General features: G+C 43.4%; 3 protein-coding genes and 1 long non-coding RNA gene across 5 annotated transcripts; 2 read left to right on the forward strand and 2 right to left on the reverse strand.

Moving 5' to 3' along the window:
* Nucleotides 1–39,949: 39,949 nt before the first annotated feature.
* LOC143186938 (uncharacterized) lies at nt 39,950–172,152 on the reverse strand. 2 transcript variants are annotated; one of them, XM_076390821.1, is made up of 4 exons: nt 171,931–172,152; nt 125,842–126,092; nt 43,681–44,001; nt 39,950–40,294 (listed from the first exon to the last, which is right to left on the reverse strand). In XM_076390821.1, exons 1-4 carry the CDS (start codon nt 172,136–172,138, stop codon nt 39,950–39,952), a joined length of 1,125 nt encoding a protein of 374 aa, XP_076246936.1. In that variant the 5' UTR covers nt 172,139–172,152. The 2 variants fall into 2 exon arrangements, with proteins under 2 accessions (XP_076246936.1, XP_076246937.1); XM_076390822.1 differs by lacking the exons at nt 125,842–126,092; nt 171,931–172,152 and adding an exon at nt 70,333–71,306.
* A 2,995-nt stretch (nt 172,153–175,147) lies between these two features.
* Nucleotides 175,148–175,449, forward strand: LOC143186626 (uncharacterized). The gene is made up of 2 exons (XR_013003089.1): nt 175,148–175,266; nt 175,342–175,449. It is a non-coding gene; the product is annotated as an uncharacterized LOC143186626 (long non-coding RNA).
* Nucleotides 175,450–231,516: 56,067 nt separating this feature from the next.
* On the forward strand, nt 231,517–232,238 carry LOC143187233 (uncharacterized). The gene is made up of 3 exons (XM_076391324.1): nt 231,517–231,602; nt 231,788–231,872; nt 231,963–232,238. The coding sequence occupies exons 1-3, from the start codon at nt 231,517–231,519 to the stop codon at nt 232,236–232,238; spliced, it is 447 nt and encodes a 148-aa protein (XP_076247439.1).
* A 193-nt stretch (nt 232,239–232,431) lies between these two features.
* L(3)72dn (UTP4 small subunit processome component l(3)72Dn) lies at nt 232,432–235,149 on the reverse strand. The gene is made up of 4 exons (XM_076390685.1): nt 235,032–235,149; nt 233,415–234,954; nt 232,847–233,149; nt 232,432–232,769 (listed from the first exon to the last, which is right to left on the reverse strand). Exons 1-4 carry the CDS (start codon nt 235,133–235,135, stop codon nt 232,653–232,655), a joined length of 2,064 nt encoding a protein of 687 aa, XP_076246800.1. The 5' UTR covers nt 235,136–235,149; the 3' UTR covers nt 232,432–232,652.
* Between the last annotated feature and the right edge of the window lie 6,569 nt (nt 235,150–241,718).

Consider the following 241,718-nt stretch of genomic DNA (forward strand, 5'->3'; position numbering starts at 1 on the left):
AGACATAAGCTAGTAAAATTCCTTAAACTGAATGCCTGGAAAAGGAAGTTCGATATTAGGTACTCGAAAAATAGTCACGTGGGCGCTCTTGCGCATGCGTGAGCGCGCTTCTTTAGCAGTTTGGACAAGTTCATTCAGGCGTCACGATTGTCTCTCGTTTTTTAGTTAATTTTTCTATAAAAAACGTCTAATTCTGCTTTATTCAACTTAGTTTTGATTTCTGTAGTACTTTGAAGTAAGAAAATACTAACAGAACCTCTTGTCAAGTCGATTGAACGGTAATTTATTGAAATTTTACTTTCTTAGGTTATTCTATGGAAATTAAATATCAGAATATAGATACTATCGATTACTATAATATAAAATAAGGTTTAAAGATAATATTTATATTCGATATACTGAAATTGTGTGAGAGTACAATGCTCGCGAGAAATCCTCAGAGCACGAAATCGCTACGGTCACCTACTTACAATATATAGGTATAGTTCGCGCAGTTATACAGCTGCGCAGTAGTACACAAATTCTTGCCCTGAGAATCTCTCACCTTACTCTTCCCTACTATTATTTGCAATGAATTTTTCTGTATATTCGATCATCATTAATGGTCATCATTAATAAACATGTTGAATAAATGGAAAAATATAAAATATCTAATACGTAACATTTTTATCCCCTAGGTTTAAACATGAAGTCAAAAAACTAAAGATTGATCTATCCATTTTCTGTTAAGAGGAATTTTCAAAGAATCGAGGTACATATTTATCATACAAAGAATTAGACCGCGTAAAGTAATGTGAGTACATAATATTATACAATGTTACATTTTCGTATTTCTTGACCACATTTCTTTTACAATTTATTTCAAACGATATTTTCTCTTTCTTAATGCATTGCTTAAATCCAACTTAAAAGTATCAATACAGTAACCCACTTGCGTTATGGTCGAATCGCATGCGACTCTCGCCTGACAAATGTCCTCCCGTGTTGCATTCACGGCTGCATAAGTCGCCGAGATTCAGCCATAACGAGAGTAGGGAACGCAATATTGATCAAACGTATCCTTGCGTCATAAAGGATGTCGTGATTTCGCGCAAACCTGGGGAACAGAGGCTCCTGGGATCGATCTAACCCGCGATTAAGTCCGCAATACCGCGAAACGAGATAGAGCTGGTCCGTTTCTTACACTAAGTCACGTTCCCGTGCGTGCATCACGCTCGCGTGCACCCGAGATAATGCGAAACCGAAAGAAAATATATTGTTATAATCTATGGAAATATTCGTTATCGCTTACCGCGTGCTATGCTGCTTCCTCTTTCTTTCCCACCTGGGACCGCCTTTGAAACTGTTCAACGTCGAAACGGTATCGTTGACGACGTATCTAGCCGCGTTCTTGTTCTTACGTTTCTGCATTTTAATTACCTTTTTCTCTTAATTAAATACGGAGAGAGAGGTAAAGGAATTGTTTAAATGAACTTTATTCGCTGAAGCGTGCTGTGATAGGGATTGATGGAGGAAAGAGGTCATAGTAGACTTTCAGGTTTAACAAATCTTTTACTTTAGTTTGTTACTGTTAATTATTTTTTATTACAGAGATTTAGTAATAGATTATATTTATGAACTAATTTTTTTAATTATATGAAATCTACATTTTTTCTGAAATAAATAGCCATTCACAAGCCAAAGTGATTAACTCCATATTTTAAATTTCTATAAATTGTAGCGCCAAAGTACTTCGTTGATGTTTAACTGTTTATATTTAAAATAAATATGAAAATTTGGCTCGAGGAGCTAATCGATTTAGCAAGTGGGTGGTTCAAAATTTGAATAGGAATTGTTTGATCGCCTGCATAGTTACTTAGTGGTCCTTGCCTTTGATCGATGGTAACTTGCATTTAAGTACATTTTCGTGAGTCATACTCTTCGTCAGTTTGTTTAAACTTACCCGAGAATTCTGAAATAAACCGTGAAAATTTACCATGGGAAGAGTGCTCGGTTTCGCTTGTAAGAATTACCTACAAGGCCCGATACACTCTGAGAGGCTTTATTTTAGCGTGTGAGCGAAATATTTACGAATTCCTCGTGGCGAAAAGCACTCGAGAACCTCGGAATACGTCAGACTGTAACAACGGGAGTCATCATTGATTCTGTTCTATGATATTCCCACATTCCCTTCTCGTTTTGTTCCTTTGCCTCCTCTCGAGCACTAGAGAAACATTGTTCTTCTTCTTTGATATGATGAATAGGTTTCAAATTTCGCGCAGATTTTAAACTCTGCGAATACACATGGTCTACTTTTTTGACTAGTGAATATTCACTTTTTCCTGCAGTAAACAATTTTAATATCTGAAGTTAGTGCTCTATACTCTACATTTTTTAATAATATTTTCTAAATTATAGAAGGTATTAAATCTAGAAAAAAAGAAAAATAGAAATAAGAATATGTTGATAATTATAAAAGTGGTCTAAGAGAAAAATCTAAGGAAATTAAATGTAACACTCATTTAGAGTGTAAATCGACGCAACACGAAATAAGTAATAGATTCAATTTTCTTATACTTGTAACATAGACCATTTCTAATTCCTTTTATATCTACATATTTCTTCAAATTTTGAACCCAAAAACCCATGCCAAAAGTTTCCATACCCATATATTCTCCACCATTCACTCAAGTGGAAACGTGGCTTAATACTGTGCTGTCGCGTCTACGAATCGAACGATCGATTCTATCGATCAACAGCGCTCGTGAAATCCTCGATCGAGGGCGTGCCCCTTGCCGACGAGAACGATCGTCTCGTTTTCCCGCTTAAGCGACTAGAAACGCGTGCTGGATCGACGCCAAGGCGCGATACACGCACGCCTCGCCCACGCACTCGACGTGTTCGCTTCCCGCGGATTTGCACACGGGTTGGAGGAGCCTGTGGACCGCGTTCTCCATCGCGGCAAGGCGATACTGTGTCGCCGCTACGCGATAAATTTATATTTCAAGATCGGGCCAGTCGAGCGGCCGAGCGATCTTTACGATCCCCGATATATTTCCCTGGCGATAACCGGGCCGAGTTCCAAGCAATAACTGACAGATCCTCTTCCGCGACGGCACGTTTTACAACGAATCCAGAGAAATGGCGCACAGACGTTCGCGCGATTTAACGACGGATTGACGGCGGCCTGATGCGTGTCGTCACCTGTTCTCAAGTGCTTGGGAATGATTGCGTAGTTTGGGGGTTGTTAATAGAACAAGGAATATTGAAGAGTGGGTCAATTATGGTTGAGCAATTGGGGAAGCTTCTTTTATACAATTTTTTTAAATTTGAGATCTCTTAATCTTTTGGGCCTGAAGGCCCTGATTTTGTGGTTTGTCCTATTGGGAGGGATAATCAAGTGCAGAGGGTTAATGAGTAGATTTCTATAGAAATTTTGTTGTAGAGTTGTAGAGTGTATAGTTTTGTATAATTTGCAATGAAAAGGAAGGCGATAATATTTTGGGGAGGTATGTTAGTGAAAGGGTGAATATTTGAGCACGTATGGGTGTAGCATAATGTGTTCACATATGGGAATGTAGCTTAAAGTGTATTCTGTGAGTGTGTATTACACACGCAGGAATTAAGTTTAAAGAACTCACACATTACACACAGAAACATTACTTAAAATGTGTTAGGTATGTACATATTGTACAAGTGAAAACGTGGCTTAATCTTGGTCTAAATTTTTGACACGTTATACAAGTAGAAAATCAGCTTAAGATAACTATTATACATATGACACCCATGCAGGAATAAAAGTAACTAAAATATATACTTCACGTGCTACTTGTGGGAACGTGGCTTAATGTACAATATATCTTCGCCCCACAAATCCACACGTGGACATGTAGCTCAAACCAAACGAATATTTCAAATACAGAAACACAGTCACAAATTAAGCACATGAGAAGGTAGCTTGAACCCACACGTAGGAACGCGGCTTAAGCCGCAGAAATTGAAGAAAACGCGTCCCCCTAAGTTTTCATTCGGGGAAGCACTGAACGATTAAGGTGAACGACTCGCCTCTTCGTCTTCTGTCGCCGTGACGACAAGTCGCGTCGCAAAGGCGAATGGAACGAAAGAAACTCGCTTTGAGCGCGGTGACCAGCGGGTCGCGACCGAAAGGCGAGGGGTTCCTGAGCTGTTCCGACGATTACGTCTCTGATGTAATTTACTGTGCAGAAAAGCAGCGCGCAACACCGCGATCCGCGTCGTAACACGAGAACCAGAGGAAAATCCGCGCCAACTCGGCGAATGGAATTAATGTATGAATTCTCGACGAGCGTCACACTGAGACTCACTCTGTCGCGCATTCACCATTTGAGGGAGCCTTCATTTACATTTTCTTCGCGTTGCTTCATCTTCTGACGAGTTACAGGCTACGCGAAAAAAGTTTCGTAATTGTGGGCGGGATTTTTGTAGACATTATTATCAAATTTGTTTTAATGAGACACTCTTATTTTGTTTTTTATTTACTTACTGTGTTTGAGATTCTGTTTTGCCTTGTACCTTCTCTATCTCGAGTTTAGAACAGTGTTCGGTTCTCCTATCTTATTTTAGTTTGTTTTATTATAGATTTTGTAATGCTTATTTATAATTTGGTCTTATTGAGGAATATTTGGTTGACGATCAAATTGTGCAGATCTTTTTATATGAGTAGAGGCAGTATACTGAGTATGTAGAGGAGTCCATCAGTTGGAACAGTGTCCCTAGCTGGTCTCAATTAATTCTTTCAATCACCTAGCATTTATTACACTTTCTATGTACATGAATCTCCTCCGTTTTAAAACCTCCATTCTCGTATCCCCAGAGAAGCACCAAAACCAAAAGATCCTTTAATTCATTACAAAGTCCAACACATGTACCGAAATTTCAAACGAAAGACTCCCTTTGATATTCCCCATGTCATCTCGAAGGAAGCAACTATGTTGCCCTGGCGAAACTTCCAGATGAAACCTTTTCGTAATCCTCGTTGGTCTGTCATCCCTGCACTCGATGATTTATCGTTCGTTCCTTTTCCTTACCTTTGACAACCCTAATCAGCTTTACACCCAGACGTTCTGGGCCAGAAAATCGAGGAGAGGCGACCAGCGGTGCTGACAACCACGGCCAAAGGCAACCGCTGATATTTATGAGGGCCCTTGTGCTCAAACGTGTCGCGACACTTTGGTGAGGGTGTTCAGACGGGGGTGCCAGGGCAAACATGACAGAAATAGCCATGCTCAGGATCTCGCCGTGAAACGATATCTACTTTCGACAGATTCCAGGGCCACTTCCTACTCGTTCACTTAGAACGCTGCTTACGTTCCCTTCTTCTGGACCAAGTGTGCTCTTTAAAGCAATCTGTGGTTAAGGTGATTCAGTTTTGGTCTCATCTTTTCTGGAGCAAAAGAATATTCGTGTTAGGAGAGGATGCTGCCTTACTCTTACTAAAATTTATATATTTTTTAATTGTAGATATTTAAAAATATCTGTGAGGTATAAGAGAATATAAAAATAAAATTTCGCTTTGCTAAAAAATTCTAAATTATCTCTGTATTACGAAGGAGTTAAATTCAGTCGTGGCAGCAGTCTTCTTCTCCAGAGGAAGTTACCGCAGCCTCCGAAAATAGAGAAAAATATCCTCGTCAGCGATTTCCCCGATAATTGAATTTCCCTCCGAAGGCACTTCGTTTTCTGCGCGACAGAAGGACTGGCTTCCGCGAAACCATATTTAGTTCGAACCGTGGCGCGATACAAGCGTACATTTATAACGACGGAGGGCCGCGATGTTTCCTACAATTTTAGAACTCGTAAATCGCCCCCTCTTTGATTTCGTTATTTTACGACCGCGCCACCAACGACGCGTTCTGCCGTCTTTATATCGAAGGGATAATGTCGATTCTGCGGTATCGCCAGCTTTAGAGGAGAACCAGAAAATAAAAGTACAGGGATAATAAAGAAACAATGTTGGAAGGGAAACGTGTACGTGTATTATAAAAGATAGCTACTAAGTTTCTTCTAGAGAACAGAGAAACGATTTCTCTACGAGAAAATCTTGGATTCTGACCAACTTCTTGGGGCACTACATCACCCTCATTCGTTACAATTATTGTGAGCCACCTGATTCCTTGGGTATCAAGGTATAAACTTCGTGAAAGAATCTCAGATTCCTAGCTTTTTTTATTTTTATTTGTCGTTGACTTCGAGACGTAAAATTCGAGCAGCGATGCCTGCTGCGTCACAATTGAGTACTTTTATGCTTTTTTTTACGAGCACAGTGTTTTTTGTGAGTGCTCAGTTGAGCGTTGATATTGGACCTGATTTCATAGCGAAGAATCTACTTCGGTTTTCAGATTTAAGTAGTAAGGATTTAATTTAGGTCGCCTGGTCTGACCAAGACGTTCCTTTTTCACTTGCTAGTACGAAGCATAGACGAAAAGTCCTTCGTTTTTCTTCCGTGATAAATAGAAAGTTTTTTAGTAGGAATTATTGTTAAAATGGGATTTATACATTCTGGTCTGATTAGTGTCTGACTGATACTACTTGAAATTTGTATACCTTCGTTTGAAATTTGTATACCCTAATCGTTTGGTATTTAGGTTTCTCTATCAGAAATATTTTTTAAGCAGATATAAAATATATCTCTTTCAAGGATGCCTTAAAATTTGGAAGCATAGTTTATCATTCCTGAAGAACTGAAGACTAAAGCCACATCTGCACTTGAGAAGCATAGATCACATAACTAGTCAAGTGCTGAAAACATTAACCTACTAGATCTTTTAAAAGCGGCAATGGATCATATCAGTACTTAACACTAATTCTCATCAAATGTTCCAAGTGTACCTAATGTTACGTGTCCGACACGAGGTATCGCGGCTTAAAGAATTGTATCTTGCACGTGTCCTATTATCCACATCCACCCATATCCTATATTTACCGCAGTCGCCACATCGTCTGTCTCAGTAAAATCGGGGTGTTATATACTCCAAAAAAGAATGATTTACTCTCCAGACGACATGTTACAGCTCTAGCTTCTTCCTTTTAGCAAAAATCCGACAAATATTAACGTCAACCGCATTTATTCTCGCGTTACTCTGTCCCATATATTATAGAAGATTATCGGTTACAATTCTATAAATCTTTATTTAAGTTCAATGGGACGCGATCACGTAACTACCTGGGATGTTAACGAATTTAGGGAACACTTTGACTAAAGTACTGACAACGATGTGAATGACTGAAAAGCATGTCCTAAAACAATTTTAAACCCAGTATATTATTCTTGCGTATGTACAGAGACGAAAAGAATGCAAAGCCCAACGATTCATCCTGTCGTCATATGATAGCTCAATCTGTATTTAGTTGGCTAAAGGACGAACGACATTTAAAGCCTGTAAATCAACGCGTTGAGTGTCTGAGAATGTGTTATAAGCCAGTCATTGAAAATTTATGTTCATGTGATGACACTGAGAAATTTGTTCTTGAGACTTCTATGGTATTCAGCCTTTCTAATGCCGCAAGTAAAGGAAGAAATATTTTGGGGGGTAAATTTGGACAAGATAGTGTTTCATTGCTATTTTGAGACTTGGTTAATATACTGTGTTTATAGAGAAGGAAAAGTTAATTTTTTTCAAGGGAGTAAAGATTAAAAAATTATTCTATAAAATTGTAGATTTCTTATGGTGACTGTAAGCTTTTCTCGATCTCTCAGTAAAGAGGGTTGAAGAAAAAGGTTGGCTCCTATTCTTCCAATCTATCAGATCTACCAGATCTACTTCTCTAAAAACTGACACGAAACACACATCAAGGTCATCATCTCTCAAAAAACGCGTAAAATTGTACACTCAAAGCCCCGCTTAAATTTCTCTTCAGCATCCTCTAAGAACCATTAATACTCGACAAGAGCAGCGCAGCACTTGGTCAGGAAACCTAAATCATACTGCCTGTGCAACTTTGTTGCAACGTTTCACGCGACCATATAGTCTCCTTCCTCGCCCTACCGCCTCGAGACGGCGTAAATCATACCTTAAGCCTCGTTCACGCCGATTACATGAATCACTCACGAAGCTCGAATCGTTTCCTCCAAAACTCTCCCCACTCACGTTCCCACTAAAAACCTCACACGCATGCAGCGATACAGATATAAAACTCACATCAATAAACTCGACAAAATTACACACACTTCTCCCAAACGAGTCCTTTGAGTCGCCTCGCTGCATCATAAAATGAACGAGCACTGAAATGGCATCACGATATAATCGCGCGGAACGACGGTGGAGATCATAGTCAGGCGACATTGTTAAGCGGAGGTTAGTGTACGCTACGCGAGAATGCCTGAATATCATCCAGTGGAACGAAAGACAGGGAGAGAGAGGCAGACGAGCAAAATGTCTGTGGTCACACGCGTATTTCCAACAATGTATAATGTTCTCGAGCGGCTCAGTGGCGCGACAAAGTAAATTATGTTCTCAAAAGATGCAAAGGATAGGGGGAGACAAGAGGAGAGAGAGAAACTCTTGGGACTGTAATTGCGCGGCTGGAATGATTGATAGCGTAAGTTCCCCTTAACTGCCCCGGTAAATATGGCGTCCCTGCCCGTTTAAAGATTCGATTAAACACGCCGTCTGCACTTTCGTGATCTGTGGCCAGTCGGTGATTCTTTGAGACGCCACATTCTTCGGACAAAGCCGACGCTTGTTGAGATTACGAACTTGGATCGCGGCTCTTAATGGCTTCGGGCTGCTGTATCGTAAGGGGTAGATAAATAGCGGCTGCCTCTTGTTAGCGAGGAAAGTATTCGGGGAAACAGAGAGCGAGGGAAGAGCGTCTGGTCTATCTTCAGTCACGTCTCCATGTATTTAGATTGTGGTGGAGAAAGGTCAGTGGGCTTGTAAAGGGGACATGTGGGCGTGTTGTTTTACTGTAAGTGTATTATCTGAGGATGTAAAGTATAAGGTTGTGTTTTGTGTTTGTGAGGGATGTGGGCATTCTGCATGTGGGAACGTGGCTTAAGGTGTAAAATGTGGATTGGCTGTTTTATTCTGTTTTGGAACGAAAGGATTTATATGTGTCTAGGATGTATTTGTACGTATTTAATTGGAGTGTGAGTTTTCTTGTTGTTGATAAAATGGGGAAGATAAAGCCTCATTTTCATGTGTAGCAAATTGAAGCGTAAAAGTCGGGTAATATCCAAGTACAGAGACCAAGCATAGAGATTCTAAGTTATATAATATCGTTTTAAAGTAGCGATTTAAGATTCATGGTGTTCTATATTCCACATGTGGGAATGTGGTTTAATGTTCTTCGTATTTATAAATTGTATATCTCACGTAAGGATTGCCTATAAAACCTACACTGTAATAAATATTCCTACAACATAGAGGACTATCATTCTACCATTTCCTGATTCTATAATATCGTCACAAGTAGCTAGAAGCTAAAGCCACGATCCCACATGCAAAATCTTCCTTCATAAAAAATCAAAAACATCGCGTCGCGCAGCCAGTGTTTCGTTTATGTAACAAGGGCTCATAAAAGCCGAAGTCTTTATGGTGATAAATTCATTATCACATACGTATAGTATAATCACAGCTGTTATTATCCAAGCAGCTTTAGCGCGAACATACAAATCTCGCATGTCCCATCTTCCAGCTTTCTTAACTATCTCGTGTCATAAGTGTCCTTTACACGTCACCCATAAACGTCGACATTCCATATTCGACTACTTTATGATCTCCCTTATGATCACGCTCTGTGGATAGATTTTCGTGCATCAAAAATAGTTAAAAGGGATGACGAGTGACAATCCCTCGGCTTCAGGAACGAATATCCCTTTAACGTTAACGACTTCCGACACGTATCAAGGGAAACCATAAAGGTGACAAATCATACGCGCGAGACGAATCAGCGCAGCGTCGCGACACTACCTGCGCCTGCTCGGTTCTCGCCAGTGGAATGATGACTGTCTGTGGTCGGACAGAATCTAATTTTCTACCTTCTTGTCCCGTGGATGGGTTCATCGTGTGATGGCGTATTTCATTTTTAGCGCTCTGTGGAGATATCTGAATAAGATAATAAAGGTGGGAAATATAAATGAAATATGTATATAGGGTGTCACAAAAGTAATCGCTTCATTCTAAAAAGAAAAGAGAAACTGTGATGAGATATAATATTTTATACTTGAAAGCTAATTCAATTTCTTTATTTTCACGATTATCAAATACTTAATAATCAACACATATATCTATACTATATCTCATATATAGTATAGACTATTTTCTCGATATAACCTCATCAGCATCCCTACACTATTAGAAATTATTCAAAGCAATCAAATTTCCCCATTTCTCTCAAATCAGTACCACTTCACTCCGCCCAAAAATTCCCTATTCCTCATCATTCAAACTTCACTATATTTCCCAAGAATCAATACCATCCCTATACCCAAAAATCCCTATTCCCTACAACTCTCTTTTCCACAGAAATTCCTCTTCCTTCAGCAGGCTTCCCTGCCCAAGAGAGTGAACCCACCGAGAAAATTAATTTCCATGTCAACGCTCGCCGAAAATCAGGGGATGATAAACGACAAGCCTCGCATCGCGTAAATTAACAGAGGGACACGTTATCCATGGCGGTGGTGTGTCGATACCATTTTCGCGTCAGTTATGCGAGCATTGTCGATTCGGACGGCAGCTTGTCGCCCCGCCGGATATCTCGAGGACAGATTCTGCTCGTTATCCGCCCGGAAGGGGACACCCTCGCCTGACATAGACCGATGTCGGTGTAAAGCGTTCTGCTCCGTCCCGCGTTCGCCGTCACTCACTCTCGCTCACCCCTCTGTCCCCTCGCGAACCCCCGTGTTTCCTTTCGCGAGTAGCCGTAAATTATGAGCGGTTTCTGCGCCCGTTAGATCTTAACTCGACCGCCATTAAAGAGCATGAGGAACGTGCATACAGGGTGTTACAGAAAATATAGGATACTTGCTTCTGAAAATTAATTAACCCTTAACTACTATTATTGGTCTGTGAGACTAGTAATTATGTATTTATATCTATTTCTCTTCTTGCATGACTGTGGGCCTGTCGAGAACAATTGATTTTGATCTTTTATTTGTTGTGTTTATGTGAATGAAAGCTTTGAGAGGCATTATTTTTGTGTTTATCATGGAATCTAGTTTTGAAAGATATTGTTTTTGTGTTTTTTATAGATTCGGTTTTGAAAAATATTCTAAGCTTTCTGTGACACCCTGTATATGCACCATCGTGGGGCGAGTTTTATGGGGGCGGGCTCGTGCAGTGTACCTATCAGAAAAGATTCGAGTATCCGGTGCAAATGCGCTCGTTAAAGTCCCGCGTTTTTGGCGTGCCGGCCTCCTGGCATGGAATCGCGTGCCACGTGCAATTTGCAATGGTTAAAATTAGCCATTTGATCCCTCGTTGGCGGGGTGGACCCAGAGCAATCCGCGGTTGTCTTTTTTAGCATGCTGCTTGATCGTGCATTCTGCTTGAAACTTTGTATGCTCAAATCAGGCTTTACGAATGAGATAGATGCTCGTGTTGTTTTTGAGCCAATTAGAATCGAATTAAAGTGGAGAAAGTTTACAATAATTATAAAGAAATACCTACTCATAGAGAGTAATATTTCATTGGAAAAAGATTAGAAATCTCTGGGTACCATAAAAAAGGAAGTAAAACACCTTAAATAGATATTGGAGGGAAAATTCGAATGCTGAAATTGATTGGAGTAATTTTGGAATAAAAAATTCTGTTCACTTGTTGAGGAAATGTGATTTTGGTTCACGTTGGAAACCTGGTATATCAAAGTTTCTGAAGATGTTGTTCGAGTGTTTGCCTTGCCAATCAAACGTCGACGATTCTACAGAGTGGTTAACTTTCCATCACGCCCAGCTCGTCGTCGAAAGTCATTGTACCATCGTGTAGAATCGCCAAGAGAATTGGTCACTATGTAGCGAAGACAGCTGCAGAGAACTTCATTATTTGCAGGACCCGTGTCATTTATCGCGAGATGCTTGTCAAATGGGACTCACGTTCTATTTCTGACGACTTCATTATATCTACAGTGAGCTTCGACAACCCTGATGCACATATAATAATTATATCCATCATTCTGGATTGCAACTTATTTTCAAAGAACCGTCACTGAGGTCACAATCCCAAGACAGCTCCAAAAAGAGAGCGCCGTTTCCTAATCGATCCAATCATATTGCATTTCAATTCCCACTTAACTGTCCCTCCATTACAATATTGCACCGATTAGGTAATCGATGATGTCTTCTCGAGACCCTATCGAAACTGATATCACGGTCCAACAATAGAGGAATCGATTCTAGTAGATCGACCGAGTTCCAATTGCCTTTGTCTTCGCGGGGCAGCTGAGCAAATCGCGAACGGTGCCAAACGCAACAGTAGATCGCGTGTTATACTAAACGGGCCTCGTTTCGTGGCGTTCACTAGGCCAACTATAATGTCTTTATAACAGTCCTCATGAACAATGTTTACCCTGTCGGCTGTATACTGATGACTGGACCTCGAGTCATCAGGGACTTTGTTTATGAAATACTGAAATTCTACTTTACAGTAATGAGTGGCTCTCGTGTTATGAAATCTGAATATTTTAAATCTGGGGTAGATTTCTCTGGATTGTCAAAAGTAGGAAAACGAGTTCAAACTTAGCCTTCAATAATTTATTTTTATGAGAATTATTAGGGATTGTGTGCAGATGAAGAAAGATTATTATGATTTTTGTTTCATCTAAATTTGCACTCTGAAATAAATATGTAGGTATTATAAAAATGGTGTAAGTCTCAAATTTTTTCTAAAATTTATATTTTGTTTTTCATGTGATTATTATTTTCATGCGATTCAATTAATAAAATAATATTTTTAATGTTTGAACTCACACTACTCTCATAGTAATCAGCACAAATAAGGTACAGTGTTTTTCTTTCGGTTTTTGTGTTATACTGAACACTATATATTTCTACTGTTGGCGAGAAATACTCAGACAGAGTGACATCAAACAAATGAATAGGGATCGACTGACAAATGAATGGTCTTGAAAATGCCACCACGTCACGATGAGATATGGTAGTCACTCTCCAGTCGCGAGTTTTTCAACTAGATCTATAGATACTTGATTCTCGAGAAACTGTGAGTATCCTATCAAACTTTAGATCCCCAGAATGTAGTAAAATATTGCTCCCCATGAAAGTCTTCTAACTTGAAATTATGCAATGGAGAAACTACTAACCACTTACTAAGGAACCACAATCTTTGAAATATTTCATTCATCTTGAGTGCCACCAAAAGTCATGAAAATGACCTCTCAGGAATTAGTCTCGGTAGTCTCTTGTCCGAATAGATAGCCTTCCTCCTTTTTCACCATAAAAAAGGCCGATTCGAAACGATGTTCAGCAAAGGGGTAAACACGTGTCTTGGATGATCCGCTTGTCTTTTAACGTCCAGACGAAAATACACCTCAAAGTGGCGGATGGTTTGCTGTAGCCTCTCAACTAAACCAATAAGAAGGGGCTCTTCATCGTTCTCGTTTACAAGCGTCAGCTCGACGCCCATCGCGGATTTCGACGACGTCATTTGGATCAGGCGTTTCCATAACTTTCAGAGGCTCGAATATTTCTGATATGAAGGGACGAATATGATCATCATAATTTCTAACAATATAACAAACGAGAACGCGAAAATTGCTTCCATATCGTTCTGAAATGTCACCTCACTCCATAATTCCACTTCACATAAATACCTAATATTAGAATTTCCTTCTCACGAAATCATCATGATTTTCCATTTCATTAACTTTTTATATTTTTTTTCTCTTCGTTACGATATTTCACGTAACCACTTAAACACCATCAGCAATGGCTCACAAATTTGTTTCATTTATTTCACTCACTATTTCCACCTACTTCTCCTAAGATGTCTCAGGATCGAGGATCTCTGATAAATTAGTAATCAGAGCGATGTTTTTAGAGATTAGATAATTTCACTCACAAATTGACATAGAAAATACTGTATTAACGAAGTACATAAGATATAGGAGATGTATTTACTTTGAATGTTGAGACAGTTCTGGTAGCTACTGGGATATGTACCACCTACAATGGAATTTCACTTGTATCTGATTGCCAAAAAATTATTTGAGAATGGATAAATAAGTCTTGGTTGAAGAAAAAGAATTTTACTCATTGGTTATTGAAAATATGGCATAAAACTGCAAAGAATTTTCAGTACTAACAAAATCCAAGGTCCAATTATTGTCACAATGATTACTAGACTGCATTTTTATGCATTCACAGAAAATTCAAAAATATAAAAAGCTACAAAATGCTCGCTACATATACAAACAATGTATCGCTAAAAATACATACATCAAAAGCAAAATAGGCATCACGATATTTAAAAGCTAAAATAGATTCTCACTCACATTCTGTTTTTTCAAAATTATTTACAATAATCTGATATTGCATAAAAATCCGCAGTCTAATGACCACCTACACCTGTCATGGCTTCTTCCAGCCCCTCTCTATCCACCCTCGACGTTCCAAACTCCTAAACAAACCAGATTCATCGCATCAATTTTCCCTTTAACGCCAAAATGTGCTCGTGTCATTGAAATCTCGAATCCAAGAGGGTAAGAGGCTTCAGAAGCGGTTTTGCTCGCCGATGGCCAGATATTAATACTGAGCGCGTCACTGAGCGCACCTCGAGGCACCTCAGCGCCGCGGTGTGCCATCCGTGGCGCACAGGAGCTGCGTTACGCGCAATTTCTCATTGGTTTAGCGAGCGTGACGAAGGACCGATATAGAAAACGCGGGGATATTAATAGAGCGATAAACAAGCGGGAGGCGGGCGCCGAAATTAGATGTGGGTTACCAGGAGGAAGGCGAGCGGACGACGGATGATAAAAACGTGGATCACGGGCGCGGAATTTCGCGAGCCCTGGCGAAAATATTGCGAGCTTACGCGCTGAACGTGAAACGATTCAGCGATGAAGGAGATTTTCAAGGGAGAGAAAAATTGAGGCAGGTGGAACTGAATTTTTCTGCGGGCTTCTGGGGGTTTCTGAAATGTAGAAAAATTAGGGGAAATTTGTTTTATAGCGCAGAATTTTCATGGTATGGGAGTGAGGTTGACTCGTCTAATAGAAGTTTCTCTTTGGCGATTAACATGGCAACGAGCTTATAACGAGAGATAGTGTACAGAGTAGGTTATAGGTGGATATCTGGAGAATGTGTTTTTCAGACTGATTTAACAAGAGAAATTTAAGTTAGAGATTCATGTAAAATATTTAAGGAGATATTGTAGTTTGAATCGCAATTTTCTGAGTGTTCTTTGGGATTTTTTTGTAGTGACTGGTAACATATTTTTATATCAGAATTTTTCGTATATTCTTCGCCTATATTTAAGGAGTATACTCAATTTTTTAAATGTGAAAATATTGAAAATTAAGTGTAAAAAGTGTACCTAATACTGACAATTTCATTAATTTTGCGAATTCGGTAATATCCATTAGCAGAAATATTTTCGAGAGCACACATCTTCAGAAAATGAAATATGGAGGAATACATCTTTTTCAAGTTTATAGACTAGAATAGCCTCTTAAATTAGAGATTCAAATGAATTCGCAAAGAATCTTGAATTTAAAATTTAATGAAGGTAGCTTTACTTCAGTAACGAAGCTTGGAATTTTTAAAAAAATATTGCAGTGAAAATTGAAAATAAATGAGGGAATTATTCGGTGTGATTAAATTTCCGTGAAAATACTGTGGGTATTATATTTTCATATGGAATATACAATAGAGTTACTACATTAATATTCAGTGCTCAGGTTTTTTAAAGTCAAATAAAATATCATTATATAATAAAATATATTTCCTGAGGCTTTGTTTTAAAGTAACGCTAGTGCAGTTCTTTTTCACAATGATTTGTATGCAACGGAACTGCATTTCGAAAGAAAAAAAATGTTAAATTGTGGATCGCGAAGCATGACGATAAATTTGAACGAATTTATGAGTTATGTTAGCTTCGAATAAATATGGATTAATAAATCGCTGGCTGACACTGATTTACGAGTTTACTATCAGAGATCTTGAATGAAATATATTGCTAATTTACCTACGTCGCATGCAAAAGTAATTATTCGAAAGTGTTCCACTAGTTTTATACTCTAGAAGGAACTTTTTGCAAGTATGCGTTTAATCAGGCTATAATAAAAAGCAGTAGTATTTTAGTGGAAATGGAAACCCTACGAAATCCACTTAAACATTTAAACACAACATACTGTGGACTTACGTTGGCCCTGCGAGTATCCATTAACAAATTGGATTCACGTTCAAGCACGGCACAGTAGAAATCTGGACGATTTTCCCATCTAGGCTCTTCTATAATTGACCCTAATCACTTAGAGAAGGTACAAATAGTTTTCTATTGACATATGAATTAATTGCAGTAGGTATACATTTCCTAATTACTTATACATTTTCTACTGTGTAAAATTTCATGTTTTTTGAAAATACAGTGCTCATTAAACAAAAATTCATTAGATATAATACCTGTATCTTTTGTTAAATGAAGTTAAAGAATTTCTCAAAATGAGTTAGTAGTACCAGTATAACAAACGCAGTATGGAACTGAAGTTATTTTTACAACCACAAATATTAAAATACGTCTGCCCACCACTGTACGTTCATATAAAATGTCTAATTAACAAACACCAATTAGTAAGCCAAACAATATCAACGTTGGCGAAATTAATAGCACCCTGAGCTCCATTAATAGGGTGTTCAAAGGTATACAATTAACCCCTTGACGTCGAATGACGTCTCTGTCACGTTATACGTTCCCTATAAAGAAATCCTTTATCTGTTTGTATTAGGTATACGTACATACATAGAACTCATCAAGCTGAATTTGTTCATAGCTCTTTTTCAACATACACACACATATATATATTTATAGCCTGTAGTTTATGAGATATTAATAAAATTCAAAGTACTACATGCACTTTTCGTCTCCAAAATTTGATGCCTTGAAAATTTGAATGTTTGAGATTTTGAAATACTGAAAATTTCTATATTTGGGAATTTGAAGTTCTCAAAGTTTAAGTATCTAGAAATTCGAGTATTTAAATATTTGAATATTTAAATATTTGAGTACTTAGATATTTGAATATTTAAATTTAAGTATCTAGAAATTTGAATATTTAAATATTTGAATATTCAAATATCCGAATACTCAAATATTTAAAAATTTTCAAGTCATTCAACGAACCAAGTCATACGTACCACTAAACTATCTTCAATAACTAACTACTATCCCACAAACTCCTCATCAAAAACCAAAGCTACCCCAAAAAGGTACCCAATCACCCAGCCCCCGAAACCAGCAATAATTCATCAAGCAATCCTGTTCCCTCAGCATTTCTGCCCTAAATCACCCATCCCGCGAAGACATGTCACGTCGTGGGTCCGTACAGTGGTGACCAAAACCGAGACAAACGTGCTGAACACGTGCCAGCGGCCGCAAACGAAACGGTCCCGCGAGCCCGCTCGAGCGGAGGCCACCTCGGCACCGACTTACCAGGACTGGCGAGATTTATCGGGGAGAAAGTTGCCCAGTCTCCGCCGCGGTGTTCCCTCTAAATCACTGTCATCGAATATTATTTACTTGGTGCGGGAGGGTCGGCCTGTTCCCCTTTGCTGGCGGACTCCATCTCAGCGGCAGCAAAGCGGAAAAAGACACACCCTCGGCCAACACTCCTGCCAGTCTGCTACTCTCTCCTCGGGCGAAAAAGGAACGACGTCGATTCTGGAAACCGCGACTCTGCTTTGCCGCCTCCCCTTTCAGTCACGTCTCTCGATCGGGCCACCCTGGCTGACTGCTGTGACACGAGCAGTGGGGGCAGGGGTCGCTACCTTGGGAACAGAAATATATGCAAATGTTTAGGCGATTCTAAATGGTTCGGTTTTCTTCTTGGCGACACATTGCTGGATGGGAGTAATGGATGGTTGGGAGTAATGGAGAGTAATAGGTTTGGGAATGTCTGTCTGTGTTCTTTGGGGTACAGGCTTTTGAGGAGCTTATACTGAAATAAAATAACACGAATGTTGGTAAATTAAAGTGTATATGCATGTGTATGAATTTTTGTGAATAAGATGGAAATTGGATTTGTTTTTAAGATTGTGGAATTTTTTATTGTAGAATGGGGAGAAGGGTGAGAGTGTTGAAGTTTTCGATGAACAATTTTTTAATGACATCGTGTAGTAAATTATTTTTTCTGATTAGTCATTCACTGATTTATGAATTAATTAATTTGTTGATTTATAAATTTGTATCTGAGAGCCAGACCCAAGCCCATTTTTTACAAAATTAATTTTTTTATAGTGTCTTAGTGCTTCCTCTTCATTCTGTTAGAATAACAGGAATTTAGATAACCTTCAACTAGTGACGTCACTTTGTAATCTCACAAAAAAAGTACTTGGATCGCGCTGGAATTCAGTTACAAAAACTTCTTGTTACCTTTACTTGGCAATAAAAAGGAAGCTTCTCGCAACGAGCCAGCTGACTGGCTCATCGATCTCTAAAACTGAAACTAGATCTATATTCTGACGTATCTTTGGTACATTCTTTGATAGCATTCCACGTAAACCGATACCTGCGCCCATGTCCCCCGTCAAATTGTCACGTTTCCCCGAAGGGCGTGTGCACGTGTCCGCGGCCACAAATTGGACCACCCACGGCGGTGTCGTGTACACGCGTCATTTCGATAATTGGATCGTGCAGAGTTCCTTCGACGATGTTTCAGTGAGACTCGAAACCGAGCGGACCAGTCCACCCTCGTTAGCGTGCGTTTGTTGATACGCGTCAACGAATGCATGCGCGAAACGGTCAATCTCACCAGGCCAAACGTGACCAAAACTATGTTGTAACTGTTGTAAGTAAATCGGTGACGTCTTTCCCAGCCTTTGATTATTTGAATTAAATTTAAATTGGAGGGAACAAGTAGGTCTTGATAATTTATAAGTACTTTTGAAACTGAATACTTTTGAATATTTGAATGTTTGAATGTTTGAATACTTGAATACTTCAATATTTGAGTATTTGAGTATTTAAGTATTTGAATACTTGAATATTTGAATATTTGAATACTTGAATATTTGAATATTTGAATATTTGAATATTTGAATATTTGAATATTTGAATATTTGAATATTTGAATATTTGAATATTTGAATATTTGAATATTTGAATATTTGAATATTTGAATATTTGAATATTTGAATATTTGAATATTTGAATATTTGAATATTTGAATATTTGAATATTTGAATATTTGAGTATTTGAGTATTTGAGTATTTGAGTATTTGAGTATTTGAGTATTTGAGTATTTGAATATTTCTGGGTTACTAAATACAATAGAAGTTGAAAAATTGAAAAATTTGAATATTTACATTTTTGAAAATTTGTAAGTACATTCTTGACACTCTTCAATTTTGTACTGTACTTTTAAAATGAACTTTGAGTGATTAAAAATTCTCTTTTCTCAAATATCACAATTTCCTAAATAAATATTTGTACCTCTCCATTTTCCACAAAGCTTTCCAAAAGTTACAAAATACCAAACGCTCAGCGGGTGACGAAAGGAATCCCCCGAACACATAAAATTACATTCAGGACATATTCATCTTCTTCAGACCCTAATTGCGAGAAAAGCAGCATAATAGATACGCCCAGAGGACATATTTCGTCTGTCAGGGGAGCTTGTAGTTACCTCATCGCTTTTAGTAGGCCCTCGCCCCGGTTAATCATGTACAAACTATTTTATGTAATTAAATAGGCCCACGTCGCGAGGGGTACATTTATAATCGAAGCGACGATTAAACGCGCCAGGCGTTGGATTTCATCGTGGAATTGGTGGCAGGCAGTACGCAGCTGAACGAAAAGTGCCCTGGCTAAATTTAAATTCCAAACATCCGCGATACTCGCTTCGAAAAAACTGACTACTGCAGACTCCAGCGAGCCTGCTTGAACAGAGCTACGAACTTTTCCTCGAACGTTCCTCGAACATGTTTTCTGTGTCAGGCTCTCTGAGCTTTTGTATGTTTTTTCATTTATAGAAAACCAGTTAGTGTCTTTATTCAAGGTTTCGTTTCGTGCTTTGTCGGTTTCTCAACAGTTCTTAGAGATCGTTTATTGTCGTTTCTTTTTACGATCTCTTTTTCCGTTTCAAAAATTTGGGGGCTGAGTTGATCTTCAATTATTCAAAATTTTTTATACAAAGTATGTATCTACAATCTATAGGAGAAAAGTATGCAGTAGAATAATTTAGAGAAATAAGGGTAATAAAGGGAAGTGTATAGTGAGTAGCTACTGTACTAGAGAAATTTTGAAAAATTTCTTTTTTTACAGTTTTGTATTTCATGCGTTTCCTGGGAAATTTGAATTCAATTGATAACTTAATTAAGACAGGAGCACCCATTAATGTTGGGGCGGCTCAAATTTAAATTAAACATAAAGTAGGGTCGCTTAAAACAATCAGTAGCGTCTCGACGCCGGTGGCAAATGGAATACCTGTTGCTTTTAACTGCCTCCCACATCGTGCGCCAATTCACCCGCTACGACTTTACAGGCATCGCTTTCGGAATCTTGGCACATTCGTTAAGTTTAAAATACACGGGGAAGTCGCGCGACGGTCTGACTTATTTGCTTATCAAATGCTAGGAAATTTTCGTGATGCTCATGTCCAGTATGATTTATGCGAAAATTATGTTTCTTCTTTCTTTATTTAGATTACTCAAGGTTTTGGTGACGTCACGATGGAAATTTATATTCAGTAAAGAACGCTGAGCAGAGACAATGGAAATTGTTGAATGAAATACTAGAGATACTTGGACCGAATTTTAGAGATACTAGGATAGAAAGAGATGGATAGAATTTTAGAGATACTAATTCAAAATACTAAGAATAAAGAACTGGGGCAGTAGAGATACTAAATCGATAAAAATGCTAAGATACTACTTAGGTAAAAAAAGAAATACTAAGTTACTAAATATTAGAATCGATAGAAACATAACTACTAAGATAAAGATGTCTCACTAAAACAGCAAAGATACTAGAAAATAATCTAAAATACTACAGCTATTAAAGCAAAGTAATAAAGATACTAAAATGGGATACTAACGCACGACATATGAAGACATTAAAGACAATTTACTGACACTAGAAATACACTTTACTGATACCAGAAATATCGACATAAGTTATTGAGAATATGTACTCAAAGCACTAGGGACACTAGAAAGAAATACGAGAAATAGTAGAATAAAATATAAAAAATATTAATAAAACAAGATTAACCAAGATACTAATATTTCAACAAGTCACTAGAGTAACTAAAGCAAACCATTAGAGACACCAGAATAACACAGTAAAAATCTTACAATGTACAGTAAAAAACCCCAGAACAAAATCCTAAAAATCCCACATCAAATTACTTCGAGAGACACTAGAAGCAAAGTCGCGCTCCGTCATGAATAATTCATTCCTGCAGTAACATATATTTCTTATTCAGATCATAGCTGACTCGCGATACGAGAACACTGTCGTAAAGTTCCCTTGGATTGTTCGTGATCATAAATTTGCATCCCTCGTCGCGTCAACGCGAGCTCGCCCATAGGGTCGTCCCTTCAGGAATTGTTTGCGTGTGCGCGGATTAACCGTAACTCTGTTTATACGTGGTGAACGCGGTTACCCTTAACTCAGGAATTCGCGTGATGCTGCGTGAAATTGAGTTTGCAAAGCCGCAGCCAGTTTGCTCCCCGCTGGATGCGACAATTTTTCACGTAATAACCAGATATCGAGGGAGGGGAACTTCGAAAATTGCATTTTCCTAGGGACTTTGTGCCTTCACCGATTAGGAAGTTGAGTATTAGATTTAGCGACGTGACATTTTCAAGAATTTATCCAATGTCCTGTCAGTCCTTCCTTCTTTAACGAAAAGAGGATTCAAAAAATATGTTATTGTAGAGTAAGATGACTATTATTTTTCTTTAGCGAAGTCAATTTTTAGAATGTCTTTGGCGTTGGGGCTGAGAATAAATAAAAGTGCAAATGTACGTCAGAATATTCTGATGTAACAGTGTTAAGCTGAGGCATGATAAAGAGCCGAAAAATCCTGTGGTAATATTAGAAGCTTGATTTATACCAAGCTTAAGGATCCACGTATACGCGTGGCAAAGAGCAGGCTATCAGTTTACTGATATAGAGGAACTTCAAAGTGTGGCGGATTAGAAATGAAAAAATGTGTAGTGGTATTAAAAATAGATGTTACATTTCAGTGAGCTCTTCGGGTAGGCTAATTTTACTGTCTTGATTATGCCTATGTGGCGAAAAGTGTGTTTTAACGCGTTGAGTCTGCGATATTTGTTAACGTGAACATTTGAATGGAAAATTGGAATGTTAAGTTCCCTCTGGGAAAAGATGAGAGTTTAATACCTGCTTGATAGGGGCTTAACAGTTGGCGTAACACGTTTTAACACCCTTTAACACCTTTAAACACCTGTTTAATGCTCTTTAACACCCTTTAACACCTTTTTACACAGTTTAACATCTGTTCTCAACATTCTAACTCTATTTGGCGTCCAGCTTCTTCAATTCTAAGCTTTTCACCTTTTCAACCCCCAAATTTCAATCTTTCATCACCACTATTTTCCAACTATTTTAATTCCTCGTCAATAAAGATTTCTAAAATTTCTAAAACACAAATATTCCGAATCTTCCAATCCTCATGCTCACCCTACAATGTACCATCACAATAGAATTTCCATCTCCCCAGAATCCCACAAACAACTACCTAACAACCCAAAAAAGTCACCTACCCAACCAGCACACGAACCCCCCAACGAACTAAGGCCCCATACCAAAATTCGAATCACCCACAAAGGACAGTCAGGCCATAAACGATGAAGAAGGGGGCAGTTCTTAATGCAGTAATGAACCCTAACTCTAAGAGGCTGCGTCCAGAGAGAAGAGTGCCCCCTTGGAAGGCCGCTCGTAATTTCCCTTTCCTCGCTCGCTCGCGGGCTAATGCGATGTTAAATTACACGCAACTGTCCCGCCGTTTTCCACGCTTTCGTCGTTCACCCCCTTCCTCCCTCCCCCTCTGCCCGCCACGTCACGCCACCCCGCGGCATCCTTCCTCTTCCTAGCCTCGGTTACAAACATCGTCCATACGTTATGCACGCTGCGCGAGGCTACCAGCTACATGGCTAAGGTCCAGCGAGCGTTCCCCGCTATATTAAGACAGCCTTATATAACGTTCAGTCATATCCGCGCCGGCACTCTCTATGAACCTTTAATATGCACGAGCGTGGACGTCGAGCGTGGACGTCAAGCGTGGACCACTTCCTGCGTGGACACCGCGACGCCCGAGCTGCACGAAAGCGGACGCTTTCGGCCACTTAATTAGATTTTCCGAGAAACCCCCTCAACGAGGGGATCTGTACAGGTTTCGGGGGAGGCTCGACTTCCGGTTTGTGTTGGGACCGATACTGGTATCGATTATGTTGATAACAGTTAATGTGTTTCGATACAGTATCGGTGTGCGTGAAACAAGCGAGTATTGGAAGGAATTGGTACTCCATTGATACTTGAGCCAGTATGGGTACTAGTTTGATGCTTGTATGAAAGTATTGATACTTTATGAGGATATTGGTACCTGTGTTTCATAGCTTAATGTTATAAATGGCAGGTATTATAATATCAAAGTTGATTTGTTTATCGTTAGATAATGCATTGTAGTGGAGCGTGGTTGTAAGTGAAACATCATTTTATTAATTAGGTACGTGTACTTAGATGAAGAATTTAATTGTTTATAGACTTATGATACTTTCGAGTATCTCATTAGAGATGGAATTACTAGGCTCATTGCAGACGAGCGTTTTCTTTTTTGCTATAGTGATGCTTCGAGGGGGGATTGATGAGGTTGGGGTGAAAGGTGAGATGTGGGGGAGGATGGGTGTTTGAGGGATTTTGGGGCATGTGTGGATGAAGATTGATAGGAGGAAGTTGAGGAGTTGGGGTGTAGGAAGTTAAACGATGGCGGGTTTGTGTCTGATACTGGTGATTAGGGTGTATGGTGAGGGTTAATAGAATTACGTCAGGTTTCGAAGGTAGAGCTTGGGGAAGTGATGTACACTACTGTGAATAAGTATTTGGTCACTTTTATGTTATTGAAATATGTACAGTACATTAAGTAACGTTCTGTGATATATTTTACCCCGATGAGTCGAGTTTTTTCAGAAATTTAAGCTTATGCTTAAGAGGAGTCTGCGTGATAGAGATTTACTAGATAGTATCCATGACATAGATATTAGCTAAATAAAAATCCTCGAAGTTAGAGGTTCCCTAAGAAACACACGCCTTCAGAATAAAAGTAAGACCATGTGGGTACACTGAATAAGTCAGAAATAAAACCAGAAATTTTCAAAATAAAAGATTTCTGTGCTGGAAATTCAAGAAGCAAAGTTACAAGAAATGTGTACAGGTAAGAAGCCATGAAATTGCAACAGACAGAAATCCTCAAAATAGAGGTCCAGAGTCTAGAAAATATGAGGCATAATCATGTTCAAGATGGAGCTATAAGAACAGGATAAAAATATAGAACACAGGCAGAAGATATGGAACTATAACAAATGACTGTCCTGTGTCTTTTTAGTCTGAAAAATCTGGATTAACATTGACTTAAAAAAAGAAATTTAGTGAGCTATCAGATGGGCTACAATAATATAGTAATACGTGAAGAAAATTGTGCACCATCTAGTAGTCTTTGCTCTACATACAATGTCTGACCATATACGTACTTATTCCCCTTGTCTGCTTTATTCTTGACTTTTCTCTTAGCGATACGAATCTTATGAGTCAACCATACTTCTTATCACTGGATATATGCATTATTCTGATAATTCTTATAAATTTGCACTTAAGTAGAATATCTTAAACCTTCGTATCGATTTTATTTCACACTTTTGCTTCACAAATATTAAAAAAAAAAGCTCAAAGAATTTCTTTCCATCAGAGCTCCAAAATTAATTTACATGGATACAAAGATACCTTCAAACTTAAAATCCACTTAACTACAGTAGAACTTCAATCAACTACATCTCAATTTCCTTCTTCTAAACCCTAAAGCTAATACTCTCACCGCCAATAAGTATCCACCCCAAACGCTCCGCAGTAAACTAGTAATCCATTAATCTAAAAAAACCCTTCGATCGAAGTCGACCAAAATTCGCCACCCAGTTTCACTCAAACTCAATTCCCCAAATCCCCGAAAGCCTCGAAACGAGCGCGCCATTATCCGCCAAGGCGAAGGGACCTCAGACTCCGGTAAGAAAGTTTAACGAAGTTCCACGATCCCAAAGGGGTGACGAAAGCCTCTCCCGCGGTGAGAAAGTTGGCTGAACACGCGTCGCGTCGGTAATCAAGACACGCACAAGCCGCAGGAGCTCCAGGGAGAGAGAGTGAGGAGAATCGCTCGTATTTTAGCGTGACAATTCTCCTGGTGGCAAGCGAGTGTCCAAACAATTAGCGTCGAGCCACGCGCGTTAATTTGCACGTCTAACGTGACACCGTGTCTCGAGCGGGCCAATCCTGACCCAATCGTCCTATCGTTCTCTCTGCACGATCTCTCGTCGGGCGAGCTCGGTTAAAAAGCTCGTTACGCGATAATTAGCTGGGGGACTGGCGGAGGCTGATGCTCCCGTAATTACAGATTCGTATCTGTAACGTGAGGGATCCATTATGCCCCAGAGCCGAGCGTTAATTAGGCTGGGTACCGTTCGTTCTATTTAAACGGCAGCGAAATTCAGCGTTACTGGCTCTCTCGATGACGATTTGACCCCATTGCGAGCCTGCGAGGATTGGGCATGGTCGTTGATAACGTTCCCAGGGGGAGCGTGTGTGAAAATAATTCGCGAAGAATAAAGAGGGAGGAGGTGGGAAGGGGAATGGTCGATAAATTTAATGTGCCGAAATTTAATTAGGGTATTGTTGATTTAATGGATACTTGTTTGAACGGGGAGGGGAAGCTATTGTGTTTTTGGTATGAGCTCGTTACTGTTTCTGATAGTTTCTGGAATTGAGTGTAGGTACTTTTTTAATAACACTGGAGAACCTTTTCTCATTTAGCAGATATAAGGTATATAGAAAAGAGAATATATAGAATATAGGAATTAATTTTGTTTTGTAGGAATCGATTTTAGGAAATATAGAGTCACTATGCGCTTAGGGCTCAGGAGCACCAAATAGGAGGAAGGATAGAATAATTGCAGAGATCAAATAGTAGAAGAGAACACATAGAAAATGGAACTAACATGTCAAAATTTAATTAAATTATTTTTGGGTTTACTTGAAATATGCTTATATATGATTAGAGACAAGAATATATATAGTATTTTCGGTATAAGCTCGTTCCTATCTCTACTACTTTCTAGAATTAAATCTTCATGCTCTATAACTCTGACCAAAGAAGCTACTATTGTACCAATAACACACATATTGATCTCAAGGACCTGCTCCTACACCCTACACACTCGCAGACCAACTCACAAACTTCCCCCAAAAAACCATTTCTTTTCCTCTCGCTTCCCATAGTTCCTATTTCTCTAAACTCTAAACTCTAAACCATTCAGAATCCTCCGACAGTGTCAAAAACATTCCCCATACTAAACTTCTAACAACATTCACCAAATCCACTCACTCAAATCGACACTCCTTCGCAAACTCCAAAGTTCAAACTAGCAGATAGGAAAGAACTTACATATTCGATCAAACACTGTTCTCAGGGTTGTTCCAAAGAGGTCGGCGCACGTCAAACCCTCGCAGAGGATTCCCTCTGGCTTTCCTCTGGGGATGGATTGTTTGTTCTCTCTCGATTCCCTAGCAGCGGCGCTTGGTTTGTTTGAGTTGGCGCCGCGGCGCGCGTTCCCGCGGAAATCGCATACACATTCTAGCCAACCGCACCAATCGTTCGTAAAGAAAATATTCAGACGGAACTGAGCTCCGACGACTCCGTTGCACGACTGATTCTTTCGCGACTTTGACTCCAGAGGAATAAAAATATTAACTGGGGGGCATGGGCTGAGTAGGGGTTGGGGTTTATGGTAGGTTATCCACGAGGGTAACAGGGTTGGGTATCTGTTTCCTTCACCTTTGTCGTGGGTATGGAAGGGGTTATAGAGAGGGGGTTTCGAAGAAGGAAATTAAATTTTCACTATTTTTTTGATTTATTTCGTTGCTTTTTTTTGTGTTTGGCTGTACTTTATTGAAGGACTCTTCTGAGACACTTCAGATGAAGTTATATTTAGGAAGAGATTTTTTTATAATTTTCTGCTGTCGTTACTGTTATCGTTAGTTAATTTATACAAGGTGGTACATTTAAGTAAAGCCACCTAAATATCGCTTTTTCTAATTGTGATGACACAAAAAATACTTTACATGCAATTTGAATGGTATGGAGGAACTAATACATTGCAAGGAATCTTTTTTTCGAAGTCTCGAATGAAATTTTTTCTAATCAAATATTTCTTATATCATCATAATTAGAGATATGTAGGTGGCCTTGTTTAAGTGGATCATCCTGTATACCTACTTTTCTTATCTGCTATGATTTGCTTAGTTTCTAATAATTGTAACTATATTAAGAAAAAATTGATTTTCTATAATTCTGCTGTGTTAATTTACGAAGAATACAAGAGAGCAATTAGTTCATAAAAATAAGACGATTTTTGAAAACTATCGAATTTGTGGACGATACATCAATCCTATGCTTTAGAATCCGTTTACACGGAAGCTGTTCGTGTATGGATCTAACAATAGAAATCGATTCAACAAAGAAGTGAATCACCCTTTGCAGCCCTGTCCAAATTTCAGTGTTCATTTTATTAGTTTATTATTCTAAGTCCCAGACGACGTAAAATTTTGTAAATTTAACTCTCCAAAATTACTTTTCCTCTAACTATAATTATAGTTCTACTTTACATAGTATTCAATATTCAGTATTATACAGACACAAATGATTGAAACAATTATTCCCTTTTCTAACGATTCAATGTTCCCGAAACTCCAAAAACTAGAAACAAAAAATTCATAAATCTCCACTGAAGCTGTACCTATTTTTTGAATCTCACATATCCTCAAGATAACAATATTATCCTTTTTCAAAAAAATAAAGACACTTCCCAATTGAACAAAATTAATTCCCAAAATCACAGAGAAAGTCCCCAAAAGGGCGCGAGAATCAAAGCGTTTGAAATTGTTGCCTATCGATTCGAGGTTCAGGCATAAAAATTAGGAAAAGATCGTACCTGACGAGCTTCCTTGTCCCGCGGATCGTGATCCAACGATTTATCCCCGTGGATTCGCACTGGTCCCTCGTCGGCGAGGCAATTAGAAAATCCGTGAAAGTGGAAGCGAGGGTGGACGCCTTGATGCGAACTGACTGCCGACGGTTTCATTCAAGAAGGCGTCGGCGGTCGTCGCGACGCCCCTCGCGCAAGCGCCCCAGGACGTCGCTCTTTTTCCTTTCCTTCCACCGTTCTCGACGCACGCGCGCCACTCGCGTCGGCATCGCGTCGCGTGCCGATTTATTTGGATTAATTGAAATATACCCCCGATATTAATAGGCGACCGCTGGATCTGCTCTCGTCGTAAAAAGAAGAGATCCGCTGCATTTCAATTAGCCACGATTCGGCTCCGTCTCTGACATTTTGTTGGTCATTATTCTGTTTCTTTTTTAAGGAGAAAATAGAGATAGAATCTCTGATATTTTGTTGGTCATTTTTCCTTTTTTTTTTGTTAGATGAAAATAAGGATGTATCACCCTGTAGATGAGGAACTATTAATTTGGAAATGATGATCCCTGTATATCAAGTAGTTAAAAAAAACAAGATGCCAGTTCATGACAGTGGCAAAATTGCTGTACTGAAAAATTAGAAAATTTTGTCATCTGTCTGCAGAAATATGGGACATTGTAAATTAATTATTGTTAACACTGCATCTATGCACATACCTAATCAATTCATACATCGTAAAATTAAATCAATACCTGATTATGATTGGAGATCATGCATACGTTTTGATAGCATACCTCATCAAGAGGCTATCTTTATGCGTGATCAAGTACCTAATTGGGTGTTTCTGTCTATAAACATACATGTATTCTAAAGAATGTACTAATTTATTGCCAATAAAAATTAGCTGTCTAATCAGGTACACTGCAACAGGTTGCATAAAGACGTGTTCAGGTTCTATGCACATGTAACAGGCTCTGCTGTGTTAGATCGAGTACTATGTGTACAGGATATGAGTGTAGTTAATCAGATAGCTTGTTCTGAAAGTTCTCTGATGTCTGAGATATCTGTGTAGTTCCAGGTTGTATGAATACTTTCTAAGGATAAGAGATACTTTATCAAGTAGATGTTCTTCTAAGTTACTTCCTGTGCTATGAAACTTCGTTTTTAGAAGTACACGTATGTTAACCTAGACATTTTGCCTTGCTTTATGAATATGTTAAACGATTCTAAACTATTATGCATAATATTTGAAGAAAAATTTCTTGATAAATAGAAGCCAATAATTTATCCCTAGTTAGTACAATGGAATCTTGGAGTTGCAGTAGTAATACTAATACAAATTTTTCAAGTGTACTGTGACAAATATTCATGCACTGTTTACAGAAATTTATAAACTGGATTTTACATAATGGAATCACTATATTCAAATCATTAGGTACATCTGAGATTCTAAGACAGAACAATCCACATAAATTGGATTTTCTATAAATTTAGTAGTCCCTATAAAATAGAATTTATATTTTCACTAGAAGAAGACCAAGCTAAAAAAATTATCCCTTTGAGAAATCTTTCCACAATAAAACACAGATCCACAGTACAAGATTAATACTCAAAGCTTCGTACCTCAAATATCTCGAAAACAGAAATATATGACTTATGTCGTTTAGCTTCAGTCACAGATATATCCAGCTATTATAATATTGATACGGTACCACTCGATGATTAACCACTACATGCCTCACAACTCGTTCCTACAACCACCAAGCCCAGCCAAGTGTTCCGTAACATGTCTCTATTGCAGCCCTCGACTGAAAAATTAATTAAACGCTCCCTGATCCGCCTTATTTCTGAGGACAGTCGTAATTCGTTTCGACATGCATTAATATTCACCCGCGCTCGAGTTCAGAGGCGTTAACAAATAAGTCGAGATGAACAATGCGCGTGATTTCGAACAGGGATGGCGAGAACACCAAAGATCATCTCTGATTAATCGTGCGTCGTAGCGACCAACGCACCGTGCCGAATTTCAGGCATTGAAGAAATGCCGAAATTAATCAAATCTAACCGTGTAAATTACACCAACAGGCGGTTCCCACACACTGCAGGGAAATCGGATAATCTACAGCTGTACAGCTGCTAACAGGAAACGATGCGTTTCAATACTAATATTAAATTAAATAGACACCATGGAATACCAAGAATATAAGAAAGTGCAAAGTGTATAAGATAAATGTCCCAGTAGTTCACCATGTCCCGATACCTGAACACTAACGTTAATTTTATCCAGTTGTAGGCTTACATTGAAATGTATTAGGTAACCTAATTAAAACCAAAACCAAAACTCCAGTTTCTGGGACCTCACAATTAAAATATGGGGAGATACAGTTTTAGGTTCTTTACTTACTGAGATATTTCATATCTTAAGCGTTTAGGTACTGGGATATTTACCTTAAGTACGTCTAATTATTGGAAAGGGTGAAACGGTTCATGCCAAGCACCAAATAAAGCTCATTCATTCAATCAAATAGGTTCCACCTTCACGAGACTCAAACTGAGCCGATTTTCACGAAACACTTTCAACTATTTCAATAATTCCTTGCATTAAATTCGTCAGCTTCAAGATTCGAGTAAATTGCCACCTTCGCGACCGGAAGTCGAGCCAGCTTCCTGCGCTTGAAATGAAGGGAAATGGGGGCTGCATTCTCCTTGGTCCCCGAGTGTCAGCTGCGCTTTAATTAACGATTGCAAATGGCGCGCGATCAGGGGCAATAGTGTCCACGGAATGGAGACATTACGCGGAACATCCGCGGCGGCGTAGGAGAAAGTTAAGTCCACGGTGGATGGAATGAAGAAGGAGTCGAACGCCCCTAGAAGCTTCTGCCGGTCAAAAATAGACGTGGAATGACACGGGGAAGCGGATACCGTAATATTTTAGTGTCACCGAAATAAAACTGGGAGCCATCTGGCCAATTATACGAATGCATAAATCCGTAGTGAATGCCTGGCGAGAAAACAAACTGGGCACGTTTCGTCCCGGTTTACGACTTCCGATTGATCGGCCCTCCTGCTCGGCAGCCTCGGTGACACGCGTTGCAGTCACGCGCTGGAGAGACAGGCTGCTCCCATCGACAGTCAAAGGATGGGACTTCAAAGTTTCACCTTCTGTGAGGGGATGATCGAAGAGTGAGCGATGGGCCATTTATATGAGGAGGAAGACAGTTTTATGCATTGGGGTGGGAAATGAAGAAACTTATATCGAGCTTCTTGCCACCCCTTCTGAGACTCTTTCAGGGTTTGGTGATTGAATTAGAGTAGGATTGATTTGAGGGAGTACCTGATTAGGTACTGTGGTTGAAATTTGTGTGAGGACCTTTTGGAACAGTAGATACTTATTCTGTGTGGATATTTGAGGACTTGATTTTATGCTACTTTTTGTTAGAAGATTTTCGAAGCAGTTTAGAAATCTTAGTAGAGTCACAGTTCTTTTTTTAATGAAAAGAGCATTAAATTTCCCATTTAATTGACTCGATTACTTACTATCACAAAGAGACCCTTGATCCACTGATCGATTCGTGAGGAAATTCTCAGCCTGGAATCATTTTGGTGGAGCAGAAACACGCTTATCGCGGTTCTCTACTTTAAATCGTACTTCGCGTTTGAAGAGGCTCAAGATCAGCCCGTTGACGTCTGCAAATAAATCAGTTACGTTAACGAGACCCTCCTGTGTCTTGGATGGTACAACCGCACCCAAAGTCTTTTTTTAAATCCGCTCGACGACTTTAGTTCGATTCATCGCGTCGATTCGAATCATTTATCAATCACCAACCCCGTTTATTTTCATATAAACTTGTTTCCTCTATCCCATTTACACTGGAAATAAAATACTGACTTCTGAATGCAATTACAAAAAACAATTTTTAAAAAGGCTATAATAAATTCTCAAAATATCGCACAGTATTTTGGGATAAACCTAATAAACGATGCATAGATGTTAACAAATATGATTGTTCCACGTTTCCCCATTTCTCACGTCTGCTCTCGAGCGAGAAATGCTCTAGCAGTCTAGCTGGATGATTGATGAAATTTTCCTCGAATGACAGTCTCGAATTCTCAACGAAAGTTTAACTAAATTTCATTTTCAACAGTCCTAAACGAAAATACCTGTATATTCGAGTTCTTCTTCATAATACTACGTTATTGTCTCGAGGTAGTTGTCAACAAGTCTGACAATGAGTGAGTCCCACGAGACAGCCGTCACCCTGCGGACAGATACTGCGCCACGCCACGCAGTTGTCGGCGATTGTCATAACAGAAACGTGAAATAGTTACGGTATTTTTGGTCAGGAAAATTGTAATATTAGCCACGCAGAGACTGGGGTAAACACAATCTTGAATCCTATACCTTGTTGAAAGAAACTGTGCTTCTATATTCTGCAAACTGACCAGAATCCAAATCACTATCACACGCAAGAATCACATCTCATAAAACACAGCAGGAAAATAAAAAGACTTGCTCTTCAAATACCATCCCTAAAAATCAGAAATCTCTGTAAATAGAGTCCCAGTAAAAAGGAATATTAAAAAGAGGTAGAGTTAACTTTCAAGTCCTCAAGGGTTAAAAAATAAACCCTTAATCCACTTTCTCCAAGTTACCACCTAACGCCTCGTCCATCGACCAAGCTTCCGCTCTCAGATCGCGTCGCTTCCGGCAGGCAGCTTCGAAAAGAGGTCGCTGCCGCTGGAGATCGGAAGCCAAAGGAATCGGGCGAGGCAGAGTGGCCCGCGTCCGCAAGGTAAGGCAGGGAAAGGCGTCTATTTCCGAACGCCGCTCCAAATTTAAACGACGCCACCCGCCCCCAGGCTGCGCGGCTTCCACTTCCTCCCTTCGCGTCACTTTCGTTAAGCCGCAACCCGTGTTCATTAAGCTCGCGCGGAATCGTTCTCGAATCGCTTAGGACGTTGCCCTACCCACCCCTCCTGCCCCCGTGTCTCGAGGCGTCTCATTGGTTTTCCGCGTAGCTGCGGCGTCGGCTTCCTTCCGCTGCGAATTTCGCGATATTACGCGTTTGGATATTATGTTTCATGGCGGTATTCTTGCGAGCGTGTTTATGGGACCAAATTTGGTGTAGATGAATGGAATGCTCGAGCTGAAGCAGGTCGCTTGAATACCTCTTGTTTTTGATAACATGAAAATCTGAGGAAGTAAAAAATCTTACATAATAGATATTTCTACTTCGATATGATTTCAATTATACTGTAGACGATTTTGGGGTTATTGAAGACAGAAGAGATATTTAGGTGGCCTGTTTCAGTTTGGGTATTTTGTATATGAATGAAACTTGACTATAGGGGAGGAATTTTATAATACAGGAACTCTTGGGAAATTTTATGTAAATATTTGAAAACTGAAGAGGATTGCAGAAATGCAATTTTATTATTCTTGACTTTCGTTTTATCTTAATGCTTAGACTCACCCCTGAAATTTGTACTCCTTCTGTATGCACTCAATACCCTCTATACTCTATACAATTATTATTATACAATTATTATCGTTAAGAATTTCTAAGTTAAAAATATTTAAAGGAGAATAGTTTGAGTTTGAGGAGACTTTTAAGTACTAAACTATGGCTATAGTATACCCGAAATAGTTTAACTTTGGTAATCTGATGATGAGTAAAAATAATTAGAATTTAACTTGAATGGCATTCAAGAATATGTCACAAGTATGCTTACAGAAAAACATTGTTTTAATTATACTTATTCCTTAAATTATTTGCTTTTATTCTTTTCTATATTGTGCATACGTATATTCAGTTTGGATTTCGCGGTCTTTTTGTGAAAGGCTTCCCCGTAGAGCACTATGGCCATCTAGTGGTAGAATATCTGCGTCTCATTTAAAATAAGCAGAATTCAAATATTTATTTTGTTGTTATTTTAACTTTTTACAAAAATTGACGTGGAGGTATTTCTTTAAATCAAACTAATATTCAGATTGTTTTAGACTTAATTGAAATCTTTTAGGAGATATTTAATTGCAATTCCTTCCACTAGTAGCGTTGTAATCTTGTTTTAAACTACATCGATAATGTGGGAAGTGACACGAAAATGGTAAAAGTAATTTACTAGTTCATAGATTTCGCCGCGAGATGGGAGCAGTTTTTAACCCGCGAATTTTGAAACAGAAGGTTCAAAAATACTTAGCCCTACTTTGTTAATTAGTAATCCACAGGCGCACTAAATTAGATGTTAATTTAATACTCTCTCGCTAGATGGCTATACCAATTCTCAAATAAAAGAAACATAAATTTAAAAAAAATACCAACGTGTACAAGTGGGGATAATTTAGAAAAATCTTCTACTTAGATTTTCAATTTAAAATTCCCTAGCCTTAGAAATTTTAAAGCTACTGCATACCATTTCCAAGATGAAGGAAGTTGACGAAAGAAGGCACCACGAATCAGTTCTTTTTCATTTTTTTTTTTTCAAAATCGTTTTCTTTATTTTGTAGAAAACTGCGTGATAAGTACACCAATAATCTTGCAATGTCGAAATGTTGCCGATTCATACCGGGGGGCACGAAGGGGACTGTCCGGAGCAAGTTCTCCCGTGTGATTTACGCTCGTTTATTATTGGTCAACAGTCTTTATCTCATTTTTTTTTTCATCTTCGTGCCTCTCCTGGTCCGAACAGCCTCCGAGAGGCCCGAGTTATTATTCTTTTGCTGTTTCTAGCAAGCCAGAGCAGTGAACAACGAACATCATTTCTTTTCTCATTCCTATGTGGTACAATTCTACTGTATAAAAAATCGTTTAGTTTCCCCGCGTCTGTCGTGGCACGTTCGAAGAGCCCGAGATCCATCTCACAGTTCCGACGCAATAGAAGAGAAAGAAACTCGACGAAAAAACGGAGAAAATATCAGAGAAAGGGCGACGCGTCACAGAGCTCCCTTTCCCGCGCGTTTTCGAATCTCGCGGCACTTCGAGCGCCACCACGCAGCTGGCGGGACTTTCGAATTACGTGAAACTGTTTTTCATTATTTCTCCCCGAGATGTATTCTTTCCACATTTCTTTTTGGTAGAGAAGCGATCTACTACTTTAAATGACACTGTTCCTACAACATCGATCGATTACTTTGAAAAAAGGTTTCTCCGATTTCTCTCGTTTTCTTTTCCTCGCTCTCCTGCTCGTACATCACGACAACGAAACAATGATTATTCGACTCGAACGACACATGTCGGCTAGTGGTTCCCCCTTCCTTTTACTCACTTGCTGTTCGCTTCAATCTCCCATACATTCGCTCGCGTTTCTTCATATTCACACGCACATCCACTCAAACACAGTTTATATTCTTTTGGTACTCTCCCCTCCCCATTAGTTGTCCAAGATCTTCGCTTATACCTACAGAAAACGTACCAAAAGAAACGCACATAAGACACTGGCGTCCCCTAGTAGCCACGAGACGGTCGTTAATTTTGATTCTCAGATTTGCATCCGTATCAGTCTGCGGGTCTGTGCATCAATTAATTCCCGTTCCCTGCCTCGACCCACGTTTTCGATTAACTAGTAACGCAAAGAACAGAAGAAAGATAGAAAAAAATGATTTACGCTCCACGGCGAGTGAGATCAACGGACCCAAGTGGCGCTCGTGTCGCTCCGCGATTAAGGACGATGGGGGCGAGCAGAGGTCACGTGGACCGAGTCCCCCTCGCTGTGGCGGACTAGACACACCAATCTTATCGACACGACTAATTACAAGAACGAATTTCGTTTCAGTTCGCAATTTTGGAACACCTCGTGAAATCACAATAAATCACGCTTAGAGGATCCACCTCCAGGATCGCCGATTGATTAAAACGATCGATCGATTTCATCCTCCGGAAGAGACGCGCGGCTCAGCATGACTAGATGGACCGGAAGCGGCCAGGTCGAACCGAGAATCCGATCACCGAATATCCGACTAACTATTTCGCTTAGAGACTCAGACTTACAACGTTTAACTACAAGGTGGTCGACCTGGGCACGACGCTTCCGAGAAGACGCACGAACGGTGAAGACAGACTTTCCATCGTTTCGACACTCGAAGTAGCGTTCCTTTTTTCGAAGATCTCTAGGGATGATTAGAATCAAAGAGTTCTAGAATTTTAGTTAAATTGATATTGGATCTAGGAGCAATCAAATTTCATATTTAGCTACAATTGGGTCCTCTAATTGGCATACTCGTTGACCGCTGTGTGTGACAGGGGCCCATCATTTGCTAAGGAAATTCAAAATTTAAGGCAGAAATGAGAAAAAATTGGTTTGATGGGCCTAAACACTTTGCAGCAAGTATGGTATTCTATCTATAAACATTTTCCTAGGGGATACTCGAAAATGGCTAATATCTAGGTGTCCACACCAATTATCTAAAGATCCTGAAGATCCCTCGCGTTATAGTTTCTAAATTTAAATACGAACTCTACTTCGAGGCCACGATTTCCAGCGTCGATCCAACGAGCTAAGCCATTCCTTATGCCAGCGGGCCAAGGACTGTTCGAAATCCGAAACTGCGAATCCAGGGACTGGAGCTAATCCACCAGGGCCTAGGCCAATCAGGCTCCGCCCTGTTCGCTGACAATTTTCTTTTCGAAAGGCCACACTGTTTCCCTGGCTCGCGCTGGACCAAAAGCTCGTTCGACCCGTCGAACGTCGCGATAACTCCGATCGATAACGCGTCGATAGAAAATTTTCACTTTTTCGCCTAATTAACTCCTACGCAGCGCTCGCCGAACACTTTCGTTCGCGACGCAGAATTCAATCTAAGTGTGACAACAGGTTCAATTTAACCGAGGCTTGCACAAGACCCATTGGATTTAGCTTCCGTATCTTCTAACTCCTTTAATCACTCACGCACAGTCTCTCTCTCTCTCTTTCTCTCTGACACGCACGCATTTGCTCATCGATTATTCTGCCGCTCGATCACGACTATCTCGTTAGTCCCGCTATTGTTCGTTCCTCTCGTCCCGTGTTTTTTTTTTCCTCCTTCGCGCAGACAAACACGATTCGAACCTCTTCACCTAATATTGCATGCGCGTGAACACATAGTATATCTGAAGATGGAGAAAACGGATGATTCCTTGTGCCGAGAGAAATGGTCGATTATGTGTGTGTTTGTGTCTGTGTGTGTAGAACTGCCCGGACATATGTCGAAATAATCCTCTGATTTTCGGTATACATTTACACGTTACGTGTCGTTGTGTGCGCGCGTGTGTGAACATACGCGCTTTCATCGGCATTGGTTCGTTTTTGCGCATTGGTTCTACGCCAAATCGTGGGTTTCTGGCGGCGGGACCACTCGGTTCGCGTTGCGCGCGCACGAATCGAGGGTAGGAACCGTGGCGACATTTGGCGCCGATTTGGTCGAGGATTTCTTTCTTGCAGATTTTTCGTTTCCCTCGAGTTTCATGCGACGCGCTTGGCCCGCGACCGAGGGCTCCGTGTCGGTAATTTCTCTGCAATTTTACCCCTTCGTCTTAACAGTTTTAAGGATTACAATAATTGGTGACTTCTCATGAGATACTTCAGTAGTTTCGTTCTGTCCCGAGGTCGAGAACCGAAGTCGACGCCGTGGCTTTCGGTGTGCTCTAAAACTGGGCGTTCTTAAATTGACTGGTACTGACAAAATGGCGTCGATGATCTATGTCTATGCGGCGGAGATCGAGGGAACTGTCTCAGAGGTCCTCGTGGTACTCGTTGGTCTAATTCTTGGAGTTTTGAAAGATTGAACAGTGTTGATACTTTATCAGAGCTTCTTGGGACTTAATCTCAATTTTACTTAGAAAAATATTCATCGTCACGATCACAAAGAGAGGAACCCCTGTGGCAGTCCTCTAGAAATCTTTCGTTCAAAACGAAGCGGAGAAGTATAGTGATAACGTGATCGTCGACTCTCGGTTCGTCGTCAAGGCAGATCTCGTCCTATTTCGTCAAAAACTGAAGCCTTATCTATCTGAATAATAATAAAGTAGCGTTATATCAGACATCGTGCGAGCCACTCGAAACGCGTCGGGACGCGCGATCTTCTCGACGAATCGATTTCCCAGTGTCGCCCTCTACACAGAAGCTCTCCTTCCACCCATTCGCGAATCACTAAAACGTGAATGCTGATCTCTCGAAGCAGTTCAGAAGGCCCAGAAAATTCAATCGGTTCAATAGCACGAGGGACGAAATGGGTCTCTCGTGGGAGATTGATCGGTCGATCGCGACGCTCGGAACGATACATGAGGCCCTCCTGCGCGCGCGAGCGCGTCCCATGGCGATTTCGCGCGGCCCGTCAGCATCGTGTTTATGCGTGGTGTAAGGTATTACTTTTTAATCAGTATATAGCATATCATTTTTAGTCATAATAATTATATTGATATTGAACTACCTAACCTAATATTTACAGAGTTTCTTTTCCCTTTTACGGCTCTTGGCACTACTGTTCCTCTCTGACTTTCATCCTCTCGCTCTCCTTTGCACTCGTGTCTCCCACAGGCATTCACGAAATCTCTCATCTTCGAGTCTCCTCTTTCAACATTTCCCACCGTTCCTCTCTCCCCCGTCACCCCGAGCCGGCCCTGCACCAGCCCCCCTCGCACTCACACAGAAAAACATTTATACTCGTCATTTACTCCTAGTCACCCGGCTGTCCCAGCCGCGAATCCATCATCAGGCTCTCCCTCTCTCGTTTGTCTCGCGCCTGGCCGCCTCGCGGTCGGCCTCGGCGGCGAACACCGCCAATAAATAATTTACTAAGTCTTTTGTCGCGGAGAACAAACTTGCACGCTCGACAATCGTCCCTTCGACAAGCGGCCAGCAGCCGCTAGAGGACTCCAACCTTCACTGGGCCCATTGCAGGGCCACGCCCCGCCCAGAGGATCGAATCTGTCCACTGGGAAGCGATCGACTGAAGCGGTCCTGTGGCGCGGGCCCTCGTAGATGGCGCTGGCTGTCGCTCGCCGCGGATCAGTCCCCGACTCGCTCCATAGGCCGTCTGTCCCCCTTCGTGTCTGGACGCTCGCCTGGCCCACGTGTGGCTCGATATTCCCCTACGAGCTAACTAGGTCTCGGTCTAGTGCTTTGGAATCGTCTGAGATCTAGGCTACTGGCCTCCTAGGATTGCTGTCGAGCGCCGCCTAGCGAGCACGCGTCGGGGGACCCGCGACGAGTGTGGCACTTCTTCCTGAGGACGTTCCTCTCCCGACAGGCTGCTGGAGGACCATCCACAGGAGGGCCTCCCTTCGTCCTCTCCGAGCCTGCACACGCTGGCCCGAGCCCGTGCACTAAGTTTCTCCTGCGAGTCAGTCTTGAGGGATCCTCGACGCCTCGAGGATTCTCGAGGGCAGAACGACGACGACGATCTCGGCGGCGACGTCCTCGTCTTCGTCTTCCTCTGGCTCCTTGTTCCTCGTACCTCGACCCGCCTCGGCTCGTCGCCGCTTCCACGAGATCCCTCGGCGTCCGTCGACCTCGAGGATGAGGTCTCCCGTCCTCGGCGTCATCGTGGCCTCGAGTGCTCTCCTTCTCGGCCGCGCCTCGGATCAGACGTGCTGCTGATGGTGGTGGTGGTGGTGCTGCTGCTGACTCTCGTCCGTCTCGCACGGCACCACCGTCAGGCTGGACAGGTTGCTCAGGTTGCTACTGGACTCGGAATAGCTGGACAGCGTCGGCCTCCTCGGCGGGACTACCACCGCTGGCGTCGAGCTGCCTGGACTTGGGAACTTCCGGAACACCCTGAGCAGAGAGCTACCCGCGCTGTGGCAGCGCACTATCCGCTCTGGAGCGTCCAACAGCGCCGACTGGCTTCGGTAGGGCGGCGGACTCTCGCTGTCGAACACTGTCCTGTTGGGCGGTGGTCGCACGCACTTCTGGTAGATCTCGCTCTCCTGAAAAAGGGATCAGAGTCAGTGGGGGTGCTTCTAAAATGGGGTGGGGAAGGCTAGTACTTTGTTTGGCTGGTGAGGTTTTGACAGCGACACGACTAAAAAAAATAGATATGCTCTTCTGGCAGAGTTGGGCATTAATTCAAGAAAATTTCATTCGAACAATGTTTGAAATAAATACTTTGAATAAAATTTTACTCGAATAAAATATCCCCAACTCTGTCTTCAGGGAAACCTAATGGTAAGAACTATATCTGGGTTCAGAAAAACATTATTTCGAAAATAAAACTTGGATAATTTACCTACGTTATAATTGTGTGTAATAATTTTGATCAAATAAGTAGAATTTTTTTATGAAAATTATCTGGTTTGAATAATTCCCTAGAATATTCTCTATATTATTCATATAGGTAGTTTGTACAATAGTTTATATTAACACACCAATACCTAATACCTAATATCTAACAATATTCTCTTCAAGTCTCTTCATTCAAGGTTTCACCTACCCAAAAATTTGTCTCCAAAGAAGTTAACCAAGATTCCCACGAATTCCCAAAAACCGTATCAATTTAGCGTCCGACGAATTCTCATTTTCTCTCAATTCACATTTTCCCAGTTAAAGAAAAACTGAAAATGGATAATGAATCGTGCACGATGATTTCCACGAGCAATCAAGTGGAATGTGACCCTGCTTGATATTCGCGAGCGTTGCTCGCGAATGACGAGGCGCAATAGCGAGCGGGGCGGTCAGGGGATCGGCACCGCGCAGAAGGAAGTGAATAAATAAATATTTTTTTCGGTCGTTCGCCGAGCGGCCAGGAAACGGTGGCGCATTGAAAACGTCGCAGCTTAAAGTGTCTAGAGTGTATAGGTACATGTGTAGGGGCGTAGAATTACTGAAATTCTAACCTGTCATCATCGAGCGGGTCTACCGAGGGCGTGCGTGTTTTAGCTTGAAGCCTCGAGAGGGTAGAACGAGATCCTACTTCGGTTACCTTTGGCACAATTGTAGAATTAGGAATTCATTTGATGGGATTTGGGCATTTAATTAGTTTTGGACTTGGAATTTAGTCAAGGCATAGTTGGGACTTGGGATTTAGTGGGGACTTAGATGGGACTTGACTTAGTTAGAGTCTGGACTTAGACCAGACTGAGTTGGGATTTGGGATTTAGTCAAGACTTAGTCCAGATTCAGTTGGGATTTGGATTATCAGAGTCAGATTAAGTCCCAAGTCTAGTCCAAGACTAAGTGTCCATTTTAATCCAAAATCAAGTCCCCAATTTAGTTCAAGACTAAGTCTCAAGTTTAGTCCAAGTCCAAGTCTCTCATTTAGTCCAAACCTAAGTCTCTATTTAGTCCAAACCTAAGTCTCTCATTTAGTCTAAGTCTAAGTCCCAAGCTTCTAACAAGTTCTGGCCAGTACACCTCATCTGTCTGTATCTGATCCTTTATATCAGCAAGGGAGTCTAAATTTGAATACTCTACCCGAGCTTTCAAATCTTGCAATGGTACTTCTGATTCACTTCTTTTAGCACTCATAAAGAATTGAGAGCAGCAGTGAGAAATAGGAATTGTTGAAAACTTGGATTAACCAGGACACATTAAGCATGTTTCTAGATTATCTGACAATAGAATAGCGGATAGAACAAGCGTGAATAGTATGCTACGTTTCGAGCGATGTCGAACGAGCATCGTCCGCAAGTTATCCCCGAGGAAATCAACTTTCGTTGAAGAAACGCGATTAAACGAGCCCCAGAAAAGCTCCTCCAGCGGGAATATTTTAAGAACGCGTAACGTGTCTAGTACGGAACGTTAATTATCGGGATATTCCTGGTGCAATTAGCGCTTTGGGTCGACAGTAATTAGCGGAAAATCGTAGAAAAATTGAATTGCTGTACATCCGACAAGTAATACGACTACTATTACCCCTAATTATACAGCACTGACATATAATAATTTTAGTAATAATTGTAGTCGTTTCATAATCACGAAATAAATGAAAGATTTCTAACCAAAACTTGTGTATTTCCGTCTTAAGAAAGATATCTCCCAGAGCAACTATGCCTGAAAGAATATTTAATGTATTCGCCATAGCAGCCAAAGTGATAAAGAATCTTCCCCCGAACGACACACGTTGTGAGCGCCTTCCAACGCGCGATGCACAGGCCATAAATAATTTCGAAACATTGTAATCAACGGGGTTAATTACCGTGCAGGGCTAATGGCAACCGTCCACGAGATTATCAGAACAGTAAGAATAACAGCGAACGCACGCTCAACACCTGCGAATCGATCGGACCGGCTCTAATGCAGCCAGCGCAATTTCATCCGAGCACACCGACCGTGGAAAATTTATCCGTTTTTACACGCGTTATTACCCGCCAACGTCTGCGTGCCGTTCGAAAACGCGCGCTGATTACCTGCGCGGTTAATCGACGAGCGTTTAACGGACCAAGTCGCGCTCGGAGAAATTATGAATTCAAATGGACTTCTGATCAGTGATTAGTGGCTGCGTTGGATGGAGCGTACATGAAACATCGCTTATTTGGGAGGCTATCATTTGAGAATCTATCTGATAAGTAAAATATGTTCTAAGTGACTTGAAATTATGAATCTTTATCGAGACAGTAATTTAGCTTCAAGAGAATAGAAGTGTCTTAGAGAGCTTGTATTAAGACAGTGTGCAACCTCTGATCTGATAAAGGAAACTAACCTTATCTGATAAGTGAAGAAACGAACTAATTAAAAATTGTGAGCTTCTATCGAGACAATGATATAGTTACGAGAACATTTAAGAGTCTCAGAGTGCTAGTATCGAGACACTGCAACCTCTGGCTTGATAAAATAAACTAACTTTATGTAATAAATAGGGAAATCATCTAATTCAAAAGCGCGAGCTTCTATTGAGACAAGAATCCCTATAGTTCCAAGAAAATGTAAGTATCCCAGGGAGCTACTATCAGTAAACCAATTAATAAACCAACTCTATCTGATAAATAAAGAAACTAACCGATTCAAACTCTTCTATCAAGACACCACTGCAGTCCAAGAAAACTAGGAAAACAGTGCCCCCCAAGGAACTCGTATCGAGGCAACCCTCTATCTTCTACCCTGACCCAACTTTTCCCTTTTCAAAAGCACAGGTCTGCAAGGCAGACTTACCAGTCCACCAGGCCCAGGCCCGATACTATACCTCTCTCTCCTCTATCATCTCTCTACCACCAACCGTCACGCTTCCACCCCAAGGCTCCACGTCCCCCAACCCCCGAGGAGTCCAGGGCTCCCAATAATCCCAAACGAGGCTCGATGGAGCCCAAAGAGATTCATCGAGCCGTCTCCCCAGAATATCCCCCTAGTCCCCTGAATAATCCAGTAGGGGATGGCTCACCTGCTCGGGGTCGCGGAGATGAAGGGCGGTGTGCGCTCCGTACGGACGTTCCTCGCCGTCCGGAAGCTGGAGCCGCGGGGGCAGGTCGAGGGCGAGGTCCTGCCGAACACTTCCGGCGCGGATCGCCCGGTCCCTGGCGGCGGCGACCATCGCTTCCTGCATCCCCTCGGTGGCTCCTTCGCCACCCCCGCCTCCACCGCCGCCGACGACGCCACCCCCGCCCACGCCGGCGCCACCACCGCTCGGATCACCCTCCAGTCCACCGCCGAGGCCGCCGTGACCGCCGCTGCCTACCTCCATTCCTGGGCTCACCGACAGCATCTGTGGGCGAGAACACGGGAAATCATTCTTTTTGACAAGTTTTCGAGCCTGGGTGAGGAATTCTGAGGCCGTCTGAGGACTTTTGAAGACTTCTGAGGACTTCTGAGACCTTCTGAGACCTTCTGAGACCTTCTGAGGTCTTTTGAGGACTTCTGAGGGTTTTTGAGGCCTTCTGAGGTCTTTTGAGGACTTCTGAGGTCTTTTGAGGACTTCTGAGGTCTTCTGAAGATTTCTGAAGGCTTCTGAAGGCTTCTGAAGGCTTCTGAAGGTTTCTGAAGGCTTCTGAGGTTTTTTGAAGGCTTCTGAGGTCTTCTGAGGCCTTCTGAGGTCTTCTGAGGTCTTTTGAGATCTTTTGAGATCTTTTGAGGCCTTCTGAAGGCTTCTGAAGGCTTCTGAAAACTCCTGAGGACTTCTAAGAACTTCTGAGACCTTCTAAGAGGCTTTTTGAAGACTTCTACAGACTTCTGTAGACTTCTGAGGCCTTCTGAGGTCTTTTGAGGTTCTCTAGGACTTTCTGAGACCTTCTAAGACCTTCTGAGACCTTCTGAGACCTTCTGAGACCTTCTGAGACCTTCTGAGACCTTCTGAGACCTTATAAGAGCTTCTGAGACCTTCTGAGACCTTATAAGAGCTTCTGAGACCTTCTGAGACCTTCTAAGACCTTCTAAGACCTACTGAGGTTTTCCAAGGCCTTCTGAGTTCTTCTTAGGGGTTGTTTAGGTGGCAAAGAATGTTTGAGGACTTAGTCTGTGGTTGGAACTCTGGAGACTATATCTAGATTCAGGATTTGGAAGAGCATTTTTGGCTTGTTTTTGCGTAATCGATTGAGAAGCGTCTTAGGTCTCAAATAGATGTACAGTAAACCCTCTTATAACGTGGTACTCTGTCCCTACATCCCCACCATCCCTATAATATACCTTGTCTCGCAAAAAGATATCAATCTAACTTAAAATCATAAACCCAAGACGAATCCTCCCAGCGAAACAAAATACACCTCAAACATCCTCCAATCTCATAAACAAGCCATCCCATAACCTAAATACTCAACTGCGGCAAGTGTACACAAATAAAACAAAGTCCCCTATCCCAGCAATTACCAAATACCTCCCCTCAAAAACCGTAAACCACAGAGCCCATCTCCATCATCTCCAAAGCCTCAAAGCAGCCAAGTGTCACATCACAGCGCACACATCCGCACGCTCCCCGTCCTCCAAATTCAATTACGCTCGCAATTAATAATTTATCAACCACCTGCGGTTACGGCCGCTCGACACATTACGTAACAGAAATAACCAGAGAGAGAGAGACAGAGAAAGAGAGAGAAAGAGAGAGAGAGAGAGAGAGAGGAAGGGAGAGGAGAGACGACACTTAACGATAACGATGATGTCCCAGAGAGGAGAATGAACCGTTTCGACGGCTACTAAATATCGCGTGGGGCTCCGAGTTTCATGACGCTGAGACGCGACGTGAACACGTCGCAAAAACTTTCCTCTTAAAACACTGCCCCCTCCTCCCCCCATAACCAAGGACATTAAACAGGGGAGCGTCTTCCGGCATCGGTTTACGATCGCGGCGATCGTATCCACCGCATATAAGAACCGATACAAATGCAATTCTCGAACGGGCGAGCATCGGACCCCGCATTTGTCGCGCGTAAAATTTTTAGGAAACTCGACACGACGATCGGGATTTATCGTCGGTCGGTGGACGTTTTCGGTGCTCGCTCGTAAAACGAGACTGATTTCGCGGGCGCAGGAGGCGGAACGAGTTGCTTCTTTATTCAATTGTCGTGTGACACGTCGCGACGCGGGAACCGTGATTTCGCATAGGATTCGACCTGGAAAATTGTCGCGCGGTCTGCGGGAGTTCGGGGTTTAGAGTCGATGGGCATTCGTTGGTTTAGTGGCTGAGAGGCGGTTTATGGTGGAAGAGGGATGTGCTGAGAGATGAAGGTGAACTTGTTTAGGGATGTTTCGGGATGTTGGATGAGGTTTGATGAAGTTTGATGAGATTTGAAAGGAGTGCGGCGAGGTTTGACGTGATTTTGAAAGGCTCCATAAAAGTGTGGGGATTCGGAGATAATATCGTATAAAACTTGAAACGAATTAACAAAGTTTGACGATGTTTGAAAACACATTTGGTAAAATATGAGCGTCAAGGCTGATTAAACGTATTATAATCCTTATTTTATCTACTCCATAAAGTCGCATTAAATCACGCAATTTAATGAAAATAATTAAAAATCTCCTCACAATTAACCAAATTTCAATTATCGTGTAATAAAATCTTCACGCACTTGAAATTACATGCAAATATTTTCATCCACGTTAACATAATCCATATCCCACGATCCCATTCATTAACTGTCGCTTTTTTTTTTCCCCCACTTTTTTCCACGCTCCACTAAACCGATTATTCGTTCTTCTCAGTTTAATGCACACTTCCATATTTTTAATGATCCAGCGTACCGATCCACCGCGCAACGCATTCGATTCCATTTATTAATTTAATCGGCCCCGAGGCGTCGTCGTAAATACGAGGCGCGCCGTGAAAGCAGCGATCGAACGAACGAAAAAAAGGTCCTGCATTTTCTCTTTTATTAAAGCCACGATTAATCCGCTTCCGCGTCGACCGCGTCGAATTCGACGGGCCTCGTTATCGGCGTTCGATTTCACGCGGCGCGGAAGGCAATTTTCCTGGAAAAATCGCGAGCCTCGAACAATGGTCCATGCTCGTGTTTCTGATGCGAAGCATGGATTGCATCGATCGACCAGACCGAAATGCATGAAATTTTAAAAAAAGAGTACCACGTCGATTTTCCTGTAATAACTACTTCACCTTTTTTCGGTATTTAACTTCCTTTTTTCTCCTACACTTTTTCAGGATCATTTTATCTACTAATTTTTACATTTTTATGGTAGAGAGCTCGAGAAAAAGTTGGGGATTTTAGTTCACTTTGATTTAGCAAGGTATTTTAGGGACGCTTTTATTTTTAATCCTCGTTTCGAATGAAGATTGTCTCTGCTGTTCACTCGAAGGACGCTCCTAAGTTCGAAGGGCTTGGAATATGGTAATATGAAAACCACTCTTAATCAGAAAGGAGAGTGTACGCAGTGGAGACAACTACTCGATATGTGCTTCAAACGATTTCTAGTTACTATTCGTGTCCCATGAGAAGTCTCTTCGAAAGCATTGCCCTTAATGCCTTTAAAGGGACTTCTCATGGGACACGTATAGTACGTGAATAGCCTGCCTCTCTTTGATAGTACCAAAGACTATCAGTCTGATACTATCAGCACACGACTACTCGCTATTTGGCCTCTGTGGGATCACTGGAGAGTACACATACTGAAGTACAAGCTTCTAAGACCAAACTACTGTGCCGCAGGTCCTTGGTACTGTCAAAGAGAGAACCAACACGCGAATAGAACTCCCTAGCGAACCCCTAATTTTCACATGACAAGAAAACACAGTAGCATTCATCTTCCCATCAATTTACTCTTCAAATCGCTTCGATCTCGCTCTAGCTTTACATCCAGCTCTAAACCTAGCTTCAAAAATTGCTCCTGATCCAATTTTGCTATACTCTAGCCCCCTTTCGCAAGGTTAAACGTTCCCTCGCAACGTTTCGTCCGTGTCTCATTGCCAATTCAACGACACTGTAGACTGCTGACTAGAGGAATCTATACGATAATAACGCGCAAGGCCAGACACGGAGAAGGCTCTGTCGCCTGTTCGTCTCGAGGCGTAGACACCGACGGGTATCATCATCATCCAGTCGTCATCGGTGCGGTCGTTTCCTCTCGCTCCCGACGCGCCTCTTGGCATGCACGTATCACGGTATTATTCTGGCCCGTGACGAGCGGGGCAATTGCCCGTGACCAGGAACGACGTATAAATTCCTCCTGTCCGTCATTTCGCGACCGCGGCTACTTACGTGATCCATTTGCCGTCTAAATGGCAGGAAACGTGCTCTAGTGCCGAATGTCGTGTTGGAGGAGCGAGATTCAGGGAGATACTGATGGAAGACGAGGTGGGAACGCGATGTGAGCTCGTGGGTGAGCAGTGGGGATGAGCTTATATCGTGAAGTGGATCAAGGTTCAATTTTCTTTGTGATGTTATCACCTTCGCTGCCGATCTGAAACGTTTGACTACCCCAAACTGCCAGCGACAGAGCTCCTATTGAATGGACAAAGGTGTCTCACGCGAGGGTGCGTGAGCGGTTACTTGGGGAGAGTACTCATCACGCGTTACCGCGTATTCGGCAGTGAAGGGACTGTGAAACTTATACGAGTCAGACTCGGTAAGACACGTCAAGGGGTTAAAGGTTTCTATTAAATGGTAAAGGGAATTATGTCTTATGCACTGTATGAAAGCTTGTAGTAGCGACATTATAGAGAGGAAGGGAAAAGAATTCTTTTTTAATACTTTTGAGACACTATCTCTTAGCTGGTTTTGTTCAGTCTCTTCCTTTCAGAAGTAAAGAAAGCAAGAACACAATTCATTGAGATAGACAGAACTACAGCGAGATAATAACGAGAAGATATTACCCACAGTTTTGCTCTATATAAGCTTGTAACCCCCTATCACAAATGGTCTTCCAAAGAACAGAGCAATAAATTTAAGTGCCACAGAAACGAAAGAGTAGTAGTTGATTGCCTCTAGCCAGACATGATTTTCTGTCGAGTAAATACTGTACAGTGGAATCAAGTTAGAATTCAATTTCAAGTGTAAAAAGCACGTAAATTCTGTTCGGCGTATTAGTCACGTGAGAACGTGGCTGAACTACTTCAATAAAGACTACAGTCGCTTCGAGAATTATGTAAGGTATCTACGATTAACTCTTTTATACGTACACAATATACCTCTCCTCAATACCGAACACGTATTTCAAGATCACTCATAGTCACGTATAGCTCCAACTTCTGTGAAAAACCCCCACAAAATCCACAAATCCCATTGACACAACAATAAACCATCTTCAATAAAAATGCGTCAATTCTCATTCCTCAAAAAAAGCACCCTCAAAAACTCCATCTTACACTTCCTTAACACATCCAAAAGTTTCAACAGTCAATACTGAAACACTTAAAAAAAAGCTGCACCAACAGAAGTCTAAAAAATATTCCAAAAAAAAATCTAAAATAGTCAAAATTTGCATCCTCGAAGGAAACAACCTCGCACATTCTAAGTCTCATGAATTGATTTTCACCACAGTGCAATACGCCTTCTTGACAAAAAATTTCTAAGCAGAATAGTTGAACTGTTCATACAGACTATCACGAAGGAAATCTCGATTTCCCTGCCGAGGAGCCTTCGAGGAGCAAAGTGCACACGGAACGCGAGCAACGATAGTCGTTCCTATCGAGCGCTTAGGCGACGACTATCCGGACAAATCGACGCGGGCGCGTGTTATGCGCGCGGAAATACGAGGATACGGTACAGTCGTAGGTGAAACGTGGGACCGTAAGCAAAATGATCGCGGCTGGTAACGCTACCTTTCAATGCGCCACGATAAACTGGAAGACGGGACGCGAGATTACGCGGCGCCATTCGTCGAATTAATCGCCGTGAATTAAGCGCGGATCAAACTCCTTCGAAATCGACGAAGCAAAGCGTACCACTCCCATCAGGCGCAAATTGCGATGCTTGTGTCAGTCTAGACGCTGGGAAGAATCAATTTTAGAGTTGGGGAATTGCTACTAAAATCGAGAGACCTGAATTTATTTGATTCCAAGTTTCCAATTAACAGGAAAATATTACACTGTATCTGTAATGGTAGAATAATATTTGTAGGCTTTTTAAGTTAGGTTAAAATAATTGTGAACACTGTCTTAAATTCAGACTGATATGAATGGATACATACATGGGAAGAAATGTTAAGCTGAAGTTATTGGAGTGTCTTGTAGAATTTATAGAAGTACTCCAAGAGTATGAGTTTAATACAATCAGTGAGAGTCACTTTGTAGATTTAACAAAGCTGGTCTTACTGTGATCAAGCAGCTTTGTTAGTTTCACAAAGATCTATACCAAATCCTACAACAGTTTACCTCTTTAAACCTACTTAGGAGACTTCTGCAATATTTGTATATCTTTTTCTTCTATTTCAAGAAGAAAAGTCTCGTGATTCTACAATTTTCATAAATTAACAAATTAATTCCTCTCGCAACTGCACTAGTGTTCACTAAAAATGCAGAAGACTAAAAAGATCTAAAACAATGTTTCTCCATATAATTTGAATCCCTTCGCCAGCAAAATATTCGAGTTTCGAGAGACGTCAGAACCGAGCAGCATCGCAGTGGCGATAATTTACAAACCGATGCACCGTATGCAACGATATGCAATGCGATAATACATCCTCGTGGTCGCTAATTAACGACCCAATTGCGAACGCGGTCGAACAGGCATTCCTGTTTCATCCTATGCCCTTTAAAGAGTCGGCCGCCCAGACAGCGGGTTAATTGGCCGATTTCCACAGACGACTTCCATCGACGGGGAACGAATTTCCATTAGACGGGGGAATAAAGCGCGCTTGTTGTAGGCAGTCCTCGTCGGGCAGACGTGTGACCGCAAGCAAAGCCGCAGCAGCGTCGCGTTTCAACGCATCCTCAAGTGAACAGGGAAAGTGCTACGAGCACGGACTAAAGACGAACGCGTTTTCCTTTTCGTTCCATTCTTTTCGCTGGCCGATGGCCCGTTCGCTGCTTCAATGCTGTGGCTTTGAATTTTTATTTTATTTCGAGCCTGGAGACTGTTAGATGTCCTTGTTGAATATCTTTCAGGAGAAATATGGATCTTTTATTGGGTACTTTTTGATTGATATTTAGAGGAAATGATCTGATACTTGGATGCTTGAAATGTGGTAGGATTCAGGGAGTGGATAAGTTAGACATGAATGTCTTGACACTTGAATTAAATTCCAGAATTGAATATACTGTTTTTTGTATTTTCTTGTTCTTCGTTAGGTGCAATTATTATGTTGTATGTGAATTATTAAATTCTAAAGTAGTAGAGTTTAAGCTTGGAATTAGATAAAGTTAGGGACAGTGTCCAGGTACTGGCACAGGGTTGGCTACTAGGTCATTTACCTGATTAGGTAAGGGCTTGAGATATGGTGGCATGAAAACCACCCTTAAAAGAGAAAACCCACCCAGAAAAGAGAGTACACAGTGGCTAAATTACGTTTAGTGTGTCTTTCCCCAAATTCTAAGTCCCATAATTTCGAAAGGCAAACACGCTCGTCCATTCCTGAAAACATGTACCATTCCTCGTCCCTCTCGCTCCCAACGATCGTTACCGCGATACCGCAGCACTATCAGCGAACACACGCTGCACGTTTCGATTGCACGGCGTATCAAACTGCACCGTATCGCCGCTCGAATTATTCCCTGACTCGGCGGAATTAATCGCGGCCCGATAAAAACGCGATAACGTCGCGTAGCCTCGAGTTCGAAATAAAAATTTCTCGTCGTCGATTGTTCCCTGACGCCTACTGAGCAAGGAAACGAAGAAGGAAAAAGAAACACGTGAAGTGGAGGCGGGAAACGCTCGAAATTTCTCAAGTTCCTTGAAGTTATCGTCTACGCTAGTCTACTGATTCGTCTTCTCGACGAGGCGCTATCACAGGCCGATTCGAATTCATTCTGCGAGTTAATAATTGGTGAATCGCGTGTCCAAGTTCATTGTGATCGAGCACTGGGCTCTGTTACGCGAAATGGTCGTCGAATGGAGAGTTCATCGCGAATTTCGAGGCTCTAGCGTGTGGAAGTGATGGATGCTTGCGAGGCGAGGGTGCGAGTTTCGTTAGAGAGCTTGTAACTTTAGACGTGTCGATTTTGCGCGAATGGATACTTTGTTGAAATATGGCACACTGTGGGTTGCAATTCAATTCGAGAAGCCTGGAGCTCGGTGTGTGCAACTTTTGAAAACTTCTTTAAGATTAACTAATTAATGATGATTCATTTGCCCATGGAGGTGACTTCAATAGAAATTCTATGAGATCTATAGTGATTCTAGTTTTGACTAAAAACTGTGTTTTATTAATTTTATATACATATATTTTTTTAGGTAGCTTCCTTTTTCTAGCTATACTAAATTTTTTTGTCAGTATTGTTCATAAATAACTGTGAAAAGGTTTCTCATACATATGGATGCAATATTCAAAGTGTTAAAGTAGATTACTTCTCCAAGTGAAAGCAAAAGTTCTGTTAAAAAATGATACGACTACTCTGCAGCCATAAAAGACACAATTTATATAGTATAAAACACCTCAAACATTCTTTAGTGGTTAAACATTACACCTAAAATAATTAAAAAACCTAATAAGCTCCAATTTACTACTCATTTCACGCAGCATCAACTTGCCCCCAAACCAAGTATCAAACTCAGTCTCCAAAAATGATTTACCTCCTCGACGACATTATACACATTACCATATTCACCTACTTGTCCCAGCACATATACAGAGTAATAAATTTAACTGAAAACCCTCCGACTGTTGGCAGCATATATTCCAAACGCTCTTATCATCCTAAGTATTGCCAACGCTTATTAGATCATTTCCAGTCAAACTGATCACCCTGTACATCCTCTGCGTCACCCTCTGCATCCCACAGAGAAATGAAAAATCGAATGGAGCAGCCGCAGCTCACGACGGCTTGAGTCGTTCAACCGAAGACGCCGATCTCGATCCCCTTCGAGGGACGAAGAAAATTCCTCTCCCCCCTTGGACGAAACGCAACGGTGGCCGCGCGTTAAAGCCTTTAAAGGGGTTCTCCGTTTCCACGGAGGCCGTCGAAAGGGAAAGCTGCGGCCGTAAGGAGCGGTAACGAGCGCCAGGGGATGCCAGGGCTGCTGGCAGTGTGCTCTCGCACTCTCGTATTGATCGCACACAATGGCTCGCGTAACAAAGACGCGTGTACAATGTCCACGGGATAGGTCGCGAGCGAGATCGAACCCAGAAGAGACCCGTGGTAGGGGATCCTGAAATGGGGTTGCAGGGAAATTCCGACTTCCACGCGGTGAAAAATGGGCGACGGGGCTGGGAACTCGGATCTGCTCTGACGAGATTTCGATGAAACTTGTCTGACCCTTTTTTTTGGCTTTTTAGGGATGGATTTAGGTATTTTGGAGGAGCTGTTTTCATTAAAGAATCTAGAGTTATATTTTGAGTGCCACATTAAATTTATTAAACAGCCTAATACACTGGAAGTGATTTAAATCGAACAAAAATTACTTTGCAGTTTTTGAATATTCCTCCTTTTCCTAGGAGCTATTACCATAATTTTTGTGTGTTAATATTGTCCATATTTGTGTGAGCAGAAATAACTTTTAAATTGAGGAAAAATCAGTTTCAATTTTTTTAATATTCATTCTAGTTTGCTCTCCTTGTTTTAGTAACTATTACCATAATTTTTTGTCTATGAATATTCTTCATATTTGTGTGAGCAATAACATCGAAAATTTTGGATAGTAGCATTAGACCCTGACAATTTCTAAATAGTTTTCTTTTCAAATATTAAATACACTCCATGTAGTGAATGGGAACCCACAAATCCTGTAGCACAAGTGGGATCGCGGCTTAAGGTTCGATTTTTCAGCCGCGAGGTTCCAACAGCGTCGTGTTGTGACTACCGATATTTGTCCTATCAAAACGAGACTAGCGTCAGATTAAAAAACACGTTCAGCGTTTCCTCGCGATGACTTCTGATTAATCTAAGGCTGGGAGAGTGAGGAAGGAGGCATTTTTCATACGGATGAAAAAATGACTGATAAGAGGCGTATCGAGCGGTGAACCGACGAACCAACCGACACCGAGGCAGAAATTTACATCAACAATTCGAGATATGTGGTATGTTGACTGGTTATCTGGCACGAATTGACACACACGGACGACAGATACCAGAGTACTGTCGAGAACTCGTGGAGAGATAATGGCTTTTAAACGCGCTGGCTACTTTGTCTTCTACGAAACAAAGAGATCAATTTGTGGGCGGAAATAGAATCATAATTGACTTCTGAAGAAGCTGTTATCTGTGGCAATATCTTCTGAGGGAAGTTTGAAGTTCTAGGGTAAGATTAGGTGCTTGACTCTGACCTGGGTTAACTGATCACAGAGGGCTCTGACTTGTGATCAATTAACCAGGGAATTTTGGACATAGAACACTAAAAATATGACAAAAGAAATAGTGTAAATACACACAAATTCTTGAACAAAAATATATATATAACAAAAAGAAAATTGTATTAATATTGGAGAACCTCTATAATCAAGTGATAAAGTATCAAGGATTAAAAAACTATATAGAAACAAACACCTACTAGATATACTATTACTCAGACACAAAAAAGGTGCAGAATATTAACTCCAACCTCAAAAACAAATATACCTTCACATAATCACCCATACATCTAAACAATTTTCCTGAAAATATCTATTTATTATTCTCAAAAATCGCCTGCACGTGAAGCTCGAAGCAGAAGCAGAAGCTGTAAATAGACAGTTCTGTAATCTCTCTCGAACGTACCCATTCCCAGCCGAGAATCGGAAATTAGAGAAACTTCAAAAGGGTAAGCAAGCCTCAGAGATCCGACTGCAAACAGAGAGCGAGGAAAAAGGGAAGAATAATCGTCGACAGCCTTTCAGAACATCGATGCCAGCATAACATCGTACAGCCGAGAATTCCCAAGCTGCAAGGAACGATTCGAGCTGGTGGTCGAGGCAAATCGATCGAGAAGCATGCTCGCGTCACGGGGGCAATGCACTGGCGATACGATGCACCAGTTGCACCGGCCTCGCGACTAGGATAAACCACGATGCAAAACCCGTATCGTAGAAAAAATTGCGAGCCTCGGGCGATTCCAGCTGCAACACTTTTCCATTTAACGTTCATTCAGTGCAGTGGAATTATTCGATAAATTGAAACGTAGAAATATTGAAATTTTTTAAATGTGATAATGTTTTATAATTCCAGAGGTAAAAATTGCTGGGCTTGGAAATATCGAAGCTAGTACTGCAGAGAAATAATAAAATTGTAGCTTGAATAATAAGTGTGGTATTATTTCTTTGAATTATATAGCTTTTTTCAAATTTGTCGTTCTTTATGTTCGACTTTTAGATCTCTGTATTTTTATAGCTAAGATTGTAGTTTATTTCAGATGAAGATTGAAAGTCGTTTTTGACTCCAGCTTTTAGATTTCTATATTTTTACAGGAAAGATTATAACAGAAATAATACTTCAATGAGTGTTTAGTAAAATCTAGTGAACTATTTATTCGCCAAAAATTCACTAGTACTTACTATATCTATACCCCTGGTCACTTAAGTGAATTCTTCTAAATTTTAACCCAGAACCTCAATTTTAAGCTAAATTCACAGAAAACAATGACTGACAGTGAATGTCCTTAACTCAAGAGAAAATCATGTACCTAAGGGTTAAACCCTCCCCCAAGAAACTGCCCTCAGTCAAAACAGAAGCGCCCAGCTCCCCAGAGTCCCGAAAAGCCTCTACCAAGAGGCAAGCAGTCCCACCTTGGACGAGATTACCTCGACGTGTTTTCGATTCGCGATATCATCGCGAGGAGACGCAGGGGGGCGTCGGTTTCGCTCGAGATTAAGATCGACAGGCATCAACTCGTTTTATGACACTCGAGAGCGGTCACGAGACCCGGGCTCGGCTCGCCAGGGTCGACGTTCTTTCTCGCTACGTGATCGCGTCGAATCGTGATGGCCGAGGAGTCGTCTTGCGCAACCGAAAAGTCGATTATCATGCTTGCCCTAGGTCTTTCAAGGCCCCACCCCCACCGTCGCGAAAAGCGGCACCGTTAGAGGCGAGCAGCCGAGACGGGGGCCTCGCGGGGCTCGCCGAGGCGAAACCGAAAGTGAATCCTCGCTAGAAACCGTTTTGCACCGTTAGAGGCCGTTCCACCCTGCGCAGGGAATTCAGAATCGTTGATCACGTTTCGGCGAGCTGAACGAAATCGTCTGGCTGGGGGGCTTCCTAGCGGAACGAAATCGGCGCTGGGGGCAGCTGGGCGGGGGCCTCGCTATCTGCGGGGATAATCGTAGGATAGCGTGACTATAGCGATCCTCGGCGATCGCGAGACGGTGAGACGTTGATGCAAATGTTTTTTGGCGTGGTTCTTTTATCGCGGGCGCTCTGATTGTTAATCTTCGATTAGATAATTAGGCGGAGACGCAGGAATGCAGAGGTTCGGGTGGGGAGACTTGAGGAGTGACATGTGGAGTTGGTGAGTTGGTAGAGGTGTGTTTCGAGTGGTGTGATGTTGATATAGAAAAGGAAGTAGACTTAGGGCTTTTGGGTGTAATTAACTGTGACGTTCTTGTTTAATATTCAAGTTTGTGAATGTTTTAATTTGTGAATCTTTTTGCAGTGAAGTATTTTTTAGTATTCTTGTTTAGTTACAAATCTAATCCAGATCTTCGAAAGGAATTAATTAATGTGATTAGGGTCATAGAATTTGTACTAACTATTAATATCTGACATGAAATATATTTGTCAATAATATATAAAGATTGATACTCTCTAAAAGAATCTTCTATAATAGTTGCTACAATAAATCATTCATTTTCAGAAAATCCTAGCAATCCTACCACGTTATCATAGAATGTATTAGTACCACAGCTGAGTATAGAAATCTAATCAGATCTCCCAAACAAAAGTCCCACTCGAGATTGCACGACCTCCATTCAGACCACCTACCAATCACCCTAAACCCAAAAAACTACAGCATCAATTCATCCCTCCTGACATAGCCAAGAAACCCATAACCCAAATCTTCCCAAAAGCGAATGACCTAAACGCCCACTTATTCAATCACCCCAGCAATCTACGCTTCGATCATCCACCCAAACGACGAACACAAATCTTGGCCTCGATCCCCCCAAGGAATTCTATCTAGCGAACCTCGTGATTACTATGTGTCTTTTCTTCTAACGGCTATGGGGCAGTCATAGAGAACTGTAGCAACTATGGAGCAGCTATGCAGCAAGTATAAGGCAACTATGGAGCAACTATGCAGTAATTATGAAGCCTCCATAGATCTTCTATGAATCCTCTATGGAGTTATAAAACAGCTACAGAACACCTAGGTACAGAACGACCAGAAAAGTAGTTATAAAGCATCCATGGATCAGCTACAGAACAGACATAAAATCCTTCTAAAACAATTAGAACATTAGAAGAGTAGTATCAGAGCAGCTATGAAGCAACCACGGATCCTCTACACAGCATCTATATGACAGGCATAAAGTACTTCTAGAGCCATTAAAAGAGCAGTTATATATCAGCCACGGAGCAACTATGGAGCCCCTCTACAGCAGCTATGGAACAACTATAAAGCCTGTATAAAACAGTTATAGAGCCGATATATAACACCCATAAACCAGCTATAGAATAACTACAAAGACAGTCACAGATCATCGATGCAGCAGTCCATAGACCAGCTGATCGCGGCGCTGCCAATTATCGCGAGCATCCAAGGCCGCTGTACGTGGATCGGTTCCTGACGCGATCGCCACGCGTTCGAGCGAAGCTTCGCGACGTCGGCCCGCGACTGGCCGTCTCGGTTCGACTTGGCTAGAGAAGAGGGCCAGATAGGACGATTAGGCGGGCAGGGGTGAGAGAGGGGAGGAGGAGGAATCGCACGCCAGCGGGCACGGGACGCGAAAGGGGGAGGCACGTCGCCTGTCTCTCGACTGACGTAAGCGACTCGTTATCGGGACGACCTTAAGGCCAAACAGCCGCGACCGCGCCAAGAATCCGCGCGATTCTAGAGTCTAGACGACGGGACTTCCCGTTCGCGAGAGACTATTCAGGATTGTCTGATCGTTGCTCAATACCTGTCACGGTTTTATTTCTCGCGCACAGTCGCGGAGTTCAATGGAGGAGGCGTTAATTTCGACGCGTTTAGAGGCGAGGCAACGAGCTTGCAAATGATTTCTGGCCTCTGTCGCTGTGCAGCGGAAGTGATGGCAGATAGAGGGAACGAGCTGGAGGTACATGTGTAATGTAGGAGGAGGGTGAGAGCGGTAATTATTATTGTGACGAGGGCTGAGGGTGTGAATTGCGCAGCGGAATTTAATGGAGAAAATTTGTAGCGAGTTTTGGGTGTTTGAGGGTGGAAAATTGAGACTAGAATTATGAGCTGTAATAATATTTTCTGCGATTTTGGAATGCAGAAATTTTGAGGTTCTTTCGTTTCGAAGTTGTTGAGCCTTTGAGTAGAGACATTTTTTGAGATTCAGGTTTTTAGGTATTTCAAGTGTGAGAACTGTTGGCTCTTGAACCCTGAAATTTTGAACGATCATCTTAGTTATAATTGAAGCATTCCAGAGTGATAATTGAATGTAAATTTAACCGTACAATCTCTGGCATTTAAAATCTTTAAAAAACAGGGTCCAGAGTCTAAGAATTCCAATCTCTCCCAAAACATAAGTAACATATTCGAAACGAGCAGTATTTTCTTTTTATCAGAAACTACCTTTCTACTTCAATACACGTAATCTCCAATTGCCCCTTTTAGGGTTCTGAAAGAGCCACATATTCCACCTTGCACTTTACGTCACTGTATATCAGTGCACCTGCATTAAAGTGCAAAGTGCTTTCCACCAACTAATCTCCTCGACCTATGACTCAACCTGAACAACCTTCCAAGAATCGCCATTTTCAGTAGAAAACGTTCGCTCCTTTTCCCAGACGAATCTAGGCCGTGGCGGGCAATCTCGCGACCTCATAAGCCCAAGAAAGAAACCAATGGCGATAACATCGTATCTGCGTGCTGGCCCCAATCTGTAAATAATGCCGAGGACGGGACGATAACTAGTCAATTGTTTCGAGCCCGACAAAGAACGAAAGAATCTCTGGATCGATAACCGCTGAGAGATCGCCAACTACGTGAACATGTGCACTGTGTCGCTGCATATACAGGGTGTCCCAAAACTGGTGGCACATGCTGGGTTTATTACTAAACACTCTTGCTCTGGTCAGTGACTAATTCTACAATAAGCTAAAAGCACTCCCCTTTCCCCATTTACCCCTCCAATGTCTACACTTAAACTTCGGTATACTTGTACTTGGTTAAAATCCAAAATCAATTTTCAACAAATTTTATTACACATTTTCGTCTCATTTTTTCGTGTAGAATTACCTTCTTCCTCTTTATACCACCAGTTCTGGGACACCCTGTATAACTTGTTTAATTATAAAAATGGTGTAAGTTAAAAATTCAAGAAAAGTTATTCTATATCAATTGAGCCACATAAAAACGATCCAAATCCCCCAAAAATTGAAATATGAATTTTAGAAAAAATGCTGGACTTACACCACTTTCATAATAACCGATGTCTTATATCTACGAGTGTCCAAGTGGTAACAGAAAAATGATTGAACTGCGAGTGACTTTATAATCGATAGACCGTCGATAGACCAAATGGCAGTCGTTCGACCTATACCGATAATAATGAACTTGTTTATAGAAGATGCAGCTCGATCTGCGCGTGCAGTCGCTCCGATAAGAATTTGTCATCATTTGTCGCGAGCGTCACGACGACGATAACGCCAGGCGCGTTTTCGCGTATTCCACGCGTCGCTCGAAGGAAAATTCAACGATTTTGCACGCTGGTAGACAGTCGACGTTATGTAATCGGAATAATCGGGGAAAAAGGCGACGGGGCAAGATGGCGGGGATGGTTTCCTGGAAAAGCGACACGGTTGCGCAACGAACGCGACGTTCTGAGACACGTTCCGTGAAGGACTTCGCTGAGCTTCGAGTTTTGTTCAACTTGTCGAGCAATTCTAATGATGGGAGGGATAGTTCGAAGAGGGGAAATATTTTTGGTGCTGAATCTGTATTTTCGAAAAGAAAAAGAGGAATTAAAAGAATTCTTTTACGTAAAAATAAGGGTTTAAGAAGACACAAATCTATAAGGTAATACTGAAGCTATATTAGTTCTTATAAATAAGAAAGTGTAAGTATTTCATGCATTTCCAGCAATGCGAAAGTATCCAAATACTTATGCATGAATATGTACCCACATTAAACTGCAGTACTCATTTAGAATATTTTAATTAAAGTTTGAGTATAGGAATATCAAAATCAAAAAATTGAAGTACTTTAAAAATCAGAAATTTCGAATAATCAAGGGACTAGAAACTCTAAAATTAGAAGGTTCAGGGATGAAAAACCTTGAAGGCAAAAAAGCAGTAAAATTCATCCCCTAAACGTTTAAAAATTCAAAAGCACAAAAATTCGACGATATTAATCCCCACCCTTAGCTCAAGCTCAAGCACTAACAAACCTAAAACCGTGAATAATTCCCAGAAGAAACTGCTCAAACAGAAACCTCCATCGAAACCCTCCCCCTGTCGTCACCAGTTACCTACTAAGAACCCGCTTGTCGAATGCAATTGGAGCGCTCTCGTGTGCCCGCGACGTCGCAATTATCGCGCAGCGGACTTATTAACGTGTAATCGCGATCCCCTCCGAGCAGGGTGGATCGTCGCGAAAACGGACGCTTCGAAGTTAATTAATCGATCACGCGAGCTGTGGACGCGGAGAGGAAGGGGAGGAGGCGAAAGGCGCGCGTTGCAATTTTCGTGGTCGCGCGTGGAGCAGCGAAACAGCGCGAGTCGGACACGGGGAACGGGAGAGGAACAGAGAGAGAAGCAGTCGTGCATACGGTCGCGTAATTTCCAGCAGACGTTTCCCGCTTGCCGGAGATAACGCTAACGAGGCCCAGATAATAACGTCGGCAGTCTAGACAGTTAATTACAAGAAGTCCTTTGGAACAACGCGGACCGCGCGAGCTTTCAGCCTCGCCGCGTACTCTTTCAGGTGGCAGCTGAAGCCTCGCCGCGGCGAACCTTTAGGGGACCTCTTCGACAATTAACGAACTCGAAAATGACCGAAGAATTTCAAGCAGAACTGGACGAGCATTCGAAGGACTCCAGGGGGAGGTGAAACCTCGGGGCGAGAAGACCCTGGGAATGGGATGGGTCATCGTGGTCCAAAGGTTGAAATCATTTCGGGGGGAAGCATTTAGCTGCTCGTTTTAGTGTCCATAAGATTCTTCGCAGCTTAAGCTGGGTCTACGCCAGCGAACAATTCGCGATCACGGTTCGGAAGAGATGTTTGCAAACAGTTTGAAAAGTTTTTATCACCATTTTATCACCCTGTTCTTGGTGGTAGCGGAAAAATAGAGTAAGGGTGATCAAAAGTTTGCGAGTGGTGTTCGTGAGCTGTTCGCTAGTGTACACCCAGCTTAAAGGAGCTTTCAGCGACTCCCTTTTGTCTGTGTCTTTTTTTAAGTGTTTGATGTATGTAGGCAGAATTTTTGAAGCCTTCTTTACTAGTATTTGGAGGCTTTGAGTTTTTGAATACTCAGACACTATGTTCTGCACTTATTTCAAGCTTTACTAAAAGTGATTTTAAAAATTGTGCAGTTCATAAATTTCCAAGCTTAAAATTAAAAAATTCTTGTACCTTTAGAATTCGTATTTTCAAATCTTTTGGATTCTTAAATATTTAGTCCTTTCTCTCAAACAGAGCCCCACCACAATGCAATCTTATTACATTTAACACAGGCGCATGAAAAATGAATATCCCTAGAAGCTACAGGCTCCATCCCAGCTAGCTTAATTACCAAACCGAAACTTTCTATCGCCAAGCACCCCAGATCAATACTCCCTCCTCAAAGAAACTGAAAACTCGCGAAACTTCGCATGAATACTATCAGAAAACGATTTCGCCGCCCTGCTGAAAAGTTCCAACGAGATACTCGACTCCATCTAGAAAAAGGTTGCCACCCTTCACCCCCTGGTGGAGTCCCTCACGAAAACTACCCGATCCTTCCCCTTCCTTAACGATTCATCACCCTAGGACGACAGTCTCCCGCGATATCTCGGCTATTTCCGCGGGGGAGGGAAAAGTAGCGCGCGATTATGCAAAGCATGGACGAAAGGGTTGCGTGCTCTGCACGGTGTCGACGTGATCACCGCGATAGCGGAGGGGTCGACAAACCGAGGCCTAGAAAACGGCAGCCTAGGCGCAGAGCTCGACAAACAGAGGAACGAGGGGAGATTGCGAGCTGGAGGTGCGCTTTTTGGAATGGGCTCTGGGGATTGATAAGCGTAACGGAACGCTGGGATAATGAGTACTTGTTGAGTCGGTTGGAGAAGAAAGTGGGACTGAATTGTGGGGTTCGTGGTTGGGGGGCTGGAGGAAGAAATTGGGGATGAATTCTTTTCTTTTTGGAGGGGCTGGGTTTGTTACTTTGCTGGGGATGGGGAGAATTGTCGAGTAATGAGATTATAGCACAGGGAAAATTAATTTGATTTTTGGGAGAGTATAATATTGTCGAGTTACATAGTAATCAAAATTATGGTCGAAGGAATTGGGGTGAAAATTCTTTTCTTTGAAAATATTTCTTTTCTGTAAAAGCATCTTCGGTACAGAAATATAATCATATATAAGATGACCCATTTGAAGTCTCACATGTAATTATCTCCTAAACTACAGCTCGTTTCAAAAGTGTTTTAAATTAGACGTCCACCTCTAGGTGGATTTTTTTTAATAATAAAAAAATAAAAAATGTAGAAATAGGGTAAGTTTTATTTAAAACACTTTCTGAAACGATCTCTAGTGTAGAAGATATTTACCTACTAAATCTTCAAATAAGTCACCATATATGTAACATAAATAAAAATAAATCCACAGATAATTACTCGAAAATTCTCTACAACTAATACCACTCTAAACCAGATAATTAAATTACATAGGTACATTACCACTCATTACTAAACTTTTTCTTTCATAAAACGAATGTTCCCCCATGTTCTCAAACTAAATTCCCTCATCCATTTTCCACTGATATTTTCCCACAAAATTTTTCTCCCTGCAGTTGCATAGTGGATATGCAAGCGACACACTCGCCACCCCTGGTGCATCTTCAGCGGGCGTTTAAGTACGTACCGAGCTCAATATTTGGCGAAACGTAGTCGCCAGCCCTTTCCCGCTCCCAGACCCTCCAAAATTTCGCGTCCACGTTATGTATCGCAATTACCGGTCTCCACCCTCCCTTGGCGCACTCGACGAGCGGAAGTTCTGTCGCGATCGTGCTCGTGTTACACGATGTTCGTTTGTAGTCGCGCGATTCAAGCACTTGTAAGGCATACGGGAATATACAGGGTGATTCGCGAATGCATGTCGATGCTTCAGCTAATGAATGCGTTTACGCTGAATGACGACTCTTTTTCGTGAGGACGATGCACACAATGTTTGCGACGCTATGTTGGGAAGCTTGGAAGGAAGAAGGTTTTTTTAGAAATTCATTTCAAATGGTATCAAATTATATCATTTTCAGGTTATTGAGATTTTTAATTTTTTAGGTATTAGGTGTTTCTTCAAATTTCTCAATTTTGGAACCTTTAGTCTTTGAACTTCTGATTACTACTGGGATATATTTTAAAAGTATTGCTAAATACCTCAGTTTTTAAATTTCCTAATTTCTCAGTACCTCAATATCTCAATTGCGTAATTTCCCAGTCTTTTGATTTCTTAATGTTTCAATGTCTCAATTTCCCAATACCTCAATGTCTCCATTTCCCAATTTCTCAATGTTTCAGTGTCTGAATATTTCAATTTCCCAAAGTCTCAATACCTTAATTTCCCAATTTTTCAATTTTCGAATTTTGTGAAATTTTGTACGATTAAATATTCACTAGTGTAATACTATACGTAGTAACTTCCCTAAAAACTTCCCCAAAATTGTAACTAAATTATAATCGCAAACCACGAGCTTACAATGACTGAAAATCGCAACTAGTTCTACCAATAACAAGCAAATACACATTCTCCCCTTCCCAAAAAAATTCCCCAAAACACTCCTCCATCCCTGCCCCCAAATCACGTCTCCACAACAAACAGAAGCACCACCCGCTCGAGTCTCCCCGAAAACCTCCATCACAAAAACCGCTCGGTCGAAATCTCCCGCTCCCTCGTCCCAAAAATTCCATCCTCCCATTCTGCGTCTATATCTGACTCGGGTATGCGGCAATCATCGCTGGAAAGCGTGGTCGCGACAGCGCGACGCCCTGGAAATCGAGGCACGCCGCAATCTTCCGGACCGAGCAAGTGGAACGTGAAAAGCGCGCGTCGCCACGGTCGATCGACGCGACTGGTCGCGCTCGTGGAGCGAGGAGCAGCTTCCAGCGCGTTTCCCACGCCGACAGGGCTTCTCTCTCCTCTGGCCCTGGGGGGACGCGAAGCGGAGAGGAGCGACGAGGGCACTGGCGAGGGTGAAGGAGGAGCAGACGGGGAGAAAAGAGAGGAAAACGAGCTGACCTTAATTTCGCGGAGGAAAAACGCGAGGCGCGCGAGGAGGGCACGTGCACGCGTCGCGAGCGTATGCAGCGTGCACCAGCGCGGGGCGTGATTTCGATACTAACGAGCTGGATTAGACGAACCGTTAGATCCGCGAGATAGCGATCGCGGGAGGAGGTCTTGAAAAGGCTCTGCGCCCGATCGCTCGATCGGTGCATATGGACGCTACGTGGCCTGGATTCCTGGACTGAGATAATTCAGCGGATGGGAGAGATGGCGAGCTGTTTCCCACGTGGGAACGAGATTGGAGATTGTTTGGGACGGGGCGTGGGGGTGATTCTTGTTTGAGTTTGTCTCTGTCAGGGGAAGGGGTGGATTTGGGCTTGGGGAGAGAAAGTAGTGTGGAGGAGAGAACTACAATTGGAGCGTGTAGAACTGTGTTGTAGGTACTGAATCTTCTGGGAGAATTATTTGATAATGGGGTGGGTACTTGATATAGTCTTGTGAGTCGTGAGTGGTATAGTATATCTGGGTCTCTATTTATATGGAGGGTCTCTATAATATGAATTTATGAAAATTGGTTTATCAGTTGCAAGTCGCAAGTTGCAACTGACAAGATACAAGTTGCAAGTCTTCAGAATTAAGTCACAAGTCGGAAGTTATAACTTACAGGCTGCAAGGTACAAGATACAAGTAGCAAATTTTGCAAATATCATCGTAATGAACAAGACCTCAATAAAAGTTCAGTGAATCAATATTTATTGTCAATATTTCAGCAGTGTCAATATTATTGAGCAAGTAAACAGATAAATTAAAGCATCGCTATTTGATTTTATCAATTCAATCTTGTTGAAACCAGTTTTTTCGAGTAACTAGATAATCAATTCATTAATAGTCACGCTAATTAATGAACTCAGTATTCACAATAAGTATTATTTGCCTGAGGGTTTTTTTAGAAAGAAGCCAATTCTAGAAATTCAATTTACATATGGTGTAGATGAATCTCTAATACCTCGTTAAATGATTGTCGAACCAGTTCTTTATGATCAGTTAAGAGGCATTTTGTAATATAAAGACTATCAAATGACGTTTCACGAGTCATGATTAGGTACAGATGAGAAAATTGAAAAATCATGGAAATTGCAGATTTTTAATTAGATATTACGCGTATGTTATAATTAAACTAATTAGAAGAAATCATGTAAAAATCTGAATGTTACCTACTAACAACTTATTCATACACTTATTACTGCTAGATAGAACCAGACGATCTAATAATAATTTACTAATTAAATCATGCATCGGTGCATCAAATTATTTTTCAGATATTTCCAATGACCTATTCGCCTAAAAAGATTTGTCACTGAAACGAGCAAATATAAATACACAACAATGAATTATTCTACCAGCAGTATCAAAATATTCCACACATTGCTCTAATACAACATGCCCAATTGCAGCAATCAAACTTTATCACTTGGCGGCAGAATCAATAGCCTCAATTGATTTTCGACGCATTCGATAATGGAGGAATCTCCAAACAGCCGACTGAGCCTGTTTTTTTCTCCTGGGAGGACCAATCATCCAGCTTTCGTACAGACCATAGTACCTGGAAAATCTTCGATATTTCCAGGGGAGAGTTTCAGGAGCACAATGGTCGGAAAAATGGTCTGCCTCAGAAAAAAACCTGCTAGCCTCGTATTCTGCTGGAATAAACCTGGGTCCCTCTATTTTCTTCCATAGAAGGAACTGTACACGTAAATCCGCGCATGAAAAGAAAAAAGGAAAGGAGGAAGAGCAGGAGCCTGTGGTAAGCTCGGCTGAAAAACATCCGCAGGTAGCTGGAAAATTGGTGGAGGCAGAATGGCATTGAAAAGCTGGCGAATGAAAGGGAAATTTAATAAAGATATTTTTTGGGAAGCTTTCCCGTTGCACCAGCTGTTGGATTATTATATACATAGTGACTCTGACGACCTGGTTTACAAGTTGTTAGATAATCTATGACAGCTCTGAGGACCTAGTTTAAAAGTTGTCACATAATCTGCTGCCGTTTGAGAAATTGACTAAGCTGCATGTATCTGTGGTTTTAAAGCAAAATGACTCAAGTCACATGTTTCTAATTTGAGATATTGGAGTTTAAAGTTCTCAGCTGAAGGATTTGTCTTCTGTCTAAAAATATAAATTCTATATCCTGGATGTCAATTAAGGACTCACCTCGAATTTTTTGAAAATGTGACATAGGTCATTTTGCCTTACAAGCACAGATATAAGTGCTCCAAGCTTCAAGAGACCTCAACACATATCTGCAATTCCTTTCATTATTACTATACATATTGAACTTCCAAAAACTCCAAATAATCCAGGCCATTCAAACCTTCAAACAACCCCAACCCAAAGCATCCTATTATCCCTCCACGTCCTAAGATCTCCACAACCCTGAAACCTTTGGAACAGCACCAAAAACGTTCCCCAATCAGCGGAGGGTTCCCACCAATCTCGTCGAAGGCTCTCAAAATCTGACCCAATCCAGAACAAAAATATAACCCAGCTAGTTTTGCCTCAGAACCACAGATATTGTTATGGAAAATTAAAAGACGAGGTCTAAATGCTTCAAGCTTCCAGAGACCTCAACACATATCTGCAATTCCCTCCATTATTACTGTACATATTGAACTCCCAAAACCCTCAAATAATCCAAGCCATTCAAACCTTCAAACAACCCCAACCCAAAGCATCCTATTATCCCTCCACGTCCTAAGATCTCCACAACCCTGAAACCTTTGGAACAGCACCAAAAACGTTCCCCAATCAGCGGAGGGTTCCCACCAATCTCGTCGAAGGCCCCCAAAAACCGACCCAGTCGAGAACAAGGTTACAGAGTCCGTGTCGGGTGGCCGTGCACCTCGGTGCAACGTCCCGAAATAGAGGCAATTACCCATAATTTAATGGGACACGTCGTCGAAGCGAGGTCGAAACGTTTCGGGCACACCCTGTATAAGGAGACGTCGAGGCCGACCTCACGATCGGGCTGATGACATTTAAAAGTGCGACGGGAAGGTATCGACCGACAGAAAAGAGGCGAGGGAGCGAACCGACGAGCGCAGAGGACAGAGAGAGGAGGTGAGCGAGAGACAGAGGGACAGAGAGAGACAGAGTGACAGAAGGGTGGAGCGACGAGGAGACGGGGAGACGGTTAATGGGAGCGAGGGAGACGGACTGTCGACCCAGACGAGAAAACTGCAGTGAAAGCCCGACTCGCATTCTGGGCCAGACGGAAGAAACACGAGGCAGACGGTGTAACGGCCTCCTTCTGTCTCGCTCCTATCGATTGCACCGTCTCGATTCGCCCTCACGGCTCGCCGCGTCCGCGCCTGCACGCTCGTTTTTCCTATTTTTCTTCCGCCGTGGCCCCCCGACTGAGCTATCGTCCCTCAACTTTCGCGCTCTCTGGCCTGTCCCGCTGCCACGGGGGAATTCTCGATGCATGTTACGCTGGAGACGGTGCTCTGATTTTTGCATGCATGGATATCGTATGCTGAGAGGATTGTGGGAAGGCTTTGAGTTCGCGGGGGGAGGAATATAGGGAATTTGGTGGATTTGTTTTAGGGGAGGGTGGGCGTAAGGGTTGGTTGATGTGATTGGGTCCTCGAGTGTTTAACATTTTTCGTTCCGAATGTGTAGGGATGCTTAGAATGCGTCATCGTGGGAGAGTTGAGTGGTTTGAGCAACTGGATGGAAGTTTTATTGCGAGACATACCTTTGAGACATGTTCTGAGTCATTGTTTGAGCTGTTTTCTGAGTCATATTTTGAGGCATGTTCTGAGTCATGTTTGCATCACGTTCTGGGTCATGTTTTGAGCCAGATTTTGAGCCACGTTTTGAGTCATATATTGAGCTATGTTTTGAGACATTCTAGTTCACATTTTGAGCTACATTAAGAGTCATATTTTGAGCCATATTAAGAGTCATATTTTGCTCAGCTTCCCTAATTCACCCATCATAATAAACTCATCCTACAAGAATATCTATATCCTTCTCCAAAACAATTTTTCTAATTAAATCCCCTCAAAACTACAAAACTTCAGAAAAAATATAAAAGACCCCCCACCTTCAAAAACTTCACTACCTAATCCATCACCACAAAAACCAAACAAAGCACAAAGTTACCATTCCACTGACTCAAATTATCAAACAAAGCGATTAATCGTCCACCGCCGATACAAAAACGCCGATCAGCTCTGGCTTCCCTGAGCCGTGAAGCTATCCCATTTCGAAGAAGCATTCGAAGCCTCCTGCGAGACAAGACACAACATCGATTGCGAAACGGATGGGAATTACAAGAAGCCTGCCCGATAAAAGACACTGCGCGAGAAGTCTCGGCTCGTCAAGGCTCCGATGAACGTCTTTCTTGGAGTTATTAATAGATCAATTATACACACGGATCTATCTTATCGACTCATTGTTGCCGCGGATTGAAAGGGTTTGATTGCGCGGATGGCAGACGAGCGAGGCGATAAGCGGTGGCTCGCGGGGGCAGGCGACTGGCGGAGTAGATAACACGTGGCCTGCGCGATTCGAGCGATTAAAAATCGACGTCTGGCTGGATATCAAGTTTGCCCTATTTTCCAAGCCCGCGACCGAGCACGTTCCACTGACGCGCGTCCCGAAGTTTCGCTTAATTAACGACACTATCGACGTCCTCGTTACTCGGCTGCTGTTAATAGATTTCCGCGTGTTCCGTGCGGATAAATGTATAATTCGACTGCCTTGGCGGTGATTCAGTCTTCCGTGCTAGGGACCCGAGCACAGAATGCACCGGGATGCATCCATGGATTATGCAAATTCGATACGTGGGGAGGGGCGGCCCTGAGGGCTCACTCTTGGCTGGGAAATGAAGAGAAATTTTTGCGAGAGTTTTATATAGAGGGAGCAGGTTTTGAGAAAATTTGGCTTGGAAATGGGGGGAAGTGGTGGAGGGAGGATGGACTGCGTGTTTATGCAAATTTGTGTTTTTGTGAGGAGGAGAGGCTAAATAGAACTTGAGTAGAGATTTGCTTCTGCTTTCGAATATTATAATATGTAGCTTGATTTTTATATTTTGTGTAGGTTTGCATGCAGCTTCTGTACATATAAATGTCGAAGGTATTCGGTATAAGCTTGTTGCTTCCTTTAGAGGCTTTACTTGCATTTTATGTAATTATTGTTCTTTGTTACTTTTCAGTCAGATAAGATGAATATAGATTATAGATACACGAGTGATCCTCGAAATTAGTGTTCACGAGACGCGAGACTATAACGAGTGGAGGCTATAAAAAGGTTATAAAAAAGTCGAAGTTCCAAACGATTCTCACGAGAGTCGATTGTTTTTCAAGTTTTAAATAATAAAAAAGTTTCGAAGTGGATTCTTTAGTAGAACCCATAGAAATGTGAGCTGAGATACTTCGTACAGCCCTGAACGAGGTTGCGAGCCCCTAACATCATAAATTTGTCACGCCCTTTGTCCAGACTGTCGAAAAGTGTGAAGGTTACCCACCGACGTTTTTTACTTACTTTTTATAGCTCTTCCAAACAGTAAAATCGTAAAATGTGTTCTAAAGTCGCTAAAATTTTTAACTCCCCTCATAAATTTCGAAAAAGATTTATGAGGCAGATAGCTTTCGGTCGATTATCATAGAAAATTCTAAAAGGCCGAGTCCCTGCTACTCAGTTTCAGCTTTTACTAGAACTTCAGTACCTTGGTGACTAATGAAAAACTGTGACGTCAAAGAATACCAAACTCCATACAAGTACTTAGAAAATTCCTCCACTGGGCATATATTTAGTCAAGAATTTTCATCCCCCTAATTGAAGACTTAACGAGACGTAGTTATTCAAATATAATTTCTAATACACTAATTATTATCACGATCTTCACAGGACAGAAACTCTTCGCTAAGAGGTACACTGGATAGGATTAAAAAAAAAAAGGATAAGAAAGAATCTCAACATACCACAAGGGCCATGTCGCGTGGTTTCGAACCCTGAACGTGAAGGATTCTCGCGCCCAGCTCGAGCAGCTTCCTCCTCAACTGTTTCACGGAGACGCCGAGCGTCTGCATGCAGCGACGCCTCAGCTTCATTTGAACCGCGCCGCCAGGTTGTCGACGTGCCGCAAACCACTGACCGTCAGCTGTCAAGCTGGCATAAACACTCCCGACCGTCGACCCGCTGGCTACTTCGTCAAACCTCCCCGAATTCCTGTTCACTGATATCACTTTCCGTCTGTCACCATACGTACATCCACCGCCCCCGAAACGAGTCACTCCTGCGTCCACTCGGGCACGAAAACCCAGGGAAAACCGCACGCCACTCAACGTGTCATGCCGAGGAGGATCGCTCTCGCGATTGATCGAGCTCGTCAGGAAGTGGCCCCGTTTCTGCCTCGACTCGATCCCCAGTTCCACTCGACCGCAGGCTTCGCGGCTCTTCCACGAGAAACTTAATTATCGCGGCTCTCGTCCCGACCAGTCTCGGTTCCGTTTCACTTCCCGTGGATTCTCGCAACTACGGTCGCACGGAGCACAGTGGCGCGTCCCTGCGACCTCAGAGTCGCCAGACGCCCGACACCGCGGCAGCACGCGTCTTTTGACAGTCACGACCTTGACTTTCCACCGACCACCGCGTTTCGCTCCTCCTCGTGCTCCTTTCTCCGCGGGACTCCTTCGATCCTACACTGTTCCTCGATCTCCAGGCTCTCTTAAACCCTCCTCACTCGCCACAGGTTACACACACGGCTCGACCACTCGTAGAATCTCTCGCTAGCGTATACGATTCTATAGAGACTCGGAAGCACGGATGACTGAGAAACTCTCGAGAGGAGAGCACGCTAGGAGCTGGTTTCCTCCCAGGGTCGACAGCTCTCCGCGAGTCTCTGTTCGCTCCGAACTAGAAAGCGGAACCTGCTCCGCGAAGCGTCGCGAGCACTCTAGACATCCGACGCGTTCGAAGTCCGACGGCAGACTGAATTCGTCCGGTGGCTGTCAGGCCGCAGCATCGTCGCTTCCCCCACCACGTGACCCTCCGCGCGCCCCGTCGGCGCAGCGGTCGCGTTTCCCCCTCCCCTCGAGTCGTCTCGCCCCTTGCCAGGGACTCCCGATCCATGTCGCTGCGTCTCTCTCTGTTGCACTGGCAGACGCTGGTGCGCACGCACACGCTTCGACGTCGGCTGGCGGGGGGGAGAGGGGACGTCTGCGCGCGTGTGGCGTGCAGCGGGTGTCCTGCGTGCACAGAGGTATCGACACGCACACAGAGCGAGGCGCAATACGAGCTGGCAGCCGGTTATGCCGGTATATGTCGTAGCGCGACGCAAAAATCATCCGCGTGGCGGTGTGTCGTGTGGCGATGATATCCCCGCGACAGGACGGCGCGCTGTTATTATTCTGGGTGGGAGGGGACGCTCGGCGACAAGGACTCGACACGGTGACACCGCGAAGTTTCGTACCGGGGGCCAGGAAGCCGTCGATTAATCGCGCGCGCGACCGTTCGAACTTAATTAAACCCTCGCGACCGCGGGAGGGGTGTCTCGTGGAACTGGTGGACACTTTAACGTGTGTAGATACTTTATTGGTTTTTGGGAATCGCTGGACTCAGTCTTCAGGATAATGGTACCAGTGGAGTTGTTTCCTGGTGAACGCTTTGACGCGTGTAGATACTTGTTTGGGTTTTGGGACACGCTGGATTCCGTTTCCAGGAGTAAAGCTATGCTTTGTCATGGTGTTTGTGAATTTTTTCTGTAGTTTGAATATTTATTGAAGTAGTATTTATTTTAACTTCATTATTTATTGTAGTTGTAATTATTGTAGCTTAAAAAGAAACTTGAGAAAATTGAGCTCATTATTTATTTTGTGTTGCATCCCCCTCATTATCCAAACTCCTCATCCTCTACCCCTGATACCAAGCTATACTACAGGGTGAACAGTTTAACTAGAAACCCTCTGAGTATTTCCAGCACCTACAATACTAATGTCATTAACAATAAATGCTGCTAAGACTCATCACAGAGTTTCTAGTTCATCTGGTCACCCTGCATAAGTAGAAAAATCTCATCCATCATCCTGGTTCACCATTTCACGTGAATCACTGAACGTCAGAAGAGCCTGACCCGTATTCGAGTCAGGCACACGTGAACAAATACCAGATCCTAGGAAGTGGATAGGACAAGAGAGATCGAAAATCGAGGAACGTTTATTCTTCCATCGGCCAGTAACTCACCCTTCCGTGCTATTAGGTTTCCTGGCGAGAGTTCCCCGAGGGTCATAAAATTTTCACCGACGATGAAACGCACGTGGTCACGGTAGCGCGCGTGGAAAGTAATTACCTTTCGCCTGGCAGCGTGGAAGGTAAAACCCCGGAATTTCGAGTGCCGAAATCTCGAAAAGTAGGAAGAAGGTTGCTGGCATCCCCTCTCAGCGCGTGCGCCTGCGCCGTCCGCGCGTTCATTCGCGCGAATTATTCCCGTCGACCGTGCTCCCTCTGTCTTTCTCTCTCTCTCTGCCTACACGGTTCCATTAATTCGAGTGCGCCACTCTACCCTGTAGAGGGTGAAATTACCCTTGAAATTATAACAGGTTGATACTTCAACCGCACCAGCGGCGGCATCGACCGTCAGGCTCGCTCACGGATCGATAACCGTTGTTCGATAACGGGCAACGGTGGAAACGCCGCGAGCCCAGCCATCGTTTAGGTTTAGAGAATAGTTTTCAATTAAGCACGCGAGGGATGGCAACGACAAAAGAAGCTGCCGTTGGCTGCTCGTCGAATCGTTCAACCGACCCTGTCTCGCAATCGGATAATCGCTGCCTGCCAATTAAGCTGGGACTGATCGCGCGACGATACGTTTTTGAGCGCAGTTGTCTTGATATAGGATCGATGGAAGGATCGTGATTCCTTGGAAGTGGGCCCTTATTATAGGGGACAGATGATGTTTGAGGACAGACTTGATTTGGACGTAAAGGGGTAGTATAATTGAGAATGAGTAGTTTGTCTTTTGGAGCTCTTAAAGTGTTGTCTTGATATGAGCTCTGATTCTGATGCCTGAGTCCAAAATTATTCCATACTCATAGAGTTAAGCCAAACCTGAGGACTATAGTCCAGTTGTCTGACTGGCTGATTCCTGATCCTTGACTACTGATCCACACATTTGAGTCTTGATCTGAGACTACTACTATCAAAACCCTGACTTGATCAAAGACCAAAACCAAACTAAAAAGACAGACGATTCCTGACTCCTGACCTACTAAGCTCTAACTCCTTCCTAAGTCCTCTATTCAGACCAAGAACAATAATCCCTAAGTGCTAGCTTCCACCTCTGGGACTTGACCTATGTCCCATGACTCTTGCATGCAGGACCCAGAACTAACTCAGACCAAATCCAAATCAAAAACGTTAGCCCACTCCCAATCGATTCTTGACCCCTGTCCCCTGAGCCTCTAAGCTCTGACCCCTCCCTGACCCCCCATCGAAACCTCAAAACACTAGCCCAAAAGGAGAGCCAGCTCCATTCACAGTCACACTCATACAAGAATTCTCGCTTGACCGTTCGAATTCTCAGCTCCACAGCGATCCATCACGCTCCAGCGAGTCGCAGCGATCTCAAAGCAACCATGCAGTTCCCGACGCCACCCAAGTGCGCCACTCACCCCCTGCCGTTCTCACGACCTCGCGACATTCCTCCTGGCCGCGGTAGCGTCGCAGTTTCGCGTCGACCTCGATCGTCGCCAAAGGACGCGTCTCTTCCTGGAGGAGAGAGTCTGGCCAGCGTTGCTCGATCGCGAGGAGGCACGAAAGCGGTCGAAGCGATGCACGACGACCGCCCCACGCGCAGACGATTTCCCTCCACGAGGCACCAGACGCTCCTGACCCCCACCACGTCGCGCCCCCACACCAAGAGGCCAAAGTCTCACAGACGAATTCTCACACCCGCGCAGACGAGACCGCGAGGAGCGCGCCGAAAGAGGAACAGAGGCGGCCAGACCCTGCGGAGGTGGAGGCACAGGCAGACATACAGACGGAGAGAGATAACGAGAGGAGGTTCGCCAGGGTCGAACAGAGAGAGGAGAGAGGGAGAGAGATCGCGTCCCATAGCGTGTACGAGCTCGCGACGACGTCAGTGCAGGCGCGCCTTAAGGAACTTCGACGGCTGACCTTACCTCGGCCAAGGTCGTCCCATGACGAACCGTCGTCTGCCTCTAACGTCGTTTTGACTGACTGTGATCCGTGTTTTGACGAGCGCCCGACCGTGCAGACGTTCGACGCCGCAACGCTGTTGTTGTGAACCGAACCAAGGAGAATCGCGCGGGTAATTATGACGCCGAGGAATGCGAGGAAGGGGCGAATTGGGGGATCGAAGGAGAGGGGATTTTCGGGGGATTCTTTGGGCGAGAGTTAGAGGATAGGGAGGGTTCTGGTTAGATAAGGGTTGGTCTTCAGGATTCTGTATTTTAGTACATGTACAGTGGTTCCGCGTTAGTTGGCCATGGTTCGCGACCAGATCTGGCTAAGTATCTGAGGAGGGCTACTTCTAGGAACTCCCGAGTGTTTTCTTTCTCCGAGTCGTTCGTCTCAGAATGGATAAATAAGTGGAGTAATAAGGAATGAGAGCAAATGAGATATCGATATATGAAATAATGAGTAAAGGGTCTCGTTCAGGGAAGTCACGCTGAAGACACTTGGTGAAGTGTCTTCCTAGAAATGGTGGAGATGGCGACGGCCAACTATCCTGGGGAAATTTCAGTCGATTAACCCGGAGCCACTGTACTTAGGTCATCAAAGACCTAATTGAAGGAAGAAGAAACTGTTTTAAAAAGTTATAAATAGGTCGCTCCAAAATATAATGAATTTTAATTAATTCTCTTGGAAGTAAAAGAATCTTCAGAGACATTATTAATAGAGTGACTCAATACAATGTATACTGAGCCCACCCTATCTACTTCCACAGCACCCTTGAATTCTCAAAAAACGAGGTGTCCTCTCTCACAAATCTGAATGAATTTTAACGAGTACTTGTTAGTATGAAGCAATTCATTCATCAATTTCGTAAACGAGTCTGCTCGTTCCCTTAAGGACCACCAGCCTGTCTGAGATGCATTTACAAGCTCTGGTGACGAGATAATAATCGAGGTTTGTCGGACCCAATAGAGAAGAGCATTGGACACCACCAGCGAGAGACCAGAATATTAGTCATAAATATATCTCGATTATTCACGCCCACACAAAAAACAAAAAGAACTCCAACCCTTCCTCCGTGAATTCATTTTCAGCAGAATTGACGGCGATAGAAATGTCATCCCTGTCAACCCAAAACCTGGCCCCATCATCGACTCCCACGCCAGGCGATTTCCAGCCAACCATCCGCGTTTCTGACGTCTTTTGCAACCGGGTACACGTGACACAGCGTTCTCCCGTGGCAGCTCCGTTTCTACGTCTGACGCAAGCGAGACTGAAACTTTTCCATTAGACGACCGCCTCCCGTGGACCTTAACGACCCTGCCACTTGTATTAAATTCCAGTTCGCGGTAAAAGTATTTCGATACCCGACCCTCCTCCCCGGGGAGCGTCCCCAGCAGGGCGAGGGAGCGAGAGAGAGAGGCAACCGTACAAGCCCCAAGACGTAATACAATTACGTAATTAACTTTTCGAGCTTCCACGAGGCACAGCGAGTTTCCATGTACAGCCAGCGTTTCTCTCCGTGTCAGAAACTCCGCGGATCCCTTCTCCTATCCCTCGGCAAACTTTTCCCCGTCCGTTTCGCGCTGGCAGCCGCGTTACGCGCGGGTAGGCGCGCGCGCTCGCAGAACCAGCCAGTTCAAACATTTTCGTGGAGCACCGCACCGCCAACTTTCCCTTTCGCCTGGGATCTCGCATCTATTTGCCTGGCGAGGGACGATCAAAACAACCGCGTGGATCGCTCTCCCTCTACCACGACCTCTTTGTCTCTTTTGTTCCCTGGGTCAGCGTGTGTGTACGTATTTATGTGGCTGGCGTGACAATGGGGCTGGTAACTTTGGGCACAGATGACCCGGAAGATGATGGCGAGACACGTGGTCGTTGGGATGAGATTCTAGTAGGGTGGGGGGATTTTACTTGCAAAACGGTTTCAAGTTGGGGAAGAATTCATCGAGAGATAGCTGAGATTCAGTATTGTTAAATGATAGTGTCTGATTGTAATTGACGATTGATGTTATCATTGAGCAGGCCTGAGGGCAGAGTAGATTTCAAATGGATATTACTGAACATTGCTTGTGCAGGTTCTGTGCATTGCTGTCTCTTTGAATAGTAGATTTAATTATACTTTTTGTTTCCCACTTACTTCGTGTGATAAATAATATCGTCACTTTAAGTGATATTAATTTTTCGTAAGGGATGCTGAGATTTTGAAGGGAAACGTAATGTTTATTTAGTAGCTCTCGGTAAACTCTCCCTCCCCAAGGACACCGCCCGATCTCCGTCCCGAAACTGGCCACGAAATGGCGAACGTTGAAACAAAGGCGGGAAAACGCGTGAATGCATATCCCGGATAGCGATCGCGAGCCACCGAAGTGTCTCGTCTGAAAAGGCCCTTATCGGTCGTCCGAGTGAACGGGTGCGCGTGTGGACGCGGCTTAATACACACACCGTGCGACAGAGAGGCGAAGAGGGGGACGTGGAGCGGATCGAGAGAGAGGGATAGTCGCACGAGGCAGGGACGACGTGCGCGAGCGCCACGTCCGTGTGCGACGGTGGTTCGCGCGTGTGTGCGCGCCGTCTAGACAGGAGGTTGTTGGGGCCGAACGAGGGTCGGCGGAGAGAGGCGAAAGACGACGCTAGGTTGGAGGGATTCGTATACCCTGGGAGAGGGTGAGGCGAGGGGGGGCTAGGTGGAAAGGCGGCGGGGAGGGCAGCAGAACGAGATAGCGGGAGAGGAGGGGGAGGAGGGTATGATAACCGGCTATCATATCTCAGGGCCGCTGCTACGGAGTCCTCCGCTGTTTCCCCTTTCTTCGTCGATCCTTCTCTGCCCTCGCCGCGTCCTCTCCTTCGCCCTCCTGTTCGTCGAGACGCTGCAACGACCGGTGCAGGGCAACCTCCACCTTCGCCGCAGCTTCTGCTTCTTCTTCTTCTTCTTCTGCTTCTGCCCCCGTTTCTGCCTTCCTTTTTCTTCGTCCCTTTCTTCCCTCCGCTAATTTTCCCCCCGTCTTCATCCCCCTCGCCCTCCCGCCCCCTTACAAATCGACTGCGCCGCGCGACGTGGCCCAGACGGAACGCGATAACTCCTGTCCCTGGTGCTCCCTTTTTTACCCCTTTGCCCTTTTCTTCTCTTTCGATTACGTCTCGCCACTCTCCTCCCCCTCTCGCCGTGCTCCACTCCTCCCCCCCTCTCTGTCCCTTTTATTCGCCCTTCGCGAGAGACATCGCGCTGCCTTATCGGCGGGGATGGGGTTGCGCCGACTGCGCGTCCCGCTTCCAATCAGAGCCCCTCGAACCTGTAACGCTGCACGGAAGGGATCGCGAGAGCTCGAAGACACGCGCTCGATATCGCCTCTGTTTTCCTTGAGAATGTTCTCTCTGTCTCCCCTCCTCCCTCGTCGGTCTTCTCCACGTTGCGTAAGAACGTCTGCTGCAATTGCCCCTTTTCCCGAGGCTCGTCCTCCAGACGACTCGCGGCGCGGTTCGAGGAAACGATCGAACGTGCTCGGATGATTTCGTGACGCTTGCTGCGCGGCTCGCGCGAAATGCGGCCGCGATACGGCTGGAGGAAAAGTATCGGGTGTTGGCGGTAGACGCCTACCGTTTCGACGCGCCGGAGCGACACGAACGCGCGAAACCTATACGATTGCTCTTCTGAGCTTGTGGTTGAGAGCTGCTGCCGGGGCTGACGCTTTGGGGGGTGATGTGAGAGGTTCTCGGGGTGGTGTAGTGTCTCTGATATCAATCTCAAGATTATATGAGACCTAAGATTAGTCACAGAAATGTATACAAGTTTACAATTTCAGTGATGAGAGCACAGTCGGTCTTCTTTTTGGAGCAGAAACTCAAACCTTGACCTAATAATTAGACTTTTTTTTATTAGATTCGGGCTTCGTTGAAATCAATGTAACTCTGAAATTATGTAGCTCAAATATTGTCCCAGGTGTATTGGACTATAGGAAAGGTTTGCAGGAAATAAAAGGGAGTGTTTTAATTTTGAATCTAGAATCAAATCGGTTAACCAAGGCCCTCCTACTGTGATTTGTATTTAGGTAAAAATTCATAGCTTGCTAATTGATTAACCTCTCTAAATAATCCCTAAAAATCGTTTGTCCCTAAGTATGAAAAACAACTGAATACAAAGTCTAACAATAACTTTGAAGAAAAATCGCTGTTAGTACTGTGTACTTGCCTACACCGAAACGAAATCTTACATACGTCAATCAATCACACTGAAATGCGTAACACGATATAAATATGCAACTTGAGCGTGTATTGCAAAAGGTATTGGATAATTTCGCGTGGTTGGAGTCCCAAATTCGATACGTCGTTATCAATGGACCAGCAATTTGCCGCTAAAGGCTTCAGGAAACAGAATTAATGGAACCCTTCATAATGCACGGTAAATCTCGCAAGTTCACGCGCGATTACTCTCGGATGTCTACTTGAATCAGCTCCGCATTTCGATCGATTAAATTTCATCCACAGATGAGCGGGGCTATTTACCGAAGCCCCTGAAGGTGGCTCCTTTACATAACGCAGCCACGGTGACTTTAATGCTCCGAGAAGATTCCCGCAATTTGTAAGTGACGTCTCTCTTATTGACTGCGCGTCGGCAAAATTAGAATTTATATTTGAAAATTAGCAAATAAACTAGCTGGAAGATGTCAGTGAAAGGCGTTAAGTGCTGCGTTCGATGGCTTTGGTGAAGGTTTACTCTGAGACATTTTTATGGTGTCGATTAATTAATTAGATACATTACAGCTTAAACTCTTGGCTGTAAGATACTATGCCTTGGTTTGAATTTAGTACACCTCTACTACTGTAGCGTCTTAAATCTAAAGCAATGTTTATCGTATTAAAAATTGCCAACTTTGACGGGATGTACAGACTTGGAAAAATTTTTTTCGGGGATGCCGTTTTAAGAGACATAAAGATTGATCTTTCCCCTTTAATTTAAAAAAAAGATCAAGTCGCTACGATTTTTTTTCGCAAAGTTACAGGACTTCAAAGTAACCCTTGCATTTTTACAGCACATCAGGTAGTGCCAACATATGGCAAAAAGACAGGGGTTACTTTGACGTCCTGTAACTTTGCGAAAAAAAATCGTAGCGACTTGATCTTTTTTTTAAAATAAAGGGGAAGGATCAAACTTTATGCTCCCGTAAACGGCATCCCCCCAAAAAATTCTGGGAAGTCCGTGAATTTTGTAAAACTTTGGAATTTTCAATACGATAAACATTGCTTTAGATTTAAGGCGCTACAGTAGTAAAAGTATACTAAATTCAAAATTAAGGAATACTATCTTACAGTCAAGAGTTCAAGCTATAATTTAAAAAAAAGATCATGAACCTACGATGATTTTTCGCGGAGTTATCATCAGTCAAAGTTGGCTGATTTTTGCCCAAAATTTCTCTATGCTATAATTTTGTTGACCAGTCTACCTAACATGTGTTTGACTCAGAACTTATTCTACTTACTTTTCTGTGTCTGATCCAGAGCTCATTCTACTGTATTGACTGTGTCTGACCATGAACACACTTCAGACACTTTATAACTCTGAAACGAAGCTCCAAACAACCTTCTCTACCTTAATTTTCGACTCACTTCATCATGTAGAACCCCTTAAAAACCCCCGCCATCGAATACTGTGCATTCTCATCTATCCCAAATTGTCTCAGAAGAAGTGCACACACGACCCCTGACCCAAGATCACGATCCTCCTCCAGAAGCAGCGTCCCCCTAGATCCCAAGTTCAGCGTCGCCTCTGGATCCCCACGCGCCGCGATCATCGCTCGTGTCGCTCTTCCAGCTTCGCTGTTGCGTCCGCTGTAGCACACCCTGGAGACCAATAGCGTCCCCGTGTCCATTTCACGTGGCAGATTATTTCGAATGTCGTTAGGAGAGCCTAGAACCGAGCGTAGGTCAGGTATTCGAACCGCCGATTTTTCTCTCTCCTTCGATCGTCCCCCGTGGCCAGACTATCGATTTCATCAAAAGTTCGCGCGACAACCGTGTTGCCCGTTTTATTCCCCCGAGGCCCAGGTCTGGGTTAGGTTCGTCTGTCTCCTCTTATTTGATTTTCCTTTTTTTTTTTTCTTTCTTTCTTTCGTCCTCTGCGCTCGACGAGCCGCCTCCCCCTCTGTGGGCTGCCTCGTCCTGGCCGCGCAACGGCGCTGGAATCCTACGCGAAATCTCGTAAAATCTTTTATGCGGCTGTAACGACGCCAGCCTAAGGTGCCGAGAATATTCGACAGAGGAGACGTTTATGCGCCGATATCTGCGCTGTAAATTTTAATCCCCCCACGATGGCCGGCTGTGCCAAGCGTTTCCTTGTTTCCCCACCCCCGAGGCGAGATAAAAACCGGTATCGAGGAGGATTTTCGAGATTAGAGGCATCGCCGATAATTCGACGGCGACGATCGCCAGGGCTGCGGGATTATTATCGATCTGTATTGATAAGGCGCTGGCCGAGGTCCCTTGGGGACGAGTACCTTGGTGCATACGAGGGAAAAGAGTGGGTGATTTAGGCGATAGGCCTCGTGATAGAGATTTGGCGGAATTGATGCTGCATGGAGGTGTTCGGTTTTAAATGGATGGAATATACTGGCGAGAGAAAGGGATTCTGGTCTGAGGATTGGAGGCTGGGAATTGAAGTAAGGGCCTGGGGAAATAGAATATTTGAGTAATTGAAAATCTGAGAATTTGGAAGTTGAGAAAGTTACTTTTGAGCCACAAGATTTGCATGTTTGAACACTTGGATATTTCAGGGTATGAAACTTGGCATATTTGAACAGCTAATTGAAAATTGGAAAATTTGAAAATCTGAATACTTTACAATTTGGAGACTGAAAATTTGAATATCTGAATAATTGAGAAATTCGAAAATTTGAACATTTTAGAATTCAAAACTTTCCCATATTTGAATAACTGAGCATTTAGAACTTCTGAAACTTCAAAATTCGAATATCTGAATATGAAAGTAATATAAAAATTGGAAAACTTTAAAATTTCTGCACAACTATTACCATGCACCTAAATATGATACCTTTCACATTTCTCAAAGCTATAGAAAGTACGTAGTTTTCTCGCTGTGATTCGTTCTTTGTTACACGTGCCTGTGATTAAATCTTATCTATCTGATGTGAAGATTTATTATATGTTCTTTAATTATTAATCCTTGTCGTATATCAAGTTTAAGTTACACAATATAAAACACTCGAAAACGAACATAAAATTTTCATTAATTCAAACGCTGTCGAATTCTCACACTAACATCATACCTACAATATTAACTCTCAGAATAAAATAATTCTCTTCATTTTCCTAAAAGAACTATAATCCACAGTTTCACCTGGACCATCGATTCCCAAAAACCTTAAACTCAAAGGCACAGTCGTTCATTTCTCGCATAATGCACACTCTCTGTGTTTCACGCTTCTGTATTTATCGAACGATTCGCGTTCATCAGTCAGTGGCGCATAAATTATGGAATTTATATGCGCGCGTCGATATTTATCAGCGCGAAAGAAATAGAAAAATAAATGAAAGAAGATGCCCCACGTAATTTATACCCAGGTGTCACTGGTGTCCACACGCGCGTGCATCCACGCTGGGAATTAAAATAAAACCGTGGGCGGGTGTCCAGATGCGACAGAGGGGGACAGCAAACCCAGTTAATTCGCCTGATTAATTTTTCAAACACGTTAAAACCGTGAACCTCGCTTGTCACTCTATGCCAAGAAATTTTGTACACGATTACTTATTGATAATACACAAAACGCAGCGTTATCTCGCTGTAAGCTTATCGATGACGTAGCCACAGCGAGTGATCTGTTCCCAAAATCAACTCACGTGCTGGCAATTTATTGGCTCATATCTGTTCCCTCTGTGAATAGTAATTACCTCGATACTTGTGCATCTACTGCACTTTCTTTCCAAAAATAATCGAGGTCTCACTGTGCAACGTTTTCAGTCCATCTTAACCCTTCAAGAATTTAACGAAATCACAAACTGTGGTGAGAAAAGGCAAACATGCTCTAATTTTTATTGTATTTTCATCAACATTCTCCCATACCAGAGTCTCACTCAGAATAAACAGATTGGTACTTGACGCTGTGCCCGAGTCTCGCTTGCGATAAACTGTCAAAGGGTTAATATGTCTCTTGAGATCTTTTCAGTCTCCTCAAAGAAACAAAATATAGGCAATATTATACACAAGTAGAACTCTTTGTTAAAAAATAATTTGAAGCTCTAGTGACCACAGCTCGTAGCTCGTAACAAGGGGACGCTGTACCAATCGAAACTCGGCCACGCTGGGAGCCTGGAAGTGGTCTATGAAAATTCAAAGGGTCGACGACACCGAGTCGCGACCGCGATGGATCGATACTCGTCGAAGGGGCGATTGTCTTACGGTTCGACCGGCGAAAGTGAAAGTTGCAGCGCTGTCGGTCGATAAACGGACCGAACGAGAAGGAAAAAAAGGAGAGGGACAGGAAGATAAGAGAGACAAAGAGGAAGCTCTTTGTTGCGTCTATTAATAAACCGAGCGCGGCTAAAACGCTCGCGGGACGAAAAAATATCGGCGAGGCGAGCGCAGCGCGATACCGAGTTATCGATACCTCGAGCGATTTCAATCGGCCCGCGGTGACTCACTATCACGTTGATTCTTCGCGCGAGGATCTCTTATCGCGGGGCACGCGCGAAGACGTGACGGATGTCACTGCGCCTTTTTTTTTCGGCTGCTTTTGCGTGGGTCCACCCACGTACTCGTGGATATCGCGGTGGATTCGCTTGCGAAATCTTTTTTTCCTTTCGTTTCGATTAGTCGAGTGACTCGTGGAGTGAACTAGGTTCTGGGTACTTCGGAGTGAGTGTTACATGAGCAATTGCCTGATATGTCGATTAACTCTTTGAATTATGAAATTAAATATACTCAATTTTGTGCATGTCGAAGGCATAGTAGATGTTTTCAATTTTTGTTATTTGAGTTTTGGAATTTTTAATACTTAGAGAATAGTATAGTTCTACTATCTTGAATTTTCAGTAGTGGTGTTATTTAGTCTGCGACAATTTTAGGAATTATTATTGTAATTACCATTGTCACATGTTAATATCGGTGTGTCCTCACAGACGTATAATACTCTTTCCTCGTGAATTTTTAAAACATTTTTCAACAAGTTAGAATACTATCAGGTTCATATAATTACCCAAGTATTTATCAATTTTTCGCCTCTATCAGTCAGCGTCGAAGGTCCTCGACTAACAATTAAGGCCAAAAGGCTATATTCATCATTTAACTATCATAGCATTTAACCCAAACAATAACCGAATAAACACGCCATACAGCAGCATTGTCCCAGAGCAAACAAGATAATTGTTCATCGTAATTTACATTGCAGATAGCTTTCCCTTGAAAATAAAATCGATACCGAGCACAGTTCATCGAGGTGCTTCTTAACCAATTTCCATAAATTTATGCGAAGAATGAAAACACAAACAGAGGAAGAGAGGGGAAAAACAGACAGGCACGTGTAAAAATCTCCATAGCTCATACTTTGTTACTTGTTCACCGAAACGAAACATCATCGAATATTTCAATTAATCACTCGCAGACTCGTCGGATTTCTTCATTTGTCGATAGACGTATCTCGACGATTCTCAGTGAAAACAGTCTGTCGTAGAACGTAGACATCGGCAGTCTTTCGAATAACAAATTTCGATTCGTCATCGGGCGATAATAATTAGTTGACACGGCTCATTCGTTTCGTCCGCGTCGTCGCGAAAACATCTGACGCTTCCTGGGTTGCGCAAGATCCAGGAGACGATATCGACATGTCTCGCGATTTCCTACTAGACACACGAGGAGGTAGACGTAATCTGATTGGGAGATAACACAGTTAACTGTAATGGCGTTAATGTGGTACGATTCCTGTCTGAGGGAAACGGAATTTTTAGACGAGTTGGTACGCTGGGTTTCATAATTCGATTGTGTTTTATCTGAACTTTTAATTGGTGCAGATTTTATTGTAGATTTTAGGTTTAATTGTAGGTTTCAGTTTTTAAGGTAGAATAATCTTTTGAAAATTATGTAATGCGTGTAGTGAGGATATATGTATGCAGAGAGTGTTCGACTATGTCTAAAGTGCGAGAAATGTGTCTGAGTCAGACCTCATTCTACTTACTTCACTGTGCTTGACTAATGCACATAGGCAGTAGAATAAGTCCGAGTCAGACACATTTCAGACGTATTAGTAACTCCAAAGTGTAAAATCAAACACAATTTCTACTGACTTCGCCGTGTCTAGCTACTGCACATAGGCAGTAGAATAAGACCGAGTCAAACACATTTCAGGCGTATTGGTAACTCTAAAATGTAAAGTCAAACACAATTTCTACTTCGCTGTATTTAACTACTGCACATAGGCAGTAAATAACACAGCTTCATCATCCTTGATTTTCGTTCTATTTAAACATGTAGAATCATTCCTTATAATTTCTGACACCTGTTGTCTAACACCCTTATACCCATAAGTTTGAGCTGTGAATACAATACATAGGAATGTACTGAATTTCGTAGCCTATCTTTTTGTGTCAAATGAATTTCCTCGAATTCGATTCTCTTTCTCATTTTCATTCGTCTAGTAAGTATCTATCAGCATTTCTTCATTTCTCAAATTTCCCTAAAATCAATTTTCTTTTACCTTCTCATCCATTTATTATTTTTTACCTCCACAACTCTTCAAATTCTCAACTTTTCAATTTCTCAACTTCTCAACTTCTCAATTTCTCAATTTCTCAACTTCTCAACTTCTCAATTTCTCAACTTCTCGAATTCTCAACTTCTCGAATTCTCAACTTCTCGAATTCTCAACTTCTCGAATTCTCAACTTCTCGAATTCTCAACTTCTCGAATTCTCAACTTCTCGAATTCTCAACTTCTCGAATTCTCAACTTCTCGAATTCTCAACTTCTCGAATTCTCAACTTCTCGAATTCTCAACTTCTCGAATTCTCAACTTCTCGAATTCTCAACTTCTCGAATTCTCAACTTCTCGAATTCTCAACTCCTCGAATTCTCAACTCCTCGAATTATCAACTCCTCGAATTATCAACTCCTCCAATTCTCAACTCCTCCAATTCTCAACTCCTCAATTTCTCAACTCTTCAATTTCTCAACTCCTTAAATCCTTAACTCCTCAAATCCTCAAACCCTCAAATTCTGTCTTCCCCATCTCAACCTCAAAAATAGCCCTCAAGAATATTCTCCACCGCCGAAATTCCCAACTTGTCAACCTCGACTCGTGCCCAGCCACACCACGCTCCTCTTAACGTAATCTTCATCGTAATCCAGAAGGGTCTTCTCGACCGATACCGATAACGATTCGTTGACCGAGGACCGGTGCGCATCACGCGTCTCTTAATCGTCCGTGACGCGCTCCTCCGACGAGTCATCGGGCGATAACTCGTCGATAGTCTGGGGCCACGAATAATTATTGTAATTCCGGGAATCGTTGTCGTTCCACATTTTCTCTGCCCCCCCTTCGATCGGCGAATCGTCGAGTCGGACAGGAGCCGCGATTTTTCTCTGTCTCGCGTGTTCCGCTCCTCGTCGCAATGGGCGAGATCCTCGAGATAGGACGTCGATCAGATACGTCGTGTAGTATTTCATACGTCGCTATCGATCGATCGCAGCCGCCTAGACGCGTCCGACCGCGGCGTTTCGCAACCCGTCGCGCGAGAACGTTCCGTCGATCCGGTTGGTATTCCTGGAGGACAGGTGTCTGTCGAAATCGTGGGAGGGAGCGTACAGCTCGCCTCACAATAGGCGGTCCCAGTGAGAGTTTGCTGAATTTAAAGGGGTATTCTTGTCGGGACAGCAAAATTTTCAAGCGTTTCTTGGCAGATTTTTTTTCTTTTTATGGTAACGCGTTTTTGGGCAGATTGTGTCGCGTATTTTTCGAAGCTATTTAAGGAGTGTACAGAGGTTTTTTAGTGTGAGGATATTGAAAACTGTGAGAGATACAGATGCTTTGGTACAGCCTCTTCTATTGAGAGTGCTGTCATGATTGTTGGATATGAACGTGGCTGTAGTCTGTTAATAGAGAAATCTGAGGTTTGTGAAAAATTATGAAAAATAAAACACGCTACTGTAGTAGGTACTATTATCACGATATAACTAAAATGTGTTTTCTTTTAGATTTTTTACAGTGCATAAAAATATCCTAAAGAATATTTTTGTACCAAAATTTACAATTTTATTAAACTGTTAAGGGGTTAATGTGTAGTACTATAAAAGAAAGATGTACACGCGTGCCATCTTTACGAGCCAATCAGATCCACTAAGACCTTCCACCTCCCCAACAGTGCTCACCATGAATTAATATTTAATTCTCACAATTTTCTATATCCCCATTCTTCTCAAAACAAGACAGCTGCTGTGATCTCCTGACTCGTCACCAGTAATGAGTCTCCATGACTCAGGCATTAGAATTCCTCTTATCAGGGTTAACACTGGCGGAAGATAACAGTTCGCCTGTAATTCCACTAAAGGAAGTTCAGATGGTAGCGATAGGTCGAGCTTACAACGGGTGCGTACTAGGAAATGGTTAAAGGAACACGCGTCACTCGGTTTCCCGGGACCGCTATCGATCCTATTTAAAAATCGAATTTATTACGGACGATGACTCGATGGCTACTAGTTATCGGCCCGTCCCCGCGAGACAAAGAAGCCGCCCAGCTGTTGGCCGATCCGCTTAATGGACTTTGGCAAGCCCAACGGCTACTGTGCGCGTTACGAACGCTTAATCCTTCCGACTATCGGCGGGTCATCTCGTTAATAAATTACGAGGTGTCGATCTGTTTCCAGGCGAGGTGTTTCGTAACGGGACGAAGATCGTCGGCCACTGTGGAGCACGTGACACTTAATGTACATGTGATTTCTTGAGTAAATCATCAGCGATCACAATGTTTCGTTGGTGTATGTGATTTCTGTGGGAGGATTCCTTGAGAGAGAAGTTTCAGGTTCTCTACTTAGATAGTATATGACGTCTTCAAGACGTCTATTTTGTGTCTGAACGTCTCATAGACGTAATTTGGACGTCCTTAAGGTGTCTTACCTTAAATTCTTTTGAGACGTCGTAAATGTCACAATTAGAAAAAGAGATATTTAAGTGGACCACCCTACACAGTATTTTCTTCTTATAGATTCAGTGATATTTCCTTTATTTCTTGATATTATGAGCTCTCCCTATTTTCTTCTCTTTTATATTTACTGAAACAAAAGTGCATAAATTGGTCAGCAAACGAATTTGTCTTATTTTTAATGGCGTCATGAGCTCAGAGCGAATAAATTGCACGAACAATTTAGTAGTACACTTTCTCATTTAGTCAGTGTTAATATTTAATTTCCTCGATGAATGAATTCAGTTTGCCTAGTGCAGAGGAACCTCGTTACGAATCAACTCGTCTTCTGTTGGCAAGTTAATTTATAGAATTCAATTGAAAAAGTATCACATGCTTAACAAGAAAATCATTACATGTGTCACACATGGACTATAAATAGCGCTTATAAAGAGGGCCCCATTATAATCTCTTCAAGGTAGAATTTGAACGCTCTCAAGTGACCTTGAGTAACTTCTGAAGACCCACACGTCACAGGTCAATGAACCCGTCTCACAGTGAGCTACACGCTCAGTCAAAAAGGAAGATAAGAAAGTTTGAATCCGAACAACGAACACTTTCAAATATAATCACTTGGAAGAGCGATAAAAATGATAAAACCATGGCATAGTTCAATTTTTTTAATGGTCTCAGTCTGCCTTATTATTTTTAAATAACTTCAACTGAGTACAAAGAACGTGCAAGGGGAATAATAATTAAAATTCCTATCTATATCATTGTGTAAGAATTTTTAAAATCACTAACATAATTCCTTCTCTCTAGTATCATTAAATTACTCCTCACGAGAAAGAAGATAAAAAGAATGCACCACAGTAGCTAGTATTATAAGATCTACATATTCTTCAACCAGAGATTCAAACTTACAATGACTAAAAATTGAACAAAAACATCGTCCACATTCCCCTGACCCACATACGGGTCGTGTGGCTCAGCTGAAATTTCCTCAAACATAAAATACATCCCACCCTCATTATTCACAGAATGCTCCAGAGCGGTGCCCCGAGGGTAGCATCTCAGAAATAAAATTTCGCCACAAGGGAGGCGTAACTTTCGCGGCGAGAGGCCAGCAATTTCTCAAGTCGGAGAAGCGTCCAGAGGACTGGGAGCAGAGGTCTCGTGAGGAAGGAGCGCCGAGAAGACACGCGAAAGAGGAGACGCAGTTGACTGCAGACGCGGCGAGTGGACGCGGCGACTTGGTCAGCCTCTTTCTTCCTTTCCTCCTGCTGCCCGCCTCGTGTCTTCGCCTCCTGCCGATGTTCGCCAGGGTGACCGACCTCAGGCGTCGTCGCGACCGCCTGGCCGCGGTATCTGCCGGTTTTTGCGACCGCTGCCCGAGTCGAATTGTTGATACCCGCCCCGTAAGTCGGATTAAAAACCGAACGGGGGATTACGCCGGCGCGAATTTATTCGACGCGCTGCTAGGAATTAATGAGAGACGTCTGGGCATCGGGGTTTCTCGATTTTTTAAGGTTTTAATGAGGGGGATCGAGCAACTATGAAATGAAAGAGGCTTTGAGGTAGCATCAATGTTGGGGCTTGGGTGTTTATTCGTTGCGAGCTTAGGCCTCGGCGTGAGGGACGAGGTTGCGGAGGCGATTTTGGAGTTGGCTGTTTGTTCGCTTTTGAGGGAGATGGGATTCAGAGGTTATGGGAGGATATAGGTACTCGCTATAGTATTGTACTTATTTTAATGTAACACTCGATGAAACTGAGCAGAATCTCTGAAGTATTTAGACTTTTGTGTTTTGGTGCATTAAAAAATTGCCCTTTTGGTGTGAAATTTATTCATCACTGTGAAATTTTATGAGAAACTTGACAATTTTTTTTTCAAATTATGGCAGAGTTATACCTATACTTTACTTATACCTACACCTTAGGTACCTATTGGTACTCGCTATAGACTCGTTTTTTCGTTTTTCTATCCTGGGATTGCTTTCAAATTGTTGTAGTCTTTTTTTCTGGAGAATTAATTTGAGAAGCTAGAAGATCACGTAGCAAGAGAGAAGATTGAATTCTAGGGTGACTACAAAAGTGGCTGAAATTTCCTATCTTTAATAATATTATATTTATTTTGAAATAAAGCTCAATAAATCCAAACAAAATATATGAATTGTTATTAATTCCCTGAGTTATATATTTTTCCAAGAATTTATTATCGTAATCGTTACAGTATTGTCCATAATTCTAGTGTTAATAATTGTTGACCATTGTTCTTGAACCACAGTTTTTCATTTTATTGTGACACAAAAATGGAATATTAAAAAATATATCATAAATCCAGAAGAATAATAGGCGTAACAAGAAGAGTAAATATAAATAACCTATTACTATCCATCATGCAATATTCCATATTTCAAAGAAAGGTATGGATTTTGTGTAACTATTATTCTAAAAGATTAATTCTTTTTATAATCCCAATTTCACATAAAACAACATATAAATAATATTCTATTATTTTTTCTATAGCGATTTTAAACCAAATTTAATATCCCAAATAGAAGCCCCTCCACTAATGACAGCTCCTCATTTAAATAATCGTATCCATCCAAAAACAACGCTTCATATATTTAATCAGACAAAAAAAAAACAATATTGTTCGAAGAATCGTCTCGATACTTCTCGATTTCTCGGCAGAATATTTCTGGTTGCACGCAACAACAGGAAAGTTCCCGCGAAAAAGTCGTCAGAGACGAATTCCTTTATGGATGCAAAGAAAACTTGAACGACACCTTCGTATCACTTCGCCCGTAGGGACGAGTTCGGTAGGCTGCAATAAAACGTCATTCGGAGCCACGGAAGATCGTAAATTACATTAACGATATCGTAACTTGCGGAGGACGTTCAAAGTAACAATATTTCTCGGGGGCGAATGCAAAAACAATGTTTCATCGATGTAAACTCGTTCGCCCGAGGTCTGCGCGTCCTTTGAACTATCTTTTAACCTCCAAGACTCCTCCACCGAAATTTTTCCCGAAAAAATACGAGCCTCGTAACTACTGGATGAATAATTAAATTCAGTGGCTCGTTAACTTTTAAGAATTATTACGCAAACTTTTATTATTTTAGGGAGGAAGGTGTCAGAATTTTTGAAGGGTGATTCTGCATGGTGAAATAAGATGAAAATGAAGACAGACGAAATCGTGGTTTAGACTTTCTGAGTTATTGATTGTTGAGAGAGTAACTAAAATCTTCACGAAATGTGTCTGACCTGGGGCTTATTCTACTAGCTTTATAATGTCTGACTTGGGGCTTATTCTACTAGCTGTAGTATGTCTAACTTATGGCGTATTCTACTAGCTTTACTGTGTCTGACTTGAGGATTATTCTACTGACTGTGCTGTGTCTGACTTGAGACTTATTCTACTAGCCTTATAATGCTTGACTTGGGGCTTGTTCTACCAGCTTTAGTATGTCTAACTTGAAGCGTATTCTACTACCTTTATTGTGTCTGACTTGAGGCTTATTCTACTAGCTTTAGAATGTTTGACTTGGGCCATATTTTACTAGATTTCCTATGTCTAACTTTGTGCTTATTTTAAGAGTTTTACTATATCTGATTTGAGATTCACTCTACTGACTTCTCTGTGTCAGTCTTATCTAGTACACACGGGTAGTAGAATAAGTCCCAAGCCAGACACAATTCTCATAAATTTTAAATATTCTTTGCGTCAGTTAATAATTCTGAAATCAATTCTCCTTGAAAATTCTGAAATCTATAGCCAAACAGCTTCTATATTACTCAAGGAAAATGAGCGATATTCGAAGTTCCTTCTCTCCCCTTTTTCGCCATAATCATTCTTTACACTCCTCAGGAGGAACATCTTCCACGCAACGATCCTGCCACATGTCTCACATAAAATTATTTTTTCCCCGAGCTGTTTGCGACCACCTCGAAACTCGCGCGACGTTTCAGCTCGCAAAGGCACGCGTTAATATACAAATCAAAACCGATTACATTATCCCGCCGTGTCACGGTCGTATTTCATCGATGAGAACCCAGTAATATTTTATTTATAGTTCGTTCCGTGTTCTTTTTTTCCATTCCGACGTGTCGTCGTCGCGTAACCACCTCCGCGCGGGCGCGAATTAATCGCACATTTTTTTTCCCCACTTCGACACGGATGGCATTCCATTCCTTTTTTCAGGTGGCCCCAGGCCTTTTTTTCGCCGTCACCTGATCCTATATTTGGACTCCAGGGGCTGAACGTCACTCCCGAGATCCGAGGCGATCGTATTATGGCTGCCATCGGCGATATTTCACCGGTTAGGCGAATGCTCCTGCCGTCCAAATGGTTTCTGCGACACTCGGGGACTGAGAATTAATTGTATTCTTTTTTCTCGCGAGTTTTATCGCCTCGCGCCTTTCTTTCGGCCACTTGGGAATTCTCGACGCGTTACGCTGCGACGCCTCGGGACACGTGGAAGATTTCGGGGGACCGTTTTATGGCTCTGACTTACTTAGGGTACTGATTCGATGTAAGCTCGTCTTATTTTGTAGCTCCCTTCGCGTAGTCGACATCGTCTTTTTTCACTTTCGATTTTTAGGAACAGAGCTATGGAACTTGAGAAATATCAAGAACTGCGAATGAAGAGCGTAGAGAATGAGGATTGCAACATGAGAAGTACTTGAAATACTGGAGGAATAATTGAAGGCGACTCTTCTTCAGATAGCTGGGTTCAAGCGACTCTAATTATAACTTTAATCACCACTGATAGATTTCAGCTATTATCGCGACTATTAGCTGCAAGACTTTGTCAGCTAGAAAAACAGCAGACAGTAATTATCTAAGTATTCTCAGTAATGACGTGGGAGATTGGAGGCTGATCGTATCTCCGTTTTTTTGGAGAGATAATAACCTGTTCTTTTTACAGATAGTCTAGACTTCTTACACCGTCAGTTAAAGTCATTCTAATTATTACTGTAACGATAGAGTGAGGTTTAATCATTCCAAGAGTTTTAATTATCATTCTGATGATCTCAGGTGGCCGTGTTGTGACTGCAAATAGTAACACTTTAATAGGAAGTGTCAGGCACAGTCAATGTGTCGTCCTTTTTATAATCAGCTGAGCTGCTTTAATTACAGATAGACTGGAGGATAAGAAACCAAGATAAGGCACCGTCAAAGAAAAATAAGAAAATCTTTTGAGCAGTCCACTTGTTGCAGATACTAGTGATGATTCGATTTCGTCAGATTTCAAACAGACAATGAAGACACCTTATCACACGTTTCTTGTGATAAAGAAGACTGTGAATTATTTAAATAACTACGCTACTTTTCTGAAGTGTTGCTCGTCTTCTCTATCAAGCGATAGACAGATATAAGTTCTTCATTCCCATTCATTTTTCAGTGTCTTAATCTCTTGATCATTCTAAAATGTCACAATTTTTAAATGCAATTTAGAACTACGAACAGAACTATTCAAAATTACACAATTATCACTTGCCCGATATTCTACGTACACTCTATATTTTCGATTAATCACATTTATAATCCCTGCCATGCGCAGTACATCTGCACACTGCTAGAAGAAAAAACCTCACTCCATGCCAGCAACATCAAACGCGCCGCCTCGAAATGAAGCCTCAGCATTCTATCATTATCCTGTGCACCTAGCAGCATATCGAATGGTACCTCGCTGCAGTAGCATTTAGAATGATCGAAGTCATCGTGCGGCGAAGGAATTCGCGAGGCGTTCGACGTCGATCCAAATGGCCGAGACTAATAAAAGGCAAAATAAGAGGATCGCGCTGACGTCTGGCCACTGTCTGGGGCCTCTGGTGCGCGCGGGCAGAGAGGGCAAGGGAGGTCGACCAGACGCGGCGGAGGAGGAGGGAAAGGAACGAACGAGGTTGCATGTGAACGTCTACAGTCAGCGACTGAGTCATTAGGCATAATAAGCGAGAAGTCGCGTAGCGGTGCGCGCGTGCACTCGACTTTGATTCACTCGGCGTCTTTGCCGAAGCCGCCCCTCTCCCAGCCCTGTTTCTTTTCTGCGACCGAGCCCCCGCCGCAGTCCTCGGTTAGCTCCCTCTTCAGCCTCGAGACTTTCTGTCGCGATGACTAGCCCCTGAGATTACAAGTGGATAAGTGAGACATTAAATCGGCCCACGATTTCCTGCACTAGCTGCCACGGTTCAAAAAAGAGACCTTTTAATCAGGAGCTTTGGGGAACGTGGGGGTTGCTGCTTCGTTAGGGGTGGGTTTAGCCTAGGTGGACCTAGTCTGAGTAGATTTAGTCTGGATGGACTTAGTTTAAATGGATCTAATGTAAGTGGGCCTAGTTTAAGTGGACCTAGTTTAAGTGGACCTAGTTTAAGTGGACCTAGTCTAGTTGTACCTAGGTCTAGATGGACCTAGTATAAGTACACCTAATGTAAGTGGACCTAGTCGAGGTCGACCTAGTCCAGTTGTACCTGAGTCTAGATGGACCTAGTGTAACTACACCTAGTTTAAGTGGACCCAGTCCAGGTGGGACTAGTCTAAGTAGATCAAGTCTAAGTGCATCTGGGTCCATATGGTCCTAGTGCAAGTAGACCTAAGCTAGGTGAACCTAGTCTAAGTACAGCTAAGCCAGATGGACCTAGCCTATGTCAGAATTTGTGCTCCTGGAAATTAGGAAGTATCTTTGTGCAAATAGAATTTGAGACAAGTGAATATAAAGACTCGAAATTAAAGATTTGAGAAGTGGGAGCTGATAAAACGCTTACTATAATCTTAGAAGAGTTAGAACTGAAAGAAGTTACTACCTCGTAATTCCAAGAGACATTTAACTTAAATTAAAATAATTAACCTATTGAAGGAGACTTACACATACATGTACGCTTACTTTGTATTAAAAATTCATGCATAATTGTAAAAGATACAATGATAACTCTTGCGAGTAGATATTCTCTATAAAATTCCCTATCGTCTGTTATCTTTACTTGTTTCAGTTTACCTTAAATGAATACACTCATAAAATAATGTATATTATTATTCCAGAATAAGTTTCTATTTAGCCTGGAAAGAAACTCCCTCCTCCAGAGATTACATTAGCTAACAAGTAGCTATCTTCATCTAGTAATATCTCAAATCTAGGGATACAGAAGACTGCACTAGCGCCTCCTATGTGGAGGAATCCGGTACTCTCCACTAAAGAAACCGAGAAGAACCTCACTGAATATGTAAGATATAAATTCTGAGAAGGCCCTCACCCATTTCCCTCCTTTTCCCCCGTGCAAGATCTCCCGATAGCATTATTATAGTGATTATTATATCGTTCGTAAGAAGGCAACCGTGATCTGTCAGAGCGTAAACTTCCGCTAGTTTTCTAGCTCGTTAGCGTCGTTCCACCACCTCCTTTTCTACCTCGTTCCACCTGCGTTTTCTCCCTCATTATTGTTTACCCATTATCCCCATGGAACTCACGTGCACGCATACACGCGCGACGGGGTTCATTGTCCTCTCTGCTCCTTTAGGGGATTCCCATATACGCGAGTCCTATGGGGGCAGAGGAACAACGGAAGCACGCTAGATCCTCGCTATTCCTGCCATTTTTATCGTTCATCTCGATGCTATCGTTAATCGCTACAGTCGATTTTCAGGGAAATTCTACTTTGCCTATCTGATCGGTCACATCGCGGTTTATCTCTGGGAAATTTGATCGCTCGCTTTCGTCCATCGTATGTAGGAATTTCTAGCCGTTTGATAATGCGAGAGGCGTTTGTGAATGAAACGTTGTTTGCATAGTTGATGGAAATAGAGGGGACTGGGGATGATAATTTGTGATCGATTAATGGGTTGCTGGGTGAGTTACGAGTTGTCTGAAGAGTTATTTGAAGAGCTGCTGCTCTTTGCGTTATTTGTGTCAGGGGAATGAAATTATAATATTGGTGATTAGTGGAGTAGAGATAAGAATTGGAGAATTGAAGAATTTACTGGGAGTAGATAACATACAAATTATTCTGTATTCTACTTTGCGCAGGAAATCGTGGGTCTGTTTAAAAGTGGACTAAGTAAAACTGGCAAATTTTGTGGCGAATTCTTTACGCAAGTTTCGGTCTTCAAGAAATCTAGAGATATGAGAAATGCATAGTAATCATATGTCACTCATATTTCAAATAATCGCCTCGCGTGTAGATCTCTTTGAAACTTTGTATATTTTAGATTATTTCCATGAATATTCAACTTAATCTCTCTATTACTCATAAATTTATGTTCATGCAAATCAGTGAGTCACTACATTCCCCGCCTCTTTCCTGAATCATTTAAATACTACTACTACTTGAGAACGTTTCAAAAAGCTTTAAAAAAACCTTCTATTTCTCTCCACAAACTCCAGAGAACACAACACCTGAGTCTCACATTTTTCCCTTGAGAAATACAAATTTAATAAATTCACAGATTTAAAAATCTTCACAAATGAACCCTTGACCACCTCACACGCGACACCTGAGTCTCACGTTTTCCCCATGCGAAATAAATCTTTAATAAGTCCACGAATCTCGAAATTTAAAAATCCCCAAAAAGCAACCCTCATTTGACCGCAGTACGCCCAGTGTGCGCCAATTAAACGAAGCCAGCCTGAAAGCAGCGTGTCGATAAGAAGCGAGGGAGCCACAGCGCCGACAAAGAGGCCGCCAACGAGGACAGTAGACGGGCCGTGCGATGAGTACCTGAAGCCTCTCATCTGAGCGCTCGCGGGGGGCAGAGGGGGGCGTCAATCAATGCCTTTTCAAGGAATTGCGTAATCGTCTAGACTAGCCGACCTCTTTATCGCTCTTATCGGCTCGCCAAGGTTGATACATAGTCGACGAGGCCGACGACAAGGGAGAAGAAGGTATCATTACCCAGCGGCGGGCTCGCGACAGCAATTATCGAGCGCGCGCGTGCACACACGCCCAGGGACGCTCTCATTTTTTTTTTCTGCACCAGTTTCCCCCACTCCCATTTACCACCACCACCCTGTCGATTTTCGAAACGAGCCACGGGCTTTTTTTCCCATCGAAATATCCGCCATCGAGGTCTATTTTTAGCGAGGATTCGAGAGAGACTCTCGCTATGCGCGCCTAGCTCACGTAGCGCGGAATATTTCTGTCTGGCTTTCCCTTGTTATCCCCGAGATCCGAGGTGGCTCAAAGAGAGCGATATCACGTAACACAAGGGAAATCACGGGGGCCACAGGGGGTGGCCAGCTTTTCACGAATGTATGGAATTTTTCATCTTTGCGAAAAACGCGCGGTACAGGCGTGCCCCACCCCTAGGCGCAGGTCCACGACGGGAAGAGTTTCATGCAAGAGGATGGATCTGGGGGTGACGAGGTCTTTGGCGGATTGGGGCCTGGTCTGGGACGGGGTTGGGGGAATGGCGAGTTCTGGGGATTTAGGGACGAGAGAAGTTTTGGGGTCGAGTGTGGAAATTTGGGGGGAGCTCGAGAAGCTTGGGTTTTGGTTTAGAAAGGGGAGTGGAGATTCAGAAAATTGAGTGGAGCTCCAGAAATTGGAGTGAAGCTTCAGAAAATCAAGTGAAGCTCCAGAAAATCAAGTACAGCTCCATAAATTCAAGTGGGGCTCATAAAAATTTGTGTGGACTTCCAGAAATTCAAGTGTGAGTATAGCTCCAGAAATTTAAGTTGAACTCTAGATCCAGAAATTTGGATGTGGTGTCAGAATTATGGATACAAGTCCAGAAATTTAGGTATAATTCCAGTATTACGTATGCAACACCAGAATTCCAAGTTTAATTAAATGAGAAAGTAATTTAATCTTAATATTAAATCGTTCTTAATCTCCTTTTAAAAAATTTTGCAATATGTGGTGTGATATCTTGCACCAGCGATTCCACACACAACTGCAGTTAATGAGTTTTTGATCTAATATTAGGAAAGCACGCATATGCAGATATCAAGACTAATTTGTTGCTCATTTTCTCTTTAAATTTGAGTCATTTTTTGATCAGATTTGCGTAACTAGTAAATTAGATTTCACTTAAAAATGTTTACTCAGAAGTAAAGTGTTTGATGCAACTAATAGAGTTATTAACTCTATGTCTGACCTCGTACGGGATACTTCTACTTATTCGCCTTACGTGTCGTGAAAGAAGCATTTACTTAGAACCTTTATGTAACCTTTGCTATCAATGACTATATTTCATGTACTTTATTCATTAAGAAAGCTACCTTAACAACACATATACAGTTATATCAAAAGAGAATCTAAGGAACTAACTGCTTCGACGCAGAGACCTTCCAAATACATTCTGCAACAATCTGTCTTTCTCCTAACAGTACCTATGTACATGCATATCCTGTATTTCCATTAATGGTCAATTCTAAGAATCTAGTCAGCCAATTTGTATGTAGATTTAGAGACTCCTAACAACAGTCCAGACATCCAACTCTATACGTATGTATAAGCCATAAAGACTCTTAATAGTACAAAGTCCCATCGCGTTCCATAATCCGTATTCTTCAAATTGGAAAAAAGATCATGCATTATTCCTCACTTAACCTGAATGCACTTAGAACCGAACACACGCTACCTCTTCTTCCCCATTACAAATACTTCTAATCAACTCACACCTCCCAGCCTCGAAAAACAGTCCCCTACCTAGACCACGCACCTCTGCGCACCTCTCCCCACATTCAAAGCAACACCAACCCATACAAACGCCCAACACCAACCCACACGAACCCAAAGGCAACCTCAACCAAGACGGTCCTCCATTGGCAATTTCTTCAACCCTCACCTCTGATCCCCACAGTCCACCAGCTAACAGGACGCATCTCGAAAGACAGCCCAGAGAGTGTCCCCCTCAAAAAGGACCAACTCCCTCTGCCTCGAACCTTAAAACACGACGGGGACTCCGCTGGGACAGCGGCGACAGGTCGTCCTGCGAGCCTTCAGGCTCGTATGCAAATCCGCCGTCTCGTCCGTCTTGTTTGCGGTGGCCCAGCAAGAGTCGTCTCTCGAAAAGGCCAGTGGGGACACCAACCGCGGAGGAGGTCGAGGTTGAGACCTGGTTACGGTGCGTTGCGGGTCGCGGCCTCGTCAGGGACTGGGTCGAGGTTGCTCGAGGTTGCTCGGGGCCTCGCGCGTCGCGTGCTCGCGTAAAAGCGCCGCGGAAAGTGTCGACGGGGATGCGTTTTTCGATCGCGCCAGTTCCACTGGCCCCGCCCGTCCCATCGACGCTGGGCTCGGGGCCCCTTTCTCCGCTGGGCCAGACGACCCTCCAGAGGTCGTCTCGAGGGTCCAACCAGTTCTCGATCGTCGCGAGAGGCTCTGCGGTTTCGCGGCGAGGAATTTCACGGGCACCGTCCTTCGCGGCTTTTGCCACCTCGACGCTCGCCTTTCGATGCTCCTGCATTTGGTATTCCGAGTGGCATCGATCGAGACGGCGCGGGCTTACCTCGGCTCTCAGACGTGATGGGGAAGAGAATCCCTGGGCAGTGGAATTTTCTGGGGGGACTGGAGCAGAGATTGGGCCGCTGGTTTGAGTAGGCTTTTTATTTCGAGCGTTCAGTTAGTTATCTAATTGTCTCCTAATACTTAAACACTTAAAATGCCAAGTGTATCAGTACGTAAGAAACCTAAAACTGTATGGCTCGATATTTTGATTAGAATTATGAGGTTACAGGAACTGAGGATACTATTTTATGACACTAATTTTTATTTTTATTTAGGTTACCTAATATATTGAATTTAAGCGTGAAATTGAATAAAATTAACGTGAGTGTTTTGGGACGTGTTTAAGTATTGGAGCATTTAACTTACTTTGCATTGAAATTCTCTGTCTTTTCGTGGGAATACTGTATCTACTGTGGTGGGATATAGATTTGAGCAGGAGCTACATTTGAAACGTTTAAGTACTTGCTATAAGATTGCTGGTTGTTGAATTATGGTAACTACTTGGTAGTGGGATCTTCTATTTCTTTGTTGGAATACTGTAGGCGCACACTCTGTTGCAATGGTAATTTAGTAGAATTTTATGGTAATTTCAGTAGGACCGTAGATAGATGATAATTTGAGTAGATGGTAATTTAAGTAGAATAGTAGATAGATGGTAATCTAAGTAGAATAGTAAATAGATGGTAATTTAAGCAGAATTTAGATTTGGAGCATTTATTCAGTATACCGTTATTAATTGTCAATTTAGGGCATTTTATTTCCATTAAAATCTCTTACTATCTTACGTGCTTATTCTGCTACCTTGAGTTACTGTTTACAGTTTAGAGTTTCATTTAGGTTTGGAACGTCTACCATTAAAAAATTTACTAGTCATTGAAAGTGATGAGGTTATACTATTTTCAACCTTGTGCACCTTACAAGCGACAAATTTACAGAAAATAAATTGATTATTGTTTTTGTGCCTCATATTTATTTAGTAATACTAAAAAGAAGCAAGAAAATAATCCCAAAAACCAGAGGTGGTTACAGTCATGGGTCTAGAATGAGGAAATATCTACAGCAAATTATGTGTTACACGAGTGAGTGTGAGAGCAAAGTTAATTTGAGAGGATTGAGTACGCTGTTTCAGAATGTGGGTTAGGATCTTTACTGATAGTCTCGAGAAGGATACTTCCATTGCCACGTCAGTCAGACACGACTGGCACCGTTAGATTCCCTCAAGGCTGGCGAGGAGACTGTAGGAGTAGCAGTCTATTAAACTAGGTTAATAGATATACCATAAGATATCGTGTCCAATTTAAGCCATCAGAAACGCCTATTTCCTTCGTCATCTTAGTATAAAAAAGAAATCACTTCCACAGAAGAAGTCCAAGAAAAAGGAACTGTTGTAACTCTTCCACTCTCTGTACTCTAGTGTCTCAATAGAAAGAAATAAACTAAATCATTACTATCTCATCTGGAGAACACATAACCAAATAAGCAGCATGAATCACCCTGAATCACAATTCAAGTTACATCTGAACGCAAGTAACTTGACTCGTGTGAACACAAACTCAACATCAAGCTACTTGAATCCAAATGACTTGAATTCAAGTAACCTGACGAATCTGAACGAAGCTTCAAGACCTCAAATGCCCCAATAAGTGGACAACAGAAAAATGCCTATTCCACTTAAATTGCGTTCCAATAACTGAACACAAGGCACTATTCATGTATCATTAGTCCCCTAAAACACATTAAAAGCAGTGCCTTCCAGTGGTCTTCACACAGGACACGAGTACTACTGTGCAGACCTCATGAGCTTGCACTTGATACACATTCTAACATACCAGCAATTTTCTAAACACAGAAGACACATCGATTGAACCACTACTTATACCTAGTTCAGCCACCAATACGCAGCATCAGAAAGTCCCAGGCGAGATCATGCGCTCCTATCTTCTGTGACAATATGGCTCCACAATTTGCATCATCTACAGTTAGAGAACCAGGCCCAGCAAGTCCTCCTCGGTTCGATTTCTCGTCGATCGCCTCGCTAACGGCACCCAGTCGCGATTTGGAAAGCGCGCGTCGCTCTCTCGCGACGTCGGCGGCGAGTTACGCGTGCGAGACACGTACGCCGCGGACAATGTGTGTACACAATGTCTCAGACGCTGCAGAAACACGCTCGAGTGGCCGGTTGCTCGCGAGGGAACCAAGTCGGTGCCCCGTCCGTTCGACGAGGTCCCAGGTTGTCGCAATGCAGCTGCGATTGCGGCGTCGGACGCGCGCGAACGGGTAGGTAAACACGTCTAGACATCCATCCGACTTTCACCTCCGTCGCGAGAGCCTCTGTTGTAACAAGACTTCGCCTCTAACCGAGCTCCCAGGGAGAAGAGCCGAAGGACGTTCTGGAATCCGCGATATCGCGAGGAGGAGAGAGTTCGCCGGCCTACGGGCAAAGTTCAGATAGCGGAGGCTGTCGTGAGCCTGACTTAGGTGGCGACCCGCTTTCTGCGTCTAATGGAGCCAAGGGACGATGGAGAAGAAATCGTGGGGAATTGGTTGGCGATGAGGAGTTTTAATTTAGAGTGATTCTTTGAAGAGGTGTTGAGATATGGAGGAGAGAGATTAGTTTGAGGGTTCTGGAGGGTGAATCTTTTTTGGATGAGGTCTGGTATGTCTTGTCATGGAGAACTAGGGAAATCATATTTGATGATTTGGGTCAGGAATTTTCTTTTGATAGTAATTTTTGCCACTCTGAGGGAGACTGTGGAGAGATATTTTGTGATGATTCGAATTAGGTGTTTAAAGAGGATTCAAAAATATTTTTTTTTGGAAGTGATTTCTTGCTGCTTTATGAAATTATAGTAGAGAAATGTTTTTTGATTATTTGAGTTCTTTAGAGACTCAAGTTACCATCCTCATTCTACTTATTAAAATTTAAGGTTTTCCTTTAAGATTGTCCTACTGTTTTCCTTCACTATATTACAAATATAGATATCAGACAGGATATATTGATTAGATAGTATGAATAGTTCCTGTCAGTAGGGCAACAGAGGATTTAGAGGCAACCTGATGTCTTCTACTGAATCGAATCAGAAATTTTTCTATAGAATTGATCTTATTTCTTTTTCTATTGAAAGAGTAAAGCAAAGGAGCATTAAAAAGGCAATTTTCCGTAATTCGAACTGCACAGGGAAGCAATTAGTATCTACTGAAGAAGATATGATCTATCTTACTATTAATGGGTCACAGTAAAGAGACACTATAATAAAGTAACAATAGTCGATAGCTCTGATCGGGAAATCAATTAGAAAGCTGAAAGTCACTTGATTGGCTCCACTATTGATGGGCAACGTGAACGAACACGAGAGTAAAGCTTCTACCCTGACAATTTTCGATCACTCACATTAGAGCGTTAATTGACAATTCGGAAGTGACCCAATTTGAGTTGCTATTGAAGTGACAGAGTAGATGGACAACTAGCAGCAGTTTCTACCTCAGACTACGACGAGCACAGCATTCTCAAAGTTTACGTGCTCTAATGTCTGCTAATTCTACAATTTATATTTGCTAATTTCATCAAATTTTCGAGTGAGTGCTGTTAGCTTCTATAAATATAAAAAATTCCGCCACAATCTTTAAAAATAGAATGACTGTAAATAGCACTCAGTTCAATTCACCGTTTCGCTATGACTCGCCTAGGTGAAACCTTGTGTATTTTTGGCTTTGCATTTGACACCATGGTGCTAAGGACGTGGCTTCGTTCAGAAGAGCATCATGTACCACGTTCACTGTGAATGTTTGCATTTTTGAAGTTTCTAAAACTTGAAAGCATGAAAAACTGAATCAAATCACGTTGCACCTTCCTCCAGAAAAAAAATGTCATTGTGTATTAAAATACAGAAAAAAATATAAAAATCTGGGCCTAAATATTATAGTAAGCTTCTTCATCAAGGCACTTCTCATTCCTACTGACTCCTTCTAATTGATTTATTTATTTATTACTACTTCTGTGTAATAAAATTCTTCTCCCCACACAAAAATTCCCATTACCTCTCCCCAAATTCAAGGTTCCTCCCCTCTCACATCCCTGAAACTGTTACCCAGCCCAGAATCTCTCGAGTCACAGCTACCAGAGGAGCCAAAGCCCCAGGTCGTCAGTCGTTTGGCACAGGGGGCAGACCAGGGAAATTAACTCGAATTTTCGCGCGGTCGAAATACTCGGAAGAGCCGCGCGCGTTGCATTGGCCGCGAGAAGGCCAACGCGGTCGGAGCAGACCGCAGACCGCGTCTGCGGTCCTTCCGCCTGCTGGCCCGTCTACTTTTTGGACTTTCCTGCAACGGCCGCGTTTATCGATCGCCCTCCCCCTCGTCCCTGCATCTGAACAGCGAATTAAGCCCCCGACCGCAGGACTCGACCGTTCCTGATCGCCTTCCGTTTTAAAATTGACAGCAGTCGATTTTCCTGGCGCGTGTCTAGCCGCCTGGCTCGACGCTGTCGCGTGACACGCGGGAAACGAGGCGAGGCGTTTGAATATGCTTCTGGGGGACCTCGATGAACCTGAGTGTGGAAGATAACAGCTTCTGTTGACGCGACGAAAAGGGGCTGCCTTTTATTCGTTTTGAGGGATTTGGATCAGAAGTGGGGTTTCTATCTTGCGGTAGGTCTAGAGGCGTTTCAGTAGAGCAGGCTTAGATAAGTTTCAGACGAAATTGGGATAAGTGTCTGGGATTGTATTTAGGCTCTCTAGTGATTTCAAGAACAATACAAATTTAAAATTAATTATTTTCAAATAACTTTCTAAGCTTTAAGATCAAGTATCCCAAAATGTGGTTACTTAAATTTAAGTAGATTGCTGTCGAGTCTGTGTTCCCACGAGTCAAGTTGGCTTCAAGTGATTCGAATTCAAGTGTAACTTGAACTCAAGCTGTCTGCGAACTCTGTTGCACTCGCAGCTTTGCCCATTCACAGTAAACAAATGAGAAACAGCGAAAGCACCACAGTCTCATTATCGACCAAGGAAAGACTCGAATCCTCAGTCCCAGGAAGTCAGGCCGACGCGTACTTGAAAAGTGTACCGCGGAAGGTTGCCCTGTCAATGACGGCCAAGTGAAAGTTGGACGTCTAGACGTATTTATTTCTAGAGCGACGGACGCCGCGACTTTATTCCTGTCACGGCGACACCGAAGCTGGCTGATTGACGTAGGTGTTGCACCGATTTCGTCTAAAAATAGGCGTCTGTATATGGAACGCGCGGGATATGTCCGGCTCGTGGCATCGCTCCATTCCGACACCGCGATTGGCACCATTCGCGATTGAAGCGACGCAGGCTACGTGAAAGGAGCGAAACGTGAATCGAAATGCACCGAGGTGCAGCGTCGGGGGACCTGGTCGGTGGAGTAAGAGGGTTTTATTAGAGTGCCTTGGGGATCAAACGTGCTTCTGGTGAATTAGAATGTGGAGTTTTGTATTCGAAAGCAGAATATTTCTTGCAGAATTATTTTAATTATTTTTAGGTAGCATTATATCTTATTATTTAAGAAAAATGAAATTGTGAATTACTTTTCGACAATTTTTTGAACAATAAGTGACTGATGCACTTCTTTGACCCTCGTATGACGAATGTAGGGCCACTTTGATTCTAAATACAGTATAAGATGTCGAAAGTATAATAAATTTATTTACATGAGTCACACAAAAAGTACACTTATTTCATGTACGAGATGTATTGAAAACTAATAAGGAGTAAAATATATGATCAAAATGTGTTTTTCTATATAATTCCTCTCCAAAACTACTTTACAATAAGCATTTTATTATTGGTCAAAATGACCCTGCAAAACCATTCGCTTTTCGAGGGTTGAAGTTTCTTTTATTACTGAATAATAATTTACCAACACTCGATGCAAGTAGATTCTATGGGTCAATGTTCTCTTTTAGTTTCAGAAGAACTGTTCTCCTTAATTCCAGCACCAGGACCGACAGCAACTGATTTATTCGCCGCGAGTACTTCCGGTTGCATCGTTTCGTCAGGAACAGAAAAGAATTGCCAACGAACAAGGTGAACGCATTGTGTGCAAACAAATTTTAAGGGTTTCATTGCCACGCTCTTCATAAATATTTAAGCGTATTGTCGGTTTCGGCAGGGCAATTGTTCTTGCTCTCTGCGTGCGAAACATTAACATAAAAGTGCGAGAGCTGTTCTTCACGAGCAGACATCGGTCAAGACTCCGAAATTTATTTCGTACATTGGACTCGATCTGGTTCTTTAAATAAATTTATTTCTCTGTTACAGAAGGGTCATATTACAATATGAGAGTCTCTTGTGAATATTAAAGGTGATGGTCTGATGCTTCCCTTTGCTTTGACAGCGTTGAAAGATGCGACTTTGCAGTTTTTAAGACCTTCAAAGATTTTTAACTTGAAAAAACTTTCTATGCAAAGTAGAAATTCTAAAACGCCTTCTATGACTCAATAGTTCCATTTATACTCTAAAAAAGAATGTATGTAAAACTTTCTCTGAGCTCACCTAATACACAACACCTCATTAATATTTATCGATACCTCGAAAAAGAAATCTTTCAATTTCCCCATAAATAAGTAAGAATCACCCCAAAATTTTCATATTTTCACTCCACATCAAGAAATCTGTACCCAAATAAAATATCTAAATTTAAAAAAAAATAGTGAACAATATCTTAAAAAACATAATAAAAATACTAAACAAAATCCTTAAGGATCCCAATAAAAGTTCTAAACAGTATCCTATAAAAATAATAAAAATACAAAAAAATATCCTGAAAAAATACTAGAAAATAAAACCACTAAAGAGTATCCTAAGAAAATATAAAAAATACAAAACAATATCCTATCTCCAGTTTCCTTCTCGCAATTCACCTCAGCTTCCTCCCAAGATCGATAACCCCGATGATTCGTAGCCCAAAAGTTGAGGCGTGATTAAATAAAGCCCCAGCAGGAACGTTGAAAAGTTCTGCTTAGCCCCGCTCCGACTGATACCGCTGAATTCTTAACGCGCGTAATCTCCACGCCCGTTTCCGCCTATCGCTTATCGTGGCTTTTAGCCCGGGACGAGGACGTAAATTTCCGTCGGACAGGACACCGACAAACCGCGAGCTTCGTCTGGCCGAGTTCCGGTACGAGAGGCCGCGTCGACGAACCACGTTCGCGTGGACGAGGTTTTCTGCTCGATTCTGGGCCTCTACGAATCTTTCATCGAGGGGTTGAAAAATTCACTGGCTCGCCTGCCCGATTGCGAGGGTCGATCTCTCTACGTCGACTCCTCCCGTTCCTCCTCTGGCTCGACCGAATAACCCAATTTCAGCCTGGCTCGATGATCGATTATACTGAGCGCGCCTACGAAGGCTGGATACAGTGGAACTTTGATCATTGTGAAAAGAAGGGGTTGGGAAATTTGTGCAAGTGTCAGAGGTTGTGGATTTCCCTTTCTGTTAGGTGTTTTTAGTTTGTTTATATTTGTTGGGGAAGAATATGATGCACTGTGTTGGTGTTGCTGGTCTTTTTTATGGATTAGTTGGATTGGGGATGACCGTAGTTTTTGAGTTGAGAATCTTTAAAGAGATGGTCTAATTTTCGCTGGCTTGTTTTTATTACTCTATTTATGCTTATTTGTGAATAATATACTCCACTTTGTTGGTGTTTAAAAACCTTTTTTTCGTGAATTAGTAGTAGTGAGAACTGACCGTAGCTTTTGACTCGAGAATCTCTGGAGAAGTCTAATTAAAATCGAGTGGAGTGCTCCTGTATTGTAATAAAGATGTTAAAGGAATTCGAAAAGGCAGTCTGAGGTAAGATACGAGGATTTGTAGCTGAGCAAGCTGATGAATATTTATTCGCGGATATTTGTGCAAGATCCAGCAGTCGATCGAGTGATTTATAGCGCGTGCCATGGGTTATTTCCAGATGTCTGAGTCTTGTAAATTTGAGACGAACGATCGTAGACAGGATCGAGGGGAAAAGGACGAAGGAAAGATTGATCGACAACTCGGAGGAGATCGAGCGACCTTGATCGTCGAGCTGCTGTCTCTTCGAGTAGCTCTTGTTACCTCTTACATAAACTAATTAATAACGAACCGGTGCGAGGCGATAAAACGGTTCCCTCGTCAAAGCTCGAGGAGGTGTGTCGCGATAAAGGGGGGAGGAAGGAGAATTGTCGCGCAGATGACAGTACGCGAGACCTGCTCCACTCTAAAAATTAGTTTGCATAAATGGCTAGCCTAGATTAGATAACGAATTACGTGGACTTGTTTGTTAAAATCGGGCCTTATCTATCGTTCGTTAGCTGTCGCCTATTCAATATTCCAATAAATCCTATTTATAATTTTAGATTCTGGGGTTATCAATTTCTAAGTTAAGCTGGGGTTATGTGTACGTCTGTGTATTGGGAGTCTGTGATAAGGCAATGAAAAATGTGAATGAAAGATCTGGGTGTTATATCGTGTCTCGTGGATCACGATCTTAATTATATAATGATAAATATGAGGCTGTGAGAGATACTGAGAAGAGCTTTCAATGGAGGACATTGGAGGAATGAATTTGTGTGAAGCTTTGTACTGTAGAATATCAAGTGCTGTTGAAGACGAAGGAAAAATATGTGGAAAAATACGTATACCTTTTGGTAATTATTTTAATATTCGTCGAGTAATAGAATCTCAAATTCAGGAGTTCTAGCACTTGGATACTTAAAGAACTGGAGTATCCGAGTACTTGAACTCCGTTCAACACGTGAGTACTTGATAATTTCGGAGTGTTCAGGTACTAAAAATATTGAAGTGTATGAATACTTCAGTAAGTACTTAAAAAATAAGAGTAGATATACAAAATTGTACATATGAAGTACTTTAAGGTTCGATTAACCAGATACTTAATAGACAGACTACTTGAATACTCTGAAAATGATATGAGACAGATAATTGAGCACGTACATGAAATTCTGACTTCTTAACAACATCAATTCTTTAAAACCTTCATATTTTAATAACAGAATATTTCAGAACTAGAATATCTTTAACTTTTTATTAGTTTATTATCTCAAACTCACAACGTCCTTAAGCTCTCATTAATTCACATTCAAGCGTCTCTAAAATTTCACTAACTGGCTGCTTAACACTCGATAGTACCTACTTCAATTTTCATTAACCGAATAAAAATACTTCATCACTCAGATATTAAAAATGCTTCACCTACATAATTTCAGGCTTCAAAAATTCTTAAATACTGATATTTCAAATATTCTAAACACAAAAAAATCTGAAGAACTGTCGCCACGAGAATGCTTGAATCGAGGAATACCAGAGCACTAGGGTCTCGACACGGCCGAAGAAGCGATCACGACGATCGATGCAAGAAAACCCGTCTGGCGCAGAGAAGCGTCGGGGCTAGGATTAAGACACGTTCGCCAGCGTTTCTCCGCGTCGTCTCGAAAAGAACCCACAGCTCCGTGAATTCCAGCAAGATCCCCGAGAAATCCCCCGTCGTCTGTCCGTGTAGGACAGGGGGAGAGTTCGACGGGCGCTGACAAAGAAACGCGCGTCGACGAGATCGTCTTATCGGTCGCTCGTTATCCAGACGTACGAGGACGAAAAGTCTCTCGGCGAAGAAATCCTGAGGGAAACCCTTAGGAGCGGGTTCGGGCTCTTTCGTTTGCCCCCTTTCACGCGACACGACGATGATAGGGATAATCGTTGACACGTGTAAGCCTGCTCGTGTATCTGGTTGCCAGTGAAAGTTTCTTCATTTCACCGTGAAAAGGATTAACTTTGACGTTTCGTTCCGCCATGTCATTTGAGATATTCTTCTCTTTGGAACGAGAGAAAATGTACGTAATAACATTTCACAATTTTTCTAAGTACTATTCCTATACCATTGGATAATTTTTATTCCCAAAAAATGCGACATAGAAACTTTCCATCCCTTAAAATTCGATTATCCTTGCTGACTATAATTAGATACAGGACTATCACCCACAAGAATCTACATCTTTCTCACCAAAGCAAACCACACAGTGTCCCTTTCAACACCATAAACCGCCCAGAGCCCACGTGCACTGGAAACACAGTGGCACGACGGGGTGAAGAATCTCGTGGCTGGAAGTAACGGGTGTCCAAAAATAAGGCGCACCTGGAGGTGTCTAAAAATACTCGAGCAAGACTCACAAGCGCAACAGTAGTCGGGACACGAAATGAAATTGAGAGATCGTGTGTATCAGAGTAGCGGTTAGGGAGGAGGGTGCACGCGTCTGTCGTTGGGTCAGGGTCGACCTAGCGACGAGAAAATCGAGAGGGAAATCTGGCTACTGCCAGTCGATCCGTGTATTGCGTCGCTACCCCATATTACACCGCAAGGGGATGCTCGCCACGTCCCATTCACCGACCATTATGAAATATTCCGCGAGGGATAATACCGCCCCTCCTCGAGCGCGATCTGTGCACGTGACCAGACCAGAGGCAGCCAGGCATAAAAAGTTTTCGGCTCGCGAATGAAGACCTCATCCCTTCGTACAGTGTAGCATTGAGAGCGCTGGGAGGGATCTTGTTAAGGGAATACAGAATTTTATGTACAAATGAAACCCCTCGGCTTATCGTGTTCCTTGGTTTCCTCTTGGAGGAATCACGTTTGGTACTCGATATAATATCCTAATTCAGGAGTAGTGAAATTGCAGAATTTTAGGATTAATTTGGGGTGAAACGAGTTCCCAAATTGACGAAAATAGAGGTGGGTTTCTTGATGTAGAATTTAAGATAGAAGAAATTAATTTCGGAAAAAATGGAGATATTAAGGAGCTTATAGCGAGAAGATATTATATACTGGCATAACACGCGAAATTTGGTTTTCATTGATACGAAGAAAGCAGAGAGTCAATTCCAACGAAATTTCACAGATTTATGGACTAGTGAAAAGTTAATGGGGACCAAAAGGAGTTGTTAGAGACTTCAGTGCGGTAATTCGAGGTTGAGGTGAGGCTACACCCCCTAGTTTTATAACCAGTGGTGTTTTGAACACGGTGGAGAGTGAACAGGAGTTATTTAAGAAAGGAGTTTTATAGTTCTTGTTTTATGGGTATTTTTGAAGCAATCGAACATTTTGTGGGAGAATAAGTTTGTGAGATGTTTTAAGCACAACTTTAAAAACCAAAAAGAGGGTTGAAAATGCGTCTAATTGTTAAGCTTGCAATCTTCCCCTTCTACTAATTAGTCCCTGTTCTATTTAAACTTATTCGTATATAACATGACCTACTCTGCTGTCGATAAAAAATAATCTTTAATACCACAGATATTAAAGACTGACCGTAGTTTTTTACTTGAGAATCTTTGAAGAAAGACTCTAATTTAGCCCTAATGGAAAGCCTGTGTATCGTAAAAACGCTGCTAAAGTGTCTTCTAAAAAAACGTTTAATAAAAGATAGGAAGCAATAAAGCAACCCTCCATACAAAACCACCCCCTGAGTGTCTAACAATTGCCTCCAAAAAATGAATCTCTAAAAGTCCTTAAAAAGACCTGGAAGAGGATCAATTCCACTGTTCAAGAAACGATCACACCCACCCCTCGCAATGTCCAAATATCGACGCGCCCTGCCACGTCCACGTGTCGAATCATCCCCAAAACGGCCGTCAACTCCACCCTACCGCGTGTTCACGCGTGCCCGACCGAGACACGACGGGCCAGTTCGATTGCTTCACGCACACGCAAACACGCAATCGGCCGCGCGGCCAGAACCTTCGACAATGGCACGGCGGGGGATGCAGCAATCGGTGTACACACCCCCTCCGATCAGTGGCGACGGACATTTCGCTGGTTGACCGTTCGAAAGAGCCACGGGGGCGTAATTGAATTCGCGCCACCGAATTGTCCTTGTACGAGAAACTTCGTTAACCAGAGCCACCCGCCGAGCTTTTTCCCCCACAGGGGGTGGAAGGAAGTCCTGGGCGTAGCATGGAAGGATCGACGAAAGTGCAGGTGAAACAGGGGGTTGGGGGTGCTAGCTCGATAGTCGTCTTCGCCATGGAACTGTCGCTGGCAGGATAAAATCAGAGGTATCCTTTCTTATGGGGGCAGAGAGCGAAGGAAGCCACCCCTTCCAGCAGTTAGGCATCGTCCGACGTTTCCGCTTTAAGTGCGACCCAGACAGCCGCGCGGTACAAAAAACATCCTCGAATTCTACACCCTTGCGCCGTCGAGCTCAGCCCCCCGCCACCCTGCGACTCCCAGCGACGAGTGTCTGGCTCGTGGAGGCTCGAATGCGACCGCTGCAAGGGCGGGGAATGGGGTGCTAGAGAAAGACACCGCCTCGGGGGCAGTTTTATTTAAATCGGACTTGGAGAGAAAATGTGGCCTCCGGAGGACCAGTGAAGCGCCGCGGTCGCTAGCTGGATCGTATATTTTTTCGAATTATTCCGGGGGTTGTAAAATGTCCTCGTGGCGCTGGGGAGGAAGCGGAAGACGCTGGTCGGAGTGTTTAGAATGGGGTATTCTGTCGGGTGCTCGCTCTGCGTGACGTCTGGCGTTGTTTTTCAGGCTCAGTGGATGGGGACGGTGGGTGAGTTTAGGGGAGGTTGATTGGATTTTAATTTTGTTCAGAATAAGTGTTCTAAAAATTGGAGCGTGTTAAACAGGCTTGGACACTGTGAAAGGGACATCAAGAGAATAAATAATGAGAAGCTAAAATACCTCAACGACATCACAAATGGATTAAATTGTCACTGAAAGTGAAAGTGCGATATGTTATCTAGACCGCCGCTCTCATCAAAGTCTCTTCTAAAATGTTTAGAAATTACTTTGATTGTGAGAAGAATTTATCAAGTGTGCAGATTTTTAGTTCCATAGATATTCAACTCCACAGATATTCAACTCCACAGACATTCAACTCCACGAATATTCAACTCCACGAATATTCAACTCCACGAATATTCAACTCCACAGATATTCAACTCCAGAGGTATTCAACTCCACAGATATTCAACTCCACGAATATTCAACTCCACAGATATTCAACTCCACAGGTATTCAACTCCACAGGTATTCAACTCCACAGGTATTCAACTCCACAGGTATTCAACTCCACAGGTATTCAACTCCACAGACGTTCAACTCCACAGATATTCAACTCCACAGATATTCAACTCCACAGATATTCAACTCCACAGATATTCAACTCCACAGACGTTCAACTCCACAGATGCTCAAATCTTTCAAAACCCCAAAGAACACAACCACAGTTACTATCTCATAACCATCAACCACACGCTCTCAAAATTCACTATCAACACATTCACTCCCACAGCTCCAACAGACCATCAAAGTCTACCCAAAACCCAAGCAATGACACTTCGATATCTCTCACCCCGATCCTCTCGAAAAACTCCCAACGAGGTGTCAGCCACGAGGAACTCGAGGAATCGTAAATAAGCTCGAATCCTCTTACTCCCAGACCGAGCGTACCGCCCAGCCGTGTCTCGCGGCAGGCTTATCCACGTGCGTGACTCTTGCTAAGTAGCCTTGGCGAGCCTGTCCAAAGCGGATTACCGATGATCGTCGTCCGACGTAGCGTCACGCGTCACCCGTTTCGCGGTCGCGATCCATCGAACCCATCGAACCCGACACACGTCCCGCGCCCTCTCCGCGCGTTCTCCACCGCGATAGATCCAGGTCATCGACGATTCGGCCCCAGGGGCCGTTCACCGCGTGCTCCAGGGGCCGTTTAGGAGTCCCAGCAGACGCGGGCGACGCCTCTGCTCTTGCGTCATCGGTGGCAGACGGCGTACGGTCGCGTAGACGCGCGGTGACGTCACGGGGACGTTCCCAGGTTGACGCGGACGTCGCGCGAGGCCTGCCTCCTCCTCAAGGCAGACACGTCCTCTTTATTGCTTTTCCCGGAAATATACGCCGTCTAGACGAGCTATCGCGCGATCCCGACTGAATCATCTAGGCGAGACGAGGAACCCCCTGTGGCGCGCAAGTGGTTCTCCGTGATGTTCGAGCCACTTCGTCTGCTGGGTATTACCCGAGGAGCGATACTGAGGGTAAAGATGGTTCGCTGGGCGCTGACAGGTGTGTTATCGTGGATATTAGGAGGGAGGCGATAGATTCGGTAGAGCCACGGGAGCTCGCGAGGAGAGAGCATTATGATTCATGGACGTCGGAGAGAGTGTGATTTATGTCGAAGATTATCACGTGCGTGGAAGATCGGTGGAGATGAAACACGGTTTTTAATGAAGGCAGTTACGTCGGGAATGAGTGTGTGCCTGGAACATGTGCCTTCTGTGAGCAGTGATGGGGCGATGGAACGTTTGATATTGTAATTTGTTTAGGGGAACAGGGACTACTGCCATATTAGGTATATGATTTTACTTTGAATCCATGGAAGCATGAATTTTCGAATAAGGGCAGAGGAATTTCTAAGAATAGAAATCTTGTCGAATTTTTGAACGTAAAATTTCAAGTTTCATGGAACAGGAACTTCTTACAGGACATCGATAGTACCTATCTCGAATAAAAATCACCAAATGATTTTAACCTCTAGATCACAAGTACTGCATCTCACGCGTGAACTTTAGAGGCAATGCATTCTAAGGAACTTCTCATGGGACACTAATAGCACCTATCTTAAATAAAAATTACCAAATGACTTCAACCCCTAGATCACAAGCACTATATCCCACAAACCAAAAAAGAAGACAGTCTCAAACCCCTCCCAATCATATTCAAAAGCAGATGCCTCTAATAATCTCCCCCCGATCCCTCCCCTTTCTCTGCCCCAACTTGGCGCGCGAAAGAATCCAAGGAACGAGAGGCGCACGATCATCCTCGGTTTTTTATCCGCGCTCTCGCGGCCTCTTTTTATCTCCCAGTCGGCTGTACCAGGCCCCGTCCGCTTTTGGCAGCCCCAATGCGCCGCGCTTGGACGTCGCCCAAACGTAATAAATTTCAAATCAGGTCATTGCTTCTCTTCGCATTTAGCGACGCCGCGCGCGTCCACGGTGAAAGCGAACCCCCAACCGCTGTTCGCGCGAACCCCTCTCTTTCTCGGTACCCTCTGACCCCTCTGACCCTCTCTGCTGTTCACGAGTTCTCGCCATCCCCGACCCCGCGCGTATCCTGTGTGCATGTGCGTTTATCAGCGTTCAGCGGCCGAGATTATCGTCCAAGGCACGATTGGCGGAACTGACGTGAGAAACGAAACGACGCGGCTCGATTCGCGCGCAGCAATTGGCGGGACGATGGAATTGATTTGTTACGGGGATAGGTGCGTTAATCCGCCGCGAGGAACGAGCGTCGAGCGAGAGAGCTGCGAGGAGCGCGTGAGAATGCTTCGAAAGCTATGCATGGAGGTTGAATCTTTTCCTTGTTTCTTTAAGAGTGGTTTGATGAAGAGTGGTTTAGGGATTTGAGAATTGATTTTTTTTTTTAAATTCAGTCTTTTTTTTTAGTGAAGTGATATGGTAGGCCTTAATTGGATTAAGATATTTAGGGCTATGTGTATTGTTTGAAAAGAAGGGACACAGTGTTTGTTGAAGATTGGGAGTCGAAACTCATGTCAAACTCTCATAAGATTAAGCATTTGAGAAATTAATGAAGATGTGAAATTAGAAAATTCTTTAACCCTATATGAAGTAACTAAAACCTAGTTTTAATGTAATGTAAGGTGTAAATTCCTAAGGTGAATATACACAATTCCAGTATGCCAATTTTAAACGTACCTAATAAGATTTTTCTGAATATTCATTTTGGAAATTCTATGAACATCTAACATGCTTTTAATTCATGAAATAAAAGCACTACATTAATCATATCTAGATATGATAGCTTGAATTTTTCTGTGAAAGTGATCCTACATTGAAAATATTAAAAAGAATATAACTGTCAAGGTCCTGTCTTGTATATACTAAAAATGTAAAATCCTTATACTTATACAATCAAGAGGAATAAATGTACTCACTTCTCAATAATTCCATGTTTAAAAAATCCATTTGCATAGATCACAGATGATATGGATACCTCCTTGTATTCTTGCAAATTTCAATGCACAGTAGAATGCAGTAAAATATTTGTCACTAATTCACATCACTAATTTAAAGTATCTCCACTAAATACTAATTTTGGAAGCACGTCCTGTCGCCTGTACAGTCGAAACGATACTGAACGTCCCAAGCTAGGTTTGACTTTCTAAGAATATTACTGTTTACAAACTTTGGAATTGGGAGAGGACAAAAAATCTGGAGCAGGTAGCTCAGAAGGTTGTAGAACTCGATTCAATACCTACCATTAACTATTGTAAAGAAATCTATATTTCAGAGTGTCTCAAGTAGGACTACCATTCAAGTAGCAATACCATTCTACATTTAAGTATCTTAAAACGGATTTCCTCGAAAATACAGCATTCTATCTCTCCTATCCCCTTTTCCAGAAAAATAATCTTCAACGAGGCTTCTGTTACCCTACACGAATGAATCCTTAAAACCCTCACAGCAAAATCACATGAAAGAAAGATATTATTTTATTCGAAAATTCTCACCAACTTCGCACAAAGAGATCAACCACGACTTTTGCTCGACATGTACTTTGCTTTGCCACTTCGTCCATCTGAAGATGTACATTTTGTCATGCAGCCAGACGCTCTGTTGACGGACACCTCAAAAAAGCGCGACTCATTGCAATAATAACAAAAATATTGACACACCGTTGCAGAGATGATCCCTCAGTTTATTAGCACGCGAACAGTGTGCAATTTACAAACGGGAAAGCGCAAACGGAAAGCGACGTCACGAGACGGATTAAACAGCAGTTTCCGCGAACCATGGCCCCCGCGAAAACATCTCGGAACGGGGTCGCTCGAACAGTGCATCACGTCAAATGTGCTTTTTCAATTTAGTTACGCGCCAATTATCACGTTTGCTGTCGTGACGATGGCCAATATGAAAACTTAATATTTACGAGGACTGTCGATGACTCACGCTGATCTCTCGTAAACACGGCTCATTTTCGTAACTGCGACGAGAGATTCTGCTATTTAGTGTCGGCAGTAAATGCTCGTGCAACAGAGTTAATTGCGACGATGACTGTGCTGCTTTGTTGTAACACTAATTGATGGGGAAAGGAGGAGAATTTAATTTGGAAGAAATTTTATATAATTATAAAATGTGTCTGCATTATTCAGCTTAGAATCTATCAGCTCATACTACTTGTTCAACATGACCTACTTAAAATTTTCGAAGTTCTCAAATATTCAAATATTCAAATTTTAAAATATTCAAATATTCAAATTTTGGAATATTCAAATATTCATCTTTTGAAATATTCAATTTTTTAAATACACAACTTGTTAGATACACAACATCTCGAATACACAAATTTTCAAATATGCACACATAACTCTGGAAATCTAATTCCTTAAACTCTCTATTCAAGACTAACCAATGACTAATCCTTTAACACAAAAAGTGCTACATACAGTTCCTTTTCTCTTCCCTCTAACCCTTCAAAACTTCTAAAAATCTCAAGACAATATTCCCACGGAACAGGTACACTGCAGCGTCCCAGCTGCCAGGGAAAAGGCGAGCGCGCGAATCCATCGGCGGAGGATCTGCACCCCACAGAATACAGCGCCCCGTACGACGACGAGTGTATTTCGCGGATGGATGCGGGGGACTGTTGAAAAGAGCTGGTCGGGAAAGGCCCGTAAGAAAATCTTATCGTTGAATGGACCAGGACAAAGGGGTCGTAGCTCGACGCAGGGGGGTGGCAGGGGGCGAGATGGAGTCACGGCGATAAAGGAGCGCGAGGGTGGAGCGCTTCGGGGTGCGTCCACGCGGAAGGAAACGCGGAGGAGACGAAGACAACGACGCAGGAGGGCACAGGGAAAAGGAGGAGGAGGATCGCGGGATCGCTGGAAAAACGCGTTCGCCAGACGACGCCACGTAGTCGCGACGACGAGGAAGGTTCCCTCGAAGGTGAGACGTACGTGACTCTGTCCCCGTTCCGTCCTCTTTTCCTCGGTCGCCGCGGACTCCCTCCTGCCCGAGAGGTATTATTATTCCTAAGAACATCGCGATCGCGACGCGACCGAGAAAAAAGGAGGAGAGGGGCTTCCTCGTGTAATCGTGATCGACGATCTGGCAGCCTCCAGACTGCTGCGCCGTGAAAAACGCGGAAAAATCGGAGACGAGGACTCGGGAAGACTGGCGTGCTGTTGTTGGGGGATATTGTTCGGCTTTGGTTGAAGATCGAGGCTGTGGCAGATTTGGGAGAGAGCTGGGAAATTGGTGAAAGAGGGAGGAGGATTGTTTTGAGATTTTTGGGGATGGTGGGAGATCTGAGGTGACTGTAGATAGTAAAGAAGTCTGGAGTAGAGAGAATTTTTTAGGTGGATCACTTCGGTTGAAGTAAAGCAGGGAAGAAATTAGGAAAGCCAGGAAATGAAGAAACGAAGAAGTGGAGAAGTCTAAGAAATTAAGAGGTGAAGAAGTCTAAGAAATGAAAAATGAGAAAGTGAAGAACTCTATGAAAATAGAGAATACAAAAAGAAGAAAACTAGGGTACTTTTAAGACTGAGAATAAAGTCACAAACAGTCGAGCTTATAACGAGGAAATCCTCAATGTATCCTGAATGTCAAATATCTTCCTAAAATGCATATTTTACTACACCATAATATATTATTATAACAGTCTCCACCTGACGAGCTTCTCCAATTTCCATATAATGTCTGTCCTTATTTTCACTTCTCCAAATAAATCAGCGACGATATAACAGTGTTCCCTTCGGCCCCAAGCGAAGGAAGCCAGAAAGGATCGATGGGTCACGAAAGGAAGTTCTGTTCCTGTCAAGTTGCGAACTTTTCGCGAATGGAGCGAGCAGAGAGGCAGGTAGAAGAAAAACAATCACAGTTCGCCGTAACCGGAGACTCCCGCTATAGCTCTAGACATAATATTTACCTCTGACCACCTGCCCCCTCGGACGGCCACCTCCGTCGCGGCCATCTTGTATCGAGAAGGTCGGCTGGAAGGTCTAAAGTGCTCATACATGCAGGAACAACAAGGATTATTGTTATCGTGTCGTGATTTTAAAACAGCGACATTAATGTGTCAGTAAATTACAATAAGGATGGAATTGTTGAGATTCTTAAACTACGGAGGCTGATAAATTGAAGATAATAGCAGGAGAAAAAAATAGCCTTTTGTTATAGGATTTTTATACTAATCTTAATGTTACGTTATTGAAATTTGTAAAAACTTTTTCTTGAATGTATCTTGATCTTATATTATTAATAATGAGATTTAGTAACACATGAAGGGTTTTCTACAAAGGATTTCCTACAACTACATTTTCCTAAAATATAATAATAAATTTTACTTTAAAAACACTACAATAATCAACTTTCTCCATAAAACCTCCACTCTGAAACCCTTCAAAATTCAATACCACTTAAATGTTAAAGTAAAAGAGTGCTTCCCACCCACCCTCCACAATGTAGAATCTACATACTCTACCTCACCACCCTCTCAAGTCTCAGACCAACGAATTCTCCCTAAGCTCTACCCAGGTCACGATAAAATTCAAAGGCCTCGAAGGGTAGAAACTTAAAAATCACTCCCTCAGAATTTCCAAAATCCCTGCAAGACCCAATACTCAAGGATCCTCGCTTCCCTCCATATTTATCCTCCTCACACCAAGCCTCCAGCCTCCACAGCTGCTCCCCCAGTTCATCGACGCTTTCGTCGCGCCTCCTGGCAAAAGTTTCGCGGCTGAGCTAGCCACCAGTGCTCCATCACCAGCGTAAAACCAGTCCAGCGAGTCTTGGACAAGGGCACGCATAGATTACAGAGTTAAACGGTTTTGGGGTAAGGGCATCGGTGGCGACGCGACGCGGGGGCAGAGAGGGGGGGGATCGTCGAGGAGCGTCGTCGCCAGAAAAATCGAGCAGACGGTCATTACTCGGCCGCGACACGCCTTTTTTATCGGCGATATCGTTACGCGTCGGGTAATTGGAAGCCATTTCAACTTCTCTCTCTCTCGCCCTCTCCCTTCGGAGTCTTGCCTCACCCCTGCCCCGCGCGTCTGGCTGTCTCGACAGTAACGTGAAATTAAATCGGGTCAATTAAGGAACGCGTATTAATTTTGCTCATTAATCATCCGCTGCCTGGGCGCATCGATTATTTATTCGTAAATCAAATTTAATTACCGGCCTCGGCGACCCGGGCCACGGGATTTACCCGCGACGAAATAAATCAATGATTGTCCGACGTCTCGGCGCGAATAAGCAACAGGGGCAAAGGGGGGGCCTGAGTTTCGTCGGAGAAACGGGGAACGAGTTGTCGGGAGGCGAGGAGCGATGTTTGCGAAGGGCGATGTGAGAATTAAGACACGTTTCTTGTGGGGAGTGTGGAGATGTTCTGTTGGTGTTTTGGCTGGCGTGGTCTTGAAGTGTTTTGGAGTAGTCTTTTTGGGATACTTAGCATTACACGATTAATATGAAATAAGTGTATAAAGGCGTATAAAATATACCCGCATGAAGTTATTTTGCAATTTTTTGTTCTTAGATATGTGGTGGTAGTTGTGAGCTTTGAGTCGAAAAAATGAAAGAGAGTAAATTGCTTGAAATGAGAAAGTGGAAGATTCTTTGGGGAAGTCTAAATATTTTCTAGCCACTAATTATTATTAGGTACAACCATTTGTATATAAATTTTCAGTACCATGAGGCTTCATATTTGAGAAGAATTGTTCTATTATTTGAGTACGTTTGTAGATATGTAACTTGACCACTCGTTCACGTAGCGACAAGTGGACTTCTACTTGTCTGACTAGGGACAAGTAGAAATCTACTTGCAGGTAGACAGAGCGTGCTGGTTTGAGCAAACGCAACAGTAGATGTTTTCTCCTACATTCTCAACTATGTAAAGATGGAATATGCAAAGGAGAACCTCTTGCATCTTGTTCTGAAACTTGAGTGACGAGAAAAACCATCAACCTCGTCTAGGTTCTACAGGCCATAAGTAGAAGTGGACCAGCCTGCAGTCAGACAAGTAGGAATCCACTTGTCCCTAGGTGGACGAGTTAAATCTACATGTAGTTACAAGTGCAGGTGCATTAAATTTGAAAACTTCCGTTCTCCTTTTTGCATACACAATTGCATTCTGCCTTACATAGAGTCAGAGGAATCTACAGAGTAAATTGGTACTATTATCAGATAATATCTGAATGAGGGGCTACTATCATCAGATTTTTCTTTAAACTAATTGAAAAGATAGAATATTTAATTGAAAACACATTCCTTGTTTCTTGCTCACACGAACCAGAATAAACCAAAGTATTACTAAAATTCAAAAGTACCTGTATATGAAAAATTTGAATATTCAATGGCTAGAAAATTCAAGAATTTAAATATTTAGTAACTAGAAAATTTAGGCGTCTGTGTACTCGAAAATTTCAAAATTCATAAAATTGAAAATTCAAGAATTTAGAAACTAGTCCCCAGAAAAAAAGTAACACTAAGAGTGACACCACGATGCAACAAAAATCCACTACACGTCTCGTCGACGCATTAAATCGCAGCGATATAAAAATACGAAAAAGAAAGCTGGCCAGGGATCGTAAAATCGCGAAGACGAGCAGAAAGGAGACAAGGACATGGTTGATATCCAGAATCCTCCGAGGATGTTGGACATATCCTTCTATACGAAATCCGACCTTTCACTTCCACGTGTCGGGGGCGTCCCCTCGCGGGACAGCGCACCGAGGCGGACAACGAGACGCGTGCACGAGGAAATAAGAGAATCCAGCGAGGATCGCCGCAGGAATTCGCGTCACGTACCAGACGAACACTCGAAAATTCCATTTTCCACGTAGAAGGCACGGCGATATCGACGCTGCAGCGTGCACATACAGTGATCCTTGAGACCTGATAGCCCTTATGGAGTATCGTCCATCTGCCAGACGAACAAGAATAAAGCTATCCTTTGAATATGCTGCTGTTATCGCTTCCTGTTGAGCGATATCGATTGCGAACTCGTAGATATTTTTTTTCTCTATCTTCGACGAGCAAGAATACTAGTCACATCAATCTAACATGAGATGATTCGATTTGATTTCAAAGTTGCATTTCTTTCTTAAATTAAATGAAGAGGGAAAATTAGAAAAATTGGAGATCTAGGGATTCTATTTGAGAGTAGAAATTTTGTGAGTCTAACCTTTGGATTTTTTGAGAGGCTTTGAATTTATGAGAGACTTGCAACCCTAAGAAATCTGAGGGTTTCACTCTGTGAAATTTTCTGTATATCACACCGTGTATCATACTCTATTCCACGCTTTTTAAATCTGAATTTACAGCAAGTAGATCCCTCCTCTCTAAGTCCTCGAAAAAATCAGAGAAGACAGCATAATTAATTATGACAGCGTCCTGCAAGGTGAAGGCCAACCCTTCCTCAAGTACGACAGTCCCCGTGCTTCAGAGACTTCAAAGTTGCGAGTCCCGTCAGACTCTGCGGAACAGGTAGGCTCTCCCACCCCCACTCCTCGTTCCCCAGTCCCGTAGCTCGCGACGCGGACCATTGTTGTTCTAGATTGCATTGCAAATTAGATCACGGACAGGCGTTACCTTTCCACCCCCTTGTCCCAGCCTGTTCAAGTTGCAACACCGTGCCCTGCCTCTCGACGCGTGCTTCTCGTCGTAAACCACCTTCCACACCCCTCTGTCCCTGCGTTCGGCTTGTACTTCTGCCACCACCTCCGCCCCCGACTCTCGCGGAAGCGAGCGTGTGCGCGGCTCAAGTTCGCCAGGAAAACATGGGAAAAAAGTAAATTGTTTTCCGCTGAAAGTGAATTACCGCGTCCCTTGCCTCCTCCCCGGATAATTGTCCGACTGTTCGTCGCTCAGGGAGGTTTGCTGGCTTTAAGCGGAAATGAAATTCTCTCTGATGCTGGGGGATGATTGTGTGAATATGCATAACGTTCGTTTTTTGAGCGGCGGAAGGGGATGGAATTGGTGCAATTTTTTTGTGGGGAATTAGGAGGCTTGATGAGTTGGAGATCGTTAGGAGGATTTGAAATGGGGCTTGGAGTAATAGTGGATATGTAGATGTTATAGGTATTAGATTAATGAATTAAATAGTAGATTAATAATTAGTAATTAATCTTGCTGTTTTATGAAAGTTGAATTTGCTTGTTTTTGAGGACTCTACGATATGGGAAATATAATATAAAGGGTGAGTCGCGCAACTGTATCACCTAAAATTACTAAAATTACTAAAATTACTCTTCTTAATGTTAAATGATATTCATTTGAAACATTTTTTGTAGAGCAAATAATTCGCAAGAAAATTCAGGTGATACAGTTGCGTGACTCACACTGTATAGTAACGAGCTTATTATGAGATCAGAAACTAGAAGCAAAAGGGTCAATATAATAATGGGTTTATAACGAGCAATTACTGGAATCTCCAAGCACAAAGTAATTAGCAAGTGAAATAGTGTATAGTACAAAAGGCCATTACGATCTTTAAAACAAGATAATACCTAAATTAGAGATCTTTATACAATTACCTATGAGAATTTTAAACACATATGTAAACATTTACAAACTATACACACAAAAGTAACAATAAAATATATACTATACTATACTGTAAAATGAACCTATACTATAAAAAGTAGAATGCAAAGTTTATTCATACAAGATCTTCATATGGTTATCGATCACAATTTTAAACACATAAAATATGTACTAAAATAAAATAAAACATACATTGTATGAAACTATACTATAGTATAGTATGCACTGTAGTAATATATACACTAAACAAAATTTGTACTCAAGTCCAGTTTCTTCAGCTGAGTTCACAGAATGATATGCAATTGCGAGAGAGCCCCTTCCCCAAAGACCCTCATTACCCAGAATCGCCGATTCCCGCTACCAATCCCCCGCATCGCGTGTCTTCCGCAATTCCATCTCTAATCGAGAACGCGACACAGCGATTTGCTGGCGGGCGTTCTGGTGTACGAAAATTTATCGACTAATTTCTATTTACGCGCGCGTGAAGCTCGAGCAGGAGGCACGCGGATCGATAAGGGCCAGGGAGCGATACGGTTCCTCGTGGCGGGGAACAATACGTCCCCGTGTCCCGGAAGTCCGACGTCAGGGCCATAAGCGCGTCGTGGCGCGCGAGACAAATCGAATCAGGTACCGCTCCCTCTCTTCTATCCGTTCGCCTTTCCGTTTCTCTCGTCCCGTGTCCCCGACTGATGTTATCAGGCCCTGTCGCGTCCGCTAGAAATAAATCTTTTGTGGAAGCGACGAAGGATCGTCGCGGGAGCTCTCGATCCTTCGAGCCAGGGAAATCGTGGGGGGAGGAAAGTCGGTTCTAGCTGAAGAGGGGGCGAGCTGAGGAGAACTGGGAAGAGTAAAGAAGAGCAGAGAAGAGGAGAGAAGAGCAGAGAAGAAGCGAAGAAGAACATAGAAGAACAGTGTAGATCAAAGAACAGAGAAGTGTAGAGAAGAGGAAAGAAGAACAGAGAAGAGTGGACAAGGGCAAAGATGAGCAGAGAAGAGTGAAGAAGGGCAAAGAAGAAGCAGAGAAGAGCAGAGAAGAAGCAGAGAAGAGCAGAGAAGAGCAGAGAAGAAGCGAAGAAGAACAGAGAAGAACAGAGTAGATCAAAGAACAGAGAAGTGTAGAGAAGAGCAAAGAAGAACAGAGAAGAGTGAACAAGGGCAAAGATGAGCAGAGAAGAGTGAAGAAGGGCAAAGAAGAGCGGACAAGAGCAGAGAAGAAGCAGAGAAGAGCAGAGAAGAGCAGAGAAGAAGCGAAGAAGAACAGAGAAGAACAGAGTAGTCAAAGAACAGAGAAGTCTACACTTCTTCCTCTTCTCTACAGAAGAGGAAAGAAGAACACAGAAGAGTGGACAAGGGCAAAGATGAGCAGAGAAGAGTGAAGAAGGGCAAAGAAGAGCAGAGAAGAAGCAAAGAAGAAGCAAAGAAGAGCAGAGAAGAGCAGAGAAGAAGCAAAGAAGAACAGAGAAGAACAGAGTAGATCAAAGAACAGAGAAGTCTACACTTCTTCCTCTTCTCTACAGAAGAGCAAAGAAGAACAGAGAAGAGTAGACAAGGGCAAAGATGAGCAGAGAAGAGTGAAGAAGGGCAAAGAAGAGCAGAGAAGAAGCAAAGAAGAAGCAAAGAAGAGCAGAGAAGAGCAGAGAAGAAGCAAAGAAGAACAGAGAAGAACAGAGTAGATCAAAGAACAGAGAAGTCTACACTTCTTCCTCTTCTCTACAGAAGAGCAAAGAAGAACAGAGAAGAGTAGACAAGGGCAAAGATGAGCAGAGAAGAGTGAAGAAGGGCAAAGAAAAGCAAAGAAGAGCAGAGAAGAAGCAGAGAAGAGCAGAGAAGAGTAGAGAAGAAGCAGAGAAGAGCAGAGAAGAGCAGAGAAGAAGCAAAGAAGAACAGAGAGGACCAGGGCAGAGCAGAGAAGAAGCAAAGAAGAGCAGAGAACAGAGTAGATCAAAGAACAGAGAAGCACAGAGAAGAGCAAAGAAGGAAGAAAAGAAAGAAGAAAGCGAGAGGGTAAAAGCAGCGGCAAAGGGGAGGGCGAGGGGGAGGAAGAGGAAGGAATGTGGGCGCGAGAGCGTGAGTCTGGTTTTCCAGACGGGGACGGAGAGGAAAACATGTGGGTTAGATAGGCGCAGCTGCGCTACCATCCCGACCGAGATTAGATATCAGCGGCTTTTTTCCAGACAGCCTTCGACGTTCCACGAATCGCGTAATAATCTCGTCGAAGGTCGACGACGTCGCCCGCGACCATCCACCGTCGGTTGGGAAATCGCGTTCCCTTCTACGACATGCCTCTGCAGTGATCCAATAACAAGGGGGACGATCGATGCCGAGCTATCGGGGCTCCACAGTCGTGGATGGTATGTGCACCCCCCCTGGGGAACGCGGAAAACGCTGCTGGCGATTCTTTGGGCTAACGCCGTGTTCGTGTTTCATTTGATCTATGGCTGGGGAATGGAGACGCGGATGGATGGTTGTTTGTCGCGTTTTGGGTGATGCGAGACTGTGGGGTTTGGATGCTTTTTGGGGAAATTGGTGGAGGGGGTGGTTTGTGTAGAATTGTTGATAGCAAATAGTGTGGATTTCGTTTGTGATTCTTTAGGGGTTGGTGTTAGGCCTTGGATAGTGTTATCGTTTAATGTTGGTTTTAAAATGTGAAGATTGCTGTTTTTGTAGTTACAATAAAAATTCATTGAGATAGAAGTGTGATATATAGAAATCTTTTAGAGACGTTTAGACAGACATTTTTTAGACTGATTTCATGATTATGATTTCATTAAATTATTGTAAAGTGAATGTCTCAAAACCTAGACGCTTAAAATCCCAACACCCTAAGAGTACATATCTCGATACTTGGATTACGCCACTGCAGTAGTATATATACTACTACAGATACTGTCTCATAATAGATAGGTACTATCTTTTGTTTTCAACTTCGACAGAACACTAGAATCCAAGCTTAAAATTAAATAACATTAGTATTAATATTCAGGTACCGAGACGTACTCAACTACTGGGACATTTACCCCAATATCATTTTTAATGCTAGGTGATTCATTCACTTTGCAAAGCACTTTGCTGTAATTCAACCTCAGATCATTCCCCGAATTCATCAAGATCATGTTCACGGAAGTGGCAGAGCTGTCGTCGGAAATGATTATTGATCGACTCACCGGTGTGCCAGGATGACGATGGTGATCCTGCAGCAGGAGACGTCGTTGATGCGACGCCGGCAGCTCCTCGCGATGATGATGATGATGACGATGATGATGGTGCCGATGGTGATGCAGGATCGAGGCGGAGGCCGGCTCGTGCAGTAGCAGCCGGCGATGATGAAGATGATGCGATACAGTCGCCAGGACACCCACCAGTGCTCCGACTACGAGGACGAGCACCACTGACACTATGTAGCTACTTGCGCTCACTGGAATGAAACATTGACAATCGTTACAATCGCAATGCATTCGAGAGCAGTAGCTGGGATTCCATATTTCAGGGGCATAAATAATGGGGAATGTTATCGTTGAAATATGCCACCGACTTGGCACGTCATCTGCAGGGAAGGATAAATTTATCTGAAGCTACTTTGTGTACTCTTGCTGAGTAGTCAATGAGTTAAGAGTGAAAGGTAGTGGGTCTGGAGATATTAGGTCATCCCATAAACGACGTCCCTGAAGCTTACTTTATATGCAATAAAACTGTAATAAAAATTTAACTTTATGAGTAAATTCAGACTGCGAAGTTGGTTCCATCTTTTAGCTTCCCAGGTATTCTTTAAGTCATTCTGAAAAGTTTGTTCCTAATTCTCAGCTCCTCGGGAACCCCATTTTGTGGGCCCTAAATTTCAGATGAAAATTAGATACTTATATTTATAGACTGACCTAATATTTCCTGAGTAAAAATAGCAGTAGTAAAGTATAATGAATATCGTGAATAATTTTTTGAAGATTCTTACTCTAGAAAAAGGACGAGAATATTTTCTTCAGAAATGCATTCAGAAATCTTTGGGGATGACATCTTCTCTGCGTTTAGGCTCACTTCAAATACTAACTGTCCATAGAAGCAACTATTGTGCTAACTATTTCAAACTGTTTATATACTGGTAAAGAACATTGCAAATTAATGTTACAGTAATTTGTCGAGGACCGAACAGTCTCTAAACATTTCAACGATAGAGTCACTAGAAGAACTACTGTCGAAGCCAGTCATACTCCAACCGAGAAACGCATACGCTATATCGTAATCTGTGCAGCAGTGATAAGTGATACTGAATTTTTTTGCAGGAACTTTCCTTCCCAGACCATTTCCTGGGGGATCTGATGTTGTTCAACAAAATCACTCAAGATAACTGTGAGAATATATCAGTGTGTCGAGAGAGCAAAGTATAGCGTGAAAGAGCTTCTTCATTCAGAATGCATTAAAATATGAATTTTAATATCGATTATTGATATTTATTATCTATTTGCATGGAGAGCACGATTAATAAATATGATTTCCGCTCTCAATTCTTCGATTATCAATTATATAAGTGTATTAACCTAATTTCTGTAGAAGATATAAAAGATAACGCTATTTTATATTTAAACACTAAGCACTGTTTGCAAGTGAAGTTCTCGATTTGATATTGTATTTGATTTGATATTGTATTCTTACCAGTTGTCAGATCTTGAACAGCTACAAGGTTAGATTGTAAATTTACAAGTGTTATTGAATAAAATTGACTGTAATACATAATAAAATGTAAATTTCATAGGAACGACTTTCGTAGCACGCGCAGCACTCCGCCATGACACCACCAAACCGACGCATGCGTAGAACACCCTGCGCAGTCGGTATGCGTAGAAGTAATATCGAGCGCGCATTGATTTAAATTTGAAATATGCATTTCTTAAAACACGTAAAGGAATTAACAAAAGAATATCCATATAAAATCGATATAAAGACAAAATATAACTAATAGAGGAGATATTATAAAAAACTGTTTATTCTGTCACTGTTAATAAGAATTAAAAATTCAAGTCTCTAAAAACTCTCCTTCTGAGAGGACTATAAGTTAATCTGAGCTCTCCTCATGAGAGTAATAAATATTCCTGAGGCTTTAATTTTTCTTTTCTTTTTAAACCTCAAATAAAAATCAGAACCACTCATCGCAGTTTGCATTTCTCAGAGCGCAATTCGACCAAGCTTCCCCCGTCGCGTTTGAAAAGGCACAGTTACGATTCTGACGAGAAATGCCAGGGAATTCTTCTCTCGAAGGAATTCGACGTGTAAACGGTTCGGCTCGCAGCGAGATCCAAACGCTTTTCACAGCGTCGTTCGCGCGGCGATGCACGAAAGTATCGACTAACTTCCCGCTTCCAGTCAATTTCGTACGTGATGCGTGAAAAAGACTCGAGGCGCGAGAAGTTTCTGGGACGAGTTTCCTTCCGTCGGGACGTGGCCCTTCGCCGCCTCTCGGTCCTCATTCTGAAAGTGTACGAGACTGGAAAATTTCTTATAGTCACGCTTCGCGTCCTTCGTCTAACATCTGCCAGATTTGCCAAGACGTCTTTGAAATTTCGCTAAATTATACGGGGTCTACCGTTTCTCGGAGCAGATGACACGTCGGATAAGAAAAAACTGGCTTTTTCTTTGGGAGCGTTGGGTCTGTACATTGCAATTACATCTGTGGTTGTAAGGCAAAATGACCTGTGTCATATTTTCGAAAAATTCAAGTTGAGGCTTTAATTGACATCTAGAATTTATATTTTTAGTAAGAAGGAAGGTATTAAAAGAATTTTTTTTACTTTAAATGAGGATTCAAGAAGAAGTCTACGAGACAGTATTGAAGTTGAAAACTTTAAACGCCAATATCTTGATAAGAAAACGTGTGACTTAGGATGTTTTATCTTACAATAACAGATATATGGTTTGAGTTAAAAGAAAATGAAGAAGAAGATTAGGTAGTGTGATTTAGTAAAGGAGATTTAGCTGCAGGGTAATATATTCTCTTGATGATTATCAATAATTATTAGAAACATATTGCTAGGGGAAGATATTGTATTATTCAGACCTACGAGTAAGAAGGAAAAATTTCTTAGAATGACTTTGTAAAGAAGTTAAGAAGAAATTAATATATCTACATATGTTCCTATACATTATATATAAGTTCCTTTCTTTTTATTTTTATTTTAACCTACAGTGGGTACCAACTCATTAGACATAGAAATATTTGTGGCTTTGAGGTATTGGAATATTTGAAAACTGAAATATTTGAAAATTTTTAAACTCAAAATTTCGACACTCCTAATACTGGAATATTAAAAAATTCATATATTCGAAATTAAGAAAACTTGAAACGCAAAAGGCTAGCTTAACTAAAAATCTGCAAACATGTAACTTCATAAAACTGTTATATTTAAAAACCCTGATACTCAAACATTTCGAAACTACAAATTTGAAACCTCGAATAGTAGATTAAAAATGAGTAAAAACTCGACACTGTAAATACTTGAATACTTGAAATTTCAAGAAATCACTGCACCGTATTATATTAATCCTCCTTCCTCCTCCCTCCCATTCACACTAAATATTAACCACCACAACCGAACCGCCCCACCTCGCCCAGCCGAAACCGCACTCAACAGAGTCGGCTTCCACGAGTCCCACGTTTCCACCAACCTGCTCATCCTTCCTCATTGTCCCCAGTTCCGCTCGAGGCCGCGATCCCCAGGCAGACGCACGAAAAATCGGCCGGGCTCCTTTGTCCAGTCGGGCAGAGGTGCAGAAAAGAAGGGCAAGGCGGTGGTCCGCGGAAAAAGAAGGGAAGGCAAAAAGCGGCGGCGTCGTCGTCGCGCGCTCGTAACTCGCCGGTGTAACTCGAAGAGGTGAGCGTGAGCCGAGGAGCGTGCGCGCGCGAGCCCACGATTGGTGGGACAGGATGAGACACGACCATAAAACCTTATCAACGTTCATCATCGCCGGTTCAACGGTTTGAACCGCTCGTCACCCGGCGCTCGTTAAACGCTCGTCGAGTCGCGACGTTGCACCCCGTGGTCACGTCGGGACGCCTAACAGCGCCGCCGGAAAGGACGGGCAGGAAAGGGCGAAAAGAGGTCCCTGACCCCTGGGGAGGAACTTCTGCGAAACGGTCCGCGCCGACACCGAGCCTGGACAAAGGACTCGCCAGCGGACGCTGGAAATTCGGTGGAACGGAGCTCCTTCACCTCGAAGGAATTCGGGAGTGGGGGTCGAGGAGTCGTGGAGACGTTTGGGTCAGATGGTCGCTGATACCGCAGAGATTCGTGTGATAAAATAATGGGAGTCTTCTGCAGATCGGTATCTTTCGCTGAGGAGAGTTGGATGGCTGAATGCTAGGTCGATGGTGCCTGTGGACTTTGTTTGGGGGGAAGGTAGAGAGGTACAGTTAGGAGTTCAGGAGGTTTGACCTGGTTCTGATGGCTGGCTAACTAATGTGATAACTGATAAGGTGCACTTGGAGGAGATGCTGGTAGTTGGGACTCTGCAGGGCTGGGTGGAACATGTTGGGAAGAGTTCAGGTTGGGTTCTCGTGGGATATGTTCGATTGATTCTTTGATGAAATCTTGTGAATGTAGTGAAGTAATGTCTAACTCTGATTAGAGGCTTGTTTAGATTGCAAGTTAATTCTTAGAGTGTATCCTTAGATCCTTAGAGTGTACAGAATCTTAGAAATCTCAGGAATCTTAAAATCCTTAAAATCTCAGTAATCATAGAAATCCTGAAAATTACAGAAATCTTGAAAATCTTAAAATTCTCGAAGATCTTGATAAACTTCTAAATCTTCAAAATCTCAGCGTAATAAAAATCTTAAAATTCTTAAAAAGCTTGAGAAATATTAAAATACTTGAAACTCTTGGGAATCTTAAGAAACCTTAAATACTTGAAATTCTTGTAAATTTTAAGATCTTAAAAATACTCCAACGTCCTAAATAGATACTTCAACTTCTTTAAAACTCAGATCTTGAAGCCCCTCAAAAATCCTGAAAATTAAAAACTATTCGTACCAAGGAACAAAAAAAAACAATATACAGACAATACCCTACCTGACTATAACACCACAAAAACCCACAACCATTACCAAACCCTGCCCCAAAAGCGACGAAACAGAGCCCAGAGCACGAAGCTCTCTTCGCCCCCAAATGTCTTACATTACGCCCTCCACTCCATTTACGATATTCCTTGACGACAGAGCATTAGCGTTATTAGTCGCGCCACGCCCGCTCCTAACATGTTTGACGAAAACTGCGCCCATCGTCTTTCTCCACCAAGTACCTCCAAAAAAAAAAAAGCAAAGTCACCCTGTCGGGCACTGGTGCCCTAACCTGTGCAGGTCGCCAAACATTTCACGTGTCAATATTTGTCAGAGCGTTTAGGACGTCTGGCGTCTGGACGTGAATCGCCGAAAGGACGAAGGTCCTTGCACCTATCGCGAGCCTCGACCATCCACGTCACTACGGAACATCGACTCCATAGAACAGTGACGACGATTGGGTCCCAGAAGAAGAACGCTGACGATTCCCTAAGTCCACTCACTTCCGTCTCCCAAGAAGGAACGCTGGGCATTCCGCTCGCGATCAAAGGCGAGCTCGGTTTTTTCCTCCCAGGCGAGATTTCCCTGAAGAGGTTCTGAGAGACGGCCTTCGTGACTCCGCGCGAGCCAACTGTTGGCGTTGCCAGATCGTATATGCTGACCACGGCTCTCTTTCTCTCTCCGAGGCCGAACAGAGGAGAGCCTCGGCTGTATACAGCAGGATCGCAGCATATTATCCCGATCCCCGAGGCGTCCCCCCTGCCATCCATTCTTTTTGCCCCTCTCGCTCTGGCACACGACGCGAAAGGGACTGTCAGGTAGCCGAGGGTTTCGGGCTGCCTTGTTCCTCGGTTCGAGGCCCTCTGACATGGCGACAGACCAGATCACAGCCGGTGATCCTCTTCCACTAGGACGATTTACGTGCTACGCGAAGAAACGATTATGCTATGCAATATCTCCCCTATGCTGGAATAGGTTACACTATTTCCGATCTGCCCTTTTGTTGTCTTGTCAAACACTTGTCGAGTGGCTGGGCCTGGGGATCCCGCAGGTGTTGCCGTTTTTGTGAGCCCTGCCGTGTTGAGCGGGCATGTATTAATCCTTTGTGATTCGAATTTTTTGGTGAAGTGGCTACTGCTGCTGGGACAGATGAGGTCGAGATGAAGGGAAGCTTCGAACGATTCACAATTTTGTTGGGGAAAATATTTCCATGTGGGATGCTGTGGTTTGCTTGTGGGCATGATACTGGGTTGGGATTTGTCTAATTAATGATACTCAGAGTTATGATAGAGGATATTGTGAAGCCTATGGAGTCTTGAGAAGGTTGAAAATCCTGAAACATCTTAAAGGTCTGGAAAATCTTTACAATCTTGATGATTCCAAAGATCTTAGAAGCTCCAGATATATTGAGGATCTTGAAAATCCAGAAAATCTCAAACATAAACCAGAAACTGTAAAATTTGAGAAACCCTGAAGACCTTAAAAGCTTTGAAAATATAAAAAATTCTAAATTCATAGAAGCCCATCTATACCCACCAGTAGATCTAGCTCATAAAAAATAAATTGCCTACAGAAATGAGAGACTAGAGCACTTGATCTGCACATAGCTTCTATTCTGCACGCCACAAAGGTTGAAAAATCGATCCCTGCCAACTAGCCAGGATGGGTTAAATTGACGATGCATTCATGCTAGTACGTCGCAATATTTTTGTGGCGACTGTAGAGGGCTAAAGATACTGTTGAATGGATCCCATGGAAAGCTGCCGATCCCACGCCACGAAAATCGTCCGCAGTCCATATCCAAGCGGTGACCAATTCCGCGTTCGTTCACCGGCCAATAAAAATTAGAGCGCCGCCTCGTAACCGTTCCAATCGATGCGGCTGTCGCGACCGAAAATCTATTCAAATTGACCATCGAAACCGGGCGTATCGACAAAACCGCAGGCTCCGCGATCCGCTCGGTTGAATCACCGCGTTCTACACGCATGGCTGAATTTACGCTGCGGATATGGAAAGCAACATTGTAATTTTTTAAATTAGCTACCGGTATTAGGTAACCCTCGGGTGCAACGTCCTAATGATAATTGAAGGGGGCCAAGTCAACCGTCTGGGTAGATAATTGTGGGCTGGAAGTGATTAAGCCTCCTTGTGCCAAAAATTTAGTATACTAATAAAACAAAAAGTTAGAATAATAGCGAGATATTAGAAAGAAAATTGGGAATGCAAAGGGTTGAAATAAGAGGTAATTTTATGAAATAAAATTGCAAGAAAAATCGAGAGTGCAAAGGGTTAAAGGGTTTACCAAGCCATCAGAATATTCTTGCAATATAAGAGGCTTCGCTTTTCCAATTTTCCTTGCAATGCTTAGAATTAAGACAATTCCAATAACACATTGTACTTCTATAAACTCTTGCTTTATACAACTCTCACTTTTTACCACCTCAACGTATATTATCTTTCCCTTGTACACCTCTAACTTACTCCTATATCTCTATCATCCCTTGCGCGATTCCTCAAAGAAAAAAACCATCGACCAAAACTAAATGAAAACTACCCAGTCTCTGGGCATTAATAAGAGCCACAGTATCTCCCAAATGAGACAGCTGAATACTACAGAATCCCCTTCGCGCTCCCCTAGCAACCGCTCCCCCCAGCCCGATCCCTCGAAGGCAGGTCTTCCAGAAGTGTCGAGAGCCGTCTCCAGAAACCAGAATCCCCTCGGCGAGGCGGTCGCAGGGCGCTGCAAATCGGCGTGACACGGGCCCGTCGGGACGACACCGACGGCAGGTGCACCGAGATCGGTCCGCCGCATCTTCCGCGGCCCTCCCCCTCCCGCGGCGATCATAAGCTCGCTGCCGCCGCGCGAGTGTGTGCAACGAGTCGTTCCCCCCTCGGCGTGCAGACTCGATACTCGCCGGCGAGTTGCATGCGCAAGAGCGGTCCGTGTGCGCGCACTTAGGCGGACGCGGCGCATTGTGGCGCAGCCGAGGACGAGGGGGGACTCAGAGGGGTGGTGGCAGGGAAGAAAGACGGCGGAGGCGGCGGCGGCGGAGAGGAGGGAGGGGGAGGAAGGACGGTGCAGCGCATGCGGCGAGGCAGACAAAAAACGATGAGCCGCGGTGGGGGCCAGACGGGGGGCAAAAACACGCGACGGGCCCCAAACCCAGGCCCCTCCTGCAACCGACTCCCTTGCGTACGCGAACCTCGGCCGCAGACCAGATTCCCCCCACAGCGCAAGCGCCGAGGGGCCGCCTCGTGTGCGTGTGGATGCACTTTAAGCCCGATGCCCCGGCCGCGCAGGATCGTATGCACCGCGATACCACGGGTAGATGGGATCGGGCGGGATGCGTGGAGGCTCTCGCCCTGGACTGGCTTGTCTGGGGAGCTCGGTGAATATATTTTTAGAGAGATGATCAAATGTGGACGTTCACTGTTTTTCTTGCGGCATTCTGCCGGCGATAATTGCGTGGGAAGATGGGGGAACGACGGGGCTGGAAGGTGAGGGAAATTGGGGATCTTGGAAAATGGGTTCATCTGGGGGAGTTGAATTATGCTGGGGGTGTTGTACTATTCATTGTGTGTTTATCGGTGCGTTGAACTTAAGTTCAGTCTGTTTTATCTCCATGAGTAAAAATTTTTGTTAGATTTTCTTCAGTATTTTTCATATACAGGGTGATCAGTTTATCTGGAAACTCTGTGAATGTTGGCTGCATTTATTCTAAATGCTGTTAGCATTGTAAGTACTACCAACACCCATTAGAGGGATTCCAGTTGAACTAATTACCCTGTATGTAGTCATTTCTAGCAGATTAGCGTAATTACCAAGTGCCTTTTTAATAAGACACTTGTTATGATTCTTAGTCTGAGTTCTAAATCTTAATACTAAATACTGCATATATGTGAGTGTTTTTTAAGTGACATAAATGTCCCAGTAGTCGATCATGCCCCAATGTATTTAGTTTTAAGTTTGAATTCTGATGCATCTAATAAAAAGCAAAAAGCATTAGCATAAAATAGCAAGCACCTAGACATGTATCTTTAAGTTGTCCACTTACTGGGACATTCGACATCTTAAACGACCAAGTATCGAGACATTTACCTTACAATCAGTTCCTCCTTTCAATACCAAAAACTTCTTACCAAGAACTTCATCAAACAATTAAAGCAAACAAACGAAGCAAGAGTATCTTTAGTCCTGAATCATCAATTGGCTTCGACAACAAATTCCTAACACTCAGACGTCCCAAAATCAGAGCCCCCTTCTTAATCCCCTAGTCCTTTCAATTCCATCCGAAACAAGGGGACTAACGCCAAGCTAACAACTCGCAGACAACCTCTCTCGCCGCTCGTCCCAACATTTTCCGCTATTCAACACCGAGCGAACTTCAATTAGCAAACGAACTCGGTTCCCAAAGTTCACGCGCAACTGCGATCGCGACGCGACGGGGGGCAATAATTCCCAGTCATCCTAACTATTACGCAATGCTCGTCAGTTCGTTGCCGCATTTCCGACACGGCAGTTGCAGGTGGACAACGTGCGCTCGGCAGCGCTGTCGTAATCGAGGCGCTCGTGCAGGTGTGACCTTTCGTGCTCGCTTTTTTTTCTCTCCTTTCTCGCGCCCTCCCGCCCCCGCGGCTATCGCCGACAGGTACAAACGGTCGCGCGACTGGCAGACGGAAAATATATCGCAATTAGCCGACGTGTTGTAATCCAGCGTGCATTTACGCGCGACTTGCTCGCCGATGGCGACACGCTCGAGGATAAATAGCGACAACTTCCGTGATTTTTGCGTTTCAACCGTGACGATTGTCGCGGCGGCTAGACGGGGCGATCGGTTCAGCGTCGTCTAGCCTTCTGCCGCGTTCTCACGTGGCGACGTTGCTGAGGGGAGGCGGAGGGTCGTGTTGCATTTCCACGTGACTGCTGGGTCGCGTGGAGTAGGTATGATGCCTCAAGTCACGTTTCCATGTGGTAAAAGTGTTGAGTGAGATGGGGATTTTAAGTCGTACTTTCATGTGATTTTGTGATACGTGGGAGCAGTAGCTTAAGTTGCGTTTCCACGTGATAAATATGTCGGGACAAAGATGTACATTTTCTGTCGCGTTTTTATATGAGGAGATATAACGCGGAATAAGTATCTTAAGCTACAATTCTACTTAAAAAAATGTGTTGTATTGAATAATTTTTAAAGTCATATTCTCACGTGGCGAACGTGACGTGGAACAAGTAGCCATGTATAATATTGTAAGTTGCATTTCGACGTGATAAGCATGTCCAACAGATCAGGTTTAGACTCTTGAGATCAATTCTCAGCAACTATGTCAAATTTGTTAAAATTTAACAAAAGGAAAAAAACTTGTGAATTGCTAATGGTCAGACGAAATTCGACGCCTCCATGATCTGGATTTGCACAGTGAATTTTAGTTTCATCAATACTGCAGTTGCATCGTGGATCGAATAACAATGACACAGTATCGTTTGAAGCGTTATTTGACCCTCATTGAAACTGGCTGCACTGTTAGTGAAGTATTGAAGCACGATTTCCGATTCATGCCACAAAACCTCAAATAGTAGCGCTACTTGAATAATTAGCAGCTTCGATTTGACACTTCACGAGGAATCCTCTAATAAAGTTAGCAAAGCAGCACATTGGACAGACTGGAAAGCTAATTTCCCAGAAAACTCATTGCTTATTCATAAAGAAAAATCCCAGGTGTACTTATTCATCAATGCAATATTAAAAAAACCCACAGACGAGTACGTTAACTACCAAAGAAATTAATTACAACCGTCTGCCGAGAGGTGTAAAAAAACGCTGCAACACCTATCAAAGGTTAACTGCATTCAGTTCCACGTGGTGCGCACAGAAGAACGCAGGCCACTCTTAACTTCCACATAATTGACTTAACATGAAAACGCAAACACCGCGGCGAAGAAGCAAGAATGAGCAAATGCCTTCAATGCTCCCCAAGTAAAGTGCCAAATCCGAGCCAGCAGGACAATAAGACCACCGAAACGAGAGGCAGCGTGTAGAAAACAGAATGATCTCGACAAATCAATAAACACAAATTAAAATCCCTCTCGACTTTCTTATTCTTATTCCAGCGGCAGCGGTGCAAGAGAAAAACTTTCGATCGCGTGAACGTGTCTAGAAGTTCATCAAAGGGAGCGACGACGGTCCATTAATTTCCCATAATGCCGCGGCGATGTTCGACACGGCCGTTCGTTCGTCGGAACTTTCCAGGAAACAGAAATTAATTTTCCCCTTCCTCTGCAGGGAACGCAGGGTACAAGCTTCTTTATAAATTATTAAAACTTTCGCGCTGGATTTCTTCGCGGGCTGGATACAAGTACAGCTCTCGTCGTCCTGCCTCTCATGAATATGTACCTAGTCGTGACCGTAGTTTTTCTCCCAAGACTCGACCAAACTTCGTTAATCTGCGAGAGCGTTTTGCATTTTGATGGGAAAACGGCGAAAACTGATACTGGGGACAAAGAAAATGAGGAAAAGAGACGTTAGGGCTGACTTGCAAGACGATGATTGACCAAGGTTGCGGGGTCACCTCTGGGCTAGAAGCTGGACAAAATATCGTAAAAACGTCCACCTACGTCGAACTGTTTTTGGCGGAATTGGGAGATAAAGGTCACTGTAATGATATCGTTGAATCACCACGAATAAGAATTGATGGGACACAGACGACGATGCAGGGACAATTAGTCTGCGGATGCGCTTTTTTGTTGGAAACTGAGGCGCCCACGGGATCTACTGTAGATCGAAGAGACGATCTACAGTTTGGAGAAGTTGAGGTTTGAATTGGATCTATATTGAAGGTGAAAATTGAGAAGTAGAGGTGCAAGCATGGCTACTTTTAAAACAGTAATCGAATTGAATATTCAACTTTCAATCTCACTTAATAAAATGTGTCTGACCCAGGGCTTATTCTACTGATTTCGCTATGCTTAACTTAAAACATATTTTTCTGACCCCTCTGTGTCTGGCTTAACACATATTCCACTGACTTCGCTGAATTAAGAGAAAATTCGACACACTTCACAGGAATTGTAGGCTTTTATGAAACATTTGATAACTCTGACATAACTTTTCAAAACCAGTTTCGTCATTTTTGATTGTCGTCCTATTTTAACGTATAGAATTACTCTCTTAAATTTTTAACACCTACTCCCAACCATCCTGCATATAGGTACTACTTAAAGGTCTCACACGTCCATATTAATCATTAAAATAATTTCACACCCAGAAACTGAGACATAAAATAAAAACCAGCACAGGAATGCGTTTTTCTGCATCCACAAATCAGAGTGTTTGAAACTATCGAGTCGTCACTTGAATATACGACTACGACATGTACCTACCTTTGAAATACCACCTGTCGATAGTCCATCGCACATGGATCGACTACTATTCGTTCCACGAAGCTAGATGTATGCACGAAAAGGAAAACCATGTACATGCGGGCTACCGATGTCATCGACAGATGGTCCCTCATATAGAAGTCGTAAGGACAGCGGAATATTTTCAGCCATGATTGGACAAAATCTACTTCGATGGCTCTAAAACACGCAACTAAAATGCTGAACCTTATTTCTATGACTACAAATCGAAAACCAATCAAATAAGAAGAGAAATATATACAAATAAAGGATATCTCAGAGACAAATTTCTTTTTTACCATTTCACCATTTCTTTATCATTTTTCTTCATGGGATCCTCGAAAAGAGACTACCCACGACTACAAATCGAAAACCAATCAAATAAAAAGAGAAGTATACAAAAATAAAGGATATCTCAGAGGACAAATTTCCTTTTTTACTATTTCACCATTTTTTTTTTATTATTTTTCTTCATACGATCTTCGAAAAGAGGCTATTGATATATTCATCCAGAAGTCTAGAGAAATGAACCTAAGTACCTATATACAGGACGATAAGTCAGAGGAATAAATCCCGCAAAGACAAGCACGATGCAGGATCGAGCGTTTTGTTACCGAACATATCTTGGTATCGCAGGCCATAAACGCACAGGCAGCAGCAACCTCTGACAATGTGCGCGCACTTAACGTGCTATCGCTACTTGTTTCGCCGAGTCCTTGCAGTCGGTCTGACAAAGGCGAGTGGAAATTACGATCGACAGTAAAACGCGGATGAGGAGAGCGCGTAGTAAAGATCCCGCGGTTGAGATAAGGCTCGCGTGAAATACGAAAACACTGTGCAACGTTACGCTCTGCACACTGATCCCTCTTAAACGAGGTTTCTTTTTTAGGAAAAGTGCGTGGCGATGGATGTTGAAATCATTCGCTCGAATCTGCTCGTACAATTTATTACTGAGAAGAAAGAAGTAATTGTGGGATTTATAGTGTGCGGATGAGAGCACTCCCTGGGCTTCAGCGAAGAGTTGGACTTACTTTCGATCGTTCTTTCTGGTTCTGCAAATTAGTATTCGTTTTCCTTTCTTGTATATTCTAATTCCTTTTTTCTATGCTCCCTAGTAGGGATAGACACTAACTGGCCCTAGTTCTATTTTCTTCTCTCAATTTTTTACCAGTTCCCAGTCCCTAGTCTTCAATATTTCTCTAGTACTCGCTCCACGAAGCTTCATTACACCTCAAAAACTAATTAATCAACTACTTGCTCTTAGTCTCCTAGAATAGAGTGATATTTGAACGCATGATCTCGTTACCATCAGTCTGTTTCCGTTTCTTGCAATTACGTTAGTGAGAATATTTCATACAAAATTAATTGCTAAAATTTCGCTCAAAAAATAAATTTGAATTTCAGTTCTCGTCCTCTCAAAGCTACAAGGCTCGAGTACCCTCTACGCAGCTCTTCAACCATCATATCTACTATTTAATAACTCCACCATCCAAATATAAATTCCCTCTTTTAACCACACCAACCATCGCGGACACTTTGCGCAACGGACTGTTACACAAGTGAGTAAACAGAGAGAGCACAAAGGCACAAAAATGTCTGCTCCCCGAAGCGTCGAAATGACTCAAGCCTCTGCTCGCGTAGCCAGCTGAACGTGGCTCAAGTCCATCGCTACGCGTAGGCAGCAAACCAGCGGCGAAGATAACCGCGACTACTTTGTACGGCTACCGTGAAATCCAAGGCGATCATCGCGGGGGCATAATTCATCCGCGGTTTCTGCATTACGCACAATTTCGCGGTGCCACGTTTTATGATCTAAACGAAGAGCTATTTCAGCGGCGGCTATCGCCAAGACATCGTGCCAATTAATCTGGCCCCCTGTATCGCTGACGTGATCGCTGGACATGACGCTTTTGGTACGGTTCGCGCGTCCCGACGTCGCGTACGCGAAATTGAAACTAAGAATGCCTGTTAACGGGTCGAAATTGCAAATTTCGCTGAACGAGCCCGCGGTAGCGCGATCGTCGAGCCGAGATAATGGAGCCATTGAATATTTAAGTGGGAGGATTGAAGGCGAGATCGGGAAGAACACTGTGCCCGCGAGACTTGTCCCGATGTTTTTCTCCCTTCCCTTTCTACCTCGTAAATTGTCGGTATAAATTAACACTCGTATATACGAGTCTTTTCTGCTTCTTTTTTTTTTTCGTTTTCTTTGTCGTGCCGAGTGGCAGACTCGTGGCGTGACGTTTATTCGGATCAGAAAACCTTTTTTTGGTGGCGCTCTCGAGGACTCGTTTTTCGGAATTTTTAGCCCCGGGCGATCTTAGCTGGTTCGTGGGCCTCATGTCTGAATCTCAGTTTTGTAAATATGATTTTGGTCCAGCTTGTGCCAGTTTCGGTCAGATGGGTTTTGAGATGTTGATAGTGGACCTGGGTGGGCGTTTAAGTTTACGCGTCCTGAGGATCTTTTATTTTGGAGGAGTATTTGTTAGTTTCCTTCAATGACGAGTGAAGACTATGGGAAGAGAGCTTGACAAGTCTTATTTTCTAAATTTTGCAGGAGAACAATCTTCAGAGCTGCTAGAAAAAATTTCTTGCTTCAGAGGTTAGCTTATAATATTTTAAGTGCAGAATTTTAAGTGCAATTTCTTGAAGAATCTCATGTATGCATAAAACTACTTGAGGCATTGGAACAATGTGCTGAAGTCAAGATCCAAGGATGGACATGCATAAGAAGTACATAACTCTATCTCTTTTTCGTCCCCTTGAACGTGATACGTACGAGACGTTAGAAAAATGGCAAAAAGAGACAGATATATCTGTACTCTAATACTAGCTTCACTGCTCTCTAATTGGAAATATACCCACTGTCCCATATAGTCTCAAGCACACGCGAAGCCTCAGAAAGGATCTCTCCAAGCTGATCCTATCTATGCATAATCACATCCTCATCCTCAGACCATCCCAGCGTCCCACAACCTGCCTACTCCAAATCACAGTTATTCCATCGTCCCTCCACCAAATTCCAGGCCCTCAAATCCGTGTCAGGTCCAAGACACCTCAAAACCGCCTGAAAAGTTTCCAAACGACTCTACTAAAGTCCCACCGCCAGCATTCGATCTTCCTGCGCGTCTAATTGATGTTCTGGTCCCGTTAAACAGTCGCCATGAGGCTCGCGATGCCAGAGAGGCGATCCTAGAGAGGGAGAGCAGAGGGACAGGCAGAAAAATAGAGAGAACAGACGACGAGGAACGACTGGGCCTCTGCCGATGCACGCGTCGCTGATTTCGAGGTTAACCTTTCGGCCCACGAACCGTTGGCGTACGCGAGGCTCGCTGCTGGTGCACGAGACCTAACGGACCAAGGACGGACTTTCCGTCTCGCTTGGTACCGATGGAATTCGTGGATTTCAGCGGCGCGTGGGCTCGCGGCCCCGTATCCACACGGAACTCCTCGCTGTTCCGCGAGATATGCGCTGAAAAAGGGGCTCGGTTGCGACCATCTGCGCCGCACGCTGCACTCGAACCTCCTTTCGAAAGGCGTGGAAAAAATATTGACGCAAGAGAACCGTGACGTCCTACCAGCGAGAGGATCCTACGATTTGCTTTTGCCTCTGTGAGCTCGTGTGGGGGATTGTATAGAGCTGATGTTTCGTGAGGACTTTTTCAGGATCGAGGTGAGGAGAAGAGGGAGCCTTGTTGACGATTTTTGAAGAGGAGGAGGCGTATTGACGATTTTAGAGGAGGTCAATATTTGTTACCTATCTCGCCACGTCACTGCCAATTACCCTCATAAGCTATTCCTCCAATCTTGAATCCCAGATGAACTGAAAAAAAGTCAAGGAAATTCAGAAGAAAAGATGCATCACCAGCTGGACAAGTTCGTGACGTCGAGTTCCTGTTCCAGGAAGGAGTCGTGTCGCTAGATGCAGTTGCATCGTTTCCTCGTTAATACGGTCCCAGGAGAGTGTAGGTGTCTGTGTTAGGTCTGGGTTAGAGCAGGCAGAAGGGAAGAATCGCGGCCAAAGGTGGGTGAAGATGAAAACCAGTGGTATAGCACTGTCGTTTGCACGATCCTGAGGGGGCGAGAAGGGGGGTGAAAGAGGAGTGCACGCGTCGCATAGAGGCTGGACGACCGCGTCGTGGCTCTCTCCTCTATTGTCCCGTGCTGCACAGCTCCTCGTTAGGGGATCCTTAACGATCGCTCTTCACCGACGGCTCGTGGTTGTCGTCGAAATCGTCGTATCGTCGATCTTAACGAGACTCCTAGTTTATCTCCCACCCTAGCCAGCCACGGGGGGCAACGAGCTTAGCAGCACCTCGTTTTATCGCCGCGATGGAAGCCGTACCAGCGCCGCGGCTTCTGTCCACCAGCGCCCTGACGCGACGCGGATTTCAACCAGCCGATGATAAATACGACGAGTTCCTGGGACGATTGATAACCCTGCGCCTCGAACGAGCTGGCAATTTCCTATGGGACGGGTACTACTGATCATGGATGATTTAGCTGCGCTGGAACTGGCGCTGGCTTGCTGTGAATGATGATTTTGAGGCCAGTTTTACTGGACTTTATGGATCCTTATTCTAGGAATTTTTTAGTTCAGGAGATTAGGAAGTATTAATGTTGGTTACTGTATGAATTGTATGGCTAGTAGGAATTAGATGAAGAAAAAAAGATAGACATTGTTTAAATTACAATTAGAAGAATTAGAAAATTGTCTAAATGTGAACAGGGAGTTTGGAGAAGTGTCTAAGTATAATTAGAAAAATTTGAAAAGGATCTAAAGTATAAAAGCAAAAACTTTTTAGAAAATGATCTGGATGTATTTAGGATCTACTGACAGCAAATATTAATTTCCTTCTAACGATTAAACAATCTTCAATTAAGCTCACAGAAAAAGTTGATAATTGGACTGTATAATAAACTCAAAATTCAATCCCTTCCTCAAACCCCTTCCTCCAATATTCCTCTTCAGAATTTGGATAAAATTGGAGACACTTTCTTATCCGAATGCAAGAGACACTCAGCGAGCTTCCATCGTAGGATAATTAAGAAGACGAATGAAGACGTCGCACAAAGGGGCATAGAAGAAACCTCGTCTCGCCTTGGAAAATAGTCAAGGCTCAGGAGTCGTATTTAAAAATAGACCGCGGACAATGCGGGAGGGCATTCTGCAACGTAATTATCTATTTATTAAGTGCGTCGCCGGTGTTCGACGAGGCGCGGAGAACAAAGGAAAGGAAACCAGACGGTGAAAATAAAGCAACAATGGGCCCGATAAAGATCGCGATGCAACCGAGCGTGCAGAATGCGCCGAGGATGACTGCGTGACCCGTCGTCATCGCCGGTGGTTGCTGTCATTTCGTCGACGGCACGGTGCCCGACGTCTCGACGCTGCCACGACGACGATCGATGCACTCGCCGACTGAATCGAGTCATGCTGAGGCACTCGTATTTCTTACTGAGCAAATTCTTGCGAATCGCGAGCAGAATGACTGTGAACATTCGTTTTGCCATGGGCTGGTGAGTTTGGGGTAGAGGAACTTGATGATTGCCCCTGGAAAAGGGACTTTCTTCATAGACTCTATAGATTTCAATTTTGTAGAATTCTTATCTTCTAATTTGATAAAAATTTTCTCATCCTATAATACCCTTAATTTTTTATTTTCTAGAAACTCTAGTTCTATTACCTCGAATTTCGAATCAGCGATAAAGATCCTAGAACTTCATTCTAACCAGAGTAAAATAACTCCAAAGACTCCATACCAGAAGCTCAACACTTAAATTAAATACTAAACACTTCCCCTAGTCACAAGGAACATGCGTATCACCAACACCACCTTAAGAATTCTCAGCTCTCCCAATCCTCAGTTCTCGAGACTCGATGTATCCTAGTCGCCAGATCACATATTTCAACCCACGTAACAAAGTCTCATAGCAACATTCCCAAAGAAACCAGCAGGATATTTGGAGTACCAAGAAATCACCAAAATATTTGGAGTATCGAGAAGTCACCAAAATATTTGGAGTATCGAGAAGCCATCCATTGAAATTCGAGGACACAGGGTAGAGGCAGAGTCTGCGACTCGTCTCAGGGCGGCAGCGCGTTAACAGTGGACTCCCCCGGTTGAAGACGGCCGCCTAGACACTTGACAGACTTGTGCTTTGCACAATAGTAGGAAGCGCTAAAAATAATCCGGCTCGGTTCCACGACGTTCTGGCCTTGGCCAGCCTCGGTCCTCGCAACCTGGTGGTACCACCTTCCCGCCCCTCCTCCCCTTCCCCTCTCATCCACCCCGTTCCTCTTCTCCCCGTTGCTCGTCTCTCGCAGACGACCTACCTTCCTCCCCCTCGCGTCCCCTGCATACACCACGTCCACCCACACGCGGTTGCGAGACCGTAGAATATTTCTTGCGGCTCTTTTCCCTACCGACGACTCCTTTCCGCGTCCTCTCGACGATCCTCGCCCTGACAGTCCTCCCTCGCCAACTCGGATCACGGTTCTAGAGGAGACGCTGGCATTGTGGCGTTCCAGGCTCCCCCTTTCCCTGCTTCGATCTTTCTGACTCTGATGAGCGAGGTTTCCTTGGGAACAGGGGAACGGAGGGTATTTGGGGCATGGAGTCATGCTTGGCTGGGTGATTGATGCGGATTGGGGGGTGTCATTTGGGTCTAGAGGAGGATTTTAATTTTGGTCCGCTGCGGGTGAGCTTCGAGTGTGATTCGGGGGATTTATTGGGAATTCTGAAATTTGTATCTGAATTCTGAGGCTTTTTGGGGTTGGTAGTTAATGGGGTGTCTGGTTGAACTTCACTCAGTTCTGAATACTAATGTGAGTTGTAAAGTTGATCTAAATAGATTGTGAGTAATGGTGGAATGAGTGGATTTGATATAGGTCTGGCTATGAGACTTATCTACTTATCGTCAATACTCTTGAAAGTTGACTATAACTTGGATTTAAAAAAAATAGTAAAGGTTTAAGTTTAGTTCTATTATCGTTAGTATTACTGTTCAATAACAGCACTAAAATGAAACCCTCATTGAGTCCTCAAAATCCAAGTTATAGTCATCTTCCAAGTGTGTCAATAACAAACAAATAAATCTCACAGTCAGACATACCTCAAATCCAACCATCTCACCATCACCCACAATCCTACCAAACTATTCATAACCACTCCCCAGAATTAACCCTAAAAGCCCAGATAAATGTCAATCACTTTCGTCCAGAGTCCCATCTTCACCCCAATCCACGTTTCACAACTCATTCTACTTTTTACGCTCCCACAATCGCCTCCCAAACAGTCACCCAATTATACAGAGCCAATCGACTCGCACTTATGAGTCTACAAAAGTTATCCTCGATCGTGCTCGCTGTCGAGCTCGTTCGCTCCCATGTCAGAGAAACTCGTCGATGGCGCGTAAAGTTAATCTCTCGGGCGAAATGAGAGGCGACACACGGGAATTGAAACAGGAGGAGCGAGGGAGCTCGTTAAACGGGAACAATCGTCGTACGTGAGTGGAAGAAGAACGTCTTTTCTGAAGACACGCTGGATTCCAGGACGCATCGGCTGTGTACGGCCTTAGCCTAGTTGAGGGAAAGACCGTGAGGTTTTAAGTAAATCAACTAATTGCGATTGCAGCACCATGTACGGAGAAGTTCGTGCTTACAGATAGTTTGTTGGATTAGAGTAGTTTCTTTAATAGGTGTTTGGAGGACGAGGGACATGGAAACGAGTCCTTTGCAAGATGCTGAATCGTCGTGAGCCCATTTCTGGGCATCGATTAATCGCCCAGGGAAATCTGGGATTTGTTATGCAGCTTGGTAGTTCAGTGGTGTTTCTTTTAAATGGCAGTTCAGTGATGTTATGGAAAGTTTTGGAATTAATAGTGTACTTCTTTATTTTCAATTTCTGGCTGTAATCAGTTTTCAGAAACTTAGTTTTTATTATTGACAGAGAATAATTGAAATAGAAACACTTTGAAAATTTCCAATTCAAATATATGAAAACTTGACTGTTAGAAAGTTTGAATACTTGAATATTTAAATATATGCATATTTGAATATTTGAAAATTCGATGTTTAAAAATTAGAATATTTGAATATTTGAAAATTTGAATATTTGAATATTTGAATATTTGAATATTTGAATATTGAAAAATTTGAATATTTGAAAATTTGAATATTTGAATATTTGAAAATTTGAAAATTTGAATATTTAAATATTTGATAGTTTGAAAATTTAAATATTTGAAAATTTGAATATCTGAACACTTCGTTATTTGAAAATTCAAAAATCTGTGAATATAAAAATCTGAAAATTTAGATATCTCAAAATTTGAGCATTAAATAATTTTTGAATTCAAATAACTGAAACTCTCATATACTGAAATCTTCACTATTAAAAAATTGAGAAATCTTCACTATTAAAAAATTGATAAATCTTCAACTTTAAAACTAGAAATGCTAAAAAATCTACTCCTGCGATACATATCTCTGAAACAAAACCTGAAGACATCCATCGTGTCTCGTCCTCACGGTAATACACGCGGAAATTGCGCTGCGTGCCCGTTTGTCGTACAATGGGGGATAATTGAAGGTACTTCCTCTAATGAGAGCCTGATTCAGAAGTGCATCGCGGCGCACGGTGCATCGAGCTAGTGCACCAGCACGAAGTAGTTTTCGGTGCGGCAGTACTGGCTCGCACAATTGCAAGAAACGTCGTTACAACGGCGGCCAGAGAGGAGAAAAAAAAGGAGCACGACCGAGACAGAGACGCGTTCCTTCGACGAGCCGTATTGTGCTCGTCTTCGTGCCAAGAGGGACGAGCGCGTCGCCGTGGCACGAGACGGGGCTTGTGTTTGTTTGAAAATGCAAATGCAATCGGGCTTTACGTAATCGTGGCCGACAGTATCGTCGCGGCGAGACGCAACGACATCGACACTCGGCCCCGACACGACCCGTTTCGCGAACTGTCCAACGAAAACAGTGGATGCTACTACTAGACTCCCTGAGCCAGTGTTCTTTCATTGTAAACTTGTTGCTTTACTTATTATGAGAAGAGACTGCTTGAAGCAGAAGTCTTGGAACAGAATTATTCGTGTTTCTGGGAGCATAAAAATGAGGTGCATGAGGTTGACTCTAAAAATGTATCTGTCGTTACGAGCTCGTTGTCTCGCTCGTCGTATGTACACTGAAATTATTTGCAGCGAGTGAGTTAACCAATGTACCGAAGTCCAACCAGCGTGTAATAGCAAACAGAAGACTGTGAAGTCGTTGCAGAAAACCCTATACGTGCGAATCTCTCGCTGTTTCAATATTTTTCCTCGGCCTACTGCAATCTTAAATTATAATACAAGAAGTCTTTACTCTGTAAATAGCAACATTGCTCGTTTAAGATACTTCTCACCTTCAGGAAATAGCTATCATTTACATACAACACTGCTGGGAAAATTTTACTTGGAACGAAGCGAAGAAGTAAGACCTAGAATCTCCATTTTTATTGATATTTCTCAAACCTACAGAAAACACCAGTTTACTTCCTATAACAGTATCTTGGAGAACGAAACTACTTCCTTGTCATTATTCTGTTATTTCAAATCAGAAAAAAAATAACTTCACTTCATATAACAATTGAATTTAGGTACCTCATGTAACATACTCTATCGTTAATTTTATTCAATTTGAGGCTTAAATTCTAATGTATTAGGTATACTTAACTAAAAACCAAATCTAGTATCATAAAACAATATCCTCAATTTCTGGACCTCTCCCCCCCTAGGTTCCACCACTGGAACATACTGTTTCAGGCTATTTACTTACTGTAACATTTAACACACTAAGTCTTTAGATATAGTATAGGGATAACTACTTCAGTCCCAACACAAAGTCATCCAAATTGAGACAATTTTGATCAACACCGACACGATTCCACGACTAAAAGTTGCCCATTGTAAACGTAGCTTTAGCTGAAATCGAGTGGCGTCGGGTACCTCGAAATTGGTCGCAATTTCTGGGAACGTCTCGTTCCCTGTTCTCGATCCCTCGACCCAGGGGCGACGAGGAAACGAGAAGAGAGTGGCGCGACGGTAACCCACGCGTGCCTCGTGTAACGTTATCGCGCTAAGTGTTACGTGTTAACCCGCTGTTAAGGAGCGCGTCCTTGCTCGGACGACGGAGCAGCGCTGGATATACTGTTATATAGAGCGGTTTTACATAAGGCAATTACGGAGCAGCTAACCGCTCCTCCGTGTCGACGGAGACGGAAATGCGACGAGCTGAATCATCGCAGGCGGCGACATTCTATCGGGGGAGCCGTGTAATCCAATTGGTCTAATTGTTTGCGACCGTGGGATGGACAGAAGGTGTTCGAAATTGAGTATTATTCGTGATCATGGTTCGTGGAATATCTTGGTACTTTTCTATTTTTATATCTCCTTTGTTAATTATAGTTTGGCTTTAGATAGTAGAAACTAGTTGTACCAGTGTATTATTGCACACTTTGATACTGGAATGTAGAATTTGGATAGAAGACGGGTACGTTTTCCTAGCGTGAGGATTTTGTGGTAGAAGGGGGAGGAAATTGATATTGATAATTGTATGGAGGCGTGGAATATTATTTGGAAGTATCTATGTGAATATTTGTAATGGTGAAAAATGAATTTCTGATTTTCTGAATTTTTAAAATTACTTTGAACTTTTTAGAAATACTGGAACGTCTGTGTTATACAATATTATTTAAATAATGTATAAGATTGTGCATAGGTGGCAGGGGTTTTAAGGGAAAATTCTACATGCCAAAATGAGACAAAAATGTAGAAAGAAGAAATTGTATTCCAGGCTTTGTTTCCTAGTTATGAATTGTTAAAGATACACCTAGAATGCGCGTGAAATGTGTTTGACTTGGAACATATTCTACTGCTGGCGTGCATTGGCCAGGTCAGACGTAGCAGCGTCAGTAGAATGAGCCAAGTCAGACACATTTCACGGACATTTTACATGGATTTATAATTGATAACTCGAATACTGTAAAGTATACTCTAATATTATTCCTAAGAACGTAGTTAACATTATGGTAAATCTATTTCGAAATTTCTCATTAGGAAAGTTACAAATTTTAGTAAAGATACTAAACAAGTATAATTTAGTAATTTTTATATTCAAGAATATGATAAAGATAACGAATTCAATAACTAAATAGCAGGAGACTATTTTTCAATCAGCTGAGTGTAAAAAAAAAACAAATATTTAAATATTTAAAATCTACATCTGATTACAACCAACGCAGAAGAATTCTGAGCCCAAGAATAGCAAAGCCAGTGTTATTACACAGGAACTGTTGTTAATCAAAATATCGAAGAGTAGAAGAGTGTCGTGGCCTCCCATTCGATTGCACCACGGATTACATCTCGCCCCGTGCATTTCGATACGGAAAGTGCAAGGATTACGCAGTCCGTGTGTTGCATTAGGATTACGTAGGGTTTACGTGGGATTACGTTCGTCAAACCGTGCATCCGTTTTTCACGCAATGTTTCCCATTGCTGGTAGGCGGAAAGTTAATTGTACGAATCGAACTAGAAACACGCCCCTGGATTTGGAATGTACGTCTGCCTAAGTTGCTGCCAGTCAGCCACATGTTGAAATGAGCTCTGTTCCATGCGAGAAGATCAACTACAATACTTCATTTACGACTAAAAATGAAATGAAACTTTGCAAGTAAAGAGCATTTCATTTTATCTACTTTGTGTAGCTTGTTAATATGCTTAATTTTAGATCCTCCCTCTCTCGAAAAAAGAAGAAAAATAAATTGTATATATTATAAATGACAGACCAGAGAATTCTTTTTAATGTCTATTTTAGTTCTCGTACGACGAATAGGAATACTGCATTCGTCTCTCGTGGCCATCGAAAAGCATTCGCCTTCCAAATATTAATAAACAATATTTACCCATTTTCAAATTCCCAGCACCCACACTATTTTCAACTCACAACAAAATTTCACAAATAATAAAAAAAGTATCTTCACCATCTCTCCCTTTTCACCCAAATCTCACTTCACAAACAGGCCCCAAGAAATGAAAAGAACAACGCGTTTCGATCGCCAACGTGAAAGCATTTCGCATTGGAGTCACCGATTTGGCTGGGACACGGGATCGAGGACCTCGAAAACGATTTGGTCTCCTGTACCGGTACGGTGGCCGTGCAATATGCATCGAATCATCCGCGAGTACGTTCACCTCGCAAGGCCAATTGCATTGCATTACATCGGCGTTGCCCCTCTCGGCCCCTTTTAAGTTCTTCGCAGGCATTCAATTCTAAACGCCTCGTGAATAATATCGTGTGCTCGTGAATGGCCGTCACGAAACGAACACGTGGTGGACCAAACAATGTGAAAACGCGACGACGCTTTCGGACGACTGTACTCGTCCGTGTATTCTTTTGGGGGGATGACTAATTCGCGAGTAATTGCGACAGCAGCTTTGGATGCTCGCTGAGAATGGGCAGTTATTAATTTTATGGCGGTTATACTATGGGGATCCTTTTTGGAGATTGTTAAGGGACGTCTATGGTGAATATTGCAGAGAAAATAGTGTTTAGTGTGCAGAGAATTTTAAGGGAATTTGTATGGGATTATTTTAATTTGAGTTATTTAAAGAATTTTAATTTTATGCGGTCGAAATGAAATTTAGAAAGTGTACCAGAGGCATTTTTAAGGTACAAATTTTATCTTCAATATTTACTTAAAGAACTGTGTGGTATTAATTTCGCGTGACGGAGAAAGAATTTGCAACTTTTAGGTAAATGAATCCAGTGAAGGTGCATGAAATTAATAATTTCTGCAATACGAAACTTTTCATGCAATTTCTCTGTAGCACCTTGAATGCATAATACTGTTTAATCCCTGAGAACACTAAACCCAAGACTAATTTGCAGAACGCGAAACATTCCTCAATCACCGTCCATTAATTCAAAAGAGGCCATCAAAATTATTACACGCATTCAAATCTCCTGCAACAATTACGAACGAGCATTCCCCGCGAATTTTAAAACACAAATAAAATGCGTTTTAATTTCTCCACGATCTCCAATACTGTTCAACAAAATTGAATAAGATTATATTCTTACATTGAAATAACCAAGGAGCCGTAATGCTACAATATTGAAATATTAAATGCGTGTGTCTTAAGGGTATTGCTGTCTAGATTGCCATTTTTGCGACCTTCTTTATAATTCTTTTTTATAATGGTGAGTATGCTGTTTTGTACTGAGATTTTGCAGATATATTTACTCATATTACAAGTATGTACTGTGTTTTTTGTTTTTGTGATGTTATAAATTTTTACCTAGTGGCTTTTTCAAAAAAGGTGCTCCAGAAGATGCAAAGATGAATAAATATATCTGCAAAATCTCAATATAAACCAACCTACCCACTATTATAAAAAAAATCACAAAAATGACAATGTAGACAGCAATATCCCTTAAGTACCAAATAAGTCGGAGAAGTTTTCGATAATTCTTTTTTTTTAAATTCTGAAAGGCGTATAGTCTTCCAGCAGAGAGGCGCTGGCAACTCGGAGCTCCAGAGGATGTGGTTTAATTGAAGGAAAAGGGGCATCCAGGGGCCTCGAGACACAAGCACGGTGGAAATTTCTATGGCGTTCCACAGAACGGATCGTTACTCCTCCCTCGTGGACCCGTCGCTCGACACAGCCTCGCGGGTACCTAATTATCCCACGAGCAAGCGCGAGCATGAAACTCGCGGCAAGCCTAGCCTCCGATCCGCTGTGAGAAAGGAGAAGAAACAGCGTTCCTTCGTGAGTAGGATCCTTGAGGCTTTCACAGTCTAGATTCCTGCTGCAGAGATTATTAGACTGTTTTTGAAAAATTATTCCATACTTTCTTGGGAAACAGATACGCTCTCCTTTTTAATTTGATTTCAGAGAACACGAGGGGGATTTGGAATGTCGATCTTGTTTGTTATTATATCCAGAACATCTTACAGCGAGTTAAACCAGAGGAGTGCTTATTGTTACTCACAGGCTACTCTAAACTACTTCTACGCACAGTTTGACTAGGAATACAGCGTGGTCGTAGAATTAATCAAACAGGGAAATAAACATGTCTGGGTTAGACAAGTGAAGTGACGAGAATATTGAAAAATCAGGGCTTCAGCTTCGTGCAGGACCACGATTTCTTGTTACAATCTATTTATATTAGACACTTCCACTCGATATCTCAATTTACCGCGTTATATTTTAATTCAACTGAAACTGGACTCAGAAACGCCTCGCTACAAGCTCGCCAGAGAATCCCGAGCCTACACCGAGCACAGTAGCTCGATCGTCGATACGCTTATGTTAAGTACACAAAGCAAGTAGCATAGTACAAAGCTAGGAGACCCAACCAACTGCACACGATCAACTTCCCCCTTCATGCCTCAAAGACCAAGCTTAGACTCTGCCCCGTGTCAAAGGTCGAGGAAGTCCAGCCCCGAGTCCTCCAGCAGTGAAGCTCGATTCCAGATCCCGCCAATCATCACTCAGAAGCACTCTGGCAACAGGAAGAGGATCACACCCGGAAGCCAAGGTCTCGATCTCCCATATACCCCGTATCGTCTATCAAAACAAAGAAACGAAGAATTCGATTGAGGAAGAGGTGGGCCACAAGGAGATTAGACCAGGCTTAATCAGACATTCCCATAGTCCTTTTCTTCTCATCTCCGCGGCGCATGTAGAGAGCCACGGGGGACGCGAGGTGAAACGTGGTCAGCCGTAAATTACCTCAATGCACCTAGAGCGTCGAATGTACCAAGAGTATTATTTACGACGCAGGGCTCTCTAGGTGCAGCCTAGGCCGCCGCTCGGATAGGCTAGGATACGATTACATCACGGCATAAACAGTCGGTAATAGTGGCTCAAGGTCTACTATGCGCATATGCGTCGACGCCGCCGTCGCCATTCCAACCCACCCAACGTCGTTTCCTCTCTTTCTCTGCGTCTTTCTCAGGCTCGACCGATCGCTACGTGCACGCGGGACCGTATGCACTTTCCGACGCCGCGACTGCGAGACTCCACTTCGACGCGGCTTGCGAAACAGTCTGGGGACAGGTTTAAAAATTACCAATGGTCCTAACAATGAGCATGAGAAATAGGGCTGGGTTAGGTCTTGTGGAGGCGGGAGTGACCTGGTAATTGTGTTTCATGGAGTTTCGAGGTCTCTGAGGTAATCCTGAGGGAAGGAGGGAGAAGAGGATGTTTTGAGGTGGTTGGAGGAGGGAAAAATAGCAATGCAAGGATGAGTGGATTTTGAATGAAGTGGAAAATTGGAGTTTGTAGTCTATGGCAGAATTTTGATATAGAAGGGTCTGCTTATGGTTGCAATTTTCACTTTTCATGTATCTTCAAATATTCCAATATGCAAGTCTGAAATTTTTAAGTGATTCTATATTTAACCCTGGAATATGTTAAGGTGTTTCTTGAAAAAAATTCCGTAAAAATTCACTGAAATGCATTCAAGTATATAGTTTAAGGTTGCAAAATTCAAAGATTACAAAAATTGCAGAATATTTTTATCTTCAATTACTTTCCAGGACACTAGGAGAAATCGGTATTTTACTGGGTTCAAAGACCCCAATGTGCTACTACAGAGTTAAGTATTCGAATATTATAAGTATTTCAATATTTCAATATTTCAATGTTGAATCTTTCAGTGGTTTAAATATTTAAACATTCCAATATTCACGATTTTGGATACTGAAATATTTAAATTTTCACGTGTTTCAATGTTTCAGTGTCCAATAATGCCAGACTCGCGTGAAATAAATACTACTCCTCCTATTTTGTACCTAAAATTGCACAAACATTTCCCTCAAAATCTCTCCACAAAATAGAACAATACTAAGACCCACTACCATCGCCCATAAAATCTGCTCCCTCTTGACATCTCACAAAAACCGCGGTTTTCACCCCAGAAAAGTGTCACGATCTCAAGCTGCCACTGAACAATCGTCGCCATCCACGGTGTAAAAATTTCGCGATGTTATCCATCCCCAGCCGCGCCACCTTTCACGTCCTACGATGCAAGCACGATAATCCTTATCGCGGCAGCGACTCGCTGCGTCGTCCATTCAAATGCATATTGCGCTGCCCCGTCGTCATTTCACGTCCGTGGAACAGCGATAGCGTCGCCTAACGCTGATTAATAAGTCATTGACGTGGCGGCAGCGCGGACAGTTAACGAGGTCGCCGTCTGATCCTCTGCGGGAAGGACGAAGAACGAGGCCGTTCCCTTCGTCGTAGGATCCTCCTCTCGAAAAATCGCCAAGATATACGCTCCGCTCGGCGCGGCCTGCTTAATCGTCGGGAACGCGCGCACCCTCGTAAAATTCCTTTATTTATACATCGTTCGGGAGTGGATGCGGTAAGAAGCGTAATCGAGCTGAACGCAGCCGAGTGCGACGTCCTCTTTGTGGCGAACGCGCATTATTAATAGCTACACGCGACTGCGAGGATTACAACTAATGGCCGAGACTGGATATCCAACCAGCCTCGCCTAGAATCCTAGAAAAATCCGCGGAACGAGTTTCCTCGGGCTCGAAGCTAGCCTCCTGTCTACCATCGTAGACGCTCGACCCTCTCTCTTTATCCATCGCCAGCTCGTCGCTCCATTCCTGCATAATCGCGGCGCGTTCGTTCGCTGCTCGACAACGCATTCGCTATGCTTCGCGGCCTCTCCCTCTTCTTCTTCTTGTTCTTGCGTATTTTAAATATTTCCCGCCGATGGCGGGAAAATCGCTCGCGAACCAGCGCCGAGGAATCTTCCGATGTAGCGAATGGTACACGGCGAAGGCGTTGCTGATTCTCTTCTAAGACCTTGTTCTCGGTTGTTCTTGGGGATTTAGTGGATGGGGATGCTGGGTTTGCTGTGAGGGGTGTTAAGGGGGATGAGTTGTATAGTAATAGAGGGGGAAATTTGGGGGGATTTTTGGTGTTGCTTCAGAATGAGAATGGAGATTTTAGTGTGAGAATTGGGAAATAGGAATGAGGGGTTATTCTGATATGTGTTGGTTCTGATACTTTTTCGACACTTTTTTGTAGAGGAATGTAAATGTTAATGACCCGCATATAGGTCACAGAAGACTGAACCTATCAAAACTCTGTAATATCCTCTACAGGGTGATCAGTTTAATTGGAAGCCCTCCGAGTGTTTGCAGCACATATCATAAATGCTATTATAATTTTAAGTGCTACCAACACTCATTACAGGTTCTCAGTTAAACAAACCACCCTGTATATTAATACCCTCAAAATCAGTTATTCAATATCCATCTAAATCTCTAACCAAGAGCTACCCTCACTTCACCAATAACCCATCACCCACCCCACAACCCCTGACACTCGTGCCTCAACACAGATCACCAAACAAAGAGAAGCAAGGCTCCCAAAAGCAAAACTCGAAGTCCTCAAACCTGCATTGCCAATTACCAAACACTGCCAAAGCCACTGGCAACCTCTACAGAAGGTATCTGGAACCGTGCCCCGTTTCCTCGAGAGGAAAGAGGCGCATGTAATCGACGTCGATCGATGGCAGCGTCGCGACGACCGAATGCTGCCCGGTTGTTTATCCGTTCGCGCGCCCTTTTAAAAATAGGCGTTCATTCAAGGATCCCGGCCAGACGCTGGCCAGACATTCGACAGAGCGTGTACCAGACGGGCATTTTGCCGGGTGCAGTGCCGCCACGCGCGGCTTCGCTACGCGCCAGCGTGTACACAACGCCTTCGGCGAGGAAACAGGCGCGATGAGAAACATCCGAGGAATTTATGTCGGCGAAGGACAGACGAGTGGCCCTGGGAGGACATCGCGGTGTGGACGGGGAAATTTTCAGGAAGTCAACGCCAGAGTTTTGTCCGCGACTCCAAGCTGAGGACGATCGGGGCGAGAAGATGATTGAATTTCTGGAGAGGGTGGCGGATGATGAGGTACTGCTATCGGTAGATAACTACATACATTATTAATCAGAGGAGAATGGGGAAGGTATTATTAAATCAAGAAGAGTAATTGGTTCCTTTCTAGTAGGGTGGGGGTAGAGAAGAGGGTAGATTGTAGTGAAAAAATGAGCTATCAGTAGTTTTTGAGGCAAGAGTCAGTAGAGTAGGACCTGGACAAGCAGGGAGTTCACACAAAATAATAAGAATCTTTCTGAAACTAATTTTGGTGTTAAAAAAATTGTGCTGTTTCTTACCAAAAATGAAAGAAGAAGTACAGAGAGAATCTCACGATATAAGCTCGTTACTACTAATTTATCTAAACTGCTATGTACCTTGCAAAAAGTGCAGCCACTCTATTTTATAATTTTACAGAAAATTGATAGTAAAATTTTATCAAGAACCAATGCACGTATTTTCAAGTATCATCACTTGTTCCTGAATCACCCTATAGAATCGCAGGTGAACCCCCTTGTAACTGCGTCGCGACGCGCATAAACAAGAACGAAAAGGGAACAAAACGACGAGCCTCGTCGACTCAGCGCAGAGGCACGAAGCGCGCGACTCCTCTTGGAACTTCCCAATCAGGCTGCCGGAAGATTTGAAAGGAACGAGCATAGAAATACAAGGATAATGAAGTGACCTCGGTTCCAGTGCTCTGTGGGCAATGTGTTCGATTTCTTCGGGCTAGAAATATACTTATGTCACTCTTTTCGTAGCCACTGTACTGGTGCACGTACGCAGCGTGTGGTTATTTTTGTTTAGTCTGCCGCCTCCCTCCTGAACCGACGCTGTTTTCGCTCGACTGCAGGTGTACAGGGTGTCTGTGTTTTGCAGACACTGAATTTTTGCTCTCGTGTGAGAGAGAGAGAAAGAAGCAAGAAATATAATAGTTTTAAGTTCGTGTATATTTTTCACGTGGAAGTTCAAGTCTTGTATAACTGAGGACAAATTTGTAATTGTGAAAAAGACAATCTTAGGACGCAAAAGGAGGATGTGGGTGAAGAATATTAGTTAGGGGAAGAATGTTATGACATGTGGGAACGAGGCTTTAGGTCTTTATAGTTTCTTTAGGCTTTTATAATTTTTAGATATTAGTGGATTGGCTCAGGTACCCCGGGATCGCCAGTTCCCGTCCTGAAGTAAAATTCAGGCCCTGGGGAAATTTATTAACACGTGGAAACGTGGCTCAAAGTGTCCCATTCCGATACCCCATATTAGACACACAACTTGAATCATACTTCAGCCTTCTGTCAATTTTTTTAGACTCATATTATGACATATTAGAGTCAACTCTGTACGACATATTAAAAAACACTAGAAGAACAGAAGTATAAATTTGAGACACCTACAACGTTAAATCCTACTCTATCTTAAAGAGTCAAAAGATCCAGAATAAACATATAATAAACACTTATAATAACCAACACCTGTTAGTACTATAATTATTCGACTGAATCTCTAATTATTTCCCTTGAATTGCACCAAGGAGTTCCATCGCCTGGCTCGAACTGACAATAGATCAACGACCTAACCAAAACGTTTCTAAGAAGGCTTGCCACTCGAGAATCGACAATTTCCAGCGTGTCGAGGGGATTCAAGCACGCGCAAGGGAGCAGAGATAGAAGCCAGAGTAAGGCGTTTGATTACCGTGTCCTTCTTTCCATGGTGGCTCACGACGGTGAACAACAAAGAGCCGCGGCGAATGATCGTGATTATGGTGGCGAATGACAGGACCGAGTATTACCAACGATTTAGAAGTGCTCATTAGGAAGCATCGACTTAATTCACTGCCAGCCAGGACCACTTACCGCGTCATGCAAACGCGATTTTGGTTTGTTCCGCCTGGTAATTGCCGCTGCTTTTACTTCGAGGATTCCTAATAGCTAAGAAGGAGAAAAACGTCTCTAAAAGACACTTACACGCAAATACATGGAGTGAGAATTTATTCCTTACTCGAACTGGAACTCAAGAGAGATACACGCAATGAGAGATGAGACCAATCAGCTAGTGGGATTAATTCAAGGATTCATAGCAAAAAGGACCCTAGACAGTTTCTTTCTAGGAGAGCAAGAGAGTACTTCAATACCTTTAACTCTTGTTCAATAGCCTCAACAATTTTTTTAACAGAATCTTCACCAAATTTTTGATATCTAGAGGTACTACTCTTGGTTTTGACTATTTGAATATATTCTAATCAGAAAAAATTGTAAAATTCGACCAAAGTGTCTCTTGTCACGAGTCCCTCACTTGTAAGATCCATATTTTCTCTTTCAGTACATATTATAATATTTTCTATTGTGTGTATTTGTAAGTGAATAATCTTGCCGACCATGTGCCGACGAAATGCAGTGGACGAGGTTATGGAAGTTGCAACCACCCACCCCATGTACATCCAATCGATGTAGCCCTTAGGTTTAAGTTTGATCTGATCGACGCTAGTGGAAAATGGCCAAGAATATCTGGACGAACGACAGCCACGAACGACGGGCTGGTCGATGCCCCAGTACTGTGCACTTGGCACCATTTTCCTACCCTACCATCGCACCCTCCCTTCCTATCGCTGTTCCTCTCCTTCCCCCTTTTCGCTTCGCACGTTCTCTTCGCTCGTTCCAGAGGAACACAGAGAGAGGGATGCACGGATTAAATCAAAGGGAGGGTCTGATGCGACCACGGTATCGGTTGTAAGATATACAGGGTGTTCCAGTAATATCTGTCCAACTCTGCAAGAAGTCTAAAAGACCCAATCTTGAAGCTTCATAGAGTTTGAAAGTTTGTGCAATTTTTTTATTGATGTAAAATTGACCGATTTTTTCGAGGGAAGCTTCGAAAATGATTGATCATCTTACTGTTTAATATTAAGGAATTTTCATGTAAAATTGTAATTCTAATTATTATCATCATTATAACAGAATATGCTGAAGTGGAGATGAATTGAAGCTTCTAACTTTTTATGACTCCGTCTATGCTAACTTTTCGACTCTCTTGGAGAATAAAACCCTTCAATTTTTCTGAAATCCTATATTTTTGCCATTTCTCGTATTCTATTCCTATTATTCAACAAATCCAGCATCCCCTATTTTCAAAAGCAAAGATATTACACATGTCAATTCCTATAGACCAATTAATTTTTGAAGGTATTATCACTAAAATTATCTGCAAAATTCAAGCATATTTTGCCCCAAAAAGTAGTCTCTAAATGCAATCACTGACCAGTGACTACCATCCCTATATGATCAGGCCAAGCACCCCATATTCCCTCACGCTCTCTCGAGTGATCGTCATCGAAGGAACGGTCGAGGGAAAGGTTCCGAAGCTATTTTAACGCGTGTGAACGTTAACGCCGAGCGGATCGCGACGTCATAAATCCGAAGACAGACAGCGACACATCGTTTCGCCGTGTAAAATGTCAGCGACAATGGCGCAACCGAGGACGTGGGTCGACGAACCCGGCATCGAAATTGTGTCACTCGCTTCCCACTACAGATTACAGCCTAGACGCTCCATTAGACGTCCGCGCGGAAGAATCCCTATTGATAAAACGCGGTAATTAGGCCGAACATCCCGTTTCGCCGCGCGCTCGCGCGCACACGCTTCCCCTTTCACCCCCTTCCTCTCTTGCCAGCGTGCGCATGCAGGAGCCCATTAAATCGGTCGACGCGTCGCGCGATCACCTGCACCAGCTGGAGACTTTTTTTTTTTTCCTCCAGTCGCACGCGATTTACCGCGGTAATTAACATTTACATCGGCAATTAATGGCAACGGGATTTAAATTTCCAGCTGGTCGCGTCGCGGTGTCGAGAGAGCGGCGCGACGCGAGGAGTGTTCAATTCCCTGCGATAATTCAGACGAACAATCGGGACCTCTGCTACGCCTGTAGAATGCCTTCCAAGATTGGATCTGTAATGATACGTTCCTCTGGCCTTTGATCAATTAGCCTCGTGAGCTCGGGCTTTTTGGAGAAAGCGGCTGGGTTTCCCTGGGCCTTGCTAGCTACTGTCTCTTTTCACTGGAATCGTTTGATTTGCAGTTGAGCGATTTCAAATTTTTTTGGAGATTTTTGAGCAGTTGGAGAATTGACCTAATTTTTGGGGAGAGTAGAAAAGTCGATTCTTTTGATAATCGTATGGTTCTTAATATTTTAATGAATTCATAATTTAAAAAAAATAAAAAAAAGAAGAAAATAGATATCTTATTCAAGTGCTTTACTTACAATTATTAATTTCTTTAAAGTAAAAACCTAAACTGTAAAAATGCTTATGGACATGGACACTCTTTGAACCCTCTCAATTTTCTTAATATCAAAGCACCTAATGCAAGTAATTATCTAGCTAATTATAAGACTTCTGCTACAATATTTTGAGGCTCCACTGAAATTCACAAATCTGTGTGAGCAATACTATAACAGTAGCTAGTATAGTAGTAAGGTATACGAGCATATTTGTAACTAAGGAAACAGATTTCGTACATTAACATCGACTGGGTACTTCCATTTTTCCTCTTGGGCCGGATTCTCACTCGACGTGGAAGCTCTTCAAAAGCTGAAAGGTATTTGCTCGCTTCCGGAAGTCGCATTATTCCTCCTGGCTGGAGGCGAGGGCCGAGTGGAGCCTGCCCGTTACTATACAACTCGTAAGTACAGTTCGCTGCACCTTGGCGCGAGTTGGAGCGGATTCGAGTGAGCTAAAGCAGGGCCGAGCGAGTCGGAGCAGAATTGTGCGAATTGCGGTGCCACTGTGCGAATCATGATTTGTGCAAGCTTACAGAGATTTTAGCAAGTCTGAGTGGATTTATATGACTTGGGATCTTGAGCTGGTCCACGTGAATCGAGGCTATTTTGAGCGAATTTGCACGAAAAGAAGGACTTTTTAGAAGGTCTGTGCCAGTTTGAGCAATTTCGAGTTGGTTCGTTTGATCAGGGACAATTTTGAGGAAAGACAAGTGTTTTAGGTGAATTCAAGATAGAAGTTTAAGATCTCTTATTTGGTTATTAGAATAAGAACAATTTTGAGCGAACTCACGTGAGTGAGAATAAGTGAACTGTAAGTCTAGAGAAATAAGGGCAATTTTCAGCAGCAACGTACTATTGAGAGAGATTCTGAATAGACTCACACCTGAATGAGATCGATTTTGAGCAGATCCACGCGAGTGAGAATAATTTTGAGCCAGCCAACGAAAGTCAGACTAATTTTGAGAAGATATATCCCACGCTAAACAAGAAGTACAGCAACTACGTAAATTAGAGCCACAATAAAGTGTCTCAAACTAAATCTGATCACCTACTTAACACCCTTCAGACAAGTACAACCCCCACCCAAACTCCCTCAAATTATAACACTTGCAATCTCCCACTAAATTCAACTCTCCATTTTGCGCGAATCCAGCAATCCCTCTCAAACCACCCTCGCAAACAGAAACACATCCCAGGAAGAAATTCAGCAAGATCCTCCTCGCCCACTCATCAGCACCAGCCGAGCCAGGTTCGAACGCGTCTCGCCCAGTTTGAGCGAGGCTCGAGGAAGTAGACTCGCGAGGGGTTCGCCACCCCAGTCCCTCCCCCATTCGTTCCACCCCACGCTGGAGAGCCATGAAGGGTACACCGAGGCTCGTTCTCCTCTCTCGTCCTTTCTTCCAGCAGCGGGGGCAAACACGAGCGACGGTTTCTACGATCTCCCATCGGTCTCTGGGTAGCTCGCAATAATCCGTATATCCCTAACTCCCCGTAGGGAGCAGAGGCGGTTGGAATAGTAGGAGGACATAAAGCGATGAAGGGCTGCGAATTTGCAGCGAGCTTCGAGCGCATTGCCACCCCACGAATAAAACGGGAGAGAGCGTCGTTGCGTGTCGAGCGTAACTCCGCTACTTTCCGCGCGACCGAAAGACAGGAGACACTGGGCTCGGTTCTGCTACTCCACTCCTGCTGTCGCTTTAATCTCCAGCCACGCTTTTTCCCCGTCGAATATTCTCCGCGTTTACGCGTTCCGCCGACGTTTATTTTCCTAAGCCTCGCTGCAGGGGGAGGAGTCCACCTCGGACCGTGCCTCGAACCCGGAACCTTTCATTTGCTGCCCGAGTGGGCTGATCAATCGAGCTACCGCGGATTCCTTCGCTCCGATCCTCCTGCCGAGTAGGACCCAGACGAAAGCCACTGGCCTTGCTTGCAACGCTGAAAATCGCTTATCTGCGGCTGCAACTGCGGCGGAAATGAGTGCTTTTAGAGGAGGAGCTGTGGCAACTTTGGAGGAAAGGTTATTTTGATGTTTGGAAGGGGTCATGCTGGGAGGACCTTAGCGAGGTTTTAGGTGAGGCTTCTTTTGTGAGAGGCATCTTGTGTTTTGTGCACTGGAGGACTGAAAATGTGTTGGAGATTGGAACTTTGTTAATCCTTAAGTTATGAGGGTGGTCACTATGGAACCCCAATGTTAGTTTTTTAATGTGATTGACTACAAGTTTCCAAGTTCTCAAATTTGCAGATCCTCATGCTTTCAAATCCTCATGCTTTCACATCCTCATGCTTTCACATTCTCAAGTCTTTAGATCCTCAAGTCTTTAGATCCTCAAGTCTTTAGATCCTCAAGTCTTTAGATCCTCAAGTCTTTAGATCCTCAAGTCTTTAGATCCTCAAGTCTTCAGAGCCTCAAATTTTTGAATGCCTACTCAGATCTTCAACTCACAAACTTTAAAAACCTCTTTTATACCTACATTGTTCTCAATTCCCTAACTTCGAACTCTTGAAAATCTGTACTTGAACTCTTGAGTAACCCTACCTTACCCAGTTAATTACGTCTTTATTTTCTGATTAATGGCAGACAATATCGAAAGTGCTTCTAAGAGCAATTACGATGAAAAACTCTCAAGTGAAGATATATCCTAGACAACTCCATATTGATAAAAGAGTGAACTGATCTCAGAACGCGAGGTAAAATTCTCGAAGCTTCGTACTGAACGTGTTAAGCTCTGGCTCTAGGCCGATCGAAAGATCCGCTCCCCCGGAGTCAGGAACGCAATTGTGCAAGGCTCGAGGAGGAAAGGGAGGCAGCGGTGGAGCCGCGGGAGGGCGTCGACGAGAGGCGAGTATCTAGGTCTGTGTAACGATTTTTAGAGTCTCGACCCCCTCCGACAATCGTCCAGGCCATAAAAAACTTGAGGCACCCCACAGTCAACGCGCCAGGGTTTCCATAGCGACCGAGCCCTTTCGCGACCCTCTGTCGTTGACCTATACCTACGCGCCACCCTTAGATCTCCTGGCTGCCCTAAATCTATTAGACAAATTTGAAGACACATGGTGGAGTTTCTGAAAGTATCTGGTGTAAAGAGATAGAGTGAGTCTGAGGTTGAGGATCTGGGGGTTGGGTTTACAGTATTTTCTTGTTAGGAACTCTTTGCTATATTTGCTGTTTGAAATTATTGAGAAAGGCAGACTCACTTGCACTCTTAGTCAGACTTTTAATATACTTGACTAAAGTGGACTATCTTGAGTATAGATAAATCTCAGAGGGGGACTCAGTGCTATAAACTTGTGGGTGAATTGTAAGACTATATCGAGAAAATACTACAGAGTTGAGATTTGAGACAATAATTAAAATTGACAATGAATCTATGAGATCTGCTTCAAAAAGGAACTCTGCTTATGAAGCCACAGTATTTCGATGTAATCTCGCTGTATTTCTTGGCGATACCATCAGCTTCTAACTTTATCTATGCAAAGTATTTGCAGATTTCTCTTGACTTACTTGATATCTGGTGGATTCCATGCAAATAGGTCAACATAATTACTGAATGGACTATTCAACTGGGAAAATTGTACGATATTTAAGCCCTGAGAATGGGAATGATACTTCCTCTGCACCTAGATACATGTAAAATGAATTCACAGTACACTCATTCTCAGAGGCTAATTCAATCCATCCTGCAGATACGAGATCCTCCACTTATCTTAAATAGTACAGTAATATTTTTAATACGCGCATAACTTGTACAGTGTGCTGGTGTTGCTGTTATGTGATTGGACCTCTAATTATCTTGTTAGGTTCATAAAATCAACTGGCCACCAAATTAAAAATTTTGCATACGTAATCGCAATGATGGTCTGACCAATTCAGAGTGTGGCTCTACAGATTTAATATAGCTGAGGGCAAAAACCTTCTTAATCATGATTCACCCTTTCACATGTGTATACGTACTATACAATAGGTAGATATTCACATCAGATGTTCTAGATAGAAACAATATAAAAAATAGAGTAGCTACTCTCTTAAAAAAAAGGATACAATTTACAAAAAATCTTGAATTAAAAAAAAGAAAAAATATTTCATCACAAAAAATCTCATCAAAATTGATAAAATCACCCTGACCCACATACGGGTCATACCCCAAACGCGTCACCCCAGCAACTACCGAGCCCTCCCCAAGAATAACACCCCCGTGACAAAGAACACTCTCAAAAAGCACGAACCTAAATTATTAACCACCCTTACCCCCCACAGACCGCTCCAAGTCCTAGCACACTACCCTATAAGAAGCTGAAACTCGAGGAGAGGGTCAATCCCAAGTCCCTCCTCCGCAAAACGAGTAACCCAAAGGTACCCCAACATCCTCCGCCGAAAAAGTACCCCCGAGTCCGTCCCAAGGAGCCATTATCGTGGCTCGCCAAGGGAAATTCGTTCTCCGCTGAAAGGTAAGGACTCGCGAGCCCCCCTCGCGAGGATCCACGAGTCCACGGGCATCAGACATGCAACATCAGGGAAAAAAGGGGGCGGTGGAGTGGCGTGGAATCGTAAATCGAGAATTAAGTATGACGGCGAGCGGATAAGACGTATATAAATTTTCCTGGCCGATGAATAATAAATGGAACCGTCGGACAAGAGGGAGACAGTACGGAGTGGAGCCGTGCTCGAGTCCTCCGCGGCAAGGAGGGCAGCAGAGAGGCGGAAAGGCGGAGAGAGGCCTCGGCGAGGAGCGGGGCGGGGAAAGGGTGCACCGATGAGAAAGAAAAGAAGAGACGAGGGGAGCAACAGAGAGGAAAAGAGAGGGCAAGGAGCGAAAGGACGTTAACCCTTTCCTTGTTTCTCTCCGAGCCCATCCCTCCGCTCCTTCTCATCGCAGGAGTGCTCCTTTCCGCAGGAGAGTTACCTCTCTCCTCCTCCTCCTCCTCCTCCTCCTCCTCCCTCTTCCTCTCTACCATGCAGTCACTTTTTCCACCTCGCGATCCACTCCTTCCGACGCGTTCTGCCTCGCCTCTGCTCGCTCTCGGTCCCTCTGTGCCATCCGCTGCACCCCGCCCTCCCTCTCTCGCGCCCCCTTCGCCCCTGCCCGCTTTCTTGCTCGCCCTTCTCGCCGAGGGGAGAACAAAAATTACGAATCCGCGAGGCATTCGTCGAGAGCCACGGCTCGATCGAGGGGTTTCGCTCGGCCGTCGCCTGCGAGCCTGGCTCGTTCAGAACCGTGATAATGGTTAACCCTTTGGACCTTGGGAGGATTGAGAGGCACGCTCGCTGCTCGATGTAGGCTCGCGAGTTGGGGATAGTGTTTGGAGGTCGATGGAATGTGGGAAATTTTACGTTATGCCGCGAAGTTGGGTAGCTTTTTTTGTGAGTGGGTGGGGAGGTTCGGCGACTGGTTTTGGGGTTTATTTGGGGGATGAGGGTAGCTGGGTTTATGGTGATTCAATTGCTGGTGGTGAGAGAAATATTTGTGGAGATGTTTTAGAAATTCAGAGACTGGAAATTATGGATTTTGTATGAAAGTACTAGGTATACTATATTCCTGTAATTTTATTATATGACACTAATATTGAAACAGTTGAGGGTTTTTTTAATTCAATATCTGAAAGGGAAATGGAAGTTTCAATGATTCTAAAAAGAGTGTCTGTACATCCTGCTTCTTAATTTTAAAAAATGTGTACTATGCATCTGAAAATTACCCATTTCTGCTGTAAGCCACCCTTCTCTACTTCAATTTTCAAAGACAGAGACAACTCAATAATTCCTTCTAATGAATATCACATATTTTTGAGATTACTAAGTTCATGACTCCGACTCACTGTCAGTATGCATTATCTTACCAGAATTAATTAAATGAAGTGCTACAATGACGAGTTTATACTGAGTAAATACTGTATATCTGCTGTGTCTCAATATCGTTTTATATTTACTCGTTGTAGTCTCATCACTGTCTTCGCCACCTGCATTTCCATTTTTAGAATTAGTCTCGTTGCCTTTGTATCTGGCCTTTGAGAAGACAAATACGAATCACCGTCACGTGAATTAACATCAAAACCGTATCTCTCGCACGCTATAAACACGCTGTTGGTAAGAAGTCGCGATACTTGTTATCGAGTAAGCAAGCTTTTTATCTCCACCAAATATTATATGTACTACATTTCTAAACAGCGAACCTCAATTATAGAAGTTAGAATTTCCTAAAAGTTCAAAAATTGAGATCAAAATTACTCGAGAAAAATTTAATACCTGTAAATTAAATTTTGCAAAAAAAAAAGAAAAACTAGCAATTTAAGATTAGAAGCTAAAAATTCTAAAAATTGAATTCCAAATTCCTCAAAAAAATTGTCCACTTAAAAATCAAATTTCACCCTCAAACAAAATGCCGCCAAGAATAACATGTCAAGCCCCATAACCAATCAGTCGTGGACGAATTACCAAAAACCTAGAGCTCTAAAATAAATCACATCTGACAGGTGGAAGGGCGGTGCTCTTGCTTAGCAACGTCGAGGATCGAGCGTGAAATTTCTAGGACAGTTTGCGCATATTTTCGCGCGACCGTATACGTGGACCCTGTTCGCCAGCGTGGGAAGAAGCTCTCGACGTTATAATTATTAGAACCAATTTGTCCGCCTAATAACACGCTATTATATTATTATAAAGCCGTAAAGATAATAATTGCGTCTACCCGGCTTTGCCCGACCATTGTTTTCGGCCCGAAGGATCCACGATTACTCGGGGTGGATGTTAAAACTCACGGGCGCACACGTAATAGGCTTCTGGCCCCGATTATCCGCTCGCTCGCTTCGACCATGCGCTTTAACCCTTTTCTACCCGTCCAGGTCTTAAATCGCGCTTGGGGTGACAAACCTAGTTTTGAATCAATAGTGTCACTGATACCATTTTCTCATTTCCCTTCAATTATTTTTTTCTTTGGTAATTTTGTGATTCTATAAAGAAAATTTGTTCTACCCTCCGTAACAGAAAAATAAAAATCTAGTCATTTGCAATTTTTTCCTAGGAAAATTTGTGCAATATTAAATATGGCGATTTGTTGGCAATTTCAGCCTTGTTTCAATAAATAAGTACAAGCGACAGTACAAATAGTATATACATTTAATTTTAACAAGTTGGTAGAATTAATCTTGTACAAATTATCCTAAAAAAAACTCCTGACATATCTTCCAATGTTTAGAAAAAAATATTGACTTGTCTTTTTTATTTTCCTGATTGCTGTTTCACACAGAAAACTAGGTTCGAGTTACTTCTTAGAAGTCATGGTCACCCCCAATTTCCAGACCACCGAGTCACTTAACCGGGGTGTCCAAAGTACCTCGACAGACCTCTCCCCCTACCCTCTCCCACTGTTATCAGCGCCAGTATAATCGGCACCACGAGGTTCCTGCGTAACGCGCGTCTTGACGAATCTCAACAGGGCGAGAATAGCGGGGAACGTTTAAAATAAAGCCGCGACGGCGGTAAATTTATCTATTCCGAACGCGAAATCTGTTTATCCCGTCCCTCGGGATCGCCTGGGGGCGATGAAAACCCGGCGAAAATACCGACTGGAATTTGTACGCTGTTCCTCCCTCTCTCCCCCCTTCTCCTCCCTCCCCCACCCCTTGGTGCACCATCCCACCACCGTTCCCCTCCCCTTCTGCGCCACGTCTTCGTCCACCCTGCCTATCCCCCATGCAAAAACTGCCTGCTCTCCTTGTCACTCACGTGTCACTTACTTCTGTTATAGCCCGGTGAAAATAAGGCAGGGTTTTGGAATACCTGACCGGTTAGTCAGAGCCATTTAGTCATTCCTCTTATACCGGGTACCGGGTATCGCGGCAGTCACCAGAACTCGCCTTTGGGAACTATCCAGATCACGAATTAGCTCCGTAAAAAAAGCGACGGTGGTTACAGAAGCACACCGAAATAAACAGGTTAAGTAACGACATTCGGGATACGCTCGTCTCTGGGGGTGATGGTGACTCTGTGGACCCTGACGGTGGACTGGGAGGGACTCTCGGTCGTGGGTCCTGGGAGAGGATGTATCTGGGGTCGTGAGACGATGTATGTCAGGTTTTCGAAAGATTCGAGTTGAGGACTTAATTGAAATTAGAATGTAGAATTAGTATCACCGAAAATGTGTAAGTATTTCGTGAATTTACGATCTTGTGGAACTGTCTAAATACTTATGCACCATAGTCTACATCGTTTTGTTTCTCAGAAAAGTTTGACTCCTTAGAAGTTTGAATGTAACATTTACCTGGACTACTAAAGAAAAATTTTAAAATTAGTATAAGACGATGCTATGGGATGATTATGATTCTTTACTGAACAAAAGACTGGTAGCCAGATCTCAAACTCTGAGGACCTGTTTCAGGGTTAATTAGGAGAAGCAATGGACAGTCAGGTACGAAGAAAAAGGTCGAGGCGATGGTAGAACGAAGAAAGAGGGAAAAAGGTTGCCCCGCCAGAATCCGGGAATGTCCAAATTTTTGGCTCACCGCCAAGCCGCGGTTATCTTATTATGATCAAGCGGAATTAACGAGCTATTTATCGAGATTACACGCAGCGATACGCAACGTTATAATCTAAAATAAACCGCGGTCTGTTCCGTGGCTTTATCAGCCTTTTAAACCGGCATTCTGCAAACACACGATACAGATATCGCGACGGTGTTATTCCAAACAACCGCGACACCAACGAAAACATGAAAACGACTACCACGAGATTCAGTCGAGCCTGCCTATCGACTTTTAATCGATCGACGCTGATACGAGGGTCAATTGGATTCGTGTATCGATTCCCTTTGAATGATCTGTGGGTACGATCAAAATGCCAGGCAAGCCTGAAAACTGTTTCACTTGTGAGAATGTGAAATTAGTAAAAAGTATGTGAAATTAATCCATTTATAGATCTAGATGTCAGGATGATAAGTTAGATAAGTTTTATAATAATGATTTTAAATAATAGGAAGGATAGTACAATAAAATTGTTGCTTAATTTTAAAAGAAAATTTAAATGAAACTCAATGTTCTAAATGGGAATTTTAGTGAAATTCAAAGTCACAATAATGGCTTGATTATTGTGTAACAAAAGTGATAAATGTAGGCATGAATATTTTTGGATATCTTCCATAGGTTTATGTTCAAAATGTAGGATAATGATTTTCGTATCGAAGTTTCGTTTTTGAGGAAGTGGAATTTAAGTATCCAGAGGATACACGTGGATTTGTTTATCACAGCAGTTCATGAATCTTTTTATGAGTTGCTGGATTGATAATGGTATTAAGAATACTGATAACTGTTTATTAGAGTCTCTACTGATTTATAGCCGGATTAAATAATTACATAAGATATCTATCAGAATTATCTTTATTCAAATGTAATTTATACTGACCACAGAACAAGATTCCCCACTCTCTACAAATTCATTACTATACTGTCCAACTATGAAGAAAGACAGTAACTATAGAAAAATGTAAAATTACGTTACTTCCACCTTTCAATAATTTTCAGTGTTTTAATTTTTCCTTTACTACAAAATAGCAGTCAAATATTTCTATACTTAAGAGCCACACTAATCCAAGTCCACTTTTTTAAAATTAAGTTCCTTACAGAACCTTATTGCTTTCTCTTCGTTTTATTAGAATAATAAGAATTTAGTTAAGTTACATTATAAGTGAAGGAAATTCAATAGTATAAACTATTTCAAATACTATTTTAAGAAACAAATAGACACATTTGTTTTTCGGCACTCCTGAAAAATAACAAAACAGGACTTAAGTTACGTTGGCTCTCAGATACAGATTTTTAATAGACACTGCTTTTGTGCATGGTTGGACCCTTTAATAGTAATAAATCTCAAAATTATAGAGAGCAAAATCTATGTTAATACCATAACTAATGAGCCACATTTTAGTAAATCGAGCTCCTTCTAAACCACCTCAAACCAACCCATACTATTCCAAACAACCCCAAACCACTTCAAACCACTCCAAACCACGTCAAACCACGCCAAAAGTCTCCCAAATCATCCCAAAAATCTCCCCAAATTTTTTCACCCCCGCCCACCCCAATCTTCATAACCAAAAATCCCTCCATTTCATAAAACGCGATTCAAAAGGTGAAAGAAAGTCGCAGAACGGAGCGAGGGAGGACGATAAGGTTGACGAGGGATCGCCGCCGCGTCGAGGGGCGCAGGAAGGGCGCAAAAGGGGGCAGCAGAGGCAAGAGATCCGTGGATTCGCGCTTGCGGCCGTCACACGGCCGGGGCAAAAGCGGAACAGTGAGTGCGACGAAGAGTGCGCGCGAAACGGGCACAGCGAGAAGGAGAGAAGAGACGGAGTCGGCGGTCGGCCAGCGCGCGAAAAGAATAGCGTCGCTGATTCATACGCGAAGTCACGAGCCGTACATCGTACGCAGCCGGCGTACGGCCGCGCGAGCGTAATCGAAAACACACGAGATGCACACGTTTCAACCCCCTCCGCCGACTTGCACTCTCTTATACCGGGTGCTCTGGAAAATCGTGGCGTGAAGAATTTATCGACGACGCTACTTGCGAGCGTAGAAAATTGCGATGAGGAGCAGATTGAAATTTTCTGGTTAACTGTTCGAGGCACGCGATTTTAAAGAAATAAAAACCCAAGTTGCACCTTAATCATAACAGTGTCAACAACTTATTAATGCGTTTTGACTTGTATAAATTTTTGTTTTCACTTATTTACGTATTTAGCGTTGGTTCGTAGCATTGCCAAGTGACTGAAGAACTTGAAATGAAATATTAGATATTAAACTGTATGACTATGAGTAATTTCAACTTTTTGAGGTGGGTTAAAATATATCTCACCATGCATAAAAAATTAAGCATAAGGTGGGACAGTTTTTAACCCACCTAACCCTAAAGAGTTAATGGCAGACAATGTAGTTGTTAATTGTACAGGGTGTCGAAGATGAAATAGGCTATCTAAATACGTCCTCTGTTTTTAATAACACGAAATTTAGAAGAACTAAGAAAAGTAATCCTACAAAGAATATTGTTTTTCCATGATATTTATTTTACTCTCCTAACAACACTACCCATCACACAAAAAATTATTCTCTCGATTTTACCAAATATAAAAATCCCCAGATAGGGTTATCGCTTTAACCACTCTAAATTACCCCACATTAGCAAACAACCTACTACCCTCACTAACAACCCTCTCCTCCCTCGCCCAAGCTAACTCAACCCACAACCCTCTCTCCAAAAACTAATAAAAACCAAAAAGCAGGAAAGTGACCGTCCCCGCTGGAACAGCCCACTCCCCAAGCGAAAGGACGCAGCCCTAAAGGGCAAGCAACCAGAATAATCAGGACCTGCTCCCGAGCCCAAGCGCAGAAACCGCGAAAGGTCAGCGCGAAGAGAGCGAACATGAAGAGGAGAGTAGAGGGGCGAGAGAAAGTGGCCGCACGGCTAGAATAGTTAAAAATAACCCGAGAGCAAGGGTCCTGCGCTGAGCTTCGGTTCCTGTAAACACGCCCTCGTGGGGAGAGGCATGGCAAAAGGAGCAAGAGGGACGCGCTGACCGCGTATCTGGCACACGCGGGCTGAAAAGAGACAGGGAGATTTCCCCAGTACTCACGTGCTTCCATAGAGGTGTCTCGACTCGGTGGTGGCAACTGCGTCGTCGTCGTGGTCGTCGTCGACGTGGACGACGAGCCTTTGCCCTGCGCTGCGGTGACCTTGACCTGTTCCTCCTCGTCCTCGCTTGCCGCCTCCTCGGGGCTCGGGCGTGTCCTTACGCTTCCAGCTCCCGTCTCCTCATCCTCAGGGTACGACCACGCTGACATCGGCCCGGCGACTGTTGTCGTGGTCCACTCGACGACACCACCACCACCACCACCTCTGACCTCACCACCACTGTCCCCCCCGACCGCGAGACCACCCCCGTTTTTACCGACACCTACTTCCCTTCCCTCGTCCTTCCTGTTGCGCCTATCCTGCGTCAGGTCCACGCTCTGGTCCAGCAACCGCGGCACGGCTCGATAAGCAGGACGAAACGGTAGGGCCACCCCTGTCGCGTGCTCCGTCGTCGTCTTCGTCCTGGTGACAGAGTCCACGTGAGACTTCGCCCTCAGCTCTCCCCTAGCGCCGAGTTCTAGGTCAGGTCCCTCCAGGAAGCTCGATACTGGTTGAGGTAGCTTAGCTTGAGGTCGAGATAGCTTCGTTTGGAGCCAGTGGGGTTCAACAGGGTCTAAGGGAGCTCCCTCCTCCAGCAGGCTTGCTACCTGCCGCCGCCTCGACTTGGTCCTCTCGTGAGCCAGACCTCCTCCTCTTCCTCCTCTTGGCCCTCCTTGATCCGATACAGGAGGATCCTTCTTTCTGAAGATTCTTGGGTCTTGGGTGGAGTGTTGTTCACCTGGGAGCAGTGCCTCCCGGGATTCTGGTCCCCCTGGTCCCTGGGATGACGGATCCGTCGAGGTTCGCCGATGGACAGGCTGGGTGTGCAGTAATCGAGGCAGAAGACGAGGAGGCGTAGCGTCGAGGGACACGTACGGATGGGACACCACCGGCGCAGCCGTCGTCGTGCACGTTTGGTTGCCGAGGACAGCGACGACGAGAAGAAGCAGGGGCAAGCCCACCCCCGCCCCCGTGGTGGCCCCCACAACCCCCGGCCCTACCACGAGAACTCGCGAGGCCGTCCAGTCCAGCTGGTCGCAGGCCGATCTCGGGACCCCGGGACTCGAGCTGCTGCCCCGTCCTCCTGCTCTCTATCCTCGCCAAGATCGCCCTCCTCCGCCCCTTCGTCCTCCTCTTGCTGATCTACATCCAAGCCTCGGCTGCCACTGTCGGCCAGCGCACCTGCTCTCATCCAGAGCCAGCAACGGCTCGGGTTCCGCCTCTGTCGGCCCAGGTGTCTCTTTTTCTTCTTCCTCTTCGTCGTCGCGACAACTGGTCCACCCACGAGTGTTCGGTCTCGCATTTATCCCGTGGTCGCGTGCCGTACGTTTGTACCGAGCTCCGTGCCGCGCGAGATATCGACCAATGGAATCGCTGCTACGCGACCGCGCTCCGGCATCATCGCGACCCCGACCGATCGCGGGCCACCAGCACTGAATGGTCCCCCAAAGATGCACAGGATATCGGTCCGCGACGTTGCATCCTTCGAGGCTGCCTCCAGACCTCTCGCTCCTCGGGGCGCCGATGAGAGACTTGGTCGACGGGGAGGATGTTACTGAACCTGAAAGAAAGAAAATTGGGGGTTAGAGTAAGTAAAGACAGAGGGCGTTGGTTTTTGTGATTTACTTGTGAGAAGTGGTGGTGAGGAAATTCGGTTTGGGACGCAGTGGGAAGAAATTTAGTTTGACAAATGAGAATTGTGGAATTTAGCTTCGGGAAGGAGAGTGAAGAAATTTGGCTTCTGAGGTGGGGTGGAGAAATCTTATTTGAAAAGTGGGGCTGGAATATCTGCTTCGAGAAATGGAGTTTGCTTTTTGGAGCCTACTTATTTGACGAAGCCTCAATATTATGCCTTAATGTGATTATTTTTACTGTAACGTAAGTATTTTTAATTAGAGCAACACTTCTGGGTTATTCATGAATATTTCTCATACTAAAAGTAAAAACTCAAGGAAGTGAAAATTGAATATACTATGACCCTATCATACCAGCTAAGAGTTAACCCTCAGATGGGTAGCTCGAAAGTTGGGTCAGAAATGACCTGCTTCTCTTTATTCAGGTCCACTTTCTGGGGGTTGAAAGTTCCCCAAAGGGAAAGAGTGAGAAGAAAAAGAAAAAGAGTTTATTTTTGCAAACTAGAATTATGATGATGTCTTAGAATAATCTTTAGATAATGGTTAATACTATCGATATTATTATGGGAATTGAAGGCAGTATTTGGATGCTATTATATAACAATTTATTTTTACATCAACCGTAAACTTATACAAAAACAATATAACCCTCTGCTTAAAAAAGATCAAGATAATCTCGAAAGCTCAGAAAATATGAGATTTTTAAGAAATTAAATTCCTCACATTGTTTCATGAATGGCATTAAAAACTGTGATACTAAAAAAAGGAAAATGACGAGCTTATAGCGAGGAAGAACTGTCTTTAAAAAACCACATTTTCTCATCAAACGATAACTAAATTAATTATTGCCTGCAAACTTCCACAGCCTCACTCAGCTCACCTAAACCGTGAGCAACGAAAAAACTCATGCTTGAAAAAAAAACAAAAATCGTCCACAGTAGAAACAACAATCCTCAAAGAGGCACGAAAATTCGAAACAAGTCTCAAGGAAAGACGTTCAGCGAGTTAAAGAGGAACAGTGTCGCGCAGCATGCACTTATTCTGGTCCATGGTCTCATGCTTCCTACAACTTCCTAAAATACGAGCCCCCAGGAAATAGTTCGCCAACAGATTTCGAGCGATCCGTTTCGTTCTACGTTCTACCCTCTTCTCCCTCTTCTCCCTTTTGTATTGTCCCCAGCCTCCTCCCTGCGTGACAATACAATGTAATGAACCAAGGGTCGAACACGCGCGAACATTCCGCCCCACCGCGACGCACTGTGCCCCCGCGCATATACTCCAGCGTGGAAAAAATGAAAATGTTGCCCCGCGGAACGTTCACTCGAGATTTCGAGTGGTCCTCGGGCGCAGTCGAGCTTCTCACATTGCGTGCCGGATTTATTATTTATATCGAGCATTTGCGACCTACGGCCAGCGTTCACCGAGACCCTTTGCACCGGGATATCGTGCAAGAATAATTGCTCCAACTGCACAGACGGCGATACTCGAGATAAACGATGATCGATATCTGTGATCACCAAGGAGGATCGAAAAAACAATGATAAGCGGTGATGCATCGACCGATATGCAATATTAATCGCGACGATAGCGATCGACTGATCGTGTCAAGTTGGAGAGAGCTGAATTGTGACCTCACGGTGGAATTTTGGGAACTGTTTGTGGTGGTGTATTTAGGGAGAGTGGGGGTTGTGGGTTAGTAGATTTATTTTCTCTGATTACCACATTGACTTTAATTGCAGGACTCGTTAGTGACAAGAGGTTACATTTTTGCGAGGCAAACTTGTAAATACGTTTTTGAGATGGAACAAACTATATAATAAATGAAACTGTATGATAGTAGGACTTTGATTATCTGAAATACCATAAGACTCAAAAACCTGAAGCATTCTCTATCTTCTTGAGCAAAGTAGGTATTATTATTTCACTGTTGAAGGCTTAATCGATGTTTTACTGTATTCTTATTGTTATTACAGTCAATATACGTAACTTAAAATACTAGAAATTTTCAATTTTCAGATATAGGGAATTTGAACATTGCCTATATTTACGATAAAACTTTAAAGTGAAATTTCTCAAGAACAAAAACCCATTTTGACGAACTGACGAACGATATGAAGATTTTATTACACTACGTGTATATTATAAATTATATTCAGTCTTATTCCAAAAGTATTTTCTACACCCATGAGCTCTCCTTGTAAGATATCCACGTAGTGTGTCTTTAAGACGTCTTATGGACCTAAATTTCACAAGACATTTCGACATCTTCGAGACGTACGTACACAGACGTATATTTTCAAGACATCCAAATCATATCGTAAGACGTTCAGACATCGTGGACACAATGGACGTAAAATAGACGTCTTCAAGACATACATACACTGTAGTACATTTCTAAGACGTCCAAATCATATCCTAAGACGTTCAGTCAGACATAAAACAGACGTCTTGAAGACGTGTGCTATCCACATCCCCCGCCCCCAAGAACAATCCATCCCGAACCCAATAACAAATCGAAATTTTCGGATATCTGACTTGGACGCCTTCCATAATTACCGCCGCAAATATCGGCGGCAGGAACAACAAGATCCGCGGCGAGAACTCGTTGGCCAAATACTGCTTCCGCGAAGCGCGTCACCGAGGGCGAGGAGAAATCGCGAAAATCCTATTTTTACGAACCCGTTCGTCGGGTATGAATAGTTCTGCCCGCGCGCCTGCACGACGCGGGAACTGTTCCTCCTAGAGAGCGAGGAGGCAGCGGCCAGTCAGCCAGCGTATCCGCGAAAAGAGGCAAGGGGAATGCGGACGGGATAGAACAGACAGAGTGGTCTGTTTCTGCTGTCCGCGCTCTCCTAATGCGAAAGCCGTGTAGCATCGATAGACGTCGCGCGCGGTCGCGACAGAGGCCAGGCCCTGGACTCTCCTCGCCCCGTGCGCGCTCGGTGTTCCGCGACGCGTGTTTATTCAGCGTGCCCTATCGAACAGGAAATCACGAACAACGGTAAAGAGCGTCGGGCGTCGTGGCGCGGAGCGGCGCGCTACGGCCGGATATTTGTTTACGCAGAAAACGCGAATCCCCTGGCTAATTATAGTCGCGAAGTCGAAGGGAGGAAACGGCGAAGACACTATTTTTACGAGTCTCCCGCCAGAATATCGTCGGACGTCTGCCTCCGTCTGACCGCAACAAAGCCAACGCACGATAAACGCGAGACAGTAACCTTTCTATTCGCTCGTACCGTATCGGGATATTGATGAGTGGCTTTTCTTTGGGGGATGGTGAGGAGTCATTGGGAAGGTTTTTTTAGGGAATAGCCTAGGCTTTTCTTGTGTTGAAACGAAGAGGATTTAGAGTATTTTATTGAGCCCTTGGACTGTGAGAAGTATGGATAAGAGGAGGTTGAGTGTGCTGGGAGGTGCAAGTGAGATATAATTTGAGAAGAGTCAAAAATGATGTCTTATTCGTTGTAAATAGGCATTGTTTGACTCATCTTTGGCTTCTTGGAACTGAAGTAGATATCTTAAGTATGGGGGATGGAATTGAAGGAGTGAAATAGGTTTAAAATATTTTGTCTCGAGATGTGGTCACTAGGGATATCATTCACGTATTTTATTGTCATTTTACAAAGTATCTCTGACGGCTATCGCTCCATATTAAATTTCCTAGAATCAAGATATGTGTAAAGTTACTCTAAACTACTTTGTCTCGAAATGTGAACATTAGACCACAATGGGCTAGTCTACAATCATTCTACAAAGAATCTCTAATATTTCTAGATTCATTTTAGGCTTTCTAGAGTTAACTTATCTACACCAACTCCAAAATACCAAGTTAAAAGCCCGAAACCCATAGTGCATCATTCTGTCTCAAAAGATGAGCATCAGATCACAATAGACCTTCTTTATAATCATTCTACAAAGAATTTCCAGCACTTCTCGCTTCCCCTCAGATTCCCCAGACCCAACTTATCTACTGCAAATCCAGAAGCCCAAATTTAAATACCCAAACCCATTTCAAGTAATTCTGTCTCAAAAGGTGACCATTAGATTACAGTAAACCTTCTTCAAAATCGATTTACAAAGTACTCTCAACATTTTCAGCTTCCTCTTAAATTCCATAACCCCAGCTTATCTACTCCAAGTCCCAAAAACATCCAAAACCCATTCCAAGCAATCCTGTCTCAAAAGGTGACCCTCAGACTCCACTTTCCCAAAGAATCTCCCTTATCGGCAATAGCTCCACCTCCAGTTTCTCTATCTAAGAATCGCGCAGTCCTGTCGTCTCTCTCGCGAAAAAAAGCGAGATTAGGAATACGTGACAGCGAGCGCTGGGGTCGGCCGGGGTGTCTTGCACGCGTGTCACCCAGTGGGAATTCGCTGTTTTCATGAGGAAAAATGTGCGCGGCACGCGCGCTGACGTTCTATTTTCGAATGAAAGGCGCGATCAGGGGGACAAGAACGAAAGAGAGGCGCTGCGACCGGGCGGAACGGCGGAAAAGGACAGCCTCGGTGCGAAAGGGAGCGAACGAGGGATCGCGGACGGGGCGAGAGCGAGAGGATCACGTGAACCGTCGCGAAAGACAAAGACGTCCGTCTCGAGGCGAACAAGACGGACGTAGGAACGAACCGGCGAGAGGGAAAAGCGTGGAGAAACAGAAAGCGAGAAAGCGACGGCAACGAGAGCAACAGCATTGTACAAAAACGAAGACAGATTGCGATGCATCTATATGCGTATATATGCGAGAGGGACGAGAACAGAAGCGGACGGTGGAGCAGAGAGAAAAGCAGCGGTCGCGCGCGCGCGCGCTCTCGCTTATACGTTTGAATATACGGTGGCGGGAGGAGGGCGGGGAAAACCGTGGAGCGAGGGGGATGCACGAGCGAAAAAGAGATAGACAGCGTGCTGCCTTTTTAGCGTGGACACCGGCGAGGGCCTCTGACTCGTCTCGCGCTAGGCGGCCATGCTGGGTCTCCTCGCGTTCCGAGAATGGGTACCATTCGACTACTCGCTGAGAGCTCGCCTATCCCCCACAGGAAATTCCACTCGGCCTGCTCGCGATCGCTCGAACCGACTCACGCGATCGACACCAGCGTAGGATCGCGTTTATTCGCCGAAAGGGGTGGGGGAAGGGTCGAGGAAAGGAAACGTGCAGGGGGATAAAAGAAAAACAAGGCAACGTGTGCAATGGGAGAGAGAGGGGGAGCAGCGCAGGGGGAAGCGTATGGGGGGTATAAAAAAAAAGCGAGCAAGCGTGCGAGAAAAAGAAAGAAAGGAAGAGAGAAGCACCACGCACCGTCTGTTGACCACCACGCGTTCGCCTGTTCGGGATGAAGAAGGGGAGGGGGCACCTCTGTTCACGAGCACGAGCTGCAGCGTATACGCGGTACACGTAGAACTACGCGCGGCAACGACACACACGACGAGTGCACGCGTCGTCGTCGGCTACGCGGCGGCTCCGTGTTTTCCACCGTGCTGCGGTCCGACAAGGGCTTTCCCTTTCTCGGCATCGGACGCCACCGGCAGGCCACGCCAACGGACGGACGGAGGAAGAAGAACGGAGCGTATCGTGTATTCGTAACAAGCGAACGACCGGGAGCTCGCGAGCCCGCGAGCCGAAGATCCGTGGAGCAAGCGGTGCTGCCTATCGGATGGCACTGCGTTCAGCGCCGCGGTGCGCGACCCCCGTCGGCCTTCATCGTCTTTCCTCGTCGCGCCTCGCCTCGTCTCGGCGCCGCTCGTCGCTTTTCGCCCCTTTCCGTCCCTCTCAAGTTCTGCCCGCGTCTCGCGCGTCTACGCTACCCAACTTCGCTCGTCTTGCTCCTCTCTTCGCGCGCCAACCCGTTCTCTAACCCCTTCTTCCGCCTGCGACACCTTCTCTCACTCTACCGCGACCGCGGCGCGTCCCCCGTCTAGCCGCCGCCGCCGCCTCCGCCGATATCGTCGCGGACGCTGTCGTCGACGCGCTCGCAGTCGCGAGACCAGCGCTGTCGCGAAAACTGAACGACTTTCGTCGCACCACCCCCGCGCCGCGGGCGAGACTGATTGCGCGTCAACGTATCGCCGCTATTGGGTTTATTCTTTTTTATCGGTACGTTAGAGATATCGATTGCCATTGAGGATTTTTAATGATTGATAAAATGGGGCGAGTCGTGGGAGGTCTTTGGATTTGGTGGTGGGAAATGATTATGGGGTTTTACAGTGATTTTATTGATATCGAATATTTAATTGTTGATATATTGTTGCTTGTTATGGGGACTCGTTATAGACACCTATGAATTATAGACGAGTTTGTAATAAAGTTATTATTCTGGCTCTTTTATATTCAGATTTAGGTCTGCCTAATTTAATATCAATACGAGTACAGTAGAATTTTCCTTGAAAGTCAGACATATTTTAGTAATAAGAATCTGCTGAAAATAATCCATCAGGGGACTCAAATTTGAGCTGCATGAAACTCGAAAGAAACTGAAGTCCTTAAAGTCAAAGAAGCACTCAATTCGATATCATTCGACATGAACGATCCATCACTCTACAATCGCCAAGCCCACAGTCGAACCTTAGCCTAATTATCCTCGCTCCGAAAGCAGACAGCACGCGATAGAACGACTGCTCAGATCGATACGTTGTTATGGGATCTCGTGAAATTTCAAGTACCTCACCGAGTAAAAACGTCTCCGCAGAGGGGACGGAATCGTTACGTGGCGAATTATTGAAACCGGTCGGCAGAGCTGAACGACTCTGACGTCTTCGTTTCCCAAATAGGGAACAGTAATCCCATGACGTCGATGCCACCCCATTCAGAGGAGGGACCGAGTGGGAGTCGATGAGCGGGAAGAAAGAGCCTTCCCCAATAACGAGGGACAAAGGTCTCCGAGAAATGCACACGCTGTCGTGTCTGCGGCATTCCACGATTAACCTTTCCAATGAATTATTATCGCTGACCTGGCGCCCGTCAGCTCGCCCACGGGGCGCCCGCGACACGTTTCCCTCTCGCTCCGCGCCCCTCCTGCTTCCCTGTCCCTCGCGAAATCACGGCTCCTGCGGCCTCGTGGCGGAACAACGTGACCCAGAAGCGGTTCGATTTCAAGGTATCGGCGCGCCAGCGGCTCGACGTATCGAAATTCGGTTATATGGCAGGCATGTGTCCTGTTACGTCCGCTGCGCGTGGTCGAGACCACCGAAAGGGTGACTCAACGGAACGTGCCGCGAGCGATGTGCCAAATATGCATAGGCTCGTCTGTATTGGAGAACCGAGGATTCTGCTGCCCCTCGGGAGACGCTGCGCCCGGTGAATGCACTGAGATCAACGCTATAATTATAAGGTCCACTGTGGGATTCTTTTCTTCAGGGTATTTGGTTAACCCTTGGAGAAGGACTTACACTTTTTTCGATGGCACCGTTGAGTGCATGCACGATGAGGAAGGGGAATGTTCCAGTAATTGACTGTGCCTCGATACCTGGGCACTGATATCTAATTTTAAGTCAAAATTTTAATATACCCTATAAAAAGAAAGAGTTGCATCATGAACCATCTGTAAATGTACTTAGAAAATTTTGTCCGCAATGAAGTACAATTTTTTCGTAAACTTATTTCCACGAATCCATATAAAAAAAAAGTTCGACCTTTCTTGTATAAATATTCTGCCAGCATGTTTCACCAATTCCAAAATTCACCCCTCACCTATCATCCCCGATGATCCTAATGAGGTTTCTCAGAAATTCCAATACTACTTCCTCAAAAATGATTGAAACGAAACAAGTCTAAGCAATTAACAGCACTCAAGACAGATCAGTAGGCCACAGACACTCACATCTCGCTACAATCTCCTGCCCCCACGAACCTATACAAAAAAAAACAGTATGACCTTTCCTCAATAAATATTCCTTCAGCACGTTTCACCAATCCCAAAATTGACCCCTTGCCTATCACTCCCACAACCCTTATCCATGCCATGTACTCCAAATCTCGCGCAGCGTTTCCGATACCCGATCCCCTCATCGGTCCATTCCATAAATACGCAACATCGTTAAGATTTAATCGGCTGCTCGGTCGGGTTCCCGTGGCAGCGTTCGTAGGCATGCGAGCCACAGGCGATTCTCTTCCTACAGGCGCGCGACACGAAACGCACGGCGTCGTCTCGCTGATACGTCTCGTGCTACTGTTCCTCGGCCACTGTGCGCGTCGCGAGCGTTATCTGCGCGATAAGGGGCCCTCGATCTCGCCTGGACGGTCGTATCGTTAGCGGGGCGTTAACGAGAAGGGCCGAGGAACAGGGTCGCCTGTCATCGACCAGGAGTAACGTCGATCCGTGAACGAGACCGCTGTCGGCGAAAGGCGAAACGCGAGGTTCGTCGTGGACGACTGGGGGGGAGCGAGGAGGGGAGAGAAAAATGCAAAAATCGCAGTTTTACGCGCCGCTTGGACAGCGGCATTCCACGGACATACTTGGAACCGGACACCGAGTTCGTGGAACCGGGACGGTCACTCGAGAACTATGCTATTTAAAGAAAGGCACACCGTGGAGCACCCCGTTTACCGTTACTATCAGCCTCCGTCGACCTTTTGCCCGTCACTCACCGCTTGATCCGCCTGCTCGAGGCTATTGTGAACCGTGTCGCAATTGGATACCTCGTGGTCGGGTGTCTAGGGGAGGGCCAAGGGTTCACGGAGACGGTGATTGTTTATGGAGATGCAGGCTAATTGGGAGCACGTGAAGGAGAGTGATGGTTGCAGCTAGGAAATGGTTGGTGGATTTTATTTCATTTTATTGCGAAATATTATTATTTTAATGTTATGTGTCCTTAGGTGGATTCTGGAGAGGGTTTTAGTTTGGCGCGAAAGAGTGGAATTGTTTAGTCTTGGGGGCATAGTGGAATTTTTTTAGAATTCTTTACATCAAAAGTTATCAGAATTTGAACTGCTTTAAATTCGAATGTGATAATCAATGATGGTATACAGTGTGCTTAATAACAGGTGTCAGAAGGTTTAAGGAGGGATTCTATATGTCAAAGTAGGTTGAAAATCAAGAATAAAAAAATTATATTTCCTTTCAGAGTTATTAATTATTGAGAAAAGGAATCAAATTAGAGTGAAACATGTCTGACTCGAGGCTTATTCTACTGATTTTACTGTATCTGAGTTTGGACTTATTCTACTGAATTTATTGTGTCTGTTTTCATATTTATGTCACTGATTTTGCAGTGTCTGACTTGAGACTTATTCTACTGAGTTTGCTATGTCTGATATTGGACTTATGCTACTGATTACACTGTGTCTGTTTTGGAACTCTTTTTACTGACTTTGTTACATTTAATTTAGCAGCTATTCTACTAATTTTACTACGTCTGACTATAGTCTTATTCTACTAATTTTGCTACCTCTGATTTAGGACTTATTCTACTTTCTTCGCTGTGCCTATCTTAAGACCTTTCTACTAGCTTTACTATGTCTGTATTTCTACTTACTCTACCAATTTTACTATGTCTGACTATGGACTTATTCTACTAATTTTGCTACCTCTGATTTAGCACTTATTCTACTTTCTTCGCTGTGTCTATCTTAATACTTATTCTACTAGCTTTACTATGTCTGTCTTTCTACTTACTCTACCAATTTTATTATGTCTGACTATGGACTTATTCTACTAACTTCGCTACCTCTGTCTTTAGACTTATTCTACTGACACCACTGTGTCTATCTTGACCAACATACATCAGCAGTAGAATAAATCCAAAGTCAAACATATTTCACGTGAATTTCAAGCGTTTCCTCAGTACTTAATAACTCTGAAACGAATCCCTAACACACAATTCCATCCACCCTCATTTTCCTCTCACTTCAGTACATAGAATCACTTCTTAAAATTTCTACCATCCATCACTCTGCGCAAAATCTGCACGCGAAACCCAACAGCTAACGAATCCCGCGTATTTGTCACCCGCCCAAGCGAGATTACCCATATCGTCGCCCACTATCAATGGAATATTTTTCCGCCGCATCCTCCCATTGCACCGATATCGTCTCGCGCGAAACAACAGCCTCGCTCACGATCCACGCGAGGAGGGACGAGGACGGGCTCGCCTGGTCTGTTTACGAGGGCAACGAGGGGAGGGCAGGCGGTTAAGAAAAATAGGGAACGCCGGGGGATCGTGAGATAGAGGCGCGGAGGGAATTTCGTGACGACGAAAAAAATGGGGACAAAGCAGGGAAGGAGCAGAAAGCGGGGCGGAGAGAAGCGAAAGATGCGAGGCGCGATGAGAAGGAGAGAACGTAGTAAAAGGAGGTGGTGGCGACGAGCGAGGGGGAGCGGGGACGTTTAAAAGAACCTCAAAGAGCATAAAGACCAAGTGATAATCGGTCAGAGACCCTCTACCGGGGCCAGACGGCTATGCGCTCGGTTGGAGTGCCAGGGCAGACAACGGACAGACGTACGGACGTGCACAGGGACGAACGGACAGACCGAAGCAACCAGAACACATTGTGATGGCCTGAGGCACGAGTCTGCTCTCTCTCTTTCTCTTTACCATCTCTCTCTCTTTCCCTCTCGTTCTCTCCCCCTCTCCATCTCCCTCTCCACCCTTCTGGCCTGCTCTTCTGGTACGGTCCAGGCCATTGCCATTCACCGCCATGTCTCGTCTCTCATTTTCCAACCCGTGGCCTTTCTTCCCCTCCCTGCACCAGAGTCATCTCTTTCCTCGCGTTGCTCGATCTCCTACGTTCCGTTCCGTTTCGTTTCGTTTCTTCTTTCCTGCCTTTTCTGCGACTTTCCTTCTCCCCCTTTCTACACCCTTCTTGTCTGGAGTTACTATCTACCTTCCTCCGTCTCCCCGTTTATGTATTCTCACATATCCATTTGGGATTTTATATGCATTATAAACCGTGTGCGATGATAATGTGAAATGAAAGTAATTCGTCGTAAAGGGATCGTTTCTGTTCGTAATTAGAAGGCACGATTTTGACGTTATGGCGATTACTTTTTTATTTATAAGGTATTAAGTTCGAAGTAATTGAATAAGTGGTTCGTAAAAGTGAACTGTAAATTCAAATCGCGGGACACAGTCTTCGTTGAAGAAACACTTTTTAGTATTCTTAAATAACACTTATATATCAAGCACTATTTTACTCTAAATTCATAGTACCACATATAAATTCAACAGCACTAGTAACATAATTACCTATGCATAAAAAAGTCTAGTTTGTCCAGCAACGAAAAATATCTCAGGCTCAAGTGCAACTGTACATATCTGACTTACGCGGTTTTCTTCATACACAACCACAGAAATAATGAAGCAAACACGCAGCGAGCTGGAAGCAAGACACCAAGCCTCGTCACCCATCGCTGATTTTCATTTCTCACGGGGTGCAAGACCCGACCGCTTAAACCCATTCAGTGGAGTCATTCGACGCGGTTGCTTGCCTGCTCGCTGCTTGCGTGCCTGACTTTTCCTTTTTCGTCAGCACGCCGCGTGGAGCTCGGCCCCGTCAGTCAGTGGACGTTCCCTGGGCTTGTCTGTACGTTGCTGTGAGGCGAGTTTCTTGGATCTGCGTTTCTGCAAAATCTAGTCGCCTGTCCGAGAACGTGGGACCAGGTAGCCTTGATCAACGCACGCCTGAAGAATGCTTAAGGCTTTGCTAAGGAAGGTGCACGTATCCTTCGATTTCGTTGGGGGTCTCGCAACGTGGGGGTTCCGTGGATTTCTGGTAATAGGAGAAGTAGAGGTGGAGGAAGTGGAGGCAGAGGAGTACGTGAAATGGTAGAGAGTTAAATGGCGAAGATTCTACTGAAGGATAAGTTGAGTAGAATAATTTAGAAGCTTCTTCTTGTGATGTCTTCTTAGGAAATATTGTTTAGGATGATGAAGGGAGATATTATTGAGAGAATGAAGAGGTGGCTATGGAGGATGGATTAATGATAATTATTAGTTTGAATTTCCTTGGGACTTATGAAGTCATAATTCAAATTATATCGTAAGACGTTTAGGCACAAAAGGGACATAAAATAGACGTCTTCAGAGTATCATCTGCTCTCTGAGCAGACAATTCTATAAAAAGTTCTTATTCCCACACTTTCTCATATCAGAAAAATGAATATCCCAAGTACTCGAATATCCACAACTACCAAAACCTCCCATACCTCCTCCCCCCAAAAAGCACCCTCCACAATCAAGCTGTTCAATAATTCCCCTCCCTCCAAGCCACGTCGAACCTCCAGGTCCACATACCCAGGAGCTTTCTCTTATTAATGACCCGTCGTTTGCGCTGGTTTCCCGTAACCTGTCGAGCGAGGTCCATCGTGTCCCAGCGACAGGGCGCATTGGAAACGAGCCCCTCGCGTCACGAATCCGCCTCGTCCTGTTATTATTCCGTCAAATACCGGAGGCAGCGAAGGGCGTGGTGGTAAGGTGTGCCAGAGGGAAAGGAGCATCCACTTTGTGAAGGTGGACTCGGAGAGAGCGGAGGGCCTTGGACGAGGGGTTCTCCCGACAGCGAGAGAGGCTGAATTTTTGCGGCTGTTTTTTACAGTTACACCTGCCGCTCTCGAAGCACCGATCGCAAACGTCACGCAGCCGACGTCGTATCGCTTCGTACTTCATGCGTGGAACATGAGGACGGGCCTTGTATACGAATCGCGGTAGCGTGGGGTGCCAGCAGCCGAGGCGGCGGCGGCGGTGGCGGCCATGAGGTAAAAAAGAAGAACGAAGAGAGGGCGGCTGAACGCGAAGGGGGAGCCCAAAAGAGAAACCGACGACGGCCACGGCTGCGAAAGGGAATATGCTCGTGACGCACCAGACGTACTCGCTCTTCAAGTTGTTCTTTCGAAGTCAATGAACTTGCCGATTATGCGAAATCAGCCGCGCGACCGAGCCACCCCCCTGCCTCTTTCTCCCTCGCTTAAATATTCAATTAAACGGCCGGATGAAATTTATACGCGACCGGCATCGAACCTCTTGCAACTTCGAATCGCGCGGGGGATCGATGTATCGATGGGAGGAACCGACGAATGTTTTCAGATCTGGGATCTGAGATCGTGGACCCGAAGTCTTGTTCGGATTAGACGAGTTACTGGAATTCAAGCAGCTTGAAGGTAAGGGATGTGAAGAAACTTGAGCAATGTGAACCTGTTATTTTAGGTGACTTGAAACATCCCTTCAAGCCTCTGTTTCGAATTCAAGTAAGTTGACTGATCTGAACGAGGCTTTAGGGTGATGTATGAAGTAGACTTCTAGCTGGGGAATGAAATTTGAGAGAAAAGAGAGAAGGAAAGAAATGAGTCCTTCAGATATCTTTTAGTACTAAATTAGCAATTATGATAGTGTATTATATTCATGTAAAGATCACAGAGAAAGAAACTATCCAGTCTAATTTTGTAGATTTTCTGTTGTTTATATGCTATCTGGTAGGTAAAAGAGAGTACTTTTCTAATAAGAGTTGAAAAGATGAAAATCTTGACAAGTTCTAAGATTGACACATTTTTATGATGGGTGGAGAATATTCGCTGCACTGATTACCCGTTTCGTTTTCGTTATTTTGGAACGTACTGTTCAGTTCTTGAAATTGCTCTCCTGTAAAATTTAAGAAATGTGACTTGTCAAGTTCTTCTCCTGTGATCTTCATATATATAGGCTATAAACCAATAGTGGACCAAACCGTGGCTCGCGAATCGTATGTGGATCTCATAAACATCTACTGCGACTCCTGGGTTCATATAATTCAAATTAACTTATAAAACACCAAGGAAGATATTATTCTTATTTTACACCAAAGTTAGTAAAATAAATCGCAGAGCGGAAACAGCAATGTCAGTAAAATAATTTCCAAGTCAGACACAGCGAAGTTAGTACAATAATTTCCAGGTCAGACACTGTAACGTCAGTAGAATAAGTCTCAAGACAAACACAGCGAAGTTAATGGAACAACTTCAAAGTCAGACAGACTTCATGCGAATTTAGATGTTTGTGGAACGATTAATAACTCTGAAACGAAGCTTCAAAAGTAATTTTATTATTCTCCATTTTTGCTCTGTTTTGGCATGTAGAATTACACTTTAGAATTTCTGATAATTGTTGTTGAACAGCCTGTGCAATGGCCTAGAGGCTGCAGTTTACGATTATTTCTGATTGGCGAAATATGGCTCCTATCACAACAAGGTTTGTCCACCACTGACATAGAAATTTTAAGTAGATGTAGTTTAGATTTGAGTACCTCACGGTATTTTCCCTATTTCCTATTTTATTTAAATCCACAGCCCCAGAAGTCCCTAGAATCCTTCCATGAAATAATTTTTCCCTTGAAAAATACTTCCTAGCCAATCCAATAAAAAGTACTACACACTTGAAATCCATCGAAGCCTCAGTTAACAATTCGAGCAACAGTAACCCCAGAAGTACCGCATAGAACCAATCGCAGCCGCCGTTGCTAAACAGCGATGCATTCGCGTTTTTTGCATGGTCGATGAAAAAGCTGTCGCAACAAACGACGCTTTGATCGCCTCCCAGTCTTTCCCTATCGAGAGTCCTCCCTCTGTCGTTATCAGTTAATAACTGGAATGCGTTAGCACGGCTCGTAACTTCCAGGCAAATAACGAGCCGCGCGACCGCGCTTTTTCCTTCTCCAAACGCAATTTCTCGCGCATCGCGCGGCTACACCTGTTGAATCCTCTTAATACGTTCCTGCACCGTGAAATTACCGCGGCGTTATCGGGTCGTTCGATTCCCAGGGACGTTTCGCTCCTCGTATCGCTCAGGAGAACGTCTCCTCGAGGCGAGGAAAAAAAAGACCTCGTAATAGGTATCGCCGAAGGAGAGACACGTCGTGTCGTAGATCCAAAAGCGAAACGTCGATCGTTGGAATCCCGATGCTGAACGTTTCAGGTCGCGAGAGTGCCTCCCCCGCGACGGGACGCACGATTCCAGAAAATTGAACGGCTCTACGGCTGACAGGGGGCATCTATTCGCCTGTAGGAAGCAGACGGCGCGCTGAAAAATACATGCCCCCAGTCGAGGGCCCGTGTGTGTACGCCCCCACGCGCGGGGGTGGTCTGGCGTCGAGGGCAAATTGGATTATCGACGATCAAACACGGAATCCGATCAAATCGCTCGGAAAGGGCTTCATCCTTCATCTTTATCGGTTCAACGCCGTCGCTGCAGCGTCGTCACCCCCCCCCCCCCCCCCCCCCCCCCTGCCGACACAAGCGGGGGCACAAGGGCGCTCCAGCCAATTCTTCCCGGATGATTGCAAAATTTCGCATTCCGCCGACAGATCCCATGTCCGAAGACAGAGGGGGCAGGGATGGGTCTGGGCTCCCTCTAAATCGCATTAATCACGCCGACGCTATCGCGGATTCGACGGACGTGGTTAACGATAAACCGTGGATGTTTAGTCTGGAAGAATGTGTTTGGTTTCGCTTCGCGGGGAACGGGTGAGTGGTAATAAATCAGGCGAGAGAAGGGGAGGGAAGTTTGATGAAGAGTTGGTGAGGTCGTGGGGCGTTTATTGGGGTCGCGGGACTGTTTCGATGTAAGCTTGCAGGGGATTAAGTTGTATAGAGTGGCTGGGTTGTACTATGTCGAGTGTGTGATATGAAGTAGAATGTGTGTGAAGTGTGTCTGACTGGGGACTTATTCTACTGTGGTGTGCATTAGGCAGAGTGAAGTCAGTGAAATGTATGGAGTCAGACATAGAAATATTAGTAGGATATGCTCTAACTCAGACACAGGAAAATCAGTAGAACGTGTCCCAAGTCGGACATAGCAAAATTAGTAGAATATGTCCCATGTCAGACATGTTAAAATCAGTAGACTAGGTTTCAAGGCAGAAATAATAGTACCAGTAGAATATGTCACAAATCAGACATAACAAAATCAGTAGAATATGTTACAAGTCAGAAATAACAGTACCAGTAGAATATGTCACAAATCAGACATAACAAAATCAGTAGAATATGTTACAAGTCAGAAATAACAGTACCAGTAGAATATGTCACAAATCAGACATAACAAAATCAGTAGAATATGTTCCAAGTCAGAAATAACAGTACAAGTAGAATATGTCACAAATCAGACATAACAAAATCAGTAGAATAAGTCCCAAGACAGACACAGTGGAGTCAGTAGAATAAGCCCTAACTGAGACACACTTCACATGTTTTTTAGGAATAATTAATTCGCGATTAAGAGTGAATGTTGGTTTTTGCGTGGCCTCTCGATTTTGCAAAAATACAGTACGAAAGTATTTCCACCTGGCTTGGATTTCAGACAATATTTAAAGTAAAGAATTATTATATAGGCTGTCCAACAACACTGATGTTAGAAATTCTAAGAGATGATTCTAGATGCCAAAACGAGACAAAAACTTCTCAAGTTCCTCTATCGCAGTACGAACTACGCGCTATAATCTCCCTGCTATCTCAACAACCCCATTTTCCAGACCACTCTCACACTCCCCCCTTGCCATAACTCCCCACATCCCACGCTCTACGATTCCCCTCCCTCTGCCCAGTCCCGAGCCTACATCGTGCCGCGGGTTCCCCATCTCGCCGCATATTCTGAAATCGCGATTCCTCGGCCGAGGTGCACGCGAAGGATCGGATCGGTGGATGCATCGTGCTGGAGGAACGGCTGCCCACTTTTGTATCCGCGGAGCGGGGCGTGGAGGGCGAGGGCAAAGAGGAGGGTCGACTGCGTGCAGCCATGGAGCGGAGACCGCGGCGTTGCATTTAAACGACGATAAGTCTCGAAGCTTTGAAGACACCGGTCCGCTGGGATATAAGAGGGGCAAGAGGGGGGTTCAACGACCCGTTGACAGCCAGACAGGCGGACGCAGGCCAGACCAGTGCATCAGCCGGGTCGAGCGGCCGAGAGGAAGAAGGACAGCGTGTGCACGGTTCAGCGGAGGGGCACCGTAAGGGGCAGCGAAAGGGGGGTCGGGGTGGAATCGAGGGAGGGGGGAACGAGTATATCGCCGTTATTATCGCCATCGACTTTTATCGCCAGACGATAACTCTCGACTCCTGGCGGTTACCTAGCCGCGCTCCGACCATGCTTTTTTCACCCGTCCTCCTTTTTCTCGTGTTTCACCGCTCCCTTCTGTTCCCTCGCCGCCTCGCCCCCTTTTCCTTTTTTCTACCCTTCGTCCCCTGCCGCCTCGCCCCGGACCCTTGCCCCTCTAGGCGGCCGTCGGGAACGCGGTTAACGCGAGAGAACCGCGATCCCGAGGCTGGGTCCGGCCGCGGCAAATGCCCTTTGACGGCCTTATCGCTCGACGGCGCCGCGTTTCGCGTAATTTTTATACCCCCTCCCTTTCGTTTGCGCGAGCTCTAGCGAGGCAGGAAACGCGATTTTTCGCCTGGCTTCGGGGAACGCTGCGCAGAACTGGGATCGTGGATTTTGAGGAAACGTCGGGGAATTGGAGCTTTTTTACTTTGGGTGAAGCAGTTTGATGGATGCAGTTTTAGGGAATGGTTCTATTGGGCTAGGGGAAGTTTCTGGCTTTGAAGAATTTTAGGGGAGTCGATTTTTCAGAATTGGAACTGAGGGAATTGAAATAAATACAGAGGGAACTATGAAAATTGATGAATTGAAGATTCTAATGTTTGAGAATTTGAAGAATTTGAAAGGAGAGGAATTTGAATTTGATTGAGTTAGGGAAATGTTTACTAATGAGGTCTCTGAGTGACCCCATCTTGAATCATACGTAAACTCAAACCCCAAAAGTTTCTATGTTGTATTATTTAAAATGGACAAAATCTTTCGCCTCTTTAATACATTAAATTTTGATAATTCAAATTCCGAAGGATCTGAAGATATTTTACTATTTCAATTAAAATAAAGAACAATACAGAAATCGAATATTACCATTAATCTTATCTTAATTCCCTTCCTAATTTGACTATTAACATTATCCCCAGGAATCCAATATTCCCTCATTCCGTAGATCACTCAATTCTATTCTCCAACACCAATTTCATTCAATTTCACGGTCTGGCCAGTGACGGTCTAATTCTACTTCACTGCAATTGCAGTTCTACTTCAATAGATAATTCTCCGAAATTCCTGCACCATGCAAAGCAGTTCAACCCCACACCTCAAAATCCAACAAACGCTTCTACAAGTACTATACGAGTCTTATGAGAACTCCCCTGAAAAGTATTGTCCCTAATGCTGTCTAGAAGATTTCTCACGAGACATCTATAACGCCTCTCAAAAATTCATCGAATCTTCTAAAGACTCTACATGGAATGTCGGTACCACAGCAGATACAATGCATCACTGGGAAACAATTCGAACGAAACCTCCGCGTCACGTGAAGCTGGCCGAGGGGGTGGAGAGCAGGCGAAGAAATGGCGGAGAGAATAAAAGAAGGCATGCAGGCGAAAGAAGGTGCCTACTAGAGATGGTAATAATAAAATCTGGGGGAGCGAGGAGGGAGGGGTGGCGAGGGGTCGCGAGTCAGGGCGGTCGCCGCGGCGGTCGGGACAGAGGATAGGTTGGCGGAGGCGCGAGGACAGAGTATTTTAACTTTTTTAAGGGGGTGTACGGTGCAGTAGGAGCGGAGCAGTTCACTCGAACAGTTTGGTTGGCCTGTCTGCCGGGGGTGAATCGGGGGTTAGTCTAGACGGGAGTCCCCCGACTTCCATCCCCCGTTGCGCGCCACCCCCGCGCCGCTACCACTACCACTCAGACTGCGAGCAGACAGGTTGCGACCAATGTCGTAACAACCCCTCCCCCTCGTTCTCTACCCCTTTCTTCTCACACCTTCCCCCCCATGCACTCGTCCAAAATCTCTTAACCGTTCTCTCTCGTTCTTTCGCCGCTGCTCGACGCTCGAACCAACGAGTGGATGGCATGAAAAAAAAACGCCTGGAAGGAACAACGCGTCGTGGGGGATGGTGGGGGTGAAAGGGCGCGAAGAAAACGGCCGGGAAAGAAGAGGCTGGCGCGGTCGCGTCCATGGAGAAAAAATTAAGCGTTATCCAGGAAAACCGAGGGCTCCCTTCCCACCAAGAGGTATGCTGGCCTCTGTGCGCCACTTTTAGGTGGGAAGAGCTATAGTAGGCACAAATTTGCAAATACTGAAGTTCTGAAGACATTGAATTTTGAAATTTTCGAACTTTCCAGGATTCAAACTATTCAATTTTCAAGATTTTCTATCTTTAAATATTCAATATTCAAATTTTTGAAATACTGAAATTTTCGAATATCCTGAATATATAAATTTGAATATTAAGTACAGGTTCAAGGGTTGGGAGCACTTACAGTTCTGCAGTAATAATAACAACACAAATCTAAGTAGCAATATCTGGTGAATCACCCTGTGTATTTAATATACGATTTTTATATATTGAGGTCATACTGTATAAATAGAATATGTTAACTAGCTTCATTCTCGGTCAAGAAATAACTCGATTAACAGATCAGACTATCAGGACCTCAATCATTTCATAAACCTCATACATATGTACCTACACAGAAACTTTACCAGCCAACCAACCACTTCAAGACCAACAAAGGACACCCCAATGAAAATTAAAAAAAAAAAAGTAAAAGAGAACGAAAAGAACGAAAGTTCATCTCAAAGGGATAAGAGAACACTCCTCGAAAAAAAATATCAGACTCATCGCCGCATAATGCGCTTTGTACTCGTTACATGCGTTTACGCGAGCAAATACCGTGACGAGTCGCAACCCTCGAGACCTCGAATGTCAGCCACGGCGATCTCTCGAATAATAATACGTGTTCCCCGAGACGGGCACCAATAGCGCGGCATTGAATCTTCAGAACGCTCATATGTGCTCGTCCACGTGGCCGCTGTGCATAAGCACGTCATTGTTCCATTACAACGGACGGCAGAGATACAGCAACAATAACATCATACGTGTAAACAATGGTACAATGACCCGCCGGAGATCACGCGGCCTGGTCATCGAGTGCATACGCGCTTGGAAAAGTGAAGGAACGGTCAACCTATTGGTCAAGCAAAATATGGTGGTCCAAGGTGGACACTTGGCAATTATGTTGGTGTATCAACAAGCTTTAATTTAAGCACAGGAATGTTAAGAGTTAGAGGATTTTAGAGGAAACTAGAGAGACTTAATTCGATATAGGCTCTTGACTCATTCATAAAAATAAAACACTCTCGCTGTAAGCTCACCCAGATCCCTTTGATACTCTTAACACCTCCAAAAATTCACGTTCCACTGCCTCGGTACCACGTGCCACGAAAGAGAGACTACACAAGGACGAGCCTCTAACGAGCACATCCTCCCCCCAGAACGCTCGCGATTCCCCGTGCGTTTCGTCAATTTTCCTCGCGGGAAAAGCATAAGCCGAGGCGACGCGTCGAGCAGCCTCGACACGAAATTTCTTTTGTGGAATCAAAGGCGCGAGGAGCGGTGCGACAGAGGGGTTGTCGAGGGGGGGGGAGCACGAGTGAAGGGCAAATTCCCTGACAGCCCCCCCGAACACAAGCGAAACGCGAAATACGTGCACGATCCCTTTGATCTCGATAGCGACTGTCCGCCACCTTGTAAAGCGTATTGAAATTTTCCAGGAGCAAATCGTGTCGATGTGTGGCCGAGCAGTATACATCGGCGGGCTGGGCACAGCGCAAAGCGATGCGTGGAATGTAATTGTCGGGCTCACGAAGAATGCACGACCGCCTGACAAAGACGTTGTTACTATAGATCCCCCTTTCCCCCATCGGGCACACTGTCTCACTGTGTCTCTCTCTGTCCCTTTCTCCGCCAGCGATACGGTCGCTCTTCCGTTACAGGGCCTCACACTTATCACTTTTGCTGATCGCGCGTCGCGAGGAATCTCGTGGGCGGTTGGGCGAAATTATTAACGTCAACGCCCCCTTGCCATTTTACCGACGATTATTAATTGGAAACCGTAGGTATCATTGTTATGGTCGTGGCAGGCCCAGTGGGCTGCGAGGTGAATTGTACTTTAGCGATAGGGTGGAGGATAGGTGGTCTTCGAGTCAAGGCTGAGGGAGTAGTCACAGATTTTTTTCGGGCAGGGTTGAGTGAATTAAGGAGGAAGGTTGGGCGAGGAGATGGTGGTTCAATGATTTGAGGAATTTCAAGGATTTTTGATGCTGAGACGTCGAAGGGGACGAAGTAGATTTGGTGGAATTGAGTCTGAGGACCTGAGTAGATCGAATTTAGAACTGATTGGGAAAGAGTTCAGGGGAGGTTACTGTCCCTCCAGATTGTAGACTTATCTGATGGAGATAGGGTCTAGGGACATTTCAGTTCTACTTTTTCTTGATTCTTCAATGAAAATTGCGGCAGAAGTTCATGGGTTGGTCGAAGGTTTTGTAAGATATTGCCCATTCATGAAGCGAGTTCAATGTTGATCAGGGAAGCTTCCAAAGTAATCTCACGTCCCATTCTTCGGATTTCTCAATTGAAATCCAAGCCCACAGTCTCTACAGTCTCTCACTAGCAATAGGGCCTCTGATATCTAAAAACAAAAGTAGACTCAAAACCCAAATTTCATGAAAAAATTCTACTACTATAGGTACTAAAATGAGTGAATCAATACAACTTATATTAATTTCTTTTACCTACAATCACAGTTCTAATCACACCAGGAAAAAATTATGACAAAAAACTGACCACCAATTAAAGCAAATATCCCAGTAGTTATACATATCCCAGTACTTAAACACTCACGTTAATTTTATTCAACTTTTGACTTAAATTTTAATATATTAGGTAGCCTAATTAAAAAAGAAAATTAGTTTCTGAGACCTCATAATTAAAGTATCGAGACATACAATTTTCGTGTGTTTACTTACTGGGACATTTGACGCCTTAAGCATTTAAGTATTGGAACATTTACCTTAGTACTAAAGTCACTCTAAAGTACTCTGAACATCCAAATTAAACATTCCCTTTTCGTTCCTCCCAGCACCTCCAAAATCCCCGAAAGTGCGTGAAAACAAAGCAGACAGGTTCTTCGCGGAACGATATGTTTACGAGGATTCGCAGCGAGCGTTTGTCCCGACGAAGTTCGCGGAACGCGTACAGTATGATGCAGCCAGCGCTCGAGTGGCCAACAGCGAAATATAAATTGTTAATGCGGGCTGGTTATCGTCGAGTTAATTTTAATCGCGTTTTATGCCAAGAGCAACGCGGCCTTTATGCGTGTATTCACCAGCGCCGATCGTCTCGCTGGTTAATTCCCCTCGACGATCGGGCATTATGCTCGCGCGGCCGAAACGAGAAGCAGATTCGCTCTCGACGATTCCTTCCAGAGCGTCCCTCCCACACCGTCTGGCTTTCCTCCTTTCCTCGCCGCTTTCTTTCGCCCAGGCGAGCGAGAGTCGTTCTCACGGCCGCGAAAAAGGACAATCTTTTTGCTGGGCCTGCATTGTCTCCGCCGCTGCCTGCTGACTCTGACTTTCTTTCGGCGAAGCGATTTATCATGCTGGTGAAAAAGTTCCGAGCGGGCTGGGTAACTAATTTTCTGGTAGAGTTGCTGGAGAGTGACTGCTAGAGTATCTGAAGGTTTTAGTACTGTCTAATAGAGATTGAAGTGGTTGCTCATGGATTTAAGTTAGAAGGGAAAAGGGTTTGAGGGAGTATGAGATGGTTGAAAAGGGTTGTAGTGGGTTTGAGGGAGTTGAGGAGAGTTGGAAATGATTTGAGGATATTGGGGAAAATTAGAGCGAAATAGAGAGGGTCTAGACAAGTCCAAGTTACTTAGAAGAAGTTGAGATGATTTTGAGTAAATTGATACAAGTTGGAGAAGGTTTGAGGTGACCTAAGAAGGTTTGAAACAATCGTAGTAGATTATATAGAGGCTAGATAAGCCTAAGTAACTTGAAGTGAAGTTGAGACTACTCTGAGCAGATCTAAGTAAATCGAAGTGAGTTGAGACAATTTTAAACAGACCCAAACAATTCTGAGTGAATCTTCAGAGAATTAAGGCAAGTCCCAGGAGTCCCACTAGATTAAAGCAAATGAAATCGTGCTTAATAATAAATAAATGGTACCAAAGATTACACACGATCTGATTTCTCCCCTGAATTACAATACTCATTGATGTTTGACCTCCTTCACAGTTTTCAATGCAACCCAACTCGAATGCTACCCCACAAGCTGTTACACCCACTGCACTCACTGAGCGAGTAAAACAGTAAACCTACGTTAACAGGCCAGCGATTCTAGACTAAACAAATGCCATCTGGTTACAGTTTTTCCCTCGCGTGGTAATCAGCGAGCTCGGAGGGGTCGCATTCCCGCCTCGTTTCTATTATGACTGAGTGCAAGTGATAATAAGCTTGTTGGCCTAGAGTCGGGGACCTCCGCGGACCGCGAAAGGAAAACATCTTAAGAGCGTGCGTGCAACGCGTGTGGAATTCCACTTTGCATATTGCGACGTGACACAGAGCGAATCGACGTGGAAGTATAAATTAAGTAGAATGCAGTGAGAACTCCGTGTAATAAAGGTGCATGACATACATTAATTCTGACGTTTAAATACTTGGGCATGATAATGAGTTCTGGGTCACGTGTGTCTCAGAAGTAACGTAGAACCTTCTGACTCTCACGTAAGCGAGAGTTATCAAAGCAAGAATCAGATCCAAAAAGACCTCTCACATTCTACAAGTTTCTCATTGCCAACAAATCATAAGCCTATATCGAGGGAACACTGCATAAGCATTCCGAACTAGACACCCCCAAATACCATAAATTACCCAAACCAAGATCTAATAGCCTCGAGATTCCCTGGGGCACGAAATATCCGCGATAGTTAAAGTGAGCCAGAAGGCTCAAAGCAGAGACTAAACTTCGTCACCGCGAAAATAGCTCTTCGGTTATCTGTCTTCGTCGGCTGAAGAAATTTCGCGACAATCACAAAGTATACAATACAAAATCGAAGCGAGGCGAGGAGGTTGTTTTCGTCTCCATTCTGGAGGCCGTGAAACGCAGTTAAAGAGTGTGCCGCGTGCGTGCTGCAGGCGAGGAGGAGAGAGAAAGAGAGAGAGAGCTAAGAATGAGGACGATTTTAGAAACGTGGCTGTCGGTCGCGCGGGTAAAATTAATCAAAAAAGGACGAATTTCATGGCTCCCTCCTTCGCAACGTCCCTCGCCCTGCGCCAACCCGGTCCCTGCTCCTCGACCAAACTGTTTTCCACGAACGTGCACACCGGTTAGCTGGCTACCCCCTGAAGCGATAGATTCCTTTGCAACATGTTTACGCAAAATCATCAAAACAACCCCACCATCGAACACGACTTGGACCGTCGAGCGTCCCAGCGTGTCGACAACTCGTGGAAACTCGTCGAGACGGTTTCTCTTTTCCTCTCCCTTCGCCACCTGCGTCCCTCTCTGTCTGGCCCTCACCGTCCTCGTTCTCCTTACTCTCTGGAATCTTCCCCGGATTTCTCCGCGTCCTGCATTTTTTTTCCTTGAACGAACGTCATACCCACGACACGATCGGGCTTCGCAAAAATTCGTTCGCCATGCGAAAGTCTGAGTGGTCTCTTGCACACCTGCGCGTCTACTGCACGGGATGGGGAAGCGCAATCTGGGGAACCTGAGTGATCCTTATTGGCGGTCTTGTACTTTCTGTGACTGTTTCTCTGGTCGTAAGGTTTACTGACGTAAGTTGAACTTTTAGATAAACTGAGAATTCATCTCGTAATTGAAATCAGGGAGATGGAATTTGTGAATATGTCCAGCAGAGATATTTGAAAGAGTATAGAAGATGAAAAATAGAATAAAATTCATTACTTTACACGCAAATTCTGTTTTATGCTAGCTAGCTGATGGTCTACTGTAATATTCTTTCAGGAGAAGCTAATTTTTAGAGTGCCAGGAAATGGAGGGATGACGAGATATCGTCGAACGTCCAGGAGCAATAGTTCCTTGGTCCCCTGCTCGAATCATCCCCCTCGGACGTTCGAGCCATTAAATTTTCACGATACTAGTACTAATCTATACCTAGATCCCTGCCCAAATCATCCCCCTCAGACATTCAAGCCATCAAGTTAGGAATTCAAAGTACCAGTCACCGAAAAACACGGTAATGCGTATATCAACAGAAATTTCGAATTACCTCTAAAATTACCTACGACTAAATATTTTCAGACATTCTCTACAGAAAAAGAAATATTTTACAGAAGTTAAATAATCCTCTCCCATTAAACACAATACATCTAAGAGGTCACTACCCCTCAAAATTAACCCTCAAAATAAAAATCAACCCACTAACTACAACTCGAAGACTACTGCCAAAAACAGGAGTTCCCGAACCCCAGAAATTGAAAACTAATAGAAGACCAGTCATCCAGCAGTTCCAGCACTTAGGGTCCAAACATTCGTGGCCGTCGTTATTTATTTTCGCAGCATCAGCAAACTGTTGGGTTCGCAAACAGCAGATTTATTTGGCAAATAACTCGAGCGCATGAACCGTATTGGAGGTAGGCGAGCAGGAGGACACGAGTAACAGCGTTTCCGCAAACGGAAAACGTGTCGCGTTCTCCAAAGGGTACGCAGCCAGCGTGTACGCGAGCAGAGAGCCGCGCGCATTCGTCGCAAACAGAACTTACGCAAGCGAACTCGCTCGAAATGCGGGCTCCTGCAGCAAGCACGAGGGAAACTATTTAAAGGTCACGAATATATTTCGCGGCGGCGGTGCAGCTGCACGTCGGCCACGTAAAAATATGCGAGCGTTCGCTCGCTCGCGCGCCTGTTCTCGCGGCACTCGAACGTGCTTCGGCCCTGCTTATTGTCTCTCCCGAGTGTTTACACCTACGCGTGTTAGCTGATTAAACACGCTGTTAATGTTGAGGTTAAAAAGAGACGTCGACATGGGAAAACATGGTCTGGGGATTTTTAGGGGGTCTTTGTTGAGACTGGACGCATTAATTGGGGGCTTTGAGGCATGTGCAGAACGTGTTGCGTGAGGATCGATTTTACAAGTTCCGCAGAGTGCGGAAAATCTTAGGAAAGGGAGACTTTTATTGGTAGATAATAGTGAAATATGAGAGGAGTAAAGAAGAGTCGGAGAAAGATAAATTAAGTCAAGCAGAAAATAGATAAGATTGTAGAAGTCCAAGAAGGCAGAGGGAAATGAGGGAAAGTTGAGATGAGTTCAGGAGAAATGGGAAAAACTAGAGAAAGCCAAAAGCAGCTATGAAAAGTAATAGAAATTTCGCCAAAAAGGACAGGAAAACTTAAGAAAAATGAGGAAGAGATGAAGAGAGCCAGGTAGTGCCAAAAAGGCTGAGCTCACAAAGTTATACATCCGTAAATCTGCTAAAGCACGTGGAATTTAGGGGAAAAGTTGGAAGAAGCTGAGAGCCGGGGGGAAGAAATCAAACGGTAAGCGATAAAATCGTGGAAAAAAAAGAAACTGCTTGCACACCTTACAAAATTAAAAAGAACTCAATTAAAATGTTTCAATCGAAGGAAAAACAAGTAAAAATAAATCAATATAAAGCAACAAAAGAAAAAGCTACAGAGAAAGCTCAGGAAAATTAACCAAGCCAATGGCTTTATTTCTACATAAAGAAGCACAAAAAGTATAAAAAAAATCTCACACATATAGAGAGAAATGTCAAGAGGACCGATAAGAGCCACAGAAGAATATGAACCCGTAAAGCCACACGTAATTCTGTGAAGTAGCATACAGAAGCCACGAGAAAAGCGCGAACAAGAAAGCAGTGCGAGAAATAGGGTTAAAGGAAAAGAAGAGAGGGGCGAGTGCAATCGGCCTCGTCTTATTTATTAAAGCAAAGAGCACGAGGCAAGGGTCGGTCGGATGCCTCGGCCTTTAGAGGCCAGCCACTCTTTACGAGCGCAGACCGAGATCGTCATAAACACGTGCACCTCTCGCCAAGGATTCAATTGTTATTGCTCAACAAGTTTGCTCAAACCAGTACCACAGGACACGATTTCTATTTTTTCTGCATAAAAGATTCATTCTATGTAAAAGTAAAAATTAATGCATCTATCCTTGACCTAAGGGTACTCGATTTCTATTCTAATGAAATTTAACGTAGAAATAAACGAAGACACATAGTATAATGAATATGTAATACAGAGTACTAAATATCACCATTAGAAGTCGACATTTTTAGTCAATTTAATTCTTTTCTTAATCCCACGATATAAACCAGCGAATCTCACCGCAGAATCACTTTGTATATAGTAAACAGAATAACCAGCGAAATTTATCCTCGCAGTTCCACAACGAATGCCACAGAGGCGTTTCACTTTATTTGCGGTGAAATAAGTGCTCGAACCGATTCAAGGCGCAAGTTTCACAAAAGATTTTCAGCTGGAAGACAAATAACAATCGTCATCGGTCAAGCGCTGTTTGCTTTCAGTTTCACAGAGAGTAGGAAGACAGGAGGCGGACCGTTTACCTCTAAGTTTGTTCCATAAAGACCCTCGCGCAAAGTTCCTCCTTACGAAGTTCGGCCTTAAACTTATTAAAAGGTATTTAGAAGTCCAGGCCTCTCTGGCTGCCGCGTCAAGCGGACTAGCCGATCCGTAGAAATTTAATTAACCGGCGCGTGTGTTCGTCGGTGGAAACGTCGGTTGAACCGACTAAAATTATTTTCCACAAAAGAACTGTGTCCCTATCGCGGCTCGCGGATCTTCAAGGCCACGAAACGTCTGTCTCGCATCGCTCCCCTCGGCCCATAAAAATTCAACGATGCACATCTACTCTCGTGTCTCCCTCCCCTGACACCGTGTGGGTGCACACGGACGTGGGTGCGCGCGAGCGCGCCGCGATGTTGCACGCGATTAAAAAACGCGGCCGACGCGTACGTGTGCGCCGCGCGTCGCGATTAAACGATAATAAAGTTCGCGAATGGCCTTAAATGCCATTCCTAATTTAAGCGCATGCGTAAGAACGCAAACTTAAGGATACGCCGCTCTTTAATCCCGGACCTAACTTCACCGACGACCGAGGCCCGATAAAACGCCCTTCGCGCGGTGAATCACACGGGGATCGCGATAACGCGATAAAACGTATACAACAAAGTCGACCCAAGCGGAGATACACTGATCCTCGTCATAACACGGGAATAAGATCAACAGACTCTGTCTCTAAGTCGTCGAGCGTATACAAATTGAATCTTGCGTAAAAACAACCGAAGGCATCCAGCAAAGTCTTAAACAATCACTAAAACTGTTGTCATTTGAGACGTTTGCTAAGTGTGAGATACAGATACTAATTTATACTTCTTTACATTATTTAATTTAACTCAGTAGAATAAGTTCCAAGTCAGACATTGTCATCTCAGTAGAATAAGTCCCAGGTCAGACACAGAAGAGCTAGTAGAATAAGTTCCCCGTCAGACACAGGCTAGACACTAGAATAAGTTCCAGATGAGACATACCCAATTCAGTAGAATAAGTTCGAGGTCAGACACAGCCAACTTAGTAGAATAAGTCCCAGGTCAGACACAACCAAGTCAATAAAATGAGTTCCAGGTTAGACACAGCAACGTCAGTATCTTTCTTCCAAACCAGAATCTACTCATACTAGCAAACACGATTAACTGAAAACACGAACAAGAAAAAACATAACATAATCTCACTGAACCCTTACACCTTCCTCTCCAATACTCCACCAAATCAGAAACTAAAAACTGTCACTCCAAACTCTTCTATCACAGTCTTCCCTCCATCCACAAACAGTTCACAAAACCAAAACAGCGAAAACTCACGTAGAACAACCACCAGTGTCACTATAACGACACAGAGAAAAAGCGCGCGCAATTTGAATGGCCGCGGCGGCGTGGCGGGCGCAGGCTGCAGCGGCGCCATCTACCCGCGCGCGCAGGAATCATCGGGAGCTCGGCCCTCGGCAATTTACGGACGACGAGGGGCGGAGAAAGCCGAGAGGTTCCTCGGCGCTGGCTCGACGCGCTCGTTGTGTGGACGTCGTTTCGGGTTGAGGTGGAGGGGGCGTCTAGACGCAACGTCACGAGTACGTAGCCTCCCCCCTGAGCCACTGTCGGTTTCTGTCCCCCTCCCCTCGCGCTCCCTCGCCGTGGGTGCCGGCTGTTCCACCCCCTCGCCCCCGCGCCGCGATGCCGCGCTGATGACGGTCGCAGCCAGACACTCCTGTGCGAGGGACAAGGGAGGTGGGAGGCGAGGGTGACTCCGGCTTTTTGGTTAGGAATTGTTGCCGGTCCACGCACGTGTCTGCGAGCGTTCGCCTGCCTCTGTGTGCGCGCCGGCAACGGGTATCTGCACGTGCTGGTGTGCGCTGGCCGAGGGAGAGAGGCAGACCGATCTGGCTCTGCGTTAGGCAGGGAGAGACAGGGATGGAAGGAGAGAGGAAGGAGGAAGACGGAACCGTACCTTGTGGATTTGTATCAGCCGCGTATCCAACGATCCACCCAGATGGAGGGTGCGTCAAAGTGGCCGCGAATTGAGTTTTCCTCGGGGCACGTATAATTCTAACCCTCCCCCTGCGCTCTCTTAGTCACCCTCTTGCTCTCTCTTTCCAGGCCCTCTCAATCTTGCGTTCTCGACTAACCGCCGTGTCGGGACGTCGGGACACGTGCCTGGTCAGCCTCGCGAGGGTTAGGCTTGTGGGGCAAGGTGATGTCTGCGTTTCTGTGTCTTCAATGTATCTCATTTTTTCTGTTACCGTTTCGTAGAATGTAGGGCTGATTGAAAGGCTCGAAAGGAAAACCACCCCTGCCATGTGGAAGCTATACTTCAAGAAGTATCTTGAATATTTTATTAAAGAAGAAATTGTGGGCTATTGAACAAGAATTAAAGGTACTACTTGGAATGTCGTTTTGAGAAGTAAAAATTGGCGAGGGTAGTGTATGTCATGAAACCCTTAATTAACTTCAGAGAAACGTGCATCATACTTCACAAGCTTCTTATTGAATAGTCCCAAGGCAATAGCGATTAAAGACTGTACCATATTCCCCGTTTCTCTCATTTCCATAGCCCTGATTAACGCGAAGCCTATCGGTACGCTTTCACCTCAACTACATCCATGAAACCGCAGTGAAAAAGGCAAAGTACCCTGGCACTTCGAAACCAGCCAGTCCACTGCAGCTCCATATCCACTTCAGACCTACAGTCCCCAATCCCTTCCCCAGACAGTGTCAATTCCCAGTTGACTATACACACGCATCTCCAATCTGCTTCTACGGCGCTGCTCGGTCCACGTCTACCTCAGAACCTGGGATTCACTCGCAATCTCCTCGCGTGAACGAGATAAAAGTCATCCTCGCCATCCATCCTCTCAGTGTTAATTTCTGTGAGACATCCATCCATTACGTTCGCTTTCACGCCGCATTCAAGGGAGGCGGACGTCTCTCCTTTTTGCCCGACGTCAGCGGGAGCGAGGTGTCAGCTACTTGTGAAAACACTTTCGCGGGGGTAAACGGTTTTGCAACGACGAATAAAGCGGCCCCGACTCTTTGCTCGCCGCCTCAAAAAGGATTCCAGCACGCGCGCGTGCGCTTGCACCGCGGCGGAACCTGCTAATTAGGACCACTGTTTCATTCCGTCAGCCTGGAAACATTTTGCACACTGGAGGACGGGGGCGGCAGAGGGGTTGGGGAAATTTGAATTACAAGCGGAGCTAACGATAGCTTTTATATTCCTCTGTTTTACTACCCCTTCGCCCCCGTCCCCTGCCAACGCTCGCATTCCTTTGTGCGATACATATTTATTATGGTTACCACAAAATCGAGTAACACTCCGAAGGGTGGCTGGATGCCGCGCGTTTAACGAGCGAAGACGATGAAAAATTGAATCGTGCTCGAGAGGCACCTACTCGATTTTACAGTTTTTACGCGCCAGCCACGAGATGTATCTTAATTGTCGATCAACGAATGAATAAAACATCTTTGGCGACTCTTCCTTTGCCGCGGGAAGCGATTGACGCAATGGGCTCGTGTCAAAGGTCACCGAGGGTGGAGGGAAACAGGCTTTGTGAGTAGAGTAGGGGTGGAATCTGCGGGAAAATGGACACGAAATTTGAAGGAGGGAACTTGATGCGTTTTAAACTGTTAAGCGGGGAGCGTACAAAGGATACAGGTATGTATAGAATGGAAAAGTCACGCGTTTGAAGAGGATGCGCGTGTCGGTAATTTGAACTCGTTTTTTGTGAGGGGTAAATGAAAGAAAATTTAATAGCAATTTAAAGGAAAAAATATAGAAATATCGCAGGTATTAACAAGCTTATAACCTCGTAATACGTAAAGTATGTACAGTGAAGAAATATATACTGTGAAGGGACATGTACAGTGAAGAGACACATTTCAGAAGCCAGTTTTCACTCAAAAGCCTCAAAGACTCAGCTTCACCTCACCCAAGCCAAGAATACAGAAAAACAACAGAAAAATTCCAAAATACACCAAACCTCGTCCCACCAAATGAGCATCAATAAAATCCCTAAATTACAGAGTTAAATAAACTTCCCACTGATATTTCCCTAAAACAAAAGTTCAGAAATAACTCCATCCCTTTGGACAGCTCCCTAATATAAGAATCTCTCTTCAGGGAGTAGCTCATTGGCCCTAGCATGAGGGCACCGCATTCCTCCCTCCCACGATAGTTTCCTCGCTATCAGAGTCCCCAAACTCGGCGGACCCATGGAGAGGACAAACACCAAGGGACTCGTGCCGTGAACATGTTAACATTTCGCGGGTTATTTCGCGTGGTAGACCGTATATAATCCAGACATGGTCTCTAAATGCGGCGAACCTCCTATTTAGACTCTCCAGTTGACTCATACCCGGTTATTTCTGTCGGCGGCGTGTTTTCGTCCGTGCGTACATACTCGCGTCCGGGACGCGCGTGAACGGCTACTCACGAGACAGAAACGCGATCACGCACGGTCTCGCGCGTTTCCACGGGTGCACCCGGCGCGTGCACGCGCGAGTTACATCATACGACCGAGCCGGGACAAGGAGATTTTTGGAACAGGAAAAATCGAAAAGTTCGCCGCGACCTGTCTGGAAGCCCTCCGGCGGAGAGGAGCTGTAGACACCGCGAGAGACACGATGTTTCAGCTTTCCCCGTGCGGCTTTTTCACCAGCTAGCGCGCGCGCCCCGCCCCTCGATCCCCGTCGCGGCCACTGAACGCGTGCTCGCCCAGAAAGGCTTCTTTTTTCACGCTTTTCAATAACTCGTTCGGAGCACCTCGACGCCAGCCCCTACCCGCTCCCTTCCGCTCCATTGGTCTTCCGGCGACAACGAACGCAACAAAACGATTTCCTTGATAACGCCACTCGTGCGAAGCGACGAAATGTACAGCTGCGGACCATAATAGAACTAGCAATGCTCTCGCCTCGCGACCCCTCGCCGCTGCACCCAGCACGGGAAAAATAAGTTTTTATCGATCACTAACCTACGACAACCATCTGGCCACCGTGACTTTACGCGCTGTTGCGGATATAGGCGTGATACGGTAGGTTTTCGAATCTTTGCGGGCCGATTTGGAAAGTGCTTCGGGGTGGGTTCGTGTGAACTGGAATCCCTTTTTGGTGTGTTTTAGAGACTTTTATTTTGGGGGAGTTTGTGTTGTTTGGGAGGGACAGGTTTCTTATTAGGTATTGGCAAGGTGGGGGTGTTAGGATAGAAGTGTAGTCACGTGTGACTATTACATTTATTTCTGATAGTAACTTGCTATCAGTAATCTTCAAATTTTCAAATAGGACTTAGAAATCTAGAAATCTAGAAGTCTCAAAATCTTGAAATTATAACATTTTAGAGATACTGAGATCTCTAGATCTGCAAATGATGGAATCCTAAAATTCTAAAATCGTGAAATCTTGAGATAAATAGTGACTCAAGGTATTAAGTAGGTAATAGGATATTCGAATCCTAAGATCACGAAATCTCGAGATACATATTGAAATCCTGAGAATATGAACACCTCTACTTTGCAGATCTTGAAATCCTAAGATCTCGTGATTCTGAATTCATACGACATAGAAATCCTGCAACTTTGGAAAACAGTCTAGATTTTCAACGAATTCCATTGAAACTTTGAACGTTCTAGCACTATAGCAATAATAAAGGGTCCTCCATCCAGCTGGATTCCAGTGATATTCTCAATCGAACTACTTCAAAGTACTTTCGAATAACCTGACGAATGACCACAGACCGACGAAAAATCAGTAACACGAAAGGCTACCCCCTCGATATTGGTTTTCATTTAACCGATCGCGTTCAGTAATTATTTACTGTCTACATGGCGATACTAATAGCAAGCAATATATTCGGTTGGTCCAGCGTAAAATATCGATTTTCCCAACGGGATTCCTCTCGTTGCACGCCTCTCTATCGGTTGCTTTATGGCGGTCATCGAAACCTCGGTCTCCAGAGATCTATCGGAATGGTTTAACGGCAAGACGTTAATTAACACAGGTCCCCTCTCGACCATCACTGACCTTGCCACGCTCTGGTAGAAGGTTCTCGTGGTTGGCTTATTACGTCGTCGACTATACGTTTGGGACCTACCCCAATCAAAGCGAGACTAAACTCTTGCGCTCCCAAGCCCAGACCTAATCGTCTTGAGTCACGCGACGAGAACCGAGGGCGTCTGGAAACTGATGGGGAGCTTTTTGCGCGCGTTCTTCGATCCCCTTGGAATGCACCACTCGTGTGATCGCTCGTACGCATCGGACAGAAAGAATTATTTACGCCAGTCACTTGGAACACGGACAGTGTCCGTCGCTGTGCACCGTACCGAGTGTACGAGCCATTATCTTTGCACGTTTATGGACTGCTTGAATGTGAATCATTGCGTGCGAAACTGCGAACCGAGGGGTCCTTGTTTGAAACTTAGAAACTCGGATTTATTACTCTGCGAAATATTTTTTTTATTTGAGATAGGGACATTATAATTTTTCAATGCTTCAAATTTTGATATATTCAAACCTTTGATTAACAAATTTCCAAAGTTTTCTTAGACTACTGTGCATAAGTGTCTTAACCCATGCACATTATTCAAAATGCATAAAATACAGTTTTATATTTATAGTAACTGATATCAAATGTTATTCTCGTCTGTATTAATAAACCTTGTATGATAATCGTCTATCATAAGATCTGTAGTCAAAGCTATATTAGAAAATTTTATTTGAACTGTATTTTATGCATCTCCAATAATATGAAAATGGCCAAATATTTAAGGTGGGTCTACACTACATGTTATATATGTATAACTTTGTTAAATAACATGTAGTGTTGACCTATCTTCATACACAACAATGTACATCTGTATTTTTTTCCAATTTTCTGAACACCAATTCCTGCAAACTAGTACTTGAACTTCGAGCAACCCCAACTAGGTCAGACAAAAATTAAATACAAGTACAACCCACCCTAATTCACCTCAACTCACTGCACCCCCATCCATCCTCCCAAATCCCCTCCACCCATGACCCAAACACTAAGTCCCAATTACTCTAAAACGACATCTCAGAAAAATCCCCAGACGAAAACGCTACACCTACCCACGCTAATCAGAACCACCTAACCCCCAAGATTCCACCCTGTCTTATCTCCCTCCGTCGAACAGGCTCTCTTCACGCTTTATTTAATTCACAACCTCCTTGTATCTATCCCAGCGACCTTCCCGCAGGAAAGTCGCCCGTAAATTCCGCCCATAACCCTAAAATCGACAACGACCAGCTCCCGAATCCGCGCTGTACACCGCTCGCCTAGTCGTGCAAGACAATTCGTTTGACAGTACAATCGCCAGCCCGATATCCCAGGGATCGAAGACGATCTCTCGTTCTAACGGGCGGCGGCTGTCAATCGCCCCTCGGTCGCTTCCCTCCCCCTATCTACGTAAGTCGAGAGGATCCCACGAGGTGAGGGGAGCGTAGACGTTGAGCTGGTAGGGGAGAAGGGCAAAAATTTTCCTCCTCGATCCAACAACAACGTCTCGTCGATGGGTTTTCGGCTGGTCGTCTATACTACCAGCGTACCGTGCTCCCCGATGCTGCTCGAATACAGTATAACGTTCCACGCCGCGAAGACTATAGTCACTGGCTAGACTGCACCCCCGCCAGCCGGGGAGAAGGTCGGAGGAGATCGTGGGACGGGGGTAGGAGCGATGGAGACGGGCAAGGGAGGATGGGTGGGGCAGTCGACTGGTGAGCGAGGGGAGGGCGAGCAGGGGCGAGCAGGGGCGAGCAGGGGCGAGCGTGGTAGGGGGAGGAGGGAGGGAGGGAGGGAGGGGAGACAGGGCGCAGCGGGGGCGAGGACTCCGACGGTTCGAGGTAGGGGGCGCTGGCTAGACACCGTTCAGACGGTCCAGGGGGTCGCAGGGGGTAATTTCTGCATTGGCGTCGAGAGCTGGAAACGGGCAGAGGCTGCACCTGGCGCGACCGCGACCAGGGTGGCCTCTCGCAAAGGTCACGCTCGTTGCGTACGTTCGGCTGCACCTGCACCCGACGACGGCCCCGTCGGCGCACGTGTTCCGATTACGTGCGTCGGGGCGAAAAAGGATGTCGCGACGCGTGGGCCGTCTGCGCCTTGCGAATTCGATTCCCATCTGGCGGCAGCGCGATTATCCGAACGCACGCACGGCGCGTTGGTAATTGTCGTGCCGCCTCATAATTCATATCCGCTTCCGGTGGAATCATTCCTCGGGCGTATTAGCAAGATGGATGGAAGGAGCATTGCGCGACGATCGAGCGTTAAGCGATCACCGTGAGACGGCGAGGAATGTGGGCCTCGGTGGTTCTTTTGGCGATGAGGATGATACTTTGCACTGTGACCGATTTCAATGATTTTGGAGCAGAGGTTCACTGAATATACATTTAGGGTGATACCACATCGATGAGATACTTGAAATAGATACTGGGAAATCGGGTGGAAGGTTGATAAGACTTGTGTGAACTTTGTTTTGTATTGGGGATATGAGGAAGTAGAAATTTGAAGCAGTGTTGTATCCTGTAGCTAGTAGAATTGAAATTCTCGAAGAGTGGGAGAAGAATTTGAAGAAGTCCTGAAGATACGCTGTGCTTATAGCGAATGAGTAGTATAAAGAGCTCTCGAGAGCCAGAGTCTTAACTATAGGACCCAGAAACAATACCCACAAAGTGTCCTCTCAGAACTCCCTCTACTTTCTCCATCCCCTAATTTCAACCCCTTTCGATTTTTCATCAACAACCCCTGACGTACATACACACTCTACAAGGATCATATTTTCACACCGTTTATACCGAATTTCGCCCCCAGTTCCACATGCAAAAGTAGCAACGACAATCGAGTAAACTCGAAGTCACAAAGCAAGTAGAGTCAAGAGTTCCGCCCCATTGACGTCGTTCGATCAATCGAGGGGGAGGGTGGCACAGAGCCGCGGAAACGCGGGCGGAACAATCCCCCAGCGGCGTACGCCAATGGATCGGACGGCCAGGAAAGCGGCGGACTGTTTTTTATCGAGTGACTGCAGAGAGCTGAGAGCTGAGAGTCGAGTTGAAACGGGTCTAGACGAGCGGGCGTCTGCCATCCTCTTTGCCTCCTTATAGGCAAGTCCTACTGGCTGCTCGTCGTTTGCCATCGCCTTACGTGGCTTCTCGACTTCCACTCTATAGAAGGAGATGTCTTTTTCCTCGTTAAAGCCGTCTCGATACCGGGTATCACTCGCTGGATACCATCCACATCGATGGCCACGCGGAAGCCTTTTGCTGCTAGGCCTGTCGCGCTTGTCTTCGCCATCTAAGGGGAGGTAAAAGTAACCCTGCGAGGAGTCGCGCCAAACGGGTGGAGCTATCGACAGCTAGTACAGTATGTAGTTTTGTTGGGATGGATACAGCGTGGTTACGAGTTAGGTCAGCAAATGGTCGAGCTGAGTGACGCACAAGCAAAATTTATGAACTAGCCACGGAAGTTCTATTGATTTTGATGTTCAAGTGAAAATAGAGTTGATCGATTATCTTCTCGTTGGGGAAGGCTTGTTCAGTGGAAATGGTACACTGATGAATACTACTATTTTTGTTAGGAAATATAATTGATGTTGTTTTGAGTTTGAAGTTGAGAAGACTTTCTTCTGTTGCTGGAATGACTTGATAGAAAATTTCAGAAACTGAGAGACGAATCATTAAGGCCTCTACATGATAATTGACATGATCACAGTCTGCCAAAAGTGTACTGATTCAGACCTAGGTTCAGGAAAGCAATAGGGGTTCAAAAGTTCTTTTAATAAAATTATTAAGAGTATTCAATGTTCAAATCTTTAAATGCTAAACTCTTGAGATCGTAAGAAACATTGAAGTTTTCAAATCTGGATATTTCTAAATCTTCAAATTTTCAAATCTTGAATTCTCAAAGTCTTGAATTCTTAAAATTTTTAAATCCTGAACTCTTGTATTCTCAAAGTCTCGATTTCTTGAAATCTTAAAATCTTAAACATTTGAGTTCTTGAATTTTTGAAGTTTTGATGTCTGCAAATCTTAAATTCTTGGAATCTTGAGTTCTTGAATGTTCAAACTCTTAAAATCTCAAAATCTCGAAATCTTGACATTTCTGTGTCTCCAAATCGAAAAATTCCTAGAGAATCCCACGATCCCACGTTTTCCCACACCCAGTCTCGGGCGTTCTCCGGGTACAAGCGTCGACACTCGGCCTTCCCGGAAGCGTGAATCGTCGTGTGCTTGGCGAACGGATCGAGGAGCGTGCACGGGCGGGTGGACAGGATGCGGCAGGGACAGGTGGCCTGTTGACGATCATAAGTAGGCAGGAAGGAGGACATCGGGGCCCTGACGCGACAGACAGCCGAACAGAGAAGCCAAGCAGACACCGAGACGAGAAGGAGAGGGCAACAATTCTGCGTCTGTTCGATGCGTGCAACGCAATTTCCCGCAGGGCCACTCCATCCGTCTGCGCGCTCGTGCATGCCGCTTACGTCATTGTTCCTCCCCTTTCCGCATACGAAAGTGAACAGTCCCGCGATCAGGACGAGACCATAACGTGATCTTGTCCGCTCGAAACCGCCCTGGGGGCGCAACACGGCTGGCTTCGATCTCTCGATCCTCCTGGAGACACTGAGCTGATACCATCGTGCTGCTCGATCGTTCCACGAACCAGCTCCAACTCCTGGGAAGCCGTGTTCACGAACCCTCGTGACGCTTGAATCTTTCATGCGACTGGCACCGATGGATATAAATGGGCGGACCGATGTACCTTCGTGCTTTGGAATATTGAGATCCATTGGAAATGGCTAAAGAGGATGTTTGGGGTGTACATATTACGCTTGAATACAGCAAAAGTACATAGGTACATAAAGTGTAGTGGTGTGTTAGCTATTACAGCATTTCTTGAAATCAAAATTCTTAAATTATTGATAAGCTAATTTGTTCCTTTTTTCACTTAATTAAGCAGCGATGGGAATTAAAAATTCCGTGGGATAATCTGCTGTTTGTGGCTCTTTAAAGATCCTCAGATGGTATAATGAGGTTTTCTCTACTGAGAGAGCCTTCGAATCCTTATTTAAGGTCGATTAACCAATATCTTTTTAAACTTCTAGAGCCATGTTCCTCTAGAAGTGGCTGGATGAAGCTAACATGAAGCTATCTTATGTGAACTGAGTTTTCGAAGAATTAACTAACATAGAAGATCAACTACCCTTCAAAGTGGAAAAAAAATATCTCAAACTTTGACAAATTTCTGCCCACACAAATCCTCTCCATTTTAAATTCCACTCTCAATCATAACCCAAAATCTAAAATTTTATACTGACAATAAAAACTAAGATAAAAATTCTAGCCCTCCATTAGAATGAAACTTTGTAAAGTAATTACTAAAGGGTTAAATTTGGAATCAGTAATCCTTTCTGCATCGATTTGGTAATATTCCAAGGCAGACAGGGATTTCATTATTGATGAATATTTAATGCGAGTCAATGAGACTGGTTCCCGAATCATCAAAGAAGAAGGATAATCGCATGAAAAGGGACGAAGGACCGTGAAAGCAGATTTCGATCTATTCGTCTGCCTGTCCATCCGTCGGCGAGGGGGATGCCCGACGTAACGTTTCAATGTCACGGTCGCAGGTTTAGACGGTCCCCTCCTTCTCCCTTGCTATACAGGGTAGACCGCTCGAACCACATCTGCTGCGTCGGGAGCTGCCGTTTAACACCATCCATGATCATCCGGCATCGACGCGCGACGCAGCCCCATAAATCACTCTGAGTCGATACATATTTTCGAATGGCCGCCATTTGTGATCGTGAATGATGACTTTGAACAATTTTTTGCTTTTCAGCGACACGCTGAGCTGCTGAAATCCATGCAATCGTCGTTGCGTGAATTATACGGATAATACATGAAAGACTATGCAAATTTAAAAGTTTGATACGTTTGGTAATATTTTATCTTTGGGTGGCGTGGTGGAGTCACAGGATTTATATTAATTCTAGGTTTAATGTTTAACTGTTAAGTCTCGATTTTTGATATGAAATTTATTCAGGGTGAGTTTATAGAAATTGTTGAACTGAGAAGTTGCGAATTTTCTATACGATATTCATAACGATTTTTAATAAAACTGTTTTAATGGTAGAATTATGATACTAACGGTTGAGGATGAATACTTTACTTCTCCCCACATTTCACAGAAAACAAAGCAAAACCCACGAATCCCAAACTAAAAAATCCAACACGAACCACGGTAACTCGCCACGTCAAAAGTAACAAAAAACCTCCCCCGTCCCTCTCAACTCAACTTCACCATCACGCTACTTAAATCTCAGTCACCTACCCTTAACTCACCCCCGAAGGCCACCGTTAAATACCACCCCGCTTCAAAAAAACCCAACAATACCACTCTAATTTCCCTCTAAATTCAATAACCCTGCCAACTCCAAGAAAAAAGAAAAAAAAATCCTCGTCACCCCTCCACAGGAAGGTCAGACAATTTCCAGGCAGAAATCAAAGGTCAAGGCGTATCGATCACCCTCCACCCTCGCCGGGCGATTCTTCCAGCGGGCAGAAGGATCGTCGGGGGCAGCTCGTCGCGGATCGATCCCTGGGCCCTCGGAGTCCTTCATCTCGACCTTGCACAATTCGTCGACTGTGCAGGCGTCGATCTACGAGAAAACGCTCTCGTAACGGCGCTCGTTCGACGTTTCAAGGAGTCTCCCGTTACCGGAGCCGCTGTCGTCTGGAGTGGCGAGGAGTTTCGTGGGGACGCGATCGGGGGTGGCGCGTCGGGGGTTGGAAGGGCGGCTAGACGGGCGGTCGGTCGAATGGAAGGGTGAGACAGCAGGAGGGCGACGGGGCGATGGGGTGGTGCACGGCGAGGCGAGGGCAGGGTGAAAGGAGAGATGAAAACGACGGCGGCGACGCCGAGGCGTAGGAAGGGGTGGCCGACTGTGGCGCACACGTACAGGCTCGGCCGCGCGCGCGCTTCGACGGCTACGTGGCGAAGGGGGAGTTGGGGAGGGGGAGGCTGGCAGACGTGATACTTGCACGATGCCGGAGATTCCGGGAGGTTTGAGGTTTCGAGCCTTATTTCAGACGCTTCGTCTTCCTCTCGGCGATTTCTCGCCCTCCCTCTGCACCCCTCGTCCTCAACCTCTGCCTCATACAACCACGCCAGGCCCCTTTCTTCTTCCTCGCTTCTTCTCCTCGCGGTTTTCCTACGTAAATATCAACGTACGTGAGAAACCGTGTACGGCAGACGGGGGTTGGAAGGCGCGCGCGCCGCGACAAATTACGCTGTCGGCTGGAGCATCCGTCAATGGGATTTCTAACGAGTGGCTGGGCTCGTTTATGTACAAAAGTTTCTCGAAATTTGCCAGACCAATTGCGAACGTGTCGCGCGGTAGTAGCGGGTTAAAGAGGGGCTTGTTGGGCCTGAGAGGGTACCTTTGTTCCTGGGTTTTCTCCTTTTCGGGGAATAAGGGGGCATTAGCCAGTGGTCATGGCGATGAACTTGTGGGAATTGAATCGTTTGGGAGGATCTATTTTTTGGATTTTATTTAAATATAATATAGAGATATCTTAAAGGGACTAAAGGTATTTAGTAAAATATACTAAACATCGTTATTTATTATTTTCTGTATTTAGTCGTCAATTGTTTACCTATTCTACTTGTTTTGTCTACTAGTTCAGTCTCTAGTTATAAGAGAATACCTTGTGTCTCTTTGAGGCCTGGAATTCATGGAAAAAGATAGTTAATATTTTTTACTATTTACCTACAGTTTTCAAGCTTCATCACTCTCTTCTATTATACCTATGTAGCATTCCGTAAAAGAATCCCCTCATATGATAAAGCATCATCATAATGTAAAGTGGCCTCAGAAATAGGCTACCCTGCATAAGTATTTGAACACTTTCACGTTACTGAAATATGTAAAATACATCAAATAAAATTTTATGATATAATTTTAACTATAAATTTCATCTCAGATGATAATATAAGGTTTACAAATACCGATGAGAACAACATTTAATATCAGTTATTAAAAATAAGAAAGTGTAGGTATTTCATGCATTTCCAATAACGTAGTATAAGAGTATAACACAACAATAAAATTAGCAAAAATAATAATTCTCGAATGTTTCACGTCACTTCAAAAACAGAATCAAGTACAAGTTCCAGTTCAGATACGAACACCTTCAGCCAACTCCTACCCACCACTCTATAAGTTACTAATACAATAAAAACCTACCCTCGCATTTCGTCCTACCCTAACACTCACTCCCCCTCCCATCGAGTCATCCCTCCCTCCTCATCAATACATCCTTCCCTCCGCCAAAACTCTTTCACCCTCAACCCCAGCAGCCTCGACCACTTCCTGTCTCGAAAAGACTACACAACCGTCATCAGGAATGGTCAGCGCGAAAGGGCTCTGTCTCGACGAGCGTTGTCCACGGCGGCAGACGGCGAAAGTCCAATCCCGCCTATGGAATAATGTAACTCGAATCGACGCGCACCCCAGGCCTCTCGCAGCTGCACTTACCGGCGCCACCATAGAAATGTCCCTCGAAAAATCCCCACGTAATCACCTGGAGACGGGGTTGGTCGGCGGATGGTGAGGGGGTTGGTGGGGGTGAGGGTCAGAGGGAGAGTGGCGGGGGACAGAAGGCTCGTGGACTTGCTCTCGCCGAAAAGCGCTTTAATTCCCCGTCCGCTTAATTCCGTGCGTACGAATGCCACACGTGAATATGCATGACCCGTGACCGAGGATCGGCGGGGGTAGGTAGCGGGAGGGGGAGGAAAGGCAGAAACGGAGAGCGTGGAAACGGGAGGAGAGCGGAGGCCAAGCTGTCGCGACGCCGATTTATTTTGTTTTGCAACTTTTTCGCTCGAACCCCGCGAACCTATTAAAATGCCGTCCAGCACGACCGCGCCCGTCTGCTCGCTATCTGCTTCGTCCCCTTTCTTTCTCCCCCTCCGAGCGTTTCGCTTCCGTGAAAACTTTTCTCCCCCAGTGGACGGTTCCCTGGTTGGCCTCCAGCGAGTGCCACGCTAAAGGGCCCGACCGACCGAGACACGAGCGACGATCGGGGCTTCGTGCTTCTTACCCCCGGGGGATTATTCCTTTAATCAAGGGAAACGAGTCACGAAAAAGATTCCGTGCCGCGAAAAGCGGCTGTAAACGCGCTTTATCGCTACGTATCCTGGGACGCCGACACTCCCGCGCCCTGGGACCCACTTTATGGTCGAATTCGGCGGTTGAAAGGACTGGTCGCGTGGGTCATCTGCTCGGCCAAGGGTCATTCCAGGTGGAATCGGAGAGTTTTTCGAGTGAACGCAGATCTTGTTCAAGTTTGGATTTGTTGCAGTCTTTGGCGATGTTTAAATGTATTTAAAGGTACTTTTCTGGATTTTAATAATTGTGGATTTTAGAGCTGCTTGGAGTACTAAGTTTCTTTTCTGAAATTTAGTAGTATTTCACATTTTCAAAAAACTACAAAATACAATATTTTTAAATAACTTTCTATTCATGCGTTTGGCCGAAAGCTTTCTGCCAGAGATAGTACTCTATCTTGAATTGAAGGAGTTCAAAAGAATCTGATATATTCTGCAAGGCTTGATCGAATTAATCATTGAATAGAAGATATATTTGAAAGAATCCCCCTCGAATGACTTGAAAGAAACATAAAAGAAAGTTTCTAGAAGGCAGACCAGTCTGCGAGAAAAATAATTTCGACTTTTGACAGTTTCAACGTCGCCGCGTACTGGCGATGAAAATTTCAAAGGAACCGCCACAGCTGTAGCAACTATAGAGAACAATTACTACCTTCCTGGTGTCGCATGAGTTACATTTTATCGTACCCAGCCACAAGAACTGTTTAGCTGTGTTTTATGCAGTCCCGAGTGTTCCAGTCTGCACCTTACGATTCTTTTATCCGTGGAAATTCTCTGGGAAAGTCCAACGAACCGACTTTCCGTGCCTTTTGCCTTAGGAACTTGGAGATATGCGTATACACATTTTTACTCGCTTCTCAAGTTTCTGAGATAGAATACGTTACGTAGGTACACAACATAACACCCACGTGTATGTATTTTATGTAGTTGAGTCTTATACACAGTCTTCTATTCTTTTTCTACAATAATATCAGTAATTAAAAATTGAATGAATCTATGAAAAAGTACAGTCCCTTCTTACTATGATTATACGAACCTTGATATTTGACACACCTATGCACTCCATTCTCCCACAATAATTAATATTCACCCACTCCTCGAACTAAGAACACACCTTTCCTAATTTCCCACCCTCAATAATCATCAGTCCAGTGGGGCAGTTTAGTAACCAAATTAAGAAAAATTAATTATTCTCAAATTAATCACACAGTAAATTTAGACATCTCATTATATCAATAAATAAATACTTTAAAATCTCTAAAAAAAATTGAAGCGATCGGCTACTGAGTACCCCATCGAATATCAAGTGAACTACCATAGGTGTATCCACTAAGCTCTTTGTTATCCAAATAAAACTCGTGAAAATAATTCCACCCCTCGCGGAACAGCCACTCAGACCGCGATTCCTCCACTTGTATTGTTACCACAGACCCGCGAAAGTGTCATCAGAATCCCGAATGTTCCTCCCGAGTGACTTTATTTTTAAGCCGAGTGCCACGTCCCGCCCTGCGGCACGAGCAAGCTCTCGAACGAAGGCGAGTGCAGATAAAACACGGTACCCTGATACCGGTGCAAAGCAGTCCTACGCCGAGGCAGACGGTCTGACCTGGATGTCGCGTTTGCTTTGCTACCACCACATCCCCGATGCACCACGCCTCCTGCGGACGATGACAACAGCCGCGTGGATGGCCAAGTTTGTATACACGGGCTCGAAGACGCGGTCTGGGCGTCGGTGCTCTTCGCTGTGTGCAGCGCAAAGTCTAGGCTTTTCCGCTCGGTAAATAAAACACGCCGCGACGCTCGTCGCCTCCGCGCCCCGCCCCGCTGCCCTAGGGTTCCTTTCTCACCTCGTAGACGCCACTGCCTGGCGTGAAAAAGTTCGCCAAGGCGAGATTGTTTCGCGGTTGCGTAAAACGCGGCTGGAACAAATGAAACCGCCGAGCGAGTAATCTCGCTGGCAAGACGCTCCAGCCGCGCTGCGTTATGACCTGACACTCGTTATGGAAGGTGATGGATATTAATAGGGCGTCAGAGGGATTTTGTTCCGAGGATACTGAGAGGACGTGACTCCTTTTGCTGAATTGCTTCTTGGGAGAGTTTTTCTTTTGGGGCTTGTGGGACGGGGCTCAGACTCTTGGGGTGGTTCTTTGAGATAGTGGCTCATGGAGAGGGGTTGAAAGAAATTTCAACTGCTAGTTTGAGATAAAAAGTCGGTTTATGGGATACTTTATTTTATATGTTCAGATCAGTCGAGTTACTTCAATCGAAGTGGCTTGAATACAAGCCAGTGATTTAGGGCAATTTGACCAATGAGAACGTGTTACATTGCTTGACTTGAAATATCCTTACAAGCTTCAGGTGAAGTTGACGTCCTTTCAACTTTTCCTTGGCTTCAAATACACATTAATTGATGTATACAACACAGGGAAAACTTCAAGTGAATACAAGCTGCTTGAATTTCAAGTAACTTAGCTAATCTGAACGAGGCTTTCAAGTGTCAAATGTCCCAATAAGTGAACAACCTAAATTCTGAACTCCCCTTAACTAAAAACACTATTTTATGTCACCACATTTTATTTTTAATTATGCATCCAGCACATCAGAATTTAATTCTAAAATTGAATAAAATTATCGTCAGTGTTCAGGTATCGTGGCATGCTTAACCACTAGAACATTTACCTTATACTGCAATTAAACTACGCTCTCTGAGATTCCTTTAAATTTAAAATTCTTATTTCCTCAGCGTCTTGAGCACGCGTAATCCCCCAACGAACTCGAAGCGACAGACAGTCGTTGGGTTCGCGAGTGTCCACGGTGCAACGTCCGTCGTAAAGGCGGTCTCGCGCGTGTATGCGCTAATAATCATAATTTGCAAGGACGTCTAGCCTGTTCGCCGGTGAAACGACCGACGGTGCTTGTAATTTGAGTGACAACCGACGGCGTCTACGGCGTTAAACGCTCATCACGGTGCCGCGACGACGGCGACCCAATCTCGCCCAGGCCGAGGAACTTTTTACTGCAAACGGGGAGGTCACGAGACGCCGCGACGAGCCGCGCTCTCTGCAAATTACAGCGGAAAACGGTGGCTTTCTTCCCGACATTTTTCTCGTTCACGACGACGCTGCGGAATGAATCACCGTTTCCCCTGCTCGCGTCCGCGGAGCAGGAATTCAACAACGCGCCTCATTCCTCTTATTTACAGATGCATTTGCGTAAATTTTCTAACCTCCCCCGCCTAACCCCCCCGTGACCGTTCGCGTTTTATTCATGATCCGCTGGCGGCACGGAGTAATCCTCTGGAATTCCTCACCTTGTCGTCCCTTGCGTATTTCTGGAGAAATGTTGACGCTATGCAGGCGTTGTAAAAGTGATGGAAGGCTGCTGGTATTTTCGGGTGTCTTGTTGGGGCGTTCGAGGTCGATGATAGAGTGGCGGAGGGATCGGGCGGGGGCACATCGGGTTGATGGGAATTGTCTTTTGGGCAATCAGGGTGAGATGAGAGGGTGTCAGGGGAGAATTGAGATTTTGCGGTGCAAATTTCGGGGGAAATGATTTTCGACATCGCAGGAATGTTCGGATGTTGGGAATTCGAGGAATGCAGGGGAAGTGAATGGACTTTGAAAATTTATAAAAGTGGAAAATATGTATCGAAATATATAAATATTCAATTCTTCGCGATAAGAAAACGGAAGAAAGGTGCTCAAGGTATCGTGTGGAGATGAAACTATAACTGAGGTTAAATATCATAACTTGTATAATATTACCAGATATCCTTGCACTTAACTGACAGTGAATGGCTACTGGAATGTAGGAATATTAGATCACTAAATCACCTCAAAATTAATCGACGAAGTTTTATAATTTGCATTAGTATTGCTATCCTTAAACGTAACAATTTTTCACATTTACCCTATTTCGTTGTTATTAACTCTATTCCTCTTAGTTCTTGAAATTCCTCTCTCGTATTTCCTTACTCTCATCCTTGATAAAGCAGAAATGAATTATTGACGCATAAATTGACCTCAGTAAGGTATTCCCTACCCCTCGTAAAATCATTATTTCTACCTGCACTCAAATTTATAGCGAATAAAGTTCATAACGAGTATTCTAACTATTTTCCTTTAGTTTCAATAACGACTTTCAAAATACTCACTATATTTTTACACAATATTTCTCTTCTCAGAATGAATTATCGATTATTTTCTGATCCTGGAAATGATTTCTTTCGCAGAAGATTCGAAACAAATTTTTCTACTGCTGCAGGATACGAGACTTGGTCACTCCTGAAATACTTGTGGGACGTAGATGGTAGACGATCGAATGGCTACGCAGCTGCGATTGCGAATTCTGACTAGGGTCTGGCTTGGATGGCGTAGCAATCAAATTATCGTGGCAGAGGGCTCGTTTCAGGCAACGATTTTAAATGGGGTTGGAGGAGGCCAGCGAAGGGAGCGATCAAACTACAGGAAACAAGCCCTTCTCCGATGAAACAGGAAGCACGAACACTATCGAGTTTTGTATAAACTTGTTAAGAACACGGGAGGCTAACGGCTCGTGTCTGCCCCAATCGAGGGACGAGTTGAATATCTAGTTTCAGTTATAGTTATTGCAGAACAACTCGTAGGATAAACAAGCAGTTTCCCAAAATGTGGAACTTGCGAAAGCTACATTCAGAGGCGTAAGCTTCAGATAGCAGGCAGTGAAAATTTGGAAATTTGAAATTATTTACAATTTATTATATGAGAAATTGTATGTGTATTATGTGTGTGTGTAGTGTATGTGTATATTATATGAAATATTGATAAATTATTGAAGGTGGACTTAGACTTTTCACTTTGGATGAAATATAGCTGAAAGCAATGTGTGCACTTTCCAGTATGAATGAATCATCTGCGGTGATCACCCAAAGTATAATGTCTAAATTTGCCTTAATTTTATAGATAACTTGCAAAGAATAATAAACTGATGAATAGTAAATTTTCTGTATTTATATTATCCTTAATTAATCCTAAGAATTTTTAATAATCCCTTCTCTTTTCTATTTTAACTTTCTACTACTATACCCGACTTTGAAGAAAACTACTATCTGTTAAGAACACTTTCCTGCTATTTTGTGCTAAAAAAAGACATAAAATGTTCAAAATTATCCAAAAATACAGGAAACCTAATTTCATATTTTTCTATAGTTACTGCCTTTCCCCATAATTGGACATGAATCCTTAAATTCTATTTATTATTAACCCAACTTGACAAATTTCACAACCCTCTCAAGTCACTAAAACCTTTCTGTATCCCCCAGAAGTATCTTCCAATTCCCAAATTCCATCACACGTTCACCCCCCACTCCAATACTCAACAAAATGCCCAACAGCTTCGAGCACCCAAGCCCACACACCCCACCGATTAAAAAGTCGCTGGCGAGAATCGCTTGGCTCGTCGAGACGATTCCGCAGCGAGGCACTTAGCACGGGTCTCGTAATTAGATCGAAATGACGCAGACGCCGCGGCGTCGCGCGACTCGTTCGGTATTCGCTTAATTGAATGATTCAGTAGTCTAACTGTTACTTCAATTAACGCTCGCGTGCTCGCCCGGGCGCATCTGCATGTGTGACGGCGCACCTGCGTGCCACGAAGACGCGCGTTTCACGGTCGAGTGAAAGAACGCCTGTGCGCAGGCATCCGACAATGGCTGCAGAACGCGGCGACGAACGGGGACAGAGCACGCTCGACGCCAGTTCTTCCGGTCGCACAGGTGTCCTTCGAGCGTCCTGGCCGACCTGGACACAGCGCCGCGACTACAATGGCCTTCGACGTGGAACAGAACCTCGTCTCGCTCTTAATGGACTTGACGCGTGAGCGGGCAGACACGTGTACAGGTGAGCGATGAACGTGTGAGCTCAGTCGTGGACGATGACTCTGCGTTTCATGGTAATTAGGACCTTTAGAGAACCATCAGGGGCAAAATGAAGGAAATTCTGGTCCTGAAATTTCAGGTGACTCCGGTGCAGACGTAGGGAGGTGTGAATTATAGAAGTTTGTTTTTTACTGGAAAGTAAAAATACTCAGCAAATTGCTGAGAATGGATTAGCAAGTTGGTGAGAGATGGTTTAGTAAATTGCTAAGAGATTGGCTTTGGGATTTGAGTTTTTGGTTGCTTGGAGACTGTCTGGATAGATAAGGGCAGCTACCTCTGTCTGGCTAATGGCGTTCCTATTCTACGTCGTCTTGCTCTACTTGCATCTTTTTTGTTTCTACAGAGAAGCTTATTGCTACGTCTTGGCTTCTTATAGATACGTAACGAGAATAACGAGAATCTATGACAAAAAACTCCAAGTATTTTGACCAAAGATATCATTTGAGATTACCACCTCAAATCTATAGTACTTTACAAAGCACTTCTGTAATAAATTGGCTCAGGTACCCCGGGATCGCCAATTCCCGTCCTGAAATAAAAATCAGGCCCTGGGGGAGAATTGTAGAATGTGAATTCACCTAAACGAGAACCGTCACCTTAAGCAGCCAATTAGCCTGCCACAGTCAAGGAACTTCGTCATAGGGAACCACGACCATACACGCGTTGAAAACCGCATACCCTGGCTCCCAGAGCGCGTGTAATGATGTAATTGGTTGGCGAAGGCGGATTAAACATTCCAGTCCGACAGACGAAACAAAAACTTGTAGAGGTGGCTAGAGCCGACGATGGCTAGACGATCTCTGTGTTGGAGAACTCGAAACCGCGAGACTGGAGACGATAGGGGATGAAAAGGGATGCTAGGTCTCAGATCCTAGGCAGACGTTCTCTCATTTTCGCTTTCTCTACGTATTATAATTTCCTACATTTTCATCTATTCAGATATCTATATATTCCAACTTTCAAATATTCAAATATACAAATATTTAAATTTTCAAATATTCAAATACTCAAGTATTCAAATATTCAAATACTCAAATACTCAAGTATTCAAATACTCAAATACTCAAATACTCAAATACTCAAATACTCAAATACTCAAATACTCAAATACTCAAATACTCAAATACTCAAATACTCAAATACTCAAATACTCAAATACTCAAATACTCAAATACTCAAATACTCAAATACTCAAATACTCAAATACTCAAATACTCAAATACTCAAATACTCAAATACTCAAATACTCAAATACTCAAATACTCAAATACTCAAATACTCAAATACTCAAATATTCAAATATTTAAATATTTAAATATTAAAATTTTCAAATATTCTAATAATCAAATTTCCAAAGTTTCCAACTTCCAAAATTTAAAAATTCCCAAGTATGTAACTATAAAAAAATTTTAAATCCTCTAAATTTCAAGTGCTCAAACTCTCAAACCTCTCAAACCTCTAAAACTTTTCAAATATTCGAAAGGATTGATTATTTCGTGACAGTGGTCTCATTATAAAGGCGGACTTAACGTAAACGAAACTGCAGAAAACGCGCGACAGACCTTCGTGGATCGGAAACGGCTCGATTATGCTTTCCGATCGATTTAGCCTGCTGCAGCTGCGTCCCATTCGTGCACAGCCGAACGTGATTTAACGTGTCCCGTTGCTGCCGGGAAATCTTGATTTTTTATCGCTTGACACCGAGTGGGTACACGCGGCGCGACGTGCTTTTTGCCAGCCGTTAGCAGCCTGGTTTTGTTCCATGGACGCGCGGGGAAATAAATCTGTCGATTGAAATGATGAGACGGGGTTGTAATTCACGGTACTTTTCTGGGTTTCTACTCTCACCCTTTGCGTGGTTATTGATAGGTCGCGTTGCTTTTCTGCTTCTCTTTGACGCAGACGTTGGTGTCTATATGTGTACCTGATTGTGGGTTTGGTTGTTGAGGCAATTTGGAGCACATTCATACGAACATGTCTGTTTTTATTTTTTAACATGGTCCTTTAACATGCTGACTGCCACTTTAAATTCACTGAAAATTCACTAAAACTTTTATCACTTCGGCAGTGATTCTGGCTTTAAAAAATATGGCTCTTAATTTACTTTCATAATTATTTTTAAATGTTTCTCCTCTTTCACTGACTATACTTAACATTCTGTATATTACTATACCATTCATAATTGTGTAACTTACTGATACTCACAATCATATGTAAAAATTGTCACCCACATACAGGTGATATTGCGCTCAACATATTAACTGAACTTATATAGATTAAAATTCTTTTTGCATTAAGTCTGTAATTTAACGAAAGTGTCAAGAGTGATCATGAAAATTGTATTAGTTCATTATTCGTAAATGAAAATTGACTAAAGTTGTTACAAATATCTCGACAGGGGTGTCGAAATTGTATTAATGCGACTGACGAAAAAGTTCCACTCCATGAAATGACGCAACGACTGGGGTAATCGAAGAAAGACAGGGTAGGAAATAAAATTGTGATCGGAACGTGATGGGTCGCCCTCGGAGATTGCTTAAAATCAAAGGGTTGCCGAAAGGGGTGAGCTCGCGACAGGGGTGCTGGGAAGTTAATTCGCCCCCTTGGAAGAAAATCGACCGGATGGGCGATCAAATTCTCTATAACGTCTCTCAATTTTCACGGTCGAGTTCGTGAAACCATGACGCGTCCTATCGATAACCCAACAACCCTTGTCCAAGGGAAATATTTAAGTGTACGATTTTGACGAAGCTTTGCATAAGTATTTTAACTCGAGATCAAACGCGGTGAAGTCGTTTTTATGTTAAACTTTATCGATTCCTTCGAGTATCAATTTACACAAGCACCCTAAATATTGAAATTTATTAAAATTAATTTAAGTGCATAACGAGGTTTAAACTTGAGGGGGTAACTTCGGGTTCGACACTCAAGCCTTCTCTTCATTTTATTTTTTTGTGTTTTTACCAAGCACAAGCTTGAAGAAACGCGAAGAATAAATCACAAATTACATCACTTCTAAAAACTGCTTTTTTTCAAATATAAAATACACTCAGCACTTCGCAAATTCTCCACGCAACTTGGTCCATCGCCGCCGAAATGTTAATCAGAATCCCAGCGATTATATCCAGCGAAACAAAGGATGCTAGAACGTAAAAAGCAATTTCGTGGTTGTCGTTAATATCAACCGGTAGCGAGCGCATCCTGAAGAATAGCCAGAGACCAGCCATTTGTCAAATGCGCTCGTATCGGTGGATCGAAATGGACGCTGGCAATATATCTGTCGCATGCTTTCTTCGATGTGCTCGCCGTGGATAAGGATTGCGATGGCGGCCACCCTCTATCACTGGCGTTTTCAGCCGATGGTCTCGTTGCAGTACGCCCGGGGCGAGCTCGATTGTCGACCGATTCGTGACACCGCCACGAAAAATAACCAGCCACGAACAATGGCATAAACGATGACGAATGCCGCTTGTTACCGGTATCTACTATTGCTCGTTACCGTTTCTTTGGCACCAGCGATTGTCCGAGGATGGGGGCTCGTTTGTCAAGTAATGGGGTCACCGCGATTTCGGTTTTGTGAACTGTACAGGGTGATACGGTACAACTCGTCGATCACGTCGATGACGGGCGAAAGAAATATTTTTTGCATCCGCTGAACCTTTCGCTTTGACTTTCACAGTGCACACAGACTTTTGTTGCTATATAATACAAGATGATCACAGTGAAACAGACCATCTGAATATCTTCTCTGTTTTTAATAATATAAAAATTGTGTAGATCGTAATTTGAATCTTCTTGTCTGTCTTCTTGTCTGTCTGTCTTTGATGTTCCTTTTCTACTGTTACCTGTATCTTTAGTTTCTTTATTTTCGCGGGCAATTTTTACAGATAGAAAAATACTAATGCGATTATACTAGCTTTATAACATACATACATTAATCAAGAGTAACAGTCATATAATTTTGACTGTCTCTTAAATTTTGCTCTCCATTACTCAGAATTTCTCCACCCTTAACGCATAACTTCGAAGACGAATCTGTCACGGAGCTTCCTCAGCCTCCTCAACGCCCAAGGAACCGTCCTCTCGACGAATCCATTCGGAATCATCGGATCGAGATCATTAAAACGTTCCGTCGAAACGTCACTCGCACCTCCTCTCGAGCCACCGTCACCGCGTTTGCACTTGACAACGAGACATTAAATAATCCCGCTGAAATCTCATATTTATACCAACTCGCGGCTGTCGGTCACTAATTATGGTTCGCGCTGCAAACGTAAAAACGATTCTACTCATTACAACCCTGCCCACTCACCCCTACTCCTCCGACAGGGTCCCTCCCTCGCAGAAACAATTAATTATTCGAACGGCCACCGACAGCGGTGGAAGGGGGTTGCAGGGGGGTGAGAATGGAAATTTGTACCTTCGCCGAGCAGGTTTCACGTTCGAACCCACCCCACACCTCCCCCGATTTTTTTCCTCTGCTGGCCACCGAACGGGTGGGAAACGAATGCAGAACAATATTTCTCGGTGGCGGCCGCGTCGGCTGCCGATAAATACGGAGGTTCGCGCGCGCACAACGAGAAGCGCCCTACCGGTTTTGCGGTATCTCGAACGGCTTAATGGCACTGTTAACTGCCGTATTATTTAACGGGGATTTATGCATTGCAGTCTGCCGATTAAAACACTACGGTCTCGCCCGAGAGCCAGGGAGGAGGGCGCAGAGGGGCTGAACGATATAGAGGATGCGGATTCTGGCTGGGCAGCCGGGGCTCGCGGTGTATTCTTAATCCATTTGCCTGATATTTTCAGAGATTTCGCCGGATTTGCCTCAGTTTTTGGTTTAATGCGCTCTGGGGAAATTATTTGGGAGCGTGAGTTTTAGAGATGGTTGATTTAATGATAAAGGAGAGAGTAATTGGAGGGCAGGATAATGGAAAATAATTTGTTACATGTTGGTAATTAAAGATAATTGTGATCATTTCAAGTAAACGAGTAGTCTGAACTTTCAATTCTTAATTTTTCAATTTTTCAATTTTCAATTTTTCACTTTCAATTTTTCAGACTTGCAACTTTTCAAATTTCCAGCCTTTCAGATTTTCAATTATTATTTTTTTTCAATTTTATCAAATATTCCAATATTTATATTGTCGTGAACAAGTTCACCTCGAAGAAATCACCTACACCCTCCCTCTACCCACCAGAAATCCCACCTACCTATTCCAACCCCTGTTGCCACGATTTTCCAGTGTCCCATTAAAATTCTCCAGACACTATTCCCCAGGAATCACCGAATATTTTCCAGACGCAGAAGATCGTCCCCTATGAGAGGAAGCGATGCTAAGGTTGCGCGATAGCACAGCTCATTGGCCGCGGGGGTGTCCGAGGGTGGAAAAGGAAGACGACGGAGAGCTCGTGCGTCATCCACGTCACGATCGCAGCCAATGGGATCTCGGATCCGAGCAGGCTGCCGATGCTATTGAGGATTTGCATCTCTGTTACCTCCTGCGTCGAATGCAAGAGGAACTCCCCGGATTCGTGAGCTGGTGCGACGAAAACGATGGGAAATCCGGTTGCGCGCGGTATAGGTATGCTCGCGGACGGCTGCTAGGCGAGGAGCGTCGCGACGTAGGTGGAAACGACAGGGTTGGTTAGAGAGGGACAGGTAGAGGGGTTCGGGGGGCGGCAGAGAGAGAGGGTGGCAAGAGAAACGGAGCATGGTCGATGTGTCTAGCCTAGCCCGGTTGGCTGGCTGGCTGGCTGGTTGGCTGGTTCGGGTGGCTGGATGAACCAGGGACCGTCTAGCTTGCGTCTGCCCCGCACAAACTCGGCATTATCTATACGTCTAGACACCCCTGCGCCACCGAGAGAAGACCATAGCGGTTTGGCGCTCCGCTTGTAATTTACAGCGTGCCCCGCCGTGTCTCTACATCTACGATCCCGCAAATTTCTCTCCGCTACGTCCTTTGCCACCTCACCCCGCCCCTCGTGTCTTTCCTTTCCGCCCTCCTTTCACCTGGCTCTTTCCGCGCCACTCCATTGACCTCTGTACCCGTACGTGCGCCCAGATACGTTTGTCCCCGTAGATCTTCGGCTATTGACAGAGAAGGTGTTGTGCTCCTGCGAGGGCCATTCAATTATGGTGTTGGGAGATTGATTGGTTCTGAGGGGTCTTTGTTGGACAATTGCGAGGTGATTACGAAGTCAGCGGAGGGGCATCCATGGGCTGGGCTATGGCGGTTGCTACTGTTTGAGGACTCGAGGTGTCAGCTGTGTACTTTGGGGAGGGTGCTCTGAAGCTGATGTCGTTGGACAGTGAAGCGATCTGGCGATTGAGAAAGGTGTCGAGTCGGGGGGTCTGAAGTGCCAGAGTCTAGGAACTGGATTGCTATTGAGGATTGAAATTGTGGGAATTGTATTGCAGAGAGCTTGACGCTTATTGTTAGTGGGGCGAAGCAGGTTCTAGTATTTGGGTAGATGGTGGTAGCTGTGACATCTATTTTAAATTGTATCACTGTCTTGAAAATCAACCTTCACATGATTGAAAAATAAATTTTCAGATGCTGAGCCTTAAAACAAAAGTCCCACTCTAAAGAACAGGAATCAAAGAAAAATCAATCCCCATTTCTCAATTCATCCTAAATTACCAAAATAAATAGGTAAAAAATACTTCGAAAATTCTAGAGTTAAAAAATTGAAATAATTAAAAATTTAAACTTTTGAAAATTCAAAAATTCAAAATTTTGAAAGTTCAGAAAATTGAGCTCGCGTGCTCAGACCGACTTGAACCAATTAGAACTCTCACAATCTAGCTCTAATCTTCTCGAACCCACTGAGACCTGCTTGGACCCTTTCCAACCCATTTGGATCCTATCGAACGAACTCAAACTCTCTCGCGCATGGTTCGAAATACCTCGAACAGCCGTTAATACTAACAGTGCGTACGCAGGGACTGAATTGACTGGATCCTCCTGGCACTGGTGGCCGAAAATTAATCACCGAAGGATCGACCTACCAAATTCGAGGGTTAAAACGTGCACGTGGATGCTTCGTACCGCACTTGCGGACACGCGAGGGTTCCCCGCTCGTTATCGCGATACTGATATTCGCACTCTCTTCACGCGCCGCGGCCCCGCGTGTATACCAATTGACGCTTGCTTCCCTTTTCACGTGGTCGCTCGATCCCCCTCGATCACTCTAACGCCAGTGATATTTGAAATGGCGCGTCGCGCACGCGAGCCTCATCATCAACATCGCACTGTGTTCAGGAATTCCCGCGGTGATTTGCGTGCTCACGCGCCACTTCCGAGGGCATCCTTGAGCCACGACGATGGCGATCGATCATTCCCAAGGAACTCGAATCGAAGGACCTCTAATAGTCTGGTTCATTGTCTAGGTGCAATGGTGAGCAGCAGGATCATTAAAATAGATGAGGGCGGTGGAAGCTAAGGGTTTAGGAGCTGTTAATGATTTGGTTGAGAATGAGAGAGGATTTCAAAAAAATGATGAATATATGGCGAAGATATTTTAGAAGAGATGGAAGTAAGAAATCCTGATTTCTGAGTTATAGAGACGAAGTAGGTTAGTGCATATCTGAATTTTTTCTTTAAGTTTTAGTTATTGGACTAGGAAATTGTAGTCTTTTCAGAGAAATCTTCAAACATAAAGGATAAATTATTTGAATAACGAGCAGCTCATATTCTATTTTCTTTAACCCTTAACTGGTACAGTATGACAATATTATAACATAGTGTATTAAAAACATTGCTATTTCATTATAAAAAATAATTAGAAGTGTGTCTGACTTGAGGACCTATTTCACTTACTCGCATCGCCACGTCTGACTTCAGGACCTATTCTACTTACTGATATCGCTACGTTTGCTTCGAAGACCTATTCCACTTACTTAGATCGCTACATCTGACTTGAGGATCTATTCTGCTTACTGTTACGGCTACGCCTGACTTCAGGACCTATTCTACTTACTGGCATCGCTGTCTGACTCAGGGACCTATTCTACTTATTCATATCTGACGGGTGAATCACGCCCATAGTAGAATAAGCACCAAGTCAAACACAATTCTCGCCCCTTTTATCTGTATTATCACAGTATTTTTTTCTTATTTTATCATGTAATATCACTCAAAATTTCTACGATCTTTTGTCGAAGATTCTGCATAGTACACAACGATGCCAAAAGATGGATTTGAAACCGAAACTTAACGCGTTCCAGAAAGCAATCGCCGAGCGATCCGTATATCGCGGGATTACCGACGCGGGGATTTTCCGGGCAAACACCTGCCGCGATCGCCCGGCGCTATCGATTTCCAGTAAGAGCCGCGTAAAAGGCAGGAAGCACAGTGACCGTGGGAAAATCTCATTGATCCGCGTAAACCGAGGCCTAAAGAGCCTCCACCCCCTGGCTATAAACCAAGAAGCGTTTAATCTCCAGCCGCGGTTGTAACTTGCGGCTACGAAGGCGTAGACGTCTCGACTTTAAGCCTCCCAGGAAATAATCAAAGCGACGATACAGCTTCGCGAGGCAACGGGGGGCTCTGTCGCGCGACGCCAGACTGCCCCGTTCTATGTGTAGGTGGAATCTAGGTGTGTATACACGGTCCTAGGGACACGTCTAGCCGCGCTCGTCTTGGTTCGGCGAGAAGGTAACGGTTTGGAAACCTTTGTAGTTGTGAGGTCGAGGGCCGTGGATGGGATTCAGAGGGGGGGTGGAAACGGCTGCAGAGTGCAACGCGCCGAGATTACGACTAATCTGCGCCCGAGACCGGGTCGGAAGCGTAGTTTCTGTAACTTACATCGCTTAAAGCGTCAGCTCGTTCAACCCTCAAACTCCGTCGCCACCCCGCCACTTTTCCCTCTGTCTCCCTCCTTCTGGCCTTTATCATGTCCCCTTTCGAACCCTCTCCCCCTTCCCTCTATCTTTCTCCTCTACGAAACCACTCTTGCATTAGCGAGGACTGATTCCCTTGGGAAAATTGCGTTCTCGGGGCTCGAAAGTTTCGCTGCCGGGCCACGCACCTGCCGGCTACTCCGTCACAAAGGGCTGCGCAGGGAAACTTCATTTCTTCCCGTACCTGGAGCCCCCTGAGTGGACAGCGGATCCTCGCGACACGATAAGGCGATTCCGAGACATTTATTATTTATGGAGAAAGGGGACGACGCTGGATCCTCTTTGCGGGGGTGGATGGAGCAAAGTGGTACCAGCTGGGACGGTATTAACCCTTTCTTCGGCTCTGCCTTTGAGCTCTGTGATGTTTTTGGAGATTCTTTATGAAACGTTGAAGAATATTGTCCTTGCAGAACTGTGGAGGGGCATCGACTATGGCAACGCAGGAGTATCGAACAAACCATGAGTCCTGAGTCCTGCGTCTTCAGGTGTACCTTACTACTTCAATCGTCTATTTTCCTAGCGTGATTAAAAGAAGAAATGGTGGACGACACACAAGAGGGTAGGAAAATTGAGAAAGTGTCTACGAAGCAGGCGAGAAATCCAGTGACCTTTGACAATATTTGGTAGACACAGTGAAAAGAATCTAGAATAACGTGTACAGTTGTCTTAAAGAAGTAAATGTAAAATACCTATTACATTTACTTCTTTTTTAGGAAATGGGTCAATCACTGTATAAAGGTTAACAACTGTACACGTTATCTTAGTTCTCCCTTCGTCGCGAGTAAGATTTCAACTGATCCTGTTTTAGCAAAGAGGTGATTCTACGTGATAAGATATTTCGAAGAGAGTGGCCCAGAAAGTACGAACACCTCAGTGGAGAATTTTTTAAGAAGGTACCGTGACTGTAGAGGCCAAGACACGGTGCAGGTATCAAAGATGCGCACCACACGAATTTTAATGTGCCCCGGTGTCACTGACCGTAGGTGCTGGCCGAAGAATGCAGAAAGAAGGGATTTCCGGCGGACACTTTCGAACGCAGACCACCGGAAGATGCGATTAAGCGTTCACCGATTCCCCTGAAACCGACGCCGTTCATTCCCAGAACGACATCCGGGACGGTGGGCCTTCGATCATCTCGTCCCGAATGCAATCTCGAATTCACAGGTCGTTGGTACGTCTCGCCGAAATGGACAATTGAGCCGCCTTTGGAACCTGGCGAATTTCGTATCGAACAACAGAGATTCATCTTCCTCGGTTGAGGCTATCATTCGATGGACATTGAAACTGTGTTCTCAACTTGGGCTTTGTGTGAAGCAATAATTCAACTGAGTAACTTGAGAAATTAATCTTTGACACACTGCACTTTTCACTTGTTTGATCATAGCTTGTGTCCAAGTGTATATTTTCTTCAAGGATTTTTAGTGTTTTGAGAGAGAATTCGTTGTGTCGAACTATTCCATATTATATTTTGTATACAATTCATTATACACAAGTATTGAAAAATAAATCGCCGTGGTACAATTATGAACAGTAAAATTGGAGCACAGTAGTTTTCGAAGTTCATATGATGAGTAAACACTCCTAAATGGCTTGTATTAGTGTATGAAGTGTGTGTCTTTGTACATGGTATTTAATCGTAGTAAAAAGGACTTCTCGTCCATTACTCTGAATATTTACATTCCGAACCACTTCCGTCTGAGGGTCGGCGGCAGCTTCTCGGTTAAAGATATTGGATTAACTTCGACTGCTACCAGTTCTTCATCGCTCAGCCAGTCTAGGTAGACCAGGTGCTATAAAAAGTGTTTCATTTTACCGATATGGAATTTAATTTCTACACTCGATTCTTGTGACACGAAATGGGAATTACCTTGTATTTCTTGAGAATTTGGAAGGCTTGCTGAGACTGTGAGCTTAGGGCGGAATTACTATCCTCTGTAATGTAACCATTTTCGCGCCTTGGAATCTTCGCTTCCTTCTCTAACAACTCGTTTGACTTGTTGATTACGTAGACAGTGGAATCGTCGTGCATTATTATAATATCCTTATTGCGAGGGTCGAAAATTATGTTCGTAATAGGAAACGACCTCGCCAGCCATTGTTTTGGAAGTCGACTTTGCAAATTCTTCGAGAATTCAGTGTAATGCCTTTGTAGGATATTATATTCGATGATCTAAAATTAAGAGCAATCAAGTACGAAAGACAACTACTGATATAACGACGAATTTTATAGTTTTTAATTTTGCTCGTCAGATCATAGACGAAGAGAGTTATGGCAGTAATTTACTGTAAGCTCTGCGGGGAAGCGGGAACTACGAAGCTTAAAGAGATTATGTTTTTTACGGTTGATGTAACTACTATTAACTCATCAATCTGCGATAGTCTAGGTTTTAATATCTATTACGGGATATACGAAATGATGTACTTATTTTACTTGCCTTATGATCGGAATATACGACAACTAAGTTTAGAGTATCCTTCTGCACTGCCATGGCAGTCGGTGGATAACTGTATTTTGGTAACGACCATGCCATGGGCGTTTCGGTACTGACTGTTTCGCTAAAATTATATACAGCAATTCTACCTTGACGATCTGCGCAAACAAAATATTTACTATCAGGAGAAAAACACGCGAGTCCAACATTCTCTATTCCCTCCTTGTTTGTGTGAAAAGAACCGAGATGCCTCAGATTTTTCTTCTCCACTTTGTACAACGTCGCAGAATTCTTTTTTCCATCGTTACTAATCGTCACGAACAGCTTTCCATCCGGACTAAAGAACATTTTTTGTACTCTCGACACAGAAATATCGGTGTCGTTCCTCGACAATTGTGCGTCTCCCTCGACTACATCGAAATTAAAAATCCTGACGTGACTGTCGGTGGAGTATACAATTGTCTTAGAGTCCTTGTTAATAGCACAGGATATAATGCTCTCATCCCTTTTCGTTCTTAACTCTAACAATTTTATAGGCTCTTCTTCTAGTTGATGGAACATCCCAGGATATACTGGCTCTGGAGGTGTCTTAGCTGGAGAACCAAGCCTCCATAGCTCTAGAAAGTTTGGGTACCTTAGAAGAATACACCTAGACTTTCTACAAACAGTAGCACATGGCGGCTGAAGCAATGGTGGATATTTAACAAGGACCTTAGGTGGATAACTCGACTGTGCCAGATATCCATCCACGCCAGCTGAGTATAACTTTCCATCTGCGTCCACCAAAGCTCTCACATCATGCGCATGCAATCTCCTTTCAATTCCTTTTACCCACTGGGCTCTACCGGTAGACTTCATCGTTATTTTACAGAAGCTTCTAACTACGGGATCAACACCGGCACAGTATACGACATTCATGTCATGCGATAAAGTTACTGCTAAGATGTCAGCAGTGTGACTTTCATGGGACTCGATCAGAGTACCCATGTGAGGGTCCCAGAATGACAAACAACCACGAGAATCTCCAGAGACTATGACGTTATCGTCTGTGACGGCTAAACACCAAACAATGGTTTCTTTCTTCGCTTCCTTTCTAGAAGTTGTCATTTTATGAATTGCGTGACCAGATATGGCACTCCAGACTCTTATTGTATCGTTAGATCCTGTATAAATCATTTCTCCCGTATTGTCCCATTTAATACAAAGTATTCTTCCTTTCTGTTTATCGAAGATCCTTTCATACATCAATGTATCGGAAGTTACAGTGAATGTATTGATGTAACCATCTTCCGTGCCTACTGCTAAGCATGTTTTCGCATGGTTAACATCCATACACCACGCTGCACCTCCAGTGACAGCAACTTCATTCTTAACTGACACTGTTGATAAATTGTATTCTGTTATCATGCCATGGAGACCTGTTGAGAATAATCTTGGACCTATCCAGAGTATGCTTTCTATAGAGTTTTCTGGATGCCCAGCTATTGTACATTCCACAAATGGTGCGTTACCGACGTTCCAAACTTCGATCGAATTATCATTTCTGTAAGAGCGTTATTAGGAATGTAATGTAAAAGTTATCTTATGATTAAATTACAAGTTTATATTGATGAAACTAACCTCGCAAGCGCTAGTTTTCTCGTTTTAGGCTCGTAAGATAAACAAGTAACAGACCGAGGTTCTAAATTATAGAACCTAATGTTGTGTATTCTACAGGTTGACATGATTTACTGAATTCCTTAAGATCATTTACAACAATATTATCAATCTATTAATATAAACTATACTACACAATAGGAAACATAACCACAAACTGTCACGCACGTGGACCCTACAGAAGAGACTTTTTTGTTACCATGTTGGCACCTAATTTCGGTAACATCGAAATCAGAATTCGTGTGAGAATATGATTTCCTGCCGATAAAGAGCAAAATACTGAGGAATTTCTTAACGAAAATGTTTCCTTAAATTATATTTTTATAAATAATAAGTATATTATTCTACTGAATAAAGTAGTAAGCGATCATGATGAATGAATAGACTCAAAAATCGAAAATGTCCCTATGCCATCTGAGGGTGACGAGGCGAACTATAAATATCCTAAATATAAATCATTAATTCGGCTATTTTTTGCAGATTTTCACAACAGAAGTTAATTAGAATTAGTCATAAGTACCGCAATAAAATTAGTAATGTTTCAGCGGGTCTCTATTTGAGATTGCGTAACAGAAATTTCCATACGATGATAAATCTCTGTTGCTGATAAAGAAGAAATTTAAATCTTATTTCATGATAATCGCAGCCATTGGTCTCGATTTATTTGATAGATAATTAGTAGTTGTATAACATAATTGTTGATGTAATACGATTAGTAATTATATATCAAATAATATTCGACTGTCCAGGTCTCACCACGAGGAGGTTGCTGCGAATGGAGACCCGCCCTACCTCGCCCATCCGCCCTCCATCAATTCAAATTTCACTTTTTATAGATCCTTTTGATACACATTTGCAAAACGATTAGGCCTAGATCGCTTCGCCAATAAGTAGCAAAGGGAGCTTTACTCTAATTACATATCCGAAAAAGCTAAGTTCTTAAATTAAAGCGACTTAATTTTCTATGGGAAATTTATTGTCATTTCATCTACATCCCATGAAAAATTAAGCAGTCTATATGATTATAAATATTGCCTAGGATTTAACTTAGTACTAAGTTAATTTATCTCATGTTGAGTTATTCTATGTTAACTTATTTTTAAATTATTCTAACTTAGAATAACTTAGTCACACTCTTATACCTAGATTCTTTAAAAAAACAATATAAATAGTGGCCACTATATTCAATTTTCCACATTTCTCTGTCTATTTCATAATTCTGTTAATTTCCAATGAATTTTTTGTTCCTTTTATGTAATCAATTTCACAAAATACTCTGTAACAGAAACTCACTTGTTGGATTAGTATAATACCTGAAAGAAATGGATTAATAGACATAAACAATAGTACATAACATACATAAAAATATTTCATGTTTTTATGAACGGAATAAAAATTTCATATTACTGGTAATCATTTTACTTTTCACGGTAAAAAAAATTAAAAAATATACTTCATAAACTACAAATATTTTATTGAAAATGCCAATCATATTTTAAAACTGTTTTAAATCCTGAACTATCATTAAAAATTTATACATAACATGAAACATAAAAATAAAAGTTACAGATTTTATTAGTGCGTACTTTTTATATTTCATGAAATAAAATAGAATTTCACATGAATGTATATTATTGCAAGTATATAATGATAAAAATTATCGAAAAAAATGCAACTTTCATTGCCCCCCAGATATGCAGCTTTATCGAGAAAAGTAATTGACTTCCACAAGTTTTTAATTTTCATTTCGTTCATAATATTCCATTAAACAATCAATATAAAATTTGTCAAATATGAAAAACACACAACAATAATGCACATATAAAATTTTACCACAAAAAAGTATAATATCAAAAACACATATATAGAAATTCAGTTTTCAATTCGAATGCAAGTACTTATGAACAATATTTCCAAGAACGTGCATTCGATTGTTATTTTTGTACATAAATCACCATTATTCATTGAACAAAAACATATAAATGAATGCAAAAAATATACATATTAATATACATAATACAGTAACACAGGGCGCTAAAAAAGCAGCCAATAAGATGTAAAAAAAGCAGCCACATTGGGCGCTAAAAAAAAGCAGCCACATCGAGCGCTAAAAAGAAGCAGCCACATAGAGCGCTAACAAGAAGCAGCTACATAGGGTGCTATAAAAATGCAGCCACATAGGGCGCTAAAAAAAAAGGCAAAACAAGAAGAAATAAATTCTTCAAATTCCAGTGTTCATTTTTGGGCTTCTTTCAATTCGCAACACTAAATAAAACCGTGTAATCCATATCGCAACACTAATTGCAATAAAAGAATTAGTCAAAAGAACAAATTAGATTTAAAAGAAATACGTGACAAATTTATGTCGAGATACTAATTTGAATAAACAATATTAATCAAAGTAATAATATTACTCTGTTCAATGCAAAAAAACTTACTCAAACATTTAATGCAAAAGAAAGAAACTAGAGCAAATATCAAATTAACTTAAAACAAATCTATCTTAAAATGCAATCATTTTAACATAATCGCGATTTAATTTTCTCGCAACACTAATCCAGACCGTGATTATTTTTTCGCAACTCTACTTTAAACCGCGATTTGCCCAACATCACTGGGTTGGTCGTTGGACCAGCATATGGCTGGCCAAATCAAGCTACTACTACTAACTACAAAGCTAAAGTGAGCATAGTGACAAAGTAGTAACAGGAATGACTCCCCATCCGAGGATGGCGAGCCATTAGTAGTTTCCCATTCTTGCAGGGACTCTTCAGCTTCTTTCTTCGGGTAATCCACCCAGCTGAAACTTAACTCTAGGCTCGAGATTCCCCACCACATTGAGAATCAATTAATTCTCAAGCTAGGGTAAAGCACGAGAACACAAGCAGCAATTGCGAGGAAGTCCAGGACTCCCAAGAAATTTCTGTTCGTGAACGCGCACTGAATCTCAGGCGCAACGTTCGACCTATCCTTCCGATCGCGGCTCAGCGACCCTAGTGCAATGTCGCTGAATTTGCAGAGGCAAAAGCAAGACTGAGGTGATGGTATTGCTACTATCGCATCAGCTTCAGCTCTCTACTCTCCAAATGGATTAACGTTCGAACCTGTCCTTCCGATCGCGGTTCAACGACCCTAGTGCAATGTCGCTGAATTTGAAGAGGCAAGAGCAAGACTGAGGTGATGGTATTGCTACTATCACATCAGCTTCAGCTCTCTACTCTCCAAATGGATTAACGTTCGACCTATCCTTCCGACCGCGGCTCAGCGACCCTAGTGCAATGTCGCTGAATTTGAAGAACCAAGAGCAAAACTGAGGCAATGGCATGCTCCATCGCGCCAGGTTCGCCTTGTCTCTTCAAATGGATTACCCCAGAAACAAGTCACCACGCGAGAACGCGCCTACCCGACCAAAGAGACTGTGATGACCTGCCCCAGCCCTACCTACTTACATCTAACATTCACACCAGAAAGTAAGCTACCTACCTATCTATTTGCCTCCCTTTTCTATGTTTACAAAATGGCAAAAAAGCAATCACACCAACTGCCCCCGACCCCCCACCCCCGTCTCTTTCACTCCACGATTCTCACACATGACACCCAGGTGCAGGGTCTACACTAGGGAGGACGTCCCGGGACGCCTCCGTCACCCGAGCTTGGCACACAACAAGCACACTCTAAAGTACGTACCATTTTCCTGAAATCGACTGGCAAAGGCTAGCAACCATTGCGCGTATGTATAAATTATAATGCTAATTTATGATGATGTGATTAATAATACACACTTTGTGTATACTATTCTGCACATATTCCATAAGATATTTAATGTATCATAAGCAGCAAAGGAATATATGCGCGTAAAGTTTAATTTAAGTAAGAACCGACGCAATTCCACAGCCTAAGTACACACACACACGAGTGGAAAATACGTCGTGCACGATATGCTAACACAGTGCCAGTCGCTAAGAAATATTAATTTACAAACTAGGTCATCGTGCCCCATCGCCTCCACTCACCCAAGTAGCACCTGGGCACGTGAATGAGTAAAAGGCAATGGGTACGGGATTGGTACCTGAAAATCCTCAACTAAAAAGAAATAATTAGTATGAAGAATCTAGCGATCTAATATCACTTTTTATGTACCATTTAAATTACTTGATTTTTCAAAACTGTTTAGCGAAAAAATGACTCTACTCAACATTCTCTTTATTAAAAAAATGATTCTACTGGAAATTCTCTTTATCAAAAACATGACTCTACTTGAAATTTTCTTTCTTAAAAAAGTATTCTAATCTTTGTTTCATTCAAAAACTCTACTTTAGTTACTTCAAAATTGTAAGTTAATTGCAAGTGATTTCATCGTCAAAGCACATTTTCTATAAAAAAAAAAGAAGAGAGAGAAATCGTTCCTCATGCTCGTTACTTGACAATGAAATTCACTCATCGCGAAATGCCTTCTTGTACATAAAATGAAACATTTTTTACAAAGTTTAAAAAAGTTTTCTTAAAAGTTTAAAAAAGCCATTGAAAAACGTAACTAATTCGTATACTCAAACATCATTAATAAATATAGAAAATAAGTATTATTAAATTATTACTATTATACTATACTATATATTACTATACTCTTTTACATTACTGTACTAATTATAATGAAAAACACAGTGTACAAGAAGACCCTAGCCTAAGCTAAGAAATATGCAAATAAAATGTTACTACTCACGAGTACAATTTGTACCCGCGGTCACTATGCTCACAAAAGAACAAAAAATACAACCAGTCACCCGTGTCGCTTCGGACCTTTATGTCCTACGACATGTTTGAGTGACCAGAGGAACAATAAACATGCGTTACCTTAACACTCACGGAACGAAGACAGCTCGACGAATTACCCAGGGAGTGTCTGCTGGGCCTGAAATAAAAGAAACAAAAAAATATTAAAAAATCACTTTCAAAGCCCCAAATTTCAAAGTATCTAAGTATTAAAATTTTATTATTTTTTTTAAGTTACAATAAAGTAAAGTATTACTTACTTTAGTTTTCACGTTTTGGCGCCTGAAATCACGAACACTCGAACTCATCAGCCTCAGAATTCGCCTTTGGTATCTCTCAATACTGCTATACCTAAATAACAGAATATATTTTAAAAATCTATAATTTTAATCAAAGCAATGTACAAGTATTATTATTTAACATCAAATAACTAAGTGTATATATATATATATAAATAGTTTAATTAACCAACATAATAAGTAAAGATATTTGTTAAAATGTATAATATTATATACTCACATTAGTTTCTATTACTGAACTTGTTGGACACTAAATATCAATTTCATATTTATTAAAATCCTTCTGAATATTCTTTTATCATAAAATAATGAGAACAGATGAATTTTCTATTTTTTGAGCCTTCGTTTGAACCTGGAAAATAAAAATATTACGTGTTACATTTTAAATACATTTCTTTTGAAAGAAAATCATTAATATCAATTAAAACAGCGAAGAGTGTATATGAGAAATTCTCACAGCAAGACTTTAATTACTATTAATGCCAACTATATAAAATCGCGATGCCAAGGCTCACAAAAGTTATATAATATTGTGTAATTCATCAAAATGAACTCTCATAAACTATATTATACAATAATAGATACTTTCGATACATATAAATGATAAATGACAAAAAATGGTATCGATAAATCCTCGAGTTAACTGCGGTCTCATTCACTTACCCTTATATCTTTGCTTAAGACTTCCGTATCGCACAATTAACAAAAAAAATACAAAAAATCGAGATACTAAAGACACAGAAAGCAAAAGTGAGTAAAATAACAAAGAATTGAACGTTTTTTTCTATAAAAAAGTAAGTGAAAACTGCGATACGATCTGCGCGTCTGAACGTGCCAAAAGAAACCGTTAGAAACGCGGTCGTGTATGCGCAGTACCAAATATGTGACTCTGAGCATGCGCAGAAGTAATCACGTGACTATCTCCTTGCGCAAAACAATCACGTGATTATATTTTCGCGCAGCAGCCATTACGTGACTACCGTACAAAATTCATAATTTTTCCAATAAATGTAATTGGTCTATAAAATACATATTCAATCGTAACTTCTATTGAAAATATGAAATAATCGCATAAATTCAACATCGACTTTTAAGATTAGACATATTTGTTAAACAGAACGTATTTTGTAAATTCAGTTATACTTAATTTACTATTATATGAATTACCAAGTAATATGTAAAAATCTTATGAAAAATAATATTAATATAAATTATGCATCCATTCAATGATCAATCACGTCAAATTGATAATATTAGTATGTTGAGATAGAAAATAGTTTCCGATCAATTGTACGATCGAAGAACGGGGAGTACGAATTTTTCATGCAAGTATTATGCATTAAAATGATTGAAACCGAAGCAACTTTTACATTGTACATACGACAATAAGTTAAAATTAAGTATACATACCTTTAGAAATAATCAGTAACCGCCAAACACAGAATTAGACAAATTTAACACTACGAGTGATACACGTCTGACCTCCAAAGCGTCCCGGATGGGAATGACGGCGCGCGCAATTTGAACAAACATGGCTACCGAAAATGGCGGAAGGAGGTACGTCTGTAAATTTAAAATTAAC

This window comes from Calliopsis andreniformis, unplaced genomic scaffold (genome assembly GCF_051401765.1).
Source record: "Calliopsis andreniformis isolate RMS-2024a unplaced genomic scaffold, iyCalAndr_principal scaffold0022, whole genome shotgun sequence".
NCBI lineage: Eukaryota > Metazoa > Arthropoda > Insecta > Hymenoptera > Andrenidae > Calliopsis > Calliopsis andreniformis.

What these genes read in the sequence shown, in the direction of transcription:
- LOC143187233 (XM_076391324.1), top strand. Translation starts at nt 231,517, where the DNA reads ATGGTGGACGACACACAAGAGGGTAGGAAAATTGAGAAAGTGTCTACG. An exon ending in GTGACCTTTGACAATATTTG is followed by an intron (nt 231,603 to 231,787) that starts GTAGACACAGTG and finishes ATCCTGTTTTAG; the next exon opens with CAAAGAGGTGATTCTACGTG. An exon ending in GTGGAGAATTTTTTAAGAAG is followed by an intron (nt 231,873 to 231,962) that starts GTACCGTGACTG and finishes CACTGACCGTAG; the next exon opens with GTGCTGGCCGAAGAATGCAG.
- LOC143186938 (XM_076390821.1), bottom strand. Translation starts at nt 172,138, where the DNA reads ATGTCAGCGTGGTCGTACCCTGAGGATGAGGAGACGGGAGCTGGAAGC. An exon ending in ATCGTCATCCTGGCACACCG is followed by an intron (nt 44,002 to 125,841) that starts GTGAGTCGATCA and finishes TCTCGCCCACAG; the next exon opens with ATGCTGTCGGTGAGCCCAGG. An exon ending in ATCTCCGCGACCCCGAGCAG is followed by an intron (nt 40,295 to 43,680) that starts GTGAGCCATCCC and finishes TCCCTTTTTCAG; the next exon opens with GAGAGCGAGATCTACCAGAA.